This window comes from Coregonus lavaretus, assembly GCF_964263955.1.
Source record: "Coregonus lavaretus genome assembly, chromosome: 1".
Taxonomy (NCBI): Eukaryota; Metazoa; Chordata; class Actinopteri; order Salmoniformes; family Salmonidae; genus Coregonus; species Coregonus lavaretus.
The window spans coordinates 9,209,288-9,443,163 of NC_139988.1; the positions used below are offsets into that span (position 1 = coordinate 9,209,288).

A 233,876-nucleotide genomic window follows, 5' to 3' on the forward strand; every position below is an offset into this window, starting at 1 on the left:
TGACGAGGCCCTGTGGCCAGATCCAGCTAGGCGGAGAGATGTTTAGGTTATTTTTCTTTTTTATTCGGTACTGAACTGGATATGTAATTTATGTTACAGTATTACTGTAAGCTTACAGTACAATGGTACGTTCAGTAATACTGTATGAAAACTGGAAAATGTTTTATTATGAATGTTTTGTTGAAATGTTCAGTATTGACTGACTTGAGTACATGAAAATAAATACATATTTTCATTAGTCTGCACAATTGGTGTCATGTGGTGTTGGTGCATTTATTTTTACACTTTCTCTCTGGAAATGCTAAAAGTGTTTTAGGTTGAGCACAGGAGTGTTTAACTGATTCAAACAGAATCAGACCATATGATGGTTGGGTTTATGTTATGACAACAAAATAAGGTTTTTATAAGACATTGTATAGTTTTGACAAAAGTGTTCCATTTTGCAAATGATCTGAGGTGTTGTGCTACTTTGGTGTAGTGTTGTGCTAATTGTGTGAAGGGGTTTGAAAAACTGGGCCCTGTTTTCAAAATTGTGCTTAAGCAATTGAAAAAAACTGCAATAGGAACTCTATGGTTATACCCACATACATTTATAACAGTCACTTTAGTGTTAGTTTACTGAAATGTTGCACTTGGAACTGACAGGTTGCTTGACCTTATTCATCACGCGCAAAGGTGGTGGAATTATGAGGGAATTAACCCATAAATCTAAACCCTGTCTAATCCGGTGGGGGGTTCTACTAAGATATAGGAATTGTTTTAAGAAGGTCATACCATGGATCATTTTGCTATTTGATATTGCATTTTAAGACCCCTTGAAGTATAAAAATATATATATATATATTACTTGATGAAAATGTGTATTTTGTCTTACTGTTATTAGCCCATACAAAATGCATTGAATAACAGATTCACTACACGGAACAACAGATAGTCCCCCCCAAAAAAACAAAAGGAAGTTTGTTCTGAAGTATCTATCCTATATCTGAGAGATATAAGAAAGTTCAGATGTATTTAACCCCTAATTTTTGGCAGTAAACAGTCTCCATATGTACTTCCAGTCATTTTTTCAACGGGTACCAGGGGACCTTCAGACGAGTCATGTGAGGCCTGTGGGCGTCCTAGAGCAAAACAACCAGCATGTATAGGTTCATGAGTCTCACTTTAGTGTGTAGCCCAAACTGTTAGGACGTTACAGACGGAAGTTGGCAGATCGGCTGTACTGACTTCAGACGAGTCCCAATACGCTTGTGGGGGTCGTAGAACCAAATGGAGAACACCATCGTGTTTGTGAGAGCCTCATCTTTCCATAGAGTTTCTAGGATATTCAGATGCTACAAACGATTTTGTGAGAAGAGCGATTTTCAGGATGTCTCATGGTCTGACAAACACCGCTCTAGCTCTGTCACCTTTCATCGCAGATATGGAAGTGCGACATAGGCGGATGCGGTGGATTGAGACGCATCCAATGCAAAAAAACAGATATCTCTAGCTTAAACTGCGAAATCAAAGTCAATGAGAGATTCATTCTGCCTCAGCATCACGTCTTTGTGCTGGTTCCGGCCAGTGGACTTCGTCCACATAACAGGCAACGGGGGAAAAACCATCTGGTGTGCCAGATACAGCCTTGACAACACTCAACACCTATGTCACCACAGGCCAATTCCATTGCCTGTAAGAGATTTTCCCTGGTATATGGGTTTCGGTCATAGACCTTCCACCGCCACGCAGAGAAAAACTATTCTATTGGGTTGAGGAAAGGGCTGTATGGTGGAAAGCAAACATTTATGAATTGCTGGTTGATGTTGAACCACTCGCATATCCGGACACCACGGTGAAAGCTGACATTGTCCCAAACCACGACATAGACAGGATGCACTGCCTGCTGATGATCCTGCTGCTCACGCTCAAACAAAACATCCCGAAGACCACCCAGAAATGTAATAAGATGTTCAGTGTTATATGGCCCCAGGGTTGCATGACGGTGGAGAACCCCACGATTACTTATGGCTGCACAAAGGGTGACATTGCCACCACGTTGGCCAGGGACTTCCACAATGGCACGTTGGCCAATTATGTTCCTGCCTCTCCTTCTCCTCTTCGCCAGATTGAACCCTGCTTCATCTACAAAAATGTATTCATGGGGCGTTTCCATGGAATGTAATTCAAACACTCTCTCTATATAAAAATAGATAAATAAGTAGTTTAGTAAATGGTACAGAAAGACAGACTTCTGCAATAGTGCATTTGTATGCACTCCTGATTTACATACACTATAATATAGTGCAGTTTATAGTAACAGTAGGCTAGTAGCATAGCATTATACTGTAAGCATCAGCGCTGAAAGTGTCTGAGTGTACACTTACTTGCACATATTGAAATCGTAGATCTTTGACCCTTTCTGAGTTGCGCTCAAAGGGTACTCTGTACACTTGCTTCATGCATACCCTGTTGCGCTGGAGGACACGGTCAATGGTAGAAAGGCTGACACTGTTGATTCCTTCAAAGTTTACATTGTGTTCAACAACTCTTTGCTGTATTTCACGCAGTCGGATGGCATTGTTTTGAAGGACCATATCAACAATGAGAGCCTCTTTCTGTTGGAAGAACATACAGTGAGGGAAAAAAATATTTGATTCCCTGCTGATTTTGTACGTTTGCCCACTGACAAAGACATGATCAGTCTATAATTTTAATGGTAGGTTTATTTGAACAGTGAGAGACAGATGGCATTGTTGGGGCGGCAGGTAGCTTAGTGGTTAAGAGTGTTGTGCCAGTAACCGAAAGGTTGCTGGTTCTAATCCCCGAGCCGACTAGGTGAAAAATCTGTCGATGTGCCCTTAAGCAAGGCACTTAACCCTAATTACTGTAACAACAACAAAATCCAGAAAAACTCATGTTATAAATTGAGTATTTTTAATAAGTATTTGACCCCTCTGCAAAACATGACTTAGTACTTGGTGGCAAAACCCTTGTTGGCAATCACAGAGGTCAGACGTTTCTTGTAGTTGGCCACCAGGTTTGCACACATCTCAGGAGGGATTTTGTCCCACTCCTCTTTGCAGATCTTCTCCAAGTCATTAAGGTTTTGAGCCTGACGTTTGGCAACTCAAACCTTCAGCTCCCTCCACAGATTTTCTATGGGATTAAGGTCTGGAGACTGGCTAGGCCACTCCAGGACCTTAATGTGCTTCTTCTTGAGCCACTCCTTTGTTGCCTTGGCCGTGTGTTTTGGGTCATTGTCATGCTGGAATACCCATCCACGACCCATTTTCAATGCCCTGGCTGAGGGAAGGAGGTTCTCACTCAAGATTTGATGGTACATGGCCCCGTCCATCGTCCCTTTGATGCGGTGAAGTTGTCCTGTCCCCTTAGCAGAAAAACACCCCCAAAGCATAATGTTTCCACCTCCATGTTTGACGGTGGGGATGGTGTACTTGGGGTCATAGGCAGCATTCCTCCTCCTCCAAACACGGTGAGTTGAGTTGATGCCAAAGAGCTCGATTTTGGTCTCATCTGACCACAACACTTTCACCCAGTTCTCCTCTGAATCATTCAGATGTTCATTGCTTCTGTGGACAGGTGTCTTTTATACAGGTAACAAGCTGAGATTAGGAGCACTCCCTTTAAGAGTGTGCTCCTAATCTCAGCTCGTTACCTGTATAAAAGACACCTGGGAGCCAGAAATCTTTCTGATTGAGAGGGGGTCAAATACTTATTTCCCTCATTAAAATGCAAATCAATTTATAACATTTTTGACATGTGTTTTTCTGGATTTTTTTGTTGTTATTCTGTCTCTCACTGTTCAAATAAACCTACCATTAAAATTATAGACTGATCATTTCTTTGTCAGTGGGCAAACGTACAAAATCAGCAGGGGATCAAATACTTTTTTCCCTCACTGTAGCAGGCCTTCCACCCTCATGTGGTAGTCTTGCAATTCTACAAAAAGGGAAAATGCACTTACAAACGTATACATACAGTAAAAATAGTAATGGACATTACTTCTATACGTAAAATATTGCATGGTAAGAAAATTATTATTTTTTCCCCAGTCCCCTTTCTATTGACAAAGTGATGTACTGAATCAAATGTATACAGTAAACTTTCAATGACCAAAAGAAAAAGAAACAATTACCTGTTGTCTTCTCTGAATGTCCTGATTATGGTGGCCACAGAGAACCTGCTCAAATTGGGTTGTACTCTTTGTCCTGCTTCCCTCATTGTCATTCCATGAACAACAACATGGTCTATCACAGTTGCTCGAATGTCTTCTGAAATTACTGTTCTTAGTCTTGCTCTTCCTCGTACTCTTCCCCCTCGTCCACCACCTCTTACACGTACTCTTCCTCCTCTGCCTCTCAGATTGTTTCCATCCATTGTTGGTATCAACATTCAACGCACCTGTGCCACCTGTACACTCTGAACTGGCTTATATTCTGTACAATTGGTTTGATCACATCATTAGACACAAGTGTGAACAATTTGGAGTCGTTGTGTGTAAACGATGACAACTGTGTTGTAGTTGTGTTTAACTTTTGCCACCTGTGTTTACCATTTTGTAACACAAGTGCATCACAGTGCGGAATGTGTTTTAGTGAGTGAGAATGTATTTAGAGTTTTGCAAAAAGAGTGATTGATTCGACAAATGGGTTTAGGCCACTGAGCATTTGGTTCAGAGAATGGGGTTTAGTGTTTTAGCATTTCAGAAAAACTGTAAGAGTACATGGCCATTAAGGCTAGATCATTCTTCAAGATGTTCAAACTTTCATAGATGACCAGGAGGGTCAAATAATAATCACAGTGGTTATAGAGGGGGCAACAGGTCAGTACCTCAGGAATAAATGTCAGTTGGCTTTTCATAGCCGTGCATTCAGAGGTTGAGACAGCAGGTATGGTAGAGAGAGAGAGAGAGAGAGAGAGAGAGAGAGAGAGAGAGAGAGAGAGAGAGAGAGAGAGAGAGAGAGAGAGAGAGAGAGAGAGAGAGAGAGAGAGAGAGAGAGAGAGAGAGAGAGTTGTGTTACAGAATTTAAAATGTATTAAATTGAGATTTTGTGTCACTGGCCTACACACAATACCCCACAATGTCAAAGTGGAATTATGTTTTTAGACATTTTTACAAATTAATTAAAAATGAAAAGCTGAAATGTCTTGAGTCAATAAGTATTCAACCCTAAACAAGCCTAAATAATTCAGGAGTAAAAATGTGCTTAATAAGTTGCATGGACTCACTCTGTGTGTAATGATAGTGTTTAACATGATTTTTGAATGACTACCTCATCTCTGTACCCCACACATACAATTACAATATATGTAAGGTCCCTTAGTCGAGCAGTGAATTTCAAGCACAGAACTTCAAGAATTTTAAAAAGAATAATGTGCATATATTGTACAATCTTAGAGACTTACCCAGGAAGACTCACAGCTATAATTGGTGGCAAAGGTGATTCTAACATGTATTGACTCAGGGGGTTGAATACTTATGTAATCAAGATATATTAGTATTTTTTTTTCATAAATTCTTTACAAATGTTAAATTTTCTTCCACTTTGACATTACAGAGTATTTTGTGTAGATCGTTGACAAATAATGACAATTAAATCCATTTTAATCCAACCTTGTAACACAACAAAATGTGGAAAAAGTCAAGGGGTGTGAATACTTTCTGAAAGCACTATATGTAGTGTTTATCGTGAATGCAGTCTCTGCCAACGCAGGAACATTGCCTTTAAATTTCAATTGGGCTGTAGCGCTGAATTTCTGCGATACAGATTGAATGAAGCCTTAGGTTGAGGTCAGAATGGAGCTCGCCTGCTTGTACTCCTAAAAAACGTAAATTAATTACCTCTGGTTGAATGGGGAAAGAATAAGGTTTTGGGATAAACCCTAAAAATAAGGTCTAAGGTGAATACAGGTTTAGGAGATCTTATAGGCCAACGTTTTGTTCTATGAGATAATATCAGTCAGTTAACATGACCTTTATGAATTATGGTCTTGGCTGATTTCTTTGGATTTTCCCATGATGTCAAGCAAAGAGGCACTGAGTTTGAAGGTAGGCCTTGAAATACATCCACAGGTACACCTCCAATTGACTCAAATGATGTCAATTAGCCTATCAGAAGCTTCTAAAGCCATGACATCATTTTCTGGAATTTTCCAAGCTGTTTAAAGGCACAGTCAACTTAGTGTATGTAAACTTCTGACCCACTGGAATTGTGATACAGTGAATTATAAGTGAAATAATCTGTCTGTAAACAATTGTTGGAAAAATTACTTGTGTCATGCACAAAGTAGATGTCCTATCCGACTTGCCAAAACTATAGTTTGTTAACAAGAAATTTGTGGAGTGGTTGAAAAACGAGTTTTAATGACTCCAACCTAAGTGTATGTAAACCTCCGACTTCAACTGTAACAAAATGTATAAGATCTCCTAAACCTGTGTTAACCAGACCTTATTCTCCATACAAAAACTCCATACATTTCCTGATAGGCTTTGTCCAATGAACCATTCCGGAGTTAGTGCCTACAAAAAGACGCCATTACCAAAGATTTTTCAAACTAACCCAAGATAGACCAGAGCCTGTCGTTTCCAATGGGAGCAAATTAATCATAGTGTGTAGAACAAGCAAGGAGGTGGGCAGAGCCAAGTACGATCTAGCGAGATCCTATTGGCGCGTTTGTTCTAGAATGTACTTGCATATTTCCATTAGGCAATACCTACTCTGAAGTGCATGTGTGTAATAACTCAATTCACCCTTGCACTCCTTCTAAACAACCAAGGGTAAAGTCTACAAAATGCAGTCCACTCTGCTCTTGATCGTTGTCACGAAGTCACTGGTGTTAGAAGTTTAGAACAAGAAAGTGTAGGCTATATCAAAATAATTAAGCTCAAATTAAAAATCATGAAATTAAATAATGAGGATTTCTATCAGCCTAATTGAGGTGTAGATTACATCTCACATTCCACTGTTTGAACTTGTAACTTCATTGGATTTCTCTTAATGTGACTCTGTGCAGCCAATGGCAATGTCCACTTTAGGTATAATGCCAGGAGCCGCTTCTGGATTTGACAGCTCTAAGGCAGTTCCACCTTAGACACCGCCAAAACAACTGCTATGCGGATGTCAGCTGAAGCGGATCTGATTGAATAGAGCCCAAAAACAGATATGAAAAATACCCTCAAATAAAAGCTGACATTCTGTACTGTTGTGTAATATGAAACGAATTAAAAAATGTAGCTTCACTTTCCAAATACATATGGCGGAGAGTGTTTAATAATAATAATAATAATAATAATAATAATAATAATAATAATGATAATAATAACAATATTATATTATATTATTTATATATCCTCATTCCATTTATGAGTAGGGGACCTGGACTGTTCATAGACGTAACAGGAAATATACTTTTCAACTGAATGAAGATGTATGTGTATTCTTCTTCACATGAATCTGTAGTTAAACACCCACAGAATGGAAGCATTTATTCACACTAGTCATAATGAGGACTCAGATGTTACCCTGAGTGATTAGATAGTGTCTCCAAGTCACAGAATGGTAACATCATGCTGTCTGTAATTATACTACTGGGTATTTTGTCAAGATTGTTACTGAATTCTCTGTTTTAAGTGGATTGAAAGCATTGTGTCATTAACTTCTGTGCAATTTATTCCTTTATTTAACCCTTCAAACCTGATCGTATTGTGCTTGCTTAGAGGGGTATTAGAGAATAGAGGGGTATTAGAGAATAAGATGCTGACGAAACCGGCCGCGTTGCGTGCGCGATCGTTGCAAAATAAATGTACATATACATGTTATTCAATAATTTAATCCCAACTGCTCGTGCGCATCAACGGGCATCTGAGTAGCTGGGCGCTAAAATAGAACTTGTTTCAAGCCTCTCCCATCTCCTCATTGGTTTTTAGGAGCATTATACCCACGTGGGTGATTGAAAGATGAGCAAGGTCCACACTCCAGTCCAGTTGGTGGCGGTAATGAACCTTGAAGTTGGTTGCCAACCGACATATAAAATCCACAGAAGAAGAAGAAGAACAGATGAGGGGGAGGATGTTGAGGGATTTACAAGTGGGATGCGCTGTTGAGTGCTACATCCGAGGGGTTCGTGCTGATTGTACGGACATTGTGACAGCCGATTAAATGGTGTCCCTTGACAAGGAAAGAACAAGATGTACGTCAGGAGAAGTGCAGTATTATCGGAAGTTTACATACACTAAGGTTGGAGTCATTAAAACTCGTTCTTCAACCACTCCACACATTTCTTCTTAACAAACTATAGTTTTGGCAAGTCGGTTAGGACATCTACTTTGAGCATTACATAAGTAATTTTTCCAACAATTGTTTACAGACAGATTATTTCAATTATAATTCACTTTATCACAATTCCAGTGGGTCAGAAGTTTACATACACTAAGTTGACTGTGCCTTTAAACAGCTTGGAAAATTCCAGAAAATGATGTCATGGCTTTAGAGGCTTCTGACAGGCTAATTGACATCATTTGAGTCAATTGGAGGTGTACCTGTGGATGTATTTCAAGGCCTACCTTCAAACTCAGTGCCTCATTGCTTGACATCATGGGAAAATCAAAAGAAATCAGCCAAGACCTCAGAAAAAAAATTGTAGACCTCCACAAGTCTGGTTCATTTTTGGGAGCAATTTCCAAACACCTGAAGGTACCATGTTCATCTGTACAAACAATAGTATGCAAGTATAAACACCATGGGACCACGCAGCCGTCATACCGCTCAGGAAGGAGATGTATTCTGTCTCCTAGAGATGAACGTACTTTGGTGCGAAAAGTGCAAATCAATCCCAGAACAACAGCAAAGGACCTTGTGAATATGCTGGAGGAAACAGGTACAAAAGTATCTATATCCACAGTAAAACGAGTCCTATATCGACATAACCTGAAAGGCCGCTCAGCAAGGAAGAAGCCACTGCTCCAAAACCGCCATAATGAAGCCAGACTACGGTTTGCAACTGCACATGGGGACAAAGATTGTACTTTTTGGAGAAATGTCCTCTGGTCTGATGAAACAAAAATATAACTGTTTGGCCATATTGACCATCGTTATGTTTGGAGGAAAAAGGGGGTCACTTGCAAGCCGAAGAACACCATGCCAACCGTGAAGCATGGGGGTGCTTTGCTGCAGGAGGGACTGGTTCACTTCACAAAATAGATGGCATCATGAGGAAGGAAAATTATGTGGATATATTGAAGCAACATCTCAAGACATCAGTCAGGAAGTTAAAGCTTGGTTGCAAATTGGTCTTCCAAATGGACCCCAAGCATACTTCCAAAGTTGTGGCAAAATGGCTTAAGGACAACAAAGTCAAGGTATTGGAGTGGCCATCACAAAGCCCTGACCTCAATCCTCTAGAACATTTGTGGGCAGAACTGAAAAAGCATGTGCGAGCAAGGAGGCCTAAAAACCTGACTCAGTTACACCAGCTCTGTCAGGAGGAATTGGCCAAAATTCACCCAACTTATTGTGGGAAGCTTGTGGAAGGCTACCCGAAACGTTTGACCCAAGTTAAACAATTTAAAGGCAATGCTACCAAATAATAATTGAGTGTATGTAAACTTCTGACCCACTGGGAATGCGATGAAAGAAATAAACGCTGAAAGAAATAATTCTCTCTACTATTATTCAGACATTTCACATTCTTAAAATAAAGTGGTGATCCTAACTGACCTAACACAGGGATTTTTTACTAGCATTATATGTCAGGAATTGTGAAAACCTGAGATTAAATGTATTTGGCTAAGGTGTATGTAAACTTCCGACTTCAACTGTATACTTGGAATATGGAGGAGGAATGGAGGGGAAAAGAGAGGCAGAGGAGGTCTAAGAGAGAGAGGGAGGAAGAGGGTGAGCTTGAGTCGGTTAAAAATGGCTGAATGGGGAAAGAATAGGGTTTTGGGATAAACCCTAAAAATAAGGTCTAAGGTGAATACAGGTTTAGGAGATCTTATAGGCCAACGTTTTGTTCTATGAGATAATATCAGTCAGTTAACATGACCTTTATGAATTATGGTCTTGGCTGATTTCTTTGGATTTTCCCATGATGTCAAGCAAAGAGGCACTGAGTTTGAAGGTAGGCCTTGAAATACATCCACAGGTACACCTCCAACCCTTGCCTTTTGGCTGATCCATTTGTGGTTTCAGGGTGGGTGAAAACAGAGTTGGGTGCTGTGGAATCGGTGAGGGTTTCGACCTGTCTCCAAATTAATATAGTTGGTTCACAGTTGGTTTTGGTGGGGATAGACGAAATCAATATGCGCACGATGGTGCACGCAGACGCACGTGCAGAGCCAGTTTGGTCAGCATGTATCTAGTTCCTTTTCCACTTCCTTGCGACACAAGAAGCACAGCCCTTTCGCATTGTATCTCTCTCTGTTCTCTAAACTCATTAGTAAGTATTGGAAAACATTCAATCGGTCACATCTCAGGTTCACAAAGAGGTATACGCTTCTTATCTTCATCCATCTGGGAGAAAAACTGATTGAACCAAGATGGCATATAGACCTAGGCAGAGTGCCAGAGGGAAAAAAGTCCCCCTGCCAGTGAAATCACATTTTCCAGGTGCATGACATCTACAAGACAGCCTGAGGTTCTTAGCCATAGCTCTAAGGTAGATTGAGCATTATAACATCATTTAGGCAGAGCCTTAGCTAAGATGAGCTGATTCCCTCACGCCGTTCACAGAGGCACTTACATTACACACATGCCGCCGACGCGCCTACAGATAACTGGCAGGCTAATATGGCAGATGAGCTGTACAAAATTGGGTTATCAATTTATCCTTCAATGTACTTTGGTAGCAGTCTGTGACCTGATAAAGTGACATGCAGTCTGTGATCTATTAAAATGACATGCAGTCTGTGACCTGTTAAAGTGACATGCAGTCTGTGACCTATTAAAGTGACATGCAGTCTGTGACCTGTTAAAGTGACATGCAGTCTGTGACCTGTTAAAGTGACATGCAGTCTGTGACCTGTTAAAGTGACATGCAGTCTGTGACCTACTAAAGTGACATGCAGTCTGTGACCTGTTAAAGTCACATGCAGTCTGTGACCTAATAAAGTGACATGCAGTCTGTGACCTATTAAAGTGACATGCTGTCTGTGACCTATTAAAGTGACATGCTGTCTGTGACCTATTAAAGTGACATGCAGTCTGTGAGAAGCACAAAGAGGACTTGTGGTTCCTTCAGCTTTAAAAAGCATTTACCTGCTACAATACAGTAACTTTCAAACTTGTATAGTGGTATTTAGTAGGGGGAAGAATTTATTTCTCTTGTAAGCCATTTGCAACCTGTTCAGGGCAGTATATCACCATAGATTATACTGGTCTGAAATTACCATCTATTTATATTCACGCTGGATTTGTACCGACTTTGAAATTAGCCTTTCATTTTTCTATTTGATTAACTTCACTCCAGTGCAGTCGTTCATTTCATTAAAACGTCAATTGCTAATGGGAAAGCACAGAAATTATTTTCATGGCATGGGATTTGTCATGCATTGGTGTATATGTAATGGCTGGCTTTATCAACTTGAATTGGAGTAGGCCTGCATTGCATTTGTATAATTATTAGTCAAGGAATGTTGACTCTTCCTACTCAAATATGAACTACACAATTCTATGTAGAATATTAGAAGTAGTTGTATCAAATGTTGCAGAAGTAAGAGCAGTGGTCTATGTACGGTTGCAAAGATCTGGTAACTTTCCCCAAATTTGGACGATTCCTGGAATCAGGAACAAACAGAAAATCCGAAATGCTCCAACCAGGATTTCTGTAAAACCTGGGATTTTTGGGAATGTTACCAGAATTTTCCAACCTTAGGTCTGTGTTATACACTACATGACCAAAAGTATGGCGTTCCAATTCATCCCAAAGGTGTTTGATGGGGTTCAGGTCAGGGCTCTGTGCAGACCAGTAAAGTTCTTCCACACCGATCTCGACAAACCATTTCTGTATGGACCTCGCTTTCTGCACGGGGCATTGTCATGCTGAAACAGGAAAGAGCCTTCCCAAAAATGTTGCCACAAAGTTGAAAGCACAGAATTGTCTAGAAGGTCATTGTATGCTGTAGCGTTAAGGTTTCCCTTCACTGGAACAAAGGGGCCTAGCCCGAACCATGAAAAACAGCCCCAGACCATTATTCCTCCTCCACCAAACTTTACAGTTGGCACTATGCATTTGGGCAGGTAGCGTTCTCCTGGCATCCGCCAAACCCAGATTTGTCTGTCGAACTGAAGAGTGTTGGAAAGGTGGCATCCTATGATGATCCTATGATGCCACGTTGAAAGTCACTGAGCTCTTCAGTAAGGCCATTCTACTACCAATGTTTGTCTATGGAGATTGAATGGCTGTGTGCTCAATTTTATACACCTGTCAGCAATGGGTGTGGTTGAAATAGTCGAATCCACTTATTTGAAGGGGTGTCCACATACTTCTGGCCATGTAATGTACTATTATAAGTTATAATAGTAGCGACACTGTTTTCCAGATATGATTAGAAGAGTGTTAAATGACCATGAAACACTGAACAACGTAAAGGTCAATGCATAGTCTAGGAGGTAAAATAAAACGTTCTATAGTTGTGAAATAATTCGTACAATAATTAAAATGATCAAGTCAGGCCACAATCCTGCAACCTCCGCTACAAGTAGCCTAGGCTGTATGATTTTGCTTGCTCTGGACTCCAGAGAAGTGACATGACATATCCCTAGTTGATATCGGCTGCTTACCAAATGCAAAACGCAGTTTATTTCTGTAGCCTATTTTGGGTTTTGAAAATGCATCACTGTTTATGGCTGTAACAACAGGCTACATTTGCGCAGCGATTGTGCGTGCGCGGGGGGTCCCAAGTTTTGTACCACTCCTTTTTGGGGGTCACGGTTGAAAAAGGTTGAAAACCACTGGAATACATGATAGTTGCAACAAATGCAGTTGGGTTGGATATAGTAATGGTAGGCTACAGTATTTCTTACAATCATCTATTTTGACTGGAATTGTGTTGGTCGTTGTTAATAAGTGCAGCATTCATTCCACCAGCATTCATTCAACCAGTTTTTGCCCATTGGGATTGCTCATGAGTCTGTGACCACGGTTGCAGGAAAACACATTTGGGGTATCCTTTTTTGTTGTTGAACACATGCCCCCCAAAAGGTCTGTGCAGGGCCCTGAATACAGCTGTTGGATTCTCAAAAATAAAAGTCAGTTTGGGTGTCAATTTACTGTTACGAGTTAGATAAGTAGTATACACAAGGTGCAATTTCGAAATGTGGTTGTGCATCAGAGGTTTTTCCCTTATGTCAGTCACTCTCTCAGTTCTATGATTAGTGAGGATTATTAGGGTAGATTTATAGGATATTGTTCAACCCCTATTGTACACTTTTCTCACCTTCCGATATTTCATGGATTGAACAATTGAATATGGCAACTTTCAGGATGAATCAAACCATTGTATTTTTGATTCACCAATATATTTACTGCGTAAAGGCTCTCCAAACCTCTTTTTGTATTATTCATAAATACTTCCCTAACTCTAAATAATACACAAGATCAGTATTTTTTTATTTACTAATTGGTGCTGAAAAGTTGACGAATATGCATGTACTGTATCCATGGCTTTCTTTCATTGATACCTACTATTCTGAATGTTCTCGCCATATATCCCAGTGAATGTCGAGAAAATTCTAATTAATGGTACACCAAATTTAAAGGGATGGTTTTAGAAAAATGTATTAAAAACCCTATTGAATGAAAACTACACGAGAAAATCTGTTGGCCGGCAAGTGGGAGGGTTTTCAGTAGAATTACATTTAGGACCAAATTCAATCAGATCAAGCGTTAACCAGCGATAGCCGACACCTGCATCCCTGATTTTTTGCTGTTGTCGGAGGTGGAACTGCATTGGAGCCATCAAATCAGTGAGCAGCTGCTCTTGTGATCATTGACATGAAGCCACATCAGTCTCACTCGCATTAGAAGTTCAGAATTAGAAAGTGTAGGCTGTATAGAAATTATGAAGCTCAAATTGAAAAGCATTAAACTAAATAATGAGGATTTATATCAGCCTAACCGAAGTGTAGATTATCTCACATTCCAGTGTTCAAACTTGTAAACAAGGCTGCATGGGATTTCTCTTAATGTGACCATGCAGTCAATGGCAATGTCCGCATTAGTTATAATGCCAGGAGCCACTTGTGGATTTGACAGCTCTAATGCAGTTCCACCTCCGACATCATCAAAACATGTGCTATGCGGATGTCGGCTAAAGCGTATCTAAAGTGGTTCCCAGGGTTGTTGGACATTAGACTGTCAAAACGCCGGCAAATCAGCTCCAAGTGATTTTAATTAGGGAAATATGTTCCAAAGTATTCCCACGCATAATAGACATGTGATCATATACAAATGTAAGCAAGGTTTTAAATGATTATGATTTAGTCATATTATATATGTTTGGGCTTCTTGCGGTCAGATCGCACTGAATTTAGTTGATGATCCCTGGACTTGTGCGTCACAGCTCTCCTTAGCTGTGTACCATGTGAGTCGCGTCAACCAGGCTAGTTAACAACGGACAGACAAAAATTTTCTAAATATCCATGAAATCTTATATTACAGGCCTGGCGCCCCTGATGATAGAAGGGTACGCTGTTTTGATCAAAACAGATTTGATAGGAGAGTTAGTAGAAAGAGTTTCACTATTTCAAGGGGATGGTGTACAATATGGACGTTGTTTCTTAGGCTAGGCTTCTCCACTGGTTACAGCTTACTCATCAGTGTGACATCCTCCCACATAGCAGGGCATATGCTGCTTATAAAGGTCAATAACCAATCTGCCAAGTCTGCCACTATTGGCTCTTCCCAATGTAGACATGGAGGGCACAGTTTGGAAATAGGCAGGGTGTTCCACGAAAATAGTTCCTTTTCTGCCCCTTTGACATTTTAAGTAGAAATTGTGTACCAATATTGAATTTTAAAAGCCTGTTATATTAAATGAAGTGCCCTTTAATATAGACCACATGGACAATTCAATAAAGACTTGCTAAAGTGCCAAAATTCAGCATTTTGACATGTCCCTCCCTGCACCCTCTGACTTTCAGGAAGATTTTAACCCACTTAACCCCAACAAGTTTTCACCATCATTGTAAAACCATAGTATTTTGTTGCTTTGACAGTAATTTCTGAAGATTTTCTTATTTTTTTTAAGTCAACCTTGTTACTGAACTGAACTCTTGTTTTAATATGGTGAAACCATTTAATTTTTTTTCAAAAGAAACATTGAACATCTAATAGTCTAATCATAGTGTAAAACCAGGTGTGCTGGTTCTACTCTTTTTGGCCATTTTCTGGTATTTTGTGGTGGAAAACTGAGTGGGTCGAGAATAACACGTCAACCCTGTATTCATACATAGACAGACGGCCTAGAAATGTTTGAACAATTAAAAATGTTTTCTGAAGCTTACTTTCAATTGCCACTCCCTGTTGCACACAACAAGCTTCCATTCCCCCTTTCACAAGGGGATTTATGTCTGATTTAAGATCATCGTCAACCCTGTTACGGTCAACCCTGTTAGTTTATTTGGCATTAATAGGAACTTATTATAGTATATTTTTTATTTAACCCTTTGAGAAGGGAAAACTTGTGCTCTTTATGACAGAATGTTCATTAGGTGAAATTAAACTATTTATTTTTAACCAAGTTACACTTCTCAAAACAGCACCGAATTGGTGGAACGACCCAGGCAATAGACAGTTTTGAATTGTGCGAGCTCGTTTTGCATAACCTAACGTAGCAGGCATCAAATAAACGCCTGAAACTAAATCCCCTACAGCAGCGTTTCCCAAACTCGGGCCTAGGGCCCCCCCTGGGTGCACGTTTAGTTTTTTGCTCTAGCACTACACAGCTGATTCAAATGATCAAAGCTTGATGATTAGTTATTTGAATCAGCTGTGTAGTGCTAGGGCAAAAACCTAAATGTTTTAGTTAGTGACCAACATTTGCCGCCCCTGGCTCTACAGCACTCGATTACAACGGCAAGCTCCGCCTTAGCCGCTTACACAGTTCAGCCCCGGCTGTGCAAAATGACTCACCCACTCTGTTGTTGTTCATAGCTGTAAACAGGAAGTCGTCTGGCTGTGTACCGTATGATGACGTTATATTGCTGAGCCTGGCAACCAATGGAAAATGTGACGTATGTCCACTAATGTAAGTGCAAGCAATGTCTGTTTGACTGCTTCTCCTACATTAACCTGAAACCAATAAACCCCATCCGTGAGTTTTACTGCTGCAACCCAATGGAAAGTGATACAAATGGACATACTCCATCTATCTTAGGCTACTTCTAGTAAAATGTTAAATTAGACATTTAAGTGAGTTTTAAACCATCTGTGTTTTCATAAAATGTGGGTTTAGCAGTTGTCACAAAAGGCTGGCCAGTAACCCACATCAGTAGCTGTTCACATACAGTATCTTCCACACACATATTAGCTACTCATATTTCCCTCACAGAGATACGCTGCTTCAAAATATTACGCAATTAATATTATTTGAGACGTGTAGTCTTTGTTCAAGTGTCCTGCCTGTCAATTTGACCCTTCTAAGAGACTGAACGTTTTGCTTTTGGCACTTGCTGCTGCCTAGATCCACAGAGGTGCTTTTCCCTTCTCAACTGTGATCAATGGCCAAGGACCAGAGAGAAAGACATGCCACTGGAACTGAGTGCACCCCTCCTGCTTAGCTTTTTATTGAACCACTCATGACTTCACAGTTGACTGCAAGGTGGACTCAGGCCAGGCAGACAAATTACTTTCCACTGCACAGATGATTTTCAACACAAACACACTTCTACAACATTTAGATCCTGATCACTTTAAATCGATTATGCACAATGGGACAGAAGCAGTCTAACAAAAGGTAAATAATAATATCAACTTGTGTTTTCATGGCTTGGTCTGTCAATACACAAAACTATACACCATGATGGTGAAACACATTATGTGTGTATACAGTGGCTTGCGATAGTATTCACCCCCCTTGACAATTTTCCTAATTTGTTGCCTTACAACCTGGAATTAAAATGGATTTTTGGAGGGGTTTTATCATTTCATTTACACAACATGCCTACCACTTTGAAGATGCAATTTTTTATTGTGAAACAAACAAGAAATAAGACAAAAAAACAGAAAACTTGAGCGTGCATAACTATTCACCCCCCCAAAGTCAATACTTTGTAGAGCCACCTTTTGAAGCAATTACAGCTGCAAGTCTCTTGGGGTATGTCTCTATAAGCTTGGCACATCTAGCCACTGGGATTCTTGCCCATTCTTCAAGGCAAAACTGCTCCAGCTCCTTCAAGTTGGATGGGTTCCACTGGTGTACAGCAATCTTTAAGTCATACCACAGATTCTCAATTGGATTGAGGTCTGGGCTTTGACTAGGCCATTCCAATACATTTAAATGTTTCCCCTTAAACCACTCGAGTGTTGCTTTAGCAGTATGCTTAGGGCCATTGTCCTGCTGGAAAGTGAACCTCCGTCCCAGTCTCAAATCTCTGGAAGACTGAAACATGTTTCCCTCAAGAATTTCCCTGTATTTAGCGCCATCCATCATTCCTTCAATTCTGACCAGTTTCCCAGTCCCTGCCGATGAAAAACATCCCCACAGCATGATGCTGCCACACCATGCTTCACTGCAGGGATGGTGTTCTCGGGGTGATGAGAGTGACTTCTGAAGGTAATTGGTTGCACCAGATCTTATTTAGGGGCTTCATAGCAAAGGGGATGAATACATATGCACGCACCACTTTTCCGTTATTAATTTTTTAGAATTCTTTTAAACAAGTTATTTTTTTCATTTCACTTCACCAATTTGGACTATTTTGTGTATGTCCATTACATGTAATCCAAATAAAAATCAATTTAAATTACAGGTTGTAATGCAACAAAATAGGAAATACGCCAAGGGGGATGAATACTTTTGCAACGCACTGTATATATATATATATATATATGTATATACACAGTGCATTCAGAAAGTATTCAGACCCCTTGACTTTTTCCACATTTTGTTACGTTACAGCCTTATTCTAAAGTGGATTAAATTACTTTCTTTCCTCAATCTACACACAAAGCTCAATAATGACAAAGCGTAAACACGTTAAAAATAAAAAACAGAAATACCTTATTTACATAAGTATTTAGACCCTTTGCAATGAGACTCGCAATTGAGCTCAGGTGCATCCTGTTTCCATTGATCATCCTTGAAATGTTTCTACAACTTGATTGGAGTCCACCTTTGGTAAATTCAATTGATTGGACATTATTTGGAAAGGCACACACCTGTCTATATAAGATCCCACAGTTGACAGTACATGTCAGAGCAAAAACCAAGCCATGAGGTCGAAGGATTTGTCCGTAGAGCTCCGAGACAGGATTGTTTCGAGGCTCAGGTCTGGCGAAGGGTACTAAAAAATGTATGCATCATTGAAGGTCCCCAAGAACACAGTGGCCTCCATCATTCTTAAATGGAAGAAGTTTGGAACCACCAAGACTCTTCCTAGAGCTGGCTGCCCGGCCAAACAGAGCAATCGGGGGAGAAGGGCCTTGGTCAGTGAGGTGACCAAGAACCCGATGGTCACTCTGACAGAGCTCCAGAGTTCCTAGGTGGTAATGGGAGAACCTTCCAGAAGGTAAAAGGCACATGACAGCCCGCTTGGAGTTTGCCAAAAGGCATGTAAATGACTCTCAGACCATGAGAAACAAGATTCTCTGGTCTGATGAAACAAAGATTGAACTCTTTGGCCTGAATGCCAAGCGTCACATCTGGAGGAAACCTGACACCATCCCTACGGTGAAGCATGGTGGTGGCAGCATCATGCTGTGGAGATGTTTTTCAGCGGCAGGGACTGGGAGACTAGTCAGGATGGAGGGAAAGATGAACGGAGCAAAGTACAGAGAGATCGTTGATGAAAACCTGCTCAAGAGCGCTCAGGACCTCAGACTGGAGCGAAGGTTAATCTTCCAACAGGACAACGACCCTAAGCACACAGCCAAGACAACACAGGAGTGGCTTTGGGACAAGTCTCTGAATGCCCTTGAGTGGCTCAGCCAGAGCCCGGACTTGAACCCGATCTAACATCTCTGGAGGGACCTGAAAATAGCTGTGCAGTGACAGACCTTGAGAGGATCTGCAGAGAAGAATGGGAGAAACTCCCCAAATAGAGGTGTGCCAAGCTTGTAGCGTCATACCCAAGAAGACTCGAGGCTGTAATCACTGCCAAAGGTTCTTCAACAAAGTACTGAGTAAAAGGTCTGAATACTTAAGTAAATGTGATATTTCAGTTTTAATTTTACTTTATAAATTTGCAAACATTTCTAAAAACCTGTTTTTGCTTTGTCAATATGGGGTATTGTGTGTAGATTGATGAGCGAAAAAAAAACGATTTAATCCAATTTAGAATAAGGCTGTAACGTAACAATGTGGAAAAAGTCAAGGGGTCTGAATACTTTCCGAATGCACTGTGTGTGTGTGTGTGTGTGTGTGTGTGTATACAGTGGGGGAAAAAAGTATTTAGTCAGCCACCAATTGTGCAAGTTCTCCCACTTAAAAAGATGAGAGAGGCCTGTAATTTTCATCATAGGTACACGTCAACTATGACAGACAAAATTAGATTTTTTTTTCCAGAAAATCACATTGTAGGATTTTTAATGGATTTATTTGCAAATTATGGTGGAAAATAAGAATTTGGTCAATAACTAAAGTTTCTCAATACTTTGTTATATACAATTTGTTGGCAATGACACAGGTCAAACGTTTTCTGTAAGTCTTCACAAGGTTTTCACACACTGTTGCTGGTATTTTGGCCCATTCCTCCATGCAGATCTCCTCTAGAGCAGTGATGTTTTGGGGCTGTCGCTGGGCAACACAGACTTTCAACTCCCTCCAAAGATTTTCTATGGGGTTGAGATCTGGAGACTGGCTAGGCCACTCCAGGACCTTGAAATGCTTCTTACGAAGCCTCTCCTTCGTTGCCCGGGCGGTGTGTTTGGGATCATTGTCATGCTGAAAGACCCAGCCACGTTTAATCTTCAATGCCCTTGCTGATGGAAGGAGGTTTTCACTCAAAATCTCACGATACATGGCCCCATTCATTCTTTCCTTTACACGGATCAGTCGTCCTGGTCCCTTTGCAGAAAAACAGCCCCAAAGCATGATGTTTCCACCCCCATGCTTCACAGTAGGTATGGTGTTCTTTGGATGCAACTCAGCATTCTTTGTCCTCCAAACACGACGAGCTGAGTTTATACCAAAAAGTTATATTTTGGTTTCATCTGACCATATGACATTCTCCCAATCCTCTTCTGGATCATCCAAATGCACTCTAGCAAACTTCAGACGGTCCTGGACATGTACTGGCTTAAGCAGGCGGACACGTCTGGCACTGCAGGATTCGAGGGAGATTATCAGTGGTCTTGTATGTCTTCCATTTCCTAATAATTGCTCCCACAGTTGATTTCTTCAAACCAAGCTCCTTACCTATTGCAGATTCAGTCTTCCCTGCCTGGTGCAGGTCTACAATTTTGTTTCTGGTGTCCTTTGACAGCTCTTTGATCTTGGCCATAGTGGAGTTTGGAGTGTGACTGTTTGAGGTTGTGGACAGGTGTCTTTTATACTGATAACATGTTCAAACAGGTGCCATTAATACAGGTAACGAGTGGAGGACAGAGGAGCCTCTTAAAGAAGAAGTTACAGGTCTGTGAGAGCCAGAAATCTTGCTTGTTTGTAGGTGACCAAATACTTATTTTCCACCATAATTTGCAAATAAATTCATTAAAAATCCTACAATGTGATTTTCTGGATTTTCTTTTCTCAGTTTGTCTGTCATAGTTGACGTGTACCTATGATGAAAATTACAGGCCTCTCTCATATTTTTAAGTGGGAGAACTTGCACAATTGGTGGCTGACTAAATACTATTTTCCCCCACTGTATATATATATATATATATATATATATATATACATATATAAACTCAGCAAAAAAAGAAACGTCCCTTTTTCAGGACCCTGTCTTTCAAAGATAATTAGTAAAAATCCAAATAACTTCACAGATCTTCATTGTAAAGGGTTTAAACACTGTTTCCCATGCTTGTTCAATGAACCATAAACAAGGAGGCATGAGGACTGCAGATGTGGCCAGGGCAATAAATTGCAATGTCCGTACTGTGAGACGCCTAAGACAGCGCTACAGGGAGACAGGACGGACAGCTGATCATCCTCGCAGTGGCAGACCACGTGTAACAACACCTTCACAGGATCGGTACATCCGAACATCACACCTGCGGGACAGGTACAGGATGGCATCAACAACTGCCCGAGTTACAGGGAGACAGGACGGACAGCTGATCATCCTCGCAGTGGCAGACCACGTGTAACAACACCTTCACAGGATCGGTACATCCGAACATCACACCTGCGGGACAGGTACAGGATGGCAACAACAACTGCCCGAGTTACACCAGGAACGCACAATCCCTCCATCAGTGCTCAGACTGTCCGCAATAGGCTGAGAGAGGCTGGACTGAGGGCTTGTAGGCCTGTTGTAAGGCAGGTCCTCACCAAACATCACCGGCAACAACATCGCCTATGGGCACAAACACACCGTCGCTGGAACAGACAGGACTGGCAAAAAGTGCTCTTCACTGACAAGTCGCGGTTTTGTCTCACCAGGGTTGATGGTCGGATTCGCGTTTATCGTCTAAGGAATGAGCGTTACACCGAGGCCTGTACTCTGGAGCGGAATCGATTTGGAGGTGGAGGGTCCGTCATGGTCTGGGGCGGTGTGTCACAGCATCATCGGACTGAGCTTGTTGTCATTGCAGGCAATCTCAACGCTGTGCGTTACAGGGAAGACATCCTCCTCCCTCATGTGGTACCCTTCCGGCAGGCTCATCCTGACATGCAGCCATACTGCTCGTTCTGTGCGTGATTTCCTGCAAGACAGGAATGTCAGTGTTCTGCCATGGCCAGCAAAGAGCCCGGATCTCAATCCCATTGAGCACGCCTGGGACCTGTTGGATCGGAGGGTGAGGGCTAGGGCCATTCCCCCCAGAAATGTCCGGGAACTTGCAGGTGCCTTGGTGGAAGAGTGGGGTAACATCTCACAGCAAGAACTGGCAAATCTGGTGCAGTCCATGAGAAAGAGATGCACTGCAGTACTTAATGAAGCTGTTGGCCACACCAGATACTGACTGTTACTTTTGATTTTGACCCCCCCCCCCCTCCCTTGTTCAGGGACACATTATTCAATTTCTGTTATTCACATGTCTGTGGAACTTGTTCTGTTTATTTCTCAATTGTTGAATCTTGTTATGTTCATACAAATATTTACACGTTTACACGGACAGCTGATGAAACTGAGGAGTATTTCTGTCTGTAATAAAGGTATTTTGTGGGGAAAATCTAATTCTGATTGGCTGGGCCAGGCTCCCCAGTGGTTGGGCCAATGCCCTCCCAGGCCCATCTATGGCTGCGCCCCTAACCATTCATGTGAAATCCATAGATTAGGGCCTAATGAATTTATTTAATTGACTGATTTCCTTATATGAACTGTAACTCAGTAGAATCGTTGAAATTGTTGCATGTTGCATTTATATTTTTGTTCAGAATATATACCGTGTATATATATATATATACAGTGAGGGAAAAAAGTATTTGATCCCCTGCTGATTTTGTACGTTTGCTCACTGACAAAGACATGATCAGTCTATAATTTTAATGGTAGGTTTATTTGAACAGTGAGAGACAGAATAACAACAAAAAAATCCAGAAAAACGCATGTCAAAAATGTTATAAATTGATTAGCATTTTAATGAGGGAAATAAGTATTTGACCCCTCTGCAAAACATGACTTAGTACTTGGTGGCAAAACCCTTGTTGGCAATCACAGAGGTCAGACGTTTCTTGCAGTTGGCCACCAGGATTGCACACATCCCAGGTGGGATTTTGTCCCACTCCTCTTTGCAGATCTTCTCCAAGTAATTATGGTTTCGAAGCTGACGTTTGGCAACTCGAACCTTCAGCTCCCTCCACAGATTTTCTATGGGATTAAGGTCTGGAGACTGGCTAGGCCACTCCAGGACCTTAATGTGCTTCTTCTTGAGCCACTCCTTTGTTGCCTTGGCCGTGTGTTTTGAGTCATTGTTATGCTGGAATACCCATCCACGACCCATTTTCAATGCCCTGGCTGACGGAAGGAGGTTCTCACCCAAGATTTGATGGTACATGGCCCCGTCCATCGTCCCTTTGATGCGGTGAAGTTGTCCTGTCCCCTTAGCAGAAAAACACCCCCAAAGCATAATGTTTCCACCTCCATGTTTGACGGTGGGGATGGTGTTCTTGGGGTCATAGGCCGCATTCCTCCTCCTCCAAACACGGCGAGTTGAGTTGATGCCAAAGAGCTCGATTTTGGTCTCATCTGACCACAACACTTTCACCCAGTTCTCCTCTGAATCATTCAGATGTTCATTGGCAAACTTCAGACGGGCCTGTATATGTGCTTTCTTGAGCAGGGGGACCTTGCGGGCGCTGCAGGATTTCAGTCCTTCACGGCGTAGTGTGTTACCAATTGTTTTCTTGGTGACTATGGTCCCAGCTGCCTTGAGATCATTGACAAGATCCTCCCGTGTAGTTCTGGGCTGATTCCTCGCCGTTCTCATGATCATTGCAACTCCACGAGGTGAGATCTTGCATGGAGCCCCAGGCCGAGGGAGATTGACAGTTATATTGTGTTTTTTCCATGTGCGATTAATCGCACCAACTGTTGTCACCTTCTCACCAAGCTGCTTGGCAATGGTCTTGTAGCCCATTCCAGCCTTGTGTAGGTCTACAATCTTGTCCCTGACATCATTGGAGAGCTCTTTGGTCTTGCCCATGGTGGAGAGTTTGGAATCTGATTGATTGATCGCTTCTGTGGACAGGTGTCTTTTATACAGGTAACAAACTGAGATTAGGAGCACTCCCTTTAAGAGTGTGCTCCTAATCTCAGCTCGTTACCTGTATAAAAGACACCTGGGAGCCAGAAATCTTTCTGATTGAGAGGGGGTCAAATACTTATTTCCCTCATTAAAATGCAAATCCATTTATAAAATTTTTGACATGCGTTTTTCTGGATTTTGTTGTTGTTATTCTGTCTCTCACTGTTCAAATAAACCTACCATTAACCTACCAAAACCTACCATAGACTGATCATTTCTTTGTCAGTGGGCAAACGTACAAAATCAGCAGGGGATCAAATACTTTTTTCCCTCACTGTATATATATATATATATATATATATATATATATATATATATATATATACATATATATGTGTGTATATGTAGTGTACCAGTCAAAAGTTTGGACACACCTACTCATTCAAGGGTTTTTCTTTATTTTTACTAGTTTCTACATTGTGGAATAATAGTGAAGACATCAAAACTATGAAATAACACATATGGAATCATGTAGTAACCAAAAAAGTGTTAAACAAATCAAAATATATTTTATATTTGAGATTCTTCAAATAACCACCCTTTGCCTTGATGACAGCATTGCACACTCTTGGCATTCTCTCAACCAGCTTCACCTGGAATGCTTTTCCAACAGTCTTGAAGGAGTTCCCACATGTGCTGAGCACTTGTTGGCTGCTTTTCCTTCACTTTGCTGTCCGACTCATCCCAAACCATCTCAATTGGGTTGAAATCGGGGGATTGTGGAGGCCAGGTCATCTGATGCAGCACTCCATCACTCTCCTTCTTGGTAAAATAGCCCTTACACAGCCTGGAGGTGTGTTGGGTCATTGTCCTGTTGAAAAACAAATGATAGTCCCACTAAGCCCAAACCAGATGGGATAGCGTATCGCTGCAGAATGCTGTGGTAGCCATGCTGGTTAGGTGTGTCTTGAATTCTAAATAGATCACAGACAGTGTCACCAGCAAAGCACCCCCACACCATAACACCTCCTCCTCCATGCTTTACGGTGGGAACTACACATGTGGAGATCATTCGTTCAGCCACACCGCGTCTCACAAAGACACGGCAGTTGGAACCAAAAATCTCAAATTTGGACTCCAGACCAAAGGACAAATTTCCACCGGTCTAATGTCCATTGCTCGTGTTTCTTGGCCCAAGCAGGTCTCTTCTTCTTATTGGTGTCCTTTAGTAGTGGTTTCTTTTCAGCAATTTGACCATGATTCACACAGTCTCCTCTGAACAGTTCATGTTGAGATGTGTCTGTGACTTGAACTCTGTGAAGCATTTATTTGGGCTGCAATTTCTGAGGCTGGTATCTCTAATGAACTTATCCTCTGCAGCAGAGGTAACTCTGGGTCTTCCATTCCTGTGGCGGTCCTCATGAGAGCCACTTTCATCATAGCGCTTGATGGTTTTTGCGACTGCACTTGAAGAAACGTAGAAAATTCTTGACATTTTCCGTATTGACTGACCTTCATGTCTTAAAGTAATGATGGACTGTCGTTTCTCTTTGCTTATTTGAGCTGTTCTTGCCATAATATGGACTTGGTCTTTTACCAAATAGGGCTATCTTCTGTATACCCCCCTACCTTGTCACAACACAACTGATTGGCTCAAAAGCAAATTAACTTTTAAGAAGGCACACCTGTTAATTGAAATGCATTCCAGGTGACTACCTCATGAAGCTGGTTGAGCGAATGCCAAGAGTGTGCAAAGCTGTCATCAAGGCAAAGGGTGGCTACTTTGAAGAATCTCAAATATAAAATATATTTTGATTTGTTGAACAGTTTTTTGGCTACTACATGATTCCATATGTGTTATTTCGTAGTTTTGATGTCTTCACTATTATTCTACAATGTAAAACATTGTAAAAATAAAGAAAATCCCTTGAATGAGTAGGTGTGTCCAAACTTTTGACTGGTAGTGTATATACGTGAATATTATGTGCTTGACATAATTCAAAGATACAGTACTCACATATGAACAGCACATTGCGCCAACAATACAAAACTCATCCTGTACATCACATCAATGTAAAAATCTAATGGGTAATTGGCAGTAAACTTGTGATCATGCATCTGATATACATTATGTACAAAAATCCATAGAATGAGAAAAACATTGGCATGAATACTATGGTTCTCCTCCTATATTCTATAGCTGCCCTTAGCAGTCTGAAATGAATGTAAATAAATTGGTGCACCTCATCACAGAAATGTCAAAGTAATGCTTCACATTTTATGACCAGGAAAAAAGCTCAATGGATTCATCTGGGACCGTAAAATACTAACATTTACCATATCCTTTCAAGCTACACAGACCATCCATTATTAACAGCTCAACCAATCAGAAGGGCAGACCAAGTCTGTCTGAACTTGCTCTAAATTTGGAGAGAGAGAGGAAGAATAGCCTACATAGGGTTCCATTCTGCTCTGTCCCCATAAAATATATGCTCAATAAGTGTTCCATAAAACATGACAAATACAGTAATGATACATATTCCTTAGTCTCTAGGCATAATTCATGTAGTCCCAGCCACTTTGAGATCAGCATTAACAATCACACCTTAAAACAAGACCCAATCACCTTCATTTCCACCATCAAGACCACATGGCAGTAAAAGTGACCATTCTTTCTTAACACCTTCCCATGCACTTCCATGATTATGTTAAGTTAAGGACTATGTGTCTGATTTCATTATATTTATCATTGCACTGTTGAGGAAGATTGCAAGCAAGCATTTCACTGCACCGTTTATGTTGTATCCGTGCATATGACAAATAAACGTTGATTTGATTACTGTTACCTTTGGCTGGACTTGTCTAACCTACAACATCGCCATAGTTGTGAAACCATTTCCCCTCCCCTCCATGGGGACTTGGTCCAGGCCTATTAAGTTGCTTTAGGAAAGCCAAAAGGTATGTGGGTAATTAAATCAGCGCTGTGTTACAAAGTGCAACAGTTTGGTCCTTCATGGATACTGGCCTCTCTCTATCTGTCTGTCTCTTTTCACACAGTACTAAAGCCCAGTCTGGTCTGGTCTGTGTAAGCAGGTGTGGCCCAATGTAATCGACCTCTATTGATCTGTAGAGCTGGAGACAGGTTGGCCCTGGGAGACGGTGTCCATGTGTCCGTGCCTAGGGGAATCCAGGCTCCATGGAGAAGCCCGATGGTGAAGCCCGCAGTGGGGAGAGAGAGCCCTTAGGAAGGGCCGGCAGCCGTCCAGCACCCCCACTGGAGAGAGAAACGCGTCAGGGCCGATGGAATCTGCCAAGGCACAGGGAAACAGACACTGTTGGATCAGAACTGCAGACTGCACCTTATAGCACACTGCATACTAAGACTAAATCAAACAGCAGTTTATTATCTTGTATGACTCATAATGAAGTGTAATGGCTGGGGATCAATGACGTTCAAGTTGTCATTACCTGGTAAATTGCTTGCTCTCTTCATGAACTTCCATCTCTTTGCTTTTGAACTCATTCAGTTCTTTACGGATAGCAGCCTGAGGGAATATAAACATTCAGTTCTTTACGGATAGCAGACTGACTGAATATAACATTCAGTTCTTTACGGATAGCAGACTGACTGAATATAACATTCAGTTCTTTACGGATAGCAGACTGACTGAATATAACATTAAAGATCAAAGTCTTCCTTTACAAAGAAACTACCAAAACAACACCTCATTAAAAAATACAAAAAAACAGAATGTCCTTGCAGAAATTGATAGATTAATTGTCAAACTATCAGAACAGCAATAGCTTCAGACAGGCAAACATATTTAATATAACTGAAGATTAAATGGTAGATAACTCATTATCTGTGAATAATGTATTTAGAGCATTGTTCAGGTGCTAGCCAGTAGCTGGAATACATGAGGAAGAAAATGCTAACAAAAAGTTTTTGAATTATGCCTTTTTATAACCTCTCTTATTCCAAGTATTTAATGACATTATGAATGTCATGTGTTTTAGTTGCCTTTGCAATAACATTATACAGTAGGAGTCTGGAACCCACTTTGTCAGCTGGCGTGAGCCTGGTCCAGGGTTTGTCTGCGCGGCGGTCATAGTCCTTAGCATCTGTGCACTCCACGTACTCATTGAAGCGCAGAATCCGCCGAGCCACCAGCTCTGCTACTGTTGGCCTCACACTCAGCTATACACACAGTACAAAACTCTTTCCATGACATAGACTGACCAGGTGAATCCAGGTGAAAGCTATGATCCCTTATTGATGTCACTTGTTAAATCCACTTCAATCAGTGTAAATGAAGGGGAGGAGACGGGTTAAAGAAAGATTTTTAAGCCTTGAGATAACTGAGACATGGATTGTGTATGTGTGCCATTCAGAGGGTGAATGACCAAGACAAAATATTTAAGTGCCTTTGAATGAGGTATGGTAGTAAGTGCCAGGCACATAGGTTTGTGTCAAGAACTGCAATGCTGCTGGGTTTTTCACACAACATTTTCCCGTGTGTATCAAGAATGGTCCACCACCCAAAGGACATCCAGCCAACTTGACACAACTGTGGGAAGCATTGGAGTAAACATTGGCCAGCATCCCTGTGGAACGCTTTCGACACCTTGTAGAGGGTTCCTAATGTTTGGTATACTCAGTGTAAGCAATCCAGTGATTGACAACTATAAAGTGGGACTTCTAGACAAGACAGCTTGGGCATGGGAGATGGATAGAGACTTGTTGGAAGAGTTTAACTCCTTCGAAGATGTCATACAGGAGCACTGTGTTGAAACTAGACTCCAGTTCTCATTATATCTAAGGTCAAGCACTGTTGGCCTAAACCTGGCAAATTCCCTCTTCCCCCTGCCACCACAGGGGGCGAGCAATCTGAGCCTGCTACTACACTGAGCCATGCTTCTCACACAGAGTTGGAATACCCTACAATATGCACTGTGGCAACTGAGTCATACAGTTGCTGCATTTTGGCTTGTCAAAAAACTCTAAAATGATGAGTTTGTTATTTTTCTATTATATTTTTTAAACAATGGAAGATACACAAGCATCTTCCTCCACCTTCAATGTGATTTCTGAATGTGAAAATGTGTGCGTCCCCTCCCCCCTCACATTGTTTAAGGGACAAATGAGATCGACATTTGTTTGGTAATTCATAAATTCATAAATTGTTTGGTAATTCAGTCTATGAGTTTGACATTTGATTGGTAATTCAGAAATTATGACATTGTTTGGTAATTCAGTGTATATGTGTTTGAAATTTGTTTGGGAATCCAATAATTCAGAAATCGTTCGGTAATTCAGTCTATATGAGTTTTAAATGTGTTTGGTTATTCAGAAATTATATGGTAATTCAGTCTATATGAGTTTGAAATGTGATTTTAGTCTACAGTGCATTCGGAAAGTATTCAGACCCCTTGACATTTTCCACATTTTGTTACGTTACAGCCTTATTCTAAAATGGATTAAATTGTTTTTTCCCTCATCAATCTACACACAATACCCCATAATGACAAAGCAAAAACAGGTTTTTAGAAATGTTTGCACATTTATTAAAAATAAAAACCGGAAATATCACAATACATAAGTATTCAGACCCTTTACTCAGTACTTAGTTGAAGCACCTTTGGCAGCGATTACAGCCTCGAGTCTTCTTGAGTATGACGCTACAAGCTTGGCACGCCTGTATTTGGGGAGTTTCTCCCATTCTTCTCTGCAGATCCTCTCAAACTCTGTCAGGTCGGATGGGGAGCGTCGCTGCACAGCTATTTTCATGTCTCTCCAGAGATGTTTTCATCGGGTTCAAGTCCGGGCTCTGGCTGGGCCACTCAAGGACATTCAGACACTTGTCCTGAAGCAACTCCTGCGTTGTCTTGGATGTGTGCTTAGGGTCGTTGTCCTGTTGGAATGTGAACCTCTGAACTTTGCTCCATTCATCTTTCCCTCGATCCTGACTAGTCTCCCAGTCCCTGCCGCTGAAAAACATCCCCACAGCATGATGCTGCCACCACCATGCTTCACCGTAGGGATGGTGCCAGGTTTCCTCCAGACGTGACGCTTGGCATTCAGGACAAATAGTTCAATCTTGGTTTCTTCAGTCCAGAGAATCTTGTTTCTCATGGTCTGAGAGTCTTTAGGTGCCTTTTGGCAAACTCCAAGCAGGCTGTCATGTGCCTTTTACTGAGGAGTGGCTTCCGTCTGGCCACTCTACCATAAAATGCCTGATTGATGGAATGCTGCAGAGATAGTTGTCCTTCTGGAAGCTCCCATCTCCACAGAGGAACTCTGGTGCTCTTCTCCCCCGATTTCTCAGTTTGGCCGGGTGGCCAGCTCTAGGAAGAGTCTTGTTTGTTCCAAACTGCTTCCATTTAAGAATGATGGAGGCCACTGTGTTCTTGGAGACCTTCAATCCTGCATACATTTTTTGGTACCCTTCCCGAGATCTGTGCCTGACACAATCATGTCTTGGAACTCTACAGACAATTCCTTCGACCTCATGGCTTGTTTTTTTGCTCTGATATGCACTGTCAACTGTGGGAACTTATATAGACAGGTGTGTGCCTTTCCAAATCATGTCTAATCAATTGAATTTACCACAGGTGGACTCCAATCAAGTTGTAGAAACATTTCAAGGATGATTTGACATTTTAGTCATTTAGCAGACGCTCTTATCCAGAGCGACTTACAGTTAGTGAGTGCATACATTTTCATACTGGCCCCCCGTGGGAATCGAACCCACAACCCTGGCGTTGCAAGCGCCATGCTCTACCAACTGAGCTACACAGGACTAAAACCCATTTTCGCTTTGTCATTATGGGTACTGTGTCTAGATTGATGTATTTTAAAAAAATTAAATAAAAATCAGAATAAGGCTGTAACGTAACAAAATGTGGAAAAAGTCAAGGGGTCTGAATACTTTCCGAATGCACTGTACATGAGTTTGAAATGTGTTTGGTTCCAGTTAATTCAGTTCCAGCTGTGACCACCAGATGGATCTGTGTACCACAAATATCAACATGAGTCATTACATCAGACATCAAATCAATGAGATACAGCCATTCAGCAGGCAAAGTATTGGTGTACCTAAACATAGTATACAGTACCTTTCGGGAGAGTCTCCTTTTAATCTCTTGTATGGCTTCATGTTGATCAGCTTCATTTGTCTCTGCGGTGAAATTGAAAAGAAGTTGTAAGTAGGCTAGGGTGGTACTTTACTACACAATATAATGATTATTAATTAAGCAATGCGGTCAACTCCAAATGAATGGAAAAGATAGACCTGGAAATGATACAGTGCTTATCTTTCCAACGGATGTTGGAGTGTGCCATAGGGCTACTAAACAGATGATCTGGAACATGGAATTATCTCAACAGAAGTCTGCTTTTGAGGTCTGAAAACATCTGACAAACTTTTATTTTAGAGTCGTATTTTGTTAACCATATATAGTCAACTCTTTAAACCAGAGCCCAGTGTTCTATTCTTCAACAGGTAGTTGTTGAGTGTCTGACAGATGTATAGATTCCCTGGGAGGCTGGGCGACCTTTGCCGTTAGCGGTTCCACTGGAGGGCTACTCATCTGCTTTCAATAAGGCAACAGCCAGTTAACTGTTCTCTCTCTCTTAGCCACATGCATTATGATTCCACCACAAATATCTCATAAATAATGCAGTTAACACCCAAGCAAGATGACAACAACAAAATATCCCCCTCTTTCACTGCTTCCTGTTTAATAGACAGGAAGTCTCCACATGAACATTGACCCTATAACAGGAACCTGTTTGAACATGCTCATCAGATGGTATTATGATTTTTTTGTGAAGTGTTCCGATGTGCTTCAGATAAAGTTTGATTAGAACAAAGTTAGCGTCTAGCAGAAAGAGAGAATGATCAGGTAAACATACAGATGTAGGATCTTCATTTGAGCCAGTTTGCTACAGCAGGAAAATAATCCTGCAGCAACAGCAAATGTGAATTATTATGTGGATTAGAATTAATGGACATTTTTTCTAGGGGTTGATACATTTTTCGTAAGGGAAAATCAATCAGAAATTTCAAAGTGGAAATTACAAACTTCAGAAGCCTTTTTAAACCTAAAATACACTAAGTTATCCTGCAACAGGGTGATCAAGTTAAGATTCTACATCTGTAAACAACACATTACTATTGACTTTTATCCTGACGTTCTCTGACCAACAATTTTTTAACACTGTCTGTTATCCTCGTAAAAAATGTTTTGGGGACTGGTCATGCTCAATCTGGCGTAATGTGTTTCCCCACATTGATTTACTAACCAATAAACTGGGCAAGCAGATGGGCCATCAGTCGATAACTGGCCTCCCTCCACATCAATGTGTTATGTTCATGTTTTAAGTATCCCTATATTTCTGTTATTACGGTGCTATCACTCTGTTATTAGTATGCCTGCGTGGTAGTCTCTCTGTTGATGGACCTGGCCTGAGTGCAATGGCAACTGTGTACTGTGGAAATACAGTGAAGTAAACGTTGTTAAACTGGAACCTAGTCGTTGTGTCATTTTGAGTTGGTAGCAGAGGATGGTTAATAACTACAGTGTGCCACCACACTTCAACGAGAAGAGGTCGTATGAAAGTTGGAAAAATTAACTTGGAATCTCTCCACGGGTTACTAATCTGGATGAGAAAAAGCAAGCACTTGCAGTGGTATTATCGCTCAAGGGAAGAGCGAGAGATACAGCACCGGATATATCCGTTGAGGATTTGAACAAGGATGACGGTATGGGAACTTTGATCAGAGCACTGGAATCTGTGTTCCTTAAAGAAGAGAAAGACTGTGCCTACGAGGCATATTCAAATTTTGACAGTGTTACTAGAGACATTTCGGTTGCAATGACGGACTACATAATTGATTTTGAACAGGTAGGATGCGCAAGTATGACATGGTTCTCCCGGATACAGTGTTAGCTTTCAAGTTGCTAGATACTGCCTGTCTGGATGGTAGGGAGAAACAGTTGGCTTTGACTGCTTGTACTGTGCTGACTTTTGCGTCAATGAAGTCGGCACTAAAAATAATTTTTGGTGAAAAGTCTGTCGCGCCAATAACAGATGGAATGCAAGTGAGTGACGCAGCATATTACACTGAGCTGCAGAGAAAAGGCTTAGGATCTGCTGTGATTGATACTGCATGTACATGCACAGTGTGTGGTGCAAAATGACTTGATAGCTATTTCAGTGAACTAAATATGAAAAAAGTACAAAATATGATTGACATACCAAGCAACAGAGATTTCAAATTTGGAGATGGGAGAATCGTCCATTCTACCAAGAGAGTCAAGATACCAGCACAAATTGGTCAGACTAAGTGTCACATTGAAAGAGAGGTGGTCCCTGCAGATATCCCCTTACTATTAAGCAAAGCTTCCCTCAAGAAGACAGGGGCTGTACTAGACATAAAAAACGACAAGGCAGTGATGTTTAAACAACCAGTGACCCTTGAACTTACTACCTCAGGCCACTATTGTGTAAACATTTTAGACAAAGACATCACACAGAGTCCATGAGACTGACAGACACAGAGAACATAACCACAGAGGAAAAACACAAAGTATTGTTCAAACTTCACAAACAGTTTGGACATGCTACAGTTGACAGACTTCAGAAATTACTCAGCAGTTCTGGGAATAATGATGATGAGAGTACTTCCATTCTATGACAGATAGTTAACAGTTGTGAGACATTCCAGAAATACAGCAAACCTAAGCCCAGACCAGCTGTTGGTTTGCCACTGGCTTCCAAGTAAAATGAAACAGTGGCTGTAGATCTACATGAGCTAGGACCAAGTGTGTGGTACCTTCACATAATCGACCACTTCACACGCTTCAGTGCTGGAAGCATTGTGTATACAAAGAAACCCAGTGAAATCGTCAAGCACTTGATTCATTCCTGGATAAGTGTGCGTGGCAATGGAGGATAATAATAATGAAATAAGAGAAATGGCTGAGAAATTCAACATGGAAGTAAAGACAACTGCTGCATACAGTCCATGGAGCAATGGACTTCTGGAGAGACATATTCAAACACTCACAGAGATTATGCTGAAAGTGAAGCAAGGCAATGGATGTGACTGGAAAACAGCCCTAGATTGGGCTTGGATGGCAAAAAAACTCAATGCACAATGTTCATGGCTACAGTCCACACCAACTAGTGTTCGGGCTGAACCCTAATCTTCCCTCTGTACTGGTTGACAAGCCACCAGCACTAGAAGGGACCAGTGTGAGTGCATAGATGGGACAGCACCTTTCAGCACTACATGCAGCGAGAAAAGCGTTCACTGAAGCAGAGTGTTCAGAGAGAATTCGCAGGGCTCTGCGTAAACAGCTTCGACCCACCGATGAGAAGTACGAGACTGGAAACAAAGTGTACTACAAACGAGTTGACTATCAAGAGTGGAAAGGACCGGGAGTAGTCATTGGCCAAGATGGTGTAGTGATATTTGTGAGGCACAGAGGCACCATTGTCAGGGTGCATCACTCAAGATTGCGGAAAGTAAATGATCAACAAGATGGAGGGGCTATTGCTGAGAATCAGCCTCCTACTGAAAATTACAAAAAGGACACATTAACAGACACAAACCTACGAGATGTCGCATCCAATGATATGAACACTGAAACTGACACAGGTAATACTGTTGAGGGTTCAAATGAGGAAAACGTTCAACAACAGCCACATGTGTTAAGACAACATGGTTGTTCCAATCTGAAAACTGGACAAACTGTTAAATACATGGACAGAGAAAGTGGTATTCCACACACAGCAACTGTCATTGGACAAGCAGGAAAAGCCAAACGAAAACACCAGAACTGGTACAACTTGCAGTACTCTGAACCAGCTACACTTTCTGGTACAACAGGGTCAGCTGACCTGTCACTAATCTCAGAGTTGAACCAATGGAAAAATAGAGAAAAACAGAATGACATTCAAAATGATGATGTACTTGAAACAAAGGACGTGTCATTTGACTCAGCTAAACTAGATGAGCTCAGTAATTGGAGGAAAAATTGAGTGTTTGAGGAAGTCAAAGACATTGGCCAAAAATGTGTCTCAACAAGGTGGGTGTGTACCCTTAAAGAATCCTTAACTGGAATAGTGCCAAAAGCATGTCTAGTGGCTAGAGGTTTTGAGGAGCTGGCTGCTAAAGAACTCCCAAAAGACTCAGTCACTCAGATTGCTGCTGACAGTGATCTGCCAGAAAAAATGAAACTTCATTCCACAGACATCAAATCTGCATTTTTGCAGGGAACAGAGCTGTCAAGGGACATTCACATCCGACCTCCGCCTGAAGCTAAGAGCGAAGGAACACTGTGGAAACTAAAAAAGTGTGTGTATGGCCTGGCAGGTGCATCACTCTACTGGTAGAACAAAGTCAATGCAACAATGCTGAGTACAGGTGGAAAAATCTAATTGTGTTAATGGGTGAAGAAAGAAGATTGTCACCTATCTGTTGGCAGCCAAAGAGGATCAGAAGGGTTGTCCGAAGCACACTAGCTGGAGAAACTCTTGCTCTTGCGGATGGAATTGACATTGCCATCTTTCTGGCAACTCTGTTCTCAGAGCTTACCACTGGTGAGACAAAACGGCACATTCTACCTGTAGTTTGTGTCACTGACAGCTACTCCTTAGTTGATGCTGACAAGTCAACCAAGTCTGTCACAGAGAAAATACCATCTTGAGATTAACAGCATCAAGGAACTTATTCAAGCACAGAGAATCCAGCGGATTCTGTGGTCAGCCACAAAGGAAAAGTTTGCTGACTGTCTGACTAAAAAGGGAACATCCGGTCATGTGCTCCTAAAGGCACTCAGTAATGGAAAGTGGCAGCTTGAGTAATAAAATAAAAACTTTGTCACACAACCCATTTGCAATGGGTAATTTAAATAATACTTGGGACATTTAATTATTTTGTTGATGTTTTATTTGTCTTTAAAGATAAGTGGGAGATTGTTAAGTTCATGTTTTAAGTATCCCTATATTTCTGTTATTACGGTGCTATCACTCTGTTATTAGTACTCCTGCGTGGTAGTCTCTCTGTTGATGGACCTGGCCTGAGTGCAATGGCAACTGTGTACTGTGGAAATACGGTGAAGTAAACGTTGTTAAACTGGAACCTAGTCGTTGTGTCATTTTGAGTTAACACAATGCACCACAGGAGGTTGGTGGCACCTAAATTAGGGAGGACGCGCTCGTGGTAATGGCAGGAGCGGAATCAGTGGAATGGTATCAAATACATCAAACACATGGTTTGATGTAATTCCATTATTATGAGCCATCCTCTGCAATGCACCATTAGACTTTGATGCACAGCTGTCCAAGCCAGAAGAACAACTTCACCTTTGTCTTGGATTCCAGCCGGGCTAATTAATTCACATACACAGTCTCCTTATGAAAACCTGTAAGGCTAATTTATATACCGTCTCCTTGTGAAAACCTGTTAGGCTAATTGATATACCATCTCCTTGTGAAAACATGTAAGGCTGATTCATACACAGTCTCCCTATGAAAACCTGTAAGGCTAATTCATACACTGTCTCCTTATGAAAACCTGTGAGGCTATTTCATTTAGATACACTGTCTCCTTATTAAAACCTGTAATGCTAATTCATTCACATACACCTTCTCCTTATTAAAACATGTAAGGCTGATTCATACACAGTCTCCCTATGAAAACCTGTAAGGCTGATTCATACACCGCCTCCTTATGAAAACCTGTAAGGCTAATTCATACACCGTCTACCTATGAAAATCTGTAACACTAATTAATTAACCTTCTCATTATGAAAACATGTAAGGCTAACTCATACACCGTCTCCTTTTGAAAACCGGTAAGGCAAATTCATACATCTTCTCCTTATGAAAACCTGTAAGGCTAATTCATTCACATAGACCGTCTCCTTATGAAAATCTGAGAGGCTAATTCATTCACAAACACCGTCTATTTATGAAAAGCTGTAAGGCTAATTTATAAACCGTCTCCCTATGAAAATCAGAAAGGCTAATTCATACACCATCTCCTTATGATAACATGTAAGGCTAATTCATACACTGTCTACTTATGAAAAGCTGTAAGGCTAATTCATACACCTTCTCCCTATGAAAACCTGTAAAGCTAATTCATACACAGTTTCCTTATGAAATACTGTAAGGCTAATTGATTAATATAAACCGACTCCTTATGAAAACTTGTAAGGGTAATTAATTCACATAGACCGTCTCCTTATGAAAACCTGAGAGGCTAATTCATTCACATACACCGTCTCTTTATGAAAAGCTGTAAGGCTAATTTATAAACCGTCTCCCTATGAAAATATGTAGGGCTAATTCATACCCCGTCTCCTTATGAAAACCTGTCATGCTAATTCATTCACATACACCGTCTCCTTATGAAAACCTGTAAGGCTAATTCATACACCGTCTACCTATGAAAACCTGTAATGCTAATTAATTCACAGTCTCATTATGAAAACCTGTAAGGCTAACTCATACACCGTCTCTTTACGAAAACCTGTATGGCAAATTCATACATCATCACCTTATTAAAACCTGTAAGGCTAATTCATACACAGTCTCCTTATGAAAACCTGTAGGGCTAATTCATACACCGTCTCCTTATGAAAACATGCAAGGCTAATTCATATACAGTCTCCTTATGAAAAGCTGTAAGGCTAATTCATACACCACCTCCCTATGAAAACCTGTAAGGCTAATTCATACACAGTTTCCTTATGAAATACTGTAAGGCTAATTGATTCATATAAACCGACTACTTATGAAAACTTCTAAGGGTAATTAATACACTGTTTCCTTATGAAAACCTGAGAGGCTAATTCATTCACATACACCGTCTCTTTATGAAAAGCTGTAAGGCTAATTTATAAACCGTCTCCCTATGAAAATCAGTAAGGCTAATTTATACACCGTCTCACTATGAAAACATGTAGGGCTAATTCATACCCCATCTCCTTATGAAAACCTGTCATGCTAGTTCATTCACATACACCATCTCCTTATGAAAACCTGTAAGGCTGATTCATACACCGTCTCGTTATGAAAACCTGTAAGGATAATTCATTTACTGTCTCCTTATGAAAACCTATAAGACTAATTTATACACCGTTTCCTTATGAAATACTGTAAGGCTAATTGATTCAGATAGACCGTCTCCTTATGAAAACCTGTAAGGCTAATTCATACACTGTTTCCTTATGAAATACTGTAAGGTTAATTGATTTAGATAGACAGTCTCCTTATGAAAACCTGTAAGGCTAATTCATACACTTCTCCTTATGAAAACCTGTAAGACTAATATATACACCGTTTCCTTATGAAATACTATAAGGCTAATTGATTCAGATAGACCGTCTCCTTATGAATAGCTGTAAGGCTAATTCATACACTGTACCCTTATGAAAACGTGTAAATCTAATTCATACACTGGCTCCTTATGAAAACCTGAAAGTCTAATTCAATCACATACACGTCTCTTTATGAAAACCTGTAACGCTAATTCATACACCGTCTTCTTATGAAAACCTGTAAGGCTAATGCATACACAGACTCCTTATGAAAACCTGTAAGGCTAATTCATTCACATAGACCGTCTCCTTATAAAAACCTGAGAAGTTAAATCATTCACATACATCATCTCTTTATGAAAATCTTTTCGGCTAATTCATACACCCTCTCCCTATGTAAACCTGTAAGGTTAATTCATACACTATTTCCTTAAGAAATACTGTAAGGATTATTGATTCACATACACTGTCACCATATGAAAACCTGTAAGGCTAATTCATACACCGTTTCCTTATGAAAACCTGAGAACCTGTACGGCTAATTCATACACCGTCTCCCTATAAAAACCTGTAAGGCTAATTCATACACTGTCTCCCTATGAAAAACTGTAGGGCTAATTCATACACTGTCTTATTATGAAAACCTGTAAGGCTAATTCATTCATCGTTTCCTTATGAAATACTGTACGGCTAATTTATTCACATACACACTCTCCTTATGAAAACCTGTACGGCTAACTCATACACCGTTTCCTTATGAAATACTGTAAGGCTAATTGATTCACATACATCGTCTCCTTATGAAAACCTGTAAGGCTAATTCATACACTGTCTCCCTATAAAAACCTGTAAGGCTAATTCATACATCGTCTCCCTATAAAAACTTGTAGGAATAATTCATACACCGTCTACTTATGAAACTCTGTAAGGCTAATTCATACACCGTTTCCTTATGAAATACTGTAAGGCTAACTCATACACCGTTTCCTTATGAAATACTGTAAGGCTAATTGATTCACATACATCGTCTCCTTATGAAAACATGTAAGGCTAATTCATATACCGTCTCCTTATGAAAACATATAAGGATAATTCATACACCGTCTCCCTATGAAAACCTGTAAGGCTAATTCATACACCGTCTCCTTATAAAAACATGTAAGGCTAATTCATTAACATAGACCGTCTGCTTATGAAAATCTGTAAGAGTAATTCATTCAGATACACAGTCTCCTTATGAAAACCTGTAAGGCTAATTCATTCAGATACTCTGGCTCCTTATGAAAACGTGTGAGGTTAATTCATTCACATACACCGGCTCCTTATGAAAACCTGTAATGGTAATTCACTCACATACACCGTCTCTTCATGAAAACCTGTAAGAGTAATTCATTCAGATAGACCGTCTCCTTATGAAAACCTGTAAGGCTAATTCATACACCGTCTCCTTATGAAAACCTGTAAGGCTAATTCATACACCGTCTCCTTATGAAAACCTGTAAGGCTAATTCATTCACAAACATTGTCTCCTTGTGAAAACCTGTAGGTCTAATTCCTACACCGTCTCCTTATGAAAACCTGTAAGGCTAATTCATTCACATAGACCGTGTCTTTATGAACACCTGAGAGGTTAATTCATTCACATACACCATCTTTTTATGAAAACCTGTTTGGCTAATTCATACACCGTCTCCCTATGAAAACCTGTAAGGCTAATTCATACACCGTCTCCTTATGAAAACCTGTAAGGCTAATTCATACACTGTTTCCTTATGAAATACTGTTAGGCTTATTGATTCACATACACTGTCACCTTATGAAAACCTGTAAGGCTAATTCATACACCGTTTCCTTATGAAATACTGTAAGTCTAATTGATTCATATACACCATCTCCTTATGAAAACCTGTAAGGCTAATTCATACACTGTCTCCCTATAAAAACCTGTAAGGCTAATTCATACATCGTCTCCCTATAAAAACTTGTAGGAATAATTCATACACCGTCTACTTATGAAACTCTGTAAGGCTAATTCATACACCGTTTCCTTATGAAATACTGTAAGGCTAACTCATACACCGTTTCCTTATGAAATACTGTAAGGCTAATTGATTCACATACATCGTCTCCTTATGAAAACATGTAAGGCTAATTCATATACCGTCTCCTTATGAAAACATATAAGGATAATTCATACACCGTCTCCCTATGAAAACCTGTAAGGCTAATTCATACACCGTCTCCTTATAAAAACATGTAAGGCTAATTCATTAACATAGACCGTCTGCTTATGAAAATCTGTAAGAGTAATTCATTCAGATACACAGTCTCCTTATGAAAACCTGTAAGGCTAATTCATTCAGATACTCTGGCTCCTTATGAAAACGTGTGAGGTTAATTCATTCACATACACCGGCTCCTTATGAAAACCTGTAATGGTAATTCACTCACATACACCGTCTCTTCATGAAAACCTGTAAGAGTAATTCATTCAGATAGACCGTCTCCTTATGAAAACCTGTAAGGCTAATTCATACACCGTCTCCTTATGAAAACCTGTAAGGCTAATTCATACACCGTCTCCTTATGAAAACCTGTAAGGCTAATTCATTCACAAACATTGTCTCCTTGTGAAAACCTGTAGGTCTAATTCCTACACCGTCTCCTTATGAAAACCTGTAAGGCTAATTCATTCACATAGACCGTGTCTTTATGAACACCTGAGAGGTTAATTCATTCACATACACCATCTTTTTATGAAAACCTGTTTGGCTAATTCATACACCGTCTCCCTATGAAAACCTGTAAGGCTAATTCATACACCGTCTCCTTATGAAAACCTGTAAGGCTAATTCATACACTGTTTCCTTATGAAATACTGTTAGGCTTATTGATTCACATACACTGTCACCTTATGAAAACCTGTAAGGCTAATTCATACACCGTTTCCTTATGAAATACTGTAAGTCTAATTGATTCATATACACCATCTCCTTATGAAAACCTGTAAGGCTAATTCATACACTGTCTCCTCATGAAAACCTGTAAGGCTAATTCATACACCCTCTCCTTATGAAAACCTGTATGGGTAATTCATACACCGTCTCCCTATGAAAACCTGTAAGGCTATTTCATTCAGATACACCCCTCCTTATGAAAAACTGTAAAGCGAATTCATTAACATACACTGCTCCTTATGAACACCTGTGAGGCTAATTCATTCTCATACACATGTTCCTAATTAGTTCTCATTCACATACAACGTCTCCTTATGAAATCATGTAAGGCTAATGCATTCACAGCCTCCTCATGAAAACCTGTAAGACTAATTCATACACTCTCTCCTTATGAAAACCTGTAAAGCTAATTCATTCACATACACCATCTCCTTATGAAAACTTGTAGGCTAATTCAAACATCTCCTCCTTATGAAAACCTGTAAGGCTAATTCATACACTGTCTCCTTATGAAAACATATAAGGCTAATTCATACACCTTCTCCTTACGAAAACCTGTAAGGCTAATTCATACACCGTCTCCTTTTGAAAACCTGTAAGGTTAATTCATTCACATACACTGTCTCTATATGAAAACCTGTACGGAGAATTCATTCACATACATCGTCTCCTTATGAAAACCTATAAGGCGAATTCATTCACATGCACAGCCTCCTAATGAAAGCCTGTAAGGCTAATTCATTCACGTACACTGCATCCTTATGAAAACCTGTAAGGCTAATTCATTCACATACACCATCTCCTTATGATACTTGTAGGCTAATTCAAACACCATCTCCATATGAAAACCTGTAAGACTAATTCATACACTGTCTCTTTATGAAAACCTTTACGGCTAATTCATACACGTCTCCCTATAAAAACGTGTAAGGCTAATTCATTGACTATCTCCTTATGAAAACCTATAAAGCTAAATCATACACCGTCTCCTTATGAAAACCTATGAGGCTAATTCATTCACATACACCGGCTCCTTATGAAAACCTATAATGGTAATTCATTCACATACACTGCCTCCTTATGAAAACCTGTAAGGCCAATTCATTCACATACACCGTCTCCTTTTGAAAACCTGTAAGGCTAATTCATACACGTCTCCCTATAAAAACTTGTAAGGCTAATTCATACACCGTCTCCTTATGAAAACCTGAAAGGTTAATTCATACACCATCTCCTTATGAAAACATGTAAGTCTAATTCATTCACATACACCATCTCCTTATGAAATCCTGTAAGGCTAATTCATTCACATACACCATCTCCTTATGAAAACCTGTAAGGCTAATTCATACACCTCCTCCTTATGAAAACCTGTAAGGCTAATTAATACACTGTCCCCTTATGAAAACTTGTAAGGCTAATTCATTCAAATACACCGCCTCCTTATGAAAACCTGTAAGGGTAATTCTTACACCGTCACCTTGTGAAAACCTGTAAGGCTAATTCATTCACAGCCTCCTTATGAAAACCTGTGAGGTTAATGCATTCACATACACCGTCTCCTTATGAAAACCTGTAGGGCTAATTCCTACACGTCTCTTTATGAAAACCTATAAGGCTAATTCATACACCGTCCCCTTATGAAAACGTGTAAGGCTAATTCATACACCTGCTCCTTATGAAAACCTGAAAGGTTCATTCATACACCGTCCCCTTATGAAAACTTTATAAGGCTAATTCATACACCGTCTCCTTATGAAAACCTGTAAGGCTAATTCATTCACATATGCCGTCTCCTTATGAAAACCTGTAAGGCTAATTCATCCACCCCCTCCTTATGAAAACCTCTAAGGCTAATTCATACACCATGTCCTTATGAAAACCTGTAAGTCTAATTCATTCACATACACCGTCTCCTTATGAAAACCTGTAAGGCTAATTCATACACCATCTCCTTATGAAAACCTGAAAGGGTAATGCATACACCATCTCCTTATGAAAACCTGTAAGTCTAATTCATTCACATACACCGTCTCCTTATGAAAACCTGTATGGCTAATTCATTCACATACACCATCTCCTCATGAAAACCTGTAAGGCTAATTCATACACCTCCTCCTTATGAAAACCTGTAAGGCTAATTCATACACCGTCTCCTTATGAACACCTGTAGGGCTAATTCCTACACAGTTTCCTTATGAAAACCTGTAAGGCTATTTCATACACCGTCCCCTTATGAAAACTTGTAAGGCTAATTCATTTACCGGCTCCTTATGAAAACCTGAACAGTTAATTCATACACAGTCTCCTTATGAAAACGTGTAAGACTAATTCACAAACCGTCTCCTTATGAAAAGCTGAGGGGCTAATTCATTCACATACACCGTCTCCTTATGAAAACCTTTAACGCTAATTCATACACTGTCTCCTTATGAGACCACAGACAGACATCACCACACTGGCCCCAGTCAGACCACAGACAGACATCACCACACTGACCCCAGTCAGACCACAGACAGACATCACCACACTGGCCCCAGTCAGACCAAGACATTCCCCCTCCAAGGTCTGTTTATCTTCAGTTCTGTCTGTGGTCTGACTGGGGCCAGTTTGGTGATGTCTGCCTGTGGTCTGACTGGGACCAGTGTGGTGATGTCTGTATGTGGTCTGACTGGGGCCAGTGTGGAGATGTCTGTCTGTGGTCTGACTGGGGCCAGTGTGGTGATGTCTGTCTGTGGTCTGACTGGGCCAGTGTGGTGATGTCTGTCTGTGGTCTGACTGGGGCCAGTGTGGTGATGTCACCTGTGGTCTGACTGGGGCCAGTGTGGTGATGTCTGTCTGTGGTCTGACTGGGGCCAGTGTGGTGATGTCACCTGTGGTCTGACTGGGGCCAGTGTGGTGATGTCTGTTGTGGTCTGAATGGGGCCAGTGTTGTGATATATGTCTGTGGTCTGACTGGGGCCAGTGTGGTGATGACTGTCTGTGGTCTGACTGGGGCCAGTTTGGTGATGTCTGCGTGTGGTCTGACTGGGACCAGTGTGGTGATGTCTGTCTGTGGTCTGACTGGGGCCAGTGTGGTGGTGTCTGTCTGTGGTCTGACTGGGGCCAGTTTGGTGATGTCTGCCTGTGGTCTGACTGGGACCAGTGTGGTGATGTCTGTCTGTGGTCTGACTGGGGCCAGTGTGGTGATGTCTGTCTGTGGTCTGACTGGGGCAGTTTGGTGATGTCTGTCTGTGGTCTGACTGGGACCAGTGTGGTGATGTCTGTCTGTGGTCTGACTGGGGCCAGTGTGGTGATGTCTGTCTGTGGTCTGACTGGGGCCAGTGTGGTGATGTCTGTCTGTAGTCTGACCGGGGCCAGTGTGGTGATGTCTGTCTGTGGTCTGACTGGGGCCAGTGTGGTGATGTCACCTGTGGTCTGACTGGGGCCAGTGTGGTGATGTCTGTTGTGGTCTGAATGGGGCCAGTGTGGTGATGTCTGTCTGTGGTCTGACTAGGACCAGTGTGGTGATGTCTGACTGTGGTCTGACTGGGGCCCGTGTAGTGATGTCACCTGTGGTCTGACTGGGGCCAGTGTGGTGATGTCTGTCTGTGGTCTGACTGGGGCCAGTGTGGTGATGTCTGTCTGTGGTCTGACTGGGACCAGTGTGGTGATGTCTGTCTGTGGTCTGACTGGGGCCAGTGTGGTGATGTCTGTCTGTGGTCTGACTGGGGCCAGTGTGGTGATGTCTGTCTGTGGTCTGACTGGGACCAGTGTGGTGATGTCTGTCTGTGGTCTGACTGGGGCCCGTGTGGTGATGTCTGTCTTGGGTCTGACTGGGGCCTGTGTGGTGATGTCTGCCTGTGGTCTGACTGGGACCAGTGTGGTGATGTCTGTCTGTCGTCTGACTGGGGCCAGTGTGGAGATGTCTGTCTGTAGTCTGACTGGGACCAGTGTGGTGATGTCTGTCTGTGGTCTGACTGGGGCCAGTGTGGTGATGTCTGTCTGTGGTCTGACTGGGACCAGTGTGGTGATGTCTGACTGTAGTCTGACTGGGGCCAGTGTGGTGATGTCTGTCTGTGGTCTGACTGGGGCCAGTGTGGTGATGTCACCTGTGGTCTGACTGGGGCCAGTGTGGTGATGTCTGTTGTGGTCTGAATCGGGCCAGTGTTGTGATATATGTCTGTGGTCTGACTGGGGCCAGTGTGGTGATGACTGTCTGTGGTCTGACTGGGGCCAGTTTGGTGATGTCTGCGTGTGGTCTGACTGGGACCAGTGTGGTGATGTCTGTCTGTGGTCTGACTGGGGCCAGTGTGGTGATGTCTGTCTGTGGTCTGACTGGGGCCAGTTTGGTGATGTCTGCCTGTGGTCTGACTGGGACCAGTGTGGTGATGTCTGTCTGTGGTCTGACTGGGGCCAGTGTGGTGATGTCTGTCTGTAGTCTGACCGGGGCCAGTGTGGTGATGTCTGTCTGTGGTCTGACTGGGGCCAGTGTGGTGATGTCACCTGTGGTCTGACTGGGGCCAGTGTGGTGATGTCTGTTGTGGTCTGAATGGGGCCAGTGTGGTGATGTCTGTCTGTGGTCTGACTAGGACCAGTGTGGTGATGTCTGACTGTGGTCTGACTGGGGCCCGTGTGGTGATGTCACCTGTGGTCTGACTGGGGCAAGTGTGGTGATGTCTGTCTGTTGTCTGACTGGGGCCAGTTTGGTGATGTCTGTCTGTGGTCTGACTGGGACCAGTGTGGTGATGTCTGTCTGTGGTCTGACTGGGGCCAGTGTGGTGATGTCTGTCTGTGGTCTGACTGGGGCCAGTGTGGTGATGTCTGTCTGTGGTCTGACTGGGACCAGTGTGGTGATGTCTGTCTGTGGTCTGACTTGGGCCCGTGTGGTGATGTCTGTCTTGGGTCTGACTGGGGCCTGTGTGGTGATGTCTGCCAGTGGTCTGACTGGGACCAGTGTGGTGATGTCTGTCTGTCGTCTGACTGGGGCCAGTGTGGAGATGTCTGTCTGTAGTCTGACTGGGACCAGTGTGGTGATGTCTGTCTGTGGTCTGACTGGGGCCAGTGTGGTGATGTCTGTCTGTGGTCTGACTGGGCCAGTGTGGTGATGTCTGTCTGTAGTCTGACTGGGGCCAGTGTGGTGATGTCTGTCTGTGGTCTGACTGGGGCCAGTGTGGTGATGTCACCTGTGGTCTGACTGGGGCCAGTGTGGTGATGTCTGTCTGTGGTCTGACTGGGGCCAGTGTGGTGATGTCTGTCTGTAGTCTGACTGGGACCAGTGTGGTGATGCCTGTCTGTGGTCTGACTGGGGCCAGTGTGGTGATGTCTGTCTGTGGTCTGACTGGGGCCATTGTGGTGATGTCTGTCTGTAGTCTGACCGGGGCCAGTGTGGTGATTGACTGGGGCCAGTTTGGTGATGTCTGTCTGTGGTCTGACTGGGGCCAGTGTGGTGATGTCTGTTGTGGTCTGAATCGGGCCAGTGTTGTGATATATGTCTGTGGTCTGACTGGGGCCAGTGTGGTGATGACTGTCTGTGGTCTGACTGGGGCCAGTTTGGTGATGTCTGTCTGTGGTCTGACTGGGGCCAGTGTGGTGATGTCTGTCTGTAGTCTGACCGGGGCCAGTGTGGTGATGTCTGTCTGTGGTCTGACTGGGGCCAGTGTGGTGATGTCACCTGTGGTCTGACTGGGGCCAGTGTGGTGATGTCTGTTGTGGTCTGAATGGGGCCAGTGTGGTGATGTCTGTCTGTGGTCTGACTAGGACCAGTGTGGTGATGTCTGACTGTGGTCTGACTGGGGCCCGTGTGGTGATGTCACCTGTGGTATGACTGGGGCAAGTGTGGTGATGTCTGTCTGTTGTCTGACTGGGGCCAGTTTGGTGATGTCTGTCTGTGGTCTGACTGGGACCAGTGTGGTGATGTCTGTCTGTGGTCTGACTGGGGCCAGTGTGGTGATGTCTGTCTGTGGTCTGACTGGGGCCAGTGTGGTGATGTCTGTCTGTGGTCTGACTGGGACCAGTGTGGTGATGTCTGTCTGTGGTCTGACTTGGGCCCGTGTGGTGATGTCTGTCTTGGGTCTGACTGGGGCCTGTGTGGTGATGTCTGCCAGTGGTCTGACTGGGACCAGTGTGGTGATGTCTGTCTGTCGTCTGACTGGGGCCAGTGTGGAGATGTCTGTCTGTAGTCTGACTGGGACCAGTGTGGTGATGTCTGTCTGTGGTCTGACTGGGGCCAGTGTGGTGATGTCTGTCTGTGGTCTGACTGGGCCAGTGTGGTGATGTCTGTCTGTAGTCTGACTGGGGCCAGTGTGGTGATGTCTGTCTGTGGTCTGACTGGGGCCAGTGTGGTGATGTCACCTGTGGTCTGACTGGGGCCAGTGTGGTGATGTCTGTCTGTGGTCTGACTGGGGCCAGTGTGGTGATGTCTGTCTGTAGTCTGACTGGGACCAGTGTGGTGATGCCTGTCTGTGGTCTGACTGGGGCCAGTGTGGTGATGTCTGTCTGTGGTCTGACTGGGGCCATTGTGGTGATGTCTGTCTGTAGTCTGACCGGGGCCAGTGTGGTGATTGACTGGGGCCAGTTTGGTGATGTCTGTCTGTGGTCTGACTGGGACCAGTGTGGTGATGTCTGTCTGTGGTCTGACTGGGGCCAGTGTGGTGATGTCTGTCTGTGGTCTGACTGGGGCCAGTGTGGTGATGTCACCTGTGGTCTGACTGGGGCCAGTGTGGTGATGTCTGTTGTGGTCTGAATGGGGCCAGTGTGGTGATGTCTGTCTGTGGTCTGACTAGGACCAGTGTGGTGATGTCTGACTGTGGTCTGACTGGGGCCCGTGTGGTGATGTCACCTGTGGTCTGACTGGGGCCAGTGTGGTGATGTCTGTCTGTGGTCTGACTGGGGCCAGTTTGGTGATGTCTGTCTGTGGTCTGACTGGGACCAGTGTGGTGATGTCTGTCTGTGGTCTGACTGGGGCCAGTGTGGTGATGTCTGTCTGTGGTCTGACTGGGGCCAGTGTGGTGATGTCTGTCTGTGGTCTGACTGGGACCAGTGTGGTGATGTCTGACTGTGGTCTGACTGGTGCCCGTGTGGTGATGTCTGTCTGTGGTCTGACTGGTGCCTGTGTGGTGATGTCTGCCTGTGGTCTGACTGGGACCAGTGTGGTGATGTATGTCTGTGGTCTGACTGGGACCAGTGTGGTGATGTCTGTCTGTGGTCTGACTGGGGCCCGTGTGGTGATGTCTGTCTGTGGTCTGACTGGGGTCAGTGTGGTGATGTCTGTCTGTGATCTGACTGGGGCAAGTGTGGTGATGTCTGTCTGTGGTCTGACTGGGGCAAGTGTGATGATGTCTGTCTGTGGTCTGACTGGGGCCAGTGTGGTGCTGTCTGTCTGTGGTCTGACTAGGGCCAGTGTTGTGATATATGTCTGTGGTCTGACTGGGGCCAGTGTGGTGATGACTGTCTGTGGTCTGACTGGGGCCAGTTTGGTGATGTCTGCGTGTGGTCTGACTGGGACCAGTGTGGTGATGTCTGTCTGTGGTCTGACTGGGGCCAGTGTGGTGATGTCTGTCTGTGGTCTGACTGGGGCCAGTGTGGTGATGTCTGTCTGTGGTCTGACTGGGGCCAGTGTGGTGATGTCTGTCTGTGGTCTGACTGGGACCAGTGTGGTGATGTCTGACTGTGGTCTGACTGGGACCAGTGTGGTGATGTATGTCTGTGGTCTGACTGGGACCAGTGTGGTGATGTCTGTCTGTGGTCTGACTGGGGCCAGTGTGGTGATGTCTGTCTGTGGTCTGACTGGGACCAGTGTGGTGATGTCTGTCTGTAGTCTGACTGGGGCCAGTGTGGTGATGTCTGTCTGTGGTCTGACTGGGGCCAGTGTGGTGATGTCACCTGTGGTCTGACTGGGGCCAGTGTGGTGATGTCTGTTGTGGTCTGAATGGGGCCAGTGTGGTGATGTCTGTCTGTGGTCTGACTAGGACCAGTGTGGTGATGTCTGACTGTGGTCTGACTGGGGCCCGTGTGGTGATGTCACCTGTGGTCTGACTGGGGCCAGTGTGGTGATGTCTGTCTGTGGTCTGACTGGGGCCAGTTTGGTGATGTCTGTCTGTGGTCTGACTGGGACCAGTGTGGTGATGTCTGTCTGTGGTCTGACTGGGGCCAGTGTGGTGATGTCTGTCTGTGGTCTGACTGGGGCCAGTGTGGTGATGTCTGTCTGTGGTCTGACTGGGACCAGTGTGGTGATGTCTGACTGTGGTCTGACTGGTGCCCGTGTGGTGATGTCTGTCTGTGGTCTGACTGGTGCCTGTGTGGTGATGTCTGCCTGTGGTCTGACTGGGACCAGTGTGGTGATGTATGTCTGTGGTCTGACTGGGACCAGTGTGGTGATGTCTGTCTGTGGTCTGACTGGGGCCCGTGTGGTGATGTCTGTCTGTGGTCTGACTGGGGTCAGTGTGGTGATGTCTGTCTGTGATCTGACTGGGGCAAGTGTGGTGATGTCTGTCTGTGGTCTGACTGGGGCAAGAGTGATGATGTCTGTCTGTGGTCTGACTGGGGCCAGTGTGGTGCTGTCTGTCTGTGGTCTGACTAGGGCCAGTGTTGTGATATATGTCTGTGGTCTGACTGGGGCCAGTGTGGTGATGACTGTCTGTGGTCTGACTGGGGCCAGTTTGGTGATGTCTGCGTGTGGTCTGACTGGGACCAGTGTGGTGATGTCTGTCTGTGGTCTGACTGGGGCCAGTGTGGTGATGTCTGTCTGTGGTCTGACTGGGGCCAGTGTGGTGATGTCTGTCTGTGGTCTGACTGGGGCCAGTGTGGTGATGTCTGTCTGTGGTCTGACTGGGACCAGTGTGGTGATGTCTGACTGTGGTCTGACTGGGACCAGTGTGGTGATGTATGTCTGTGGTCTGACTGGGACCAGTGTGGTGATGTCTGTCTGTGGTCTGACTGGGGCCAGTGTGGTGATGTCTGTCTGTGGTCTGACTGGGACCAGTGTGGTGATGTCTGTCTGTAGTCTGACTGGGGCCAGTGTGGTGATGTCTGTCTGTGGTCTGACTGGGGCCAGTGTGGTGATGTCACCTGTGGTCTGAATGGGGCCAGTGTGGTGATGTCTGTTGTGGTCTGAATCGGGCCAGTGTTGTGATATATGTCTGTGGTCTGACTGGGGCCAGTGTGGTGATGACTGTCTGTGGTCTGACTGGGGCCAGTTTGGTGATGTCTGCGTGTGGTCTGACTGGGACCAGTGTGGTGATGTCTGTCTGTGGTCTGACTGGGGCCAGTGTGGTGATGTCTGTCTGTGGTCTGACTGGGGCCTGTGTGGTGATGTCTGCCTGTGGTCTGACTGGGACCAGTGTGGTGATGTATGTCTGTGGTCTGACTGGGACCAGTGTGGTGATGTCTGTCTGTGGTCTGACTGGGGCCAGTGTGGTGATGTCTGTCTGTGGTCTGACTGGGGCCAGTGTGGTGATGTCTGTTGTGGTCTGAATCGGGCCAGTGTTGTGATATATGTCTGTGGTCTGACTGGGGCCAGTGTGGTGATGACTGTCTGTGGTCTGACTGGGGCCAGTTTGGTGATGTCTGCGTGTGGTCTGACTGGGACCAGTGTGGTGATGTCTGTCTGTGGTCTGACTGGGGCCAGTGTGGTGATGTCTGTCTGTGGTCTGACTGGGGCCAGTTTGGTGATGTCTGCCTGTGGTCTGACTGGGACCAGTGTGGTGATGTCTGTCTGTGGTCTGACTGGGGCTAGTGTGGTGATGTCTGTCTGTAGTCTGACCGGGGCCAGTGTGGTGATGTCTGTCTGTGGTCTGACTGGGGCCAGTTTGGTGATGTCTGCGTGTGGTCTGACTGGGACCAGTGTGGTGATGTCTGTCTGTGGTCTGACTGGGGCCAGTGTGGTGATGTCTGTCTGTGGTCTGACTGGGGCCAGTTTGGTGATGTCTGCCTGTGGTCTGACTGGGACCAGTGTGGTGATGTCTGTCTGTGGTCTGACTGGGGCCAGTGTGGTGATGTCTGTATGTGGTCTGACTGGGGCCAGTGTGGAGATGTCTGTCTGTGGTCTGACTGGGGCCAGTGTGGTGATGTCTGTCTGTGGTCTGACTGGGCCAGTGTGGTGATGTCTGTCTGTAGTCTGACTGGGGCCAGTGTGGTGATGTCTGTCTGTGGTCTGACTGGGGCCAGTGTGGTGATGTCACCTGTGGTCTGACTGGGGCCAGTGTGGTGATGTCTGTTGTGGTCTGAATGGGGCCAGTGTTGTGATATATGTCTGTGGTCTGACTGGGGCCAGTGTGGTGATGACTGTCTGTGGTCTGACTGGGGCCAGTTTGGTGATGTCTGCGTGTGGTCTGACTGGGACCAGTGTGGTGATGTCTGTCTGTGGTCTGACTGGGGCCAGTGTGGTGATGTCTGTCTGTGGTCTGACTGGGGCCAGTGTGGTGATGTCTGTCTGTGGTCTGACTGGGGCCAGTGTGGTGATGTCACCTGTGGTCTGACTGGGGCCAGTGTGGTGATGTCTGTTGTGGTCTGAATGGGGCCAGTGTGGTGATGTCTGTCTGTGGTCTGACTAGGACCAGTGTGGTGATGTCTGACTGTGGTCTGACTGGGGCCCGTGTAGTGATGTCACCTGTGGTCTGACTGGGGCCAGTGTGGTGATGTCTGTCTGTTGTCTGACTGGGGCAGTTTGGTGATGTCTGTCTGTGGTCTGACTGGGACCAGTGTGGTGATGTCTGTCTGTGGTCTGACTGGGGCCAGTGTGGTGATGTCTGTCTGTGGTCTGACTGGGGCCAGTGTGGTGATGTCTGTCTGTGGTCTGACTGGGACCAGTGTGGTGATGTCTGTCTGTGGTCTGACTGGGGCCCGTGTGGTGATGTCTGTCTTGGGTCTGACTGGGGCCTGTGTGGTGATGTCTGCCTGTGGTCTGACTGGGACCAGTGTGGTGATGTCTGTCTGTCGTCTGACTGGGGCCAGTGTGGAGATGTCTGTCTGTAGTCTGACTGGGACCAGTGTGGTGATGTCTGTCTGTGGTCTGACTGGGGCCAGTGTGGTGATGTCTGTCTGTGGTCTGACTGGGACCAGTGTGGTGATGTCTGACTGTAGTCTGACTGGGGCCAGTGTGGTGATGTCTGTCTGTGGTCTGACTGGGGCCAGTGTGGTGATGTCACCTGTGGTCTGACTGGGGCCAGTGTGGTGATGTCTGTTGTGGTCTGAATCGGGCCAGTGTTGTGATATATGTCTGTGGTCTGACTGGGGCCAGTGTGGTGATGACTGTCTGTGGTCTGACTGGGGCCAGTTTGGTGATGTCTGCGTGTGGTCTGACTGGGACCAGTGTGGTGATGTCTGTCTGTGGTCTGACTGGGGCCAGTGTGGTGATGTCTGTCTGTGGTCTGACTGGGGCCAGTTTGGTGATGTCTGCCTGTGGTCTGACTGGGACCAGTGTGGTGATGTCTGTCTGTGGTCTGACTGGGGCCAGTGTGGTGATGTCTGTCTGTAGTCTGACCGGGGCCAGTGTGGTGATGTCTGTCTGTGGTCTGACTGGGGCCAGTGTGGTGATGTCACCTGTGGTCTGACTGGGGCCAGTGTGGTGATGTCTGTTGTGGTCTGAATGGGGCCAGTGTGGTGATGTCTGTCTGTGGTCTGACTAGGACCAGTGTGGTGATGTCTGACTGTGGTCTGACTGGGGCCCGTGTGGTGATGTCACCTGTGGTCTGACTGGGGCAAGTGTGGTGATGTCTGTCTGTTGTCTGACTGGGGCCAGTTTGGTGATGTCTGTCTGTGGTCTGACTGGGACCAGTGTGGTGATGTCTGTCTGTGGTCTGACTGGGGCCAGTGTGGTGATGTCTGTCTGTGGTCTGACTGGGGCCAGTGTGGTGATGTCTGTCTGTGGTCTGACTGGGACCAGTGTGGTGATGTCTGTCTGTGGTCTGACTTGGGCCCGTGTGGTGATGTCTGTCTTGGGTCTGACTGGGGCCTGTGTGGTGATGTCTGCCAGTGGTCTGACTGGGACCAGTGTGGTGATGTCTGTCTGTCGTCTGACTGGGGCCAGTGTGGAGATGTCTGTCTGTAGTCTGACTGGGACCAGTGTGGTGATGTCTGTCTGTGGTCTGACTGGGGCCAGTGTGGTGATGTCTGTCTGTGGTCTGACTGGGCCAGTGTGGTGATGTCTGTCTGTAGTCTGACTGGGGCCAGTGTGGTGATGTCTGTCTGTGGTCTGACTGGGGCCAGTGTGGTGATGTCACCTGTGGTCTGACTGGGGCCAGTGTGGTGATGTCTGTCTGTGGTCTGACTGGGGCCAGTGTGGTGATGTCTGTCTGTAGTCTGACTGGGACCAGTGTGGTGATGCCTGTCTGTGGTCTGACTGGGGCCAGTGTGGTGATGTCTGTCTGTGGTCTGACTGGGGCCATTGTGGTGATGTCTGTCTGTAGTCTGACCGGGGCCAGTGTGGTGATTGACTGGGGCCAGTTTGGTGATGTCTGTCTGTGGTCTGACTGGGACCAGTGTGGTGATGTCTGTCTGTGGTCTGACTGGGGCCAGTGTGGTGATGTCTGTCTGTGGTCTGACTGGGGCCAGTGTGGTGATGTCACCTGTGGTCTGACTGGGGCCAGTGTGGTGATGTCTGTTGTGGTCTGAATGGGGCCAGTGTGGTGATGTCTGTCTGTGGTCTGACTAGGACCAGTGTGGTGATGTCTGACTGTGGTCTGACTGGGGCCCGTGTGGTGATGTCACCTGTGGTCTGACTGGGGCCAGTGTGGTGATGTCTGTCTGTGGTCTGACTGGGGCCAGTTTGGTGATGTCTGTCTGTGGTCTGACTGGGACCAGTGTGGTGATGTCTGTCTGTGGTCTGACTGGGGCCAGTGTGGTGATGTCTGTCTGTGGTCTGACTGGGGCCAGTGTGGTGATGTCTGTCTGTGGTCTGACTGGGACCAGTGTGGTGATGTCTGACTGTGGTCTGACTGGTGCCCGTGTGGTGATGTCTGTCTGTGGTCTGACTGGTGCCTGTGTGGTGATGTCTGCCTGTGGTCTGACTGGGACCAGTGTGGTGATGTATGTCTGTGGTCTGACTGGGACCAGTGTGGTGATGTCTGTCTGTGGTCTGACTGGGGCCCGTGTGGTGATGTCTGTCTGTGGTCTGACTGGGGTCAGTGTGGTGATGTCTGTCTGTGATCTGACTGGGGCAAGTGTGGTGATGTCTGTCTGTGGTCTGACTGGGGCAAGTGTGATGATGTCTGTCTGTGGTCTGACTGGGGCCAGTGTGGTGCTGTCTGTCTGTGGTCTGACTAGGGCCAGTGTTGTGATATATGTCTGTGGTCTGACTGGGGCCAGTGTGGTGATGACTGTCTGTGGTCTGACTGGGGCCAGTTTGGTGATGTCTGCGTGTGGTCTGACTGGGACCAGTGTGGTGATGTCTGTCTGTGGTCTGACTGGGGCCAGTGTGCTGATGTCTGTCTGTGGTCTGACTGGGGCCAGTGTGGTGATGTCTGTCTGTGGTCTGACTGGGGCCAGTGTGGTGATGTCTGTCTGTGGTCTGACTGGGACCAGTGTGGTGATGTCTGACTGTGGTCTGACTGGTGCCCGTGTGGTGATGTCTGTCTGTGGTCTGACTGGTGCCTGTGTGGTGATGTCTGCCTGTGGTCTGACTGGGACCAGTGTGGTGATGTATGTCTGTGGTCTGACTGGGACCAGTGTGGTGATGTCTGTCTGTGGTCTGACTGGGGCCAGTGTGGTGATGTCTGTCTGTGGTCTGACTGGGACCAGTGTGGTGATGTCTGTCTGTAGTCTGACTGGGGCCAGTGTGGTGATGTCTGTCTGTGGTCTGACTGGGGCCAGTGTGGTGATGTCACCTGTGGTCTGACTGGGGCCAGTGTGGTGATGTCTGTTGTGGTCTGAATCGGGCCAGTGTTGTGATATATGTCTGTGGTCTGACTGGGGCCAGTGTGGTGATGACTGTCTGTGGTCTGACTGGGGCCAGTTTGGTGATGTCTGCGTGTGGTCTGACTGGGACCAGTGTGGTGATGTCTGTCTGTGGTCTGACTGGGGCCAGTGTGGTGATGTCTGTCTGTGGTCTGACTGGGGCCTGTGTGGTGATGTCTGCCTGTGGTCTGACTGGGACCAGTGTGGTGATGTATGTCTGTGGTCTGACTGGGACCAGTGTGGTGATGTCTGTCTGTGGTCTGACTGGGGCCAGTGTGGTGATGTCTGTCTGTGGTCTGACTGGGGCCAGTGTGGTGATGTCTGTTGTGGTCTGAATCGGGCCAGTGTTGTGATATATGTCTGTGGTCTGACTGGGGCCAGTGTGGTGATGACTGTCTGTGGTCTGACTGGGGCCAGTTTGGTGATGTCTGCGTGTGGTCTGACTGGGACCAGTGTGGTGATGTCTGTCTGTGGTCTGACTGGGGCCAGTGTGGTGATGTCTGTCTGTGGTCTGACTGGGGCCAGTTTGGTGATGTCTGCCTGTGGTCTGACTGGGACCAGTGTGGTGATGTCTGTCTGTGGTCTGACTGGGGCCAGTGTGGTGATGTCTGTCTGTAGTCTGACCGGGGCCAGTGTGGTGATGTCTGTCTGTGGTCTGACTGGGGCCAGTGTGGTGATGTCACCTGTGGTCTGACTGGGGCCAGTGTGGTGATGTCTGTTGTGGTCTGAATGGGGCCAGTGTGGTGATGTCTGTCTGTGGTCTGACTAGGACCAGTGTGGTGATGTCTGACTGTGGTCTGACTGGGGCCCGTGTGGTGATGTCACCTGTGGTCTGACTGGGGCAAGTGTGGTGATGTCTGTCTGTTGTCTGACTGGGGCCAGTTTGGTGATGTCTGTCTGTGGTCTGACTGGGACCAGTGTGGTGATGTCTGTCTGTGGTCTGACTGGGGCCAGTGTGGTGATGTCTGTCTGTGGTCTGACTGGGGCCAGTGTGGTGATGTCTGTCTGTGGTCTGACTGGGACCAGTGTGGTGATGTCTGTCTGTGGTCTGACTGGGGCCCGTGTGGTGATGTCTGTCTTGGGTCTGACTGGGGCCTGTGTGGTGATGTCTGCCAGTGGTCTGACTGGGACCAGTGTGGTGATGTCTGTCTGTCGTCTGACTGGGGCCAGTGTGGAGATGTCTGTCTGTAGTCTGACTGGGACCAGTGTGGTGATGTCTGTCTGTGGTCTGACTGGGGCCAGTGTGGTGATGTCTGTCTGTGGTCTGACTGGGCCAGTGTGGTGATGTCTGTCTGTAGTCTGACTGGGGCCAGTGTGGTGATGTCTGTCTGTGGTCTGACTGGGGCCAGTGTGGTGATGTCACCTGTGGTCTGACTGGGGCCAGTGTGGTGATGTCTGTCTGTGGTCTGACTGGGGCCAGTGTGGTGATGTCTGTCTGTAGTCTGACTGGGACCAGTGTGGTGATGTCTGTCTGTGGTCTGACTGGGGCCAGTGTGGTGATGTCTGTCTGTGGTCTGACTGGGGCCATTGTGGTGATGTCTGTCTGTAGTCTGACCGGGGCCAGTGTGGTGATTGACTGGGGCCAGTTTGGTGATGTCTGTCTGTGGTCTGACTGGGACCAGTGTGGTGATGTCTGTCTGTGGTCTGACTGGGGCCAGTGTGGTGATGTCTGTCTGTGGTCTGACTGGGGCCAGTGTGGTGATGTCACCTGTGGTCTGACTGGGGCCAGTGTGGTGATGTCTGTCTGTGGTCTGAATGGGGCCAGTGTGGTGATGTCTGTCTGTGGTCTGACTAGGACCAGTGTGGTGATGTCTGACTTTTGTCTGACTGGGGCCCGTGTGGTGATGTCACCTGTGGTCTGACTGGGGCCAGTGTGGTGATGTCTGTCTGTGGTCTGACTGGGGCCAGTTTGGTGATGTCTGTCTGTGGTCTGACTGGGACCAGTGTGGTGATGTCTGTCTGTGGTCTGACTGGGGCCAGTGTGGTGATGTCTGTCTGTGGTCTGACTGGGGCCAGTGTGGTGATGTCTGTCTGTGGTCTGACTGGGACCAGTGTGGTGATGTCTGACTGTGGTCTGACTGGTGCCCGTGTGGTGATGTCTGTCTGTGGTCTGACTGGGGCAAGTGTGGTGATGTCTGTCTGTGGTCTGACTGGGGCAAGTGTGATGATGTCTGTCTGTGGTCTGACTGGGGCCAGTGTGGTGAAATCTGTCTATGGTCTGACTGGGGCAGGTGTGGTGATGTCTGCCTGTGGTCTGACTGGGGCCAGTGTGGTGATGTTTGTCTGTGGTGCTGTCTGTCTGTGGTGATGTCTGCCTGTGGTCTGACTGGGGCCAGTGTGGTGATGTCTGTCTATAGTATGACTGGGGCCAGTGTGGTGCTGTCTGTCTGTGGTCTGACTGGGGCCAGTGTTGTGATGTCTATCTGTGGTCTGACTGGGGCCAGTGTGGTGATGTCTGTCTGTGGTCTGACTGGGGCCAGTGTGTTGATATCTGCCTGTGGTCTGACTGGGGCCAGTGTGGTGTGGTCTAACTGGGGCCAGTGTGGTGCTGTCTGTCTGTGGTCTGACTGGGGCCAGTGTGGTGATGTCTGTCTGTGGTCTGACTGCGGCCAGTGTGGTGCTGTCTGCCTGTGGTCTGACTGGGGCCAGTGTGGTGATGTCTGACTGTGGTCTGACTGGGACCAGTGTGGTGATGTATGTCTGTGGTCTGACTGGGACCAGTGTGGTGATGTCTGTCTGTGGTCTGACTGGGGCCAGTGTGGTGATGTCTGTCTGTGGTCTGACTGGGACCAGTGTGGTGATGTCTGTCTGTAGTCTGACTGGGGCCAGTGTGGTGATGTCTGTCTGTGGTCTGACTGGGGCCAGTGTGGTGATGTCACCTGTGGTCTGAATGGGGCCAGTGTGGTGATGTCTGTTGTGGTCTGAATCGGGCCAGTGTTGTGATATATGTCTGTGGTCTGACTGGGGCCAGTGTGGTGATGACTGTCTGTGGTCTGACTGGGGCCAGTTTGGTGATGTCTGCGTGTGGTCTGACTGGGACCAGTGTGGTGATGTCTGTCTGTGGTCTGACTGGGGCCAGTGTGGTGATGTCTGTCTGTGGTCTGACTGGGGCCTGTGTGGTGATGTCTGCCTGTGGTCTGACTGGGACCAGTGTGGTGATGTATGTCTGTGGTCTGACTGGGACCAGTGTGGTGATGTCTGTCTGTGGTCTGACTGGGGCCAGTGTGGTGATGTCTGTCTGTGGTCTGACTGGGGCCAGTGTGGTGATGTCTGTTGTGGTCTGAATCGGGCCAGTGTTCTGATATATGTCTGTGGTCTGACTGGGGCCAGTGTGGTGATGACTGTCTGTGGTCTGACTGGGGCCAGTTTGGTGATGTCTGCGTGTGGTCTGACTGGGACCAGTGTGGTGATGTCTGTCTGTGGTCTGACTGGGGCCAGTGTGGTGATGTCTGTCTGTGGTCTGACTGGGGCCAGTTTGGTGATGTCTGCCTGTGGTCTGACTGGGACCAGTGTGGTGATGTCTGTCTGTGGTCTGACTGGGGCTAGTGTGGTGATGTCTGTCTGTAGTCTGACCGGGGCCAGTGTGGTGATGTCTGTCTGTGGTCTGACTGGGGCCAGTTTGGTGATGTCTGCGTGTGGTCTGACTGGGACCAGTGTGGTGATGTCTGTCTGTGGTCTGACTGGGGCCAGTGTGGTGATGTCTGTCTGTGGTCTGACTGGGGCCAGTTTGGTGATGTCTGCCTGTGGTCTGACTGGGACCAGTGTGGTGATGTCTGTCTGTGGTCTGACTGGGGCCAGTGTGGTGATGTCTGTATGTGGTCTGACTGGGGCCAGTGTGGAGATGTCTGTCTGTGGTCTGACTGGGGCCAGTGTGGTGATGTCTGTCTGTGGTCTGACTGGGCCAGTGTGGTGATGTCTGTCTGTAGTCTGACTGGGGCCAGTGTGGTGATGTCTGTCTGTGGTCTGACTGGGGCCAGTGTGGTGATGTCACCTGTGGTCTGACTGGGGCCAGTGTGGTGATGTCTGTTGTGGTCTGAATGGGGCCAGTGTTGTGATATATGTCTGTGGTCTGACTGGGGCCAGTGTGGTGATGACTGTCTGTGGTCTGACTGGGGCCAGTTTGGTGATGTCTGCGTGTGGTCTGACTGGGACCAGTGTGGTGATGTCTGTCTGTGGTCTGACTGGGGCCAGTGTGGTGATGTCTGTCTGTGGTCTGACTGGGGCCAGTTTGGTGATGTCTGCCTGTGGTCTGACTGGGACCAGTGTGGTGATGTCTGTCTGTGGTCTGACTGGGGCCAGTGTGGTGATGTCTGTCTGTGGTCTGACTGGGGCCAGTGTGGTGATGTCACCTGTGGTCTGACTGGGGCCAGTGTGGTGATGTCTGTTGTGGTCTGAATGGGGCCAGTGTGGTGATGTCTGTCTGTGGTCTGACTAGGACCAGTGTGGTGATGTCTGACTGTGGTCTGACTGGGGCCCGTGTAGTGATGTCACCTGTGGTCTGACTGGGGCCAGTGTGGTGATGTCTGTCTGTTGTCTGACTGGGGCAGTTTGGTGATGTCTGTCTGTGGTCTGACTGGGACCAGTGTGGTGATGTCTGTCTGTGGTCTGACTGGGGCCAGTGTGGTGATGTCTGTCTGTGGTCTGACTGGGGCCAGTGTGGTGATGTCTGTCTGTGGTCTGACTGGGACCAGTGTGGTGATGTCTGTCTGTGGTCTGACTGGGGCCCGTGTGGTGATGTCTGTCTTGGGTCTGACTGGGGCCTGTGTGGTGATGTCTGCCTGTGGTCTGACTGGGACCAGTGTGGTGATGTCTGTCTGTCGTCTGACTGGGGCCAGTGTGGAGATGTCTGTCTGTAGTCTGACTGGGACCAGTGTGGTGATGTCTGTCTGTGGTCTGACTGGGGCCAGTGTGGTGATGTCTGTCTGTGGTCTGACTGGGACCAGTGTGGTGATGTCTGACTGTAGTCTGACTGGGGCCAGTGTGGTGATGTCTGTCTGTGGTCTGACTGGGGCCAGTGTGGTGATGTCACCTGTGGTCTGACTGGGGCCAGTGTGGTGATGTCTGTTGTGGTCTGAATCGGGCCAGTGTTGTGATATATGTCTGTGGTCTGACTGGGGCCAGTGTGGTGATGACTGTCTGTGGTCTGACTGGGGCCAGTTTGGTGATGTCTGCTTGTGGTCTGACTGGGACCAGTGTGGTGATGTCTGTCTGTGGTCTGACTGGGGCCAGTGTGGTGATGTCTGTCTGTGGTCTGACTGGGGCCAGTTTGGTGATGTCTGCCTGTGGTCTGACTGGGACCAGTGTGGTGATGTCTGTCTGTGGTCTGACTGGGGCCAGTGTGGTGATGTCTGTCTGTAGTCTGACCGGGGCCAGTGTGGTGATGTCTGTCTGTGGTCTGACTGGGGCCAGTGTGGTGATGTCACCTGTGGTCTGACTGGGGCCAGTGTGGTGATGTCTGTTGTGGTCTGAATGGGGCCAGTGTGGTGATGTCTGTCTGTGGTCTGACTAGGACCAGTGTGGTGATGTCTGACTGTGGTCTGACTGGGGCCCGTGTGGTGATGTCACCTGTGGTCTGACTGGGGCAAGTGTGGTGATGTCTGTCTGTTGTCTGACTGGGGCCAGTTTGGTGATGTCTGTCTGTGGTCTGACTGGGACCAGTGTGGTGATGTCTGTCTGTGGTCTGACTGGGGCCAGTGTGGTGATGTCTGTCTGTGGTCTGACTGGGGCCAGTGTGGTGATGTCTGTCTGTGGTCTGACTGGGACCAGTGTGGTGATGTCTGTCTGTGGTCTGACTTGGGCCCGTGTGGTGATGTCTGTCTTGGGTCTGACTGGGGCCTGTGTGGTGATGTCTGCCAGTGGTCTGACTGGGACCAGTGTGGTGATGTCTGTCTGTCGTCTGACTGGGGCCAGTGTGGAGATGTCTGTCTGTAGTCTGACTGGGACCAGTGTGGTGATGTCTGTCTGTGGTCTGACTGGGGCCAGTGTGGTGATGTCTGTCTGTGGTCTGACTGGGCCAGTGTGGTGATGTCTGTCTGTAGTCTGACTGGGGCCAGTGTGGTGATGTCTGTCTGTGGTCTGACTGGGGCCAGTGTGGTGATGTCACCTGTGGTCTGACTGGGGCCAGTGTGGTGATGTCTGTCTGTGGTCTGACTGGGGCCAGTGTGGTGATGTCTGTCTGTAGTCTGACTGGGACCAGTGTGGTGATGCCTGTCTGTGGTCTGACTGGGGCCAGTGTGGTGATGTCTGTCTGTGGTCTGACTGGGGCCATTGTGGTGATGTCTGTCTGTAGTCTGACCGGGGCCAGTGTGGTGATTGACTGGGGCCAGTTTGGTGATGTCTGTCTGTGGTCTGACTGGGACCAGTGTGGTGATGTCTGTCTGTGGTCTGACTGGGGCCAGTGTGGTGATGTCTGTCTGTGGTCTGACTGGGGCCAGTGTGGTGATGTCACCTGTGGTCTGACTGGGGCCAGTGTGGTGATGTCTGTTGTGGTCTGAATGGGGCCAGTGTGGTGATGTCTGTCTGTGGTCTGACTAGGACCAGTGTGGTGATGTCTGACTGTGGTCTGACTGGGGCCCGTGTGGTGATGTCACCTGTGGTCTGACTGGGGCCAGTGTGGTGATGTCTGTCTGTGGTCTGACTGGGGCCAGTTTGGTGATGTCTGTCTGTGGTCTGACTGGGACCAGTGTGGTGATGTCTGTCTGTGGTCTGACTGGGGCCAGTGTGGTGATGTCTGTCTGTGGTCTGACTGGGGCCAATGTGGTGATGTCTGTCTGTGGTCTGACTGGGACCAGTGTGGTGATGTCTGACTGTGGTCTGACTGGTGCCCGTGTGGTGATGTCTGTCTGTGGTCTGACTGGTGCCTGTGTGGTGATGTCTGCCTGTGGTCTGACTGGGACCAGTGTGGTGATGTATGTCTGTGGTCTGACTGGGACCAGTGTGGTGATGTCTGTCTGTGGTCTGACTGGGGCCCGTGTGGTGATGTCTGTCTGTGGTCTGACTGGGGTCAGTGTGGTGATGTCTGTCTGTGATCTGACTGGGGCAAGTGTGGTGATGTCTGTCTGTGGTCTGACTGGGGCAAGTGTGATGATGTCTGTCTGTGGTCTGACTGGGGCCAGTGTGGTGCTGTCTGTCTGTGGTCTGACTAGGGCCAGTGTTGTGATATATGTCTGTGGTCTGACTGGGGCCAGTGTGGTGATGACTGTCTGTGGTCTGACTGGGGCCAGTTTGGTGATGTCTGCGTGTGGTCTGACTGGGACCAGTGTGGTGATGTCTGTCTGTGGTCTGACTGGGGCCAGTGTGGTGATGTCTGTCTGTGGTCTGACTGGGGCCAGTGTGGTGATGTCTGTCTGTGGTCTGACTGGGGCCAGTGTGGTGATGTCTGTCTGTGGTCTGACTGGGACCAGTGTGGTGATGTCTGACTGTGGTCTGACTGGTGCCCGTGTGGTGATGTCTGTCTGTGGTCTGACTGGTGCCTGTGTGGTGATGTCTGCCTGTGGTCTGACTGGGACCAGTGTGGTGATGTATGTCTGTGGTCTGACTGGGACCAGTGTGGTGATGTCTGTCTGTGGTCTGACTGGGGCCAGTGTGGTGATGTCTGTCTGTGGTCTGACTGGGACCAGTGTGGTGATGTCTGTCTGTAGTCTGACTGGGGCCAGTGTGGTGATGTCTGTCTGTGGTCTGACTGGGGCCAGTGTGGTGATGTCACCTGTGGTCTGACTGGGGCCAGTGTGGTGATGTCTGTTGTGGTCTGAATCGGGCCAGTGTTGTGATATATGTCTGTGGTCTGACTGGGGCCAGTGTGGTGATGACTGTCTGTGGTCTGACTGGGGCCAGTTTGGTGATGTCTGCGTGTGGTCTGACTGGGACCAGTGTGGTGATGTCTGTCTGTGGTCTGACTGGGGCCAGTGTGGTGATGTCTGTCTGTGGTCTGACTGGGGCCTGTGTGGTGATGTCTGCCTGTGGTCTGACTGGGACCAGTGTGGTGATGTATGTCTGTGGTCTGACTGGGACCAGTGTGGTGATGTCTGTCTGTGGTCTGACTGGGGCCAGTGTGGTGATGTCTGTCTGTGGTCTGACTGGGGCCAGTGTGGTGATGTCTGTTGTGGTCTGAATCGGGCCAGTGTTGTGATATATGTCTGTGGTCTGACTGGGGCCAGTGTGGTGATGACTGTCTGTGGTCTGACTGGGGCCAGTTTGGTGATGTCTGCGTGTGGTCTGACTGGGACCAGTGTGGTGATGTCTGTCTGTGGTCTGACTGGGGCCAGTGTGGTGATGTCTGTCTGTGGTCTGACTGGGGCCAGTTTGGTGATGTCTGCCTGTGGTCTGACTGGGACCAGTGTGGTGATGTCTGTCTGTGGTCTGACTGGGGCCAGTGTGGTGATGTCTGTCTGTAGTCTGACCGGGGCCAGTGTGGTGATGTCTGTCTGTGGTCTGACTGGGGCCAGTGTGGTGATGTCACCTGTGGTCTGACTGGGGCCAGTGTGGTGATGTCTGTTGTGGTCTGAATGGGGCCAGTGTGGTGATGTCTGTCTGTGGTCTGACTAGGACCAGTGTGGTGATGTCTGACTGTGGTCTGACTGGGGCCCGTGTGGTGATGTCACCTGTGGTCTGACTGGGGCAAGTGTGGTGATGTCTGTCTGTTGTCTGACTGGGGCCAGTTTGGTGATGTCTGTCTGTGGTCTGACTGGGCCCAGTGTGGTGATGTCTGTCTGTGGTCTGACTGGGGCCAGTGTGGTGATGTCTGTCTGTGGTCTGACTGGGGCCAGTGTGGTGATGTCTGTCTGTGGTCTGACTGGGACCAGTGTGGTGATGTCTGTCTGTGGTCTGACTGGGGCCCGTGTGGTGATGTCTGTCTTGGGTCTGACTGGGGCCTGTGTGGTGATGTCTGCCAGTGGTCTGACTGGGACCAGTGTGGTGATGTCTGTCTGTCGTCTGACTGGGGCCAGTGTGGAGATGTCTGTCTGTAGTCTGACTGGGACCAGTGTGGTGATGTCTGTCTGTGGTCTGACTGGGGCCAGTGTGGTGATGTCTGTCTGTGGTCTGACTGGGCCAGTGTGGTGATGTCTGTCTGTAGTCTGACTGGGGCCAGTGTGGTGATGTCTGTCTGTGGTCTGACTGGGGCCAGTGTGGTGATGTCACCTGTGGTCTGACTGGGGCCAGTGTGGTGATGTCTGTCTGTGGTCTGACTGGGGCCAGTGTGGTGATGTCTGTCTGTAGTCTGACTGGGACCAGTGTGGTGATGTCTGTCTGTGGTCTGACTGGGGCCAGTGTGGTGATGTCTGTCTGTGGTCTGACTGGGGCCATTGTGGTGATGTCTGTCTGTAGTCTGACCGGGGCCAGTGTGGTGATTGACTGGGGCCAGTTTGGTGATGTCTGTCTGTGGTCTGACTGGGACCAGTGTGGTGATGTCTGTCTGTGGTCTGACTGGGGCCAGTGTGGTGATGTCTGTCTGTGGTCTGACTGGGGCCAGTGTGGTGATGTCACCTGTGGTCTGACTGGGGCCAGTGTGGTGATGTCTGTCTGTGGTCTGAATGGGGCCAGTGTGGTGATGTCTGTCTGTGGTCTGACTAGGACCAGTGTGGTGATGTCTGACTTTTGTCTGACTGGGGCCCGTGTGGTGATGTCACCTGTGGTCTGACTGGGGCCAGTGTGGTGATGTCTGTCTGTGGTCTGACTGGGGCCAGTTTGGTGATGTCTGTCTGTGGTCTGACTGGGACCAGTGTGGTGATGTCTGTCTGTGGTCTGACTGGGGCCAGTGTGGTGATGTCTGTCTGTGGTCTGACTGGGGCCAGTGTGGTGATGTCTGTCTGTGGTCTGACTGGGACCAGTGTGGTGATGTCTGACTGTGGTCTGACTGGTGCCCGTGTGGTGATGTCTGTCTGTGGTCTGACTGGGGCAAGTGTGGTGATGTCTGTCTGTGGTCTGACTGGGGCAAGTGTGATGATGTCTGTCTGTGGTCTGACTGGGGCCAGTGTGGTGAAATCTGTCTATGGTCTGACTGGGGCAGGTGTGGTGATGTCTGCCTGTGGTCTGACTGGGGCCAGTGTGGTGATGTTTGTCTGTGGTGCTGTCTGTCTGTGGTGATGTCTGCCTGTGGTCTGACTGGGGCCAGTGTGGTGATGTCTGTCTATAGTATGACTGGGGCCAGTGTGGTGCTGTCTGTCTGTGGTCTGACTGGGGCCAGTGTTGTGATGTCTATCTGTGGTCTGACTGGGGCCAGTGTGGTGATGTCTGTCTGTGGTCTGACTGGGGCCAGTGTGTTGATATCTGCCTGTGGTCTGACTGGGGCCAGTGTGGTGTGGTCTAACTGGGGCCAGTGTGGTGCTGTCTGTCTGTGGTCTGACTGGGGCCAGTGTGGTGATGTCTGTCTGTGGTCTGACTGCGGCCAGTGTGGTGCTGTCTGCCTGTGGTCTGACTGGGGCCAGTGTGGTGATGTCTGTCTGTGGTCTTACTGGGGACAGTGTGGTGATGTCTGCCTGTGGTCTGACTGGGGCCAGTGTGGTGCTGTCTGTCTGTGGTCTGATTGGGGCCAGTGTGGTGATGTCTGTCTGTGGTCTGACTGGGGCCAGTGTGGAGATGTCTGTCTGTGGTATGACTGGGACCAGTGTGGTGATGTCTGTCTGTGGTCTGACTGGGACCAGTGTGGTGATGTCTGACTGTGGTCTGACTGGTGCCCGTGTGGTGATGTCTGTCTGTGGTCTGACTGGTGCCTGTGTGGTGATGTCTGCCTGTGGTCTGACTGGGACCAGTGTGGTGATGTATGTCTGTGGTCTGACTGGGACCAGTGTGGTGATGTCTGTCTGTGGTCTGACTGGGGCCCGTGTGGTGATGTCTGTCTGTGGTCTGACTGGGGTCAGTGTGGTGATGTCTGTCTGTGATCTGACTGGGGCAAGTGTGGTGTGGTCTAACTGGGGCCAGTGTGGTGCTGTCTGTCTGTGGTCTGACTGGGGCCAGTGTGGTGATGTCTGTCTGTGGTCTGACTGCGGCCAGTGTGGTGCTGTCTGCCTGTGGTCTGACTGGGGCCAGTGTGGTGATGTCTGTCTGTGGTCTTACTGGGGACAGTGTGGTGATGTCTGCCTGTGGTCTGACTGGGGCCAGTGTGGTGCTGTCTGTCTGTGGTCTGATTGGGGCCAGTGTGGTGATGTCTGTCTGTGGTCTGACTGGGGCCAGTGTGGAGATGTCTGTCTGTGGTATGACTGGGACCAGTGTGGTGATGTCTGTCTGTGGTCTGACTGGGACCAGTGTGGTGATGTCTGACTGTGGTCTGACTGGTGCCCGTGTGGTGATGTCTGTCTGTGGTCTGACTGGTGCCTGTGTGGTGATGTCTGCCTGTGGTCTGACTGGGACCAGTGTGGTGATGTATGTCTGTGGTCTGACTGGGACCAGTGTGGTGATGTCTGTCTGTGGTCTGACTGGGGCCCGTGTGGTGATGTCTGTCTGTGGTCTGACTGGGGTCAGTGTGGTGATGTCTGTCTGTGATCTGACTGGGGCAAGTGTGGTGATGTCTGTCTGTGGTCTGACTGGGGCAAGTGTGATGATGTCTGTCTGTGGTCTGACTGGGGCCAGTGTGGTGCTGTCTGTCTGTGGTCTGACTAGGGCCAGTGTGGTGATGTCTGTCTGTGGTCTGACTGGGGCCAGTGTGGTGATGTCTGTCTGTGGTCTGACTGGGGCCAGTGTGGTGATATCTGTCTGTGGTCTGACTGGGGCAAGTGTGGTGATGTCTGTCTGTGGTCTGACTGGGGCAAGTGTGGTGATGTCTGTCTGTGGTCTGACTGGGGCAAGTGTGATGATGTCTGTCTGTGGTCTGACTGGGGCCAGTGTGGTGAAATCTGTCTATGGTCTGACTGGGGCCAGTGTGGTGATGTCTGTCTGTGGTCTGACTGGGGCCAGTGTGGTGATATCTGTCTGTGGTCTGACTGGGGCAAGTGTGGTGATGTCTGTCTGTGGTCTGACTGGGGCAAGTGTGGTGATGTCTGTCTGTGGTCTGACTGGGGCAAGTGTGATGATGTCTGTCTGTGGTCTGACTGGGGCCAGTGTGGTGAAATCTGTCTATGGTCTGACTGGGGCAGGTGTGGTGATGTCTGCCTGTGGTCTGACTGGGGCCAGTGTGGTGATGTTTGTCTGTGGTGCTGTCTGTCTGTGGTGATGTCTGCCTGTGGTCTGACTGGGGCCAGTGTGGTGATGTCTGTCTATAGTATGACTGGGGCCAGTGTGGTGCTGTCTGTCTGTGGTCTGACTGGGGCCAGTGTTGTGATGTTTATCTGTGGTCTGACTGGGGCCAGTGTGGTGATGTCTGTCTGTGGTCTGACTGGGGCCAGTGTGGTGATATCTGCCTGTGGTCTGACTGGGGCCAGTGTGGTGTGGTCTGACTGGGGCCAGTGTGGTGCTGTCTGTCTGTGGTCTGACTGGGGCCAGTGTGGTGATGTCTGTCTGTGGTCTGACTGCGGCCAGTGTGGTGCTGTCTGCCTGTGATCTGACTGGGGCCAGTGTGGTGATGTCTGTCTGTGGTCTGATTGGGGCCAGTGTGGTGATGTCTGTCTGTGGTCTGACTGGGGCCAGTGTGGTGATGTCTGTCTGTGGTCTGACTGGGGCCAGTGTGATGATGTCTGTCTGTGGTGATGTCTGCCTGTGGTCTGACTGGGGCCAGTGTGGTGCTGTCTGTCTGTGGTCTGACTGGGGCCAGTGTGGTGATGTCTGCCTGTGGTCTGACTGGGGCCAGTGTGGTGATGTCTGTCTGTGGTCTGACTGGGACCAGTGTGGTGATGTCTGTCTGTCGTCTGACTGGGACCAGTGTGGTGTGGTCTGACTGGGGCCAGTGTGGTGCTGTCCGTCTGTGGTGCTGTCTGTCTGTGGTGATGTCCGTAAGTGATCACTCACGTTTCAAAATGTTCCTCTGCTCCAGTTCCTCAGTACTGGGCCTCTGACTAAGTCGTCTGCGAGGGACAGAGAGGGAGAAGGAGGTGAGACAAAACCACTGTGATTTGTTCCCCTAAAGCTTTTTATCATCTTAAATCCCTTGGATGAAATATGATTTTAGTGCTACGAAGTTTTCAGGAATCTCACACCAGAACAGTTATTTCAGATTAGATACAATCTTGATGACAAACAAATACTGTTGAGAAAGTAGGTTTTGGAGACTTGGCGCCATCACATCTCATTATTCTATCTACAACTTTAATAACCCAGGATAGTTTGTCTTATCAACCCCCCACTGAAGAATGGAATCTTAGAAGAAGCCTTGGGTTATACACACAGCAAGTCATGCCGTGGTGTGTGTGTGTACCACTCTGAATAGATAATGACCATGTGTTTCGGGTCTTCTGGAGTGGTAGATCCCAAAACAATTACCAAAGCTAGAGTCATCAACTGCTGCTGCAGACAGTGGTGTGTGTCAGTGTTTCCTCTGGGAAAAATTTGTAGCAGTGGGGGCAAAAGGAGTGGGGTGGGAGGTTGCAGAGGGGGGTTGAAGTGTGGTTGAAGGGGGTGGAACCTTCCTATAATTTTTATGTAGAAGGACTGAGGAGCTCAGTTCTGGTGACTTTTTAAAAAGACGTTCTACTACAAAATGAATTAAAATAAGTATGCTGACACCATCTAAAATAGATTTTCCACCTCCAGAAATGAGCGCAATAACACATTGGTCAAATGTTTAGTTAAAATGATTTTAACATATTGGGCCATGTACAGTACAGTGGGGAACATTTTTATTTAGTCAGTCACCAATTGTGCAAGTTCTCCCACTTAAAAAGATGAGAGAGGCCTGTAATTTTCATCATAGGTACACGTCAACTATGACAGACAAATTGAGAATTTTTTTCTCCAGAAAATCACATTGTAGGATTTGTTATGAATTTATTTTCAAATTATGGTGGAAAATAAGTATTTGGTCACCTACAAACAAGCAAGATTTCTGGCTCTCACAGACCTGTAACTTCTTCTTTAAGAGGCTCCTCTGTCCTCCACTCGTTACCTGTATTAATGGCACCTGTTTGAACTTGTTATCAGTATAAAAGACACGTGTCCACAACCTCAAACAGTCACACTCCAAACTCCACTATGGCCAAGACCAAAGAGCTGTCAAAGGACACCAGAAACAAAACTGTAGACCTGCACCAGGCTAGGAAGACTGAATCTGCAATAGGTAAGCAGCTTGGTTTGAAGAAATCAACTGTGGGAGCAATTATTAGGAATTGGAAGACATACAAGACCACTGATAATCTCCCTCGATCTGGGGCTCCACGCAAGATCTCACCCCGTGGGGTCAAAATGATCACAAGAACGGTGAGCAAAAATCCCAGAACCACACGGGGGGACCTAGTGAATGACCTGCAGAGAGCTGGGACCAAAGTAACAAAGCCTACCATCAGTAACACACTACGCCGCCAGGGACTCAAATCCTGCAGTGCCAGACGTGTCCCCCTGCTTAAGCCAGTACATGTCCAGGCCCGTCTGAAGTTTGCTAGAGTGCATTTGGATGATCCAGAAGAGGATTGGGAGAATGTCATATGGTCAGATGAAACCAAAATATAACTTTTTGGTAAAAACTCAACTCGTCGTGTTTGGAGGACAAAGAATGCTGAGTTGCATCCAAAGAACACCATACCTACTGTGAAGCATGGGGGTGGAAACATCATGCTTTGGGGCTGTTTTTCTGCAAAGGGACCAGGACGACTGATCCGTGTAAAGGAAAGAATGAATGGGGCCATGTATCGTGAGATTTTGAGTGAAAACCTCCTTCCATCAGCAAGGGCATTGAAGATGAAACGTGGCTGGGTCTTTCAGCATGACAATGATCGCAAACACACCGCCCGGGCAACGAAGGAGTGGCTTCGTAAGAAGCATTTCAAGGTCCTGGAGTGGCCTAGCCAGTCTCCAGATCTCAACCCCATAGAAAATCTTTGGAGGGAGTTGAAAGTCTGTGTTGCCCAGCGACAGCCCCAAAACATCACTGCTCTAGAGGAGATCTGCATGGAGGAATGGGCCAAAATACCAGCAACAGTGTGTGAAAACCTTGTGAAGACTTACAGAAAACGTTTGACCTGTGTCATTGCCAACAAAGGGTATATAACAAAGTATTGAGAAACTTTTGTTATTGACCAAATACTTTTTTTCCACCAAAATTTGCAAATAAATTCATTAAAAATCCTACAATGTGATTTTCTTGAATTGTTTTTCTCATTTTGTCTGTCATAGTTGACGTGTACCTATGATGAAAATTACAGGCCTCTCTCATCTTTTTAAGTGGGAGAACTTGCACAATTGGTGGCTGACTAAATACTTTTTCCCCCACTGTATATAGCCTATGCATATTATCAGGTATGCTATTAGCAATAAATATTATCACCTTTAGCCCAACTGATGCAGCAAAGTGCAAATAATTAGGCTGAAGCATGGGGTCGCCTATCTGCATTTACCCTATTGGGCTAATCATTAGCCAGATCTCAAATGTGATATTTTAACTAGTTATTATCATATTGATTAATTTTATGTCCCAAAAAACTTGCATAAACACTGAATTTAATGTAGGCCTACCTGTTAGGGTAACTTAGGGTAACTCGCCACTTGGGGTAAAAAGCCCCATGCCTGCACTTCTCACAGAAACCATTTCATGTCACAATTTTTCCCTCAACACTTTCCCTGGTTTCCACTACTCTCGCTCAACCAAAAATATAATCTGTCTCATCACAATTTTTAAAGTCATTCGAAATAAAGGATTTTGAGGTATAGAGTCGTTGTACCCCAAGTCACCCTACAATTAACAAATAAAGGTTAAAAAAAGGGAATCCCGGTGCTTACATTTGCCACTTTACCTTATTGCTCATCTGCCTAAATATTCGCTCCATTTTAAACACTGTTTTTTGCCTCTGCCAAAAAAAAACGTGTTTAAAATGGAGCGAATATTTAGGAGATGAGAAATAAATAAAGTAGGAATGGAAAGCTGGGATTCCCCTCTTTTTAACAAAAGCCATTAAAACTGCAGTTTACGTGATTGCAAGAATTGTTGTGCATTGACTGATTTTCAGAATGCATGTTTCCCTCCCTATGGCATTTATAACATGAATGCGCCACGAGAGGAATGGCATTTATAACATGAATGCGCCACGAGAGGAATGGCATTTATAACATGAATGCGCCACGAGAGGAATATTTATCTAGCATAGAACACAACAACAAGCCGACTAGACAAATATACAGAGAGGGAAAAAAGTATTTGATCCCCTGCTGATTTTGTACGATTGCCCACTGACAAATAAATGATCAGTCTATAATTTTAATGGTAGGTTTATTTGAACAGTGAGAGACAGAATAACAACAAAAAAATCCAGAAAAACGCATGTCAAAAATGTTATAAATTGTTTTGCATTTTAATGAGGGAAATAAGTATTTGACCCCTTCTCAATCAGAAAGATTTCTGGCTCCCAGGTCTCTTTTATACAGGTAACGAGCTGAGATTAGGAACACACTCTTAAAGGGAGTGCTCCTAATCTCAGTTTGTTACCTGTATAAAAGACACCTGTCCACAGAAGCAATCAATCAATCAGATTCCAAACTCTCCACCATGGCCAAGACCAAAGAGCTCTCCAAGGATGTCAGGGACAAGATTCTAGACCTACACAAGGCTGGAATGGGCTACAAGACCATCGCCAAGCAGCTTGGTGAGAAGGTGACAACAGTTGGTGCGATTATTTGCAAATGGAAAAAACACAAAAGAACTGTCAATCTCCCTCGGCCTGGGGCTCCATGCAAGATCTCACCTTGTGGAGTTGCAATGATCATGAGAACGGTGAGAAATCAGCCCAGAACTACACGGGAGGATCTTGTCAATGATCTCAAGGCAGCTGGGACCATAGTCACCAAGAAAACAATTGGTAACACACTACGCCGTGAAGGACTGAAATCCTGCAGCGCCCGCAAGGTCCCCCTGCTCAAGAAAGCACATATACAGGCCCGTCTGAAGCTTGCCAATGAACATCTGAATGATTCAGAGGAGAACTGGGTGAAAGTGTTGTGGTCAGATGAGACCAAAATCGAGCTCTTTGGCATCAACTCAACTCGCCGTGTTTGGAGGAGGAGGAATGCTGCCTATGACCCCAAGAATACCATCCCCACCGTCAAACATGGAGGTGGAAACATTATGCTTTGGGGGTGTTTTTCTGCTAAGGGGACAGGACAACTTCACTGCATCAAAGGGACGATGGACGGGGCCATGTACCATCAAATCTTGGGTGAGAACCTCCTTCCCTCAGCCAGGGCATTGACAATGGTTCGTGGATGGGTATTCCAGAATGACAATGACCCAAAACACATGACCAAGGCAACAAAGGAGTGGCTCAAGAAGAAGGACATTAAGAGTGGCCTAGCCAGTCTCCAGACCTTAATCCCATAGAAATCTGTGGAGGGAGCTGAAGGTTCGAGTTGCCAAACGTCAGCCTCGAAACCTTAATGACTTGGAGAAGATCTGCAAAGAGGAGTGGAACAAAATCCCTCCTGAGATGTGTGCAAACCTGGTGGCCAACTACAAGAAACGTCTGACCTCTGTGATTGCCAACAAGGGTTTTGCCACCAAGTACTAAATCATGTTTTGCAGAGGGGTCAAATACTTATTTCCTTAATTAAAATGCAAATCAATTTATAACATTTTTGACATGCGTTTTTCTGGATTTTGTTGTTGTTATTCTGTCTCTCACTGTTCAAATAAACCTACCATTAAAATTGTAGACTGATCATGTCTTTGTCAGTGGGCAAACGTAAAAAATCAGCAGGGGATCAAATACTTTTTTCCCTCACTGTACAAACTATTCTACTATGGGTTTGTTCGATTTTTCTATTAATTACTCATTTTGTTTGCAGAGGAAACGTACATGTGGAATGTTCTAGCATCTTCAAAATGCGCCTCAGCAGAAATATTTTTTCATGTTCAAATTTTTTTGTTGCGTGGAGGCAATGATTTTGTCGTGGCGCAGCACCACAGCAAAATGAGTGCAGCAGAAACACTGGTGTGTGTGTGTGCATGCCTCCAGGGGTGTACTCTGTACCTCACTAGCTTGGAGTGAATCTGCTGGCGGAGTTCCTGCCTCTCGGTCTCAGAGGTACGAGGCAGGATGTTCTTCTCCTCCAGCTCTCTCTTGCTGGGCCGGTTGCCCAGTCTGATGGCCAGGGTGTCCCTGCGGCGGATCTTACTGGCTAGAGAGCCTACAAAACCAATAATTATCATGTAAATCCAGCTAGCCCCCCAGTTTTATACTGTAGGAAAGTGTTCTGTGCAGTATATATAATAGTACATATAAAACCTCCCAGAAAGAAACACAAGAAGTGACATTGTTTTCAACAGTGTTTTGGTTGTTTGTAGTCCTTGTTTCTAGTCCATGTTTCTAGTCCTTGTTTCTAGTCCATGTTTGTAGTCTGTTTCAAGGGTGTTTTCCTTATTTCTAGCACTGCAAAAAGTGAAACAGCCTAAATATCTTATATTCAGGGATAATTCACTTAAAATATATATACATTTTTTTACCAAGCTAAATTATCTCACGTCATTCGCAGATAATTTTTTGTTGTTGATTAAAATAAGCAAAATTAAAAAATATATATATTTTACCTTAAGACGATTCAAATATCTTGGTTAATAAAATAAAATAAGCAAAATCATCTGCCGTGAGATAATTTAGCTTGGTAAGAAAGAAAAAAAAACATATTTTAAGTGAATTATCCCTCAATTTAAGATATTTAGGCTTGCTTAGATTTTGCAGTGAATGCACGAGTGGCTATGGATTAATTTGTTGCAAAGGCTGGACAGCATACATGAAGACTGACTGACTGACTAAAGGCTAGAATACAATTAGCTGTAAGCTTCTATATCTGCGACGGATTCCTTACTTGTGGTATACTCGTCCTCCTCTTCCTCTTCCTCTTCCTCTTCGTCGTCTCGGTAGAGGATGGGCCCATCTGAGTCGGAGTCGCTGACTGTGGAGTGGTAGTCAGACTCCATAGTGCTGTCTGGGATGACTGTAACCTCTGGGCTCTCCAGGTTAACACTGTGGAGCTTCTCACCAATCCCATTGGTAGGCCTGGAATCACATCATCAAAACTCGGATAAAGTGTTCTTACCTGATTGATTCTTGTCTATTGATTGATTTATCATGGCCATTGTTGTCCTTGTTGCATAATGGAAAATGTCGCAAAAAAAATTCAGATGAAGGGTGTATAGACCAAAACGCTGGGGAAAACAGGCCTTTCTTTCCCAACAGGCTTTTCCTCATGAACCTGGCATCATGCAAGATAAACTATCCTCTTTCCAGTGGTTGAAGGCCTACAACACAGACAGGGTTCTGTGACTTACAGCAGGGGTTCCCAAACTTTAGCAATGAGGAGCCATCTAAGAATACAGCACATAGTAAAACTAAGAAACAACTGATTTTAGAAGGCATACTGAGAGTGGTAGTGACTATAAGGTGGAGTACTGTACATTTATAGATTTTGACCTTTGGTTTGACCTTACTGTTGAACAGATGACCAAGTGCAATGCCCCCTGGGAAATTATCCAGCTTCTCTGGGAGAATAAGTGTATATTGGTAAATTATACAGTACAATGTTCCACACAGGATAGCTTTTTACACTGCTGTGCTGTCTTCTGAATCTGCAATATAAATGTTATTCTAATTATGTTGTTAATACCCTTATGAAGTGGCTGTGTGGCATTGCTCAACAATAACATTTTCTGTGCTGTTTTTTCTCTGTCTGAAACCCCATAATCAGGCTTTTCTGCACTAGATACATACCTCAGATTTTTCTCTAAGTCATGGTCTGCGTCCCCCGACTCATGGTCACCTCCTCCATCTTCCCAAGTCCCCAGGGCTTCCTCCGTGGAGCTCTCGCTTTGAGACTCAGTGAAGGAAGTGTCCTCATTGGTGTTGTTGACCAGGGGGGCTTTCTCCCCAGGGTCCTGAGGGCCAGCTCCTGAGGCATTGTCTTTATCCACCCCAGGCAGAGAGGAGTCTTCCTGAGCAGCAGGCCTGCCCTCTGGGCCAGAAGAGGGATTCTTCTTACCCCCCTCGTTCCCATCCCCAGGGCCCGTGAGCCGTCTCTCCCCTGATAGGTTGTCTGTGTCTGGGGATGCCTTTGGGGCTCCAGAGAAGCTGGAAGGGTCAGTTGCTAGTTGGAGGACGCGCTTGTTGGTCTTCTCTGTCCCGGTTGGGTTGGCAGGCCTGTCCTTGGAGATCTTTGTGGTACACGGTGTGGACGATGAAGAGGATGAGGACTGGGCTGTGCTCTTGGATGTGCCTCCAGCTTTCTTAGGATGAGAGGACTTGGCTAAGAGGAGAGGGAACTTCATTAGATTTATGTTAAACAACGGCAAAAACTGGCTGATGTCCTGTTGTATTTTATGCACTTTTGTTTGCGCTGTCATTTTAAATGACGAGCCCAGGGACTTCAGATGAACATGAGCCTTTTGTCTAAATCTGGAACATTAACAGTCAATTATATAAAAATATATATATAAGTTTTATAGAATGTTGTGGTCATGTGATGGAATTAGAAGAGTAAAATAATAATAATATTTGGTGGATTATAAGCAATAGTTTTTTGCATATCCCAACTCTCCCTGAGACACCCTCGGAGAGTGGGGGCACTGCCAGGGTCAGGGTAAGAGATTATTAGTGGCTGTGAAAGCGGTAGTATTGTGGATAGAGGTCGTATTGTGGATAGAGGTCGTATTGTGGATAGAGGTCGTATTGTGGATAGAGGTTGTATTGTGGATAGAGGTCGTATTGTGGATAGAGGTCGTATTGTGGATAGAGATCGTATTGTGGATAGAGATCGTATTGTGGATAGAGGTCGTATTGTGGATAGAGATCGTATTGTGGATAGAGATCGTATTGTGGATAGAGGTCGTATTGTGGATAGAGATCGTATTGTGGATAGAGATCGTATTGTGGATAGATGTCGTATTGTGCATAGTGGTCGTATTGTGGATAGAGGTATTTGTATTTATTATGGATCCCCATTAGTTCCTGCCAAGGCAGCAGCTACTCTTCCTGGGGTCCAGCAAAGTTTAGGCAGTTATACAATTTTAAAAACATTACAACACATTCACAACAGATTTCACAACACATTAAGTGTGTGCCCTCAGGCCCAACACAAAATCCATGTGTGCGTGTGTGTAAAGAGCGTATGTTATCGTGTGTGTATGCATGCGTCTGTGCCTATGTTTTTGTTACTTCACAGTCCCCGCTGTTCCATAAGGTGTATTTTTATATCAAATTTTACTGCTTGCATGAGTTACTTGATGTGGAATAGAGTTCCATGTAGTCATGGCTCTATGTAGTACTGTGCACCTCCCATAGTCTGTTCTGGACTTGGGGACTGTGAAGAGACCTCTGGTGGCATGTCTTGTTGGGTATGCATGGGTGTCTGAGCTGTGTGCCAGTAGTTCAAACAGACAGCTCAGTGCATTCAACATGTCAATATCTCTCACAAATACAAGTAGTGATGAAGTCAATCTCTCCTCCACTTTGAGCCAGGAGAGATTGACATGCATATTATTAATGTTAGCTCTCTGTGTACATCTAAGGGCCAGCCGTGCTGCCCTGTTCTGAGCCAATTGCAATTTTCCTAAGTCCCTCTTTGTGGCACCTGACCACTCGACTGAACAGTAGTCCAGGTGCGACAAAACTAAGGCCTGTAGGACCTGCCTTGTTTATAGTGTTGTTAAGAAGGCAGAGCTGTGCTTTATTATGAACAGACTTCTCCCCATCTTAGCTACTGTTGTATAAATATGTTCTGACCATGTCAGTTTACAATCCAGGGTTACTCCAAGCAGTTTAGTCACCTCAACTTGCTCAATTTCCACATTATTCATTACAAGATTTAGTTGAGGTTTAAGGTTTAGTGAATGATTTGTCCTAAATACAATGCTTTTAGTTTTTGAAATATTTAGGACTAACTTATTCCTTGCCACCCATTCTGAAACTAACTGCAGCTCTTTGTTAAGTGTTGCAGTCATTTCAGTCGCTGTAATAGCTGATGTATATATAGTGTTGAGTCATCTGCATACATAGACACACTGGCTTTACTCAAAGCCAATGGCATGTTGTTAGTAAAGATAAAAAAAACTAAAAAAGTAAGGGGCCTAGACAGCTGCCCTGGGGAATTCCTGATTCTACCTGGATTATGTTGGAGAGGCTTCCATTAAAGAACACCCTCTGTGTTCTGTTAGACAGGTAATTCTTTATCCACAATATAGCAGGGGGTGTAAAGCCATAAGACATACGTTTTTCCAGCAGCAGACTATGATCGATAATGTCAAAAGCCGCACTGAAGTCTAACAGCCCCCACAATCTTTTTATCATCAATTTCTCTCAGCCAATCATCAGTCATTTGTGTTAGTGCTGTGCTTGTTGAATGTCCTTCCCTATAAGCTTGCTGAAAGTCTGTTGTCAATTTGTTTACTGTAAAATAGCATTGTATCTGGTCAAACACAATTTTCTCCAAAAGTTTACTAAAGGTTGGTAACAGGCTGATTGGTTGGCTATTTGAGCTAGTAAAGGGGGCTTTACTATTCTTAGGTAGCGGAATGACTTTTGCTTCCCTCCAGGCCTGAGGGCACAAACTTTCTAGTAGGTTTAAATTGTGGCAATATCGTCCGCTATTATACTCAGTAATTTTCCATCCAAGTTGTCAGACTCCGGTGGCATGTCATTGTTGATCGACAATAATAATTTCTTCACCTTTTCCACACTCACTTTATGGAATTCAAAATTACAATGCTTGTCTTTCATAATTTGGTCAGATATACAGTGGGGAGAACAAGTATTTGATACACTGCTGATTTTGCAGGTTTTCCTACTTACAAAGCATGTAGAGGTCTGTAATTTTTATCATAGGTACACTTCAACTGTGAGCGACAGAATCTAAAACAAAAATCCAGAAAATCACATTGTATGGTTTTTAAGTAATTCATTTGCATTTTATTGCATGACATAAGTATTTGATACATCAGAAAAGCAGAACTTAATATTTGGTACAGAAACCTTTGTTTGCAATTACAGAGATCATATGTTTCCTGTAGGTCTTGACCAGGTTTGCACACACTGCAGCAGGGATTTTGGCCCACTCCTCCATACAGACCTTCTCCAGATCCTTCAGGTTTCGTGGCTGTCGCTGGGCAATACAATACAATCTATTGGGTTCAGGTCTGGAGACTGGCTGGGCCACTCCAGGACCTTGAGATGCTTCTTACGGAGCCACTCCTTAGTTGCCCTGGCTGTGTGTTTTGGGTCGTTGTCATGCTGGAAGACCCAGCCACGACCCATCTTCAATGCTTTTACTGAGGGAAGGAGGATGTTGGCCAAGATCTCGCGATACATGGCCCCATCCATCCTCCCCTCAATACGGTGCAGTCGTCCTGTACCCTTTGCAGAAAAGCATCCCCAAAGAATGATGTTTTCATCTCCATGCTTCACGGTTGGGATGGTGTTCTTGGGGTTGTACTCATCCTTCTTCTTCCTCCAAACACAGCGAGTGGAGTTTAGACCAAAAAGCTCTATTTTTGTCTCATCAGACCACATGACCTTCTCCCATTCCTCCTCTGGATAATCCAGATGGTCATTGGCAAACTTCAGATGGGCCTGGAAATGCGCTGGCTTGAGCAGGGGGACCTTGTGTGCGCTGCAGGATTTTAATCCATGATGGCGTAGTGTGTTACTAATGGTTTTCTTTGAGACTGTGGTCCCAGCTCTCTTCAGGTCATTGACCAGGTCCTGCCGTGTAGTTCTGGGCTGATCCCTCACCTTCCTCATGATCATTGATGCCCCACGAGGTGAGATCTTGCATGGAGCCCCAGACCGAGGGTGATTGACTGTCATCTTGAACTTCTTCCATTTTCTAATAATTGCGCCAACAGTTGTTGCCTTCTCACCAAGCTGCTTGCCTATTGTCCTGTAGCCCATCCCAGCCTTGTGCAGGTCTACAATTTCATCCCTGATGTCCTTACACAGCTCTCTGGTCTTGGCCATTGTGGAGAGGTTGGAGTCTGTTTGATTGAGTGTGTGGACATGTGTCTTTTATACAGGTAACGAGTTCAAACAGGTGCAGTTAATACAGGTAATGAGTGGAGAACAGTAGGGCTTCTTAAAGAAAAACTAACAGGTCGGTGAGAGCCGGAATTCTTACTGGTTGGTAGGTGATCAAATACTTATGTCATGCAATAAAATGCAAATTAATTACTTTAAAATCATACAATGTGATTTTCTGGATTTTTGTTTTAGATTCTGTCTCTCACAGTTGAAGTGTACCTATGATAAAAATTACAGACCTCTACATGCTTTGTAAGTAGGAAAACCTGCAAAATCGGCAGTGTATCAAATACTTGTTCTCCCCACTGTACTTCTGATATACTTGGATGTGTAGTGTCAGCGTTTGTTGCTGGCATGTCACGCCTAAGTTTGCTAATCTTGCCAATGAAAAAAATCATTAAAGTAGTTGGCAATATCAGTGTGATGAATGAGCCATCTGATTTAATGAATGATGGGTTTGCCTTTTTGCCCCAAATTTCATTTAAGGTGCTCCAAAGGTCATATTGTGGATAGAGGCCGTATTGTGGATAAGCCATTTGGTAGATAACAGAAGCTACTCAAAACCAAATGAACTACTGTCACTCAACAAGAGAACAATGTGAACTCAAAGATTATTATAGCCAGAGGATAACAATGAACATAAAACAGGTCCCCTGTAGCTCAGTTGGTAGAGCATGGCGCTTGCAACGCCAGGGTTGTGGGTTCGTTTTCCACGGGGGGCCAGTATGAAAATGTATGCACTCACTAACTGTAAGTCACTCTGGATAAGAGCATCTGCTAAATTACTAAAATGTAAATGTGAAACAGAAATATGGAGAACCCAAAATCTGGCATTTCTTCACAGAAACTCATAAAATACCAAGCTAGGCAGGCATGCCCATCACATGCAACACTATTGGCTCTGGGTAACATAGTTTACTCTAGTGGGGTCAAATGAGACATGTGCACGGACCCTGGCGCACAGACAGACACACACAGACAGACAGACAGACACTCACACACATTTACATTTACGTCATTTAGCAGACGCTCTTATCCAGAGCGACTTACAGTTAGTGAGTGCATACATTTTTCATACACACAGACACACACACACACACAGACACACACAAACACGACATGGCCACACCGGACCTAGGAAACCAAACGATCCATGAACCAGATCATCATGCACCAAAGACAAAAATAAACCATATGAGCAAGGGTTTTCAGAGGCAGGCAGCAGGCAGACAGCAGGAAGGCAGCAGGCAGCAGGCAGACAGCAGGAAGGCAGCAGGCAGCAGGCAGACAGCATGAAGGCAGCAGGCAGCAGGCAGATAGCAGGAAGGCAGCAGGCAGCAGGCAGACAGCAGGAAGGCAGCAGGCAGACAGCAGGAAGGCAGCAGGCAGCAGGCAGACAGCAGGAAGGCAGCAGACAGCAGACAGACAGCAGGAAGGCAGCACACAGCAGACAGACAGCAGGAAGGCAGCAGGCAGACAACAGGAAGGCAGCAGGCAGCAGGCAGACAGCAGGAAGGCAGCAGACAGCAGACAGACAGCAGGAAGGCAGCAGGCAGCACACAGACAGCAGGAAGACAGTAGGCAGCAGGCAGACAGCAGGAAGGCAGCATACAGCAGACAGCAGGAAGGCAGCAGGCAGCAGGCAGCAGGCAGACAGCAGGAAGGCAGCAGGCAGAGAGCAGGAAGGCAGCAGGCAGCAGGCAGCAGGCAGCAGGCAGACAGCAGGAAGGCAGCAGGCAGCAGGCAGACAGCAGGAAGGCAGCAGGCAGCAGGCAGACAGCAGGAAGGCAGCAGGCAGCTGCAGACAGCAGGAAGGCAGCAGGCAGCTGCAGACAGCAGGAAGGCAGCAGGCAGACAGCAGGAAGGCAGCAGGCAGCAGGCAGACAGCAGGAAGGCAGCAGGCAGCAGGCAGGCAGAAAGGGGAACACAAATGGGACACAGTGTCTTTATTGAAGTGCTGTCTAAAAAAAAATGCTGGTAACTCTCTGTACACTCTCCTCACTTCCCTTTTTACTACAAGAAAAATTAACCCTTTCAACTACTGTCAATCCTTAGCCTATTCTAGTATGGACCATTCTTGAGGATGGATGGAATGATGGACGGAGGGAGGCCTTCCACATGTGAAGATAGGTACATTCTCCATGCGGGATACTACCATTCATTCCTGAGGGGGGACAAGGATGGATGGACTGATGGACGGAGGGAGGCCTTCCACATGTGAAGACGGGTACATTATGCATGCAAACAGGCTTCTCTCTCCCAACCAACCAGCACCACTGATACTCACCGCTCCCACGGTAATTGTTTCGAGGGTTTTGTTTGTGGGGCGGAGCGGAAGCTTGCTTGCCTGTGCTTTTGGGTAGCTTTGTTTTTTATTTGTCACTACGGGGGGGTAGAGGAGGAGCAGCAGAGCAACCTCTCCTGGCATTTACAGACAGACAGAGACAGAGACAGAGACAGAGACAGAGACAGAGACAGAGACAGAGACAGAGACAGAGACAGAGACAGAGACAGAAAGAGACAGAGACAGACAGAGACAGACAGAGACAGAGACAGACAGAGACAGACAGAGACAGACAGAGACAGACAGAGACAGACAGAGACAGACAGAGACAGAGACAGACAGAGACAGAGACAGAGATAGAGACAGACAGAGACAGAGACAGAGACAGAGACAGACAGACAGACACAAGGGTGATGGATAGGAAGGCTTACGTCTGATCAGGGGAAAGAAGAGACCATGGAGAAAAATGTGTCTCGCTAATAATCGTGGGGAACGTAAAGTCGGTCCATTATGTGCATATCGAATGTATGAAGAAAGGTCTAACAAACCCTTATGATGTGACCTGACCTCCAACCTAACGTGTGTGTTTTGTGGCAAAGAAGAGGGCAGAGTGTTAAATGGCAGATATGTGAGGGCAGAACTAATAAACGGGCTCTGCCCTCACTAAAATGGCCACTCCGACAAGAACTACAGATCACAAAATGGCAGACCGCCAAAAACTACAATCCCCAGAAGCAAGGGGAACGCTTGCAAGGTGGGGCCGACCCACATATAAGGGGTCAAGACAAACTAGGAAGGGGGAGAGAGCAAGTGGCTGTGGATCTGTGAAACACGGAAAAAGAGAAAAGTGACAATATACAGTCGTGGTCAAAAGTTTTGAGAATGACACAAATACTAATTTTCACAAAGTCTGCTGCCTCAGTTTTGATGATGGCAATTTGTATATACTCCAGAATGACATGAAGAGTGATCAGATGAATTGCAATTAATTCAAAGTCCCTCTTTGCCATGAAAATGAACTTAATCCCCAAAAAACATTTCCACTGCATTTCAGCCCTACCACAAAAGGACCAGCTGCCATCATGTCAGTGATTCTCTCGTTAACACAGGTGAGAGTGTTGACGAGGACAAGGCTGGATAAATTATGTGATCATGCTGATTGAGTGAGAATAACAGACTGGAAGCTTTAAAAGGAGGGTGGTGCTTGAAATCATTGTTCTTCCTCTGTTAACCATGGTTACCTGCAAGGAAACACGTGCCATCAGCATTGCTTTACACAATAAGGGCTTCACAGGCAAGGATATTGCTGCTAGTAAGATTGTACCTAAATCAACCATTTATCGGATCATCAAGAACTTCAAGGAGAGAGGTTCAATTGTTGTGAAGAAGGCGTCAGGGCGCCCAAGAAAGTCCAGCAAGCGCCAGGACCGTCTCCTAAAGTTGATTCAGCTGCGGGATCGGGGCACCACCAGTGCAGAGCTTGCTCAGGAATGGCAGCAGGCAGGTGTGAGTGCATCTGCACGCACAGTGAGGCGAAGACTTTTGGGGGATGGCCTGGTGTCAGGAAGGGCAGCAAAGAAGCCACTTCTCCCCAGGAAAAACATCAGGGACAGACTGATGTTCTGCAAAAGGTACAGGGATTGGACTGCTGAGGACTGGTGTAAAGTCATTTTCTCTGATGAATCCCCTTTCCGATTGTTTGGGGCATCCGGAAAACACCTTGTCCGGAGAAGAAAAGGTGAGCGCTACCATCAGTCCTGTGTCAAGCCAACAGTAAAGCATCCTGAGACCATTCATGTGTGGGGTTGCTTCTCAGCTAAGGGAACACAGCCATGAATAAAGAATGGTACCAACACATCCTCAGAGAGCAACTTCTCCCAACCATCCAAGAACAGTTTGGTGACGAACAATGCCTTTTCCAGCATGATGGAGCACCTTACCATAAGGCAAAAGTGATAACTAAGTGGCTCGGGGAACAGAACATCGACATTTTGGGTCCATGGCCAGGAAACTCCCCAGACCTTAATCCCATTGAGAACTTGTGGTCGATCCTCAAGAGGCGGGTGGACAAACAAAAACCCACAAATTCTGACAAACTCCAAGCATTGATTATGCAAGAATGGGCTGCCATCAGTCAGGATGTGGCCCAGAAGTTAATTGACAGCATGCCAGGGCGGATTGCAGAGGTCTTGAAAAAGAAGGGTCAACACTGCAAATATTGAATCTTTGCATAAACGTAATGTAATTGTCAATAAAAGCCTTTGACACGTATGGAATGCTTGTAATTATACTTCAGCATACCATAGTAACATCTGACAAAAATATCTCATAACACTGAAGCAGCGAACTTTGTGAAGACCAATACTTGTGTCATTCTCAAAACTTTTGACCACGACTATATATATTGGCTGGATTTACTGTGTGTTACCTGGACTGTTTAGACTTACCTGTTGGCTGTTGGACCTGGACCTACCGAGAACCCGATTTGTGTATCGAACACTGCTATCCTCGACCACGCCTGTGGCCTGGGCGGACCAGGACGGAGAAACCAACATACAGGTACTGTCATGTTCAAAATAACTCTCTCTAGGGTGATTTTGGGTGACGGTCTCCCGCTTAAATTCTGTACAAACTCCCCTAACCTTGAAGAGGATTGTCACAGTATATATTGGAGGTATGAAGAAAGGTCTAACAAACCCTTTTGATGTGACCTGACCTCCAACCTAACGTGTGTGTTTATATCAGAGGGGAAAAAAGTAGAAGACAAACGTCCATCTAGTATGGACTAATATCTTATAGGGTCAACATAGGAGAATTTCTCTCCACATTCTTACTCATCCGAGCTGTCACATCCAAGCTCCCGATGCATTCATTAAAGCAGCACATCATTGCCAGGCAGAGCCCTCAGTGCCCGGGCACTGTAGATTAGGCATAGTCTGGGTATCTGCCCTGACAGGGCACCAAATGGCTCTGTAATGAACTGAGAACTCAATTGAATCGGTTTTCCTGACCTGCACTGACCAGCTGAACCACTCTGAATGTGTCATTGGAGAGAGATCTAGCCAGTCATCCCAGTTTGTCTTTGGTCTTAAGTGGGGAGCAGTGGAGTGGCTTCCTATTGATCTGAAGAGGCCAGAACTCTGGCTCCAGTGGTATGATCAGTACAGTACAGAAGACATTTGATCATTGCAGAAGTGACAGCCTCCTTTGACCTGCAGGTCTTAAGAATAGGGGATTTCTGCTCTTTCATTTCTCTATCCGAGCATCAAGGGGATTTACCATAGAAGGTGTTCCTGGTTACATTCTGCTGGAGTGTGCAGCATTGTGACGATTGGTCATCTGCTAAAAGATTAACAGCGATGGAGACATCTTCATGGATATGGGATGGAAAACCCAGTACAAATTGAATTGAGGAACAACAACACTTTAAAAGCTTCAGATGGCAAAACTCCTGCAGGTCTAACAGGGTAATATTGGCCATCAGTGGATGGGTTATTGCTCTGTTCAGACTCATGCTTGGAGGTCAAAGCCAAAATAGGAAACGCTAGTGGACACATTATTCAATCAGAGCTCACTGAATGGATTTAGACCATGCCATTTCATTTAGCTTTGGCCTGCTTGCAGACAAACATGTTTTAAGCATTCCAGTATACCTGCTTTGTCCTCAGCATTCTCCGACCCTTCGGTCTTCTCCTCCGAAGGCATTTCAGGAGACTCTATGTCAACTTTGACCTCCTCTGACCCCACACTAAGCGTGGAGTGGCCATTTAGAGTCTCCGAGTTCACTGGCTCCTCTGGTGCAAAGGAAACATTGAACAGTTAGCAGGGGGTGATATGGGGCACATTTTAACTGACATGAAGCTATTTTACTACATCCACTCATTATACATGAGGAATACAAGTCTTGAGACATTTACATTTACCATTAGATGAACTCCCTTAAGAACAAAATGTCATTTTCCATCCTTTATGCAGATTTGAGGTAATGTAACAATGCAGAGGGAGGGGGGTGTTAGTGAGGGCAGCAGCAGGGTCCTCTCCTGGGCCTCATTACTCTTGCTCTTCAGTGACTACCAGGAGGACAAACAACTTAGATGGTACTGCAGTTTGGGTTTCTTCCCCATCGTAGCAACAGCTAACATCAGGGAGTTTTCCACTGGTTATAAAAACACAAACTTGTTGCTGCAGGTAAATTGTTAGTATAGGACAGCAGCTCCTGTGAGAGTGGTTTTTGGCATCACAATGCCACAGCGGGAAACAGGGGGTTGGGGGAGGGACTTCTGCTCAATACTATTTAGTCATCACAGCCTAAAATAAACAAATGAACACTGTTAATTACATTAATTTTCCCACCCTAACTCTCACCTTGATCAGGAATGAGGACACCTTGTCTTATCAGCGCCTCTCGACTTTGCCTTGTGGAGATTTTCCTCTCCAGAACTATGGAGATGAGCAGGGTAGAGTTAATCATTGGCCAGACGCAGTCATTCATTCTGTGATCTTTGTAATGACAGGGTAGGATATTACCCAACACATGCACACACACGCATTGAATGTAAATCAGGGATGACATAAAAGTCCAGGAACAATTACACAGAGGAATAAATTATGTGAAAGATGGACAGCTTAGGGTCATGTAGCTATGATGCAGTAGGGAAAGTAGTCCATTAAATATGTAAATTATGTGAAAAAAACTAAAAATAGCATTTGTGTTCAAAAGTCGATTATCACACCAAGAGATGAACTTGAGAAGGCCTTCCCACTACTAGCCAGACAGGTATGACACAGACGACATAATTGGATTCCAATGGTATTGTTTTTCTTTCAAATAGCTGCCATTCTTTAAATAGTTGTCCCACCCAGCTGGCACTCAGACAGCCTCAATCAAATGGTCAAACTATTTGAAATAAAACAAACTATTTGAAGCCAGGTCTTGTATGACATGAACAGCTCAACATGACTGTATATGATGATCAGATATCACTTCATTTAGTTCTGTGTTACAACATACAGTGAGGGAAAAAAGTATTTGATCCCCTGAAGATTTTGTACGTTTGCCCACTGACAAAGAAATGATCAGTCTATAATTTTAATGGTAGGTTTATTTGAACATTGAGAGACAGAATAACATCAAAAAAATCCAGAAAAATGCATGTCAAAAATGTTATAAATTGATTTGCATTTTAATGAGGGAAATAAGTATTTGACCCCCTCTCAATCAGAAAGATTTCTGGCTCCCAGGTCTCTTTTATACAGGTAACGAGCTGAGATTAGGAGCACACTCTTAAAGGGAGTGCTCCTAATCTCAGCTTGTTACCTGTATAAAAGACACCTGTCCACAGAAGCAATCAATCAATCAAATTCCAAACTCTCCACCATGGCCAAGACCAAAGAGCTCTCCAAGGATGTCAGGGACAAGATTGTAGACCTACACAAGGCTGGAATGGGCTACAAGACCATCGCCAAGCAGCTTGGTGAGAAGGTGACAACAGTTGGTGCGATTATTCGCAAATGGAAGAAACACAAAATAACTGTCAATCTCCCTCGGCCTGGGGCTCCATGCAAGATCTCACCTCGTGGAGTTGCAATGATCATGAGAACGGTGAGGAATCAGCCCAGAACTACACGGGAGGATCTTGTCAATGATCTCAAGGCAGCTGAGACCATAGTCACCAAGAAAACAATTGGTAACACACTAAGCCGTGAAGGACTGAAATCCTGCAGCGCCCGCAAGGTCCTCCTGCTCAAGAAAGCACATATACAGGCCCGTCTGATGTTTGCCAATGAACATCTGAATGATTCAGAGGAGTACTGGGTGAAAGTGTTGTGGTCAGATGAGACCAAAATCGAGCTCTTTGGCATCCATTCAAATCTCTGTGTTTGGAGGAGGAGGAATGCTGCCTATGACCCCAAGAACACCATCCCCACCGTCAAACATGGAGGTGGAAACATTATGCTTTGGGGGTGTTTTTCTGCTAAGGGGACAGGACAACTTCACCGCATCAAAGGGACGATGGACGGGGCCCTGTACCGTCAAATCTTGGGTGAGAACCTCCTTCCCTCAGCCAGGGCATTGAAAATGGGTCGTGGATGGGTATTCCAGCATGACAATGACCCAAAACACACGGCCAAGGCAACAAAGGAATGGCTCTAGAAGCAGCACATTAAGGTCCTGGAGTGGCCTAGCCAGTCTCCAGACCTTAATCCCATAGAAAATCTGTGGAGGGAGCTGAAGGTTCGAGTTGCCAAACGTCAGCCTCGAAACCTTAATGACTTGGAGAAGATTTGCAAAGAGGAGTGGAACAAAATCCCTCCTGAGATGTGTGCAAACCTGGTGGCCAACTACAAGAAACGTCTGACCTCTGTGATTGCCAACAAAGGTTTTGCCACCAAGTACTAAGTCATGTTTTGCAGAGGGGTCAAATACTTATTTCCCTCATTAAAATGCAAATCAATTTATAACATTTTTGACATGCGTTTTTCTGTTTTTTTGTTGTTGTTGTTATTCTGTCTCTCACTGTTCAAATACACCTACCATTAAAATTATAGACTGATCATGTCTTTGTCAGTGGGCAAACGTACAAAATCAGCAGGGGATCAAATACTTTTTTCCCTCACTGTACATAGTCCAGAAACAGTGGAGGATGCTTGAGAAATTAAACCCATGATCACACTCACTCCTTTCAAACCTGCCCCTAGCCTGCTGATATTATTTTAAGCAAGCTTGAAATCTTTACATAAATGTAAATTGTCAAAATCACAAGATGTACTTTAGCTAGGGTACACTATGTAGCTTGCCCGGGCATTGGCAGAGTCACGCAAGATGCAAACCAATATATTAAAACTTTCTTTGGGTGTTAATCATGTGAGGGGATAGTGAATGGCACAAGTTTCATGTCATGTTTGGCATGAAAACATGTGGTATGACAACGATGGAAGAGTTGGCTACAGCATAATAAATGAAAACATGTGGCATGACAACAATGGATGTAAATGTAAATGTACAGTGGGGAAAAAAAGTATTTAGTCAGCCACCAATTGTGCAAGTTCTCCCACTTAAAAAGAGGAGAGAGGCCTGTAATTTTCATCATAGGTACATGTCAACTATGACAGACAAAATGAGAAAAAAAAATCCAGAAAATCACATTGTAGGATTTTTAATGAATTTATTTGCAAATTATGGTGGAAAATAAGTATTTGGTCAATAACAAAAGTTTCTCAATACTTTGTTATATACCCTTTGTTGGCAATGACACAGGTCAAACGTTTTCTGTAAGTCTTCACAAGGTTTTCACACACTGTTGCTGGTGTTTTGGCCCATTCCTCCATGCAGATCTCCTCTAGAGCAGTGATGTTTTGGGGCTGTCGCTGGGCAACACGGACTTTCAACTCCCTCGAAAGATTTTCTATGGGGTTGAGATCTGGAGACTGGCTAGGCCACTCCAGGACCTTGAAATGCTTCTTACGAAGCCACTCCTTTGTTGCCCGAGCGGTGTGTTTGGGATCATTGTCATGCTGAAAGACCCAGCCACGTTTCATCTTCAATGCCCTTGCTGATGGAAGGGTCCCTTTGCAGAAAAACAGCCCCAAAGCATGATGTTTCCACCCCCATGCTTCACAGTAGGTATGGTGTTCTTTGGATGCAACTCAGCATTCTTTGTCCTCCAAACACGACGAGTTGAGTTTTTACCAAAAAATTCTATTTTGGTTTCATCTGACCATATGACATTCTCCCAATCCTCTTCTGGATCATCCAAATGCACTCTAGCAAACTTCAGACGGGCCTGGACATGTACTGGCTTAAGCAGGGGGACACGTCTGGCACTGCAGGATTTGAGTCCCTGGCGGCGTAGTGTGTTACTGATGGTAGGCTTTGTTACTTTGGTCCCAGCTCTCTGCAGGTCATTCACTAGGTCCCCCCGTGTGGTTCTGGGATTTTTGCTCACCGTTCTTGTGATCATTTTGACCCCACGGGGTGAGATCTTGCGTGGAGCCCCAGATCGAGGGAGATTATCAGTGGTCTTGTATGTCTTCCATTTCCTAATAATTGCTCCCATAGTTGATTTCTTTAAACCAAGCTGCTTACCTATTGCAGATTCAGTCTTCCCAGCCTGGTGCAGGTCTACAATTTTGTTTCTGGTGTCCTTTGACAGCTCTTTGGTCTTGGCCATAGTGGAGTTTGGAGTGTGACTGTTTGAGGTTGTGGACAGGTGTCTTTTATACTGATAACAAGTTCAAACAGGTGCCATTAATACAGGTAACGAGTGGAGGACAGAGGAGCCTCTTAAAGAAGAAGTTACAGGTCTGTGAGAGCCAGAAATCTTGCTTGTTTGTAGGTGACCAAATACTTATTTTCCACCATAATTTGCAAATAAATTCATTAAAAATCCTACAATGTGATTTTCTTTTTAAGTGGGAGAACTTGCACAATTGGTGGCTGACTAAATACTTTTCCCCCACTGTAAGAGTTGGCTACAGCATAATGAAGCAGTATGTGACCAGGCTACTTCAGACATACCTATGGATAGGTCCTGAAACTTGTCACTGGTTTTCTTCTTGCGCCATTTCCAAGGTTTGAAGATCTTCCCTATAGTGGAGATCTTCCCCTTCTGCTTCAGTGGACGAGTCTGGGTGCTGCCCACCACAACATCACAGTCGGCCAGAGAACATTTTTCCAGTCCGTCAACTGTGGGGAATCACACAAGAACACCTGATCAGAAATAAAGAACATACTTACTGTTGGACTTTCTTGACCAATAATTCTGTCAATGATTATCCTAACTTTGGTGCATTTAGTAATTTCTCCTCTTCGCAAAACAAATGATGATCTCCATAGCAGAGCAAAATAGCAGATTAAGTCTTCTGATACAGCGCTGCACTAGAGTAGCAGAGGAAGTCTTCTGATACAGCACTGCACTAGGGTAGCAGATGAAGTCTTCTGACACAGCGCTGCACTAGGGTAGCAGATGAAGTGTTCTGATACAGTGCTGCACTAGGGTAGCAGACGAAGTGCTCTGATACAGCGCTGCACTAGGGTGGCAGATTAAGTCTTCTGATACAGCACTGCACTAGGGTAGCAGATGAAGTGTTCTGATACAGCGCTGCACCAGGGTTTTCACAGTGATTCACTTGTTGCTGTACTTGGCCTTAGAGACCAGATTCATGTCCTTCCCTAATCCTTCCCTTTCCTGTTTGAAAGTAAGAAGCCCGGGGAATAGAAACAGACCGGAACACTAAGGCTGGAGGGGAAAGATGAGATGTGGCATTTACTCATGCCTCACTTTTCAGGAATAGGGAGGTTCTATGGCCCATGGCTGCTGAATGTTTTCTCTGCACCATTAATTCACACATTACATACATACAACACTGCAACCACAGAGGACTACCACAGAGGACTGCCACAGAGGACTGCCACAGTGGACTACCATTAGAGGACTACCATTAGAGGACTGCCACAGAGGACTGCCACAGAGGACTGCGGAAGATTCTCCACCTACTTCTTCAAAAAGATTAACACCACAAGAAGTGGAATCATCATCGCCTGTGTAAACTCAGCCTATGAGAATTTCCATTCTGGTTTCAGGCCTAACCACAGTACAGAAACGGCTAGGGCCGGGACAATACCAGTATCGTGATACACGTTAATATCGTGGCAGGGAAACAAAACACAAAGCGGATTTAACCTCTTTAGGAAAACAGCCCTAATGTTGGAAACAAACATCATTATGTTGTCATCCAGAGTCACGTATTTCTTTTCCAAACTAAATCACACAGTATTTTACATACAGAAGGTTTTTAAGGATCAAAGACTTTGGTCTACTTCGTGTTTTCATTTTTGTCTTCTAATCAGGAAACACGGCATCCAATTCCCCTGCTACGCTGACTACCCACATACAGTGAATTTGGAAAGTATTCAGACCCCTTCCCTTCTTCCACATTTTGTTACATTACAGCCTTATTCTAAAATGGATTAAATAAAAAATACATTTTTGCAAATGCATTACAAATAAAAAACAGATACCTTATTTACATAAGTATTCAGACCCTTTGCTATGAGCGTCGAAATTGCGCTCAGGTGCATCCTGTTTCCATTGATCATCCTTGAGATGTTTCTACAACTTGATTGGAGTCCACCTGTGGTACATTAAATTGATTGGACATGATTTGGAAAGGCACACACCTGTCTATATAAGGCCCCACAGTTGACAGTGCATTTCAGAGCAAAAACCAAGCCATGAGGTCGAAGGAATTGTCTGTGGAGCAGGATTGTGTCCAACATTAGGGCTGTTTTCCTAAAGAAGTTAAAACCGCTTTGTGTTTTGTTTGGCATCACGTCTGGAGGAAACCTGGCACCATCCCTACGGTGAAGCATGGTGGTGGCAGCATCTACATAAAAACCCCGGACTCCCTCTCCTTCATAAACACCCTCAGCAGCTACAGCTGCAGCTGCCTCTGATTGGGAACCACCCCGGCCAACATAGATCTACACATCATAGATTATATAACAATGAACAAACCCAACACGGAATATACACATCCTGACTCAACAAATAAACGTCCCTTGAGTCAGGGCGTGACACCAACCTTGGAGTGTTACTGGACCTCACTTTCTTTGACCGCAAAAAATATATATTATTTCACCTGAGAAACATCAACCAGCTCCGTCCTGTTCTTTCCAAATATGATCTTGAAAAACTGGTGAATTCCCTCTTCACCTCCCGAACTCAATTACTGCAATGCCCTCCTTGGTGGTCTCCCCTCAAAAAGCATCTACATGCTGCAGCTTTTGCAGAACAGCGCTGCCAGGGTCCTCATAGGAACCCAGAGATCTGCCCACATCACCGCCATTCTAGTCTCTCTCCACTGGCTACCCATCCAACTCAGAATCAACTTCAAAATCTTCCTGTTAGTCTTCAATATCCTCAGTGCCTCTGGTCCCCAATACCTCAGTGAACTCCTCAGCCGCAAACAGTCTTCACGTTTAATTCAGTCAAATGATCAAAGACTCCTTGCAGTCCCAGAGACGCATTCTACTGTCTCGGCCACTGGCTCTGGAACTCAAGAATCACTTCTTCAAACTGGCTTTATCTTAACGTGATCTATGTTTTGTTGTCTGTTGGTCTTGTCCGTTAGTTTCAAGGTCTATTATTTTGTCCTTGTTGCCTCCTGTATTATTTTATGTATCTTGTATAGTACTAGGCCGCTAGCTATCTTTTCATTTCTCGCCTGTTTTTTTTTGCCCTTTTAATAAAGCTTTTTTCTTTTAATGGTTGCTCTGAATGTGTATAGCTTTGCGATTTCCGTGTAAGTGAAAAGTGCTCTACAAATGCAATTTATTATAATTATTACAGTATGTTTGATGTTTATTTTGATTGCTGAAAGAGCAGATCCTTGTTCAGGACTGTTAATAATGTTAACACTGTTAATACCCTACAGCTGATTCATTCAAACTGAATGAAAGAATAAAGGGGTGTTTGAAAACATGGTGGGATAGAACCCCAGGATAGAACCCCAGGATAGAACCCCAGGATAGAACCCCAGGATAGAACCCCAGGATAGAACCCCAGACCATCTCGAGAACAATGCAAGCTTAATGTAATGTCCAAGTAGCTGTAAATAAGCAGCACTAATGTATATGACACCGTGGGTCTCTGTCTGATGGAGGGGAAGTGGAGTGAGGCCTGTCCAAATAAAGGAAAAACAAGAGCAACACATGGGAGGTTCCCATTGACACAGCAACACTTGGGAGGTTCCCATTGACACAGCAACACATGGGAGGTTCCCATTGACACAGCAAAACATGGGAGGTACCCATTGACACAGCAAAACATGGGAGGTTCCCATTGAAACTGCAAAACATGGGAGGTTCCCATTGACACAGCAAAACATGGGAGGTTCCCATTGGCACAGCAAAACATGGGAGGTTCCAATTGACGCAGCAACACATGAGAGGTTCCCATTGACGCAGCAACACATGGGAGGTTCCCATTGACACAGCAAAACATGGGAGGTTCCCACTGACACAGCAAAACATGGGAGGTTCCCATTGACACAAAGGAAACAAAAACAAGACAGTGTAAAAAAAATGTGCTTGAGAAACAGGAAGTGTCAAAGATTCAAGCCATAGTACTGTATTACAGCACACCAATGTCTCTGTTATACTTTACAATTCATTTTTTGATGTGCTGTTCAGTGCTGTTCAGTGCAAAATGATGATGCCTGTAAGTAAAATGTTCTCAACGATTCAAAAGCGGAAGGTAGATTCATAGGTCAATTTCTGGAGGCGTCAACTTGAGCATAAAAAAAGGCCATATAGGTTAACATTATTACCTCAGGCGGTTTGGCTCCAAAGACCATGAGAGTAAAACAGACTACAGTCGTGGTCAAAAGTTTTGAGAATGACACAAGTATTGGTCTTCACAAAGTTCGCTGCTTCAGTGTTATGAGATATTTTGTCAGATGTTACTATGGTATACTGAAGTATAATTACAAGCATTCCATAAGTGTCAAAGGCTTTTATTGACAATTACATTAAGTTTATGCAAAGAGTCAATATTTGCAGTGTTGACCCTTCTTTTTCAAGACCTCTGCAATCTGCCCTGGCATGCTGTCAATTAACTTCTGGGCCACATCCTGACTGATGGCAGCCCATTCTTGCATAATCAATGCTTGGAGTTTGTCAGAATTTGTGGGTTTTTGTTTGTCCACCCGCCTCTTGAGGATCGACCACAAGTTCTCAATGGGATTAAGGTCTGGGGAGTTTCCTGGCCATGGACCCAAAATGTCGATGTTTTGTTCCCCGAGCCACTTAGTTATCACTTTTGCCTTATGGCAAGGTGCTCCATCATGCTGGAAAAGGCATTGTTCTTCACCAAACTGTTCTTGGATGGTTGGGAGAAGTTGCTCTCGGAGGATGTGTTGGTACTATTCTTTATTCATGGCTGTGTTCTTAGGCAAAATTGTGAGTGAGCCCACTCCCTTGGCTGAGAAGCAACCCCACAAATGAATGGTCTCAGGATGCTTTATTGTTGGCAAGACACAGGACTGATGGTAGCGCTCACCTTTTCTTCTCCGGACAAGGTGTTTTCCGTATGCCCCAAACAATCGGAAAGGGGATTCATCAGAGAAAATGACTTTACCCCAGTCCTCAGCAGTCCAATCCCTGTACCTTTTGCAGAACATCAGTCTGTCTCTGATGTTTTTCCTGGAGAAGTGGCTTCTTTGCTGCCCTTCTTGAAACCAGGCCATCTTCCAAAAGTAGGTAACCATGGTTAACAGAGGAAGAACAATGATTTCAAGCACCACCCTCCTTTTAAAGCTTCCAGTCTGTTGCCAGCATGACAGAGTGATCTCCAGCCTTATCCTCGTCAACACTCTCACCTGTGTTAACGAGATAATCACTGACATGATGGCAGCTGTTCCTTTTGTGGCAGGGCTGAAATGCAGTGGAAATGTTTTTTGGGGATTAAGTTCATTTTCATGGCAAAGAGGGACTTTGCAATTAATTGCAATTCATCTGATCACTCTTCATGACATTCTGGAGTATATGCAAATTGCCATAATCAAAACTGAGGCAGCAGACTTTGTGAAAATTAGTATTTGTGTCATTCTCAACACTTTTGACCACGACTGTAGAGGGATATACTACAAAGCAGGATCAATGAGTTAGCCAGTTTACTTACCAAAATATTCTGAAAAAACGTTTTTTTTTTTTTTTATAAGCTTGAAATGGACATGATCTACTTGACTCAACAACCAAAAACACATCTCTAAGATTAGCATTCTTAATGAACCAGAAAATAAGTGGTTATTTCTGGTTGTTTATCAAAGTTAGCTGGCTAACTCATTGATCCTACTTTGTAGTATACCCCTCTAGGGTATCTTATCACTAACAACGTCATTACCAGGAACCTTGTGACAGCCACCTTATGATGGATTTCATTAGTGGTTCTATGCTATTTGAGGGGTCAGACATGGAGACCACGCAGCACTCCTCCACACCAGTCTGAGAAGAACACACCCACATTCCCTGCCAAGGACACTCCCCCAAAATCTAGTGAGCAGTCGATTCACCTGCCTGTAAACAACCATAGAGATAGTTAGAGGACGCAACATTAAGTAGAACCTAGTAGAATACATCTATAGAGTAGAACCTAGTAGAATACATCTATAGAGTAGAACCTAGTAGAATACGTCTATAGAGTAGAACCTAGTAGAATACGTCTATAGAGTAGAACCTTGTAGTATACATCTATAGAGTAGAACCTAGTAGTATACATCTGTAGAACCTAGTATAATACATCTATAGAGTAGAACCTAGTAGAATACGTCTATAGAGTAGAACCTAGTAGAATACGTCTATAGAGTAGAACCTTGTAGTATACATCTATAGAGTAGAACCTAGTAGTATACATCTGTAGAACCTAGTATAATACATATATAGAGTAGAACCTAGTAGAATACATCTATAGAGTAGAACCTAGTAGAATACATCTGTAGAGTAGAACCTCGAAGTATACATTTATAGAGTAGAACCTAGTAGAATACATATACAGAGTAGAACCTAGTAGAATACGGCTATAGAGTAGAACCTAGTAGAATACATCTACAGAGTAGAACCTAGTAGAATACGGCTATAGAGTAGAACCTAGTAGAATACATCTACAGAGTAGAACCTAGTAGAATACATCTATAGAGAAGAACCTAGTAGTATACGTCTATAAAGTAGAACCTAGTAGAATACATCTATAGAGTAGACCCTAGTAGAATACATCTATAGAGTAGAACCTAGTAGAACACATCTATAGAGTAGAACCTAGTAGAATACATCATTAGAACCTAGTAGAATATATTTATAAAGTAGAACCTAGTGGAATACATCTATAGAGTAGAACCTAGTAGTATACATCTATAGAGTAGAACCTGGTAGAATACATCTGTAGAACCTAGTAGAATACATCTATAGAGTAGAACCTAGTAGAATACATCTATAGAGTAGAACCTAGTAGAATACATAATTAGAACCTAGTAGAATACGTCTATAGAGTAGAACCTAGTAGTATACTGAATCTTAGTCCATGCAGCTCTGTCATTGATTGTCCATATATGTATATATTCTTAAATTCCATTCCTTACTTAGATTTGTGTGTATTGGGTATATGTTGTGAAATTGTTAGATATTACCTGTTAGATACTACTGCACTGTCGGAGCTAGAAGCACAAGCATTTCGCTACATCCACAATAACATCTGCTAAACACGTGTATGTGACAAATAAAATGTGATTTTATTTTATTTATACATCTATAGAGTAAAACCTAGTAGAATACATCTATAAAGTATAACCTAGTAGTATACATCTATAGAATCTAGTAGAATACATCTATAGAGTAGAACCTAGCAGAATATGTCTATAGAGTAGAACCTAGTAGTATACATCTATAGAGTAGAACCTAGTAGTATACGTCTGTAGAGTAGAACCTAGTAGAATTGTGGCTCAGCTGGTAGAGCACGGCGCTTGTAACGCCAAGGTAGTGGGTTCGATCCCCGGGACCACCCATACACAAAAATGTATGCACGCATGACTGTAAGTCGCTTTGGATAAAAGCGTCTGCTAAATAGCATATTATTATTATTATTATTATTATTATTAGAATACATCTATAGAGTAGAACCTATTAGAATACATCTGTAGAAACTAGTAGAATACATCTATAGAGTAGAACATAGTAGTATACATCTACAGAATAAAACCTAGTAAAATACATCTGTGGTCCTCTGTAGCTCAATTGGTAGAGCATGGCGCTTGTAACGCCAGGGTAGTGGGTTCGATCCCCGGGACCACCCATACGTAAAAATGTATGCACACGTGACTGGAAGTCGCTTTGGATAAAAGTGTCTCCTAAATAGCATATTATATTATTATATTATAGAGTAAAACCTAGTAGTATACATCTATAGAGTAGAATCTAGTAGTATACATCTGTAGAGTAGAATCTAGTAGTATACATCTGTAGAACCTAGTAGAATACATCTATAGAGTAGAACATAGTAGAATACATCTATAGAGTAGAACCTAGTAGTATACATCTATAGAGTAGAACCTAATAGAATACGTCTATAGAGTAGCACCTAGTAGTATACATCTATAGAGTAGAACCTAGTAGAATACATCTATAGAGTATAACCTAGTAGAATACATCTATAGAGTAGAACATAGTAGAATACATCTATAGAGTAGAACCTAGTAGAATACATCTATAGAGTATAACCTAGTAGAATACATCTATAGAGTAGAACATAGTAGAATACATCTATAGAGTAGAACCTAGTAGTATACATCTATAGAGTAGAACCTAGTAGAATATATCTGTAGAACCTAGTAGAATACATCTATAGAGTTGAACCTAATAGAATATGTCTATAGAGTAGAACCTAGTATAATATGTCTATAGAGTAGAACCTAATAGAATACGTCTATAGCGTAGAACCTAGTAGTATACATCTATAGAGTTGAACCTAATAGAATATGTCTATAGAGTAGAACCTAGTAGAATATGTATATAGAGTAGAACCTAGTAGAATACATCTATAGAGTAGAACCTAGTAGAAAACATATATATTGAGTATAACCTAGTAGAATACATCTATAGAGTAGAACCTAGTAGAATACATCTATAGAGTAGAACCTAGTAGTATACATCTGTAGAGTAGAACCTAGTAGAATACATCTATAGAGTAGAACCTAGTAGAATACATCTGGCAGGTAGCCTAGCGCTTAAGAGCGTTGAGTCAGTACCCGAAAGGTTGCTGGTTTGAATCCCTGAGCATACTAGCTGAAAAATCTGTCGATGTGCTCTTGAGCAAAGCACTTAACCCTAGTTGCTCTGGATAAGAGCGTCTGATAAATGACTAAAAATGTAAATAAATAACAATACATCTATACAGTCGAACCTAGTAGAATGCGTCTATAGAGTAGAACCTAGTAGAATACATGTATAGAGTAGAACCTAGTAGAATCTAAGACAGATGTATTTGATGGATCTGCACAGCATTTTAAGTAAACAAATAACTGGTAACAAGCTAATGAATAATCATTATGTCTCAGCCAGTGGTTATAAACTCAGCAAAAAAAGAAACGTCCTCTCACTGTCAACTGCGTTTATTTTCAGCAAACTTTACATGTATAAATATTTGTATGAACATAACAAGATTCAACAACTGAGACATAAACTGAACAAGTTCCACAGACATGTGACTAACAGAAAATGAATAATGTGTCTCTGAACAAAGGGGGGGTCAAAATCAAAAGTAACAGTCAGTATCTGGTGTGGCCACCAGCTGCATTAAGTACTGCAGTGCATTCCTCATGGGCTGCACCAGATTTGCCAGTTCTTGCTGTGAGATGTTACTCCACTCTTCCACCAAGGCACCTGCAAGTTCCCAGACATTTCTGGGGGGAATGGCCCTAGCCCTCACCCTCCGATCCAACAGGTCCCAGACGTGCTCTATGGGATTGAGATCCGGGCTCTTCGCTGGCCATGGCAGAACACTGACATTCCTGTCTTGCAGGAAATCACGCACAGAACGAGCAGTATGGCTGCTGGCATTGTCATACTGGAGGGTCATGTCAGGATGAGCCTGCAGGAATGGTACCACATGAGGGAGGAGGATGTCTTCCCTGTAACACACAGCATTGAGATTGCCTGCAATGACAACAAGCTCAGTCCGATGATGCTGTGACACACCGCCCCAGACCATGACTGACCCTCCACCGCCAAATCGTTCCCGCTCCAGAGTACAGGCCACAGTGTAACGCTCATTCCTTCGACGAAAAATGCGAATCCAACCATCACCCCTGGTGCACTTTTTGCCAGTCCTGTTTGTTCAAGCGACGGTGGGTTTGTGCCCATAGGCGACGTTGTTGCCGGTGATGTCTGGTGAGGACCTGCATTACAACAGGCCTACAAGCCCTCAGTCCAGCCTCTCTCAGCCTATTGCGGACAGTCTGAGCCCTGATTTATGGATTGTGCGTTCCTGGTGTAACTCGGGCAGTTGTTGTTGCCATCCTGTACCTGTCCCGCAGGTGTGATGTTCGGATGTACCGATCCTGTGCAGGTGTTGTTATACGTGGTCTGCCACTGCGAGGACGATCAGCTGTCCGTCCTGTCTCCCTGTAGCGCTGTCTTAGGCGTCTCACAGTACGGACATTGCAATTTATTGCCCTGGCCACATCTGCAGTCCTCATGCCTCCTTGCAGCATGCCTAAGGTACGTTCACGCAGATGAGCAGGGACCCTGGGCATCTTTCTTTTGGTGTTTTTCAGAGTCAGTAGAAAGGCCTTTTAGTGTCCTAAGTTTTCATAACTGTGACATTAATTGCCTACCGTCTGTAAGCTGTTAGTGTTTTAACGACCGTTCCACAGGTGCATGTTCATTAATTGTTTATGGTTCATTGAACAAGCATGGGAAACAGTGTTTAAACCCTTTAAAAATGAAGATCTGTGAAGTTATTTGGATTTTTACGAATTATCTTTGAAAGACAGGGCCTGAAAAAGGGACGTTTCTTTTTTTGCTGAGTTTATATGACAAATGACCGGTAACAAGCTAATAAATAATCATAATGTCTCAGCCAGTGGTTATATATGGCAAATGACCGGTAACAAGTTAATGAATAATCATTATGTCTCAGCCAGTGGTTATAAATGGCAAATGACCGGTAACAAGTTAATGAATAATCATTATGTCTCAGCCAGTGGTTATAAATGGCAAATGACCGGTAACAAGCTAATGAATAATCATTATGTCTCAGCCAGTGGTTATAAATGGCAAATGACCGGTAACAAGCTAATGAATAATCATTATGTCTCAGCCAGTGATTATAAATGGCAAATGACCGGTAACAAGCTAATTAATAATCATTATGTCTCAGTGGTTATATATGGCAAGTGTTTCAATGTGAAGAGAAGTACAGCATGAGGCCAGTGTTATTTCCAACAGCTTGAGCTAACACCTCCATTTCAGCTAAGCTTGTTTTAGTCTAACTAGCTTTTGTGACGCTGTTCGATGGTAGGGTTTTGATTTGAGCATGACACAATTGTCCATCATTCTAAGGCTAATAATACCTTGTTATGTCATTGCAATGAAGACAACATTTCAAGCCATCAGGCAGGTTTATAGCCCAAATTGTGTTTACACAGGTGACATATCATTTCCAATTTCCAATCATCCTTTCAGCAGAGCTCCAGTTCCAAGCTTAAACATTCTACTCATATAAAAACGGATTAGCTATATAAAAACAGATAACTATATAACTATATATCATTGCAGATGGCAGTTACCAAACATTGATGCGATTTTTAAAAAACACAACCATGATCACTAATGATTATTCCCATGAATGACCAGACCAGCAGGGATAACAATTTCTTGCCTGAGGCCTGACATTCAATATTGAAAAGGCCTGAGGTGATGAGTATTGAATAATGCAGGACAATGTTATACACCACTACAGTAGATCAGTTAATATCTTCCCTTCAGATTTTGCTCCTCAATTCTGACAAGGAATTTTAAGTGAACGTTATTTTCTGATGTAAATTAGAAAGATATTTTACTAGCATAAGGGAGGGACAAAACAGTGGACAATGAAGTGGTTGTTACATCAGGTCCTGCTAATTACCCAGAATGACACTCAATACCCCAAACAGCTACCAAAAACATCCCCAAAATGTTTGGGGAATTTTGGGGTAAGCCTATAGAAGAACTCATAATATCCTTCTACAGTTATCACATGTAGCCTCAATTAATCAAGCTAACAAACAAACATGAAAGAGGTGGGGCCCATGAGAGGCCAGCTGCACTCCAAACTTCCGATCCCATGGTTTCATTTCCAGATTTATATAAAATAAGAACAATGGGAATGTTACAGCAGGTTCTTTGTGTGGTTAATGGCAGGAAAATCTGTAATGCTCACAATTATCACCATTAGACTCTTCAATAAAAAGACTAGAACTGTCTGGGAGAAAATGAACAATGGCTTCACTTCTTGCTGCTTAGTGGAGAGAGTTAGAGAGGTTGACTATTATGGAGAACTGATTTAGGACAGAGCTCTATATATTCAATCAATTGACATATTTACAGTACCAACTTTAAATGTCACTAGTGTCATGTCAACTTTCTTCCATTCTTAGGCAAGCTAACTTAATTGAGTAGCCCTTTTCAAGTTTTGTTTAGATTTTCTTGTGAAGTAATTAATGGTGCTAAACCAACCAAACAATGACTGAGACTGCACTGACAGCACAAACATCTAGGCCATATACAGCAGAATGCCCATCTGCTAGGAAAAAAACCTTATCAATGATTTGTTGTCAATGTGGATCTGCTAGCACATTCAGTATACAAAGCCTAAAATTAGATCATTGTTAATCTCTGTTATAGTCCAGGCAGCAGCTTTCATGTTGAGGTGGCGGTATAACTCACACACAGTATCAAACAAAGTACTGCAGGACAACAATAATTCAAACAGCTGCTGGACAGGGGAGAAAATGGTTTAGGGACACAGATGCAGAAAAAAAGTTAATAGTCCTCAGCTCTTACAATGCCTCCCTTCAGAATCAAGGAGAATGGCTCGGAGCCATAACGAAATGAAGGTCACAGAAAATGTCACTTCTGTATTGTCCCAGTCATACATGTGTCTTTGTCTATGGCTGTGTTTACACATGCAGCCCAATTCTGATATTTTGCCCAATTATTGGCAAAAGAGCTGATCTGATTTGTCAAAAGACTAATTAGTGAAAATAAGATTGGAATTGGGCTATCTGTGTAAACACAGCCATAGACAAATGAATGACTGGGGCTATACAGAATCAATCTAAGATTTGAGATGACTTGTCATCAGTAGGTCTATATCAGCTTCAAGCTGTAGAGACAACAATCAAGACATTTCAGACAAAACAAGAGGACTTTCAAAAAAGGACCAGCATGCCTCAGTCAGCCTGATAATTCATGTTTACGAGGTATCTAGAGAGACAGGAAGTAGAACTGAATCAGCCAAAATAAACATCACAGATGGAGTACACAGAAATCATGAATAGAGACATTCAGTCATCACTATTTCAAGAGAAACACACTTACTCTGGAACTGAAAAACATTAGTCTCCTGGCAAAAATGTATTATTTTTTCTAAAGTAATGGAAGGGCAATGTGCTGGGCACCAATATTGATAATTTGATCGTGATATCAGTTTGTGATATCCGTTTATCCATCCTGTTAGCCCACACTATTCTGTAAAAAAGCATACATGACTGTTCCTTCATGCACAAAACCCTTTCACAGACATTCTGACAGGCTGCTTAGCATGCTTAGCCTACTGATGGGCTATCACCTGTGGATGGGCTTCCCATTGTATTCAAACTGGTTAGCTAGGTTTGCTACCAGAACATACCTGGCCCAATGGGCAATCCCCAAGCAGTTGTCTGGACTTCACCAAAAAGTGAACATTCACACAGTTGCAATCTATTTTCTATAACCATATGAAATCGATACCGAATAGAAAAATGCAACTGATATCATTACTAGGTATTATCAACACAGCAGCAAGATGGTCCAAATCGCTCAGCTTAGACCCAACCTGGTCTTCCACAATGCTGCGTTAGGAGGGTCAAAACACATTGCATGTCTGCTCCTATGTGTTTACTGATACACTTGAATACAGTTTAGTAAACACTTTTTGCAAACTCCAGGCTGTGACTCGTACTGATGGGATGACGTCCATAGATTATATTTCTATGATGACGTCATTAGAAAGGAGTGTCATAACCAAAAACACTAATACTGTTTGGGCTTTAAAAACAGACCTTTGAGTAGCCGAATAACATATGATCAAACTACACACCAAATCAAAAAGCATTCATTCACATCCATCTGTTTGCCTTAAATGCGATCAGCCGTGCTGTTTGCTCACCATATGTTTTTCCCATTGTCTTTCTTTATGTGCCAGGGGCAACAAGAAAAATATTTGGTCCAGGGGAAATAGGGAGAGGTTTCCTCAGTTGAAGCCACTGGGGAGGGTTTATCCAGTCACTGTGGAGGGCTTACGCACTTCAACACCATGGTATTTTAAGATCCCATGCTATTTGACATTCAAGAATTTTCTCACATTTTGTGTAATTGACCAAACATGTAAAAAGCTGACATTGTTATTAGGAATAGTGAAAATGATGGACTATGATTGGTTATAGGAGAGAAGAGAACAAGGAGAGAACAATGTTGTTAAAGAGATGCCTTGCAAGGTAAACTCAGAACTATAACACCTTGGGGGTGCACTATACGTTTATTTAGGCCCTGGATAGTTGAAAAGTCAGGCATGCATTAACTTGTTAGTAATGTTATTGTTAAAGGTTCAATGCAGCCATTTTTATCTCAATATCAAATCATTTCTGGGTAACAATTAAGTACCTTACTGTGATGGTTTTCAATTAAAATGTTCAAATGAAACAAAAATAGCTTCTTAGCAAAGAGCAATTTCTCAAGCAAGAAGTTTGCTAGGACTTTCTGGGAGTGGTCTGAGAGAGGAGTGGAAAATTGAAAACTAGCTGTTATTGGCAGAAAGGTTTGGAACTCTCTTTATTGGTCTATGTACTAATTTATTGCCAGGCAGGCCAAAACTCAATCCCACCAAAACAGGCAGAATTTTGAGGCGGTCTTTTCAAACAGCTCTTACACTTAAAGGGCATTATCATCATTTTCACAATTTCACAGTATTATTCCAACCTCATAGTGTGGAAATATATATAAAAACGCAGGAAAATCACATTTCTGACGGCAATGGACCTTTAAGTAAGCATTGTGGTTAGTATGCTACAGAAGTTGTATCCCTGATCCACCCTGTTGAACATCTTCCACTGCATTCACTGTGCCAACATGCATTCAAACTTTCTTCACCACTCACATACTAACTTTGACATCAATAAAGTAATGTCTGTTTGCTTGAGCATGTTTGACCAACCGGGTATTGAACCCAGGTGGTCTTCAGGACTACTGTGTTATCCCACTGAGCTAAAGCCTTAAGGCATAAGCTCTTACGTCTCAGTAAAGGTTAGGTTACTTATTATGTAGGCTAGCTTGTTAACCAAACCAATATGTCCCTGCTCTCTTTTGAAAAGACAACAGATGTGCTGATCAGTATCTCTCCCATTGAAGATGTAGTTGATAGCGCTATAACCGGTCAAAAGGTGAGCCAGAGCAGTGTGGTACTGGATTCTTTACGGCGCAATAAACTATTGCATAAACGATCTATGTTTTGCATGTATTCCAATTTGCATTGTAATTTAGCTGTGTCTGTGTAAAACAGGGTTCAAAGATTAGTAATTGTTGAGTCTCAATAGTTCCATCACTGATGACCATAACGTTAGAGATACAATGTATCGCATTCTTGTCAAAGTAAATGTTACTTTCGTTTCGTCTGATGGAAGACAATTACTTCAACAGCTTGTTACATGTACATGCATTCAGAATCAGATGCAATGATGTAACTGCATATGCACGAGCACATTGGAGTGATGGAAAATAAGACAGATCCTTTCCGGCAAACCAATTCAAACTTGTTGAAAAGGTACATTTCAACAGGGGCAAAGTTAGAGTGAAAATTGTCAGACATCGACATCTAAACAATAAGATAGCCGTATTCGCGTGAACGAGGAATGTAGACTCACCACCGCTCTCATTTTGAGACAAGGTAGAGACAGACGTCTGGCCCATTCTGTCTTCAATGGACCGCCAAAGCAACAATCACGCGGTCCCAGAGGATCTTTCACCACAAAATCGTCGCCATTGCATAATCCTAAAGTTCATTCCACCTACTTCAGGCAGTGGCCAATTGTTGGGTTAAAACTCTTGAAAAAACTTCGCTGGGTCTCAAAACCACTAATTCAGCTCAAGAATGCCTGTCATTATTTTATGCAGATTAGTCTACCACCCGTCAGAGATCGAGTGGAGGAAGTCTCTGTAGCCTACCTCCCCAACAGCCTACAACTGAGATGTAGATACCAGGATTTCATCCATACAGTATAGAGACATTTTTCTAACATTTTAGTGTTCTGATCTTGAAATGTATGGCAGTTTGATGTTTGCAAACATCAATCTCTAAAATCCAATAATCATGGCATTGTTTTTCTGTTTTTAACTTATGAAATCAACACATCTTCAAATAGGTATTTGAAAACTGAATAGAAAGTTAGTTTAATACTATATTTGGCCAATGGACATCTTAAATCTACGTATGGCTACCTGCACAACCGTCTTACACTGTTACAGCCATCTGAACTGTTCCTCTTAGGCTATGGTTTCCTGAGAAGAGGAACAAAGCCCTGAGTGAGCTATATGGTCAGTGGGTGGGGGCCTCTCAGGAAGGCTCTCCAATTCCTGCCCAGAGCTGACGGAAACCAGCCCTCTCCTGCCTCCAGACCCTCCCTCAGCATTGTCTCACAGGCAGCTACACTGTGAACGCTTCACCATAACCCATCTCCTCGTCCTCCCACCTCCCAAACCGTCCTCCTAAACTGTGTACAGTATCTCTGTTATTACAGCACACAAAGTCAGCGCTGTACAATGAGCATATGCTGTTACTTTGGCCCTAAATGCTAATACTAAACTAAGAGATCACCAGCCTTGAGCTAGTTCACACCACTTAAAAATACATCAAAGATGGCTGGCTCTATTTCCTTTCGAGGCATGAGGCTCAACCCCTAGGTGTATCTCAGTTGCAGTGAACTCGCTTTTGACAGCCCAAGGGCGATGTCATTCTGATGTCATAGTCCTCTGCAGGGGCCCTATGGCAGGGGCTCAGCTGACACTCTGGCTGTGTGATGTTAGCAGGAGATAAAATACCTTCACATACCAGAACATGGATATACTAAACCATCCAGCACTGACGAACACACTGATTACAGTATGAAAAATGTATGCACTCACTAACTGTAAATCGCTCTGGATAAGAGTGTCTGCTAAATGACTAAAATGTAAATGTAAATTACAGCCTACACGTTGAGTAAGAGCATTGCCATTGTACATACAGTGGGGAGAACAAGTATTTGATACACTGCCGATTTTGCAGGTTTTCCTACTTACAAAGCATGTAGAGGTCTGTAATTTTTATCATAGGTACACTTCAACTGTGAGAGACGGAATCTAAAACAAAAATCCAGAAAATCACATTGTATGATTTTTAAGTAATTAATTTGCATTTTATTGCATGACATAAGTATTTGATCACCTACCAACCAGTAAGAATTCCGGCTCTCACAGACCTGTTAGTTTTTCTTTAAGAAGCCCTCCTGTTCTCCACTTATTACCTGTATTAACTGCACCTGTTTGAACTCGTTACCTGTATAAAAGACACCTGTCCACACACTCAATCAAACAGACTCCAACCTCTCCACAATGGCCAAGACCAGAGAGCTGTGTAAGGACATCAGGGATAAAATTGTAGACCTGCACAAGGCTGGGATGGGCTACAGGACAATAGGCAAGCAGCTTGGTGAGAAGGCAACAACTGTTGGCACAATTATTAGAAAATGGAAGAAGTTCAAGATGACGGTCAATCACCCTCGGTCTGGGGCTCCATGCAAGATCTCACCTCGTGGGGCATCAATGATCATGAGGAAGGTGAGGGATCAGCCCAGAACTACACGGCAGGACCTGGTCAATGACCTGAAGAGAGCTGGGACCACAGTCTCAAAGAAAACCATTAGTAACACACTATGCCGTCATGGATTAAAATCCTGCAGCGCACGCAAGGTCCCCCTGCTCAAGCCAGCGCATGTCCAGGCCCGTCTGAAGTTTGCCAATGACCATCTGGATGATCCAGAGGAGGAAAGGGAGAAGGTCATGTGGTCTGATGAGACAAAAATAGAGCTTTTTGGTCTAAACTCCACTCGCCGTGTTTGGAGGAAGAAGAAGGGTGAGTACAACCCCAAGAACACCATCCCAACCGTGAAGCATGAAGGTGGAAACATCATTCTTTGGGGATGCTTTTCTGCAAAGGGGACAGGACGACTGCACCGTATTGAGGGGAGGATGGATGGGGACATGTATCGCGAGATCTTGGCCAACAACCTCCTTCCCTCAGTAAGAGCATTGAAGATGGGTCGTGGCTGGGTCTTCCAGCATGACAACGTCCCGAAACACACAGCCAGGGCAACTAAGGAGTGGCTCCGTAAGAAGCATCTCAAGGTCCTGGAGTGGCCTAGCCAGTCTCCAGACCTGAACCCAATAGAAAATCTTTGGAGGGAGCTGAAAGTCCGTATTGCCCAGCGACAGCCCCGAAACCTGAAGGATCTGGAGAAGGTCTGTATGGAGGAGTGGGCAAAATCCCTGCTGCAGTGTGTGCAAACCTGGTCAAGACCTACAGGAAACGTATGATCTCTGTAATTGCAAACAAAGGTTTCTGTACCAAATATTAAGTTCTGCTTTTCTGATGTATCAAATACTTATGTCATGCAATAAAATGCAAATTAATTACTTAAAAATCATACAATGTGATTTTCTGGATTTTTGTTTTAGATTCCGTCTCTCACAGTTGAAGTGTACCTATGATAAAATCCTACTTACATGCTTTGTAAGTAGGAAAACCTGAAAAATCGGCAGTGTATCAAATACTTGTTCTCCCCACTGTATAGGGAAACTGTGAGTGTAGATACATTGTAATGCGCAAACTACTATATATAGAAGCTCAATTAAATAACTAATGTAATGCTGACATGAGGGATCATTAGAATCATGATTAACGACTTGAATGTACACTACCAGTCAAAAGTTTGGACACACCTACTCATTCAAGGGTCTTTCTTTATATTTACTATTTTTTACATTGTAGAATAATAGTGAAGACATCAAAACTATGAAATAACACATATGGAATCATGTAGTAACCAAAAGTGTTAAACAACTCAAAATATATTTTATATTTGAGATTCTTCAAATAGCCATCCTTTGCCTTGATGACAGCTATGCACACTCTTGGCATTCTCTCAACCAGCTTCATGAGGTACTCACCTGGAATGCATTTCAATTAACAGGTGTGCCTTCTTAAAAGTTAATTTGTGGAATTTATTTCCTTCTTAATGCGTTTGAGCCAATCAGTTTTGTTGTGACAAGGTAAGGGGGGTATACAGAAGATAGCCCTATTTGGTAAAAGACCAAGTCCATATTATGGCAAGAACAGCTCAAATAAGCAAAGAGATACGACAGTCCATCATTACTTTAAGACATGAAGGTCAGTCAATACGGAACATTTCAAGAACTTTGAACGTTTCTTCAAGTGCTGTTGCAAAAACCATCAAGCGCTATGATGAAACTGGCTCTCATGAGGACTAGGCCATTCCAAGACATTTAAATGTTACCCCTTAAACCACTCGAGTGTTGCTTTAGCAATATCCTTAGGGTCATTGTCCTGCTGGAAGGTGAACCTCCATCCCAGTCTCAAATCTCTGGAAGAATGAAACAGGTTTCCCTCAAGAATTTCCCTGTATTTAGCGCCATCCATCATTCCTTCAATTCTGACCAGTTTCCCAGTCCCTGCCGATGAAAAACATCCCCACAGCATGATGCTGCCACCACCATGCTTCACTGTGGGGATGGTGTTCTCGGGGTGAATAGAGGTGCTGGGTTTGCGCCAGACCTAGCGTTTTCCTAGATGGCCAAAAAGCTCAGTTTTAGTCTCATCTGACCAGAGTACCTTATTCCATATGTTTGGGGAGTCTCCCACATGCCTTTTGGCGAACACCAAACGTGTTTGCTTATTTTTTTCTTTAAGCAATGGCTTTTTTCATGCCACTCTTCCATAAAGCCCAGCTCTGTGGAGTGTACGGTTTAAAGTGGTCCTATGGACAGATACTCCAATCTCCGCTGTGGAGCTTTGCAGCTCCTTCAGGGTTATCTTTGGTCTCTTTGTTGCCTCTGATTAATGCCCTCCTTGCCTGGTCCGTGAGTTTTGGTGGGCGGCCCTCTCTTGGCAGGTTTGTTGTGGTGCCATATTCTTTCAATCTTTTAATAATGGATTTAATGGCGCTCCGTGGGATGTTCAAAGTTTCGGATATATTTTTATAACCCAACCCTGATCTGTACTTCTCCACAACTTTGTCCCTGACCTGTTTGGAGAGCTCCTTGGTCTTCATGGTGCCTCTTGCTTGGTGGTGTCCCTTGCTTAGTGGTGTTGCATATTCTGGGGCCTTTCAGAACAGGTGTATATATATACTGAGATCATGTGACAGATCATGTGACACTTAGATTGCACACAGGTGGACTTTATTTAACTAATTATATGACTTCTGAAGGTAATTGGTTGTACCATATCTTATTTAGGGGCTTCATAGCAAAGGGGGTGAATACATATGCACGTACCAATTTTCAGTTTTTTTTTTTTTATATTTCACTTCACCAATTTGGACTATTTTGTGTATGTCCATTACATGAAATCCAAATAAAAATCCATTTAAATTACAGGTTGTAATGCAACAAAATAGGAAAAACGCCAAGGGGGATGAATACTTTTGCAAGAAACTGTATGTGGGAACTACTTCAAGACTGTTGGAAAAGCATTCCAGGTGAAGCTGGTTGAGAGAATGCCAAGAGTGTGCAAAGCTGTCATCAAGTCAAAGGGTGGCTATTTGAAGAATCTCAAATCTCAAATATATTTTGATTTGTTTAACACTTTTTTGGTTACTACGTGATTCCATATGTGTTATTTCATTGTTTTGATGTCTTCACTATTATTCTACAATGTAGAGAATAGTAAAAAATAAATTAAAAACCCTTGAATGAGTAGGTGTGTCCAAACTTTTGACTGGTATTGTATGTACACAGTAGGGTCTATTGTGAGTTGATATATACAGAGTATCTGAGAGAGGCGGTAATAATCCATTGGCCTTTGCAGACTTGACTTTTTGGTTTAGGTGCAAGGCTGACATCTACTGTTCAATGAACAATCTTCTGTCAACAAGGATATTCTAGAAATCATACCATCAATTAATTTAACGCCAAAAAGCTATGAACAAATCTTTAAGTAAAAGGCCAAATCTTTAAGAAAAGTGTTACCAAAATGTCCCAAAGTACATAGAGAAACATAACATTAGCCTTATAATATCAAACACGAATCAAGGCTCATACATGCTTCTAACAAGTAAAGCATTGCCAGTCAGCTTTAAGTAAAGTGGTACATTGCTCTAGAGATGAAAGCCTGTCATGGCATAGGGAGGAAATCACTGAGTACTATAACCAAAGTGCAGTCTAAGTGCATATGGAAGACTAGATCTTCTACCACTCAACCTCTCCACAAGAACCCAAATACAGCCCCATGAATATATCAATGCTAATACACTTATCCCCCAGACAGCCCCACTACTTATCCCCTGTGCCTTCCTTCAGTTCCTTAATATATTGATAGGAGATGTTGGGAACACATAGCCTACTTTTACAAATCACTAGGTAAATACTTTAAATACTAAGTTATAATCCGTACAAAAATGATATTGTTTCAATACGTGAAAGGTAATTCTGTATGGCCTAATCACTATTCTATTTTATTTATTATATTTTATTTAACCTTTATTTAACTAGGCAAGTCAGTTAAGAACAAATTCTTATTTACAATGACGGCCAACCCCGGCCAAACCCAGACAACGCTGGGCCAATTGTGCGCCACCCTATGGGACTCCCAATTAAGGACAGATTGCGATACAGCCTGGAATAATAAATTACTACTCAGTATAATCCTAGTTATTCATTATGAAGAAGGCCCAGTAGTAGGAAGGGAAATGGATAATGGATATACAGTACCAGTCAAAAGTTTGGACACACCTACTCATTCAAGGGTTTTTCTTTATTTGTTATATTTTTGACATTGTAGAATAATAGTGAAGACATCAAAACTATGAAATAACACATATGGAATCATGTAGTAACCAAAAAAGTGTTAAACAAAACAACATATATTTTATATTTGAGATTCTTCAAATAGCCACCCTTTGCCTTGATGACAGCTTTGCACACTCTTGGCATTCTCTCAACCAGCTTCAACTGGAATGCTTTTCCAACAGTCTTGAAGGAGTTCCCAAATATGCTGAGTTCCCAAATATGCTGGCTGCTTATCCTTCACTCTACCATCCGACTCATCCCAGATCATCTCAATTGTGTTGAGGTCGTGGGATTGTGAAGGCCAGGTCATCTGATGCAGCACTCCATCACTCTCCTTCTTGGTCAAATAGCCCTTACACAGCCTGGAGGTGTGTTGGGTCATTGTCCTGTTGAAAAACAAATGATAGACCCACTAAGCCCAAACCAGATGGGATGGCGTATCGCTGCAGAATGCTGTGGTAGCCATGCTGGTTAAGTGTGCCTTGAATTCTAAATAAATCACAGACAGTGTCACCAGCAAAGCACCCCCACACCATAACACCACCCCCTCCATGCTTTACGGTGGGAACTACACATGCGGAGATCATCCGTTCACCCACACCGCATCTCACAAAGACACGGCGGTTGGAACCAAAAATCTCTATTTTGGACTCCAGACCAAAGGACAAATTTCTACCGGTCTAATGTCCATTGCTCGTGTTTCTTGGCCCAAGCAGGTCTCTTCTACTTATTGGTGTCTTTTAGTAGTGGTTTCGTTGCAGCAATTCAACCATGAAGGCCTGATTCACACAGTCCCCTCTGAACAGTTGATGTTGAGATGTGTCTGTGACTTGAACTCTGTGAAGCATTTATTTGGGCTGCAATTTCTGACTCTACTGAACTTATTCTCTGCAGCAGAGGTAACTCTGGGTCTTCCATTCCTGTGGCGGTCCTCATGAGAGCCAGTTCCATCATAGCGCTTGAAGGTTTTCCTTATTGACTGACCACCATGTCTTAAAGTAATGATGGACTGTCGTATCTCTTTGCTTATTTGAGCTGTTCTTGCCATAATATGGACTTGGTCTTTTACCAAATAGGGCTATCTTCTGTATACCTTGTCACAACACAACTGATTGGCTCAAACGCATTAAGAAGGAAATAAATTCCACAAATTAACTTTTAAGAAGGCACACCTGTTAATTGAAATGCATTCCAGGTGAGTACCTCAGGAAGCTGGTTGAGAGAATGCCAAGAGTGTACAAAGCTTTCATCAAGGCAAAGGGTGGCTATTTGAAGAATGTCAAATATAAAATATATTTTGATTTGTTTAACACTTTTTTGGTTACTACATGATTCCACATGAGTTATTTCATAGTTTTGATGTCTTCACTGTTATTTTACAATGTAAAAAATTGTAATACTAAAGAAAAACCCTTGAATGAGTAGGTGTGTCCAAACTTTTGACTGGTAGTTCATTTCTTTATGTTACAGTATACCTCACTCATTGACTAATGGATTTATGTCTTTATGTTGTTACAGTATACCTCACTCATTGACTAATAGATATATGTCTTTATGTTGTTACAGTATACCTCACTCATTGACTAATGGTTATGTCTTTATGTTGTTACAGTATACCTCACTCATTGGTCAGAAAGGTTGTAACAGTAACAGGATGTCCAAGTGGAGGAAAAAGGGAAAGAGTCATAAATGATTAACCAGCAATCTCAGCAAAAATACAAGATCATTATTGTTTATGTGCTTCTTTTAAGTTCTTCCTCTTTTTAGATGATTTCTTTATTAACCTCACATGCCGAGGTGAGTTGCAAAGTGTTTGTTAAACAGTGTTTTATATAACCTAGACTGCATCTGTCTAAAATGACGGTAAAACCATAGTTCTAATCTGTATTGTAGAGCAGAGAGTATCATACTTTGTGTATGATGTAGTCCACATTAACGTGAATATTTTCATAACAAATTTGATACATTCAGTGCTCCAAATCGAGATAGGTCCCAGACTATAGGACCTGTTCTGCATATAGATTAAGTGGAGCTGACATGGCCATTTGTCCATGCAGGTAATTGCTATTAGATCCGAAGAGCAATGGTCTAGCTTCTGTATCAAGCACTGGGATATAATGGGGTGGTCATTGAGTGTGTCTAGTTGCTAGTCAGTGAGTGCATTCAGATTACCGGCTGTAGTACAGTACACATTTATGTGCATTTATGTGATGGACCCATCTAACATTAGCTGTAATGGAGGTTTTTAAGAAATGATATATTCCATTACTGCATGACATTCCATAGCTAGCCACAGGTAAAAGGCTAAAATGACAATGTCATAATATGAGACAGAGAGGTGCAAGCATGTCCTCATTCCAGTGGAAAAGACTTGATGGTAGTTGTGCATGCAACACAATTTTTAGAAAATGTCATAAAATTGAAACGACTATGTTTTGGATGTGCAATTTGCACCGTAGTTTGAATTGTCTCACCATTGTGGGAAAATTCAAAGTATGCTGCAACCTCAACCTTTCATATAATTTTACATACACAAATCAAAAGTGATTACATACAAATACTGTATGTATGGTACAGTATACCTCATTCATTGACTAATGAGAAAACCCTAACATTGACATATCAGAATGGGTTACTTTACACACAGATTAGATTTGACCTTCTCCACAACCAAACTATTATTGAAACTGATATCAGTGTCACGGTTTCGGCCGAGGCGGCCCCTCCTCCTTGTTCGGGCAGGTTTCGGCGGTCGTCATCTCCGGAGTACTAGCTGCCACCGCTCTATGTTTCTTGTTTGATTGGTTTTGTCTGTTTGTCACACCTGTTTTGTGTTATGTCTCAATTAGCACCCTATTTAGTTTCCTTGTTGTTAGTTAGGTGTTGTGTGTAATTGTTCCATGTCGTGTTGCTGCGCTGCATGTATTTTGGTGCGCTATTTTGTGCTTTCCTCCTTGTTTGTGTTTTAGGAGTAGATTACGCACTTGTTGATTGCGCCCGTTTGTATACGCCTGTGCGCGCTTTTCTCGCCTCCGGGCTGGTTTTGGATATTTATTGTGATATCTACTAAAGTATTTTTGTTGGACTTTACTTCTGCCTCCTGCGCCTGATTCCACACCACACCTACCATAGCAACTCCTGACAGAATTACACACCACATATGGAATCAGCAGGAGCACCCACCGACATCATGGAGGAGCGTCTTCGGGGTCAAGAGGATCGAATCAACCAGATCGGGCACGCCTTGGACCGCGTAATGAACACCCTCCATCGATGGGAAACCAGCGGGGTACCCACACCCCCACCTATCGCACCATCACCATCGGACAGCCCGCCCGTCCAACTACCGGAACCCAGTGGGATTCGGCTCTCGCTCCCGAGGGCGTACGACGGCACCGCTGCCGGGTGTCAGGGGTTCCTATTACAAGTGGAACTCTACCTTGCCACCATACACCCGGCGCCCTCGGGATACGAGAGCGTTTCCGCCCTCATCTCCTGTCTCACCGGCAAGGCGTTGGAGTGGGCCAACGCCGAATGGAGGGGAATAGACGCCGCCACAGTCACCTATGCGGAGTTCTCCCGCCGCTTCCGTGCTGTCTTCGACCATCCACCAGAAGGGAAGGCGGCGGGGGAGCGTCTATTCCACCTCCGACAGGGGATGAGGAGCGCTCAAGAGTTTGCGCTGGAGTTCCGGACTCTAGCGGCCGATGCAGGGTGGAATGAGAGGGCCCTCATAGACCACTTTAGATGTAGCCTTCGGGAGGACGTCCGCAGAGAGTTAGCGTGCCGGGATACTACACTAACATTTGACCAGCTGGTGGACATGGCCATTCGGCTGGACACCCTGCTCGCGACCCGCGGACGTCCCAGGTGGGGGCCTCCCATTCCACCCTCCAGCGCCTCCGAGCAGAGCCCGATGGAGCTTGGAGGTGCTGGCGCTAGAGGGAAGAGAGGAAGGAACCCGAGGGGGGCAGTCTCCTGCACCAACTGTGGCCGCGGAGGGCACACCGCGGCTAGGTGCTGGGGAGGGTCCCCTGGTGAGGGAGATGGCAGGTCACACATTGGGGAGTCCTCCCAGGTGAGTAGGCGCCCTACTTACCCAGAGCTTTCTGTCGTACACATTACATTACCTGTTTGTTTCCCACAGGTTGCACCTCGTTCCCAGCATAAGGCGCTAGTCGATTCAGGCGCAGCTGGGAATTTTGTAGATCGTAAATTCTGTGTTAAGTTAGGGATTCCCCTCCTTCCAGTCGATAAACCCTTCCCTGTACATGCCTTAGATAGTCATCCGTTAGGATCTGGGTTAATTGGGGAGGTCACGGCGCCACTTAGGATGATGACGCAGGGGGGTCATGAGGAGACGATTCAACTCTATCTGATCGACTCTCCTGCGTATCCGGTGGTACTGGGGCTTCCCTGGTTGATTACCCATGATCCTACGATTTCGTGGCGAGAGAAGGCTCTTAAAGGGTGGTCTGCTCAGTGTGAGGGGCTATGTCTGGGTGTTTCCGTAGGGGCGACCTCGGTGGAGAGCCCGAACCAGATGCCAGCACTGCACATTCCGCCTGAGTATGAGGATTTGGCACTCGTGTTTAGTAAGACCAGAGCGGCAAGGTTGCCACCTCATAGACAGGGGGATTGTGCGATAGACCTCCAGACAGGAGCTGCGCTCCCGCGGAGCCATGTGTATCCTTTGTCACAGGAGGAGAAAAGGGCAATGGAGACTTACATTGCCGAGTCTCTGAGACAGGGATACATACGGCCCTCCACTTCTCCCGCGTCCTCGAGCTTCTTTTTTGTGAAGAAAAAGGATGGAGGTTTGCGTCCGTGTATTGATTAACGCGGTCTCAATCAGGTGACTGTGAAATATAGTTATCCACTCCCGCTGATTGCGACCATGACGGAGTCATTACACGGGGCACGGTTCTTCACAAAATTGGACCTCAGGAGCGCATATAACTTGGTGCGCATTAGGGAGGGCGATGAGTGGAAGACAGCATTTAGTACTACCTCCGGCCATTACGAGTATCTCGTCATGCCATATGGGTTAATGAATGCTCCATCAGTCTTCCAATCATTTGTAGATGAGATTTTCCGGGACATGCAGGCGCAGGGAGTAGTGGTGTACATAGATGATATTCTTGTGTACAGTTCTACTCGGGCCGAGCATGTAGCCCTGGTGCGCAGGGTATTGAGGAGACTGTTGGAGCATGACCTGTATGTCAAAGCCGAGAAATGTCTGTTCTTTCAGGAGTCAGTCTCCTTTTTGGGTTACCAGTTGTCTGCGTCAGGGGTGAGAATGGAGGTGGACCGAGTGTCCGCCGTGCGTAATTGGCAAACCCCAACTACGGTTAAAGAGGTGCAGCGGTTCTTGGGTTTTGCGAATTACTACCGAAGGTTTATCCGGGGTTTTGGACAGGTGGCAGCTCCCATAACGTCTCTTCTTAAGGAGGGTCCGGTGCGCTTGCAGTGGTCGGCTGAGGCGGACAGGGCCTTTGGGAGACTGAAGGACCTGTTTACCTCGGCTCCGGTGCTGGCGCACCCGGATCCCACTTTACCCTTCCAAGTAGAGGTGGACGCGTCTGAGGCCGGTATCGGGGCAGTTCTTTCACAACGGTCCGGCACACCACCTAAGCTCCGCCCCTGTGCTTTTTATTCTAAGAAGCTCAGTCCGGCGGAGCGGAATTATGACGTAGGGGACAGGGAGCTGTTAGCCGTAGTACAGGCCCTAAAGGTGTGGAGGCATTGGCTTGAGGGGGCTCAGCACCCTTTCCTCATTCTGACCGACCACCGTAACCTGGAATACATTCGGGCAGCTAGGAGACTGAATCCTCGCCAGGCTCGATGGACTATGTTTCTCGCCCGGTTTGTGTTCAAGATCACTTACATCCCTGGGTCCCAGAACGGGAAGGCAGATGCCCTGTCCCGGCGGTATGACACGGAGGAGAGGTGCGTGGAGCCCATTCCCATACTACCGGAGTCTTGTCTGGTGGCACCGGTGGTGTGGGAGGTCGATGCGGAGATCGAGCGGGCATTACGCACCGACCCTAGCCCTCCACAGTGTCCGGTGGGTCGGACGTACGTCCCGCTCAAGGTCCGGGATCGGCTGATTTATTGGGCTCACACGTCCCCCTCCTCTGGACATCCAGGTATTGGCCGGACAGTGCACTGCCTTAGTACGAAGTACTGGTGGCCAACGTTAGCCAGGGATGTGAGGGTTTATGTCTCCTCCTGCTCAGTGTGTGCCCAGTGTAAGGCGCCCAGACACTTGCCCAGGGGTAAATTACAACCCCTGCCCGTTCCACAACGACCCTGGTCTCACCTCTCGGTGGATTTTGTTACCGACCTTCCCTCCTCACAAGGGAATACCACCATCCTGGTCGTTGTGGATCGGTTCTCGAAGGCCTGTCGTCTCCTTCCCATGCCGGGTCTTCCTACTGCCCTACAGACCGCTGAGGCTCTATTTACTCACGTCTTCCGGCATTACGGGGTACCCGAGGATATAGTGTCTGATCGAGGCCCCCAGTTTACCTCCAGAGTCTGGAGAGCCTTTATGGAACGGTTGGGGGTCTCGGTGAGCCTTACCTCGGGTTACCACCCGGAGAGTAATGGGCAGGTCGAACGAGTCAACCAGGATGTGGGTAGGTTTCTGAGGTCATATTGTCAGGGCCGGCCGGAGGAGTGGGCGAGATATGTGCCCTGGGCCGAGATGGCACAGAACTCTCTCCGCCACTCCTCCACGAGACTAACCCCTTTCCAGTGTGTGTTAGGGTACCAGCCGGTTCTGGCACCTTGGCATGAGAGCCAGATCGAGGCCCCTGCTGTGGATGAGTGGGTGCGGTGCTCGGAGGAGACGTGGAACGCTGCACACGTCCATCTGCAGCGAGCCATCCGTCGACAGAAGACGAGCGCCGACCTACACCGCAGTGAGGGGCCAGTGTACGCACCTGGAGATCGAGTCTGGCTCTCAACCAGAAACCTGCCCCTCCGCCTGCCCTGCCGGAAGCTGGGTCGGCGGTTTGTGGGGCCTTTTAAAGTCCTGAGGAGATTGAACGAGGTGTGTTACAGGTTACAACTGCCCATTGATTACAAGAATATTAACCCCTCGTTCCATGTGTCTCTCCTCAGGCCGGTGGTAGCTGGTCCACTCCAGGACTTTGAGATTGAGGAGACTCCTCCGCCCCCGTTGGACATCGAGGGGGCTCCGGCGTACACTGTTCGGACCATCCTGGATTCGAGACGCCGGATGGGGGGTCTCCAATATCTCGTGGAGTGGGAGGGGTACGGTCCGGAGGAGCGGTGCTGGGTGCCGAGGAGGGACATTCTGGATCCGTCCCTGCTGACCGAATTCCATCGTGGTCATCCTACGCGCCCTGCTCCGCGTCCTCCTGGTCGTCCCCGAGGCCGGGGGCGGCGCACGGCTGGAGCCGCGCGTCAAGGGGGGGGGTACTGTCACGGTTTCGGCCGAGGCGGCCCCTCCTCCTTGTTCGGGCAGGTTTCGGCGGTCGTCGTCTCCGGAGTACTAGCTGCCACCGCTCTATGTTTCTTGTTTGATTGGTTTTGTCTGTTTGTCACACCTGTTTTGTGTTATGTCTCAATTAGCACCCTATTTAGTTTCCTTGTTGTTAGTTAGGTGTTGTGTGTAATTGTTCCATGTCGTGTTGCTGCGCTGCATGTATTTTGGTGCGCTATTTTGTGCTTTCCTCCTTGTTTGTGTTTTAGGAGTAGATTACGCACTTGTTGATTGCGCCCGTTTGTATACGCCTGTGCGCGCTTTTCTCGCCTCCGGGCTGGTTTTGGATATTTATTGTGATATCTACTAAAGTATTTTTGTTGGACTTTACTTCTGCCTCCTGCGCCTGATTCCACACCACACCTACCATAGCAACTCCTGACAATCAGTTACTTTATTACTTTGTTTGGATGGCAGGAATCTGTCATTATGGGACCACTTCACTTCCTACACTGGAATGTTGTACGTATACAAATCAATCCATGTCATCCTGTCAGTAAGTAGCTTCTTTTCCCTGGTCTGGATGGCTCTTCTTTTGAATTGTAGGCTGTTTAAAAATAGCTCAATGCAGAGAGAATTGAGAGCATTATATTTCACAGTGCAGAGACATCGGGGCTAATGATCACGTAAAGGTTCAATATGAGAGAGCGCAGAGTAGCAGCAGACGGCCAGAGACAGAGGTCTACCCACCCATCAAAATAAACCATGACGATGTAGGACTGTTTGTCTTCATTGAAAAATCATTACCACTATCTGTAGCAAATGACAGATCTGATCTTCCTCAATTGGAATCCAATTGTGTTTGTTCTGACATGTCATGCTGCTAAGCTTATGATGTGTTGTACATTAAAGATGTGCATTGGCTCAAAACCGTCGGCTTAGTGTCATTGATTTTCACGATTCTTACAGTTGCTTTGGCCCGTTGCACTGCACTAAACCCAGACGGGTCTGTTACTTCATATGCTGTCACACTGCACTAAACCCAGACTGGCCTGTTACTTCATATGCTGTCACACTGTACTAAACCCAGACTGGCCTGTTACTTCATATGCTGTCACACTGCACTAAACCCAGACTGGCCTGTTACTTCATATGTTGTCACACTGCACTAAACCCAGACTGGCCTGTTACTTCATATGTTGTCATACTGCACTAAACCCAGACTGGCCTGTTACTTCATATGTTGTCACACTGCACTAAACCCAGACTGGCCTGTTACTTCATATGTTGTCACACTGCACTAAACCCAGACTGGCCTGTTACTTCATATGTTGTCATACTGCACTAAACCCAGACTGGCCTGTTACTTCATATGTTGTCACACTGCACTAAACCCAGACTGGCCTGTTACTTCATATGTTGTCATACTGCACTAAACCCAGACTGGTATGTTACTTCATATGCTGTCACACTTTACTAAACCCAGACTGGCCTGTTACTTCATATGTTGTCACACTGCACTAAACCCAGACTGGCCTGTTACTTCATATGTTGTCATACTGCACTAAACCCAGACTGGTATGTTACTTCATATGTTGTCACACTGTACTAAAGCTGTTTCAATTACAAGTTCAATTGAAAGGGCAACATAAGACCAGAAAAAATAACATTTGTAAGACTGCATTGGTTAATTCCCCAATGGAAGTAGTATCACATTTCCCGCCATTAAGTACATCTATTCTGGGATAGGGTTGGTTGTGACTGAATAAACAGACTTGCAGCATTAGGAATGCCACAGGGAAGTTGAGAAATCAGTTTTGTGAAGTAAACAAATGTGTCAGCAGATCCTTTCAATCACTGTAAATGACTTTAGCCTTGTCGAGCATTGGGGTTTTCTACGTCACTACGACACTGCTGAATCACTGTGGTCTGAGGCTATGCAAATGTAGACAACCTGACTCGTATACAAATGTTGTTTTGCATTGTAAAACACAGATTGAAGAACACAATCTACTGTTAAGAATCCACCTGGACCATATGAAATCATGTGTAAAGAAATATATATAATGTACCTATAATAGACTCACAAAGTCATGACATATGGCTTCGTATCTTTTCTTTCTATACATCACAGCATAGATGTTTCCTACTGCAGTATTATCACAGGTGAACTTATATTTCTGTCTGGGCGATCTATGTACCTAGCCCTCCTTGTCAGTCCAATTTCTCCACTACAAGTTGTATTTGAACAGGAGTTATGACATGAGTTAATACACAGTCAAATGTTATGACATTAATTAATAGATACAGTGAAATGTTATGACATTCACAGAGTGTGGCAAACTTAATTAAACATATAAAATGGCATTGACTAAATAGACTGACTGTAATCCACTACAAGAGACTGAGTCACCATACCCTGTCACTAGCTATGACTATATGATGAAGATGATGAGGATGCATATAATATTATTAGAGGTAATCTCTCGAAGTGATAAGGCTTTATGTTTATCTTTAAATAATCAAATAAGTAATAATAATAATAATAATAATATGCCATTTAGCAGACGCTTTTATCCAAAGCGACATACAGTCATGCGTGCATACATTTTTGTGTATGGGTGGTCCCGGGGATTGAACCCACTACCCTGGCATTACAAGCGCCGTGCTCTACCAGATGAGCTACAGAGGACCACAAAACAAACAAACCAGGTTTCGAAACAATTGAGGCACAAGCCAAGTCATTTATACAACTCTAATCTAACAAAATCACATTACAGGAATGGGTTTTGCCTGGCAGTGTTTCCTAAACAGCTGATCTGAATACACAGAGGGAAAGTCATAAAGTTCCTCTTCAATAAGCTTGCACAGCAGAGTAGATAGCAATCACAACTGGCTCTAGGCTACCCTCTTCATGCATAGTCCAAGGGCAATTTATCCAACATAGAACATTTAGAGAACTGCTAATACCAACTACTGTAACAGCAAAACACACAACAATCACAAAGACAATAAATTATCTCTCACACACAGACACACACAAATACATACAGAAACACAGAAACACACAAATACACACAGAAACACAGACACACAGACACACAGAAACACAGACACACATTAATACACACAGACACACAGAAACACAGACACACAAATACACACACTCACAGAAACACAGACAGACACAGACAGACACAGAAACACAGACAGACACAGAAACACACACACAAACACAGACACACAGAGAAACATAGACACACAGAGAAACATAGACACACAGAGAAACATAGACACACAGACACACAGCGAGACACACAGACTAAAGGGCACTCACGAGCATGCTCCATGACTGGAAGAAAATGATCACCATGAGCTGATCCTTTCTATTCCTCATAACTCTCGTTCCCTCCCTCTTTCTCTCCCTCCCTCCCGTTCTCCTCCTCCCCCTCTCTCTTTAGCTCCCTCCCTCTCTCCCTCTAACCCTTCCCGTGCAGGGAGCTGGCTCTCTGATGTCCATCAGTCTTCCTTGCTGCCTGCCTCTCTGCAGTGGACCTGACAATGAAGCAGCCCAGTGAGCACGGGGGGGGGGGGACACAACACCCATTACTCCCATTAAGGCCTGATTGAGCAAGTCGGGAACCATCAAATGGAACCTCCCTGTCCACTGGGGCTTTAAGCTGCAGCCTGAGGCCTCAGGGACCATCAATAAAGCCAGACTAATTTAATTACTGCTATTCACCTAAAATGTTTTATTTTCTCTGCACCCCAGACTCCATGTGTCAATACCTATCACGATGTTAAGAGGCAGAATGGAAAGTTATGTGAGGATGCTTGATGGTTGAAGTCGGTGAACAAGTGGGTTTGAGGGCTGTGTGGAAAATCTCTGAAAAAATGTGTTGAAATTAGCCAACGTTCTAAAAGGAATGAGTCATATTAGCTCATATTCTTCTCTCTGGCAACATACACTTTAGAGTGGGCTTTCAGAGAAAAACCACTTGAGGGTATTTGGATCTCTGGCTCAGCCAGGAGTCTATAAGAAGGCTGTAAATGGAATTGCACTATAGAATGAGCATAGGAAGCCTGGGCAGGTAATGGTATACTTCATTGTTAGGCTAATCTCTCATGGACAGATGCACGTAACCTAATCGAGAATCTGACGATATAAGGCAAGATTTTAGTTCTGGGTGTCCTAGATTATTGTTAGGCTATTGACAAGATAACGACTGCAAGTGCTGCCACTTACAGTGCCTTGCAAAAGTATTCATCCCCCTTGGCGTTTTTCCTATTTTGTTGCATTTCAACCTGTAATTTAAATGGATTTTTATTTGGATTTCATGTAATGGACATACACAAAATAGTCCAAATTGGTGAAGTGAAATATAAAAAATAAATAACAGAAAAGTGGTGTGTGCATATGTATTCAGAAGTCACATAATTAGTTATATAAAGTCCACATGTGTGCAATCTAAGTGTCACATGATCTCAGTATATATATACACCTGTTCTGAAAGACCCCAGAGTCTGCAACACCACTAAGCAAGGGGCACCACCAAGCAAGTGGCACCATGAAGACCAAGGAGCTCTCCAAACAGGTCAGGGACAAAGTTGTGGAGAAGTACAGATCAGGGTTGGGTTATAAAAAAAATATCCGAAACTTTGAACATCCCACGGAGCACCTTTAAATCCATTATAAAAAAATTGAAAGAATATGGCACCACAACAAACCTGCCAAGAGAGGGCCGCCCACCAAAACTCACGGACCAGGCAAGGAGGGCATTAATCAGAGGCAACAAAGATACCAAAGATAACCCTGAAGGAGCTGCAAAGCTCCACAGCGGAGATTGGAGTATCTGTCCATAGGACCATTTTAAGCCATACACTCCACAGAGCTGGGCATTACGGAAGAGTGGCCAGAAAAAATACATTGCTTAAAGAAGAAAATGGGCAAACACGTTTGGTGGCACCATCATGCTGTGGGGATGTTTTTCATCGGCAGGGACTGGGAAACTGGTCAGAATTGAAGGAATGATGGATGGCGCTAAATACAGGGAGAAACCTCTTTCAGTCTTCCAGAGATTTGAGACTGGGATGGAGGTTCACCTTCCAGCAGAACAATGACCCTAAGCATACTGCTAAAGCAACACTCGAGTGGTTTAAGGGGTAACATTTAAATGTCTTGGAATGGCCTAGTCAAATCTCAGACCTCAATCCAATTGAGAATCTGTGGTATGACTTAAAGATTGCTGTACACCAACGGAACCCATCCAACTTGAAGGAGCTGGAGCAGTTTTGCCTTGAAGAATGGACAAAAATCCCAGTGGCTAGATGTGCCAAGCTTATAGAGACATACCCCAAGAGACTTGCAGCTGTAATTGCTGCAAAAGTTGGCTCTACAAAATATTGACTGAATAGTTATGCACGCTCAAGTTTTCTGTTTTTTTGTCTTATTTCTTGTTTGTTTCACCCAAAAAATATTTTGCATCTTGAAAGTGGTAGGCATGTTGTGTAAATCAAATGATACAAACCCCCAAAAATTCTATTTTAATTCCAGGTTGTAAGGCAACAAAATAGGAAAAATGCCAAGGGGGTGAATACCTTCGCAAGCCACTGTACGTATTTCACTCAAAACCTGATAAGGTAGCTAGTGGCTGAAGAGCCGTGGGGATTGAGATGAGAAGAGGCCTCCAAGGCTTCAAAGAGCTGCCAAGTCCTTAGCCCTTTATGGTCCTAACCAGTCCTTAGCTCTTTATGGTCCTAACAAGTCCTTAGCCCTTTATGGTCCTAACCAGTCCTTAGCCCTTTATGGTCCTAACCAGTCCTTAGCCCTTTATGGTCCTAACCAGTCCTTAGCCCTTTATGGTCCTAACCAGTCCTTAGCCCTTTATGGTCCTAACCAGTCCTTAGCCCTTTATGGTCCTAACCAGTCCTTAGCCCTTTATGGTCCCTAACAAGTCCTTAGCCCTTTATGGTCCTAACCAGCCCTTAGCCCTTTATGGTCCTAACCAGTCCTTAGCCCTTTATGGTCCTAACCAGTCCTTAGCCCTTTATGGTCCTAACCAGTCCTTAGCCCTTTATGGTCCTAACCAGCCCTTAGACCTTTATGGTCCTAACCAGTCCTTAGCCCTTTATGGTCCTAACCAGTCCTTAGCCCTTTATGGTCCTAACCAGTCCTTAGCCCTTTATGGTCCTAACCAGTCCTTAGCCCTTTATGGTCCTAACCAGTCCTTAGCCCTTTATGGTCCTAACCAGTCCTTAGCCCTTTATGGTCCTAACCAGCCCTTAGACCTTTATGGTCCTAACCAGTCCTTAGCCCTTTATGGTCCTAACAAGTCCTTAGCCCTTTATGGTCCTAACCAGTCCTTAGCCCTTTATGGTCCTAACAAGTCCTTAGCCCTTTATGGTCCTAACCAGTCCTTAGCCCTTTATGGTCCTAACCAGTCCTTAGCCCTTTATGGTCCTAACCAGCCCTTAGACCTTTATGGTCCTAACCAGTCCTTAGCCCTTTATGGTCCCTAACCAGTCCTTAGCCCTTTATGGTCCTAACCAGTCCTTAGCCCTTTATGGTCCTAACAAGTCCTTAGCCCTTTATGGTCCTAACCAGTCCTTAGCCCTTTATGGTCCTAACCAGTCCTTAGCCCTTTATGGTCCTAACCAGTCCTTAGCCCTTTATGGTCCTAACAAGTCCTTAGCCCTTTATGGTCCTAACCAGTCCTTAGCCCTTTATGGTCCTAACCAGTCCTTAGCCCTTTATGGTCCTAACCAGCCCTTAGACCTTTATGGTCCTAACAAGTCCTTAGCCCTTTATGGTCCTAACCAGTCCTTAGCCCTTTATGGTCCTAACAAGTCCTTAGCCCTTTATGGTCCTAACCAGCTCTTAGCCCTTTATTGTCCTAACCAGCCCTTAGACCTTTATGGTCCCTAACAAGTCATTAGCCCTTTATGGTCCCTAACAAGTCATTAGCCCGTTATGGTCCCTAACAAGTCATTAGCCCTTTATGGTCCCTAACAAGTCATTAGCCCTTTATGGTCCCTAACAAGTCATTAGCCCGTTATGGTCCCTAACAAGTCATTAGCCCTTTATGGTCCCTAACAAGTCATTAGCCCTTTATGGTCCCTAACAAGTCATTAGCCCGTTATGGTCCCAACAAGTCCTTAGCCGTTTATGGCCCCTATCAACCTTGATGACTAATTTAGAACATCATGTAAATTTATAGAAACCTAAACAAGGTGCCAACTTGTGCCTTGCTAACTCTCCCTGATGGTGCTACAACTGAACTGCAGTATTACAGCAGCTGCGTATACTCAATGCTCACATAGGTCATATTTGAGAGTCAAAGTCCATGTTACATTTCTGCCAGTGTTTCAACACATGATGTAATTGAATATATTTAATCATTATTGTGTGAACAGCATTATTACAAGTTACAGTGCATTCGGAAAGTACTCAGACCCCTTGACTTTTTCCACATTTTGTTACGTTACAGCCTTGTTCTAAAATTGATTAAATCGTTTTTTTCCCTCATCAATCTACACACAATACCCCATAATGACAAATACATTTTTGCAAATGAATAAAAAATACAAAAATGAAATATTACATTTACATAGGTATTCAGACCCTTTACTCAGTACTTTGTTGAAGCACCTTTGGCAGCGATTACAGCCACAAGTCTTCTTGGGTATGACACTACAAGCTTGGCACACCTGTATTTGGTGAGTTTCTCCCATTCCTCTCTGCAGATCCTCTCAAGCTCTGTCAGGTTGGATGGGGAGCGTCGCTGCACAGCTATTTTCAGGTCTCTCCAGAGATGTTCAATCGGGTTCAAGTCCGGGCTCTGGCTGAGCCACTCAAGGACATTTAGAGACTTGTCCCAAAGCCACTCCTGCGTTGTCTTGGCTGTGTGCTTAAGGTTGTTGTCCTGTTGGAAGGTGAACCTTCGCTCCAGTCTGAGGTCTTGAGTGCTCTGGAGCAGGTTTTCATCAAGGATCTCTCTGTACTTTGCTCCATTCATCTTTCCCTCAATCCTGACTAATCTCCCAGTCCCTGCCACTGAAAAACATCCCCACAGCATGATGCTGCCACCACCATGCTTCACCGTAGGGATGGTGCCAGATTTCCTCCAGGCGTGACTCTTGGCATTCAGGCCAAAGAGTTCAATCTTGGTTTCATCAGACCAGAGAATCTTGTTTCTCATGGTCTGAGAGTCCTTTAGGTGCCTTCTGGCAAACTCCAAGCGGGCTGTAATGTGGCTTCCGTCTGGCCACTCTACCGTAAAGGCCTGATTGGTGGAGTACTGCAGAGATGGTTGTCCTTCTGGAAGGTTCTCCCATCTCCACAGAGAAACTCTGGAGCTGTGTCAGTGACCATCAGGTTCTTGGTCACCTCCCTGACCAAGGCCCTTCTCCCCCGATTGCTCAGTTTGGCCGGGCAGCCAGCTCTAGGAAGAGTCTTGGTGGTTCCAAACTTCTTCCATTTAAGAATGATGGAGGCCACTGTGTTCTTGGGGACCTTCAATACTGCAGAAATGTTTTGGTACCCTTCCCCAGATCTGTGCCTCGACACAATCCTGTCTCGGAGCTCTACGGACAGTTCCTTCGACCTCATGGCTTGGTTTTTGCTCTGACATGCACTGTCAACTGTGGGACCTTATATAGACAGGTGTGTGCATTCCAAATAATGTCCAATCAAATGAATTTACCACTACTGGACTTCAATCAAGTTGTAGAAACATCTCAAGGATAATCAATGGAAACAGGATGCACCTGAGCTCAATTTCGAGTCTCATAGCAAAGGGTCTGAATACTTATGTAAATAAGGTTTTTCTGTTTTTTATTTTTAATACATTTACAAACATTTCTAAAAACCTGTTTTTGCTTCGTCATTATTGGGTATTGTGTGTAGATTGATTTTTAAAAAATGTAATCCATTTGAGAATAAGGCACACTGTAGGTCATTAATATCCGCAAGACCAACAGGACATGGAGGATATTGTCAACATGATGTACAGTGCGGGTATTAATGACCTACAGTGTGACATTAACTGAGCTGGGTTACTGTTTGACAACTGGATCAGCTCGTGTGGGATGGAAATTGCATTGCAACCCTGAACATAGTTTTGACAGTGACAGCGGAAACAACTTTGTATTTTTAGACTCTTTAAGAAATGATAAACACAGTGAGCCACTGACCTGGCACAGTCAGGTTGTTGTGTAACTTAAAGTCACACTGTACCGTACTTAGTTTCACTAAGTTGGAATTTATAATCCATGGTCATTGAAAAAGTATGACATGTGGCTGCAGAATAGATGCAGACATATTCCATTTTATAACTCGACCCATGATGAGGATGAGTCATTACTATATATCTATAAAGACATCAAAACAAAATACAAAATGTATAAGCATGGAAATCAGTGATGAAAGACCCCTCTTACAAAGATATTCAGGACAGCATGGAAATCAGTGATGAAATACCCTTTGTGTGTTTGATGCTGAGTCTTTTGACATCACTGTCTCACAGGGCCACAATTTTGCATTCAAGAGAGCACTTTACACTTGGAAACATGAGCAAGGAAGATGTTCGAGATGTTTTCCCTGCCTCCCCCACAGGTCAGTGGGGGTAAACCCAGGAATAGATGTCTGCTCATGTCGCTGCCTGAGGTACAGGCTCAATAATACTTATTTACTGTAACGTTATGCTGAACACTTCATAATGGCAGGCCCTTCAAAACCGAGCAGATATTGAAGTTTGAACTTTAATGAGTTGGGTGAAAATCCTTGTCCTCTGTCTTTATCCCAGAAGCGTCCCTCTATATGTGTTGATCATCACAACTCAAGATGACGATATGACTAAAAAACATTGACAATGAAACAGGAATGTAGTGGATCTGGAATGAATATCTGCTCTCAAATTAGACATCAGCCAGGTCCTCAAATCCATGGGCGGATATGATCGACAGCAGAGGGAAGATCATTTCAGGGGAAGGGAATTATGTAATGTTGTTCAGTGGCATTGAAATAGTCCCAGCCAGCTAGAGACAAATTAATATTGCGCTTCAGCCGAAATCACTCTTAAATGTTCTTAGTTAGAGGCAGCCACCTGTACCCACACAGCTGCCTGTACAGATATACTGTATATGGCATATCATGTTCTAATTCTATTTTTATGGCCAACTGCTTAAATTACCCCTCTTTCACTTTCAGTTACTCTCTGGCACTTTCCAAGTCTTCCCAGTCTAGGGACTGATTACTGTAAAAGGAAAAAGCTCACTTCCCTTGGCTCCACTCTGCCAACACTGCAGTGAATACAGGTCCTTGTGAAGGGTTGTACTTTCCCAGAAAATGGGTTTACCTTAACTAATCCAGCTGTAACCATGTATAGTAATTAACACACAAACATAGCATGTTTTGATGTTCATTGATACTATCTTACCAGAACAGTTAGGCTTGTTGAAAAACCGACAAGACTCCTACAGTACAAACTCTCTCAGAATGTAGTCTGAGAATCTTTTACATGACATACAATATACCACACATTGTTAATGACCTGGCAATGATTGAATGCAATGCTGGATATGTTGGAAACACAATTATGACCAGCTGCATTGTGTTAAATACAGGCAATAGCAAAAGGCCACAGAAAGTCTGATACGTTGTAATTTGGAGTGTCAAATTCAAACTGAATGTCTATTTTGAGAGTATTGTACAGAAAGGGTACAATATGCACAGCATGCTACACTGCCTGCCTCCCTGACTGTGTAGTTACATTACTAATTAGTGTAGGGAGGGACAGTATTCGACCCCTCACTGATTCTGAAGGGGCAAAAACCTAAAATGATCACAACAAATCTTTATCTCCCAGAGATTCTCTAAAAGTCTGAAACCCCTTCGATTATTATATGAGACAGCAAAACAACTCTGAGTTGGAAAGGTCAGAAGTACTAAAATGAGTTCTTATTAAGCAAAACAATATATAAATGGTATATTAATTAGATAATTTCCATGTAGGCCTTTATTGTGGTGATGTGTGGCCCTGTACTGTTATGTTTATAAGAAGACCACATACTGTATATATTTATAAACTGGGTGGTTCCAGCCCTGAAAGCTGATTGGCTGAAAGCCGTGGTATATGAGACCGTATACCCCTGATATGACAAATAATTTAATTTTACTGTTCTAATTACATTGATAACCCGTTTATAATAGCAATAAGGAACCTCAGGGGTTTGTGATAAAAGTTAATTTGTGGAATTTCTTTCCTTCTTAATGCGTTTGAGCCAATCGGTTGTGTTGTGACAAGGTAGGGAGGGTATACAGAAGATAGCCCTATTTGGTAAAAGACCAAGTCCATATTATGGCAAGAACAGCTCAAATAAGCAAAGAGAAATGACAGTCCATCATTACTTTAAGACATGAAGGTCAGTCAATACAGAACATTTCAAGAACTTTTAAAGTTTCTTCAAGTGAAGTCACAAAAACCATCAAGCGCTATGATGAAAGTGGCTCTCATGAGGACCGCCACAGGAATGGAAGACCCAGATTTACCTCTGCTGCAGAGGTTCATTAAAGTTACCAGTCTCAGAAATTGCAGCCCAAATAAATGCTTAACAGAGTTCAAGTAACAGACACATTTCAACATCAACTGTTCAGAGGAGACTGTGTGAATCAGGCCTTCATTGTTGAATTGCTGCAACGAAACCACTACTAAAGGACACCAATAAGAAGAAGAGACTTGCTTGGGCAAAGAAACACGAGCAATGGACATTAGACCGGTGGAAATTTGTCCTTTGGTCTGGAGTCCAAATTGGAGCTTTTTTTGGTTCCAACCGCCGTGTCTTTATGAGATGCGGTGTGGGTGAACGGATGATCTCTGCATGTGTAGTTCCCACCGTAAATCATGGAGGAGGAGGTGTTATGGTGTGGTGGTGCTTTGCTGGTGACACTGTCTGTGATTTATTTAGAATTCAAGGCACACTTTACCAGCATGGCTACCACAGCATTCTGCAGCGATACGCCATCCCATCTGGTTTGGGCTTAGTGGGACTATCATTTGTTTTCAACAGGACAATGACCCAACACACCTCCAGGCTGTGTAAGGGCTATTTGACCAAGAAGGAGAGTGGTGGAGTGCTGCATCAGATGACCTGGCCTCCACAATCCCCCGACCTCAACCCAATTGAGAGGGTTTGGGATAAGTCAGACCGCAGAGTGAAGGAAAAGCAGCCAACAAGTGCTCAACGTATGTGGGAACTCCTTCAAGACTGTTGGAAAAGCATTCCAGGTGAAGCTGGTTGAGAGAATGCCAAGAGTGTGCAAAGCTGTCATCAAGGCAAAGGGTGGCTATTTGAAGAATCTCAAATATAAAATATATTTTGATTTGTTTAACACTTTTTTGGTTACTACATGATTCCATATGTGTTATTTCATAGTTTTGATGTCTTCACTATTATTCTATAATGTAAAAAATAGTGAAAATAAAGAAAAACCCTTGAATGAGTAGGTGTGTCCCCTGTAGCTCAGTTGGTAGAGCATGGCGCATGCAAGGCCAGGGTTGTGGGTTCGTTTCCCACGGGGGGCCAGTATGAAAATGTATGCACTCACTAACTGTAAGTCGCTCTGGATAAGAGTGTCTGCTAAATGACTAAAATGTAAATTGTGTGTCCATACTTTTGACTGGTAGTGTGTGTGTGTGTGTGTGTGTGTATATATATATATATATATATATGTATACATATACTCTACCCTTTTCAAAACAAGTTGGCCTGAGTTACAACTGAGATAAAACAGACACAGGAAATATGATCCACCAAAAGGAGCTTTCCCCCCCTCTTCTGGCTATTTGAGAAACTACCAGACAATAGCCAGCATTTCCTGCCATTAGTCTACATGTGTTATCACACTTCCTGTTGCGATAAAGTGCAAAGAATGTTATTTTATTAACAGGGGAAGGCAATATCACACAGACACCAACCGGCAGACTTCGGCTAGATACAGACTATGATAATATACAGATGTAGAATCTTAATTTGATCACCCAGTTGCAGGAGGAGTTTCCTGCAATGCAGGACATTTAAAACATGTAGTGTATTTGAGGTTTAAAAAGGCTTCTGAAGTTTGTAATTTCCACTTTGAAATTTCAGACTTGATTTTCCCTTACGAAAAATGTATCAACCCCTACAAATGTATAATCCACATAATCATTCACATTTCCTGTTGCTGCAGGGTTATTTTCCTGCTGTAGCAAACTGGCTCAAATTAAGATCTTACACCTGTACTGTAGCATGCATGAATTCAAGACCTACTTAATTAGACTACTCCGAAAGGGCAGATGGACAGAAGTGGTAAACAAAGTTGACTGATGACAGGAAGGGGACTGTCAGTAGAGATAATGTACTGATGTGATATTTGATAGAGGAGGCATTTAAAGCTGGTGACTAATGTCAGTAAATTGTTAGCAAAAGCCTTGACATTGTACGTACTGTATGAGAACATTATGACCACATCAATGGCCTTGTGAAATATGTAAACATTGTCACACCTGTGTTGGTTAAATCAAGAAATAATACAGATATGGTGTTCATACTGCACTTCTGAACAATATTGAATATCTCACAAACAAAGTCCTTCTTCCCTAACCATCTATGGAAAATCATCTTTGTGGAATAAAGAACATGGCCTTTACTGTGACGATTAACAGCCCATTCTCACCAGAGCCTATTCAACTTCAGAGGAACACAGCTCCATAGGACATCAAGACTAGAGGCGTTATAGCTCTTTGAAGATCTGTGCACTTTGCAGAAATTACAACAGGAAACCACTGCAGCATTGGGGACCTCAGTTCTATGTAAAGGCCATTCTAGAGAAGGGGCCTCAGCAACTTCTCTCTTGGAAACGTGATCTCATGATGTTATCTTTGTCATTGTCAGTTCATGACATCAAATACATGAATTCATTGAAAAACATGAGGGAAATCATAATTCATGATTGATTGTTAATCAGCAACAAATGATACATTGTTGGACTTTTTATGTCTAGGCCTGTCTAGATTAGATAGAAAACATAAATGTAGGTGTTGAAAAGGCCTTGCGTGTTTAAAACAAATATATATACAGTACCAGTTTGGACACACCTACTCATTCAAGGGTTTTCTTTATTTTGACTATTTTCTACATTGTAGAATAATAGTGAATATAGAGGCAAAAGAAACCTATTTAGGCGACATGCTGGCTAACGGAGTAGAACACTTGAAAAAGAAAAGGAGAGCCGCACACTCTAGGAGCTCAGATGCCATAATTTAATAACCTAATAACCAACGTTTCGACAGACAAGCTGTCTTCATCAGAGTATAATGACAAACACTGCGGGTCATTAGTTTATATAGTGTAAGGACACACGCAGGTGTCTGTAATCATGGCCGGGTGTGGCCTGATAGCATTGGTTAATTCACAGATAAACAGAACATACATATTTTCACTATTTGTTACATTGTAGAATAATAGTGAAGACATCAAAACTATGAAATAACACATATGGAATCATGTAGTAACCAAGAAAGTGTTAAACAAATCAAATTATATTATATATATTTGAGATTCTTCAAATAGCCACCCTTTGCCTTGATGACAGCTTTGCACACTCTTGGCATTCTCTCAACCAGCTTCACCTGGAATGCTTTTCCAACAGTCTTGAAGGAGTTCCCACATACGTTGAGCACTTGTTGGCTGCTTTTCCTTCACTCTGCGGTCTGATTTATCCCAAACCATCTCAATTGGGTTGAGGTCGGGGGATTGTGGAGGCCAGGTCATCTGATTCAGCACTCCACCACTTTCCTTCTTGGTCAAATAGCCCTTACACAGCCTGGAGGTGTGTTGGGTCATTGTCCTGTTGAAATACAAATGATAGTCCCACTAAGCCCAAACCAGATGGGATGGCATATCGCTGCAGAATGCTGTGGTAGCCATGCTGGTTAAGTGTGCCTTGAATTCTAAATAAATCACAGACAGTGTCACCAGCAAAGTACCCCCACACCATAACACCTCCTCCTCCATGCTTTACGGTGGGAACTACACATGCGGAGATCATCCGTTCACCCACACCGCGTCTCACAAAGACACGCCGGTTGGAACCAAAAATCTCCAATTTGCCAAAGGGTAAATTTCCACCGGTCTAATGTCCATTGCTTGTGTTTCTTGGACCAAGCAAGTCTCTTCTTCTTATTGGTGTCCTTTAGTAGTGGTTTCTTTGCAGCAATTCGACCATGAAGGCCTGATTCACACAGTCCCCTCTGAACAGTTGATGTTGAGATGTGTCTGTGATTTGAACTCTTTTAAGCATTTATTTGGGCTGCAATCGCTGGTAACTCTAATGAACCTCTGCAGCAGAGGTAACTCTGGATCTTCCATTCCTGTGGCGGTCCTCATGAGAGCCACTTTCATCATAGCGCTTGATGGTTTTTGCGACTGCACTTGAAGAAACTTTCAAAGTTCTTGAAATTTTCCGTATTGACTGACCTTCATGTCTTAAAGTAATGATGGACTGTTGTTTCTCTTTGCTTATTTGAGCTGTTCTTGCCATAATATGGACTTGGTCTTTTACCAAATAGGGCTATCTTCTGTATACCCCCCCTACCTTGTCACAACACAACTGATTGGCTCCATCGCATCGCATTCCACAAACTACCTTTTAAGAAGGCACACCTGTTAATTGAAATGCATTCCAGGTGACTACTTCATGAAGCTGGTTGAGAGAATGTCAAGAGTTTGCAAAACTGTCATCAAGGCAAAGGATGGCTATATTTTGATTTGTTTAACACTTTTTTGGTTACTACATGATTCCATATGTGTTATTTCATAGTTTTGATGTCTTCACTATTATTCTACAATGTAAAAAATAGTACAAATAAAGAAAAACCCTTGAATGAGTAGGTGTGTCCAAACTTTTGACTGGTACTGTATATAATAATAATAAACTCACAATCAAAATGACTGCATATCCTCATTTGATCATAGAGAGGTGTAGCATAATGCATTCAAAAACTTTTGTGGGAAACTATTATGAATTCTCTGCGTGTCAAGCGCTGCCATTCAATTTTTTCCAAATATACTTTTAACTAACTCCCCTTTCATCTGTGGTACAACCTTGTAACCCATTTCAGTGTTGTTCATCAAGCGCTATCTTTTTCATTTTGACTGCAATAAATAACGACTATTTAAACTTCAGCAAGCTAAACTAAATTAGGGAAATATGGACGAGGTTATACATATTTGGCGTGTATAGGCTTTTGAAATACTCACCTGAACGTGCACCTCGCAGTCTGAACAATATTCTCGACCTGAAACCAGAAGTGTCACTGTGAGAACGAACTCTGCAAATCGGAGAGAACGTCTTCAAATCGGCGAAACTGTCTTCATTGGCCATCTGATCCATAGAACGCTGAGAGAAATCTATACAGTATTGTGGGGTGTGCAGAAATTGACAGGGGACAGCGACGGCTTTTTAGAAGATCATTATCAGAACCAAACTTCTATAACAACCCCTCCTCTCTACTTGTTGTTCCGCCCTAGAAGATTGCTGTAAAATTCACTCAATTCACTTTCAATGTGACTTGTACAGAATTTGTCTAAAAAATGTTTAAAAAAAACAAATAAATAAATCAATAGCAACTCCTCTCCTTCACTTGTTGTTCTGCCCTAGAAGATTGTTGTTGATACAGTGATGGGAGGGGACCTGTCCATTCAAAGAACACCTTTACAGAGAATAGCCTGCCTGTCACTGTGTCGGCTATAAAATCATGTTCAGTCATAATATCTAGATGAATGATAAAGACAAAATAACATAATCCACCATAAACGATTAACATAATCCACCATAACCCAACTTTATATTACAATAATTAAATCAATAAAGGGATTTAGGCCTGCCATGTTATATGTGGTACAGTTTGCCACAAGTGAAGTTACCAAAACAATTCATTTGGTGGCAGTATTGTTTCAGCAAAAAGAGACAGTTATTATTATAACCAGTTTGGGTGACTCTTACGGGGGCCCTTCTGGGGATATTTTACACATTATTTAACAAGTAATGCATTACATGTAGTGGTTGACATTGGCAGTTATTATATCTATAAATAAGATTCGTGTCATAGGAACAAATAATCTGTTAACCCTATGAGTGAAATATGTTTACATAAACCTGTGATAGAGAGCAGAAAGATACTAAACAGTACTTTTACCAACTGTTGTCTACTATGTGAACGCAAATAGACAAAAGAGAGAGAATGGAATGAACCTATTGGTACTCTTAGTTTTTTGCAACAATTTGTTTGAATCTAATGGTGATTTAGAGCTTAGAGTAGTTTATCTTCGATGTGTCCCAACAGTCATGTTTGAGCTGGCTGAAGGTGGTGCTGAAACTCAAGACAAGACCCAGGATGAAGGGGTTTCCCTCAAACTCACTGTCCACAGGCCCTTCTTCTTCACTATAGTAGAGGGAAACTCCAATGCCATTCTCATGCTGGGGAAAAAAAGAAACACAACTCTCTAGGGCTTTCTACATCAACATGACAAATCTGTGACCAACTGCAGAAGAATACACATGAAAAAATCCTGGATCAGCAGACTTGCTGGTTTGTACTGACAGATCAATGCAATATTGCATGTTCCCTTACTGGTATGATCATTTATTCCTGGAGTTAAGAACTTACACTGAGTGGCCAGTTTATTAGGGACACCACCCTGTTCACGAAAATGGTTAGCTCCTACAGACAGTGAGTTAGGTGGCTGTGGCTTGCTATATAAAGCAGGCAGACATGCATCGAGGCATTCAGTTACTGTTCGATTGAATGTTAGAATGGGCAAAACTAGTTTCCTAAGAGACTTTGAGCGTGGTATGATCATCGGTGCCAGGCGCGCCGGTCCCAGTATCTCAGAAACGGCTGCCCTGCTGGGCTTTTCACGCACTACAGTGTCTAGGGTTTACCGAGAATGGTGTGACAAACAAAAAACATCCAGTCAGCAGCAGTCCTGTGGGTGAAAACAGCTAGTTGATGAGAGGTCAAAGGAGAATGGCAAGGATCGTGCAAGCTAACAGGCGGGCCACATACAGGCAAATAACAGCGCAGTACAACAGTGGTGCGCAGAACGCCATCTCAGAATGCACAACTTGTCAGTCCTTGCCACAGATGGGCTAATGCAGCAGACGACCACACCGGGTTCCACTCCTATCGGCTAAAAACAAGAAGAAGCGGCTCCAGTGGGCACATGATCACCAACACTGGACAATTGAGGAGAGGAAAAACATCACCTGGTCCCACAAATCCTGGTTCCTGTTGCGTCATGCTGATGGCAGAGTCAGGATCTGTCCATGGCCCCATCCTGCCTGGTGTCAACGGTACAGGCTGGTGGAGGTGGTGTAATGGTGTGGGGAATGTTTTCCTGGCACATGTTAGGTCCCTTGATACCAATTGAGCAACGTTTGAATGCCACACCTTGTAGAATCCATGCACTGAAGAATTCAGGCTGTTCTGGAGGCAAAGAGTGTCCGGCCCAGTACTATATGGGTGTAACTAATAAACTGGCCACTGAGTGTACATCATGTATCATGTACAGCAGTAGTACAGTAACCTAAGCAGTAATGTATTCACATAGAGCACATTATGCAGATTTGTCTAATGTACATTGTCGTTTACAGCAATGTACTGTACGCTATGATAAAGGTAGACAAAGGAAAGGTCTGAATTTGTATATTTCTATTATTCTAAGAGTTTATTTTTGTTTTGTGATTTGTGATTGCAAGAATAGAACAGTTTCTTAATATTGTGGAAATCTCAATTTTTCTTGACAAATCCTTTACAAAAACGTTAATAGCTAGTGACTATATTTCTCCTGAGACTTAAAGGTTTAGATAACATGGGGTTAATAATGAACCTCTTCCTAAAACCAGAATGAAAATAATGATGGTTGATCCCTGTCCAGCAAATGAACTGAGTGTCACTGAACTTAGAGAGATGTCTTATTAGGTCACCCCTCATCAAAGCTGAACTTAGAGAGATGCCTTATTAGGTCACCCCACATAACAGCTGAACTTAGAGAGATGCCTTATTAGGTCACCCCTCATAACAGCTGAACTTAGAGAGATGTCTTATTAGGTCACCCCTCATCAAAGCTGAACTTAGAGAGATGTCTTATTAGGTCACCCATCATAACAGCTAAACTTAGAGAGATGTCTTATTAGGTCACCCCTCATAACAGCTGAACTTAGAGAGATGTCTTATTAGGTCACCCCTCATCAAAGCTGAACTTAGAGAGATGTCTTATTAGGTCACCCATCATAACAGCTAAACTTAGAGAGATGTCTTATTAGGTCACCCCTCATAACAGCTGAACTTAGAGAGATGTCTTATTAGGTCACCCCTCATCAAAGCTGAACTTAGAGAGATGCCTTATTAGGTCACCCCACATAACAGCTGAACTTAGAGAGATGTCTTATTAGGTCACCCCTCATCAAAGCTGAACTTAGAGAGATGTCTTATTAGGTCACCCCTCATAACAGCTGAACTTAGAGAGATGCCTTATTAGGTCACCCCACATAACAGCTGAACTTAGAGAGATGTCTTATTAGGTCACCCCTCATAACAGCTGAACTTAGAGAGATGTCTTATTAGGTCACCCCTCATCAAAGCTGAACTTAGAGAGGTCTTATTAGGTCACCCCTCATCACAGCTGAACTTGAATTACATTTACACAACATACAAGAATCCAAAGCTTGTATTACCAAGGTTATTACAACTTTGATTCATTTATTTAAAATGTACAATATCTATCTCATCCTTCACCAACTCTGTTCACCATGTACAATATATTTATTATTCACCAGAAACGTAAAGACCAGAAAGCTGCCATGGTCTACCTTTTGCCAGTATATCTTTTGTATGATGACATAACTTGCATTCTTGAACTTACAGTGAATTCTCAGGCGGCATAGAGGGTTAGGGTTAGCCCCCTTTGACCCCATTAAGTTAGACAGTCAGGGGGCCAGTAGGAAATATTTCATTGTCATTGTAAAATGACATGTAGAAATTGTCCTGATCTCAATACCATGTGATCAGTGTTGAACATAATAAGACCCAGTCCCTCATGGTGCTTTCTTCCTCCCAACTACGAGCATACAGGTACATTCAGAACGGTGCTGGATTATGGTCCAGCCTGCTCTGACGGAGACACGTCCTGTGCTCCTTGGACCAAGTCATTTAGTGTTGAGAACATGGTGATGTCGGCAGGCTGCAGACCCATCTTCTGAATCTATCATGGGAAACAAACATCAATATGGTATTAGAATTTCACAACAATCATTCTGGGGATTTTCCAGACATGCCTTCCTTCCCTCCCAATGTTTGAGTTAAACAAAGACTGTCTTTCTAAAACATATTCAAAGGACAACTACAAGATACGGTTGGTGTTCTCTAACAGGGGGAACCCTACCTGTTCTCCCAGGTACTCCACATCCAAGGCCAGCTGCAGGCGGATCTTGCTGTCGTCCGTGGGGCCTCCGGTGGTTCCTGTCATGTTGGTGGTCACTGTTTTCCTCGCTTGCTTCAGTCTCTTTAAACTCTCCTCCATTTTTTTCACAGAACTCAAAACATCTGATATGGTTTCAAAATATCTGCCCAAAGTCAAGATGGAAAATGACAAGACTTCTGTGCTTGGTGGAACAGAACAAAATGCTACTTAAGTTAGTGAGGTTGACTGCCCTTGAATTCAATTCAATTGTTAGTTGGTGTCCTTGTGTGGTGCCATTCTTAGGACAAAACATTGTGACCCTAGAGAGAGCAAGCAGAAGACTACGCCTAAGATTTTATTAAATATTATTTTAACATGATACAAGGACTAAAAACTAAGGCATGCATTGAATGTAGAATATTTCTATGTGGACCAGAATTAGCCTTACAAGATCTCCTAACCTATTCAGCAGTCTCCAGTATACTGTAGTTAAGTGTTTCCCCAATCCAGTCCTCCAGTACCCTCAACAGCACCCCCAACAGTACATATTTTTGTTGTGGCTGGTACAAGCACACCGGATTCTACTTGTCAACAAGTTAAATCAGGTGTTTTTGTCAGGGGCTACAACATAAGCGTGTGCTGTTGGAGGTGCTGTTGGAGGTACTGGAGGAATGTAGAGTAACACTGCTTTAGTTGCCTACACAGGAAGTCTAACAGACAGTAGAGTGTCCCTACCTGTGAGTGCAGTCATTGAGTGTGACCTGTAGCCAGTCCTGGGCGATGGAGGGCTTCACCATGTCTTTGGAGTCGCTCAGGAGCTGGTGCAGCGGCCGCAGGGCGTTGTCCATGTAGGCAGAGGCTCTGGAGGGCACTTCCTATACAGGGGATGAAGAACAGGCACGTTTCAAGCCTGTGAGTGTGGAAGTGTAGTGCACTCGTCAACAATTTGGTACTGTACAGCAGATGTTCTCTAATCATCTCAGCAACGTTGAAGCCTAATGGGAGCACTTTTCCATTGTTCTGAGAGGATGGGGCCTGAGGGGCGGGCCGTCTCACCTTGTTGGTCCTGCGGTACAGTCGGGGGACTTCAGAGGCACTCTTCAGGAAGCGGAAGCACCTCTCGGTTAAATGCTGAGTCATCTTGCTGTTCAGGGTGGGAATGCAGCCAGACAGGGAGGCTTTGGAGTCTTCTAGGGCCTCTGGAGAGAGAACACAAGGCAGGGAGGGACACTTGTCAAAAAGGCAAACAAAAGGCAATATATCAGAGTTCAACACCATAGTGCACACAAAGCTCATCACTAAGCTAAGAACCCTGGGACTAAACACCTCCCTCTGCAACTGGATCCTGGACTTCCTGACGGGCCACCCCCAGGTGGTAAGGGTAGGTAACAACACATCTGCCATGCTGATCCTCAACACTGGGGCGCCTCAGGAGTGCGTGCTTAGTCCCCTCCTGTACTCCCTGTTCACCCAACACTGCGTGGCCAAGCACGACTTCAACACCATCATTAAGTTTGCAGGCGACACAACAATGGTAGGCCTGATCACCGAAAACGTTGAGACAGCCTATAGGGAGGAGGTCAGAGACCTGGCAGTGTGGTGCCAGGATAACAACCTCTCCCTCAACGTGAGCAAGACAAAGGAGAGGATCGTGGACTACAGGAAAAGGAGGGTCTAGGTCCAAAAGGATCCTTAACAGCTTCTACCCCAAGCCATTAGACTGCTGAACAATTAATAAAATGGCCACCCAGACTATTTACATTGACACCCCCCCCCCACATCTATGCATAGTCACTTTACCCCTACCTACATGTACAAATTACCTCGACTAACCTGTACCCCCGCACATTGACTCGGAACCGGTACCCCCTGTATACAGCCTCGTTATTGTTATTTTGTGTTACTTTATATTTATTTTTGTACTTTATTTTATTTAGTAAATATTTAACTCTATTTCTTTAACTGCATTATTGGTTAAGGGCTTGTAAGTAAGCATTTCACGGTAAGGTCTACACCGGTTGTATTCGGCGCATGTGACAAATAACATTTGATTTGATATCAACTAACTTGCAGTAAGAGCTGATAGAATAAGTATCATGATTGAACACTGTCTGGAACAACGTATCAATGTGTGCATTTAATCTTTCAAGCACGATGCTGACATACCTGCAACAATTACAAAGTTGTTGTACCCAATGACCTCCAGTCTCTGCTTAATCATCTCAGAAAGTTCCGGAATCTGTGAGAAAGGCAAACTTTTAATAGTAGCGAAAACTATGAACAAATAATAAGGTTCATGCAATAGCATGTCTAATGTTGCCTAACCCGAAAAGCTATGGTTAAAATTAAAAACCACATTATTAAAGAAATGTGTCATTTCTGTTTGGCTTCTTGGAAGGTAAATACAGTACAAACCTGCATTGGCTTGTTGTGATTGGTCCATATCACTACCTAGTCTTGTGATTGGTCAATATGACTACCTAGTCTTGTAGTTACCCCATATCACTACCTGGTCTTGTAGTTGGTCCATATGACTACCTGGTCTTGTAGTTGGTCCATATGACTACCTGGTCTTGTAGTTGGTCCACATCAGAGGCTATAAAGACCAGCTGTTTGGTGGAGAGGGTTGCTGGGCTGCCGTTCTCGCTGCCCCCATCATCCTGAGAGGTGCGACTGGACGTGGAGGAGGCGGAGCTGGGGAGGAGCCTCACGGGGTCTTTACTGACCTCCGTGGAGGGAGATTTTGTCAGAATCTAGGAGACAGGGTACAGGGTACAGAAACACCAATCATGACAACTTAATAGGACCAGCGTTTCCTTTTATAGTATTCACATTTTCATTCCTGCTGCTTTAAAATACTGGAATACTGACACTGCAGGCTACGTTGAACACTAGATTAATAGAGGTATCACTGAATCTATAGACACTACGCACACTAGCATTAATATTGTAGTGGAAAGGTTGGGTTGCCATGTTGGAGGGTGTACCTCAGTGAGGAACTTGGAGTAGCGTGAGATGAGCTGCAGGGTGAGCTTCCAGAAGCGGTGAGCCAGTGGAGGCAGGTAGACCTTCTCCGCCCAGCACCTGACCAAGCTGTTCCACAGCATCTGGGATACCAGCAGGTGATAGGAGCTGCCCGCTGAGGAACAGAGTGTGTAGGGAGGGGGAGAGTGTGTAGGGAGGGGGAGAGTGTGTAGGGAGGGGGAGAGTGTGTAGGGAGGGGGAGAGTGTGTAGGGAGGGGGAGAGTGTGTAGGGAGGAACAGAGTGTGTAGGGAGGGGGAGAGTGTGTATGGAGGGGGAGAGTGTGTATGGAGGGGGAGAGTGTGTATGGAGGGGGAGAGTGTGTAGGGAGGAACAGAGTGTGTAGGGAGGGGGAGAGTGTGTAGGGAGGGGGAGAGTGTGTAGGGAGGGGGAGAGTGTGTAGGGAGGAACAGAGTGTGTAGGGAGGGGGAGAGTGTGTAGGGAGGAACAGAGTGTGTAGGGAGGAACAGAGTGTGTAGGGAGGAACAGAGTGTGTAGGGAGGGGGAGTGTGTAGGGAGGGGGAGAGTGTGTAGGGAGGGGGAGAGTGTGTAGGGAGGGGGAGAGTGTGTAGGGAGGGGGAGAGTGTGTAGGGAGGAACAGAGTGTGTAGGGAGGGGGAGAGTGTGTAGGGAGGAACAGAGTGTGTAGGGAGGGGGAGAGTGTGTAGGGAGGGGGAGAGTGTGTAGGGAGGGGGAGAGTGTGTAGGGCGGAACAGTGTGTGTAGGGAGGGGGAGAGTGTGTAGGGAGGGGGAGAGTGTGTAGGGAGGGGGAGAGTGTGTATGGAGGAAGGAAATGTTTGAAGCCATCAGGTAATATTGTATTTTATGGTAATGATTAATAAAATATATCCATTCATATATTACAGTTGGATATAGGTACTAACCTGGTGCTGCCTCTAACCCATCAGCAATGGCATTCTCTAAACATGCAGCAATTTCCTTGTACCTGTGACAGAGATGGGGAACAACAGGTCAATGCGTGGCTGTTGAACATGTATAAGCTAGCTTGCTGTTCTATGAGCAAAACAGTTGGAATTGATCAAAAACATGTTGTTGTTTTTTTGACACAATGTGGAATATGTGCAGCATGATGGAGATTCCATTGTAAAATGTGCCGGGCTGGATGACAAACAGTGCAAGGCACAGAGAGTCCAACAACCTTCACGTTGACTCTAAAGAGGATCAATATTCCCTTAGAGAGAACATTCATCAGGCCTTACGCAAAAAGCCAGACTTGTGTTGGACACAGCGCTAAAGTACCTCTCAAATCTGACAACATATTATGACACATTGCCCATAAATATCCTCTTCTTATCTGTAACAAGATATCATGTTGACAGCACAATATCCAGGAAGTAAAATTGATGACTGGACATCAGTAGGGTAGGTGACAACTATAAAGGGAGCAAAATCCAAAGCTTTTTTTGTTGTAGATATTCTTGTTAATAGATTTCAGAATACATAAATTCATGCAAGTTTAAAAAATAAAATGAATGAAATAAAAGGGAAACACCCCCTGCCAGGGAGGTTACCACAGCATATCAGTTCTGACAGCACTGTGGAGTTGTTGTGTGGACACTACTGTAATACATAACTGAGTCAGTACAGGAAGCACGGAGGTCAAAGGTCATAGAGCACACAGCTATTCACCTGAGCTGGAAGTAGACAGGTAGGTTCCACTTGTTGTGGAAGCTCTGATAGGAGGAATGAGCTCTCAGTCTCCTCACACTGGCTTGGGAGCCACACTGCCTCTCAAACTTCCTCACAAAGTCCACGCTAATGGTGTACCTCTGCAAAATAGATACAGACTTGAACCGAATGAGAATGTGGTCTCCCTCTCCTACTTATAGAGAGTAGGACTTCTCAGGGTCAGCGTTTCCCCTACTATTGTATTTCCAAGCTCTGTTGGAAAAATGTGTTTGATTTGACAGTTTTGATACCAGAGGAACATGATTGGGTAGTTAGAGTACGTACATCATAAAAGGTGTCAGGGTTGCCCGCGTTGAAGAGAGATGGGATTCTTTCCTCGATACCTTTGATGATTTCCGGCCACACTGAGTTCACCAAGAAGTCGTATCCCGGCACTATGTCTGCCTTCTCACTGGACAGACAGCAGAGAGCAAAGACATGAGAAAGAACAAACTTGTACTTTCTAGGTTATGAATGTGTAACTAATATTCTACCATGTACTTTGTAGGTTATGAATGTGTAACTAATATTCTACCATGTACTTTGTAGGTTATGAATGTGTAACTACCATTCTACCATGTACTTTCTAGGTTATGAATGTGTAACTACCATTCTACCATGTACTTTCTAGGTTATGAATGTGTAACTAATATTCTACCATGTACTTTCCAGGTTATGAATGTGTAACTACCATTCTACCATGTACTTTCTAGGTTATGAATGTGTAACTAATATTCTACCATGTACTTTCTAGGTTATTAATGTGTAACTACCATTCTACCATGTACTTTCCAGGTTATTAATGTGTAACTACCATTCTACCATGTACTTTCCAGGTTATTAATGTGTAACTACCATTCTACCATGTACTTTCCAGGTTATGAATGTGTAACTACCATTCTACCATGTACTTTCTAGGTTATTAATGTGTAACTACCATTCTACCATGTACTTTCCAGGTTATGAATGTGTAACTACCATTCTACCTTGTACTTTCCAGGTTATGAATGTGTAACTACCATTCTACCATGTACTTTCCAGGTTATGAATGTGTAACTACCATTCTACCTTGTACTTTCCAGGTTATGAATGTGTAACTACCATTCTACCATGTACTTTCTTATATCTGAAGGGAGAGGAGCCTCTAGAACATTGACTTCGTGATCAGCTATGGCGCGTACCTTGAAATGGCCATTCCAGTTACCTCGCGCAGCAGTCTACAGTGATGTGGCACAAATTCTAGGAGCTTGGTGTACATTATCTGAAGGCCATTGGGGGTGGACTTGACCAACTGTTCAACGATGACCTGTCGATAACAAAATAGTAACTGAAGTACTGTTTCTATAGAGAGGGAAACATGGATTTCATCTCTGAAGCAGAACACAGTACATAAAGTTCTTGAACTGTCCAATTCTGCATCAGTTCGCAAAGATATTGGTGAGCTGGGCACTAAGAGCCATTTTTTTTTGTCCAGGATCAATCTGGGTACGGGACACCAGCCCTAAATTCTGTATATCTCTCTCTCTCTCTATATATATATATATATATATATATATATATATATATATATATATATATATATATATATATATATATATATATATATATATATATATATATCCCTCTAATCCTGACAGTTTCGATGAAACACAACCTCACCTCGTCCATGTAGGGCTTGACCAGGACTTGTCCCACCAGAGACTCTGCGTCCCTGGTTTTGTCGATGGTGGCGTAGGTGCGTAGACAGTGACGCACAATGTCCACGTTGGAGGTCTGGAGGCCCTGTATAAGGAGCCCCTCCAAAGACTGCTGTAGCATGGACGTGATGCCAGAAATACGCTACAACACAAGTCGTACACAGACACAGTGTCAGTAAAGTGATGTTTACAATGGACAGGCATGGGCAGACAGTGTCAGTAAATGGATGTTTACAATGGACAGGCATGGACAGACACAGTGTTAGTAAAGTGATGTTTACAAAGGACAGGCATATGGACAGACACAGTGTCAATAAAGGGACGTTTACAATGGACAGGCATGGACAGACACAGTGTCAGTAAAGAGATGTTTACAATGGACAGGCATGGATAGGCATACACAGGCATGGACAGACACAGTGTCAGTAAAGAGATGTTTACAATGGACAGGCATGGATAGGCATACACAGGCATGGACAGACACAGTGTCAGTAAAGTGATGTTTACAATGGACAGGCATGGACAGACACAGTGTCAGTAAAGTGATGTTTACAATGGACAGGCATATGGATAGACACAGTGTCAGTAAAGGGACGTTTACAATGGGCAGGCATGGACAGACACAGTGTCAGTAAAGGATGTTTACAATGGACAGGCATGGACAGACACAGTGTCTGTAAAGGGACGTTTACAATGGGCAGGCTTGGGCAGGCATGGCCATTTTCAACCATTAACCTTAGTCTAGTTTGTGTACTGAAAATCAACTCCACAAATCCAATGGGGCCGTCAGTGTTGAATGATGTGACTGGACATACAGGCCTGACTTTGTCCAGCAGGGGCATGCCCTTGCTTTGGACAGCATAGAACTGCAGCTGGTTGAACTCTGTGGCAATCCGCTCCAGAATCTGGCCAGCTAAGAGAGGACTACAAAGCAAAAGAAACTTCATCATTAACTGAGATGCATCAGTATGGTAAATAGACTATATGTCAAATCAGCAAAAAGCTGATGCAATCATTTTTTAAACGTACCTGCTTATCTCAAGAGATGTCGAGTCTTTTGAATTTTGAGAATGTAGGATTTTTTCAATCTTCTCTACTGATCGAACAACTTGTATGAGTCTCATGACATTCATCTTGTTTACAGAAACAAAACAAAAAAAGAGAAATATGACAGTTTAAAGAAACTCGTCTAACTTTTCTTTGAATCATAATCTTTGTCTAAATAATTGCAAAAGTGTAAGCATCTCTAGCATCCAGCTAAACACATACAAATGAATGTTACAGAAAAAATGAATGTTTGAAATGGTAGACATATAAGGTTAACAAACCTTTTTGTTTTGCAAGTCATCTTGCTTGGATAGCTGGTTGTCAACGGCTTGGACCACCTCACTTACAGATGTTCTCAAGCTCTGAGAAGTAAAGGGAGACCAACACAACACACAGAAATAGGACCACATGTGTGACCAAGTAACAGAAATAGGACAACATGTGTGACCAAGTCAACAGAAATAGGACAACATGTGTGACCAAGTCAACAGAAATAGGACAACGTGTGACCAAGTCAACAGAAATAGGACAACATGTGTGACCAAGTCAACAGAAATAGGACAACAGGTGTGACCAAGTCAACAGAAATAGGACAACATGTGTGACCAAGTCAACAGAAATAGGACAACATGTGTGACCAAGTCAACAGAAATAGCACAACGTGTGTGACCAAGTCAACAGAAATAGCACAACGTGTGTGACCATGTCAACAGAAATAGGACAATGTGTGTGACCATGTCAACAGAAATAGGACAACATGTGTGACCAAGTCAACAGAAATAGGACAACATGTGTGACCAAGTCAACAGAAATAGGACAACGTGTGTGACCAAGTCAACAGAAATAGGACAACGTGTGTGACCAAGTCAACAGAAATAGGACAACGTGTGTGACCATTTCAACAGAAATAGGACAACGTGTGTGACCATGTCAACAGAAATAGGACAACGTGTGACCAAGTCAACAGAAATAGGACAACATGTGTGACCAAGTCAACAGAAATAGGACAACATGTGTGACCAAGTCAACAGAAATAGGACAACATGTGTGACCAAGTCAACAGAAATAGGACAACATGTGTGACCAAGTCAACAGAAATAGGACAACATGTGTGACCATGTCAACAGAAATAGGACAACATGTGTGACCAAGTCAACAGAAATAGGACAACGTGTGTGACCATGTCAACAGAAATAGGACAACGTGTGTGACCAAGTCAACAGAAATAGGACAACGTGTGACCAAGTCAACAGAAATAGGACAACATGTGTGACCAAGTCAACAGAAATAGGACAACATGTGTGACCAAGTCAACAGAAATAGGACAACATGTGTGACCATGTCAACAGAAATAGGACAACGTGTGTGACCAAGTCAACAGAAATAGGACAACGTGTGTGACCAAGTCAACAGAAATAGGACAACGTGTGACCAAGTCAACAGAAATAGGACAACATGTGTGACCAAGTCAACAGAAATAGGACAACAGGTGTGACCAAGTCAACAGAAATAGGACAACATGTGTGACCAAGTCAACAGAAATAGGACAACATGTGTGACCAAGTCAACAGAAATAGCACAACGTGTGTGACCAAGTCAACAGAAATAGCACAACGTGTGTGACCATGTCAACAGAAATAGGACAATGTGTGTGACCATGTCAACAGAAATAGGACAACATGTGTGACCAAGTCAACAGAAATAGGACAACATGTGTGACCAAGTCAACAGAAATAGGACAACGTGTGTGACCAAGTCAACAGAAATAGGACAACGTGTGTGACCAAGTCAACAGAAATAGGACAACGTGTGTGACCATTTCAACAGAAATAGGACAACGTGTGTGACCATGTCAACAGAAATAGGACAACGTGTGACCAAGTCAACAGAAATAGGACAACATGTGTGACCAAGTCAACAGAAATAGGACAACATGTGTGACCAAGTCAACAGAAATAGGACAACATGTGTGACCAAGTCAACAGAAATAGGACAACATGTGTGACCAAGTCAACAGAAATAGGACAACATGTGTGACCATGTCAACAGAAATAGGACAACATGTGTGACCAAGTCAACAGAAATAGGAAAACGTGTGTGACCATGTCAACAGAAATAGGACAACGTGTGTGACCAAGTCAACAGAAATAGGACAACGTGTGACCAAGTCAACAGAAATAGGACAACATGTGTGACCAAGTCAACAGAAATAGGACAACATGTGTGACCAAGTCAACAGAAATAGGACAACATGTGTGACCAAGTCAACAGAAATAGGACAACATGTGTGACCATGTCAACAGAAATAGGACAACATGTGTGACCAAGTCAACAGAAATAGGACAACATGTGTGACCAAGTCAACAGAAATAGGACAACATGTGTGACCAAGTCAACAGAAATAGGACAACGTGTGTGATCAAGTCAACAGAAATAGGACAACGTGTGTGACCATGTCAACAGAAATAGGACAACGTGTGTGACCATGTCAACAGAAATAGGACAACGTGTGTGACCATGTCAACAGAAATAGGACAACATGTGTGACCAAGTCAACAGAAATAGGACAACATGTGTGACCAAGTCAACAGAAATAGGACAACATGTGTGACCAAGTCAACAGAAATAGGACAACATGTGTGACCAAGTCAACAGAAATAGGACAACGTGTGTGACCATGTCAACAGAAATAAGACAACGTGTGTGACCATGTCAACAGAAATAGGACAACGTGTGACCAAGTCAACAGAAATAGGACAACATGTGTGACCAAGTCAACAGAAATCGGACAACATGTGTGACCAAGTCAACAGAAATAGGACAACATGTGTGACCAAGTCAACAGAAATAGGACAACATGTGTGACCAAGTCAACAGAAATAGGACAACATGTGTGACCAAGTCAACAGAAATAGGACAACATGTGTGACCAAGTCAACAGAAATAGGACAACATGTGTGATCAAGTCAACAGAAATAGGACAACATGTGTGATCAAGTCAACAGAAATAGGACAACATGTGTGACCATGTCAACAGAAATAGGACAACGTGTGTGACCAAGTCAACAGAAATAGGACAACGTGTGTGACCATGTCAACAGAAATAGGACAACGTGTGTGACCAAGTCAACAGAAATAGGACAACGTGTGACCAAGTCAACAGAAATAGGACAACATGTGTGACCATGTCAACAGAAATAGGACAACATGTGTGACCATGTCAACAGAAATAGGACAGCATGTGTGACCAAGTCAACAGAAATAGGACAGTTGTGACCATGTCAACAGAAATAGGACAACGTGTGTGACCATGTCAACAGAAATAGGACAACGTGTGACCATGTCAACAGACATAGGACAACATGTGTGACCAAGTCAACAGAAATAGGACAACATGTGTGACCAAGTCAACAGAAATAGGACAACATGTGTGACCATGTCAACAGAAATAGGACAACATGTGTGACCAAGTCAACAGAAATAGGACAACATGTGTGACCATGTCAACAGAAATAGGACAACATGTGTGACCATGTCAACAGAAATAGGACAACATGTGTGACCAACTCAACAGAAATGAAGGTGAATCCAATTTATCATAATATGAAAAAAATTGAGTGAAACAGAACACCTACCAGCACCTCTTCACGCAACTGACCCAGTGGTACTGATAGCTGGTTCAGGACTTTGTCCATTCCAACCTAAATAGATTATATCCATTATTATCTAACTACTGTAGCTATTAGGTCTATTTGACATGTAAAAGTCCTGATCCTAGCTGGAGCAACTGTTTGGAAGAACAAACTGACATCATCATCACATCTATTTCGATTGCTACATCGATATTGAGCAGATTCCTGCTGTTGCTCTCAGTTGCTCCTAGTTTTTTTTTTTTTTTTTATATCATCGTAAAATATGATTGCTATCTTGTTATTTGGCTGAGAATGCATGGTTGCAAACATTCATTAATGCAGCTTATGAACGTGTCAGCCATAGGAACTCACCAGATTGGTGGAGAGGTTGACAAAGTCGGCATAGTCTTTGTTGATGAGCTCAACCATGGCTGTTTTGAGCTGTTTGTAATACATCTCAAGATCCTCGCGCATCTCCTCCAGTTGGACATGCTTTCTGCAATCTGCAACAAACTGATCCACGTCGAAATCATCCTGAATGCAACAGAAGAAGAAAACATGCCATGATTGATCATGTAGTTAGTTAGCTAGCTAGCTAAAATGATGCAAATTATGTCCAGCAGAAACTAACTTGCTAACTGCTTGCCATTTCTAATCGGGTATGAACAGTTTGATGAAGAAGATAGATACATACTAGCAGACAAACTTATATAATTCGTGTCATAACAAGTGATGAAGCCAGTTTGGCTGATCACTGCTATCTAACCTATGGCATTGCTAGCCAGCTAGCTAGTTTCAAAAGTCAAATTCTTACCTTCATAAACACGTCCTTGTCGAAACACAGAGAATCCGGCCCCTTTGGCAGATTCATATTTCTTGTGTACTATCCTTGAAATCAGAAAAGGCTGGACATGTAGTTATAATATAAAGTAACAAAGGTCTATAAATACTTTCTGTAGAATGACAGAGGGGAGAAGACTCATATTATACTTCCGCAAACATGGCAGGGTACCACACCAAAAAGCAAGATGACTTCCGCGAACCAGTCTACTGCACCCCCCACAGGCACCAAGGAGAGCGCTGCTTGGTTTATTCTAAATATGGTGGTCTTAAAAATACAAATCCTGTCCTGCTGTTGCTTTCCTTTCCACATAATATCATTAAACGTTTTCAAAACTGATTTGAAAGAGTTCCTGTAATTACATTGTCTGAATAAACGAATGCATTAATAATAAATGAATAAACGAAAGCATTAGTCATACATGTGTTTTATATTCGTATCATAAGCAATTAGCAATTTATGGGGTATATACATTTTCTAACCGCATCAGAACACAATTCTGCTTTAATACCATAAGCTTTGACGTTACAGTGAGATCGCTATTATCAACGCTATTGGCCAGCACAGGAGAGCAACCATGTCAGCTGATCATGATGCCGCGTATTCATTTACATCGCTACACAGTACGAGCCCATTTTACGAGCCACCAACGAAATAGCTGGCCCAACCCGGATTCGCAGAGGGGTGATCAATATAGATCATTTCGGTCTCTGTGCGTAGCGCCTAGCGGAATTTAAGTACCCTTGATGAGGACAGCTCCCCTCCGGCCCATGCTTTGAAGAAAGGGGAGAGTCGAAGTTATCACATCACAAGTCTGCAGTAGGCCTAGCATAATTCTAAAAACGCACAGTGGGAGTGGACGTGGGTAGGGGTGTGTGGCACGAGTTTTTCCCAGTCGTGGATAGTTACATGACGAATATTGTGCGGTGTGGTAAGCTACCAAAAGCATCGACGAGAGATGGCGGAATGTGGGAGGAAGGCGCTGTCAGTCCTGGAGGCGGCTCGCTCCCGCTACGAGAGCTTGCAGATCTCAGATGATGTTTTTGGGGAATCGGGAGATGACAGCAGCGACAATCCTTTTTACAGCACTTCGGGTGACTCGAATTCGGATAACTGCTGCATGGAGGCCGGCGACGATCAAAGGGCAGGTGAGACTGGGAATTGTCAAAGCGGAGGTCCACCCGGCTCGGTGTCAAAAATTCAAGCAGAGGAGGATGGATGGAGCGACACACTGCAAGATATCACGGTGGCCCCATACAACGAGACATATGGTATTTCATTTTAAGAATAAAGCCTCGCTTGACATAATTAACATGATCTTCTCCATCATCTAAGACAGGGGGGGCTTTGCTTGGTGTGTGTGCGAGCGTGCCTGCACATCTAGTAAGTAGCCTATGATTGTAGGTCCTGACTCCTGATTGAACAGGAGACCCAGAGAGAGAGAGAGAGAGAGAGAGAGAGAGAGAGAGAGAGAGAGAGAGAGAGAGAGAGAGAGAGAGAGAGAGAGAGAGGGTGGGGGGGGACGAGAGAACAAGGAAACCAGAGAGAGAAAGATGAACACCCTTATCTGAGCTGAGATACTGAGGCTGTCAGCAGTGCTGTGCTATGCTGTATCCAGACTCCAGCCTATGATTGTAGGTCCTGACTCCTGATTGAACAGGAGGCCCAGAGAGAGAGAGAGAGAGAGGAGAGAGAGAGAGAGAGAGAGAGAGAGAGAGAGAGAGAGAATCCTATAATATAATATGGATGAATTTCTTGGACAATTGTGGCTTATATGATTGCTCAGAAACGGCAGTTGGGCATGTGTTGGAGGAACAGGACAATGAGTCAACAGTGAGCAGACAGACATCATGCTGCTCTTCTAAATGAAATACCCCACACTGCACTGGGGACCAAACAGTAAATGGACATAGGGGACAAGTTGCAGAGCAGCCTAAGAGAATGCTCTCTGCCTCTCTCTCTTCCTCCCACTGCATCTCCAGAGACTAATAACGTTGTGCAACATCTTTGCCTGTTCAGCCACATGTATTTGCCAACGTATGCCAATGCGTATTTTGGATCTTCAAGAAAGGCAAAAATAGGATAGATGATGTTCATTGGCAGGACTAGTTTCTATTTTTTTACATTGGCAATATACTGTACGGTGACCTAGGCAGTCTATGGCGGTATAGTAAGAGCTGCTGTGTACAACATGTTAGTGGTGCACGTCTTGACAGCACCCCTAGATCACTGTTCATAGTGCAGATTGTAGGCCTATCTGCGTGTGGGTGCTGGGTATGGACCAGGGAGCACTGTTTGTTCCAACATCATAGGCTGAGAGAAAGGTGCGGCACTGGCAGCCATGACAAATGAACTCTTTAACTGGAAATGAATGACCATCTCCCCTCTTACATCTTCATGGAAGGTACAGCTGCTACGATCAATGACGGAAGGCCTGTAAAGTAATGGGAATGTTTATTCCATTATCTCAGTCTCCTATTTCATGCCCAAGGCAGAGTTTAAAGGTCCAATGCAGCCTTTATTTGATCTCAATATCAAATCATTTCTTTGTAACAATTAAGAACCTTACTGTGATTGTTTTCAATTAAAATGGTCAAAAATAAACAGAAATAGCTTCTTAGCAAAGAGCAATTTCTTAAGCAAGAATTTTGATAGGACTGTCTGGTAATGGTCTGTGTGAGGAGGGGAAAACTGAAAATTAGCTGTTATTGGCAGGGAGGTTTGGAACTCTCTTATTGGTCTATTAACTAATTTACTGCATGGTGATGTCACCAAGCAGGCCAAAACTCCATCTCACTGAAACTGGCTGAAATTTCAGGCGGTTTTTTCAAACAGCTCTTACACTAAAAGGGCATTAGCATCCTTTTCACAATTTCACAGTATTATTCCAACCTCAAAGTGTGAAAATATATATAAAACACAGGGAAATCACGTTTTTGACTGCACTGGGCCTTTAAAGAGAATACAAAATGTTGGTTTCACAGTGCTGCCACTGTAAAGTAATACCTAGTATTTACAAGTCATACTTCAGGGGGTAAACCCATTCTAGTACCAACAACCTAACCAAATATGTCATATTGTTATCCTTAAAAACGTTCTGTAAAATGATCAATGTATTACAGTTCTGGTCAGTCATATAACAGGTATTATTACATAGATACTGTATCTCAAATGGAACTAAATAAGGTTGAGGTTCCTCCCTTCATCATTACTCTGTTTGAACGCTCTCTCACTGCCTCCCTTTCTCTCCACGGTTTGGGTGGTGCCTTGTGCCACTGTCACGACGTGAGAGAAAATCTTGCCGTCTGACTGTAGGCTTTGGTGTGGGCTTCAACACAGGCAATGACAGGTGGTGGTGTTAGCCATTGCATTTCAGGCACAAGACATTGCCTTGGGAATCACTTCAGCATACAGAAGTCTTTGTACTTTAGTCTACACTACCCTATGTGTGGCTGTCTCTGGCTGTCTCTGTCTCCACTAGAGCTTGCTTTGCTTCCTCATACTCACCATTATGTCATTTCAGACTGTTGACACAAACAATAGGGTTGGCAGGTGTATTTGAAACAAATTCCCCATCCAAATTGCAGTAAAAGCTTGACTGTATCAAACCCATTAGTGTATGAGCAAATAGACAGGATACAGGGCTGGTGTGGCCAGGAAAGATGAACATGAGGTGGCTCTGTCGTTAAGGTTAGGTCAACGGAAGGTTTCCATGCAGCAAACTGGTGCTCACTGAGGAAAAGACTATACAGTGCAAGGTCCACATGTCTTAAGGAGAAACTAGAGTTATATTGCAAGTTTGTTATGTGGACCTTGGGATGTGGGTTCAACTTTGCTGACAGAGTCAATATGACAACATAACTTCTACGGGACAGTAGCTATCATACATAAATAAACCATAACATACATTTTTCATTGGGAAAATGAGAGATGGTCTGTATAATTTATATTTAGTCCATTATGAAAATCCCTCAGTTATAGCAGGGATAGGCAGTACTTAGTAAGCATGTCCATGGGTCTGAAATGTAGTTATAATGGTTGATTTCATTATCCTAATACAATCCCTGCAGTGTGTATATGCACATTAGGACAACCCCCCTGGATTAAAATATAATACAGTATAATCTATTACCGTATAATGTACAGTTGAAGTCGGAAGTTTACATACACCCTTAGCCAAATACATTTAAACAATTCCTGACATTTAATCGTAGTAAAAATTCCCTGTCTTAGGTCAGTTAGGATCACCACTTTATTTTAAGAATGTGAAATGTCAGAGTAATAGTAGAGAGAATTATTTATTAAAGCTTTTATTTATTTCATCACATTCCCAGTGGGTCAGACGTTTACATACACTCAATTAGTATTTAGTAGCATTGCCTTTAAATTGTTTAACTTGGGTCAAACGTTTCGGGTAGCCTTCCACAAGCTTCTCACAATAAGTTGGGTGAATTTTGGCCCGTCCTTGCTCGCATACAATTTTTCAGTTCTGCCAACACATTTTCTATATGATTGAGGTCAAGGCTTTGTGATGGCCACTCCAATACCTTGACTTTGTTGTACTTAAGCCATTTTGCCACAACTTTGGAAGTATGCTTGGGGTCATTGTCCATTTGGAAGACCCATTTGCGACTAAGCTTTAACTTCCTGACTGATGTCTTGAGATGTTGCTTCAATATATCCACATAATTTTCCATCCTCATGATGCCATCTATTTTGTGAAGTGCACCAGTCCCTCCTGCAGCAAAGCACCCCCACAGCATGATGCTGCCACCCCCGTGCTTCACGGTTAGGATGGTGTTCTTCGGCTTGCAAGCGACCCCCTTTTTCCTCCAAACGATGGTCATTATGGCCAAACAGTTCTATTTTTGTTTCATCAGACCAGAGGACATTTCTCCAAAAAGTACGATCTTTGTCCCCATGTGCAGTTGCAAACCGTAGTCTGGCTTTTTTATGGCGGTTTTGGAGCAGTGGCTTTTTCCTTGCTGAGCTGCCTTTCAGGTTATGTCGATATAGGACTCGTTTTACTGTGGATATAGATACTTTTATACCTGTTTCCTCCAGCATCTTCACAAGGTCCTTTGCTGTTGTTCTGGGATTGATTTGCACATTTCGCACCAAGGTCCTTTGCTGATTTCTTTTGATTTTCCCATGATGTCAAGCAAAGAGGCACTGCATTTGAATGTAGGCCTTGAAATACATCCACAGATACACCTCCAATTGACTCAAATGATGTCAATTAGCCTATCAGAAGCTTCTAAAGCCATGACATCATTTTCTGGAATTTTCCAAGCTGTTTAAAGGCACAGTCAATTTAGTGTGTGTAAACTTCTGACCCATTGGAATTGTGATACAGTGAATTATAAGTGAAATAATCTGTCTGTAAACAATTGTTGGAAAGATTACTTGTGTCATGCACAAAGTAGATGTCCTAACCGACTTGCCAAAACTATAGTTTGTTAACAAGACATTTGTGAAGTGGTTGAAAAAAGAGTTTTAATGACTCCAACCTAAGTATATAAAACTTCCGACTTCAACTGTAGTATGTAACATAATTATGATAGAAAAGGCTTTAGAATCAATCAAGCTCCATTTCACTTTATTGAATGGCACATACATTATCTACAGTATGTTCCTATTAGACACTCTACCGCGGTGTTGTCAGGAACTTCCAACAATGGAATTCTTAATCAAGGGAATAAAACAATTCTATAAATTCATTTTTGGCCAGACTTCTGTTTACTGTATTGATTTTATGGCACCCGTCTTTGGAAATCCATGCCTCTAAGGCAGTCATGCTGTATTTTGCACTTTGCTGCCAGGTTTTAAAGTATACTGGATTAAAGAGTGTCTAGGTCTGTAGTGTGACCCACCCTTTGGCCTGTAGCCTAATTAGATATATCTCTCTCACAGTCTGGGATTGAGGATCCAAGGACCCAAAAGTAACATCCTTTAGCTCTGTCAACCTGACATTTACACTCAGTGCAATGTAAAAAATATGTATTTCTTCAGCAAACCAAACTAGTTGATTTTGGTCCTTTTAAGACCCAACATTTTCCTTATCTCTAGGCTGGACGGAGAGAGGACATGAGTCTTCATTTTAGCCAAATAGCTTTTAGCAGTTGGCCAATCCAAACAGCCTTTCAAACATAGAGTTTGTTTCAGATATATCAATTTGTTCCAGAGAATGAGATACATACTGGTTTACTGGGCCTGAACTTCTACTTCTGTTTAGAGACATTTTCTCACTCCAGTGAATGTGCATGTTTTACAAGAGTGCCAAGAAAAATAGGTGCGACTCTCTCTCTCACAATTAAAAGCGGATCATTTTATTACATCTTTTGGTTCATCAGCTTTTAATTGAGAGAGAGAGTTATGCCTGTTTATCTAGATGACCTCTCTTGTGATTTTTGGCTGCACCTTGGTTGAGGTGCTCCTCTACTCCTTTACTGACTTTACAAGAGGAGTGAGCGACAGTTCAATGAGTTTCATCACTGGTTTTGTGATGTGTCAGGGTCTGCTTAAGTCCAGAGATACTTCAGACCCACAGCTTACACAGTTAATGAACAAATGTGATGATGACCTGTGACAGCTCAGTGCTGCAGTTTTAATCAAGGCTCTATTCTCCATTAACTGGCTCTCTAAATGCTGGAGTTAACTGTCTGGAGGACTGCCTTACCTGAGGTGTGTTTAATCTTACGCTTTGACAATTTAGTACAATGAGAAGGTCAGATTTTCATTCACCACGTTGGACTTGAATCAGAATCAGAATCACCTTTATTTGCCAAGTACATCTACACATAGTCAGAATGTTACTAGGTGATGTGGTGCGGCTAGTGATGGTCAACATAGTCAGAATGTTACTTGGTGATATGGTGCTGCTAATGATAGACAACATACTCAGAATGTTACTAGGTGATGTGGTGCTGCTAGTGATATTCAACATAGTCAGAATGTTACTAGGTGATGTGGTGCTGCTAGTGATAGACAACATAGTCAGAATGTTACTTGGTGATGGTGCTGCTAGTGATAGTCATCATAGTCAGAATGCTACTAGGTGATGTGGTGCTGCTAGTGAAAGTCAACATAGTCAGAATGTTACTTGGTGATATGGTGCTGCTAATGATAGACAACATACTCAGAAAGTTACTTGGTGATGGTGCTGCTAGTGATAGTCAACATAGTCAGAATGTTACTTGGTGATATGGTGCTGCTAATGATAGACAACATACTCAGAATGTTGCTTGGTGATATGGTGCTGCTAGTGAAAGACAACATAGTCAGAATGTTATTTGGTGATATGGTGCTGCTAGTGATAGACAACATAGTCAGAATGTTACTTGGTGATGGTGCTGCTAGTGATAGACAACATAGTCAGAATGTTACTTGGTGATATGGTGCTGCTAGTGATAGTCAACATAGTCAGAATGTTACTAGGTGATGTGGTGCTGCTAGTGATAGTCAACATAGTCAGAATGTTACTTGGTGATATGGTGCTGCTAGTGATAGACAACATAGTCAGAATGTTACCTAGTGATATGGTGCTGCTAGTGATAGACAACATAGTCAGAATGTTACTAGGTGATGTGGTGCTGCTAGTGATAGTCAACATAGTCAGAATGTTACTTGGTGATATGGTGCTGCTAGTGATAGACAACATAGTCAGAATGTTACCTAGTGATATGGTGCTGCTAGTGATAGACAACATAGTCAGAATGTTACCTGGTGATATGGTGCTGCTAGTGAAAGACAACATACTCAGAATGCTACCTAGTGATATGGTGCTGCTAGTGATAGACAACATAGTCAGAATTTTACTTGGTGATATGGTGCTGCTAGTGATAGACAACATAGTCAGAATGTTATTTGGTGATATGGTGCTGCTAGTGATAGACAACATAGTCAGAATGTTACTTGGTGATATGGTGCTGCTAGTGATAGACAACATAGTCAGAATGTTACTTGGTGATATGGTGCTGCTAGTGATAGACAACATAGTCAGAATGTTACTTGGTGATATGGTGCTGCTAATGATAGTCAACATAGTCAGAATGTTACTTGGTGATATGTTGCTGCTAGTGATATACAACATAGTCAGATTGTTACTTGGTGATATGGTGCTGCTAGTGATAGTCAACATAGTCAGAATGTTACTTGGTGATATGATGCTGCTAGTGATAGAGAACATAGTCAGAATATTACTTGGTGATGGTGCTTCTAGTGATAGTCAACATAGTCAGAATGTTATTTGGTGATGGTGCTGCTAGTGATAGTCAACATAGTCAGAATGTTATTTGGTGATATGGTGCTGCTAGTGATAGACAACATAGTCAGAATTTTACTTGGTGATATGGTGCTGCTAGTGATAGTCAACATAGTCAGAATGTTACTAGGTGATGTGGTGCTGCTAGTGATAGTCAACATAGTCAGAATGCTACTAGGTGATGTGGTGCTGCTAGTGATAGTCAACATAGTCAGAATGTTACTTGGTGATATGGTGCTGCTAGTGATAGACAACATAGTCAGAATGTTACCTAGTGATATGGTGCTGCTAGTGATAGACAACATAGTCAGAATGTTACCTGGTGATATGGTGCTGCTAGTGATAGTCAACATAGTCAGAATGTTACTAGGTGATGTGGTGCTGCTAGTGATAGTCAACATAGTCAGAATGTTACTTGGTGATATGGTGCTGCTAGTGATAGACAACATAGTCAGAATGTTACCTAGTGATATGGTGCTGCTAGTGATAGACAACATAGTCAGAATGTTACTAGGTGATGTGGTGCTGCTAGTGATAGTCAACATAGTCAGAATGTTACTTGGTGATATGGTGCTGCTAGTGATAGACAACATAGTCAGAATGTTACCTAGTGATATGGTGCTGCTAGTGATAGACAACATAGTCAGAATGTTACCTGGTGATATGGTGCTGCTAGTGAAAGACAACATACTCAGAATGCTACCTAGTGATATGGTGCTGCTAGTGATAGACAACATAGTCAGAATTTTAGTTGGTGATATGGTGCTGCTAGTGATAGACAACATAGTCAGAATGTTATTTGGTGATATGGTGCTGCTAGTGATAGACAACATAGTCAGAATGTTACTTGGTGATATGGTGCTGCTAGTGATAGACAACATAGTCAGAATGTTACTTGGTGATATGGTGCTGCTAGTGATAGACAACATAGTCAGAATGTTACTTGGTGATATGGTGCTGCTAATGATAGTCAACATAGTCAGAATGTTACTTGGTGATATGTTGCTGCTAGTGATATACAACATAGTCAGATTGTTACTTGGTGATATGGTGCTGCTAGTGATAGTCAACATAGTCAGAATGTTACTTGGTGATATGATGCTGCTAGTGATAGAGAACATAGTCAGAATATTACTTGGTGATGGTGCTTCTAGTGATAGTCAACATAGTCAGAATGTTATTTGGTGATGGTGCTGCTAGTGATAGTCAACATAGTCAGAATGTTATTTGGTGATATGGTGCTGCTAGTGATAGACAACATAGTCAGAATTTTACTTGGTGATATGGTGCTGCTAGTGATAGTCAACATAGTCAGAATGTTACTAGGTGATGTGGTGCTGCTAGTGATAGTCAACATAGTCAGAATGCTACTAGGTGATGTGGTGCTGCTAGTGATAGTCAACATAGTCAGAATGTTACTTGGTGATATGGTGCTGCTAGTGATAGACAACATAGTCAGAATGTTACCTAGTGATATGGTGCTGCTAGTGATAGACAACATAGTCAGAATGTTACCTGGTGATATGGTGCTGCTAGTGAAAGACAACATACTCAGAATGCTACCTAGTGATATGGTGCTGCTAGTGATAGACAACATAGTCAGAATTTTACTTGGTGATATGGTGCTGCTAGTGATAGTCAACATAGTCAGAATGTTACTAGGTGATGTGGTGCTGCTAGTGATAGTCAACATAGTCAGAATGTTACTAGGTGATGTGGTGCTGCTAGTGATAGTCAACATAGTCTGAATTTTACTTGGTGATATGGTGCTGCTAGTGATAGACAACATAGTCAGAATGTTACTTGGTGATATGGTGCTGCTAGTGATAGACAACATAGTCAGAATGTTACTTGGTGATATGGTGGTGCTAGTGATAGTCAACATAGTCAGATTGTTACTTGGTGATATGGTGCTGCTAGTGATAGACAACATAGTCAGAATGTTACTTGGTGATATGGTGCTGCTAGTGATAGACAACATAGTCAGAATGTTACTTGGTGATATGGTGCTGCTAGTGATAGACAACATAGTCAGAATGTTACTTGGTGATATGGTGCTGCTAGTGATAGACAACATAGTCAGAATGTTACCTAGTGATATGGTGCTGCTAGTGATAGACAACATAGTCAGAATGTTACCTAGTGATATGGTGCTGCTAGTGATAGACAACATTGTCAGAATGTTACTTGGTTATATGGTGCTGCTAGTGATAGACAACATAGTCAGAATGTTACTTGGTGATATGGTGCTGCTAATGATAGACAACATACTCAGAATGTTACTAGGTGATGTGGTGCTGCTAGTGATATTCAACATAGTCAGAATGTTACTAGGTGATGTGGTGCTGCTAGTGATAGACAACATAGTCAGAATGTTACTTGGTGATGGTGCTGCTAGTGATAGTGAACATACTCAGAATGTTACTTGGTGATATGTTGCTGCTAGTGATAGTCAACATAGTCAGAATGTTACTTGGTGATGGTGCTTCTAGTGATAGACAACATACTCAGAATGTTACTTGGTGATGGTGCTGCTAGTGATAGTCAACATAGTCAGAATGTTACTTGGTGATGGTGCTGCTAGTGATAGACAACATAGTCAGAATGTTACTTGGTGATATGGTGCTGCTAGTGATAGTCAACATAGTCAGAATGTTACTTGGTGATGGTGCTGCTAGTGATAGTCATCATAGTCAGAATGTTACTAGGTGATGTGGTGCTGCTAGTGATAGTCAACATAGTCAGAATGTTACTTGGTGATATGGTGCTGCTAATGATAGACAACATACTCAGAATGTTACTTGGTGATGGTGCTGCTAGTGATAGTCAACATAGTCAGAATGTTACTTGGTGATATGGTGCTGCTAATGATAGACAACATACTCAGAATGTTACTTGGTGATGGTGCTGCTAGTGATAGTCAACATAGTCAGAATGTTACTTGGTGATATGGTGTTGCTAATGATAGTCAACATAGTCAGAATGTTACTTGGTGATATGTTGCTGCTAGTGATATACAACATAGTCAGAATGTTACTTGGTGATATGGTAATGCTAGTGATAGTCAACATAGTCAGAATGTTACTTGGTGATATGATGCTGCTAGTGATAGAGAACATAGTCAGAATATTACTTGGTGATGGTGCTTCTAGTGATAGTCAACATAGTCAGAATGTTATTTGGTGATGGTGCTGCTAGTGATAGTCAACATAGTCAGAATGTTATTTGGTGATATGGTGCTGCTAGTGATAGACAACATAGTCAGAATTTTACTTGGTGATATGGTGCTGCTAGTGATAGTCAACATAGTCAGAATGTTACTAGGTGATGTGGTGCTGCTAATGATAGTCAACATAGTCAGAATGTTACCTAGTGATATGGTGCTGCTAGTGATAGACAACATAGTCAGAATGTTACCTGGTGATATGGTACTGCTAGTGAAAGACAACATACTCAGAATGCTACCTAGTGATATGGTGCTGCTAGTGATAGAAAACATAGTCAGAATTTTACTTGGTGATATGGTGCTGCTAGTGATAGACAACATAGTCAGAATGTTACTTGGTGATATGGTGCTGCTAGTGATAGACAACATAGTCAGAATGTTACTTGGTGATATGGTGGTGCTAGTGATAGTCAACATAGTCAGAATGTTACTTGGTGATATGGTGCTGCTAGTGATAGACAACATAGTCAGAATGTTACTTGGTGATATGGTGCTGCTAGTGATAGACAACATAGTCAGAATGTTACTTGGTGATATGGTGCTGCTAGTGATAGACAACATAGTCAGAATGTTACTTGGTGATATGGTGCTGCTAGTGATAGACAACATAGTCAGAATGTTACCTAGTGATATGGTGCTGCTAGTGATAGGCAACATAGTCAGAATGTTACCTAGTGATATGGTGCTGCTAGTGATAGGCAACATAGTCAGAATGTTACGTAGTGATATGGTGCTGCTAGTGATAGACAACATTGTCAGAATGTTACTTGGTTATATGGTGCTGCTAGTGATAGACAACATAGTCAGAATGTTACTTGGTGATATGGTGCTGCTAATGATAGACAACATACTCAGAATGTTACTAGGTGATGTGGTGCTGCTAGTGATATTCAACATAGTCAGAATGTTACTAGGTGATGTGGTGCTGCTAGTGATAGACAACATAGTCAGAATGTTACTTGGTGATGGTGCTGCTAGTGATAGTGAACATACTCAGAATGTTACTTGGTGATATGTTGCTGCTAGTGATAGTCAACATAGTCAGAATGTTACTTGGTGATGGTGCTTCTAGTGATAGACAACATACTCAGAATGTTACTTGGTGATGGTGCTGCTAGTGATAGTCAACATAGTCAGAATGTTACTTGGTGATGGTGCTGCTAGTGATAGACAACATAGTCAGAATGTTACTTGGTGATATGGTGCTGCTAGTGATAGTCAACATAGTCAGAATGTTACTTGGTGATGGTGCTGCTAGTGATAGTCATCATAGTCAGAATGTTACTAGGTGATGTGGTGCTGCTAGTGATAGTCAACATAGTCAGAATGTTACTTGGTGATATGGTGCTGCTAATGATAGACAACATACTCAGAATGTTACTTGGTGATGGTGCTGCTAGTGATAGCCAACATAGTCAGAATGTTACTTGGTGATATGGTGCTGCTAATGATAGACAACATACTCAGAATGTTACTTGGTGATATGGTGCTGCTAGTGAAAGACAACATAGTCAGAATGTTATTTGGTGATATGGTGCTGCTAGTGATAGACAACATAGTCAGAATGTTACTTGGTGATATGGTGCTGCTAGTGATAGACAACATAGTCAGAATGTTACTTGGTGATATGGTGCTGCTAGTGATAGTCAACATAGTCAGAATGTTACTAGGTGATGTGGTGCTGCTAGTGATAGTCAACATAGTCAGAATGTTACTTGGTGATATGGTGCTGCTAGTGATAGACAACATAGTCAGAATGTTACCTAGTGATATGGTGCTGCTAGTGATAGACAACATAGTCAGAATGTTACCTGGTGATATGGTGCTACTAGTGAAAGACAACATACTCAGAATGCTACCTAGTGATATGGTGCTGCTAGTGATAGACAACATAGTCAGAATTTTACTTGGTGATATGGTGCTGCTAGTGATAGACAACATAGTCAGAATGTTACTTGTTGATATGGTGCTGCTAGTGATAGACAACATAGTCAGAATGTTACTTGGTGATATGGTGCTGCTAGTGATAGACAACATAGTCAGAATGTTACTTGGTGATATGGTGCTGCTAGTGATAGACAACATAGTCAGAATGTTACTTGGTGATATGGTGCTGCTAGTGATAGACAACATAGTCAGAATGTTACTTGGTGATATGGTGCTGCTAATGATAGTCAACATAGTCAGAATGTTACTTGGTGATATGTTGCTGCTAGTGATAGACAACATAGTCAGAATGTTACTTGGTGATATGGTGCTGCTAGTGATCGTCAACGTAGTCAGAATTTTACTTGGTGATATGGTGCTGCTAGTGATAGACAACATAGTCAGAATGTTACTTGGTGATGGTGCTTCTAGTCATAGTCAACATAGTCAGAATGTTATTTGGTGATATGGTGCTGCTAGTGATAGACAACATAGTCAGAATGTTACTTGGTGATATGGTGCTGCTAGTGATAGTCAACATACTCAGAATGTTACTAGGTGATGTGGTGCTGCTAGTGATAGTCAACATAGTCAGAATGTTACTTGGTGATATGGTGCTGCTAGTGATATACAACATAGTCAGAATGTTATCTAGTGATATGGTGCTGCTAGTGAAAGACAACATACTCAGAATGCTACCTAGTGATATGGTGCTGCTAGTGACAGACAACATAGTCAGAATTTTACTTGGTGATATGGTGCTGGTAGTGATAGACAACATAGTCAGAATGTTACTTGGTGATATGTTGCTGCTAGTGATAGACAACATAGTCAGAATGTTACTTGGTGATATGGTGCTGCTAGTGATCGTCAACGTAGTCAGAATTTTACTTGGTGATATGGTGCTGCTAGTGATAGACAACATAGTCAGAATGTTACTTGGTGATGGTGCTTCTAGTCATAGTCAACATAGTCAGAATGTTATTTGGTGATATGGTGCTGCTAGTGATAGACAACATAGTCAGAATGTTACTTGGTGATATGGTGCTGCTAGTGATAGTCAACATACTCAGAATGTTACTAGGTGATGTGGTGCTGCTAGTGATAGTCAACATAGTCAGAATGTTACTTGGTGATATGGTGCTGCTAGTGATAGACAACATAGTCAGAATGTTACCTAGTGATATGGTGCTGCTAGTGAAAGACAACATACTCAGAATGCTACCTAGTGATATGGTGCTGCTAGTGACAGACAACATAGTCAGAATTTTACTTGGTGATATGGTGCTGCTAGTGATAGACAACATAGTCAGAATGTTACTTGGTGATATGGTGCTGCTAGTGATAGACAACATAGTCAGAATGTTACTTGGGTATATGGTGCTGCTAGTGATAGTCAACATAGTCAGAATGTTACTTGGTGATATGATGCTGCTAGTGATAGACAACATAGTCAGAATGTTACTTGGTGATATGGTGCTGCTAGTGATAGACAACATAGTCAGAATGTTACTTGGTGATATGGTGCTGCTAGTGATAGACAACATAGTCAGAATGTTACCTAGTGATATGGTGCTGCTAGTGATAGACAACATTGTCAGAATGTTACTTGGTTATATGGTGCTGCTAGTGATAGACAACATAGTCAGAATGTTACTTGGTGATATGGTGCTGCTAATGATAGACAACATACTCAGAATGTTACTAGGTGATGTGGTGCTGCTAGTGATATTCAACAAAGTCATAATGTTACTAGGTGATGTGGTGCTGCTAGTGATAGACAACAAAGTCAGAATGTTACTTGGTGATGGTGCTGCTAGTGATAGTGAACATAGAATGAACTCCTGAGTGGCGCAGTGGTCTAAGGCACTGCATCGCAGTGCTAACTGTGCCACTAGAGATCCTGGTTCGAATCCAGGCTCTGTCGCAGCCGGCCGCGACCGGGAGACTCATGGGCGGCGCACAATTGGCCCAGCGTCGTCTAGGGTAGGGGAGGGAATGGCCGGCAGGGATGTAGCTCAGTTGATAGAGCATGGCGTTTGCAACGCCAGGGTTGTGGGTTCGATTCCCACGGGGGGCCAGTATAAAAAAAATAAAAAATATGTAATCACTAACTGTAAGTCGCTCTGGATAAGAGCGTCTGCTAAATGACTAAAATGTAAATGTAAAATGATAGTCAGAATGTTACCTGGTGATATGGTGCTGCTAATGATAGACAACATATTCAGAATGTTACTTGGTGATATGGTGCTGCTAGTGATAGTCAACATAGTCAGAATGTTACTTGGTGATGGTGCTGCTAGTGATAGTCAACATAGTCAGAATGTTACTTGGTGATGGTGCTGCTAGTGATAGACAACATAGTCAGAATGTTACTTGGTGATGTGGTGCTGCTAGTGATAATCAACATACTCAGAATGTTACTAGGTGATGTGGTGCTGCTAGTGATAGACAACATAGTCAGAATGTTACTTGGTGATATGGTGCTGCTAGTGATAGACAACATAGTCAGAATGTTACTTGGTGATGGTGCTGCTAGTGATAGACAACATAGTCAGAATGTTACTTGGTGATGTGGTGCTGCTAGTGATAGTCAACATACTCAGAATGTTACTAGGTGATGTGGTGCTGCTAGTGATAGACAACATAGTCAGAATGTTACTTGGTGATATGGTGCTGCTAGTGATAGACAACATAGTCAGAATGTTACTAGGTGATGTGGTGCTGCTAGTGATAGTCAACATACTCAGAATGTTACTAGGTGATGTGGTGCTGCTAGTGATAGACAACATAGTCAGAATGTTACTTGGTGATATGGTGCTGCTAGTGATAGACAACATAGTCAGAATGTTACTTGGTGATGGTGCTGCTAGTGATAGACAACATAGTCAGAATGTTACTAGGTGATATGGTGCTGCTAGTGAAAGACAACATACTCAGAATGTTACCTAGTGATATGGTGCTGCTAGTGATAGTCAACATAGTCAGAATGTTACTTGGTGATATGGTGCTTATAGTGATAGACAACATAGTCAGAATATTACTAGGTGATATGGTGCTGCTAGTTATAGACACCATACTCAGAATGTTACTAGATGATGTGGTGCTGCTAGTGATAGTCAACATAGTCAGAATGTTACTTGGTGATATGGTGCTGCTAGTGATAGTCAACATAGTCAGAATGTTACTTGGTGATATGGTGCTGCTAGTGATAGACAACATAGTCAGAATGTTACTTGGTGATATGGTGCTGCTAGTGATAGACAACATAGTCAGAATGTTACTTGGTGATATGGTGCTGCTAGTGATAGACAACATAGTCAGAATGTTACTTGGTGATATGGTGCTGCTAGTGATAGTCAACATAGTCAGAATGTTACTTGGTGATGTGGTGCTGCCTGCTAGTGATAGACAACGTAGTCAGAATGTTACTTGGTGATGTGGTGCTGCTAGTGATAGACAACATAGTCAGAATGTTACCTGGTGATATGGTGTTGCTAGTGATAGACAACATACTCAGAATGTTACTTGGTGATATGGTGCTGCTAGTGATAGACAACATACTCAGAATGTTACTTGGTTATATGGTGCTGCTGGTGATAGACAACATAGTCAGAATGTTACTTGGTGATATGGTGCTGCTAATGATAGACAACATACTCAGAATGTTACTTGGTGATATGGTGCTGCTAGTGATAGACAACATACTCAGAATGTTACCTGGTTATATGGTGCTGCTAGTGATAGACAACATACTCAGAATGTTACTTGGTGAAATGGTGCTGCTAGTGATAGTCAACATAGTCAGAATGTTACTTGGTGATATGGTGCTGCTAGTGATAGACAACATAGTCAGAATGTTACCTGGTGATATGGTGCTGCTAGTGATAGACAACATACTCAGAATGTTACTTGGTGATATGGTGCTTTTAGTGAAAGACAACATACTCAGAATGTTACCTGGTGATATGTTACTGCTAGTGATAGACAACATAGTCAGAATTCTACTTGGTTATATGGTGCTGCTAGTGATAGACAACATAGTCAGAATGTTACTTGGTGATGGTGCTGCTAGTGATAGACAACATAGTCAGAATGTTACTAGGTGATATGGTGCTGCTAGTTATAGACACCATACTCAGAATGTTACTAGGTGATGTGGTGCTGCTAGTGATAGTCAACATAGTCAGAATGTTACTTGGTGATGTGGTTCTGCTAGCGATAGACAACATAGTCAGAATGTTACTTGGTGATATGGTGCTGCTAGTGATAGACAACATAGTCAGAATGTTACTTGGTGTTGTGGTGCTGCTAGTGATAGTCAACATAGTCAGATTGTTACTAGGTGATATGGTGCTGCTAGTGATAGACAACATAGTCAGAATGTTACTTGGTGTTGTGGTGCTGCTAGTGATAGTCAACATAGTCAGATTGTTACTAGGTGATATGGTGCTGCTAGTGATAGTCAACATAGTCAGAATGTTACTTGGTGATATGGTGCTGCTAGTGATAGACAACATAGTCAGAATGTTACTTGGTTATATGGTGCTGCTAGTGATAGACAACATAGTCAGAATGTTACCTGGTGATATAGTGCTGCTAGTGATAGACAACATAGTCAGAATGTTACTAGGTGATATGGTGCTGCTAGTGAAAGACAACATAGTCAGAATTCTACTTGGTGATATGGTGCTGCTAGTGATAGACAACATAGTCAGAATGTTACTTGGTGATGGTGCTGCTAGTGATAGACAACATAGTCAGAATGTTACTTGGTGATATGGTGCTGCTAGTGATAGACAACATAGTCAGAATGTTACTTGGTGATATGGTGCTGCTAGTGATAGATAACATAGTCAGAATGTTACTTGGTGATATGGCGCTGCTAGTGATAGACAATATAGTGAGAATGTTACCTGGTAATATGGTGCTGCTAATGATAGACAACATAGTCCGAATGTTACTTGGTGATATGGTGCTGCTAGTGATAGACAACATAGTCAGAATGTTTCTTGGTGATATGGTGCTGCTAGTGATAGACAATATAGTCAGGATGTTACCTGGTGATGGTGGTGCTAGTGATAGTCAACATAGTCAGAATGTTACCTGGTGATATGGTGCTGCTTTACACAAAGTTTACATACATTATATTCAACTAGGTAGAGTTGTTTACATACATTATATACAACTAGGTAGAGTGGTTTCAATACATTATATACAACTAGGTAGAGTGGTTTCAATACATTATATACAACTAGGTAGAGTGGTTTCAATACATTATATACAACTAGGTAGTATGGTTTACATACATTATATACAACTGGTTAGAGTGTTTTCAATAAATGATATACAACTAGGTAGAGTGGTTTCAATACATTATATACAACTATGTAGAGTGGTTTCAATACATTATACACAACTAGGTAGATTGGTTTCAATACATTATATACAACTATGTAGAGTGGTTTCAATACATTATACACAACTAGGTAGATTGGTTTCAATACATTATATACAACTAGGTAGAGTGGTTTCATTACATTATATACAACTAGGTAGAGTGGTTTCAATACATTATATACAACTATGTAGAGTGGTTTCAATACATTATACACAACTAGGTAGATTGGTTTCAATACATTATATACAACTATGTGGAGTGGTTTACATACATTATATACAACTAGGTAGAGTGGTTTCAATACATTATATACAACTATGTAGAGTGGTTTCCATACATTATATACAACTAGGTAGAGTGAGCATAGAGCTATAAGAGAATGAGCAGTGGATATACAAATATACAGTGTATATATAGTAGGTATACGGTTGATATACAGTGGATATACGGTGGATATACAGTGGGTATACGGTGGATATACTGTGGTTATACGGTTGATATACAGTGGGTATACGGTTGATATACAGTGGGTATACGGTTGATATACAGTGGATATACAGTGGGTATACTGTTGATATACTGTGGGTATATGGTGGATATTCAGTGGGTATACGGTTGATATACAGTGGATATACATTGGATATACGGTGGATATACAGTGGGTATATGGTTGATATACAGTGGATATACGGTGGGTATACGGTGGATATACAGTGGATATACTGTGGGTATACGGTGGATATACAGTGGGTATACGGTTGATATACGGTGGGTATACAGTGGATATACTGTGGATATACGGTTGATATACAGTGGGTATACAGTGGGTATACAGTGGGTATATGGTTGATATAAAGTGGGTATACGGTTGATATACAGTGGATATACGGTGGATATACAGTGGGTATATGGTGGATATACAGTGGGTATACGGTTGATATACAGTGGGTATTCGGTTGATATACAGTTGATATACAGTGGGTATATGGTTGATATACAGTGTGTATTCGGTTGAAATACGGTGGATATACAGTGGATATACTGTGGGTATACGGTGGATATACAGTGGATATACTGTGTGAATACAGTGGGTATACTGTTGATATACTGTGGGTATATGGTGGATATACAGTGGATATACATTGGATATATGGTGGATATACAGTGGGAATATGGTTGATATACAGTGGATATATGGTGGATATACAGTGGATATACTGTGGATATACGGTTGATATACAGTGGGTTTACGGTTGATATACAGTGGGTATACAATGGGTATACGGTTGATATACAGTGGGTATACGGTTGATATACAATGGGTATACGTTGGATATACAGTGGGTATACGGTGGATATTCAGTGGATATACAGTGGGTATACGGTGGATATACCGTGGGTATATGGTTGATATACAGTGGGTATACGGTTGATATACAGTGGATATATGGTGGATATACAGTGGGTATATGGTGGATATACAGTGGGTATACGGTTGATATACAGTGGGTATTCGGTTGATATACAGTGGATATACAGTGGGTATACGGTTGATATACAGTGGGTATTCGGTTGATATACGGTGGATATACAGTGGATATACTGTGGGAATACGGTGGATATACTGTGGATATACTGTGGGTATACGGTGGATATACAGTGGGTATACGGTTGATATACAGTGGGTATTCGGTTGATATACAGTGGATATACGGTGGATATACTGTTGATATACAATGGGTTTATGGTTGATATACAGTGGGTATACAGTGGGTATACGATTGATATACAGTGGGTATACGGTTGATATACAGTGGGTATACGGTTTATATACAGTGGGTATATGGTGGATATACAGTGGGTATACGGTTGATATACAGTGGGTATTCGGTTGATATACAGTTGATATACAGTGGGTATATGGTTGATATACAGTGTGTATTCGGTTGAAATACGGTGGATATACAGTGGATATACTGTGGGTATACGGTGGATATACAGTGGATATACTGTGTGAATACAGTGGGTATACTGTTGATATACTGTGGGTATATGGTGGATATACAGTGGATATACATTGGATATATGGTGGATATACAGTGGGAATATGGTTGATATACAGTGGATATACGGTGGATATACAGTGGATATACTGTGGATATACGGTTGATATACAGTGGGTTTACGGTTGATATACAGTGGGTATACAATGGGTATACGGTTGATATACAGTGGGTATACGGTTGATATACAGTGGGTATACGTTGGATATACAGTGGGTATACGGTGGATATTCAGTGGATATACAGTGGGTATACGGTGGATATACCGTGGGTATATGGTTGATATACAGTGGGTATACGGTTGATATACAGTGGATATATGGTGGATATACAGTGGGTATATGGTGGATATACAGTGGGTATACGGTTGATATACAGTGGGTATTCGGTTGATATACAGTGGATATACAGTGGGTATACGGTTGATATACAGTGGGTATTCGGTTGATATATGGTGGATATACAGTGGATATACTGTGGGTATACGGTGGATATACTGTGGATATACTGTGGGTATACGGTGGATATACAGTGGGTATACGGTTGATATACAGTGGGTATTCGGTTGATATACAGTGGATATACGGTGGATATACTGTTGATATACAATGGGTTTATGGTTGATATACAGTGGGTATACAGTGGGTATACGATTGATATACAGTGGGTATACGGTTGATATACAGTGGGTATACGGTTGATATACAGTGGGTATACGGTTGATATACAGTGGGTATACGGTTGATATACAGTGGGTATATGGTGGATATACAGTGGGTATACGGTTGATATACAGTGGGTATTCGGTTGATATACAGTGGATATACTGTGGATATACGGTTTATATACAGTGGATATACAGTGGATATACGGTGGATATACAGTGGGTATACGGTTGATATACAGTGGGTATACGGTTTATATACAGTGGGTATACGGTTGATATACAGTGGGTATACGGTGGATATACAGTGGGTATACGGTTGATATACGGTGGATATACAGTGGATATACAGTGGATATACTGTGGATATACAGTGGATATACTGTGGGTATACGGTGGATATACAGTGGGTATACGGTTGATATACAGTGGGTATTCGGTTTATATACAGTGGATATACGGTGGATATACAGTGGGTTTACGGTTGATATACAGTGGGTATACGGTTGATATACAGTGGGTATACGGTGTATATAGAGTGGGTATACGGTGGATATACAGTGGGTATAAGGTGGATATACAGTGTGTATAAGGTGGATATACAGTGGGTATACGGTTGATATACAGTGGATATACGGTGGATATACAGTGGGTATACTGTTGATATACTGTTGGTATACAGTGGATATACAGTGGGTATACGGTTGATATACAGTGGATATACTGTGGATATACGGTTGATATACAGTGGGTTTACGGTTGATATACAGTGGGTATACAGTGGGTATACGGTTGGTATACAGTGGGTATACGGTTGATATACAGTGGGTATACGGTTGATATACAGTGGATATACGGTTGATATACAGTGGGTATATGGTGGATATACAGTGGGTATACGGTTGATATACAGTGGGTATTCGGTTGATATACAGTGGATATACAGTGGGTATACGGTTGATATACAGTGGGTATTCGGTTGATATATGGTGGATATACAGTGGGTATACTGTGGGTATACGGTGGATATACAGTGGATATACTGTGGGTATACGGTGGATATACAGTGGGTATACGGTTGATATACAGTGGGTATTCGGTTGATATACAGTGGATATACGGTTGATATACAGTGGGTTTATGGTTGATATACAGTGGGTATACATTGGGTATATGGTTGATATACAGTGGGTATACGGTTGATATACAGTGGGTATACTGTTGATATACAGTGGATATACTGTTGATATACAGTGGGTATATGGTGGATATACAGTGGGTATACGGTGGATATTCAATGGATATACAGTGGGTATACGGTGGATATACAGTGGGTATATGGTTGATATATAGTGGGTATACGGTTGATATACGGTGGATATACAGTGGGTATATTGTTGGTATACTGTGGATATACAGTGGGTATACGGTTTATATACAGTGGATATACAGTGGATATACGGTGGATATACAGTGGGTATACGGTTGATATACAGTGGGTATACGGTTGATATACAGTGGGTATTCGGTTGATATACAGTGGATATACGGTTGATATACAGTGGGTTTACAGTTGATATACAGTGGGTATACAGTGGGTATACGGTTGATATACAGTGGGTATACGGTTGATATACAGTGGGTATACGGTGTATATACAGTGGGTATACGGTGGATATACAGTGGGTATAAGGTGGATATACAGTGGGTATATGGTTGATATACAGTGGATATACTGTGGATATACAGTGGGTATACGGTTTATATACAGTGGGTAAACGGTTGATATACTGTGGGTATTCGGTTGATATACAGTGGATATACGGTGGATATACGGTTGATATACAGTGGGTTTACAGTTGATATACAGTGGGTATACAGTGGGTATACGGTTGATATACAGTGGGTATACGGTGTATATACAGTGGGTATACGGTGGATATACAGTGGGTATAAGGTGGATATACAGTGGGTATATGGTTGATATACAGTCGATATACGGTGGATATACAGTGGGTATACTGTTGATATACTGTGGGTATACAGTGGATATACAGTGGGTATACGGTTGATATACAGTGGATATACGGTGGATATTTAGTGGGTATACGGTTGATATACAGTGGGTATACGGTTGATATACAGTGGACGTACAAATGTACAGTATCAATATGAATATACACTCAGTTTATTAGGTACACCCCTCTTGTACTGGGTTGGACCCTTTGCCTCCAGAACGGCCAATTCTTCAGGGCATGGAAACGTTGCTCAATTGGTATCTAGGGACCTAACATGTGCCTGGAAAACATTCCCCACACCAATACACCACCTCCACCAGCCGTTACCGTTGACACCAGGCAGGATGGGGCCATGGACAGATCCTGACTCTGCCATCAGCATGACGCAACAGGAACCAGGATTTGTGGGACCAGGTGATGTTTTTCCTCTCCTCTATTTTCCAGTGTTGGTGATCATGTGCTCACTGGAGCCACTTCTTCTTGTTTTTAGCTGATAGGAGTGAAACCCGGTGTGGTCGTCTGCTGCAATAGCCCATCCGTGGCAAGGATCGACGAGTTGTGCGTTCCGAGATGCCGTTCTGCACACCACTGTTGTACTGTGCTGTTATTTGACTGTTTGTGGCCCGCCTGTTAGCTTGCACGATTCTTGCCATTATCCTTCGACCTCTCCACTGACTGGATGTTTTTTGTTTGTCTCGTTTTGCCCATTCTAACTTTCAATCGAAAAGTAACTGAATGCCTCGATGCCTGTCTGCCTGCTTTATATAGCAAGCCACGGCCACGTGACTCACTTTCTGTAGGAGCGAACCATTTACGTGAACGGGGTGGTGTACTTAATAAACTGTAGCATAGAGTGCATATTCCTTTAATCTCTATGGACCAGATGGCCAGTTGGTGAGGGCCACAGCCCTGGGGGATAAACTTTTCAGGTGGCGGGAGGTTTTGGTCATGGTTAACCTGAACCACCTGCAAGAGGATAATTTTTGGAAGCGGGGATGACTGGGGGTGTGAGGGGTCAGCAATGGTCTTTCCTGCACGCCTCCTTGCCCTGGAGTAGTGCAGGACCTCGATGGAGGGCAGGTGGCAGCCGATGACCCTCACTGCAGACCAGACAATGCGTTGCAGTTAGCCCTTGCAGCGGGCAGAGGCAGACCCAAACCAGACGGTGATGGAGGAGGTGAGGATGGACTCAACTATTGATGCGTAAAACCAGATCAGGGTTGACTGGGAGATTTCTGCAAGTAGTACATCCGCTGGTGGGCCTTCTTGGTGACCGCTGTGATGTTTGTGGGAGATGATGGTCCCCAGGAATTTGAATGATTCAGCTAACAGTTTTGAGCCATCAATCTCGAGGGGGAGAGATGGTGAGGGGCGTTTTCTGAAGTCAACTACCATCTCCACGCTTTTGTCTGTGTTCTAGGTTATTGTGACTGCACCAGGCCACTACCCACTGGGCAAAAACTGGTTGAATCAATGTTGTTTCCATGTCATAAAAAAAATACTAATCAATGTGATGACGATGAATCAATGTGGAAAACTGATTGGATTATTTAAAAAAGTCATTGTCACGATCGTTTACGGATGAGACGGACCAAGGCGCAGCGTGATAAGCGTACATATTTATTAGTACTGAACACACGACAAAAACAACAAACAAACGATACGTGAAGTCCAAGGTAGACTAATAACATACCTATACGGAACAAGATCCCACACCGACTGGTGCCAAACGGCTGCCTAACTATGGTCCCCAATCAGAGACAACGAACTACATCTGCCTCTGATTGGGAACCACCCTGGCCAACATAGATCTACACGATCTAGAAACTCAAACATAGAAAACATAACATAGAAACTACACACCCTGGCTCAACATTGAAGAGTCCCCAGAGCCAGGGCGTGACAGTCATCAATGTAAGAAAATGTTGCCTTTTTTCACCCAACTTTTAACCTAATCCAATGACATGGTGACATTATTTGTTGATTTCGCATTGAATTCACATTAGTTGACAACTCAACCAAATGTAACTGACGTCTGTGCCCAGTGGATAGCCGGTCGACCTCTCCACGGTACATGAACTGATCGCCATCGGTGATGAGACTGACCAGAGTGGTGTCATCTGCGAATTTGAGTAGTTTGACAGATGCGTTGTTGGAGGTGCGGATTAACATGCATTGGAAACTACAGTATGTCAATGGCGAAGAGTGGGCTTTTCCAAACAAGGTTATAGTTGTCGGCTTGCATAAGCGGGAATTAATTGTTTCATCTGATATGTTCGAGACAAGACAATGACTGTTTCTATCCACTATAGTGTAGCACATGACAAAAATGAACCCTTCCCTCAAGCCCAAAAAGCTTGATTCTTGTTTCGATGACATTATGGTTACTGTCATGTTGAATAGAAGTTGATTGCAGCCCTAGGGTTGACAGCACAATCCAAATAACAAAGACTGCAAAGAAATGCTACACGTTGTGCTTTTTTAGAGTACAAAAGAACTCCATACTCTTAAAATACTGTAATTCCCTTTTAGAAATCATAGTCCTTTACACAGTAAGACTCAATTTACAAGTAATTTGTGATTGATGCTGTGAAATGAAAATAACAATCTGAGGCAGGTTTTGATATGGGCGAGTGATGCTTTGACTGCAGCTCTATCATCTGTCTATCTCTTTCCCTGTCACCAGGCCCTACCCAGAGAATGCCAGCCACAGCCACTTGCATGGACTTCTTCCAGCTCTTTGTGCCTGACAACGCCATCCAGAACATGGTGACGCAGACCAACATGTACGCCAAGAAGTACCAGGAGCGCTTCGGCAGCGACGAGGGCTGGCGAAATGTGACTGCAGCCGAGATGAAGGCCTTCCTGGGCTTCGTGACTTCCACCAGCGTTCACCGCTGTGAGTCAGTGCTCAGCATCTGGAGCAGCGGCTTCTTTAGCAACCGCAGCATCGCACTCAAGATGAGCCAGGTGCGCTTCGAGAAGATCCTCAAGTACTTCCACATCGTGGCCTTCCGCTCCAGCCACGGCAGCCATGGCCTCTACAAGATCCAGCCCTTCCTGGACTCACTGCAGCAGTCGTTCGGCTGCAGCACCTTCCGCCCCTCGCAGACTCAGGTATGGCAGTGGGCTGCTGTGTTTACTGTTCAGCTTTGGACACGTTTAGTACAGATGACAGTTAAATAGAGTTCAATTCAGGGCTGGGGTCAATTCAAACTGTTATTTAAGTACACTTAAATAATAATGAAACCATTTGAAAGAGCTGCATCCATTTTTAATGACTTCTCAATATAAACCATTTATTTCAATGTTTTTAATTTTAAATTAAATGTTCTTCCTGAATTGACTGCCTTCAATTCAAATTTGTTGACATCTGTGCCAAGTGGGCAGCTTGGTGTGTTCAGCTCTGGGTACTTTTAGAACAGACTCAAAATACAACACAGTGGTCAGATAGGTAGGTACAGTTGAAGTCGGAAGTTTACATACACCTTAGCCAAAAACATTTAAACTCAGTTTTTTACAATTCCTGACATTTAATCCTAGTAAACATTTCCTGTTTTAGGTCAGTTTGGATCAACACTTTATTTTAAGAATGTGAAATGTCAGAATAATAGTAGAGATAATGATTAATTTCAGCTTTTATTTCTTTCATCACAATAATAATAATAATAATAATAATAATAATAATCATCACATTCCCAGTGGGTCAGAAGTTTACATACACTCAGTTAGTATTTGGTAGCATTGCCTTTAAATTGTTTAACTTGGGTCAAACATTTCAGGTAGCCTTCCACAAGCTTCCCACAATAAGTTGGGTGAATTTTGGCCCATTCCACCTGACAGAGCTGGTAAAACTGAGTCAGGTTTGTAGGCGTCCTTGCTCGCACACGCTTTTTCAGTTCTGCCCACACATTTTCAATAGGATTGAGGTCAGGGCTTTGTGATGGCCACTCCAATACCTTGACTTTGTTGTCCTTAAGCCATTTTGCCACAACTTTGGAAGTATGCTTGGGGTCATTGTCCATTTGGAAGACCCATTTGCGACCAAGCTTTAACTTCCTGACTGATGTCTTGAGATGTTGCTTCAATATATCTACATCATTTTCCTTCCTCATGATGCCATCTATTTTGTGAAGTGCACCAGTCCCTCCTGCAGAAAAGCACCCCCACAGCATGATGCTGCCACCCTGGTGCTTCACGGTTGGGATGGTGTTCTTCAGCTTGCAAGCGTCTCCCTTTTTCCTCCAAACATAACGATGGTCATTATGGCCAAACAGTTCTATTATTGTTTCTCCAAAAAGTACGATCTTTGTCCCCATGTGCAGTTGCAAACCGTAGTCTGGCTTTTTTATGGCGGTTTTGGAGCAGTGGCTTCTTCCTTGCTGAGCGGCCTTTCAGGTTATGTCGCTATAGGACTCTTTTTACTGTGGATATAGATACGTTTGTACCTGTTTCCTCCAGCATCTTCACAAGGTCCTTTGCTGTTGTTCTGGGATTGATTTGCACGTTTCGTACCAAAGTACGTTCATCTCTAGGAGACAGAACGCGTCTCCTTCCTGAGCGGTATGACGGCTGCGTGGTCCAATGGTGTTTATACTTGCATACTATTGTTTGTACAGATGAATGTGGTACCTTCAGGCGTTTGGAAATTGCTCCCAATGATGAACCAGACTTGTGGAGGTCTACAATTTGTTTTCTGAGGTCTTGGCTGATTTCTTTTGATTTTCCCATGATGTCAAGCAAAGAGGCACTGTGAAGGTAGGCCTTGAAATACATCCACAGGTACACCTCCAATTGACTCAAATGATGTCAATTAGCCTTTCAGAAGCTTCTAAAGCCATGGCATCATTTTCTGGAATTTTCCAAACTGTTTAAAGGCACAGTCAACTTAGTGTATGTAAACTTCTGACCCACTGGAATTGAGATACAGTGAATTATAAGTGAAATAATCTGTCTGTAAACAATTGTTGAGAAAATTACTTGTGTCATGCACAAAGTAGATGTCCTAACCGACCTGCCAAAACTATAGTTTGTTAACAAGAAATTTGTGGAGTGGTTGAAAAACGAGTTTTAATGACTCCAACCTAAGTGTATGTAAACTTCCGACTTCAACTGTAGGTTGTCATTTAGACTGTCAGGGTGTGCTGATGTGGATGCGGTGGTAGAGTCAAGCGCAGGACAACGAGGATAAGTCAAGACGAATTTACTAACACTTGAAATAGACACAAAATAAACGGCCTCAAAAACACTGGAGGCGAACAAATTCGCGCAGTGCGTAAAACAACAAGAAGAGTCAAAATACGCGGAGTGCGTAAAACAACTACGTAGAGCCAAGGCACCGAACCTATCAAAACACGACAGGTAGAACAATAACACATAAGATACAAACATAACATAGGGGAACTTATAGGTGACACAATCAATACAGAATACGAAACAGGTGCACTAACTAGACATGACAAAACAAACATCGAAAACATCAAACGGTAGTAGCTAGTACTCCGGGGACGACGAACGCCGAAGCCTGCCCGAGCAAGGAGGAGGAGCAGCCTCGGCGGCATCCGTGACAGTACCCCCCCACTTGACGCGCAGCTCCAGCCGTGCGCCGACCCTGGCCTCGGGGACGGCCAGGAGGACGCGGAGCAGGGCGCGTGGGATGACTCCGGTGGAACTCCGTCAGGAGGGAGGGATCTAAAATGTCCCTCCTAGGCACCCAGCACCGTTCCTCCGGGCCGTACCCCTCCCACTCCACGAGATACTGCAGACCCCCCATCCGACGTCTCAAATCCACGATGGACTGGACTGAGTACGCCGGAGCCCCCTCGATGTCCAGTGGGGGCGGAGGAGTCTCCCGTATCTCATTGTCCTGGAGTGGACCAGCTACCACCGGCCTGAGGAGAGACACATGGAACGAGGGGTTAATGTGATAATCATTAGGCAGTTGTAACCTGTAACATACCTCGTTCAATCTCCTCAGGACTTTAAATGGCCCCACAAACCGCCGACCCAGCTTCCGGCAGGGCAGGCGAAGGGGCAGGTTTCGAGTCGAGAGCCAGACTCGATCTCCAGGTGCGTACACTGGACCCTCACTGCGGTGGAGATCGGCGCTCGCCTTCTGCCGACGGATAGCCCGCTGCAGATGTACATGCGCAGCGTTCCATGTCTCCTCCGAGCGCCGAAACCACTCATCCACCTCGATCTGGCTCTGATGCCATGGTGCCAGAACCGGCTGATACCCCAACACACACTGGAAAGGGGTCAGATTAGTAGAGGAATGGCGAAGAGAATTCTGGGCAATCTCCGCCCAGGGGATATACCCCGACCACTCCTCCTGCCGGTCCTGGCAATACGATCTCAGAAACCTACCCACATCCTGGTTCACTCTCTCCACCTGCCCATTACTCTCAGGGTGGAAACCCGAGGTAGTACTAAATGCTGTCTTCCATTCATCTCCCTCCCTAATGCGCACCAAGTTGTAGGCGCTCCTGAGATCCAGTTTTGTGAAGAAACGCGCTCCGTGTAATGATTCCGTCATACTCGCAATCAGAGGGAGTGGATAACTATATTTCACTGTGATCTGATTGAGACTACGGTAATCAATACACGGGCGCAACCCTCCATCCTTCTTCTTCACAAAAAAGAAACTTGAGGATGCAGGGGAAGTGGAGGGCCGTATGTATCCCTGTCTCAGAGACTCGGCTATGTATGTCTCCATAGCCGCCTTCTCCTCTTGAGACAGAGGATACACATGACTCCGTGGAAGTGCAGCGCCTGCCTGGAGGTCTATCGCACAATCCCCCTGTCTATGAGGTGGCAATTGCGTCACCCTAGTCTTGCTGAACACGAGTGCCAAATCCTCATACTCAGGAGGAATGTGCAATGCGGGCAATTGGTTCGGACTTTCCACCGTGGTCGCCCCTACGGAAACCCCTAGACATCGCCCAACACACTGGTTAGACCACTCCTTGAGAGCCCTCTGTTGCCACGAAATGGTGGGGTCATGGGTGATTAACCAAGGAAGCCCCAACACCACGGGATACACAGGAGAGTCGATCAGATATAACTGAATGATCTCTTCATGACCCCCCTGCGCCGTCATCTTTAGTGGTGCTGTGACCTCCCTAATCAAACCAGATCCCAACGGACGGCTATCTAGGGCATGAATAGGGAAAGGCACATCTACGGGTAGGAGGGGAATCCCTAACTTCACACAAAAATTCCGATCAATAAAATTCCCAGCTGCGCCTGAATCGACTAGCGCCTTATGCTGGGAATGAGATGCAACCAGGGGAAATACTACAGGTATACATAAATGAACAACAGAGAGCTCTGGGTGAGTTGGGCGCCTACTCACCTGGAATGACTCCCCAGTGCGTGCCCTGTTGCCTCGATCCCCTGGAGGCCCTCCCCAGCACCGAACCGCAGTGTGTCCTCTACGGCCACAGTTGGTGCAGGGGACGACCTCCCTCCGGATCTCTCTCCTCTTCTCTCTAGCGCCAGCACCTCCGAGCTCCATAGGGCTCGGCTCGGAGGTGCTGGGGGATGGAATGGACGGCCCCAACTCCGGACGTCCGCGGGTGGCCAGCAGGGTATCCAGACGGATTGACATGTCCACCAACTGGTTGAAGGTTAGATTGGTGTCCCTGCAGGCCAACTCTCGTCGAACGTCCTCTCGCAGGCTGCACCGATAGTGGTCGATGAGGGCCCTCTCATTCCACCCCGCATCCGCCGCTAGAGTCCGGAAGTCCAGGGCGAACTCCTGTGCGCTCCTCTTCCCCTGTCGGAGGTGGAACAGACACTCTCCCGCCGCTTTACCCTCTGGGGGGTGATCGAACACAGCCCTGAAGCGGCGGGAGAACTCCGCGTAGCTGATGGTGGCGGCGTCTATTCCCCTCCATTCGGCATTGGCCCACTCCAATGCCTTGCCGGAGAGACAGGAGATGAGGGCGGAAACGCTCTCGTATCCCGAGGGCGCCGGGTGTATGGTTGCCAGGTAAAGTTCCACCTGAAGGAGGAACCCCTGACACCCGGCTGCGGTGCCATCATATGCCCTCGGGAGCGAGAGCCGAATCCCACTGGACTCCGGAGCTGGTATGATGGGGCTGGCCGATGGTGGTGGTAAGGTAGGAGGAGGTGTGGGCAGGCCTTCTCTTTCCCATCGGCGCAGAGTGTCCATGACGCCTTGCATGGCGGAGCCGAGTCGATGGATCATGGCGTCCTGGCTCCTGACCCGATCCTCCAGTGACTCGGCTACCGCCGCTGCTCCTGCTGACTCCATAGGTGGTGTGTTATTCTGTCAGGGTGTGCTGATGTGGATGCGGTGGTAGAGTCAAGCGCAGGACAACGAGGATAAGTCAAGACGAATTTACTAACACTTGAAATAGACACAAAATAAACGGCCTCAAAAACACTGGAGGCGAACAAATACGCGCAGTGCGTAAAACAACAAGAAGAGTCAAAACACGCGGAGTGCGTAAAACAACTACGTAGAGCCAAGGCACCGAACCTATCAAAACACGACAGGTGGAACAATAACACACAAGATACAAACATAACATAGGGGAACTTATAGGATGCGGAGTGGTCTGGGAGGATACAAAGTGGGCTGGGAGGATACAAAGTGGGCTGGGAGGATACGAAGTGGACTGAGAGGAGACGAAGTGGACTGGAAGGATGAGAAGTGGGCTGTAAGGATGCGAAGTGGTCTGGGAGGATACAAAGTGGTCTAGGAGGATACGAAGTGGTCTGGGAGGATACGAAGTGGGAGGATACGAAGTGGTCTGGGAGGATGCGAAGTGGGCTGGAAGGATGCGAAGTGGGCTGGGAGGATGCGAAGTGGTCTGGGAGTATACAAAGTGGGCTGGGAAGATACGAAGTGAGCTGGGACGATGCGAAGTGGGCTGGGAGGATACGGAGTGGGCTGGGAGGAAGAAGTGGGCTGGAAGCATGCGAAGTGGTCTGGGAGGATACGAAGTGGGCTGGGAGGATACGAAGTGGGCTGGGAGGAAGAAGTGGGCTGGAAGGATGCGAAGTGGTCTGGAAGGTTGCAAAGTGGTCTGGGAGGATGCAAAGTGGTCTGGGAGGATACGAAGTGGTCTGGGAGGATATGAGGTGGTCTGGGAGGATATGAGGTGGTCTGGGACGATACGAAGTGGTCTGGGAGGATACAAAGTGGGCTGGGAAGATACGAAGTGAGCTGGGACGATGCGAAGTGGGCTGGGAGGAAACGAACTGGGCTGGGAGGATACGAAATGTGCTGGGAGGATACGAAGTGGTCTGGGAGGATACGAAGTGGTCTGGGAGGATGGGCTGGGAGGATGGGCTGGGATGATACGAAGTGGGCTGGGAGGATACGAAGTGGGCTGGGAGGAAACGAAGTGGGCTGGGAGGAAACGAAGTGGGCTGGGAGGAAACAAAGTGGGCTGGGAGGAAGAAGTGGGCTGGGAGGATACGAAGTGGGCTGGGAGGAAACTAAGTGGGCTGGGAGGAAACAAAGTGGGCTGGGAGGAAACGAAGTGGTTTGGGAGGATACGAAGTGGTCTGGGAGGATGCAAAGTGGGCTGGGAGGATACGAAGTGGGCTGGGAGGAAACGAAGTGGGCTGGGAGGATACGAAGTGGTCTGGGAGGATACGAGGTGGTCTGGGAGGATACGAAGTGGTCTGGGAGGATACAAAGTGGGCTGGGAAGATACGAAGTGAGCCGGGACGATGTGAAGTGGTCTGGGAGGATGTGAAGTGGTATGGGTGGATACTAAGTGGTCTGGGAGTATACGAAATAGTTTTGGAGGATACAAAGTGGGCTGGGAGGATACGAGGTGGTCTGGGAGGATACGAAGTGGTCTGGGAGGATACGAAGTGGTCTGGGAGGATGGGCTGGGAGGATGGGCTGGGAGGATGGGCTGGGATGATACGAAGTGGGCTGGGAGGATACGTAGTGGGCTGTGAGGAAACGAAGTGGCTGGGAGGATACGAAGTGGCTGTGAGGAAGAAGTGGGCTGGAAGGATGCGAAGGGGTCTGGGAGGATGGAAAGTGGTCTGGGAGGATACGAAGTGGTCTGGGAGGATACGAGGTGGTCTGGGAGGATACGAAGTGGTCTGGGAGGATACAAAGTGGGCTGGGAAGATACGAAGTGTGCTGGGAGGATATGAAATGTGCTGGGAGGATATGAAATGTGCTGGGAGGATACGAAGTGGTCTGGGAGGATACGAAGTGGTCTGGGAGGATGGGCTGGGAGGATGGGCTGGGATGATACGAAGTGGGCTGGGAGGATACGAAGTGGGCTGGGAGGAAACGAAGTGGGCTGGGAGGATACGAAATGTGCTGGGAGGATGCAAAGTGGTCTGGGAGGATGCGAAGTGGTCTGGGAGGATATGAGGTGGTCTGGGACGATACGAAGTGGTCTGGGACGATACAAAGTGGGCTGGGAAGATACGAAGTGAGCTGGGACGATGCGAAGTGGGCTGGGAGGAAACGAACTGGGCTGGGAGGATACGAAATGTGCTGGGAGGATACGAAGTGGTCTGGGAGGATACGAAGTGGTCTGGGAGGATGGGCTGGGAGGATGGGCTGGGATGATACGAAGTGGGCTGGGAGGATACGAAGTGGGCTGGGAGGAAACGAAGTGGGCTGGGAGGAAACAAAGTGGGCTGGGAGGAAGAAGTGGGCTGGGAGGAAACGAAGTGGGCTGGGAGGATACGAAGTGGTCTGGGAGGATGCAAAGTGGGCTGGGAGGATACGAAGTGGGCTGGGAGGAAACGAAGTGGGCTGGGAGGAAACTAAGTGGTCTGGGAGGATACGAAGTGGTCTGGGAGGATGGGCTGGGAGGATGGGCTGGGATGATACGAAGTGGGCTGGGAGGATACGTAGTGGGCTGGGAGGAAACTAAGTGGGCTGGGAGGATACGAAGTGGTCTGGGAGGATACGAGGTGGTCTGGGAGGATACGAAGTGGTCTGGGAGGATACGAGGTGGTCTGGGAGGATACGAAGTGGTCTGGGAGGATACAAAGTGGGCTGGGAAGATACGAAGTGAGCCGGGACGATGTGAAGTGGTCTGGGAGGATGTGAAGTGGTATGGGTGGATACTACGTGGTCTGGGAGTATACGAAATAGTTTTGGAGGATACAAAGTGGCCTGGGAGGATACGAGGTGGTCTGGGAGGATACGAAGTGGTCTGGGAGGATACGAAGTGGTCTGGGAGGATGGGCTGGGAGGATGGGCTGAGATGATACGAAGTGGGCTGGGAGGAAACGAAGTGGGCTGGGAGGAAACGAAGTGGGCTGGGAGGAAGAAGTGGGCTGGAAGGATGCAAAGTGGTCTGGGAGGATGCAAAGTGGTCTGGGAGGATGCAAAGTGGTCTGGGAGGATACGAGGTGGTCTGGGAGGATACGAGGTGGTCTGTGAGGATACAAAGTGGTCTGGGAGGATGGGCTGGGAGGATGGGCTGGGATGATACGAAGTGGGCTGGGAGGAAACGAAGTGGGCTGGGAGGAAACGAAGTGGGCTGGGAGGAAGAAGTGTGCTGGAAGGATGCGAAGTGGTCTGGGAGAATGCAAAGTGGTCTGGGAGGATGCAAAGTGGTCTGGGAGGATACGAGGTGGTCTGGGAGGATACGAGGTGGTCTGGGAGGATACAAAGTGGTCTGGGAGGATACAAAGTGTGCTGGGAAGATACGAAGTGAGCTGGGACGATGCGAAGTGGGCTGGGAGGAAACGAAGTGGGCTGGGAGGATACGAAATGTGCTGGGAGGATACGAAGTGGTCTGGGAGGATACGAAGTGGTCTGGGAGGATGGGCTGGGAGGATGGGCTGGGATGATACGAAGTGGGCTGGGAGGATACGAAGTGGGCTGGGAGGAAACGAAGTGGGCTGGGAGGAAACGAAGTGGGCTGGGAGGAAACTAAGTGTGCTGGGAGGATACGAAGTGGGCTGGGAGGAAGAAGTGGTCTGGAAGGATGCGAAGTGGTCTGGGAGGATGCAAAGTTGTCTGGGAGGATACGAAGTGGTCTGGGAGGATACGAGGTGGTCTGGGAGGATACGAAGTGGTCTGGGAGGATACGAAGTGGTCTGGGAGGATACAAAGTGGGCTGGGAAGATACGAAGTGAGCTGGGAGGATGCAAAGTGGTATGGGTGGATACTAAGTGGTCTGGGAGGATACGAAGTGGTCTGGGAGTATACGAAATAGTCTGGAAGGATACAAAGTGGGCTGGGAGGATACGAAGTGGTCTGGGAGGAGGTCTGGGAGGATACGAAGTGAGCTGGGAGGATGCGAAGTGGTCTGGGAGGATGGGAAGTGGTCTGGGAGGATACGAAGTGGTCTAGGAGGATACGAAGTGGTCTGGGAGGATACGAAGTGGGAGGATGCGAAGTGGTCTGGGAGGATGCGAAGTGGTCTGGGAGGATGCGAAGTGGGCTGGGAGGATGCGTAGTGGTCTGGGAAGATACAAAGTGGTCTGGGAGGATACGAATTGGTCTGGGAGGAAACGAAGTGGGCTGGAAGGATGCGAAGTGGGCTGTAAGGATGCGAAGTGGTCTTGGAGGATACAAATTGGTCTGGGAGGATACGAAGTGGGAGGATACGAAAAGGGCTGGGAGGAAACGAAGTGGGCTGGGAGGAAACGAAGTGGGCTGGGAGGATACGAAGTGGGCTGGGTGGAAGAAGTGGTCTGAGAGGATACAAGGTGGTCTGGGAGGATACGAAGTGGTCTGGGATGATACAAAGTGGTCTGAGATGATACAAAGTTGGCTGAGACGATGCGAAGTGGGCTGGGAGGATACAAAGTGGGCTGGGAGGATACGAAGTGGTCTGGGAGGATACGAAGTGGGCTGGGAGGATACGAAGTGGTCTGGGAGGATACAAAGTGGTCTGTGAGATTACGAAGTGGGTTGGGAGAATACAAAATGGTTTGGGAGGATACAAAGTGGGCTGGGAGGATACGAAGTGGGCTGGGAGGAAGAAGTGGGCTGGAAGGATGTGAATTGGTCTGGGAGGATACAAAGTGGGCTGGGAGGATACTATTTTTTTATTTTTTATTTTTTTTATTTTTTGTCATTTAGCAGACGCTCTTATCCAGAGCGACTTACAGGAGCAATTAGGGTTAAGTGCCTTGCTCAAGGGCACATCGACAGATTTTTCACCTAGTCGGCTCGGGGATTAGAACCAGCGACCTTTCGGTTACTGGCACAATGCTCTTACCCACTAAGCTACCTGCCGCCTCAGAAGTGGGCTGGGAGGAAGTAGTGGGCTGGAAGGATGCGAATTGGTCTGGGAGGATACAAAGTGGGCTGGGAGGATACGAAGTGGGCTGGGAGGATACGAAGTGGGCTGGGAGGATACGAAGTGGGCTGGGAGGATACGAAGTGGGCTGGGAGGATACGAAGTGGGCTGGGAGGAAGAAGTGGGCTGGAAGGATGCAAAGTGGTCTGGGAGGATGCGAAGTGGTCTGGGAGGATTCAAAGTGGTCTGGGAGGATACGAGGTGGTCTGGGAGGATACGAAGTGTTCTGGGAGGATACAAAGTGGGCTGGGAAGATACGATGTGAGCTGGGACGATTCAAAGTGGTCTGGGACGATTCAAAGTGGTCTGGGAGGATGCGAAGTGGTATGGGTGGATACTAAGTGGGCTGGGAGGATACGAAGTGGGCAGGGAGGAAATGAAATGGGCTGGGAGGATACGAAATGGTCTGGAAGGATACGAATTGGGAGAATACGAAGTGGTCTGGGAGGATGCGACGTGGGCTGGGAGGATGCGAAGTGGGCTGGGATGATGCGAAGTGGGCTGGGAGGAAGTGAAGTGGGCTGTAAGGATGCGAAGTGGTCTGGGAGGATGGGAAGTGGTCTGGGAGGAAGTGAAGTGGTCTGGGAGGAAATGAAGTGGGTTTGGAGGATACGAAGTGGGCTGGGAGGATACGAAGTGGTCTGGGATTATACTAAGTGGAATGGGAGGATACGAAGTGGTATGGGAGGTTATGAAGTGGTCTGGGAGGATACGAAGTGGGAGGATACGAATTGTCTGGGAGGATGCGAAGTGGGCTGGGAGGATGCAGAGTGGTCTGGAAGGAAACAAAGTGGGCTGGGAGGATACAAAGTGAGCTGGGATGATACGAAGTGGGCTAGGAGGATACGAAGTGGGCTGGGAGGAAGACGTGGGCTGGAAGGATGCGAAGTGGTCTGGGAGTATACAAAGTGGGCTGGGAGGATACGGAGTGGTCTGGGAGGATACGAAGTGGGCTGGGAGGATACGAAGTGGTCTGGGAGGATACGAAGTGGTCTGGGAGATTACGAAGTGGTCTGGGAGAATACAAAATGGTTTGGGAGGATACAAAGTGGGCTGGGAAGATACGAAGTGAGCTGGGATGATTCGAAGTGGGCTGGGAGGATACGAAGTGGGCTGGGAGGATATGAAGTGGGCTGGGAGGATATGAAGTGGGCTGGGAGGAAGTAGTGGGCTGGAAGGATGCGAATTGGTCTGGGAGGATACAAAGTGGGCTGGGAGGATACGAAGTGGGCTGGGAGGATACGAAGTGGGCTGGGAGGATACGAAGTGGGCTGGAAGGATGCAAATTGGTCTGGGAGGATACAAAGTGGGCTGGGAGGATACGAAGTGGGCTGGGAGGATACGAAGTGGGCTGGGGAGGATACGAAGTGGGCTGGAAGGATGCGAATTGGTCTGGGAGGATACGAAGTGGGCTGGGAGGATACGAAGTGGGCTGGGAGTATACGAAGTGGGCTGGGAGGATACGAAGTGGGCTGGAAGGATGCGAATTGGTCTGGGAGGATACAAAGTGGGCTGGGAGGATACGAAGTGGGCTGGGAGGATACGAAGTGGGCTGGGAGGATACGAAGTGGGCTGGGAGGATACGAAATGGGCTGGGAGGATACGAAGTGGGCTGGGAGGAAACGAAGTGGGCTGGGAGGAAGAAGTGGGCTGGAAGGATGCGAAGTGGTCTGGGAGGATGCAAAGTGGTCTGGGAGGATACGAGGTGGTCTGGGAGGATACGAGGTGGTCTGGGAGGATACGAGGTGGTCTGGGAGGATACAAAGTGGGCTGTTATATTGGCAATTCAACAACCAATATAACAACTAACATAACAATATAACAACCAATATAACAACCAACATAACAATATAACAACCAATATAACAATATATCAACCAACATAACAATATAACAACCAATATAACAACCAATATAACAATATAACAACCAATATAACAACCAACATAACAATATAACAACAGTATAACAATATAACAACCAATATAACAATATATCAACCAACATAACAATATAACAACCAATATAACAACCAACATAACAATATAACAACAATATAACAACCAACATAACAACAAATATAACAATATAACAACCAGTATAACAATATAACAACCAATATAACAACCAACATAACAATATAACAAAAATATAACCAATATAACAACCAATATAACAACAAATATACCAATATAACAACCAATATAACAACCAATACAGTGAGGGAAAAAAGTAATTGATCCCCTGCTGATTTTGTACGTTTGCCCACCGACAAAGAAATGATCAGTCTATAATTTTAATGGTATGTTTATTTGAACAGTGAGAGACAGAATAACAACAAAAAAATCCAGAAAAACACATGTCAAAAATGTTATACATTGATTTGCATTTTAATGAGGGAAATAAGTATTTGACCCCCTCTCAATCATAAAGATTTCTGGCTCCCAGGTGTCTTTTATACAGGTAACGAGCTGAGATTAGGAGTACACTCTTAAAGGGAGTGCTCCTAATCTCAGCTTGTTAAATGTATAAAAGACACCTGTCCACAGAAGCAATCAATCAATCAGATTCCAAACTCTCCACCATGGCCAAGACCAAAGAGCTCTCCAAGGATGTCAGGGACAAGATTGTAGACCTACATAAGGCTGGAATTGGCTACAAGACCATCGCCAAGCAGCTTGGTGAGAAGGTGACAACAGTTGGTGCGATTATTCGCAAATGGAAGAAACACAAAAGAACTGTCAATCTCCCTCGGCCTGGGGCTCCATGCAAGATCTCACCTCGTGGAGTTGCAATGATCATGAGAACGGTGAGGAATCAGCCCAGAACTACACGGGAGGATCTTGTCAATGATATCAAGGCAGCTGGGACCATAGTCACAAAGAAAACAATTGGTAACACACTACACCGTTAAGGACTGAAATCCTGCAGCGCCCGCAAGGTCCCCCTGCTCAAGAAAGCACATATACAGGGCCGTCTGAACTTTGCCAATGAACATCTGAATGATTCAGAGGAGAACTGGGTGAAAGTGTTGTGATCAGATGAGACCAAAATTGAGCTCTTTGGCATCAACTCAACTCGCTGTGTTTGGAGGAGGAGGAATGCTGCCTATGACCCCAAGAACACCATCCCCATCGTCAAACATGGAGGTGGAAACATTATGCTTTGGGGGTGTTTTTCTGCTAAGGGAACAGGACAACTTCACCGCATCAAAGGGACGATGGACGGGGCCATGTACCGTCAAATCTTGAGTGAGAACCTCCTTCCCTCAGCCAGGGCATTGAAAATGGGTCTTGGATGGGTATTCCATCATGACAATGACCCAAAACACACGGCCAAGGCAACAAAGGAGTGGCTCAAGAAGAAGAACATTAAGGTCCTGGAGTGGCCTAGCCAGTCTCCAGACCTTAATCCCATAGAAAATCTGTGGCGGGAGCTGAAGGTTCGAGTTGCATAACAATATGACAACCAATAAAACAATATAACAACCAATATAACAACCAATATAACAATATAACAACCAATATAACAACATAACAACCAATATAACAACATAACAACCAATATAACAACAATATAACAACCAATAAAACAATATAACAACCAATATAACAACCAATATAACGATATAACAGCCAATATAACAACAATATAACAACCAATATAACAATATAACAGCCAATATAACAACAATATAACAACCAATAAAACAATATAACAACCAATATAACAACCAATATAACAATATAACAACCAATATAACAACATAACAACCAATATAACAACCAATATAACAACCAATATAACAATATAACAACCAATATAATAACATAACAACCAATATAACAACCAATATAACAATATAACAACCAATATAACAATATAATAGCCAATATAACAACCAACATAACAATATAACAACCAATATAACAACCAATATAACAACATAACAACCAATATAACAATATAACAACCAATAAAACAATATAACAACCAATATAACAACCAATATAACAATATAACAACCAATATAACAACATAACAACCAATATAACAACATAACAACCAATATAACAACCAATATAACAATATAACAACCAATATAACAACATAACAACCAATATAACAACCAATATAACAACCAATATAACAATACAACAACCAATATAACAACCAATATAACAATATAACAGCCAATATAACAACAATATAACAACCAATACAACAATATAACAGCCAATATAACAACAATATAACAACCAATAAAACAATATAACAACCAATATAACAACCAATAAAACAATATAACAACCAATATAACAACCAATATAACAATATAACAGCCAATATAACAATATAACAACCAATATAACAACAATACAACAACCAATAAAACAACATAACAACCAATATAACAACCAATATAACAATATAACAGCCAATATAACAACAATATAACAACCAATATAACAATATAACAGCCAATATAATAACAATATAACAACCAATAAAACAATATAACAACCAATTTAACAACCAATATAACAATATAACAACCAATATAACAACATAACAACCAATATAACAACAATATAACAACCAATATAACAACCAATATAACAATATAACAGCCAATATAACAACAATATAACAACCAATATAACAATATAACAGCCAATATAACAACAATATAACAACCAATAAAACAATATAACAACCAACATAACAATATAACAACAATATAACAACCAATATAACAACAAATATAACAACAAATATAACAATATAACAACCAATATAACAACCAGTATACCAATATAACAACCAATATAACAACCAGTATACCAATATAACAACCAATTTAACAACCAATAAAACAATATAACAACCAATATAACAATATAACAGCCAATATAACAACCAACATAACAATATAACAACCAATATAACAACAAATATAACAATATAACAACCAATATAACAAACGGCATACCAATATAACAACCAATATAACAACCAATATAACAATAGAACAACCAATATAACAATAGAACAACCAATATAACAATAGAACAACCAATATAACAATAGAACAACCAATATAACAACCAATATAACAATATAACAACCAATATAACAACCAATATAACAATATAACAACCAATATAACAACCAGCATAACAATATAACAACCAATAAAACAATATAACAACCAATATAACAACCAATATAACAATATACACAACCAATATAACAACATAACAACCAATATAACAACATAACAACCAATATAACAACCAATATAACAACCAATATAACAATATAACAACCAATATAACAACATAACAACCAATATAACAATATAACAACCAATATAACAATATAACAGCCAATATAACAACAATATAACAACCAACATAACAATATAACAACCAATATAACAACAATATAACAACCAATAAAACAATATAACAACCAGTGGCGGCTGGTGAAAAATATTCTCGGTGGGGCTGTGCCATACTTTTTTTTTCCTGTAACCATCGCGATATATTTTAACACAAACTGCAGGACAGCAGTGCTCAGTGAAACATTCAGTAATTATTTAATGCCAATATTAAAAAGTTGAGGCATTCTTACACAAAAACATATTACACAAACCCAAGCCTTTCATTTGCATTTAAAGTGAACTTTTCACCATTGGTAGTAAACAGGCAACGCAACAGGCATGCTGTCAGAACAGAGTGGAAAGTGGACAATAACATGAAATTATTATAAAGTTTATAGGAAATCTTACACTGTATAAAAGGATGTATAATATAGAAATGGATATCAAGTGGATGAACTCAAACCTTTGACTGGAAGAATAGCATACAGTATTTTATGATCATACTAAATGTGACTAATTGTTAATGTGCTCCAGAACTGCAACAATTAATTGATACAAACAACATATATACAGTAATATTAGCAAAGACACTATTAAGACTTTCTAGAGTACCATATATAACTGGATTTTTTATGCTAAGGTCAACTATATACAAAGAAACATGCGGCCAGAGCTGCTCTGTGTGTGTGTGTCTGTCATCTTATTTGTACAGGAATTTTGCCCGTCTGTCCTTCTGAGTGGCAAACCTCTCAATGACCCTTTGATTAAAGTCAGGAATGTCCCTGACAAGTTTCTTCTCCATGGAGAGCATGGCCAGAGCGTTCAGGCGATCCTGTGTCATGCTGTTTCTCAGGAAGGTCTTGATCCTTTTCAGTGTAGAGAAGCACCTTTCTGACTCAGCAGTTGTCATGGGTGTGGTGATGAGGATCTTGAGGAGGCTGGCAGTCTCTGTGAAAGTGCTCTGAAGGTTGTTCTCCATGAAGAACTGGTACAGGGGCACTGCACCACTACAAGCCTTGAACTCACTGTTCTCATAGATGAGGGACAGTTCGGTTTTGAGCTTGGCCTTGTTCAACATGGGGTACGCCTCCACGGTTGTTTCAAGCGCTGTATCGGGGAACTTCACACTGTGTTGTGGGAACAACTCTCCGTGCAATAGTGTTGCGCTGATGAGGTGCTGGGTGAAGGAGAACCTCTCTTTGGCATGACTCAGGATGGTATCACATACCTGTAAAAGATACATCATCAGCTTTAATTAGCAATTAAGCTATTTTGATGCAAGTGATCCTGACTGACACATGCCTATGTCCAACTCAAGTATATGATTACCAAGGTGCTGATTGTTCAGGGTTTTGGCTACATACTACCAGGCCTGAAAATAGTTCTAGGGGGAAACACTGACAATTACATCACAACTTACCTCTATAGCCAACCTCTGTTGTTCTCCTGGTCCCAGCATCCTCCGTCGCTTGATGGGCTGTTGCTGCTCGTCAGATGCGCTGTCCCCACACAAAGAGGGAATTGAGGCCCTGGGTCCAAAAAATAAAGTTTAATTTGATAACTTGCAATCAGACTTCTTAACTCACTGTAATTCCCCCTCAACACACAACCAGTGACTTTTATATATATATATATATATAATAACAACTAGGCCTCTTCTAGAAATTGACCTGGTGGACACCTGAATAATTATTACAAACTGTGTAGTACTTTCCTGCATTATTATCAACGTCTGATTGTGTCTTCTCTTTCCTTTTAAAATACTAAAACAAATATAATTGTGACGGCTCTATGATAATCACTCACTTTGATGACCAGACACATTTAGGCTTTTAAACTGTTGTAAGTGAACTATTCATCTTTCTAACAACATCTTTATCAGCCAATAGTAAATATAGTTATTTACCTGATTGTTAGCATGCTGTCTGTGAACCTCTGGACAAGTGCTTTAATGAAGACAGGGTCGATGTTCCTCTTCTGCAGCTGGCTGAAAAGCATGTCCACATTTGGCATGATCTTGTGGAACAGTGCCAGGAAAAAACAGAAAGCCTCGTCTTCGAGCATCCTCACAAAGCCCCCCGCCTCTCTGACAGTCGGGGCATCAAAGTTCCCAGAGTCTCTGATGGTCTGGAAACACGTTAGGAGGTCATCCCTGTACTCGTACACAGTGTTTACAGCGCGACTGTGGAAGTTCCACCGTGTTGTAGAGGCTCTGGGGAGTCTATGCGCAACCACTTCGTCAAGCACGGTGGTTCGCTTGGGAGACCTGGAGAAGAAAGCAGAAAATCCTGCAAGGTCGGAAAAGAAAGTGCCGATCCTGGGGATGCGTGAAGTAGCCTGCTGCATGATGAGGTTCAGCTGATGTGCATAGCAGTGGACGTAGTGCGCATTTTCGTACACATCCACTATTTTACGCTGCACTCCGCCGGTGGCTCCCCTCATCACACTTGCTCCGTCGTAAGCCTGGGCAATAAGTTTGGCCTTTTGTCCATGTGAGAGTATGGTGCTGAGCCTCTCCAGCAGCGCTGTAGCGATGGTGTCGGCGGTTGCGTTCTCGATCAAAATGAACTCGAAAAAACGCTCTTGGACGTTACTTTTAGCATCGATGTAGCGTATCACAAGCACCAACTGGCAGTGGGTGGAAACGTCAGTCGTCTCGTCAGCTTGAATGGCGATAAAATCAGCACTCTTTACTTCCTCCAGGATGTAATCCTTAAGCACTGACAGCATACAGTCCAACAGCTCGTTCTGTATCGTCTTTGACGTGCCCTTAAAAACGGTAGCTGTCTTCAGGTGCTCCTCCAGCACACTGTCGAGGGAGGCAACAAAATCCACTAAGCCCCGGAAAATGCCGGGGTTGTCCGAGGAGTCAGTCTCCTCGTGCCCACGCAAGGCCAACTCAAAAGCCCCACAGAACTTCACACAATCGATAATTTTGGATAGAATGTGCCTGTTTTTATCCACCTCCTCATTGTGTTTCCTCACCGCAATCCTGTGGCCGTCATCCAGCTGCGTAGCAATGTTCACCCTTCCTAATACAGCTAGCTTTACAGAGTTGTCCATGTGTGCCCTGGTGTTCTCATGTTTCTTTACCTTCTCTGACAGGTGCTTCATATCCCTCACTCCGGTACCTGTCCATGCTGAATCTGACCCCGTCGTTTTAAAAAGCAAGCACGGAAAGCAAAATAAAGCATTAGCATCAGTGCACCCAGCTAGCCAAGCCTTCCTGGTGTACCAGCTACGGGAGAAGCCGCGCATATACTGCTTCCCTTTCTCGCTAGCCTGCTGTCTGATTGAGAGGTCAGGTTGATCTGGGCCCAGCTCTTTCACCCGAACTTTCTCTGACAAAGTTCTCCTCTCAAACGGATCTTGGAGGAGAGATTTCACCGAGTTAGGGTTGGGTCTTGGAGGAGTAACGTTTGCGTTCGCCATTGTCGTCTAGTAAAAATGGCGCCACTGGAGCCCGGTCCTTATTTTATCAGGGGCGAGCTTGGGGCGATAAAATAATCGCCCTCCTTGGATTCGAATTCAAATCGCTGATTAGCTACATTTTATGTCATACATTCATATCTTAAATTAGCAATTGGCTTAACTGCTACGTAGACCCGCCTCCTCGGGGCACTTTCTGTATCGCCCAGAGCTGACGAGGCGTTTGACAGGCAGAGGAAAGGTTGCGAATATGATTTTCTATCATATCTTACACATATTACTGTGTGCATTCCATATTTCAAACACACAAATATTGACATACTGATGTTTTTATTATTATTATTATTATTTTATTTATTTTTTATTTTATTTTTTAAAATAATTTTATTTAAGGGGGCGGCGCCCTAGCGCCCTCTATCGGCCAGCCGCCACTAATAACAACCAATATAACAACCAATATAACAATATAACAGCCAATATAACAACAATATAACAACCAATATAACAATATAACAGCCAATATAACAACAATATAACAACCAATAAAACAATATAACAACCAAGATAACAACCAATATAACAATATAACAACCAATATAACAACATAACAACCAATATAACAACATAGCAACCAATATAACAACCAATATAACAATATAACAAGCAATATAACAACATAACAACCAATATAACAACCAATATAACAATATAACAACCAATATAACAATAGAACAACCATTATAACAACCAATATAACAATATAACAACCAATATAACAATAGAACAACCAATATAACAACCAATATAACAATATAACAACCAATATAACAATATAACAACCAATATAACAATAGAACAACCAATATAACAACCAATATAACAATATAACAACCAATATAACAACCAATATAACAATATAACAACCAATATAACAACCAGCATAACAATATAACAACCAATAAAACAATATAACAACCAATATAACAACCAATATAACAATATAACAACCAATATAACAACATAACAACCAATATAACAACATAACAACCAATATAACAACCAATATAACAATATAACAACCAATATAACAACATAACAACCAATATAACAACATAACAACCAATATAACAATATAACAACCAATATAACAACAAATATAACAATATAACAGCCAATATAACAACAATATAACAACCAATATAACAATATAACAGCCAATATAACAACAATATAACAACCAATAAAACAATATAACAACCAATATAACAACCAATAAAACAATATAACAACCAATGTAACAACCAATATAACAATATAACAGCCAATATAACAACAATACAACAACCAATAAAACAACATAACAACCAATATAACAACCAATATAACAATATAACAGCCAATATAACAACAATATAACAACCAATATAACAATATAACAGCCAATATAACAACAATATGACAACCAATAAAACAATATAAAAACCAATATAACAACCAATATAACAATATAACAACCAATATAACAACATAACAACCAATATAACAACATAACAACCAATATAACAACATAACAACCAATATAACAACAATATAACAACCAATAAAACAATATAACAACCAATATAACAACCAATATAACGATATAACAGCCAATATAACAACAATATAACAACCAATATAACAATATAACAGCCAATATAACAACAATATAACAACCAATATAACAACCAATATAACAATATAACAACCAATATAACAACATAACAACCAATATAACAACATAACAACCAATATAACAACCAATATAACAATATAACAACCAAAATAACAAAATAACAACCAATATAACAATATAACAACCAATATAACAATATAACAGCCAATATAACAACCAACATAACAATATAACAACCAATATAACAACCAATATAACAACCAATATAACAATATAACAACCAATATAACAACATAACAACCAATTTAACAACCAATATAACAATATAACAACCAATATAACAATATAACAGCCAATATAACAACCAACATAACAATATAACAACCAATATAACAACATAACAACCAATATAACAACCAATATAACAACCAATATAACAACCAATATAACAACATAACAACCAATATAACAATATAACAACCAATATAACAACCAATATAACAACATAACAACCAATATAACAACCAATATAACAACCAATATAACAATATAACAACCAATATAATAACATAACAACCAATATAACAACCAATATAACAATATAACAACCAATATAACAATATAATAGCCAATATAACAACCAACATAACAATATAACAACCAATATAACAACATAACAACCAATATAACAACCAATATAACAATATAACAACCAATATAACAATATAACAACCAATATAACAACATAACAACCAATATAACAACATAACAACCAATATAACAACCAATATAACAACCAATATAACAATATAACAACCAATATAACAACATAACAACCAATATAACAACCAATATAACAATATAACAACCAATATAACAATATAACAACCAATATAACAACCAATATAACAATATAACAACCAATATAACAATATAACAACCAATATAACAATATAACAACCAATATAACAATATAACAGCCAATATAACAACCAACATAACAATATAACAACCAATATAACAATATAACAACCAATATAACAGCCAATATAACAACCAATATAACAATATAACAACCAATATAACAACCAGCATAACAATATAACAACCAATAAAACAATATAACAACAAATATAACAATATAACAACCAATATAACATTTACATTTTACATTTTAGTCATTTAGCAGACGCTCTTATCCAGAGCGACTTACAGGAGCAATTAGGGTTAAGTGCCTTGCTCAAGGGCACATCGACAGATTTTTCACCTAGTCGGCTCGGGGATTAGAACCAGCGACCTTTCGGTTACTGGCACAACGCTCTTACCCACTAAGCTACCTGCCGCCCAATATAACAAATGGCATACCAATATAACAACCAATATAACAACATAACAACCAATATAACAACATAACAACCAATATAACAATAGAACAACCAATATAACAATAGAACAACCAATATAACAACCAATATAACAATATAACAACCAATATAACAACATAACAACCAATATAACAACCAATATAACAATAGAACAACCAATATAACAACCAATATAACAATATAACAACCAATATAACAATAGAACAACCAGTATAACAACCAATATAACAATATAACAACCAATATAACAACCAACATAACAATATAACAACCAATATAAGAATATAACAACCAATATAACAGCCAATATAACAACCAATATAACAATATAACAACCAATATAACAACCAGCATAACAATATAACAACCAATAAAACAATATAACAACCAATATAACAACAAATATAACAATATAACAACCAATATAACAATATAACAAACGGCATACCAATATAACAACCAATATAACAACCAATATAACAATATAACAACCAATATAACAACATAACAACCAATAAAACAATATAACAACCAATATAACAATATAACAGCCAATATAACAACAATATAACAACCAATATAACAATATAACAGCCAATATAACAACAATATAACAACCAATAAAACAATATAACAACCAAGATAACAACCAATATAACAATATAACAACCAATATAACAACATAACAACCAATATAACAACATAGCAACCAATATAACAACCAATATAACAACCAATATAACAATATAACAAGCAATATAACAACATAACAACCAATATAACAACCAATATAACAATATAACAACCAATATAACAATAGAACAACCATTATAACAACCAATATAACAATATAACAACCAATATAACAATATAACAACCAATATAACAATAGAACAACCAATATAACAACCAATATAACAATATAACAACCAATATAACAATATAACAACCAATATAACAACCAATATAACAATATAACAACCAATATAACAATATAACAACCAATATAACAACCAATATAACAATATAACAACCAATATAACAACCAGCATAACAATATAACAACCAATAAAACAATATAACAACCAATATAACAACCAATATAACAACCAATATAACAACCAATATAACAACATAACAACCAATATAACAACATAACAACCAATATAACAACCAATATAACAATATATATATATATAACCAATATAACGCTCTCTCTCAGCGCCGGAAGAAGATGGCTGCCGTTTTACAGCCCTCTAACCAATTGTACTACTATGTGTGTTTTTCCGCGTTATTTGTAATTTATTTTGTACATAATGTTTCTGCCATCGTCTCTTATAACCAAAGAGAGCTTCTGGATATCAGGACAGCGATTACTCACCTCGCGTTGGACGAATACTTTTTCTTCAACGAGGCGTTCGCGAAGGATATTCTACAGACTCCCGACAAGGCCCAGATCCCCGTCATTCGCGTGAGGAAGAGACGGAGATATCGTGGACGCAGATCCGGGTGCCTTGTAAGGATCCGACGGCGAACGAGTAAACTGCCTCTCCCATCAATCCTATTAGCCAATGTTCAATCTTTTGAGAATAAAATTGACGATTTAAGATTACGGTTATCCTACCAACGGGACATTAAAAACTGTAATATCTTATGTTTCACGGAGTCGTGGCTGAACGAAAACAATGACAACATTCAGCTAGCGGGCTATACGCTACATCGACAGGACAGAACTGCAGACTCTGGTAAGACAAAGGGTGGCGGTCTGTGTATATTTGTAAACAACAGCTGGTGCACAAAATCAAATACTAAGGAAGTCTCGAGGTTTTGCTCGCCTGAGGTAGAGTATCTTATGATAAGCTGTAGACCACACTATTTACCAAGAGAGTTTTCATCTATATTTTTCATAGCTGTCTATTTACCACCACAAACCAATGCTGGCATTAAGATTGCACTGAATGAGTTGTACAAGGCCATTAATCAACAGGAAAACGCTCATCCAGATGCAGCGCTCCTAGTAGCCGGGGACTTTAATGCAGGGAAACTTAAATCCGTTCTACCTCATTTCTACCAGCATGTTAAATGTGCAACCAGAGGGGAAAAAACTCTAGACCACCTTTACTCCACACACAAAGACGCATACAAAGCTCTCCCTCGCCCTCCATTTGGCAAATCTGACCATAACTCTATCCTCCTGATTCCTGCTTATAAGCAAAAACTGAAGCAGGAAGCACCAGTGATTCGGCTAATAAAAAAGTGGTCAGATGACGCAGATGCTAAGCTACAGGACTGTTTTGCTAGCACAGACTGGAACATGTTCCGGGATTCTTCAGACAGCATTGAGGAGTACACCACATCAGTCACTGGCTTCATCAATAAGTGCATCGATGATGTCGTCCCCACAGTGACCGTACGTACATACCCCAACCAGAAGCCATGGATTACAGGAAACATCCGCACTGAGCTAAAGGGTAGAGCTGCCGCTTTCAAGGAACGGGACTCTAACCCGGACGCTTATAAGAAATCCCGCTATGACCTCCGACGAACCATCAAACAGGCAAAGAGTCAATACAGGTCTAAGATTGAATCATACTACACTGGCTCTGACGCTCGTCGGATGTGGCAGGGCTTGAAAACTATTACAGACTACAAAGGGAAGCACAGCCGCGAGCTGCCCAGTGACACAAGCCTACCAGACGAGCTAAACCACTTCTATGCTCGCTTCGAGGCAAGCAACACTGAAGCATGCACGAGAGCACCAGCTGTTCCGGACGACTATGTGATCACGCTCTCCGTAGCCGATGTGAGTAAGACTTTTAAGCAGGTCAACATTCACAAGGCCGCAGGGCCAGACGGATTACCAGGACGTGTACTCCGAGCATGTGCTGACCAACTGGCAAGTGTCTTCACTGACATTTTCAACATGTCCCTGACTGAGTCTGTAATACCAACATGTTTCAAGCAGACCACCATAGTCCCCGTGCCCAAGAACTCTAAGATAACCTGCCTAAATGACTACCGACCCGTAGCACTGACGTCTGTAGCCATGAAGTGCTTTGAAAGACTGGTCATGGCTCACATCAACAGCATAATCCCAGAAACCCTAGACCCACTCCAATTTGCATACCGCCCCAACAGATCCACAGATGATGCAATCTCTATCGCACTCCACACTGCCCTTTCCCACCTGGACAAGAGGAACACCTACGTGAGAATGCTATTCATTGACTACAGCTCAGCATTCAACACCATAGTGCCCTCTAAGCTCATCACTAAGCTAAGGATCCTGGGACTAAACACCTCCCTCTGCAACTGGATCCTGGACTTCCTGACGGGCCGCCCCCAGGTGGTAAGGGTAGGTAACAACACATCTGCCACACTGATCCTCAACACGGGGGCCCCTCAGGGGTGCGTGCTCAGTCCCCTCCTGTACTCTCTGTTCACCCATGACTGCATGGCCAGGCACGACTCCAACACCATCATTAAGTTTGCCGACGACACAACAGTGGTAGGCCTGATCACCGACAACGATGAGACAGCCTATAGGGAGGAGGTCAGAGATCTGGCCGTGTGGTGCCAGGACAACAACCTCTCCCTCAACGTGACCAAGACAAAGGAGATGATTGTGGACTACAGGAAAAAAAAGAGGACTGAGCACGCCCCCATTCTCATCGACGGGGCTGTAGTGGAACAGGTTGAGAGCTTCAAGTTCCTTGGTGTCCACATCACCAACGAACTATCATGGTCCAAACACACCAAGACAGTCGTGAAGAGGGCACGACAAAGCCTATTCCCCCTCAGGAGACTAAAAAGATTTGGCATGGGTCCTCAGATCCTCAAAAAATTCTACAGCTGCACCATCGAGAGCATCCTGACTGGTTGCATCACCGCCTGGTATGGCAACTGCTTGGCCTCTGACCGCAAGGCACTACAGAGGGTAGTGCGTACGGCCCAGTACATCACTGGGGCAAAGCTCCCTGCCATCCAGGACCTCTATACCAGGCGGTGTCAGAGGAAGGCCCTCAAAATTGTCAAAGACTCCAGCCACCCTAGTCATAGACTGTTCTCTCTGCTACCGCACGGCAAGCGGTACCGGAGTGCCAAGTCTAGGTCCAAAAGACTTCTCAACAGCTTCTACCCCCAAGCCATAAGACTCCTGAACAGCTAATCATGGCTACCCGGACTATTTGCACTGCCCCCCCCACCCCATCCTTTTTACGCTGCTGCTACTCTGTTAAGTATTTATGCATAGTCACTTTAACTCTACCCACATGTACATATTACCTCAACTACCTCAACTAGCCGGTGCCCCCGCACATTGACTATGCAACGGTACCCCCCTGTATATATAGCCTCCCTACTGTCACTTTATTTTACTGTATATATAGCCTCCCTACTGTCACTTTATTTTACTTCTGCTCTTTTTTTCTCAACACTTTTTTGTTGTTGTTTTATTCTTACTTTTTTGTTTAAAATAAATGCACTGTTGGTTAAGGGCTGTAAGTAAGCATTTCACTGTAATGTCTGCACCTGTTGTATTCGGCGCATGTGACCAATAAAATTTGATTTGATTTGATTTGATATAACAACCAATATAACAACATAACAACCAATATAACAACATAACAACCAATATAACAATATAACAACCAATATAACAACAAATATAACAATATAACAGCCAATATAACAACAATATAACAGCCAATATAACAACAATATAACAACCAATAAAACAATATAACAACCAATATAAAAACCAATAAAACAATATAACAACCAATGTAACAACCAATATAACAATATAACAGCCAATATAACAATATAACAACCAATATAACAACAATACAACAACCAATAAAACAACATAACAACCAATATAACAACAATACAACACATAACAACCAATATAACAACCAATATAACAATATAACAGCCAATATAACAACAATATAACAACCAATAAAACAATATAACAACCAATATAACAACCAATATAACAATATAACAACCAATATAACAACATAACAACCAATATAACAACATAACAACCAATATAACAACCAATATAACAATATAACAACCAAAATAACAAAATAACAACCAATATAACAATATAACAACCAATATAACAATATAACAGCCAATATAACAACCAACATAACAATATAACAACCAATATAACAACCAATATAACAACCAATATAACAATATAACAACCAATATAACAACATAACAACCAATTTAACAACCAATATAACAATATAACAACCAATATAACAATATAACAGCCAATATATCAACCAATATAACAATATAACAACCAATATAACAACATAACAACCAATATAACAACCAATATAACAACCAATATAACAATATAACAACCAATATAATAACATAACAACCAATATAACAACCAATATAACAATATAACAACCAATATAACAATATAATAGCCAATATAACAACCAACATAACAATATAACAACCAATATAACAACCAATATAACAACATAACAACCAATATAACAACATAACAACCAATATAACAACCAATATAACAACCAATATAACAATATAACAACCAATATAACAACATAACAACCAATATAACAACCAATATAACAATATAACAACCAATATAACAATATAACAACCAATATAACAACCAATATAACAATATAACAACCAATATAACAATATAACAACCAATATAACAATATAACAGCCAATATAACAACCAACATAACAATATAACAACCAATATAACAATATAACAACCAATATAACAGCCAATATAACAACCAATATAACAATATAACAACCAATATAACAACCAGCATAACAATATAACAACCAATAAAACAATATAACAACAAATATAACAATATAACAACCAATATAACAATATAACAGCCAATATAACAACCAACATAACAATATAACAACCAATATAACAATATAACAACCAATATAACAACCAGCATAACAATATAACAACCAATAAAACAATATAACAACCAATATAACAACAAATATAACAATATAACAACCAATATAACATTTACATTTTACATTTTAGTCATTTAGCAGACGCTCTTATCCAGAGCGACTTACAGGAGCAATTAGGGTTAAGTGCCTTGCTCAAGGGCACATCGACAGATTTTTCACCTAGTCGGCTCGGGGATTAGAACCAGCGACCTTTCGGTTACTGGCACAACGCTCTTACCCACTAAGCTACCTGCCGCCCAATATAACAAATGGCATACCAATATAACAACCAATATAACAACCAATATAACAACATAACAACCAATATAACAACATAACAACCAATATAACAATAGAACAACCAATATAACAATAGAACAACCAATATAACAACCAATATAACAATATAACAACCAATATAACAACATAACAACCAATATAACAACCAATATAACAATAGAACAACCAATATAACAACCAATATAACAATATAACAACCAATATAACAATAGAACAACCAGTATAACAACCAATATAACAATATAACAACCAATATAACAACCAACATAACAATATAACAACCAATATAAGAATATAACAACCAATATAACAGCCAATAGAACAACCAATATAACAATATAACAACCAATATAACAACCAGCATAACAATATAACAACCAATAAAACAATATAACAACCAATATAACAACAAATATAACAATATAACAACCAATATAACAATATAACAAACGGCATACCAATATAACAACCAATATAACAATATAACAACCAATATAACAACATAACAACCAATAAAACAATATAACAACCAATATAACAATATAACAGCCAATATAACAACAATATAACAACCAATATAACAATATAACAGCCAATATAACAACAATATAACAACCAATAAAACAATATAACAACCAAGATAACAACCAATATAACAATATAACAACCAATATAACAACATAACAACCAATATAACAACATAGCAACCAATATAACAACCAATATAACAACCAATATAACAATATAACAAGCAATATAACAACATAACAACCAATATAACAACCAATATAACAATATAACAACCAATATAACAATAGAACAACCATTATAACAACCAATATAACAACCAATATAACAATATAACAACCAATATAACAATAGAACAACCAATATAACAACCAATATAACAATATAACAACCAATATAACAATATAACAACCAATATAACTATATAACAACCAATATAACAACCAATATAACAATATAACAACCAATATAACAACCAATATAATAATATAACAACCAATATAACAACCAGCATAACAATATAACAACCAATAAAACAATATAACAACCAATATAACAACCAATATAACAACCAATATAACAACATAACAACCAATATAACAACATAACAACCAATATAACAACCAATATAACAATATAACAACCAATATAACAACATAACAACCAATATAACAACATAACAACCAATATAACAACCAATATAACAACAAATATAACAATATAACAGCCAATATAACAACAATATAACAGCCAATATAACAACAATATAACAACCAATAAAACAATATAACAACCAATATAAAAACCAATAAAACAATATAACAACCAATGTAACAACCAATATAACAATATAACAGCCAATATAACAACCAATATAACAACAATACAACAACCAATAAAACAACATAACAACCAATATAACAACAATACAACACATAACAACCAATATAACAATATAACAGCCAATATAACAACAATATAACAACCAATATAACAATATAACAGCCAATATAACAACAATATAACAACCAATAAAACAATATAACAACCAATATAACAACCAATATAACAATATAACAACCAATATAACAACATAACAACCAATATAACAACAATATAACCACCAATAAAACAATATAACAACCAATATAACAACCAATATAGCAATATAACAGCCAATATAACAACAATATAACAACCAATATAACAATATAACAGCCAATATAACAACAATATAACAACCAATAAAACAATATAACAACCAATTTAACAACCAATATAACAAGATAACAACCAATATAACAACATAACAACCAATATAACAACATAACAACCAATATAACAACCAATATAACAATATAACAACCAAAATAACAAAATAACAACCAATATAACAACCAATATAACAATATAACAGCCAATATAACAACCAACATAACAATATAACAACCAATATAACAACCAATATAACAACCAATATAACAATATAACAACCAATATAACAACATAACAACCAATTTAACAACCAATATGACAATATAACAACCAATATAACAATATAACAGCCAATATATCAACCAATATAACAATATAACAACCAATATAACAACATAACAACCAATATAACAACCAATATAACAACCAATATAACAATATAACAACCAATATAATAACATAACAACCAATATAACAACCAATATAACAATATAACAACCAATATAACAATATAATAGCCAATATAACAACCAACATAACAATATAACAACCAATATAACAACCAATATAACAACCAATATAACAACATAACAACCAATATAACAACCAATATAACAATATAACAACCAATATAACAATATAACAACCAATATAACAACATAACAACCAATATAACAACATAACAACCAATATAACAACCAATATAACAATATAACAACCAATATAACAACATAACAACCAATATAACAACCAATATAACAATATAACAACCAATATAACAATATAACAACCAATATAACAACCAACATAACAATATAACAACCAATATAACAATATAACAACCAATATAACAATATAACAACCAATATAACAATATAACAGCCAATATAACAACCAACATAACAATATAACAACCAATATAACAATATAACAACCAATATAACAGCCAATATAACAACCAATATAACAATATAACAACCAATATAACAACCAGCATAACAATATAACAACCAATAAAACAATATAACAACCAATATAACAACAAATATAACAATATAACAACCAATATAACAATATAACAAATGGCATACCAATATAACAACCAATATAACAACCAATATAACAATATAACAACCAATATAACAACATAACAACCAATATAACAATAGAACAACCAATATAACAATAGAACAACCAATATAACAACCAATATAACAATATAACAACCAATATAACAACATAACAACCAATATAACAATATAACAACCAATATAACAATAGAACAACCAATATAACAACCAATATAACAATATAACAACCAATATAACAATATAACAACCAGTATAACAACCAATATAACAACATAACAACCAATATAACAACCAATATAACAACAAATATAACAATATAACAGCCAATATAACAACAATATAACAGCCAATATAACAACAATATAACAACCAATAAAACAATATAACAACCAATATAAAAACCAATAAAACAATATAACAACCAATGTAACAACCAATATAACAATATAACAGCCAATATAACAACCAATATAACAACAATACAACAACCAATAAAACAACATAACAACCAATATAACAACAATACAACACATAACAACCAATATAACAACCAATATAACAATATAACAGCCAATATAACAACAATATAACAACCAATATAACAATATAACAGCCAATATAACAACAATATAACAACCAATAAAACAATATAACAACCAATATAACAACCAATATAACAATATAACAACCAATATAACAACATAACAACCAATATAACAACAATATAACAACCAATAAAACAATATAACAACCAATATAACAACCAATATAGCAATATAACAGCCAATATAACAACAATATAACAACCAATATAACAATATAACAGCCAATATAACAACAATATAACAACCAATAAAACAATATAACAACCAATTTAACAACCAATATAACAAGATAACAACCAATATAACAACATAACAACCAATATAACAACATAACAACCAATATAACAACCAATATAACAATATAACAACCAAAATAACAAAATAACAACCAATATAACAACCAATATAACAATATAACAGCCAATATAACAACCAACATAACAATATAACAACCAATATAACAACCAATATAACAACCAATATAACAATATAACAACCAATATAACAACATAACAACCAATTTAACAACCAATATGACAATATAACAACCAATATAACAATATAACAGCCAATATATCAACCAATATAACAATATAACAACCAATATAACAACATAACAACCAATATAACAACCAATATAACAACCAATATAACAATATAACAACCAATATAATAACATAACAACCAATATAACAACCAATATAACAATATAACAACCAATATAACAATATAATAGCCAATATAACAACCAACATAACAATATAACAACCAATATAACAACCAATATAACAACCAATATAACAACATAACAACCAATATAACAACCAATATAACAATATAACAACCAATATAACAATATAACAACCAATATAACAACATAACAACCAATATAACAACATAACAACCAATATAACAACCAATATAACAACCAATATAACAATATAACAACCAATATAACAACATAACAACCAATATAACAACCAATATAACAATATAACAACCAATATAACAATATAACAACCAATATAACAACCAACATAACAATATAACAACCAATATAACAATATAACAACCAATATAACAATATAACAACCAATATAACAATATAACAGCCAATATAACAACCAACATAACAATATAACAACCAATATAACAATATAACAACCAATATAACAGCCAATATAACAACCAATATAACAATATAACAACCAATATAACAACCAGCATAACAATATAACAACCAATAAAACAATATAACAACCAATATAACAACAAATATAACAATATAACAACCAATATAACAATATAACAAATGGCATACCAATATAACAACCAATATAACAACCAATATAACAATATAACAACCAATATAACAACATAACAACCAATATAACAATAGAACAACCAATATAACAATAGAACAACCAATATAACAACCAATATAACAATATAACAACCAATATAACAACATAACAACCAATATAACAATATAACAACCAATATAACAATAGAACAACCAATATAACAACCAATATAACAATATAACAACCAATATAACAATATAACAACCAGTATAACAACCAATATAACAATATAACAACCAATATAACAACCAACATAACAATATAACAACCAATATAACAATATAACAACCAATATAACAGCCAATATAACAAGCAATATAACAATATAACAACCAATATAACAACCAGCATAACAATATAACAACCAATAAAACAATATAACAAACGGCATACCAATATAACAACCAATATAACAACCAATATAACAATATAACAACAATATAACAACATAACAACCAATATAACAATAGAACAACCAATATAACAATATAACAACCAATATAACAACCAATATAACAATATAACAACCAATATAACAACATAACAACCAATATAACAATATAACAACCAATATAACAATAGGACAACCAATATAACAACCAATATAACAATATAACAACCAATATAACAACATAACAACCAATATAACAATATGACAACCAATATAACAATAGGACAACCAATATAACAACCAATATAACAATATAACAACCAATATAACAACCAATATAACAATATAACAACCAATATAACAACATAACAACCAATATAACAATATAACAACCAATATAACAATAGGACAACCAATATAACAACCAATATAACAATATAACAACCAATATAACAATAGAACAACCAATATAACAACATAACAACCAATATAACAATAGAACAACCAATATAACAATAGAACAACCAATATAACAACCAATATAACAATATAACAACCAATATAACAACATAACAACCAATATAACAATATAACAACCAATATAACAATATAACAACCAATATAACAACCATCATAACAACCAATATAGCATTTTAGTAAGGCAATAATAAGGCTACATTGTATTATTTGAAATACCTGTTCAAATGTTCTAAATTGTATAACACTTGTATCTGAGAATAACTCTGGGATATGCCCAATGTGTCAGTCATGGAGTAGTGTACTCTCAGCTATATACACAGTGCACAGGAGGCTGACAGAGTTTGCATCAGCGTATTTCTTGGTGACCATCAGGCGTTCCGCATTGTATGTAAACTCCCTGTCAGACATGGCGGATCAAATTGGCGCGCTGGTGGCTCCCGGAGCTGACAGGGGAGGAAAGGAGTGTTGAGAGGGCACCTTCCTTCCCCTCCGCTCCACTCCCTTCAACTTCACTTCACTCCCCTCCGCTCTGCTCCACTCCCCTCTTCTCCACTCCCCTCAACTTCACTCCCCTCCTCTCCACTCCCCTCCACTCCACTCCGCTCCGCTCCACTCCTAGGAGTCTAGATGGAAATGAGGCAGACCCACTCAGCCAGAGCTGAGGGAAAGGGAATGCACCTTCACACCACAGCCTCTGGCCCAGAGGTCAGGGCCCCCAAGGCTGGAGTCTGGATACAGCATAGCACAGCACAGCCTCAGTATCTCAGCTCAGATAAAGGTGTTCATCTTTCTCTCTCTGGTTTCCTTGATCTCTCGTCCCCCCCCCACCCCTCTCTCTCTCTCGCTCCCTCTGTCTTTCTCTCTCTGTCTTTGTCTCTCTCTCTTTCTCTTTCTCTCTCTCCCCTCCTCTCTTTCTCTCTCTCTCTCTCCCTCTCTCTCTCTCTCTCTCCCCACCTCTCTCTCTCTCTCTCTCTCTCTCTCTCTCTCTCTCTCTCTCCCACCTCTCTCTCTCTCTCTCGCTCTCTATCTGTAAAAACCAGCAGGCATTGTACAAAACCCTCATAATTTGCCAATGCAAATACTTTCACCTAGACATTCAGTTTGTTATTATCTGCACCTACTGCTGAGTGCCAGTGCCATCTATATCACTGAGTCCAGTAGCTGTAGAGATGTGAGGTAAAACATGCCCTCCATAGCTCCACAGTGGGGGGTTGGTGATATCCTGTCTCTGACTGAGCTGCCTGTGTCTGGGGCTCTGATCAGCACAGCTTGGGGATGGATGTTCTGTCTGAATAATGAATGCCTTTTCCCTGGCTGTGGCCAAGAAAACATGTCTACCCAAAATGTTCCATGTACAGTTTTTCTGTCTGTGAAGCCTACCTCCTTTTGCCTCTGCCTGTTATAATGAGCAGAACAGAAGCCTTTATAGAAATGTGTTGTTTCTCCCTTTTAGACAGCTCATTAAGTGAAGTTTCTACTTTAAGACGAAGGGAAAGGTGCCTTCCAGTGCATCTCTGGCATAGCAGGGGTTCTTTGGAAAGTACATTCAAATTGCTGAGCTTTGTGGCACTAACAATTCTGCTTAGCTAGCTGTCCATTGTTACTCTCTGTCATTAACGTACATAACACAAACACCTCTGTTTAGAGATCTGGCAGATAGAAGGTGAACCTTTTGTTTCCATCTCTATCTTCTCAGACACAGTGTATCTCTCTCAGGTAGGTAATGGTTCTCAGACACGGTGTATCTCTCTCAGGTAGGTAATGGTTCTCAGACACGGTGTACCTCTCTCAGGTAGGTAATGGTTCTCAGACACGGTGTATCTCTCTCAGGTAGGTCATGGTTCTCAGACACGGTGTATCTCTCTCAGGTAGGTAATGGTTCTCAGACACGGTGTATCTCTCTCAGGTAGGTAATGGTTCTCAGACACGGTGTATCTCTCTCAGGTAGGTCATGGTTCTCAGACACGGTGTATCTCTCTCAGGTAGGTCATGGTTCTCAGACACGGTGTATCTCTCTCAGGTAGGTAATAGTTCTCAGACACAGTGTACCTCTCTCAGGTAGGTCATTGTTCTCAGACTGCCACCTATCTTAGCTAATGCAGTAGCTGTCAGCCAGTATGGCCCCTGCAGGAGACAAGCAGACAAAGAAGACAGATAGAATTAATCTGTGTCATGGTCTCCACTGAGATGAAGTCATTGGGGTTGAGAAAAGGGTTTGATACACATCCATCCCCCACAGGCCAAAGACTAACAGAGCATTAATAGATGATAGTAATATCAGTAGAGAGGTTCTAGAGGACAGGTCTATAGCCGTACTGTCATATTTCAGGCAGCAGTGAAATGTCAGACAATACACACATTTAAACAGAGCTTTTTCAATTGTGACTGATTTCACCCATGTAGGAATAACTGAATTATTTACAAAATCCTTTTGATGATCAAGATCTCTTTAACTAGGGAGACCTGTGGATAACTATCTACAGCTGCTGTTCCTGTTGTCAACTGTCAACATGTCTCTGTGCCTTATTGATTGTAAAGGATCCAGGCATTTCTATCACTGACATGACATTGCATCGTCAAGACAAATCAACCTGGAACAACCAGTCACATCACGCCTTCTCTACAGTGCTCAATGCATGTCTGAAATCCCTGCTCCCTGATCAGTTCAGGCTCTCCTGCAGACCTAGCAGACATTCTAGGTACTTCCTCTCAGTCAGACGGTGTGTCTGTGTGGTTCCCCAGTGGTAGGAAGTATGAGTTAACAGAGAGGTAGTAAGCAGCATGTCTACAGAACTCAATATGGCTTGTCTGTTCTGTTCTGGGCAAAACAAACACCACCTGTACCTCGTTGTGGCTCCTTGGTCCCATTTCAAAATCACTGTGGCAACGCATGCCTGGGTCGTCCAACCACCTTGACATCCTACAGACTAGAGAGCCAGCCAGACAGATAGAGGGGTTAGACACACTGTTTCCCTATCTTTAGTCTGTAGTCCACACATATACAGTACAATTAGTCAGCAACAGCTACCACGCTGCCACCCTCAGGCATTTAGTGGTTCACTACCCCCACATCTCTGGTTATACACCTGCTCTTGGCTGAAGGAGGCATTTACTTTTTGTTTGTTGTTGTTGCTCCATGATGCAATACTGATGCTTTCTCCTTGTCCCAAAGGTGCTCCATGATGTAATACTGATGCTTTCCTCCTTGTCCCAAAGGTGCTCCATGATGTAATACTGATGCTTTCTCCCTGTCCCAAAGGTGCTCCATGAGCCCCTGATTGACGAGGACCCGGTGTTCATCAACACCTGTACGGAGAGAGAGCTGAGGAAGAGGAGGAAGAGGAAGTTCAGTCTGTGGGTCCGCCAGTGCACCTCCACTGGTTTCATCTGTCAGGTACAGTGTGTTTGTGTGTGTGTGTGTGTGTGTGTGTTTGTGTGTGTGTGTGTGTGTGTGTGTGTGTACATGCATCATGTTATGTTTGTGTGGGAGGGAGGAGGGAGGGAGGGAGGGAAAAGGGGGAGGGAGGGGGGAGGGAGGGAGGGACTGTAGCCTCTTGGATTTCTACTCATATCTGGGAGCTAGTACTTAGCCAACTTTGTGACAAAGACTGTTCACCTTCAATTACCCCCAGTACAACCACACCGGGGCTTTCACAAGACTGCCTGCAATTGGTCTAGACCAGGGCTTCCCAAACGTCTTCCTGGAGATCTACCGTCCTGTGGGTTTTCAGTCCAACCCTAATTTAACACACCTGATTCTACTTATTAGCTGCTCAACAAGACCTTAACTAGCTGAATCAGATATGGTAAATTAGGGTTGGACTGAAAACCTACAGGACAGTAGATCTCCATGAAGAGTGTTGGGCAGCCCTGGTCTAGACTGTAGAGTACACCAACACTGCAGGACAGGACAATCAGACCATGCCCTTCCCCCTCACTCAGACACAGCTGCGAGATCCAGACAAACTGTGTGATTGGATGACTGATGTGGGACCATCCAGTGCCTCAATCAGTCTCCAGAACCAATGTTATATTACTGATTCCCAGGAGAAAGCGCCAGTCCACTTAGTATAATTGCTCTCTGCTCTTGGTGGGAGAATGATACGTCAAATGACTGCTGCCCCGTGCCTCAAACAGACCCAGGAAGACATGAGAATGTATGGATATGCACGGGCTGTGTACTAATTGGTGGGAAGAAGAATGAATCGATCATGTCCTTTTTTGTGTAGCTTGCAAGACCGAGATTCATCACTTACTTGAAAACAACAGGGTTAGTATTGTCAATAGAAAACAACAGGGTTAGTATTGTCAATGGAAAACAACAGGGTTAGTATTGTCAATGGAAAACAACAGGGTTAGTATTGTCAATGGAAAACAACAGGGTTAGTATTGTCAATGGAAAACAACAGGGTTAGTATTGTCAATAGAAAACAACAGGGTTAGTATTGTCAATGGAAAACAACAGGGTTAGTATTGTCAATAGAAAACAACAGGTTTAGTATTGTCAATGGAAAACAACAGGGTTAGTATTGTCAATAGAAAACAACAGGTTTAGTATTGTCAATGGAAAACAACAGGGTTAGTATTGTCAACAGGGTTAGTATTGTCAATGGAAAACAACAGGGTTAGTATTGTCAACAGGGTTAGTATTGTCAATAGAAAACAACAGGGTTAGTATTGTGAATAGAAAACAACAGGGTTACTATTGTCAATGGAATACAACAGGGTTAGTATTGTCAACAGGGTTAGTATATTCAATAGAAAACAACAGGGTTAGTATTGTCAATAGAAAACAACAGGGTTAGTATTGTCAATAGAAAACAACAGGGTTAGTATTGTCAATAGAAAACAACAGGGTTAGTATTGTCAATAGAAAACAACAGGGTTAGTATTGTCAATGGAAAACAACAGGGTTAGTATTGTCAATAGAAAACAACTGGGATAGTATTGTCAATGGAAAACAACAGGGTTAGTATTGTCAATAGAAAACAACAGGGTTAGTATTGTCAATAGAAAACAACTGGGATAGTATTGTCAACTACATTGTTTGATGAGAAATAGCGTATCAATCAACTTGTCTGATCAGAGAAGTATTTAAATGTAAATGGTAGTCAATGGAGCTAAGTCAGTGATTCAGAATGTAGGAGCCACATTAATGTGGCTAATTGGATCACTAGCTGCTACACAGATCATTCCTGAGATCATTATGTATTGATTTCTGTATGTCAGTGTATGACATTTACATTTGACATTTTAGTCATTTAGCAGACACTCTTATCCAGAGCCACTTACAGGAGGAGCAATTAGGTTTAAGTGTCTTGCTCAAGGTCATATCGACAGATGTTTTGCCTAGTCGGCTCGGGGATTCGAACCAGCTACGCTTTGGTTACCGGCCCAACGCTCTTAACCGCTAGGTACCTGATGACATTATGGTGGTATTGACAGTCTGTGTCGCTCTTCCAGATCTATGTGCATCTGAAGGAGGGCCAGGGTCCTGATGGGTTGGCTACCCTGAAGAACAAGCCTCAGCTCCACAGTATGGTGGCCAAACAGCTGTGTCAGAACCTCTCAGGCCGCAACAGCATCATCTTCACCGGGCCCAGCATCACCAGCCTCAACCTGTACCAGGAGTTTGAGAAACAGGGTAGATCTGCATCTTTCATCCCATTTATCTCTCTCACCCTCTCATTATCTCCATCCACCTCTTTCCTCTCGCTCGCTCTCTCTCTCTCGCTCTCTCTCTCTCTCTCCGTCTCTCTTTCTCTTTACAGTACTGTAATCTCCTTCTTGCTCATCCCCTGCTGTTTTTAATTACCATACACGACCTCCGGCTACTGTAGCACTGAAAGAGAAGACAGTCAATTGAAGTTCACGTTGAGACTTCCCTGAGAACCAAGATGTCAATTTTGGAAACCGAGAGCACCAGTTCATCCTATTGTTAATGAACAGAGCAAACAGCCTAGAGAGAGGGGACGTGAGGCCACAGTAAACCAGCCTGTAGCCCTGCAGCAGCTAACACACAGAGATATGAATAATGATCAACTCCTTAAAAATTACAAACGCCTCCTCCTCTAGGCTTTATTCTCTGATCTCAATCTCAACACTGACTGACCACCTGTAATCTGGGCCATCTGTCATTACTGCAGGAGGGTGGGCTATAGGAAAGAAGGGGGTTATATTCAGCACACATCAGGATCAGAACTCTCACATGTACAGTACATTGTAGATTTAACAGTGCTGTGGAACATTTTGCTAAAAATCCTTTCTGTATGTTGCACCATCCTGAACGTGTCCCAGATGTCTAAAGGTGTGTTTGTACTCCACCAGAGATTTACTGCTGTGGGCTGCTGAGCACCAGGAAGAGTGACTGCACCGGCCTGCCCCAGTGCATGCTGGTGAACCCTGAGAGCCCCCAGCAGAGGGGCCAGTCCCGCAGCATGATGAGAGGCAACACCTCCCTCATCAGCTGGTACAACAAGGGACACTTCCGCTTCCTTACCAACGCCTACTCACCTACCAAGGAAGGTGAGGAGTCCCGCTCTGCAACCAGTGCTATATTAACAACGTTTTCTTTTTCATACATTTTCATTCAGAAGATGCATTCAGGGGGATGTTTCAACTGTATTTGATCATGGGCATAGATTTGTGGTGAACTGCCTTCAATTTGAAAGCAAAACGTTTCTCTTCATTTTGATCATGTCTGCATCACTAGAATGCTCTGAAATGGAATATCATTATTAAGCTCTTTAGGGCTGACTGATACAGTATGAGTCACCACCCACGATTGACATGATGTGGGTTTCCCAGATCACAGTAACTCCTAGGTGTTAATGCACTCATAATCTACCCTGTAGACTGCGGGGGAACCGTGATGTAACACCTCATCATTCTCTCTCCCTGTATGAGGATAGGGTGATGTTCAGAGATAATGACAATTTGAGAAAATCCCTGTTGTGTGGCATGTGAAAAGGTCTCTCACCTCAGACACCTTTAATCCCATTTGTAAGATACAGTGGGGGGGAAAAGTATTTAGTCAGCCACCAATTGTGCAAGTTCTCCCACTTAAAAAGATGAGAGAGGCCTGACAAAATGAGAAGAAAAAAAATCCAGAAAATCACATTGTAGGATTTTTAATGAATTTATTTGCAAATTATGGTGGAAAATAAGTATTTGGTCAATAACAAAAGTTTCTCAATACTTTGTTATATACCCTTTGTTGGCAATGACACAGGTCAAACGTTTTCTGTAAGTCTTCACAAGGTTTTCACACACTGTTGCTGGTATTTTGGCCCATTCCTCCATGCAGATCTCCTCTAGAGCAGTGATGTTTTGGGGCTGTCGCTGGGCAACACGGACTTTCAACTCCCTCCAAAGATTTTCTATGGGGTTGAGATCTGGAGACTGGCTAGGCCACTCCAGGACCTTGAAATGCTTCTTACGAAGCCACTCCTTCGTTGCCCGGGCGGTGTGTTTGGGATCATTGTCATGCTGAAAGACCCAGCCACGTTTCATCTTCAATGCCCTTGCTGATGGAAGGAGGTTTTCACTCAAAATCTCACGATACATGGCCCCATTCATTCTTTCCTTTACACGGATCAGTCGTCCTGGTCCCTTTGCAGAAAAACAGCCCCAAAGCATGATGTTTCCACCCCCATGCTTCACAGTAGGTATGGTGTTCTTTGGATGCAACTCAGCATTCTTTGTCCTCCAAACACGACGAGTTGAGTTTTTACCAAAAAGTTCTATTTTGGTTTCATCTGACCATATGACATTCTCCCAATCCTCTTCTGGATCATCCAAATGCACTCTAGCAAACTTCAGACGGGCCTGGACATGTACTGGCTTAAGCAGGGGGACATGTCTTGCACTGCAGGATGTGAGTCCCTGGTGGCGTAGTGTGTTACTGATGGTAGGCTTTGTTACTTTGGTCCCAGCTCTCTGCAGGTCATTCACTAGGTCCCCCCGTGTGGTTCTGGGATTTTTGCTCACCGTTCTTGTGATCATTTTGACCCCACGGGGTGAGATCTTGCGTGGAGCCCCAGATCGAGGGAGATTATCAGTGGTCTTGTATGTCTTCCATTTCCTAATAATTGCTCCCACAGTTGATTTCTTCAAACCAAGCTGCTTACCTATTGCAGATTCAGTCTTCCCAGCCTGGTGCAGGTCTACAATTTTGTTTCTGGTGTCCTTTGACAGCTCTTTGGTCTTTGGACATAGTGGAGTTTGGAGTGTGACTGTTTGAGGTTGTGGACAGGTGTCTTTTATACTGATAACAAGTTCAAACAGATGCCATTAATACAGGTAATGAGTGGAGGACAGAGGAGCCTCTTAAAGAAGAAGTTACAGGTCTGTGAGAGACAGAAATCTTGCTTGTTTGTAGGTGACCAAATACTTATTTTCCACCATAATTTGCAAATAAATTCATAAAAAATCCTACAATGTGATTTTCTGGATTTTTTTTCCCTCAATTTGTCTGTCACAGTTGACGTGTACCTATGATGAAAATTACAGGCCTCTCTCATCTTTTTAAGTGGGAGAACTTAAACTTAAACTTAAACTCCTAGAGAGGATGCAGGGTATTTTTCATTGTCCCTTAATCCAGTACAAATGATCTCAATATAAAAACCCAAAATACAGCAAAACACAACCCCCTCCCACCCCAACCTTTGGTGTGTCCCTCCAATCTTTTCTTATACGGACTACAGTCATTATTTTCTTTGGATGGTTAAGTGGTGGTCATAACGCTTCATTATAGCTACAGAGAGAACTATCTGACCTTTGAATAAATATACCACTGTATCATTGGTGAAATGGCTGTGAAATGAAGTAATCATGTGAACGACTGAAGCTGAGGCAATGGGGAGGGAGAGTCAGAGAAATATTCCCAAATTCCAAATTGAGACCTTATCAAGTTTGCTGCTCAGTTATATTCTTAAATTATGTTAAGAATAAATCCATTGCGTTTCCTGACTGATATGAGCTTATTCTTTGATCTCGCATTTATTTTTCAAATTACCCTCCTGTAACTTTCCAATTTGCATGCAACATTACACTGTAGTGTAATTAGCATAAAATAGCTGAGGATAAGTTTAATGGAAGCGACAGATGGAGGTTCAGTCAAGGCAACTGTATCAAAGGCCTGCTAATGGTTCAATTGGGATCCAGGGGACTACTAGACTCGTTCCCTCACAGCTACCTCCATAATTACTCTATAACTCATGTTCATCTATTGTTCATGTGGTGCTTCACCTGGAATCAGTTTATTTTAGGTATTGGGTTGATACTTTTTAACAGGTAAGCATGCAGTCATGTTTTTCTTGTTACAGATCAAGGTATTTTCTGCAGAATATATTGGTTATTTTGGAGCTATAGTTAGAAACCATCAAAATGGGATTTTGAGGCCTGCAGTTTAGTTATGTACAGCATCACTCTTTATCCAGTTACAGATAGGCTATACATTACTGTTAAGATATTATGCCCCAAATGTCACTTGTATTATACTTTGTCACTGAGTCTGAAAATCTGTTTACATAATACTTATTTTTTTAACTCAGTGAAATGTGATTCCCAGCTCCCATTAGCCTTGTCTGAGTCATGTTTTTGGTTCCAGGGGTGATCATCAAGAGGAAAAGTGGTGAGATTCCCTGTCCGCTGGCTGTGGAGGCCTTCGCTGCACACCTCAGCTACATCTGCAAGTATGACGACAAGTACAGCAAGTGAGTCACTAATATGCCCACTAGTTGACATACTGGATCTATTGTAGTAATCTGTACTCATTTGTCACCCTGGGAGAAAGGTGTTCGCCAATATGAATGTTCATCATCATAGAACAGGGGTGGCCAACCCGTCTCCTGAGAAGCGACCCTCCTGCAGGCTTTTGCTCCAACCCTAGCTATAGCTCACTTGATTCTACTAGCTGCTAACAAGGACATTAATTAGCTGAATCAGCTGTGTTACAACGAGGTTGGAGCAAAAGCATGCGTAACCAGTAGCTCTCCATGACAGTCTGCCATCCTGGATTGTTGTTGGTCTTGTGAAATTATTTTAATATGGCAAAGTATTACGCTGTTCCAAATTCATGAATATTGTGTCCTTCCGTCCATCGTAACTCTGTCTAATTTCACATTATCCACTCAGATAACTGGACGTGATGGACATCTGACACATATTATAAAGTTACCAATTTGTCAAGATCCCAGATAGCCACTCAGGGTTGGTCTTTTCTCTCAGGTATTTCATCTTCCACAAGCCCAACAAGACGTGGCAGCAGGTGTTCTGGCTGACCATCAGCATCGCCATAAACAACGCCTATATCCTGTACAAGATGTCCGATGCCTACCACGTCAAGCGCTACAGCCGAGCGCAGTTTGGAGAGAGGCTGGTGAGGGAACTGCTGGACTTAGATGACTGCTCCCCCACCCAGTGAGGCGACCACATAATCTTTATAATATACACCCACATACTGTACCCACCCACACACACACACTGTCACGTCTCACACGAACGCACACACACACTGTCACGTCTCACACGTACCCACACACACAAACACACTGTCACGTCTCACACGAACGCACACACACACTGTCACGTCTCACACGTACCCACACACACAAACACACTGTCACGTCTCACACGTACCCACACACACACATGTACCCACACACATACACACACACACTGTCACGTCTCAAACGTACACACACACACACACACACACACTGTCATGTCTCACACGTACACACACACACACACACACACTGTCACGTCTCACACGTACCCACACACACACACACACACACACACACATAGTGTCACGTCTCACACATACCCACACACACACACACACACACTATCACGTCTCACACGTACACACATGCTGTCACGTCTCACACGTACCCACACACACACGGTCACGTCTCACACATACCCACACACTGTCATGTCTCACACATACCCACACACACACACACACTGTCACGTCTCACATGTACCCACACACACACTGTCACCTCCAGGTGTGGAGAGCAGGTCTCTATATCTGAGTCAGAACTCAAGAGAAATGTCTATAGATTAATGTTTCTTTACTGAGGCAGAAAGCAGAGCCATTGTACTGTCCACATGCCTCATACTGCTAGGACCACAGGCTGCATGACAAAATAGTGTTTGGATCATTTACTCTTCAATGTGCAGAATGTTTTGTATTTTTTTTGACCGGGTTAAACATTGTTTCCATGTAGTTCAATGTCACTCTGTAATGGCAATCTATGATTCTATTGGACCACCTACCGAGCAACATCTGGGGTGTTCTCTCCAAGATAGACCTGAACCACTAAGCAGATATACTGTATATATACTTTATGCAGTTTATGGAAGCCCAGGATCCATTATGTTTAAATGAAATATGAAGGAGAAGTAGATCTACATTACTATCCCCTTCCAGAGCTATTCCTGCTGATGGTTCATACGTGGAATGGGAAATCTCCTGCTTACCAGGGTAGTGCTTACTGAACTCAATAACTCCATATCTCAGTCAAAAGGAACCTTTCAACTGGTCATCAGATCATATGACTGGCAGGCTCTATTCTCAGCCAATGGGTCCATCGCTGTATATTTGCAACATCATTGGAAGTACTGGATGGTGTGAGTTGTGGGCAGGTTTTCAGACGGCAAATGGTTTGATGATATGATAAACCATACCAGTTCTTACCAATGCTGGCCACATGAACGTTGGCTTGGATGAGGCGTACTGTTACTGTACAACATGAACACAGTCTCCATGTGGCGTAGTCTTTGGATCATCAAGAGCTGCAGGGGTCAGTTCAGTTCATCTCTAGATATACACGCTGAACCGTCCACCTGAACCGTCCACAGCTAAATCTGAACTGTCCACAGCCAAACTCTCACTCACTGACAGACCACACAGAAACAGACATGGACTGTTCCCAGTTCAGGTCTACTGAATGGGGCGGGGCTTCTGGCTCGGCTAGTCACGTCCACAGCTCATTCCCTGGAAGCAAGCCAGAAGCAAGCCTGACATTGATCTATAACGTATGTGAGTTGGGTTTGAATTAAACATTTCATACCATCAGCCAATGACTATCTCAGTCCAATGATGTCACTAAAAGACGGAGAGAAGTCAACACCAGACCCACAGAAGTTTGGCAACATTATTCCTTCCAATTGTGCTTTGGAGAATGGATCCTCCTGTCCTGTAATGACTTGGAGAGGGTGCTGTCTTGCATCTTGTGTGGGGACAGAACAGTACCCCAATGTGCTGTATGTTGAGCTGTTTTAAGTCAGTGAAGTGAATGTCACTGTGGATTAATAATGTCTTCTCGGCCAATAGAGAATATTATGTCAGTGTAAAAGTCTGCAATTCCAAAGTTCACATGCAAAGGCCTATTTTATCCCTTGGCCCGATGACATTCATTTGTCCTTATCCACGCCTTGCCACTGTGACTGTGTTATTGTTGTGTGAAGTGTTTGTGAGATTTGCATTACTGAGGCAGAGTTGTCCCAGCTAGGGCACTACTCATGCACTTTCGATGGTCTTGCACTTTAAAGTGATTCAATAAAGGTCTATTGATGTTTACTAAATATCCCTAGCTTTGATGAATACCTTTAATTAATGGTGGTACTAAATGCTTCCTCAGAAAATAGAGGAGTTAAATGATGCACATTAATACTCAATAACGATTGTGTAAATCCATGCTCTGTCACAGAATACTGGAGATTTAATGCTGTTTAACTGGTATCGCCTAAGTTTCCTCCCTAATTATTGAGTGCTTGACCATTCTTTGAAGAAGCAGGAAATTAAAGTTTACTAGAAAGGGAAATGAGTGTCTACTGAGTTCTGACTTCTGCAACCAAGTGCTACAATGTTTATGCAGGAAGGATTTAAAGGGGATATTGCTGATCAACTAAAGTACACTTGATGATGAACACTAAAAGCCAATGAAATTGAAAACGTTTTGAATATTATGAATATTTACAAAAATATATAGTATGTGCATAGGCTATTGAGGTGGTAAATGTGTTTTGTTTTTGTGTGCAGATTAGAAGGTATATATACTGAACAAAAATATAAACGCAACATGCAACCATTATGGGTTACAGTTCATATAAGAAAATCAGTCAATTGAAATAAATTCATTAGGCCCTAATCTATGGTTCTCACATGACTGGGAATACAGATATGCATCTGTTGGTCACAGATACCTTAAAAAAAAGGTAGGGGCGTGGATCAGAAAACCAGTCAGTATATGGTGTGACCACCATTTTCCTCATGCAGCGCGACACATCTCCTTTGCATAGAGTTGATCAGGTTGTTGATTGTGGCCTGTGGAATGTTGTCACACTCCTCTTCAATGGCTGTACGAAGTTGCTGGATATTGGCGGGAACTGGAACACACTGTCGTACACGTCGATCCAGAGCATCCCAAACATGCTCAATGGGTGACATGTCTGGTGAGTATGCAGGCCATGGAAGAACTGGGACATTTTCAACTTCCAGGAATTGTGTATAGATCCTGGTGACATGGGGCCGTGCATTATCATGCTGAAACATGAGGTGATGAAGGCGGATGAATGGCACGACAATGGGCCTCAGGAACTCGTCAAGGTATCTCTGTGCATTCAAATTGCCATCGATAAAATGCAATTGTGTTCGTTACATTTTTAGTCATTTAGCAGACGCTCTTATCCAGAGCGACTTACATTATCTTTTTATTTTTCATACTGGCCCCCCGTGGGAATCGAACCCACAACCCTGGCGTTGCAAACGCCATGCTCTACCAACTGAGCTACATCCCTGCCGGCCATTCCCTCCCCTACCCTGGACGACGCTGGGCCAATTGTGCGCCGCCCCATGGGTCTCCCGGTCGCGGCCGGCTACGACAGAGCCTTCGTTGTCCATAGCTTATGCCTGCCCATACCATAACCCCACCGCCACCATGGGGCACTCTGCCCACAACGTTGACATCAGCAAACCGCTCGCCCACACGACGCCATACACGTGGTCTGCGGTTGTGAGGCCAGTTGGACGTACTGCCAAATTCTCTAAAACGACGTTGGAGGTGGCTTATGGTAGAGAAATTAACATTAAATTATCTGGCAACAACTCTGGTGGACATTCCTGCAGTCAGCATGCCAATTGCACGCTCCCTAAAAACTTGAGACATCTGTGGCATTGTGTTGTGTGACAAAACTGCACATTTTAGAGTGGCCTTTTATTGTCCCCAGCACAAGGTTCACCTGTGTGATGATCATGCTGTTTAATCAGCTTCTTGATATGCCACACCTGTCAGGTGGATGGATTATCTTGACAAAGGATAAATCGCTCACTAACAGGGATGTAAACAAATGTGTGCACAAAATTTGAGAGAAATAAGCTTTATGTGTATATGGAAAATGTCTGTGATCTTTTATTTCAGCTCATGAAACATGGGACCAACACTTTACATGTTGCATTTATATTTTTGTTCAGTGTATGATTATAATTCTATTAGAGTCTTCACTTATAGGTAAGACAAATGATTGTGATTTTTCACCTTTTCTTTCCCCCAAAAAACATTGTCGTTCTTGTGTATGTTTGTGCGAGCCACTAGTTCTGTGCACTGATCACTGTCTGAAAGAAGCTCTGACATGCCATACGTCTGTTGATAATGCTCATAACAATGTTCTTTTGTTCTGAATTGTTATATTGATAAGACACCAAGAAGAATGCATGATACAGTCCACAACTGTTCAAAGTGAACACGTCATTACTCAGCCATGTGTTAGATATTTTCTCAGTGCCTTTTACAGTGAGGGGAAAAAAGTATTTGATCCGCTGCTGATTTTGTACGTTTGCCCACTGACAAAGAAATGATCAGTCTATAATTTTAATGGTAGGTTTATTTGAACAGTGAGAGACAGAATAACAACAACAAAATCCAGAAAACGCATGTCAAAAATGTTATAAATTGATTTGCATTTTAATGAGGGAAATAAGTATTTGACCCCCTCTCAATCAGAAAGGTTTCTGGCTCCCAGGTGTCTTTTATACAGGTAACGAGCTGAGATTAGGAGCACACTCTTAAAGGGAGTGCTCCTAATCTCAGTTTGTTACCTGTATAAAAGACACCTGTCCACAGAAGCAATCAATCAATCAGATTCCAAACTCTCCACCATGGCCAAGACCAAAGAGCTCTCCAAGGATGTCAGGGACAAGATTGTAGACCTACACAAGGCTGGAATGGGCTACAAGACCATCACCAAGCAGCTTGGTGAGAAGGTGAAGTTTGCCAATGAACATCTGAATGATTCAGAGGAGAACTGGGTGAAAGTGTTGTGGTCAGATGAGACCAAATGTCACGGTTTCGGCCGAGACTGCTCCTCCTCCTGGTTCGGGCAGGCTTCGGCGGTCGTCGTCCCCGGAGTACTAGCTGCCACCGATCTATGTTTCATGTTCGTTTGGTTTTGTCTGGATGTTGTACACCTGTGTCTTGTTAGTCCTCGTTAGTGTCCTATTTAGTTCTCGTTGTGTGTGCTTGTCGTTGTGTGTGATTGCGCTTCTGTTTCGTGTTTGGAGCTACATTTTCCCTCCAGTGTTTTGGAGAGGGTTGTTTGCACATGTTTGTGCTTCATTTGTTTTGTCGCCGGTGTGCGTCGTGTATTTTGCCTTCGGGCTTATTGTGCTTCTGTTGTATATATATATTATATATTGCACTAAAGCCTTTGGACTGAGCCTCTGCGTCCTGCGCATGATTCCTACACCACACCCACCTTCAGCACGCCTTGACACCAAAATCGAGCTCTTTGGCATCAACTCAACTCACTGTGTTTGGAGGAGGAGGAATGCTGCCTATGACCCCAAGAACACCATCTCCACCGTCAAACATGGAAGTGGAAACATTATGCTTTGGGGGTGTTTCAGACCTTAATCCCATAGAACATCTGTGGAGGGAGCTGAAGGTTTGCGTTGCCAAACGTCAGCCTCGAAACCTTAATGATTTGGAGAAGATCTGCAAAGAGGAGTGGGACAAAATCCCTCCTGAGATGTGTGCAAACCTGGTGGCCAACTACAAGAAACGTCTGACCTCTGTGATTGCCAACAAGGGTTTTGCCACCAAGTACTTAGTCATGTTTTGCAGAGGGGTCAAATACTTATTTCCCTCATTAAAATGCAAATCAATTTTTAACATTTTTGACATGGGTTTTTCTGGATTTTTTTGTTGTTATTCTGTCTCTCACTGTTCAAATAAACCTACCATTAAAATTATAGACTGATCGTGTCTTTGTCAGTGGGCAAACGTACAAAATCAGCAGGGGATCAAATACTTTTTTCCCTCACTGTACATCATTTGTTCTACCGGTATGTTCTAAAATTGGTTGAGGATTTGTTTTGGTATAAAGGAGAGAGTAATATAGACAAAACCACAGAAAGGCATTTGATGCCAGTATCATTTGGCGACTTCAGATGATTTCTGCTGAGAATATCTAAAAAATATATAATTTATTCAAGATAGATTAACAAATGACAGTTTGTCACATCAATCTGTATAATGCATTTGTGTTCATGAAATTCATATTATTTTCTCACTCCATGATTCTACTGTTAGGTTTTTTGTTCAAGCCTTACAACACAGATAGCCAAGCCATATCCAGTTCCTGAGGCCACATCCTATCATTATTTTTTAGCATCCTTGGCCATTTCTCATTGCCTGAAATGTCTTTGTGTCAGTCTGATGTCACTGTAATTCCCTATAGCATCTGAGAGGCAATGTTAATTTACCATTTCTCTGTCAAATTCACAAGGTCAGTTGATTGACAGCCCACTCAGGCTATCGTCACCGTTCTGTCCTTCTGGTATTTAGCTACTGCTGTTCTCTGACCCATAAAGCATCTGTCTAACAGTGAGTGTAACTGCAATACCATGCTACCACTCCAGTGCACCCGCCTCTACCCCTAAACTCTTAATGGACAATCTGAGACTGCATGCAAATAAGGATATTACCATACACTCTGCCTCTCTCTGGCTAGTCAGGCAGCCCATTTTCATTAAGTCCTTAATAGTTAGTAAAAAAATATATATATTTTGTGAATGTTTTTCATTCAATTTAGTCTTCACTCTGCATTAGTGATCAAGACTGATAAAATACTGTAAATACATGTTATTATTACAGTAGAATAGCCTACATGGAGGCTACATTTTGGACACCAACTGTGAAGTTTAATGGAAGTAGCTCAGTGAACTATGCTCATGTCGTGTGATGAGTAACCTTGCCTCTGCCTATTGGCTTCTTTGCATATTCAAGCCTGTCTCAAAATAATAGTGCTACCACTTCTGAAGGAACATTGAGACTTCATTGTTAGTTATGTCTCTCTGTAGGCATATAGTGCAAAGTCTAAAGTTGGGACCTAAAGATGTATGGTTGAGACACTAATTTCAAGGAAAGGAAATGAACTTTGCTGACCTCAGGGCTTCATTATTTGATATTCAAAGGTTAATTAAAAATGCAAAATAAATACAATAACCTGATAACATAAGGTGCTATCAAAATACTGTAAAGAATTATAGTAGAAAATATTGAAATAGTTCAAAATATTTAATATCATAACGTTCTCAATCAATGGTCAGTAGTAAAGTGGTCAAGAATAACAAGGGAAGTTGGTGAAATGAAAACTAGTTTCAGCATTGGTGTATTTCACATTGTACTAATAATGTGTAAATAGCTCATGTAAGCTGGACCAAACATCCTAACGTATCGGATTAATTCTATAAGAATGTAGTCAAAAACTGTATGTACAAAACATAAACTGCAATGTATGACTGCTCTGGGAACGTTGTGTTGTAGAAACTGCTTCTTGTCCTGTGTGTCCTTCATCGGTGGAGGAAAAGTGATAGCTGTGTTGTGTTTGTACGTTCCTCATTGTGTATTCCCACTGTGATCTCCATGTTAACAGTGCACCACCCTGGGCCCAGTTTTTCAAAAGTTGTCTATCTGGATTTCTCAGATCAGATAGGCTTAAATGCATAGAAACACAATGAATAGAACAGGAGTCCCCATTCGAGTCAGTTTTCTGTTCTATTCATTATATTTCTATGCATTTAATCCTATCTGATAGGCGAAATCCATCTTTTGAAAAACTGGGCCATGATGACTGACTTTGTGAATTGTATGTACACCACCTCTGTTGATGAGCGTTTACACCATTTTGCACACATTTAATAAATGTTAATGATTTTATACACCACCAGTGTCAAGAGTTTATGTAGGTATTGGAAAGGGTTTACGAAGGCTTTGTTAACCTTATAGGCTTTATAAATTATACTTTATCTAAAGCGTGACCAATATGTGCATATTACGCTAGCGCCCCCTGTGGGCTAGGAGTATGGTGCATGTCTAGGACAGCACCCCCTGTGGGCTAGGTGTATGGTGCATGTCTAGGCTAGCGCCCCCTGTGGGCTAGGAGTATGGTGCATGTCTAGGCTAGCACCCCCTGTGGGCTAGGTGTATGGTGCATGTCTAGGCTAGCGCCCCCTGTGGGCTAGGAGTATGGTGCATGTCTAGTCTCCAGATGTTTAATGCGCTGTAGGTAGTAGTAGTGGGCGACAGACGGTCTGTTTAGTAGAGCTGCTGATCTTTGGTGGCTCTGCATCCTTAAAGGTCCAATGCAGCCAGTTTTGTATCAATATCAAATCATTTGTGGGGAACAATTAAGTACCTCACTGTAATAGATTTCCATTGAAATTAGGAAAGAATTAGCTTTTTAGCTAAAATAATTTTCTCAAGCAATAATGTTGCTAGGACTGTCTGGGAGTGGTCAAAGTAGGAAGGGGAAAACGGAAAACTAGCTGTTATTGGCAGAGAGGTTTGGATCTCTTTTATTTGTCTATTAACCAATTTACTGCATGGTGATGTCATCATGGTAAGCCGAAACTCCCGCACATGCAAACCTGCTGATTAGAAGGTCCTGTGTAGATTGTATTTTCGACCAGCAACTATCAGGAAATAACACTGATCAAATGTTTTCACACTTTTACAGTGTTAGTTTCATCAGTTGTTGTACAATATGATACAAAACACAGGAAAAACAGAATTTTGACTGCACTGGACCTTTAATGTCTGTTACATGTCTGTGTTACATTACCCTGGGTAACATTGTACAAACCCTTTAGTTTCCACTGACTGTGGGATTGTACATGCAAGAGGTATTAGAGCTGGAACTTTATGCCGTACTAAAACACAACCATCCTTTTGCACCTGCATCTAAACCAGTGTTTCCCAATCCTGGTAAATACTGGTTTAGCACTCACACAATTGATGAAACTAATGAAAAGGCTTGATGATGAGTTGATTTGAATCAGGCGTGGGAGTACTAGGGCAAAAACAAATGTGTATCCCTGGCGCCCCAGGACTAGGATTGGGAAACACTAATCTCAACATATTCATTATAGCAGTGGTTCTTAAACCTCTCCTCGGGGACCCCCAGACGTTTCCCAGTTGTGTTGAAGCCCTGATCTAACTCACCCGATTCACCTAGACAAGGGCTTGAGGATTAGTTGACAAGTTGACTCCGGTGCGCTAGCTCTGAAATAGATCCAATACATGGAATGGACGGGGGTCCCCGAGGAGAGGTTTGAGAACCACGAGAGAGAGATGTCCAAAATTTGCTGATTTATTAATTGGAGACACTGGAGAACAGCCAGGGCTGGATCTTTGTTAGAGGCTGTTTCCATGACAATACCGTCCTCTTTTTCCCTGAGGATGACTTTGCATAGCAATGAGAGCAAGCAGGCCAGGAAAACTGACTGAATGATTTAGTTACAGCCGTCATCAAAATCCAACAAAATTAACAAAACTCTGGCTTCCGAACCTTAATTATTTCTCATTGCTAATTAACCGAGTCTTCAAGGAATGTAAAGAAAGTCCACATCTCTTTTATATATAAATGCATTTATTTAAGTTAATCATTTTCCCTCATTTAAGTAGAATTTTTGCCATAACTATAAAACGGTAAACAACTCCAAGTGCTGTACAGTAGATCAACTCACTGGTGTTGCTAGTTACATGTTCATACTGTACAGTTGATCAACGTAGTGTAAATACGAACATACACTTTTACATTGGTTACCCCATACTGCCTCCCTGTGATTTGAATCGTAATCTACACAATCCTACAGCAAACCATTTTATCAAAGGAACAAATCATATTTTATGTCCCAAATTACTACTTTCTTGATTTGGTTTATTATCCGTCATCATTATGTCAATGGAACGTCCTTAACATTGTAAATCAAATAAGTAAATCACTTTGGCACATTGTGCTATGTAAACATTTCATCCAATTAAAATGTGGCTGTAATGCTAGGATTCTATTTTCCTCTTTCCGTAATTCCTAAAGTGAACAGCAAACTTGTCATTTTCACACAAATCGTACAAAAAAGGCTTGATTCAATACTTGAACAACCGTTGCCACCATGTAGACAATGTTCACTCGAGCAATTCTGTTTAGTACTGTAGGCCATCCTCTACACATCCGAGTTTCACATTAGAATTGTTACAATTGACATGAACACCGAAACTGTTAAAATTTCAACAGTGGCGTACGTGATAGCAGACAAAGCTCTTACCATGTGAAACTTGTCAACTCATCTCACATGGGAGGTTACAACCCCCAACTCATCTCATGATTCCATTGTCCTGCTCTCACACAGATCTCACATTCTGAACTGCAGATACTGCAGGTAGAATATGGGCTGTTTCCTCACTTACCGTGGGATACCACCTCTCTTCCCGTGGGATACCACCTCTCTTCCCGTGGGATACCACCTCTCTTCCCGTGGGATACCACCTCTCTTCCCGTGGGATACCACCTCTCTTCCCGTGGGATACCACCTCTCTTCCCGTGGGATACCACCTCTCTTCCCGTGGGATACCTCCTTTCTTCCCGTGGGATACCTCCTTCTCTTCCCGTGGGATACCTCCTTTCTTCCCGTGGGATACCTCCTTCTCTTCCCGTGGGATACCTCCTTTCTTCCCGTGGGATACCTCCTTTCTTCCCGTGGGATACCTCCTTTCTTCCCGTGGGATACCTCCTTCTCTTCCCGTGGGATACCTCCTTTCTTCCCGTGGGATACCTCCTTTCTTCCCGTGGGATACCTCCTTCTCTTCCCATGGGATACCTCCTCTCTTTGGCATTTTTTTAATGCAATACCTTCACACAAGAGTCAGATGGGAGCTGCTGCAATGCCCTGTCGCTGTGATGCTCATTTCTGTACTGATGGTTGGAGTTCCTTTTGTATCCGGAAGTTTGACCAGAATGGTGTAGAACACACAGAGATTGATGTTTAGGACTTACACAGACTGCTTATGGTAAATATGTGCATATATAATGAAGGCTTACAAAATACAGACAGAAAATATTACTAAATAATTAGTCATTTGCGATTCTAGAATAAATTAATCTCCATTCATATCGGGGGAATCCCAACTGAGACAAAAACAATGTCATGTCAATGGATAGATCTTTGCTTTCATAAGTCATTATAGGGTCCTTTGGCCATCACATTAACGGTGGATTCTGCTGCTCTTAAGCAACAAACAGTAACGTTAAAGTACCACATATCACAAGCTACATGTAGAAACACAATCAGAATGGTCCCGAAGCAGATGTGAGCTAAATGCACAACAATTATACTGAAATAGGAAAATAGGAACATCTTATTGCTTTTTCTCCCTTGTGAGTGCAGTTAACTATAGCCGAATGACCTGCCCTCCTTCAAGAAACCTGTTGAAAGCTGTTCACTAGCACACACAGACACATTCTCCTTTAGGTGGGATGGATATGAAAAAAGGCAAAGACATTCACAAAGCATGTGAGTAATGTCG

General features: G+C 43.2%; 3 protein-coding genes across 4 annotated transcripts; 1 reads left to right on the plus strand and 2 right to left on the minus strand.

Moving 5' to 3' along the window:
• Positions 1-26,083: 26,083 nt before the first annotated feature.
• LOC311132031 (phosphatase and actin regulator 2-like) lies at positions 26,084-122,269 on the minus strand. The gene is made up of 12 exons (XM_084165196.1): positions 122,232-122,269; positions 90,052-90,219; positions 85,899-85,973; positions 85,187-85,327; positions 74,954-75,485; positions 74,052-74,242; positions 73,217-73,373; positions 68,058-68,113; positions 31,132-31,193; positions 28,076-28,213; positions 27,484-27,560; positions 26,084-27,322 (listed from the first exon to the last, which is right to left on the minus strand). Exons 1-12 carry the CDS (start codon positions 122,242-122,244, stop codon positions 27,307-27,309), a joined length of 1,626 nt encoding a protein of 541 aa, XP_084021322.1. The 5' UTR covers positions 122,245-122,269; the 3' UTR covers positions 26,084-27,306.
• Positions 122,270-138,737: 16,468 nt separating this feature from the next.
• On the minus strand, positions 138,738-151,497 carry LOC311136129 (conserved oligomeric Golgi complex subunit 2-like). Of its 2 annotated transcripts, XM_084170215.1 has the most exons (18): positions 151,294-151,481; positions 150,852-151,013; positions 150,483-150,548; positions 147,129-147,209; positions 146,830-146,933; positions 146,616-146,724; positions 145,763-145,942; positions 145,285-145,409; positions 144,389-144,515; positions 144,065-144,204; positions 143,299-143,360; positions 142,381-142,532; positions 141,961-142,146; positions 141,560-141,632; positions 140,450-140,592; positions 140,129-140,268; positions 139,376-139,556; positions 138,738-139,195 (listed from the first exon to the last, which is right to left on the minus strand). In XM_084170215.1, the coding sequence occupies exons 1-18, from the start codon at positions 151,348-151,350 to the stop codon at positions 139,088-139,090; spliced, it is 2,196 nt and encodes a 731-aa protein (XP_084026341.1). In that variant the 5' UTR covers positions 151,351-151,481; the 3' UTR covers positions 138,738-139,087. The 2 variants fall into 2 exon arrangements, with proteins under 2 accessions (XP_084026341.1, XP_084026342.1); XM_084170216.1 differs by lacking the exon at positions 150,483-150,548 and having other exon boundaries at positions 151,294-151,497.
• A 781-nt stretch (positions 151,498-152,278) lies between these two features.
• On the plus strand, positions 152,279-222,424 carry LOC311113030 (piggyBac transposable element-derived protein 5-like; the record flags this gene model as incomplete). Its single annotated transcript, XM_084156154.1, has 7 exons — positions 152,279-152,591; positions 177,568-177,998; positions 215,258-215,392; positions 217,462-217,642; positions 218,326-218,523; positions 221,609-221,714; positions 222,229-222,424. 7 exons carry the CDS (start codon positions 152,279-152,281, stop codon positions 222,422-222,424), a joined length of 1,560 nt encoding a protein of 519 aa, XP_084012280.1.
• Between the last annotated feature and the right edge of the window lie 11,452 nt (positions 222,425-233,876).

Bases quoted from the DNA above. Each gene is read 5' to 3' on its own strand.
- LOC311132031 (XM_084165196.1), bottom strand. The intron at 85,974-90,051 runs GTATGTCTGAAG...TCATCTCCATAG, and splicing joins GTTTCAGGACCTATCCATAG to TTCTGGAGAGGAAAATCTCC. The intron at 28,214-31,131 runs GTACTGTATACT...CTGTGTGTATAG, and splicing joins AAAGGAGACTCTCCCGAAAG to CTGAGTGTGAGGCCAACAGT.
- LOC311136129 (XM_084170215.1), bottom strand. From the start codon at position 151,350: ATGAATCTGCCAAAGGGGCCGGATTCTCTGTGTTTCGACAAGGACGTG. The intron at 147,210-150,482 runs GTAGGTGTTCTG...TTTACTTCTCAG, and splicing joins AGTTGCGTGAAGAGGTGCTG to AGCTTGAGAACATCTGTAAG. The intron at 144,516-145,284 runs GTACGCGCCATA...CTGTCTGTCCAG, and splicing joins ACTGGAATGGCCATTTCAAG to TGAGAAGGCAGACATAGTGC.